Genomic DNA, 216,645 nt, shown 5'->3' with positions numbered 1-216,645 from the left:
AGTTGTAAAAAGGTACGTGTAGAGGCTGGTGGAGGCTAAACCCTTACATGCAAATGGTTCTGGTTTAGTTCATAGTCTTTAGACACAGAAGAGAGATGTCTGGGGCCCAAATCAAAATACGCTGAATGTACACATAAATTCATTATATTTAAGGGACTCCATCAACTTGAACTGTAATGCACTTGAGCTTAGCTAAGTCTTCTTCACTCTAAGTTGTGAAAGTACTGAAAGCTGAGTTATATATCCTGGCCAAAATTCTATCATTTTGTTATGTTCCCTGAGGACTTTTTATCTTTGAGACTTTTTCATATTTGAGATTTATGTATTTATGTACTCCTCTTGAAGCCAGGAGGCTTCCACGTGGTGAAAGGATGTAAAGGTTGGTCATCTATGAATCTGTGGCAGACACGTGTCTTCTGGATAGAACAAGGGGGAAAAGATGAATCTAAACATTAATTCCTGTTTTGTGTTAGAGTTGTCTGCAACTTCTGGTAGATAGAAAACGAAGTTCCTACAGATGGGTGATTGTGAAGAATCATTATGTAGATATGTTACACATGCACTAAGTTATGCCTTAGAAATAATCTGCTTAATTTAATCTTACATCATACGTTTTTTTAACTTAATTCCATTTTCTAAGGAAAGCAGATGCGTCAGTTTTGTCAGTCCTTAATTAAACTTCCTAGCAGGGTTACATCTGAACAGTGAGACACTGAAGGAGTTGGTTGTTACCAGGGTTTCTGTTTCACTTAAGTATTACTAATAAAGAGTTTTATAAAAAGGCATAGATACTTTTGATTTTACAAAACCTATCACACTTTTTTTTTTCTTTTGTTTTGGAGTCAGTTGCTGGGTTTCATGTCCTAAATACTCTTTTGTGGATGGATGATTTACCTGTAATGATGGCTTCCTCGGCCATCATCTACACACGTTCCACCTTCCCTGCAAGTTTTGAGTGCAGTGCATCCGAGCTGAGCCGTTCTGCTACAGCTGTGGGAGAATCGCGTTGTGTGCCTGGAGGGAGAGCGGACAGGAGCTGGATTTTCGAGGTTTGGGGTAAAAGACGTCACCTTTTTCTGGTGCACCACCTGCACGCCGAATCCCGAAGCCGCTGGGTACGGCCACGAGAGGGATCTGATGCCTCGATCGTGACTTCCTCTCGCCTTCCTGGGGCTCCTGCCTGTAACTTCCGTCCGAAGAAGGAAAACACAACAGCGGCGCGTTATCGCCGCCCCCGGGGGATTTCTCGGCCCTGCCCCCGGCGGAGCTCCGCCGGGAGCGGGCGCTTTTCCGCATACGCTGCGGTCGCAGGAGCTGCCGAGGCCGCAGGAGCTGCCGAGGCGGGTGAAAGGGAGGAACTCCGCACTCCCCCCAGGCCCGGCGCTCCCCGCGGGCTCTGCGAGGCTCCGCTCTTTCACGTGGGACCGCCCCACGGGGCCCGCCCCGCTCGCCGCCCGGCCCCCGCTCACTCCGTCCCTCCCTTCGCTTCCTCCTCCCCTCCTGGCAGCGCCGGGTGACTAATTTCTGTCATATGACTGTGACACCAAATGGAGCGGGGCGGGCGGAACTAGCCTCGGCGGAGGGACGGCGCTGCGCGGAGCCCAGCGCCTCGACGGCGGGGGCAGCGGCAGCGCCCCAAAATGCCGCCTACCCTCTTCCAGAAGCTCTTCAACAAGAAGCATGGGCTGATCTCCCCCGCCAGGGATGCCCGCGACGACTGTATCTTCAGGTAATCGGGGCGGGCCGCGCTCCTTCCCCGTCCCAAACTTCTGCTCCGAGTTCCTCTCTTCCCCCCGCCCGGAGGACGCGGGGGCTGGCAGACCCTTCCCTGCCCCATCGGCACCTTCTCGGCGATGTGCCCCGCTTCCCCCAGCCCCGGAGGATCCGTCTCCCTTCCTCCGCGGGAGCCCCAGGGCTGCCCCGGCCGGGCCCCTCCGGCGGGCACGGGGCGGGAGCCCACCGGAACCGCCACGTCGGGGCCGCTGCGGTGCCTCCGCTCAGCTGCCTCCTCACCGGAGCCGCCGCTCCCAGCGCCGGGCCGTGCCTCGCCCCCAGCCCGCGGCTGCCTCTCCTTCCCCGGCGCGTGTGAGGCCCCGGTCCCCGCGGGCCCCTCCGGGGATGCTGCGGGCCGGGGGAAGGTGACAGGCGGTCAGGTCCCCAGGGAGCAACCTCAGGAATGGGGGAAAAACGTGAAGTTTTGGCCAAGAGAGGAGTGGGGCTTCTGGTTAAATTCGTCATGCTCTGACCGCAGCAGCACTGGATCGGCCGAGCGGGGCCAAGCTCAGCACGGGGAGCAGAGCAGGGCAGGGGCCCCAGGGCAGCCCGAGGGGCCGGTGTCTGTGGGGGCCGGGGCGGGGAGAGGGTGCTTGAGGGTGCTCCGCGGGGCCTGGGGCTCGCCCGGGGCTTCCGCGGGCTGGTTTGCTTGGAAACAGGTAGCTTTTGTGCTGAATACACGTGAATAATAATGGTCACGCTCGAAAGCGATGCCGTGTCTGCGTCCTGGCAAAGGGGGATCCTGCAATATCTTTTTAAAGTGCGGTTTGCCACCTGGATGCAAATAAAATCTTCTTCATTAGTAAGAGTTACACGCTTCTTGAAGCACTTCTAACAACGTGGTGAAGCTCTCCTCCCACCTGCTGCCTTGAAATGTACTGCCTACAAATGATCAGCCCTTGGGTTTCTCTGTAAAGGGACATCTCTGACTGATGGGCTTAATTTTCTGTGGTAGAATGCTCCTTTTAGCCTCAGTATTTAGCAGATTAGATGGATAATAGTGTATCTGCAGTTATCTAAGGGCAAGGGGTTTCAAAAAATATTGATTGGATTATTTAAGTCCTCAAGGAGTCAAGACACGCTCCTGGACATTACCTGGAGCTCACACAACTTTTGAAGACACTGATCTGTAACTGCTTTCACACCTCTATGATATTCACTGTGGAGTGAATCCTTTTTTAAACGATCTTTTCTAAGAAACAAAATGTTTTAATGACATTGATGTCATCTTATTTTCCAAATCATCTGGATCAGAGCCCTTGGTGTGGAAGGGAAAGGGTACTAGGACTGCTCTGTGTAATTGTCTTGCCTTTTGCCCTGTCTTGGTGATGGGTTTGTCTAGAGACTGGAGGCTCACGCAACAGCTGCAGTGCAGACCTGGGGCAGAAATGTGGGAATCACACCCGTGTTGAGAGGAGGAGAGTGAGTGCTTGGCAAGGTCTGTGCTTCCCTTGTCACCTGTATCGTTCTACGCCAAACTGGGTCTGAAATTTATAATGCTGTTTAGCTTTGTGTTATGAACTGTCAACTGGTAATAGGTGAATTTGTAGTTGGGTTTTTTTTGGTGGACCCACAGGTATAATTTGCAGGGAGAGGCTGATGAGGCTCTGGGGAAGGTGGGAGATCCAGCTCTGACTTAGGAAAGCCAGTAGTATTTTTTGAAGATATACAATACAGATGCTATCTAGACACATTGCCTAAGGCTGCTTTCATTTTCCAAATGGAGCTAAGTTTGTAGCTAAGATCAGAATTTGTTAGGATTATCAATTCCTGGTGAAACTTTCAGTTAATACACAAAATAAGGACTGTTATTTACGACATCTGAGTCTTTGGAGACTGGAAACAAACACTGTAAAGTTTAGACTGTTGCTGGTTCCAGTGAACCTGAATACAACAGCCTCATCAATTCAGTTGGGGCAAGGTGATGTTTTATGGATTGATACATTATATCTGTTTACAGTCTAAATAACAGAACATTTTGCAAATATTCTGAGTGCTGTTATTTCTGTCTGTCTTCACTTTGAAAACTCAGGTCTCTTATTGAGGAGACTGTGTAGAACAACCATAAAAATACATAAATTCATTGTATTTTGTGAATAATATGTACTTTGAGAGAAGAGCCCAATTACCCAATTAGTATAACAGAACATTTAAGGATTATTTTGTCACTCTTTTTTTTTTTTTAATTATGAATATATTTTGCATTTCCATCAGGCTTATTGTGAAAATTCACCAGTTCTATTTATCTGACCTTACACTATTTCAAAAATAAAACAGTGCTTTTCAGGGGAAACATTTTGTTTAGTTGTTGATTTGTTTGTGGTGGGGTTTTAATTTTTTTTTCTTTTTTTGTTTCCTGCAAGAATCTTTTTTTGTGCTGTGGGTGTGTGAAATTTTGTGAGCCTAAGTCTATCCAGACTCTGTAAAACCCTTCAGGACTAGGTGCTGGAGAAGTTAAGAGGTTTAGTAATGGGAACAGTAAGTTAACAACTATAAAATATTTGCTGAGGTGACAGTTTGCCATTTATGTAATATATATATACATACATACATATATATATGCAGTTTATTTTACAGAAGAAACTTTAGAAAATCACACTAGATCCACTACTTGTTAGTTTTCTAGCTCTTCCATTCAGTCCAGGGCAATTGGCAGACTTGGCCCTTAGACTGAAATTTCTTGCTACAGCTTGACATTCCCATGGTCAGCAAGAATATTCAAATTTCAGTGGTAAAATCTGTTTACAAGAGACACAGAAACACCTGCAAATATTCTAGGAGGGAAGAGTCAAGCCCTCATATTCCAAGATGTGAAGTACCTGCTGTCTACTGCAAGTAATACTCATGTGAGTGGATTTTACCCGAGGGTAACTCTTACTATAAATAGGATCTCTTGGCTGTATTGGTCATGCTGCTGGTGACAGGAGAGCTCAGCCCAGGCTTGGCCTGTTAGAGTTATTAGGAAAATAAAATTTCAGGTAAGCAGTGTTCTAGAATTTTAGAATCAAAGTATTTCTGTTGTAAAAATACATAAATGTATTCACATGAGCTGTAAGCTGTATGTGTCTGAAATGGAGATACACTTTAAAATAGTAAATAAATGAACGCTGGTCCAATAAGATGGAAATAATCTTACAAAAACTTCCTTAAATTAAGCAGAAGCATCCATGCATTTCTGCTGTATATTATATGGGCACACTAAACATTCCACTGCACATTTACATTACTGACTATTACAGTTAGTGATGTTTAGCTGCTGTGTCTTTCCTGGCTTTCCAGGGATCCACTTCAGCCCTCTGGAGAAAAGGAAGCTGGTAAATCACTGAAAACTCAACCAGCTTTTTGTTCTTCAGAATGAGCTCAGTAGATTGAGCCCAAAGCACAATAAATTACCGAGAGGGCTGAGGCTTTATATCCTTGTCAGGATGTGTGGGCAGTATCTCCAATGGTAAATACAGCTGCAAAGACTACAGTAGAGTTTCTGCAGGATGGTGTGTTGGGATCCTGATTGGACTTGAAGCACTATTAGCATGTGGCAGAGGGAGAGGGATTGTCTTGTAATACTGAACTATGGGACTTGTATGTTTTGGGGCTCTGTGTAGGAGGGAAACTCAGTGGGGATTTTTCCCATCTTATGTATGAAGTTCAAATACTTGTTCCCTTCTGTCTCTAGACATCCTACCTGCCTAACTGGAGGATAGAGGTTTTACTCATCAGGAGTTCTTTTTACACTACAGCTCAATAAAAGCTTCAGTGTCTCTTTTTTTATTTTAATCTAGGGAAATCTGAAGAACCATCTCACCCTGAGGGGCATTCCATTGATGTTTGCAAACTCTATTTTGCTCTTGTTAAAGCACCTGTTGTGGAGGTACAGCTGTGTGGTAATTGTTCAAGCTTGACACAACCCCTTCCAGTTTCAAGTCTTACCAATGGTGTGGATTATGTTTGGGCACATTTTTCTTTCAGGGCTTTGCTTTGGGTATCTAGGTATTTTTGAGAACAAGTGCTGTTTTTCAAGCTGGGAATAGATAATTAAATAATTTTAAATGTTCTTTATGATGGAGAAAGCCATTTTTGATTGTCCTGGACGTGTGCTTTCTTGGGATCTTCTGGTAATATGTGCTGCTCCTTTATTGAGAGAATAGTTTGCCAGGTTCCTGAGATAGGAAAGGCCTCAGGCTGACTGCAAAGTAGTATTTCCTGAAATCTGTCTAGGCAAGCATTCCCCATCAGCCCAGACTCTTTCTGTTTTCTGTGGCAGTGACTTTAAATGTTATCCTGAGATTTGTTTCCTCTCACATAATTCTTGGCAGTGGCATTCGTTAAGGGAATTACAATAAACCTAGAGTTGTAAATGGGCTTGATACAAAGATGCTTCATGAGCCAGTTCTTCTGCAGGGCTATTGTTCTTGCACAGTAAAAATGATACGTGCTTTCTTATGAGGGCATAATTGCTTCTTGAAAGAGGCTAATTTCTTGAAATAAAGTGCAAAGAGACTCAGAGGCAATTATTAATGTGTAGTCAGAGACTACTACAGCTTTTTTAAGTGGAGGCTGCAGTAAAGTGAAGGAGGAACATGAAAGTTGTCTTTACATTGGTATTTTCAGTCAAAAGTTTTACTCACAGAACTTTTTTCTCAGGAGCAGGTAGCTTTGTGTACGGCTTGGCTGAGCCCAGGAAAGCGGAACACTTGCCAAATTGTGTCAGTTCTTGGGAGCAACGCAGCCAGCAAATTCCTGATCCCAACAGTTCTGCACAAGGCTTTTAAAAGCTGTTCTGCAGCAGTGCATCAGGCCAGCCTGACTAAAACCTGTTATTAATGAAACAGCATGTTTTGATGTTTGTTCATTTCAGGCATTCTGCAAGGTTTTTTGTCAATATTTGTAAAACTCCTGGAATTTCACCACCTCAAAGTCTGTCTTCCAAAAGAGCGTTAGCTGGACTTCATTTTGTAATTGGTCCAGCTTTTCTTCTTTTCCAGTTATCTTATGAATTTAAAAAGCTTTTGTGCCATAATTTTTAGATTACTCAAATTCTTAAACATCTGAAATGTTACTGTGCTTTTATTAAGCGAATTTCTGCCCTGTAATGTCCTTTTAAGTTTTGCTTTTTTACAAAAATCCATATTTTCTGTAATATCTGGAAGAGTATGGTTTTGGCTTTTTGGTTGTATTCATTAGCTTGAGTGCACCAAGTTTTAATAAATGCTTCACTTTGATTTATGCACAGTTTTCTCTAAGATATTATGCCTTTGGCTTAGTTTTAAAATATATTGCTGTTTTCTAAAGTACTTTTTTTTTGCTGATATCTGTTTTGCATTTCCTATCATGTAAGTTTTTATGTACCTTCCAGTGCTTAAAGTCAGTTTTCATCTTGGAAACAGAGACATGAAAGCGACAAGATTCCACTGAGAACCTCTGGAGCTTGGAGATAGTTTTGACAATTTCTTCTGACAGGGCCACTCTCCAAGCCCTCCTTGCCATCGTTCTCTAGGTCTTCCAAGTGCTTCTCCAGGTGCTTCTAAAACACTCAGCATGTCCTTGAAAATTAGGTTCTATCTCTGAATAAAGCAATGCTGCAAGCTGGGTCTGTATAGTGACTGAAGGAGCTCATTTGGAAGTCCATCCAGTTATTATTTACTTAAATTATCACCAGATCTGAAGGAATTAGCTTAGATTGATATTCCCAGCAGGCTAGGTGCATGTGAGTGCAGAGAATGATGAAATAATTTGAAAACCGTTGGAGTGCTTGTGTCTGCCTGGCTTTGTGCCTTGGAAAGTTTTTCCCTGCTCTGGTGGGATCTCTGCCTAGCCCTTGCTTCACCTTGGCTTCTTCCCGTCACCAGTGGAGCAGGGAACATAAACAGTGGAGTGAAAAAACCCTCTGCTCATTTTTTCGCTCATTTTTTCGAAGGAGGTAAAACTCATTACAAAATGAGTTAACTGGTGAAGGGTCCTCCTTGTTGCCTTTCCTGCTGTCATATCCTGTGGTGGCTGGGAGCTCATGGTGACTTGAGAATTTGGCATCACGAGGCTGCCCTGCCTGTCCTGGCCATCACGAGGTCAGCACTGTCAGTGTGCACTTGGCTTCCTCCCAGCCTGTGGCATTGGTTCCTCCCTGTGGGATGGCCTGGGTTGTCTGGGGATAGCTCCAGTTTTTGCCTCACTGAGTGGCCCTTGGAACAGTCATATTCTTGGTTCCCCTCCCTGCATTTCATCTCCTTCCTCTAAATTAGAAATCTTTTTGAGGCGAGGTTGGAGCAAGTGAATCATGTACATATAGATACACTCAAGCAGAAATGCTTCACACTTGGGTTACACTGGCAAGTGTTGTAAGGTGTTTCTACAAACCCTTGCATTCTGTTTCTTCCTTCTCCTACTGCAGATGAGATCATGAGGCATGAGGATGTACCAAGAGCATGGGGTGTACGTACCTGCTTGTGCACTCCTTTTATGAAACATTTCCAGCATTTGTTTTCAGGGGACTGAGGGTGTGTTTACATGTCTCATATTAGAAACCTTGCTGACTTGGGATGATCAGTTCCTCTGGTTGATTGATAGATTGTCCTTGTGTTTTCAAAGGGCTTTATCCCTTGCTCTGTGTATGCTCTGTGTATGCCACAAGTTAGTGTATGCTCATGGTGACAGCTTGGATGAATCCAAGCTTCTGTTCTGGAATAAACTGGACCAGTGTGACTTGGAGCCTGAAACTTGTGTTGTAATTTTGGTTGAATGCTGTAGGTGACCACTTTAGCAGTGTTTTTCATAAGTGGAAAGTAACGTATGTGGTGGTTTCATGCTCAGTGATTGTGTTCCCTCACAGTGCTACATCTGGAGCTGGATGTCTGCAGGATCACATGTTTGTGAGTAATGTTAGGAAAAATGCAAAGCTCAGTTGCAGCAGCAAATCCACAGTGTGGTGGTGCTGGGCTTCCAGAATCAGCCAAGAGCAGAATCTGTCTCTGAGGACTTGAAAAGTTTTGCATTTGTGGTGTTAGATGGAGAACCTTAATGTGTAAAATATCCGCTGGAGGAAAAAAGTTATACCCATTAAAAACAGGAAATAATTTTATTAATGAGTAATTGGTTTGCTAATGCACCAGCTGCTCCACCTTTACAGTGAGTAGTAGCAGAATTAATATACGGGAAATATTCAAATATGGGAAATATATTTGCACAAAATTCATGTGATTCTGTTGTGCCTAAGGAATGTGACCATAAACACTATATTCAATCATTAATTTCTAACAATACTTGCCCATATAAGTTATGCTTCATAGACATGTGAGTGTTTATTATATAGTGTTTGTATTGAAAAGGATTTATTTATTTTTACAACAGTGCATGGTTAACTATGTTGCTTAGTGCTCAACTGAAGCTTTTACTTGAGTTGATTCTGCACATTTGTGTATGCAGTCTTTTTCTTCTCAGAAAATAAGATTTTTAGCTTCTGGAGATACTATTGTTCAGAACACAATATATTGCAGAGAAACTTGTTCAAACATGTGAATTGTGGCATGAAATACTCCATGAACTACATATAGAGTATTAACAATATATGTATGTGAGATACATCGGCAAGTAAAATGTGCTTGTAATAAAGTTTTTTGTCTTTTCTAATTTCATAGCTCTTACCAAGCACTTAAACCTTTGGACTTAAACAGTTTGGCTGTATGTAAAAACTTTTTATATTTAAAAGTCTTGTCTGATGCTTTTGTGTTGATAACCTGGGTATCTTCCAGCTCTTGTATATTAACTCTTTGGAACTCTGGCCTTGAAAGAACCTATTTTTTACCAGTGGAGGATTCTGCAGTGCTGCCAGCGTCAGTAGCAACAATCCTGGCTGTAGGTACCTCTTGCCCACATGTACAACCCAACAGTGCCCTGCGGTTAGCTGTACCCAAGTGTGGACCTGCAACAGCCCCTGCTCACAGCAGCGAGCTTCAGGCAAGGGAATGATCTGCCACACACGACTGATCCTGCTCTGTTTCTCCAGGATCTTTCCACAACACCCTCAGTAGTTACTTTGGTCTCAAATCAGTAAAATCCATCACTGAAACAATCACATTTCCTTTACTCTGGGCACTGATAATGCCCTGCACATTCATGGTGTTTCATGCACCTCCAGATCTGTGTGTGCCTCACTCTCTCAGCACCTTCAAATGTTTTTTCCCTTGTTCCGGCTAAAATGTCAGCAAAACATAAAATCTGTAATAGTACCAGAAACCTTCTACTCTTTCAGTTTGTGTGATACAGAGCTCGGAAGGAACGGGAGCCAAATTACAATTCTCATGTATTTGTTTTAGTTGATAAATGAAGAAACTTCAAATGCAATTCAGCACTGACTTTAGATCCTGGCCTTGTGCCTGTTTAAGCCAGAGTAGTATCTTCACCCAAGTTCCTGTGTCATTTCGCACTCAGAGAGAAGGTAAATTGTTTGAGCACTGCCCAAAGGAACTGTTACTTTGCTATATGCCTTCTTATTTTAGCCTCAGGAGCTATGGAAATGGTGGCTCACACAGTGCAGTGCTTGGCCTTGCACTCCCCTCAGTAATTTCTAAACCTTTTGATTGATTTCTGTCATGTCTGGTGAAGAATGTGAGAACAGAAGTTTGAGTGAGCTGAGTTTCTCTAACTTTAGTGAAAATACTATGGGTGCTTTTGGGTTTCTCCTGCCCATCAGTAGCTGTGAAGCTCTGAGCTGGCTGCAGTTTGTCCATTCCTGTTTCCAATGGCTATATCCCTGGGGACAGCTGGAGTATGGGCACTTTGGAGAAAGAGAAGTAGTCATGTGGTTCCATAATTTGCTCTGCATAGTTTGCAGGGAACAGCTGTAGTGTGACCTCAAGAAAGGCCAGTCCTGGACTACTGTGAATATCAGAGTATCAAAACGTCTGTTAGCTAAATTATTCTGCTTTCTGAAGAGTATTAAAGCACACACTGTCTGCTTCATACACACGTTTCTCTTGTCTCATGCATGTCCAAGGTTAAAATCAGGCTTCCAAAGCCTGTGTGCTGAGCACTTAGTTTGTCATGGTTGTGGGTAATTGTGGAAGACTGCAGTCTGGCAGAAGGAAGCACATCATGTGTGAGCACTTCAGTGGGAAATGAATGAGATTCTTGATGAGGATGTTTGCGCTCTCCCCGCACTGGCCCCGTGAAGCCTTACCTAGAAAATGTTCTTGGCATTTGGAGAGTTGGCTGAATGGTTTGTTTGTTTACTCCTTTTCATGAAACTTAATAACAGAAATTTGTAGCGAAAAACTGTGTTAGTTCAGGTGTTAATGAAGTAATTAATGAAAGTTAACGTGTTAATGAAGGTAATGAAGAATGGGTACAGATGATAAGCTGTGTGTTTGGGTGTGCAGGGAACAGGCTGTGGAATTTGGCGGGAGCTTGTGCTCCTTCTCTGAAGCTTGTTCTAGTTGAATGACATTATCTGAACATCTGAGAAGCTGTTAAGGAAGAAGTCTGCCAGAATTTTCTTGTTCCTACAGGAAAAATAACAGTATTACTCCTTAAGACAGAGTTAAAGAAATGCTCCAAATGTCAGGACAGTGAATTGGCTTACAGGGCTAACTGTGTTTCTATTTAAAGGCAGCCCAAACTCTGACATAGAACTTAAATAGTCAGACAGAAAAAAGTGGTTGGTTTTTTTCAGTACTTAAACATATTTCAGCTGCTGTGAGTTACTGGAAATTACTTGCTCAGTAGAAAAGAAAATTGTTCTACTGACAGCATGGAGAACTATAAAGCTGTGAAAATCAGCATGATGGTTTCTTAACTGGCTGTATTTACTAGTCATACAAGAGATGCTAATCATGAACTGCTGACATATTTTTTTTTTTCTCCAAAACAGACATAATGAAAAAGTGTAGAAGTTAAAAAAGAGAAATAAAAAAATCAGAGCAACTTTAACTTCTTTTGAGACTATAACAGAATTTTATCTTTGTATAAAGAAACACATTTTTTTTTCAGATAAGCAAAAATATTACTTTGTAATGACTAATTTATTTTAATTTCTTTAAATTTTAGTAGGTTTCTTTTCCATAGTATCTTTTCTGCAGTTATCAACAAGTGAATAACTTTGATTAGCCTGAATATGTAGCTACTTTAAAATGTGTCATCAGATTTTCTTTTTCAGTTGAAGATTGCTCAGAAACTGCTAGGTAGCTTATGTTTGTGTATTGTGTAAGGATTTTTCTCACGTTGGGGTCAGAAGATAAGACACCAGGTATTGTGGGGTTTTGTTTGTTTGTTTGGGATTTTGTTGGGTTTTTCCCCATCTGGGTTTAGTATATACTCATTTAAACACTGGCCTTTTCTATTAGTACTAATACTTTTCTATTAGTAGCTAGCAGGACAAATAAGCTGAATTGCACTCAAGAGGTGACATTAGGCTATGCCCACACTGCAGAAAAAACGTAGTGTAAGATTCAGTAATGGCAATTGTTCCCATCTGTATGGATAGAGAAGACAGAGGAGAAGAAAATATAGAGGGAAAGAGGAGTTTGACAAGAAATTGGGTTTTATATCAAAATTAAAATAGAAACTTAAAATAAGGCAAATACCAATTGGCCCAGTTCTATGAAGTCCATAGCATCCTCACTGGGGTTTGGAGGCTTTCAGTGCCAAAGCCTTGAGCTTTGCTGAAGGGTGTTCATGCTGGAAGAGATCACAAGAACAGGAAAGACCTCACTGTGTCATGTACACATATATTTGTCTGTGTCAGAAAAAATACATATTTCTGTATATTTGAAAATACTCCCGGGGTCTTCATTTGCTATCATGGCTCTGAGTGTGCAAGCACCTGTCTCAACTCACAGTAATCAGGATACCACAAGGCAGGAATCTGCCTGCCTTGCTCAGCTGCTGTCTGTGAGAAAAGGACTTCGGTGTTTCCCCCAGCAGCGAGACAAGTAAATTAATTACCTGTGTGCACTGTGTAGACTCCTTTGTTTCTTAGATCAGAACCACGATGCTAATATTTTTTTGATTTTGTGGGCTAGTAGATGATGTATAAATATAAGCATTTTGGAGTTGCCTGTGTTCAGGTTACAAAGGTACATGTACAAGTGTAGTTGGAAGCAGTTGTATGATGCTACTGTGAGTGCATACATACATTTTACAGGATATGATGGGTTTGTGGGCATGGTGGTGTTTGGTCAAAAGTCGGACTTGATGATCTTAGATGACTTTTCCAACCTCTGTGATTCTGTGATTCATTTTGTTTGGGATTTTTTGTTCCTTGTAATGTTCTCCCTCATTCTCACTATCCCTGTTTGGTGCTCTGCTTTGGAACTTGTATTTACGTGCATGCACTCACATACAGAAGAAGAGAATTAAAGCCCATCTTGCTTTCCCTTCTATTCTCTCTTCTTAGTTTTGTCCTATCTGAAGCCTGCAGTGCTGCCTTTCCTCTCTGAAGGGTTCCCCTGGGTGCTGTGCTGTCCCTTCCTCCTCCTGTCACAAGCAGTGGGGTACATCCTGTTTGGGGTTACTGTTGTGTCACATCAAGTGATGTGCAGGGGAAGAGTAAAAGGAAACAAAAAGCAAAAGGAGCAAATACTTTGCCAACAGCTCCTTTTAGAAAGACCACACAAAAACAACCTAACAAAACAAACTGGTCCAAAATGTCCTGGTGGCAATAACAGCTATTGCTGTCCAGCACATGAGCCTTTTTTGCCTCTTGATGCAGTGGAATAAATAGGTTTGTGTGGTGCTGTGGCTGATTCACAGCAGGTTACCTGCCACACTAGGCTTCTTTGGGTTCCACATTTTAAGGATGTTCATGTGAACAGACTGAAATCTGGTGGCAAGCTGTGATGGCTGGGAGTGCCTGGAATTATTTTCACATCAATTCCATTACTACCAGCAAAGAGGGGTTTATTGAACATACACTAAATATACATATAGATCTTGATTAAGTACAGCCTCTCCCAGTAAAACAACTTAGGTTTTATCAAGTGATTCTGTTGATTCTGTCAGGCAGAGCTGGTTTGGACTTTGTGTTCCAGCTCAGTTCTGTGATAACGAAGGTGTGTGTTTGGAGTGAGTTTCAGTCCTTATACCCAGAGAAGGCATGTTGAGCTGAACCTGTAGTTTTCTTTATCAAAGATTTTAGCAGTAAGAAAAGCTCTGGGGCATGTAAGGGCTATGTTCAGCTGATGCTCAAAGCTGCCATATGTCTGTCATGTAGGGTTCTCAGTAATACTTGACCAGTTCAGTCTTTCTGCTGTGGAAATCCCTCTAGATGGATAGTTGTGTTGAAGAACTTGGGCAATGGCTAGTCTTACACGGTATTTTCCATTCCTACCATTCTTGGAAACCCAAAACTGTGAGCATGTAGTGAGACTTGGAAAACTGAAAGGGATGGCAGAAAGCCTCAGGGTACAGAGCTTCTTGTGGCAGTGAGCAAAGCACAATCAAGCAAACCCAGTTTGTTAAGCTTGGTTTAAAGGTTAGCGGGCCTTAGCTGATAGCTAAATGCATTTTTACATTTTCTTCTGCTTTGGGGAACCAAAGCATGTAGGGTCTCAGAGTTAAGGTGAATTTGCTTGAAGCTGCCAAGCTACTCCAATATTCTGATAGTCTGTATTTATTTTTTTTCCAGTGTTAATGAAGTTGTGGATTGTTCAAGCATCTGATTTTTATTTGTCCTTATGAGTTACATAAAAGTGAAGTCAACCAATGTCTTTAGTGTCTGTTCTATATAAATCTACCTGAAATAGTTTCAGGTTGCCTTTACTTACTTAATTTGAAAAACAGTTTAGCAGCATGACTCTTTCCTTCGAGAATTAAGCAGTCTAGGCTCCTCACAGTAGTCTTGGGGCTCTTGCAATATCTGCACAAATCAAGATCTCATCCCTCTGCAAGTTAAGTAAGGGCCTGTTTGACTTGTAGAGCCAGTAAGGGAGGGATGTTCAGTGCATGGGTTGGAGCCAAGTTAGAAAAGTCTTCCCTCCTGAAAAGCAGCTGTAGGATAGATCCTGTCCACTTAGATATTCATTAGTGTTATGTGGTAGATCTATGAAATCATTCATAATTGTTTCTGGCTCAGAGCCTGGCAGTAGTCTTGAAATGCAGTGTACTTTAAGTTTAGGGGTTTTGATGGTTCTCTAAAGGGATGGGTTAAAGTCTTTTGGGCTTACGGCAGCAGGTAACCACTCTGTGTGCAGAAAGATTGCAGAATTGGGCTACATCAGATATTTTAAGGTGTTGGATGATGCTTAGATGGCAAGTGACCAACAGTGGTGTCAGGCAGTTGTTGATTCATGGGGGGCATCAATCATTAGGACTTGTGGGATGTTGATATTAATGAGTGTCACGTACGGATAGGGCAGCCTGGGATTTCATTTCATAGGTATGAATTTGTTATACTTGCTTGTATAATAATCCTCTGTCTTTAGTTTGCAGTTGTTCCTGTGTAACTGAGATGGGATTTTGATTTCTAATGGCAAAAAGACTGATTCAGCACCATGCTTAGGCATGTGCTGTAAGTAGTTTGACTGTTCCCAATGAACCCACTGATGTGCTTTTCACTAGGCATGTGTTTTAAATAAGTTGTAAAATCTACATGAATGAGGAGGGTGAGACTGCAAGCACACAACATTTAAAATCAAAGGCTTAGGGGGTTGTATTCTTCAGGAAAAAAGCTTTTGGCATTTAATGCATTTTAGTGACATACTGAGCTTAAATGTCACCTTCATTGGAAAAATGATCATCATCTATTAATTTTATGTGACTGTCTTGATAAATGACCTGGTAACATAGCAAACTAAAGTTCACTGTAGTCCTCTACAACCCCAGGCGTTGGGCTGAGAGCAGCATCTTGGGATTATCCTTACATCAAACCTTGTTTGAACTGAGTACATATAAATAATTGTCCACCAGTGTTTCCTATTACAAACATACACAGTTTGTGAAGTTGGTTTATCATGTCCTGAAAATTTCTTTGATATTTTTAAAGCCTGTTGCTATGGGAACGAGACTCCATAACAGAAAAGCTTTTTGGTGCTAAGGAGGCCAAGAAATAAACTTAACAACAGGAATAAAGCCATGGAAAAATATCTTGTATTCTTTTTCCAAAAGCAGACAAACAAACCCCAGAAGAAAGCCTGATATCCTGAAGCAGCTTGGATCTGGATTACCAGTTGGAAGGGGATACTCTGCTCTCAGGGCTTCAGAGCCTGGCCAGGGAGCTCATCCTGTGGACACTTGCACTGGTCCTGGCTGTTACAGGAGAGAATAATCAGGGAATTCACAAGCATCTTTCTCTGAAATAATTCATATGTCTTTTTTTACCTTTTTTTTTCAATATCAAAAGGTTGAAATGATGTGATGGATTGGTTTATGGGCAAGAAAACACAAGTTTTGCTTCTCAGAACTGGATGTCCCCTTTGTGCTTTGCTAATACAGAAACTGGCAGAACAGGCATTACTTTGACGTTGGGGCTTGCAGCCCTGTTTCCTTGTGTCTCATGACTGAGTGAATCAGCACCTAATTAAACAGTCACATGAGGGACAGAGTAAAATGCTGTTCAGGCACTGATCCCTGTGAATCTTTGGAGAATAGCTAACCTCTGTCTTCTTCCTCTTCCAAGGAACCCCGAACATCTGCAGCTCTGCATTTTTTTTTAATATTTTTTTTTCCTTCCCCGGGGAAAAGACTAGCATGTAGACCTCGGCTAAAGCAATGCTACCTATGAAGATAAACGAGATCTGGGGTAGGGGGAAGGAGGATCAGGGAGTTCTCAACATAATCTTCAGGAATTGGAATGAATTGAGTTCATGCTGGGTATGATTTAGCTGAAAGCCTTGTGCATTTGACACTCCTGGAAATTAAACTCAGAATGTGAATGTTGAGCAAGGAAGTTGGGAGTGGTCTGTGGGCTTTCTTGGTATTTTTAATACTAGCTGTAATTTTACCACTTATAGCTTGTTATGAAGGTCCATAACAATTGCTTTCCATCTCTGAGTGACAAATACTTGTGTGGAGATTTATTAGGCTCTCAATTATCGCTCAGTCACAAGTGCAGCCACCTTAATCAATTACAGGACCATGGCCTACAGCCAAGGAATGCTCCAAGCCCCATGCTGCCTTGGTGGCGTCGGATGACTTTCACCACCAAGACCATATTTTTTCCCCTTATAAAACTCACAAAACAAGTATTACACGATGTTTTAATCAGCATAAGCAGATGTCTCCCTGCACCCTGACACAGCAGAGGCTCGCGGGTCGCGCGCAGGTGCAGCAGGTGCCGGTGTCTGCAGCCGGAGGTTTTGTGGCTGTCATGTGCTGTCACTGGAGGTACCAATGCTTTGGGTGCTCCATGGAGTGGCATTTCTAGGCTGGAGGTATCCTGGCTGCCTGTTGCCAGGCCGGGGAGTTTCAAGGTGGAAAAAGCAGAGTCTGGGCAGGTGCCCTTGCAGGGATGCACTATCTCCTGGCATGCTGGGCGCAGCACTACCCACCCTGGTACAGCTCACAGGTTAAAAAGCATGACATAAAAAAATTGCAGCTGTTTAATGTCTAAGCATTTATTTATTTTTAGGTGTATCTGTCTGACTTAAAGAAAAGCTTATTTAGATGTGTTTGCTTGCTGCAAGAATCAAGTGACATGTCAGGCACAGCTTGAGCATACCAGGTCAGTTATACACCTTGCAGCTTTTCTTTTAATGTCTCCTGAAGTAATATATCGAAAAACTCAGTTTTCAGTGGTGCAAAAAGAATAAAACTGCAATAGTCCTTATGGTTTCTGGGAAGTGCTTGAAAATAAAAGCTTTAAAAATACTCTAAGCTGAAGATAAAGATAAATACAAGGAATTCAATATTTGTCAATTAAAAAAAAATGAAAATGCTCAGACTATTCAGCCAAAGTACCCTTATTTCATCAGGAATCTTTCAAGGGTTTATTATTATTATTATTATTATTATTGATATTAGGGTTGATAACAGTAGTGGAGCCTTAGTGATTCCTCTAAGATGTCTTCATTTTCTTGACAAGAGAGATCTTGCAGTCAATCTTGATTTTTTTGTCTTTTCTCTTCATTGTCTTATCTATTAATATTCACAGTTTCCAAAATAAAAAGCATCAATGAAGTTCCCTAAGCTAACTTTGCAGTTGATAAATCTGTGAGCTTGATTTTGTTTTGTGAAGTTAGTTTTGTGTGCATATTTAAGAATTGTTGAACCTGTCATGACATCTCTGAAACTACACAGCATAAAGGAGGGAACCCAGATTGCTCCCCACAACCCTCCTCTGCTGCATTACGTAATTCCGAGTGATTTTAGGAGAGTCTTTATTTCCAACGACTATGCTGTTGCCAATTCTGTTCATCAAAAGCAATTTGTATTGGAACTTTTTTCTCCCCAACTTATCATTAAACACACACAATACTGAGCTATTTACATTTATTATTTACATGCATTTATTATTTACATGTATTTATTTTTAATGGCTACAGCAGAAGAGTCTGCTCTGCACACCCGAGTGTGCACAATAAAATAACTGTTTGGCAGGGGGAAAATGCCCTGTTGTCTTGCAGTACCAGTTGGTATTATGGAGGTTTGTTTGGTGTCTTATAGTAGATTGCGATTGGGAATGTGATACAAAAGGAGCACCAATGTTTCAGTAGCCTAACCATGCATCACATTTTTACTTTGAGTTATATTTATTTTCAGCATTTTTATCATGATATGAAAAATTACAGCAGTGGATAGTCAATCTGCTGAGGTCTCCATGTTCTTAAAAGAGAGGTAATTGTTTCATGTCCTGCCCTCTAAGAATGTTCATAGACAGATTTGTAGTTGCTGATGGGCTTTTAAAATGCTGGTAGAGCCAGTTTATTCCAGTCATGAGACCTTGTCCTGGAAGTGAGAATCCTGTGTATGGAGAGTTTATAAACTTGTTTATTTGGTGGTATCTTTGGGGTTTTTTGTTTGTTTATTTGTTTTTGTTTTGTTGTTTTTTGTGGTTTTGGGGTTTGGTTTGTTTTTTTTTTTTTAATTTTAAATCTCATATCAAGAGTACTTTTTTCAGCATTTAACAACCTGGTTTCCTTTAAAGAATAGAGGGTCCAGGTTTTGAAACTCCTGAAGGTTGTTTGCAATGATCTTTCTCACTGCTTGGGCTCTTGCTGACCTTTGGCTGGGCTTATGTTTGTGTGTGCAGGTTTGTGTGTGTGCTCCAGGTGTATATGGAAGGTTCTTGCTTTAACATCTCCCTTCTTCCTCTCCAGCAGTGAGGATTTTTTTTTTTCTGGAAGGGATACAAAAATGCACAGAAAGCACATTTTTTTAGAAGTCTAGCCCAGTAGTAATCCTACTAAGGCAAGTATTTTGTAAGAAATGGTATCCAAGTATTTCTAGTCACATTTCAAATAAAATCCTAATTGGTTTTCTCTCTTTTCGTCTAGTGTGGCTTCGAGCTCCTACCTTCATGCATTACTAAGCAATAAATATTTCTTGGCTCATTCACTGGCTCTTTGTTGTGTGCATTTACAACATGTGTGAGAGAAACCTTCCTCCAGAAGAAAGACTGAAGAAACTTGTTAAGGCAGTGATGATCAAAAAATAATAATTTTATTACTCTTTTAGCCTGTGGTTGGAGCAAATTCTGTTGTCTGCTTGGTTTAAAATCAGATGATTTATACCCAAAAGGTGTATATGATCCTTTGCAGTAGTTTTGAGTGTTTCCAGAAATGCCTTTGGATAGTGTGAAGAAAGTGATTATTTTTGGTGCTGTTTGGTTTTGAGGGTTGTTTTGGCTTCTGTGTGTTTAAGAACATGCCCCAGCCCCAGAGGTAGATGATGACACCATCATCTGCCTCTTTCACATCTGCAGCTGGGTGGATATGCACGGATACTGAAGTAGCTCCCTGGCAGGTGATGGCAGGCTGTAGCAGGAGATTTTGATAACTTTATTTTTTTGAACTTAAATGTTTTTCTGAAACAGGGTAATATTACTAGCTTTGTTTTTCAAGCTGAAATTTTAGAATACAAAAAAAAAGAAAGCCTTCACCCTTTTAAAGAAAGGCCTGGATATACACCTAGAGAAGAGGATGGTGCATGTCTCTTATTAAAGATGCTTCAGTGTTTTTTGTATATGGGAGTGGTGACAGTGTATATAAACAAACATTGACTATCTGAATTCCTTCCTCAAGCAATAAATGTTCACTGATCTGTCTAAAGCACTGTTTACTATCTTCACAATTAGAGCCTGTCTCTATTTGCAGAAAAATTCCTTCCAATATTTTTCCTGGTCAGTTGTTGGATGGAGATTGGATCAGCTTTCAAGGCACTTCTTTTAATATGCATTGGGTTACACTGAGGTAAAATGGAAACCTTAGATGTTACTCCTGTAAATAAATGTTTACATAATACATGGCACTTCTCAGCATTGCATGTCTAAGAAAAAAGGTCACTTTTGACATCAGTAGTCTTTAGAGAGTGGTGCCTTTGCCACACAGGTAAAGGAAGTTACTGTGTGCTTCACATTCCTTCACTAGATCAAGAAGGTAGGTAGAGGTGGTCAGATGTTACTGCTTTTAGCTCCTAAATTTTGGCATTTTAAGCTTTAAAGGCAAGATTTGGGCTTAAGGCATGGGTCCTGTAACCAGCACATGCCCAGTTTTGCTCATGTGAATAGTTCCATTGAATTCCTTGGCACTAGTCATATGAAAAGCCAAGTCTGTAATGTATGTGTTTGGCATCAGGGCCTCAATTCTTCATTTCTAAATGAGAAACTTCCTGTAAAGCATGGTAACAAAAGATAATGGTGTTGCCTTTCTTTAGTTTTGCTGCTTTTGTGTCAAAACACTTGTCCAGCACCAAACATAAAAATATTACCATCCTATAAAAGAGCAACAAAACCATTGTGGTGGCAAGAGGTTAAGGATTTCTCCCTAAACTTAACCCAAGAGATGTGTAGCAGAACAGGAAACTTTGTGTTCTGCTTTGGAATCCATTTCAGAGGACAAGCAACATCTGACCTCTTGAGATTTTACGGTCTTGTAGCCAAACCCCTTGAACAGGTGCACTATTTCACCCACTCTGATACAGGGGAACCATCAATAGCACTGGGTTGTGGGATGCGGTGGAACAGGAGATTCTGATGATAAATCTATTTTTGCTGCTTATGTATTTAAAATACTGGCAAAACTTGTAGGTTTTCAGACACTGGAAAAAAAAAATAAAGTAAAAACTATGATGCTGTAGGCTTCTGCCTTCATGTATTACTTGAGTTTTAACCGAAGATCATACAGAATTAATAGTATGAGTGATTAGCCTCACCCATGCCTGTGACAAGACTAGATGGCTTTTAATGTGCGTTGCATTTTTGAATGCCCAATTCCTTCTTCCCTTCCCTGTCCATCTGTCTTGTTCCTCTCCCACAGTTTAGAGATAAAAGTTTATTGTATAGTTCTTTGCTATTTAAAGTTTGTTAAACAAACGCACTTTGCCGTTGTGATGTCTGGTACCCTTCCTAGAGTGACCCGGGTTACCGCCAGAGCACCATCGGGAAACCTTGTTTACTGCCACCTGGCTTAGTCGGGTTTTCTTTGAGCGCATATTATTTTGCGTATTTAATTTTTTTCCGGTCTGTGGCCATCCAATTGTCTTGCATATCCCCGATTCCCGTGTAATATTAATGAGCCCTCGCTGAGCGCACAGTGCGCTCTTTGTTCGTACGGGGGAGGGGGAGAGGGAGCGGGAGCGGGCGGGATGTCGCGCCGCAGAGGCAGCAGCGAGCGGGGGTGGCCGAGGGCTCCTCGTTCCCCTTCCCCGCCAGGCCCCTGCCTGGAAGAGCGCTGCAAAGCCGCCGTGTGAGGGAGGGCTGTGGCGCGGTGTCGCCGGGGCTGGCGGCCGCAGGTGGCCCGCGGTGACAGCCGTGTCACATGATGGCTGCCAGCGCGGGCTCCGCCACCCGCGCGCGCGGGCTCCGCCAGGAGCATCCCGCCGCTCCCGGGAACGTGAGGGCCGGGGGTGCCGGCTGGAAGGAGGCCGCCCTGCTTCGCCCCCGCCTTCGTCGCCGAGCGGGCTGAATTCCCGGCGGCCGCGGCTCGGAGGTGCCCGGGGGACTCGGTGATGAGACGGAGCCGGGAGTGCGGTGGCGGACAGGAGGCGGATGGATGGCACTGACGGGTCCGGGCCGGCGCTGTCCGGGCAGCGTTTGGCTCACCGTGAATTACATTGATTTGCTCTGCAGCGAGCCCTGGAAGAGACGAAGGAGCGGAGAAGACGGGCGCTCTTTCCTGGAGCAGAAATCCCAGGCTGTGCAGAACTGTGGGGCAGGATTTGGGTTATGAAACTCCGGGCCAGCGGAAACGCAGCCTGGTGCAAACCCCGGCACTGCTGTCCTTAAGGTGGTTTCTGTGCTCCTGTTGCTAGGATTAAAGCTTTTGCATTGCAGCATGGAGAGTCTTTTGTTTGAGTTAAATTCAGACCTCTTGATATGTCACCTGACAGTCTTGTGGTTTTGGATGAATATGGCTCATTGCTATTATTAACCTGAGTTGGCAGCCAGGCACAACAGGAGTTTATAGGGATTTTGAAAACTGGAACTGCTCAGGGGACAAAGATGCTTCCCAGGTATGGTCACTGCACAGTTCTTGAGATCGTTTTAATTATTTGAAAGCTTATTATTATCCCTGTGATGAAAATACTTCTTTTCCGGAGATATAAATCTTCTAGGGATTTATTTTTTTATGATTCTTACTATAGTTTTATGCTAAAGGGTGCTTTTTTTTTTGCCTGAATTGAGTTTATCTTGTAACTTTGCAAAGGGAAGTGCAGTCTGCTTGAATAATGTAATTTTGTGCAGTGCTACTGAATTTAACTGACAGGAGCTGTGAATCGTGTGTGTGTGGTTTTAATTACAACACATTTCAAGCGACCATGAAACCTGTATGTGTATGTGCAAATATTTTCATGCATATATGTGCCTAAATCAGTTAAAACCTGAACAGGTAATTTTTGAAATTGCTTAAGTGAAAGTAGTCCCAGAAATACTTTATGAAATTATCAGTAGTGATTGTAAATACTGCAAGGTGTGTGAATTGCAAAGCTATTCAACATACTACACAGCTTTAACAAAACCTTCCCACTAATTTATTTTCAGTATAACACTCCAGATTATGATTACTGTGTTGACTAGTCTGTACCTAACCTGTCAGTGTTATGTCTTTGCTTGTGGAAAAGCATCTGATTCAGGTATTGGACTTCAGAATATAAATTAGGTATCTTAATGAAAGTCAAACGACTCTCATTAGAAGGGAGAAAAAAAAGAAACTAAAGTCATCTTCATATACAGATAAAGAATTGGACAGAGCCAAGGAGCTTGGCAGGCAGTTGAAGTTCAGGTCCAAGTTTGTTATACCTGTGAAATACCTGGCTGACGCACTTTGTTCCTGGTGTACGGTATGTACTTAGTATAAGCAGCACAAGTTTCCTGGAGCTCAAGAAGTGCATCTATTCCAGGTGAGGATTGCTAGCTAAACTGGTAAATAATGAGACCAGCTTAGAGATGGAGCAGGAACTGACCTCCACAGTGCTGCAGTGCCTGTGGACATGTCACCCTCTTTCAGGAGATGAAAAAGAAGGAGCTTGGATTTATTTTTTTGTATTTTAAAGAAACGTTAAACAGAAAATTTTAAGGAATTTTTGTGGTTTAGTAATTTTTTGTATTTTAAAGAAACATTTACATTTTGTAAATGTAATTTTGTAATTTTACTTTTTGTATTTTAAAGAAACATTTTTGTATTTTAAAGAAACATAAACATTTAAAGTCACCACTGCACGCAGTCAAGGGTGGTTGTCCCTGAGATGATCCGCCATCTGTCTATTCTTCCATACTACCCAGAACCCAGGTCCTGTGACTTCTGTGAAACCCCAGCTGAGGTCACCGTGGCAGAGGGCAGAGTCACTTGGGACGCTGGCTGAGCTCTGCAATCTACCCTTGTGGGCTCCTTCCCTGCCTGGCCAAGACACAGATGCTGGTTTTCTGTGCAGAATCAGCAAGTGCTCACCACTACAGTCACATAGCCCTGACATGACCTCAGCTCTTGCAAAGACAAATATCTTGCAAAATTTTTTCTAAGTATAGGCCCCGTGGTTTCTCTACTTTAGGGAACTTTATTCCTCCTTGCAGCCTTAAGGTTGTGTTACATCACCAGCACTTAAAAGGAATCACTATCTTAAAATGCCAGCTTTGCAAATGAGCCATGCAGCTTGGATCATCCTTGTCTTGTGAATCCTGAGAAAGTTCTCTTGTGTTTCAGGTGCTATTGTTAAATAAATAACCTGCCCATGCCTCTAAGAGAAGATGGTCTTCCAAAGCTGCAAGCATCATTAACACACACTATAGTTGTTTTCATTGCTTCCAAATTAGTTGTGATCTTTCAGAATGGTCTGTGCAGCTGTTTGTGCAATAATGGTCAATAAGTGAATTACTGTAATACAGTAAGAAGGTATTAAAGTACGTGCAAGACCCTCACCAGTAATCCTATATACTCAACTTCTGTTGTATCTTCTCAAAGCCGAAAGAAAAAGTAATCTGTAACAGATTTGGAAATCTGCACAGGCGTTTGGGCAGAAGAAGGGAATTCTTGGTTGGAAAAGGCGTCTCAGGGCTGAGAGGAGTATGATAGGATGGATGGACTAGGCAAGGACCATTTTCCTTCCAGACTTGATCACCCTTTCCTGTAGCAAAGCAACTGCAGGATCCTATGTATTGGGCTGTATAGGTACAGGAGAGTGTGCTTTGATGTGGATGTACATCTCCATGGAATGTGGAGATAATCTGAAATCCCAGTGCACTCTGTGGAACAGTCTTGTATTTACAATGTTAGCTCTTCATGACAGATGCAGCCTTTGTCAAAGGTTTGTGTAGAAGTTGGCTGGATCTAAGCACCACTGCAACAAGGATAATACCTGGAGAAACATCTGCAGGTGCTGGTGATAAGCTCTGGAATCCCTGTGCTTCTGTTCTGATGCTCATCTAGCAGGAGTAAAAGATGTTTCCTTCTGCCAGAGCCTGTGAGGGGAGCATGGGACAAGGTGGTGGGCCTGTCTGCTCTGCTGGGCGGCTCCTGTCACCCTATAAAAAGGTGCTAACATGAAAACCATGCAGAACAGATAAGCTGGCATAAACTATAAATATCATTTGCGTAGATGCATTTAAAAATAGCTCCAAGTGATTCATCACCAGGCAATTTTTATAACTATGGGTAACATGATGTAGGAAAACAATAGTTTGACTGATAGTTTCAACTTACTTTTTACATGTTTAATCCTATTCTGGTTTTGAGCAACTTTACTTTTTAGAAAACTTTTCCAATTCCTATGTGCTTAATATCTTGATTATTTTGCTTCTGTTGATTTAGTTTAAGATTTCTAAAGTATCTGTTTTTGTGAAAAAGTAACCAGATACTATCTAAGCCATGTTAATATAAACAGTTTTAAAAGTCAAGTCTCAGCCAGGGAAGATAATACTAAGCTAAACCTGTAAAGTAATGAGCGAGTGTTGTTCATGTTCTAGGTGGGAATGAGGAGGAAGGAATGTACTGGGATTCAGTTATGGGGGAAATTCTGTATTTTAATTGTTGGAGTGGTAATGAAGGATTTATGTGTCTGTTGTGTTATCTATTAAAACTTGCATAGAGTGAAATAGTATCAATTTACAGTCATTCAGGTGTTGCTGAGAAATGTTGATAGTGGTAATAAACTCCAGAAACACAACAAAATTCATCCTTAGAGAGCTGTTGGAATTCTGGATTTCTGTGAATCTCTATAGTAGAGGTGTCAGGAAGAATGGAATGGATTTGTAAATATAAGCTACAGGTAATATTCTGTGATTGAAGGTAAAAAAGGCAGAAAAGCAGGAGGGATGAAAAAAGGAAAGAGCTGAACAACAGTGGGGCTTAAGTGTGAATATGCATTAAAATACCACTTTTCAGATCTTGATGTCATTGTTGCCAGTTTCCAATAATTCCATCATTAATCATAGGGAATCTTCCCTTTCTCTCCTAAATAATTATTCTTCTTTTGCACTCTGTACTTGCATGAGTGTCTGTGCAGGGGCATTGGATCAGATGCCCTCCAGGAGACCCTTCCAACCTCAACCAATCTGTCATGGTGTGAGAGCTGAGTCTTGTTTCTGAAACATCCCATACAGCATTTACACGTCAACAGACTTATACTCCATATAGGTATTTTTGAACATCTGATTCTAGAAGAATCCCCACTTGTGTACTGGAGATCTCCACAGGAGCAGTATCCTGCTCAGAAGGAATTTGTTTATCACTGGTTTTGTTCCATGCCCAAACTCACAGCACTGTGTGCTAAAGTCACAAACACTTCTACTGGTGAAAGGTATTTGGGGTTTTCTTGACGGTGGTTTTTGTGGGATTTTTTTTTTTTTTTGTCCCGGGTTAATTTTGGGGTTTTTCTTTAGATTGAATCAATTTCAAGGAAAGATCAAAGAGTGGCAGATACGTCATGCAGGAAAAACTCCTTCTTAAGGAACTGTCATTTCCAGAGCAGTGTGGAAAACGGAGACTCACCTTTCATTAACATTGCTAGAACATTTGATTCTACGTCTCCTGGTTTTCCTGTAGGACTCGCAAGAAAACATCAGTTAAATGTCAAAGTTAGTTTCCATTTATAAACAGAACTAATTATATTCAGAAGATCTAGGTCAGTTTTCATCTGCCTCTGAAGAGGAGCGCTGGAGTGCTGCCCTTTTATATTTGTTTTGAGAATACCTCTTGCATGCAGGAATTTTGTTTCTGGGGATAATCTATTCAGATATCAAGCTTAACGGTATTTTAAATCTGCTAACAACAAAAGCAAAGCTCTGTGTCCTGCTTCCCCCTTGCTGGTGGGGGTGAGTTGGAGGTGCCAGGCTGCCTTCTGTTTACTGTGTGTCTGAATGAACTTTCCCCCAGCTCTCTGAAAGGCTTTTCTGGTTTGGGAAGTGGCCCACTATTGCCAGGGAATGTTTTTGCAAGGCTGTAATGTGCTTAAGGATGCTATTATGTAACAGAGCGCTTCTTTGGAATTATCACAAATTATGATGGATAATAGCTACTAAATGCTTGTCTAGAGAAAGTTAAAATGTCTTGTGAAGAAGCTGAGAAGTAAACAAGCTCTTCTTAATAACTTCATCAAATATGTTTCTGAATACAGCAAGAGTTTTATATTCAGCTTTGTCTCCTCTTAGTGTGAAATCTGCTCTTGGAGCTTTTTATAAGTAAACTTTACTAAGATCTGGAACAGCTATTGCCTTCTTTGTCAGTAATTTCAAAGTCAAATATCAAAAGTACTAGGTAATGGAAGACATGCTTTTGTCTGAGTGTGAAGGACTTTCAAATGTGTTGCAAGGGTGGAGCAAGCAATAGGATCCTTTTGGCAAGCAATTAATTTTTATTGTCACACAGTTTCTTTATAGGAACCACAATGGCCTGTCTGGCAAAAAAATACTAGCTTCTGAACTTCCACTGATTTCACTTTAATATATGGAGACTGTTCCTCCAGGAAGCCAGTTTATCCAGTGGTCCTCCTCATTTCTAGCCAAAGTCATGCTCTTAGCAGTTACCATGGCCAACTCTAGTGCCTTCGTGCCTCTCACTTGGTAACATCCCAGGCATGTGTCAAACTAGGGATTTGTTTTTTCTTACATTTTCTGAAATGTATGATGGTGTTAATTAGGAGACCTTCCAGTAAGTGTAAGCTTGGCTCTGAGTTTGTCACTGTACATGGGTTTTGGTACAGAATTTGCTTTGTTTGGTGTCTGCATTTTGTGTAGGCATTTTTTGCTGTGGGCAACACTTGGCTTTAGGTGCTCAAATGAGAGGGAGTATGGCTCTTTGCCCCCAGATCTAGACATGAAGTTATTTCGGCTCAAGTTGCTCAAGTTTTTTTTCCTTGTAGTAAGTTTATTTGGACATTTGTTACACACCATCTTCTCTGCAGCTTCCGTTTTTCTCTCTTGTTGCTAAATGGTGGAGATGGGCAGATTAGGAAATAGATTCCATCTTAGGAGAGTGTGTAACTGTCTTCATGCTTAGTTTCACCTCATTGGGAATGCAATAGCTGTAATACTGTGTATTACTAGCTGTAATACTTGTGTATTGTGTATACTATACTGAGCAACCTTAAAAACTTCTGGTAGGTGATGATGGCTTTGGTGATCAAATGGATTTTCTGCTGTTGCAGGACTTGTTGGTCATATGAAGTGTAGGTGCAGGGCAGAAAACCCTTTGGGTGCTGCTTTAGAGGAGAGGAAAATTTACTGTTGTCTTGGAGTGTAACATGCCAGGTTTAACCCATGTTGTGAGTGTCTTTTTGCTGAAATACATGTACAGCTTCTTGCAGATTAGGATTCTATATCCTTCATTAATGGCTTGTTCCAGTGTCTTGTTTCTGGCTTCTTGAGGTTCACGCTAACACTGCTTGCCTAAAAGCTAAGAATAAGGAAGACAGAATTTCACTTGATCTAGGAAATGGCTTGTAAACTAGCTGAAAGATGATTCCTGGTAGTTTCATGGATACAGCAGGAATCTTATTTCCTATCTTCCAAGAATTGAGATGGTATCAGTGAAAATGGATTCCCAAAGCCAATGGGTGACAATGCTTGCTGGGCTTTAAAGTGATGGCTGGCTTTTTAAAATGGAAATTTAAGACAGTGACTACAAAGCACCTCTGAAGTAGTGGCACTAGGGAAGGTTCTGAGGCTTCAGGAAAGCTCCTTCCCTTGGAAACCAGTTTGGGAATAGGTGTGTTAAGACTGCTTTGCATGGTTTGCTGACCATGCCCTTCAGTCACAGTGGCTTATGTGGAGAAAGCCAGATGGTTCTCCCAAACCACCCTGTGATTATTCATCTTGGGGGTTTTTTTGTGTCTTTAAACACAAAAGTTCTGTGATATTGATTTTAGATAGCTGGAACTTGAAGAAAACATCACAAGACAGAGCAGAAGATGCTGCATGCATCATTTTGTGCAGTTGTAGAGGATTGGTGCAGTTTATGACAGTAATTTGGCACATGTGAGGGAAAGAAAACAAAGGGCATAGTTCTGGCTACAGGATCAAAGGCTTTGATGAAATGGCATTGAATTTGCTTGACTCTATGTTTTAATCAAATTGTATATACAGATAATGTAGAAAGAGCAGCGTAATAAAGTGTTGTTGTAATTGATCCTTCTGCTCTTTTCTTTTTTAATTAAAGCTGGCCTTTGCCGGAGTTTGACCCAAGTCAGATCCGACTAATTGTGTATCAGGACTGTGAAAGAAGAGGACGGAATGTCTTATTTGATTCCAGTGCTAAAAGAAAAATAGAGGATGTTTCAGTGTCGGTGAGTATTTTGCTAATTTACATGTTTATAGTTGTATTTTTTTTCAAATGACAAAATTGATAAATTGCTTATGCTCTGTTTTATTCACACTGACATGTTGATTATATGCAGGGCTATATTTAAATGCTTGTTAAGTTGCAAATTATTCAGGCTTCAGTGGTTTCACTCTTACCAGCTTTAAATACTATAGTGATCTCTTTATTCTGGGATTTATCTACTTTCTGCTTCTTCAGATTCCTTCCTGGGGCTGTGGCAGGCAATGCTGGGCGTTGAAACAGGGCATGAACTGGGATTTATTGATCTGGTTTTGTGCCATGGTGGGGTCTGGATTCTTAATCAGAAGGTCCCACCAGCCCCATATCCTCTTGTGTCCTGTTTGCTTAACTTCTGCCAGTTGTTGTTTGTATGCTTTGCTGACAGTTTTTTGACATGAAGTTACTTGAAAACTGTGTTTTTCCTTCAGGCATGATTTGTATGGTAATCTCTTAATTGAAACTGTAATGGATGCGGTCAAATGAGAATACTACTTTGAAGGACTCAGTCCAGAAGATTAATTTCTGGCCATAGTGCTACTGAAAGTGGTGGTGTGAGGCTGGGCAACTTATTTTGCTGCTTTGAACTTCCTTTTCACCATTTCTAAAAGCGTTCACGAACCATTTTAAGCTTTGCAAGCAGAAAGCACAGTGTGAATTGAAATTAATGATTCCAGCTGCTTTTATATGGAACTTACAGAGGTCCTTCTGTAAGCAGGAGTACACAAAATAACACGTTGCCCCAAGCCCTGGTTTTCCTGTTGAGTATTGGAGTACAGCAAAAATATTTTTCATCCAGCTTTCCAAACTCTTCCAGCCTGTTGCCAGCCTGATGTTCTTAACCCTGGTCTCACATGCTGTGTCCAATATCCAAACCTTTGGAGTCTGTGTCTTACCAGGCACAAACTTCCAGGTTTTTCCATTGCTTATTCCAGTGCTTCTATACCCATGAATCAAGATCCTAATTTCCTAGTTTTTACAGAGAATTTGTGAAATAAAGTAAGTTTCACAAATGTTGAAAAATTGCATCTTTCTTTTTAATTTAAATTTATTAGAATGGTTCTATTAGTTCCTGTTCTTCCTTATGTTCCTGCCAGGAAAACTGGTTTTTAAAGACAGGAGATCTTTAGAACTGGTTTATTGGTATGAATTGTTGGCTGTGCTTATCCCTATTACTTCATTAATAAAAATAACTTACAGTATAAATCCTCTTGCAAGATTTAAATTAATTTATTGAAAGTCTAAAACCTCTTTAAGATAGATGTGTACTTGCACACTGAACTTGCAAACTTCACTGTTTTGGGTTACTTCAGAAAGCTCATTGACTGTGGCATCTCAACAGCAACAGAATAAGTGGCTGATAGTGGAGCTGGTATGAGTCCATATTAATCTTTCCTTTTTCTTTCCTAAGGGGGAAGAAAACGGCTGTAGTCGCCATATCCACATGAGACTAGTGGAGGCAAACTGTTTCCAGGGCATTTGAAATGCCCAGAAAGTCATGTCTAGGAACTTGATACATTTATTTTTCATAGTATTAGGATCCTTTGAAAGAGGACAGATATATTGAAACATTTTCTTGCCACGTACCTGCTTTCTGCAGCATTCAGATAATGTCATGTCAGGCAAAACTTTTCTCATAAAACAAAAGTTTGCAGGTAGAAACATGCCAGAGAGTCTTCAGCTCAGCTTGATGTGAGCTCAGTATGGGCTTGTGCAGTTAGCTGGAAGTAATGGCCATTTTCAAGGAATTGCATTGTTCATTTCTCTCACTCTTTATCATGATTTTCACTAGCAAAGACACACTCTGCTTATACAGAGCCAGATCTTGGCTCTAAGCACATTCCAAGGCACTCTTGCCCTTTTGCAGCCAGCCATGTGTGGGCTGGGCACTCTCCCTTCTGAAAGGGTATCTGTTCAGTACCCCTCAAAAAAGCAAAGCCTTCTGCTTCTCTTCCCCCTCACCCCCCATTTCCTAATGTGACTTTACACCTCTGGACCTACAAATAACACTGGGGAGACATCTGCAAGAGTGCCTGCCAATGGCCAGACTGTTCTAGTTCAAGTCAAATCAGTCTAACACAGATAATCAAGAGAGTTTCACTTTGCTTTATGGTGTGGTGTTCCCATTTTCTGTTGTTTATGAGACAGGAAAGCAATTATAATTTAAGAGTAGTATGCCTGCAGCAAGGTGAGATTTATTTTGGTCTATTTCCTACATATGTCAAAAGTGGTGTGTGATGAGCTGAGGTTGAACATGGCTCAGGCTTTTGAATTCTGCAAGGGAAGGTGTTGTCATAAAATTTAAGGAGCATCAGAGAAAATCTTTGCAGACACAGATGTTTCAAGAAATAAAACAATAAGCTCTGGCTTTTTGATCAGTGAAAATGGCTGAGTTTGTGCTAACAGCAAACTGGGCTTTCATTAATAAAGCATTACTAGCTTCATTTTACCTGTGTAGGAAATGTGGCTATAAGACAAATAAGGACCTTGTGTTTTCATTGGATATTAAATCAGCCTCTTCATATCTTCAGTAAAAGTAAATATTAGCTAGATAAGAATTTGGGGAGGGTTTTGCACAGTGGGACACTGAAGGCAGTCACGAGTTTGCAGTGTGGCCATTACAATATTTCAGTTGCTCAGGAGAAGTCATGATTCCCCTAGTCTTGCTAGAGTTAAACTTGGCGAGGGAAGCTGAGCAGCAGTCTGATGACGAAGGGCTGGCAGCTATTCCTAACACTGGGAATGTTGGCCCAAGGCTGTGCCAGGTGGAGATCCAGCTCAGGCAGCTGTGGGCACTTTGCATGTGGGAGGCAGAGAGATCCTCTTGGTGAGTCCTACACCTTTTTTGGTGCTAAGCAGGAGAGGTCCTTCCCCAGCTTTCCAGGGGATGGGCTACTGATCAGCTGGGCTCTGGAAGCAGAGGGGAAAGGCTGCTGTCTTCTGAGCATTAGAAAATTGTGTGTGTGAGTTCTGCCAGGGTATCCCAGAGAATGGCTGCCTCTTCCAGTTCTGTGGCACTAGGTCATGAGCAAATTCATCAGAATAGGCATTTGCACATTGAATGTACCAGGGCAGCCTGTGGTATGAGGAACAGGCATTGCTGATGCCTTTACTGAACAGCCTCTGTCTCCACCCAAGCATTCACATCCATTGGAGTTTTGGGTATCAAGGAACTTCTATGGGCAAGCTTGTAGGTGTGAGCTACTGTCTCCTCTGGAAACTTATTTTTTTCCTTCCTCATAGCAGTTAGTATCTCATTTCTAATGAGACTCTTTTACTTGATAGTTTAACAACCTTATGACTGGTTTCTGCTGTTAGGTTCTTTTCTGTGCTCCTCTGCTCCTTTAGCTCTGACACCTCCTCTCCTGCTCTCTGTTCCTGGGTGTCACAGCCCTGCTGTCCTCCCTGTGCTGTGGGCTATACTGAGTTCCTGAGCCAGGAGCTGTGTGTGAACACAGGTGTGCTCCTGAAAAAGCTGTGGTAATAGGCCTCCTTTGAATTTCAAATAAGGACAACAGGCAGCTCCTTTTCCTCAAGGTGCAGTAGCCAGGTGGCTACTGCTGGGCTGCCAGTCTTGGCGTTGCCTTTCCCTGTGCTTGGTTTCCCAACCTTGACACTGCATCCATACTCAGCTCATGCTAAGGCTGGCTTGTGTTTTACTGTGTGGTGCAGGAATTATGTCCCAGTAAATGCCAGTGTGCAAAGGCCAGCTGAAGTATGATGAGTTCATCTCCAAGGGCTGGTAATTGATTTGGGATAAGGATGCCACAGAAATGGTGCCACAAGGGGGGAGTGGGGAGTGAAGTAAAGAAGCTGAAAAGGGGAACCTTGGATCATGGCTTCCCTTGGAGCAGGCAAAGTGAGTTAAGAGACAGGGATTAACTGTCTCATTTTAATGCTCATTCTCCTTTTTGTGTTGTCCAGTGCGGATTTATGACAAGACATTGGTTAACATTTGGAATCTGGCTGAAGAGAGGTGCTGATGGGACATGTAAGAGCTAAAAGATTTCCTAACTAAAGATAAGCCTAGAGGAAGGTTTGAAGTACAGGGAGGAAGGAGGGATGTCAAGGGACCATGAGGAGAAGAAGGGAGGAAGAAAGGAAGGACCTAAACTGCACTGTGCTGAGCAGAGATCTAGAGTTTGGGCATGTGGTAGGAAAGGGGGAAAGACAAGGAATCAGAGAAGGGTAGTGACTCGTTGCCAGGATCCAGAGGCAGAAGAAGGTTTTCAGAAATAGCATTTGTTTTAGCTTTCTGCAGAAATGAAAGAGAGACCTGAGATGCAGAATTTGAGATGTAGAGGTCCAATAGTGAACTTCAATTTGGAGAATGGAAAGTTCACTTCTTCCACTAGTTGTCTTCATCTTTGAATAATTTCACTGAAAGGTCATATGATACTTGATTTCCTTCAGCAGCAATTTCTTTTACTCCAAATGTGATATTTATCCCAAAGTAAAGAAATGGCATGCTGTTTGAAACAAGCGGGATTAGCCACATGTTCTAATATACTTCAGCACCGGATAAATGTTGAACAGGAAATTGCTTTGAGGATTAGTAATTGGATAGTGAGCCTTTTGCTTTTAGGTGAGTTGTGTGAAATGGAGACTCTGGACTCTCTCTGGCTCTCAGGACAGGTTTCCAGTGAGCAAAGTGGAGCAGATGGATAAAGCTGTAAGCACAGAGATCAAGTCCCACCTTCTTAGCTCTGCTTATTCTCTCTAAATAGACATGGAAAAATACTAGTGGAGTAGGGGAGCAGGGGGTTGTCTTGATTTCTTTCACTGACCTCTGAGTAGTAGAGGAACTCGACAACCCTAGAAATAAAGGGAGATTGCAGCACTTGGGAGCTGCATTTTAAGAAAGATACCTGGATTTTTACATGAACACTTGAAGGGGAGGAATGAGTGCCTATTCAGTTTACTCCCCTGTCTTAAATGGGTACATATATTTCATTGCACATACACACTAACTCCTATTAATACAAGAAAAGAGCTAATTTATCTATTTTGAAATTTATTTTTTTCTGGAAAGCCTGTTTTGAAAAATAGGGACGGAGTTCTTGAAGAGTAGCAATTTTGCTTGGAAATAGTAATTTATCACTGCTATCACAGTGGTATTTGAGCACCTGCTGTTGCAGAGAGGTAGAAAAGCATACAATGGCATTTCTCTTCCCTTCTGTCACTCACTCACAGCCCTAACACACCTACACAGAGTCTGATTTAGTTCAACACACCAGGTTCCTTTCAACTTTCTTGTTATCCCCAAAGCAAGACCTGCCCAGCAGAAATTTCTCTTCATATTCACAGCACTGTGCATGTTTTTCCCCCTTGCTGAGGAGAATAGAGACTTTGTGTCAAAGAGTTAAAAGTCTTTGCTGACAGATGTGGAGAAAAGAGACTCCAGAAGAGGAACTGAGAAAGAAAACTACTTTGTACCCTGTACCCTATAAAGATATTTTACTCTAAAGTTTTCTTCAGAACTACCTGATAGGTCTCCAAGACTTTCAGCAAACAATAACCTCTAATGTCAGAACTGTGACTGCCAGAAGTCTTTGGAGCTGGGTGGTGTCTGCAGTGAGCTGGCAGGGAGGGAACAGAGTGTGACCCCAGCAGGGAGAGCAGTGTGGCAGCCAGGAGAGCTGCCTGTGGCATCCTTCCAGCAGATGTTCGGCTCTCCAGCAAAAGGGGCATTTCAGAGCACTCCAGCACCACCCTGCCCAGGGATCAGATTTGACACAACTGTGTCTAATTGGGAAGAAAATTCACAGCTTTGAAACATCCCCTTGTACAGCTCTTGTAATTAGGTTACTTTTACATTTTTGGAAACCTTGAATATCTTTGGAATATTATGTGTGAATGCAAGTAATCCCTCTCCTTTGATGCATAATATCTGGAGATTTGTAGCATCTAAAATTTCATTGACAGTTGGGAGTCAGAAATTGCAGAGGAGAGGGTCACTGCAAGTACTTGATCTCATTGTCCAGCAAGTTCATCTTAAACACATACTAAGTTTGTGAAAGAGCAAACACCGAAATTCTTAAGTGATCTGTGTTTTAGGAGGGGTTTACTGTTCACAAGGTTCTGAAAAGTGGGAGCTGAAAGATTATGACCTCATTTAAAGACTCCTTGCAGGAGTTTTGGTTCATTAAACTCCACTGCAAAGATGAAACAGCCATTTTCCTGGTTTGCTATTTAAATTAGGTAACTATTACTTCAAGTTACCCAACCACCCAGTGGATCTGGGAAAAGCTGCTGTAAAGAAACTCAGCCTATTCTTTTATTACATGGAATTTTATTTTCTCTTGTGAAGTCAGTAAGTGCATTTCTACAATTTCAAGAAAGCTTAGTTATAATTGTAACATTTTAGAAGGAACTTTCAACATCTGATAGAAAATGCAAGCTGAAATGTGGTTTGCCTGCAAAAGCTGCTGTAACCCTGTGGATTGTATGTGGTTTTATCACATGATGCTTGCCTAGCCTAGGACATTGTTGTTTGTGTCAGAGATAAAATGCAATTCTAGTTCACGAGCTCCTACTGAAGTCATATGATGATCATTCACATGTTCCAGCCTTTGTGCACTGTGCTCAAGCCACAGATCCTCAGTAGCCATTAGCAAATCTACGTATTGCAGGATTTCAGTGAGCTCTCTACTGTGTCGAAAGGAGAGGACACTGCTGTGTGTCAGGAAGGCACAGGGCTGGGGGAAAGTGAGCACTTCCCTCCCTTCTGCCACGGAATTACTAATTTCTCTGCACATTTTTCCTTGAGGCTTTCTGTGGCAGCAGCTCTCTAAGGGAGGAGCAGTGAAGGCTGCCACGTGGGGCTTTATAATCTTGGCCATTTTCTGCTGCTTTGCTAAACCTTGCCCACAGTTAGGGCCAAATTTAAGTCTCCTGTCCCTAAAAAAATAACTTGGACAACCTAGGACAGAGGCATGGGACTCCCATCCCTCCACAGCAGTAGGGCCAGTCATCTTTTTGAACAGCTGTTGCTGATTGTTGAGAAGTCATGAAGTTACTAATGTGTGGATTGGCTGTTTCACACTTTTCTTTATGCCTTTTCCTTAAAGTTTGAGACATGGTCATGTATTTGTTTGAAGGTGAAGCTTGTGTTAGGGAGCTGTGAGTCCAGAGATGAAGCTGTGACATATAACAGCACTTTGTGTTCCCATCTGTCCACTAAATCTTGCTTTCAGCAAGGTTTGCTTCCAGCTTGCTCTTACTGTTTGGTAATTGGGTAGGAAATGGTAAATTAAGGAAGTTTTAGGACAGAGTTAGTGTGGAATTTTGAGCAGTGTAGACTAGTTCTGTCTCCTAGTGCTGCCCACCAGCACATGTAAATAATGCCAGCCTTGCATGGGTGTGCTGAAGTGTAACAAGTGTGTGAAAAATACATTGAGATATTTAGGTCAAGATGGTTGGCAATGCCAGTGCTGCTGTAAACTGCATTAACTTGGTGGATGCTGATTCTGCTTGGGATGCTGGGATTCTCAGGGGGAATTACAAATTTTTTAAACAGTGAATGAAACACAGTGAAGCATTGCCCATGCCAGTGATCAATAATTCTCTGTGTGTAGAGTGGACACAGATCCTGTCAATCCTTTACATCAATTCCAGCTCCATCTGGGCCCTCTAAACTCTCTGCTGTGCTTTCTCTCTGAATCTCTATCAGAATTTACCTCTTGGATTGATTCTCCACAATTTTGTGAATATTTTCTGACTTCTCTAACACTGTGTTTTTTAGCTCTGTCCATTTTCAGCCTCACAATTCCCTCATACATAAAACAAGGAATGTGTTACCTCTCTACCATTCTTGAGAAAGACTAGGGGGCTTAGCCATAGCTAGGGAGAGATCTGTGAAAAACAGGATCTTTTCTCTCCACTTGGCCTTATAACATGAATCTCCTGAGTTCTGTTATTCTTGTTTGTGTTATTCAAGTGTTACTCTTGCTTGATAATTAATGGTGAACTGCTTCTTCTTGTGTGCTGCTTACACTCCTGTGTCATCTCCACTCTGGCAGGCACAGGGAGTAAGGTGGACATTGCCATCTTTCCTTTAAATGCTTTGGTATCATCCTCTCTCCTAATCCTGGGTCTGAAAAAGTCTGCTTAGGAAGATGGAATTGTACTATTTGAACTGTTTGATCCTGGCTAATTGGAAGTAAAAGAGCTCAGCTTTTCTTTGGGCAGCCAGGCTGCAAGAGACATGGGTGTATGTTCCATTACCTGTTTCCTGGGGCATGAGCCTTTCAGCTGTTAAATATCTTACCTAAACAGGTAAGTACAATGATGCTAACAGTGATTTCAGATCATGGGTCTTAGTGTGTCACATGTGTTGTCTTTATTTCAGAAACTCTGCAGTGATGCTCAAGTGAGAGTTTTTGGGAAATGTTGCCAACTAAAGCCTGGAGGAGACAGTTCTTCTTCCTTGGATAGTTCAATCAATTCATCTTCCTCGTTCTCTGATCAAAAAGAGCAATGCCCAAAATACCAGGTAAGTTGCTTTTTTTTTTTTTTGGTCATTACCTTTGTCAAATGCGAACAGCAGGTGAGGTATGAATGTTTTGAAATACTGGAAATGAGAAGCTCACAGCAGAGAGCAGTTTTCAGTCAGAACCAAGACCTTGGTTATGACTCTGGAATGTTTAACATTGTAGCTTTGAGCATTATCAAGTCCAAAACCAACCAGCTGGTTCCCTCAGAATGTGTCTTGAATGGCAGTGATTTCTGTAGGGCATTTGTTCCATTTTGTGATCCAGGTGATAACACTGGTTTGGTGTGGTAAGACTAGGCACAAATATCTTGGTGTAGATTAAGTACTTTATTTTATTGACAAATTCCAGAGAAATAACAGAGAGACATTTTCTGATAGTCTGTGTACACAGCTTTATAAGGGATTCAGTGCACTTGAGTTCCGTTTTATGTAAGAGATTTTGGCCATGAGAGTAGCTAGAGTCATCTGACGTGGATATATTTTTGTCATCTCTCCTTCCACGGATCACAAGTGTTTTATATTAAGCCACCCTAAAATAGAACTAAGCCCTTTTCACTCTTTGTAATGAAGTAATTGTGTGTTTGAGGGGAGCTGCTATCTCCACAACCTGCTCTGGAGTACAATACTACTGATGTCCTAATCTCCCATAGATAGAAATGAAGAACCTTCCAGTTCTGACTTTCCTACTGTCAAGTTAACTCCTGCTATATTTGGCAAGCTGTGTATTCTTGTTTTCTCTTTCTCATCACACTCTTTTCCACAGCTTGGGTAAGGTGGCCCAAGATCTGTTTTCCGTTCCTCCCTTCCTGGCAGGCCATTTAACTGCGGTTATGAAAGGAAGAGACGTTTCTGTCAGCAGCTCCCTTCCAGCACAAATCAACATCCTTTGTGCACTGTGTCCCCAAGAAAAACCATGCCACTCACTACCCAGAAACTGTCTCTCCTCCAGAGCAGGCTCTATGCAAACAATGTTCAATTTTACTGAAGAAAATTAATTTTAGTATTTGGCATGAGCATATATTCCAACCCTGTGGAAGGTTTTCCCTTTGAAGTCCCCATTTCCTCATGTGCATCACTCACTGAAAATCTTACTGAGCTGAACTGAAATCACAGTGGCTATGTGAGTGTGCCACACACTTTCAGCTGAAGTTGATCTTCCACAGCATATTTATTCTAAACTATTTACTGCATTCATCAGACTCCTTCCAGGCTTCCTCAGCAAGTGAGCAGAGAGACAAAAATGAGCAGTAAAATTTAGTATTGGGTATGCAGAACGGCCAGAGTAAATTTGTCCAGTCTTCACTCAGCCTAGTATTTCCTATGTTCTAACTGCTGTGTCTGTAACCGCAGAGGTTGCTTATTGGATTTGCAAAATTTGTAAGTTCTCTTGTTTATTTTTTATAAGGCTATAAAATGGAAGTTCAAATAATATAATACTATGGGATTTTTTAAAATACTGCTTTATGTTTTCTTATTTAAATACACTTTGATTATATATGAGCAACTTTAATTGCGAGGTGAAATACAGAGGTTTTGTTCCAGGCTTCCATATTTGTAATTATGTCCCATATTTAACATTTATTTTTTATTGTATTTTTAATTTACAGATATACCTAGTTATTGACAGGACAATATGTACCATAAGAGGAGTATTAAAAGCTGTAAATATGTTCAGAAATGTAATTTCCAAATCATGCAAATGTTACTACCTCTAATATGCTAATGTACAATCACAAATTGTGAGGTATTTTATGATCACTTTTTATGGGAGCTCTAAACTGTGACCTGAGGAGTTTGTTTGTGTCCAGGCTGTCAGTGCCGCAGTTTTGCCAGGTGCTCCTTGGCTACTTTTTGTTTGAGTTCTTAATGTTTAACCCCTTTCCCCAAATGGTTGCACTCTGCTTTGGTCTTGAGTGACCTGTATTTTGCAGCATTAGAGGCCCAAAGAGTTGAGCTGTAACAGTGTTTCCATACTAAATGCATTAAGTATGTGTCTTTGGTTATGCATGGTAAAATTATTGTTATTAAGTGTAGATGAAATGCCAGACTGAACAGGCCATGGGCTCATCTTACCACGCTCTTTGCCTTCAGCAGGGCTTGTCTGTCTTTCAGAGGAAAGGGAAACCCCTATAATTAAATTTGAAAGCTGATTTTCACTTTAATTTGGTTGTCTGACAAAGAAAATCAATACTTTAAGATAAAGTATTTTGACTGAGCTTTAGATTTACATTTTCACAACAGCAGAAAGTTGAAATCAAAACCCACCATCAGGGGCTTGACATTTGATCAGAATTGTGTCCTTCATTTGGAGATCTGCAACAGATTTGAAAACAACAATCATAGCGTGAGGCTGTAGTAATTTGCAGTGTTCTTAAGTCAGGATTTTGTGATGCTGGCAAGCCTGTTATTTCCTGGAGTCCTTAGCATCTATGCTGAGATTTCCTTGGAGCTGCTGGGTCATACTGACTGGTTTTAAATTCCAGTTTTTCCAGTACTGCCTTACAGTGCACCTGAGCAGTGGGATGTCCTGGGAGGCAGAGATGGAAATTTCACCGAGATCCAGCTAATGATCAGCTTTTCCCTGTCATTGAACACTTACCTCAGAGTTGCACCCTCGTTTTTTTCCAGTTGTGGTTTCTGCTTTCAGCCATCCCCTCTCCTTGCAGGGATAGATTTCAGAGGTTAAAAGTATGGCTGTTAAAAGTATCATCAGTTTAACTGACAGTGTTTGAAAAGAGCTAAAAATTGAGAAATGTTGTGTGTTGCCTTTTGGCTGATGAGCATTTCCTTGTTCCTGCCCTTGTCCTACAGGCTGTTGTGAGCAGAAACACTGAGTGGGATGTTCATAGCTGTTCTTGCTCCCAGTGGGGGTCTCTGGTGGGGACACCCTGTCCTTGGTTGTGCTCCAGGCTCACTGTCTGACACTGGCATAGGTTGCCCAGAGAACTGGAACTGTGGCTGCCCTACCCCTGGAAATGTTCAAGGCCAGGCTGGACTGGGCTTGGAGCAACCTGGTCTAGGGGAAGGGTGTCCAGGCCCATGGCAGGGGTTCAACTGGATGAGCTTCAAGGTCCCTTCCAACCTAGACCATTCTGTGACACTGTATTTCAGTCCTGTGTAGAATACATGGTTATTCAGGATACTGGTTGTTCAGAGCTTGGATAAGGAATACGGAGAAGCACTGAGCATCTTCCAGCAGGATTGTTTCTGTGAGTGGTTTAAGGGATCTTTTAGAAGGATTACTCCAGGGAATGGAGTAATTACATGCTATCACACACCTTGAAGGAAACATGTTGCTCTTTTGCACAGTGCCAAACTTCCTCACCTGAGAACTGGCTGAGCTCTGTTAGTGAGTGATCACCACATTTTAAATTATTCAGGGCAAGGTACAAGTAGAGACCCAGCACTAATGTTCTCCTGGCCTAGAGGTGAAACAGCCCTGGACAAAGGGACAGTAATCACAGTCATTGAAAATTCACAAATAAGTCTGTCTGCAGTACAGTTGTCTTGAGTTGATTGCCCAGAGTAATTTTTTTAATTTTAGGGTTTTGTTTGCAGAATTTGCCCTAGCCTATGATGCAGCATAGTCATAGGCTCCTTGGTATTTATCCTATGTGCCTTACAGCAAGCTCCTGCCACCAGAGAAGCAGAAATTGCACCACTTTAGCCTGGCATCATGATGCTGCAGCTCTTTCCTGGTGCCATTACAGAAGCACCAGGGAGAGATTCATCCCATTTAAAATATCATCCATGGATAAATTATGAATCAGTCTTTGTCAAGTAAACATTAATCTTATTTGGTTTCATTGCACAGTCTAACATCTCCAGTGAACTGGTGATTCTTCTTGTCAAGGAGGAACAAGGTTTAGGCTTAATTCAGTAAGGTGTGTTAACGCATTCTTAAAAGTTTAGTCCCCTGGCTCAGTGCTGTTGGAATCTGCTTCCTCTCATGTAGGTGGCTTTAGTTTGTTGCATGGTTTTAGTGATTGAGCTCACAGCCAGTGTGAAGATCACTTTCTCTGTTAGCATTATCTTAATTAAACTGTTCAACTTAGCATATTCAACAGTGTTTCAGCAAGATATTTTGCATATTAATATTTTAAATAAAGAATATTTTCTCTCTTGTATGTTGCCTTAGTAGAAGTGTGCCTCTAAAATAATTAAAACCAAACGTTGGTGGGTTTGTTTTTTTCAGGGTTCTCGGTGCTCCTCAGATGCCAGCATGCTTGGAGAGATGATGTTTGGCTCTGTGGCTATGAGCTACAAGGGCTCCACACTGAAAATTCATCAGATCCGGTAAGATGAACTTTTTGCTGCTGGTGTTTTCAGAAGACTCACTCTTTAGTGCTGATAACTAATGAACTGAATGCAACAAGTGCAGAGTAAAAGGGATTACTGTGTTTGCTTTAAAGTCAGTCTGATGTAATTTTTGAAATAAAAGGCTGTTATGTCAAAGTCAGTAAAATCTGGAGAGCTGTGAAATGGAAGGCAAAGCCTGTCTTGGCACTGTTTCTGACTGACATCTTCCCTCCTGTTCTCCAGCTCCCCTCCCCAGCTCATGCTCAGCAAGGTGTTCACAGCTCGCACGGGAAGCAGCATCTATGGCAGTCTGAACACGTGAGTCCACTACACTTTGTAGCTATTGCACAGAAGTAGGTGAATGTAACAACACACAGGACTTTCTTTGGACTCTACAGATTCTTTCTCTAAGAAAATAACTCCTTGCTACATCCTGTCAGTAGTGTCCTCACTTTTCCCTCCTGGCTGTCTTCACCTCAGTTGGCTCTAAGGGAATGAATGAACCATTCCTTCCTTGTTGATATGGTGAAGCTTGATATTGTAAGGTACAAAAGTACCTACCTGCAACCTAGGGGATTCAGTCCAAGATGAAGAAATAGGTGTTACAGAAATACCTGGCTTCAGAGGGTTCCATGTTTAGTTTTCTGTTATTAAGTGACCCACCTGAGAATGTGGCTTAGGCTATGAAAGCTTCTTCTAGTGGAAGCCTGTGTTCTTACCTTGTCTGTTCCATTTTGGCTATAATGAACTGCTCTCTATTCGACTGAAATGCAAATCACTGGTTTTGTTTTATGTTTGTTATAGGTTGCAGGACAGTCTTGAGTTCATTAATCAAGACAGCAATACATTAAAGCCTGACCACAGTACAATTATGAATGGACTTCTTGGGAACATAGGTAATTGCAAACAGATTTTATTTGCTGATATCTTTAATTGAGTAATCATAGATACTAGAATATGAAGATCTTTTAAATAGAATCAAATTTAAAAAAAGCTAAAGATGTAACAGAAAATTAATGCTGATGGAGCTTGAAAGAGAATAAATTGGACTGTTCAGGGAATTAGCAGTCATTCAGTATACACAGCTGCATATGTGCATATAAAATACATAATAGAAATATTTATATATACTTAAGTTCAAATACAGAAAATGTTGGAAAATAACATTCTGTAGAATTTCCTGAACAGCGTATCTCTGATCAGGCAGGATTGATTTTGCCTGGCTCAGTTCCCCAGTTTTATTTTCATTAATAATTCTCATTCTGCCCTGTACTCTGCCCACTTGAGCACATGTAGCCACGTGTCCTGTACGAGTCTCAGTTAACCTTGCACAGCTGCCCTGGAGCTTCAGATCAGATTAGACAGAATATCTTTGTGTTCTCTGCTCTGGCTGACCATGGGAGCTAAGCAGTCTTGAGAAACCATCTGGCATCCTCAGTTCTCAGCTTCCCTGGGAGAGCTAAGGGTGGAGGCTCCATGAACATTAGATAGCAAAGGTCTTGGCTTTTCCTCTTGGTAACAGTTGAGTTGATAGGACTGGACTTCAGTGCTTGGTTGTCCAGTATAGCAGCCTGATCCATGACTCTACACCACATCCTCCCTTTCCCTTCATTTTGATTGTTGACTTTCCAAGCAAATGTCTGTTGTAGGTGGAATAAGGGGCTTACTTTCACAGTTGCTTCACAGGATATTGCTGTATGTAAAATATGCTTTTATAGGGTTGGAAGTAAAGGAATATATTTGATGACTGTGTTACTCTTAAATGGGTTTCTGACTTTGGTCCTTGTACTGCTTTCCTTCACACTGACTTTGCTAAGACTGTGCCCAGGCATGGGCTTAAATGCTTCTCAAGCTCATGAGCTATATACCTCATTAAAATAATTCACAGTAGCCCATTTGTAAGGGAAACCAATTAAGGGTGTAAGAACCTATTATCTATTAAAGGCTTCCTGAATTCACTAAGTCAGGAAAGTTAAAAAGATGGCATTTTTCTTAATACTCAGTAGTCCTTTCTGACTTGAATTGCAATTTTCACAGTGAATGAGGTGCCTGATCTAAGAGAGAGGAGATCACCTTCAGGTACTGTTAGGGTTTGCTGTGGCTTATACCTGGCAGAAGTTTTCTGTATTATTAGAGTGATCTAAGCTGAAAGTTCCAGTTTGGATAATGCAGCTCTTAGGCATGGAGCGATTCAGGTGTAGCCAGTGCCACCTGTTCACCTGTGTCCAGCTGTGAGCTGACTGGTGACTGCCCCAAGAACTGAGCAGGAGGTGTGGGCACCTCGGAGCAAGGGTGTATGGCATGAGGCACAACACTGCCAGCAAGAAGAGGATGCTGAAGATTTCTTTGTGATTGAGCTGCACAAGTTTTCAACAGTGTTTGTTTACAGTTCCCATTTGAGCACAGAAGGAACCTGGGTAAAGTAGGGAGAGGAGTTAATCTGTAACTGCAGCATTTGGAACAACTGTGCTCAGCAGCAGAGACTGCTTCTGACTCACCTGTGACAGGAGGAGGGTCTATGTGTTTTGGCTGGGAACTATTTACAAGGTGTTTTTTTCAGATGTGCTGGTTAAAAAAAAACAAAGCAGCTCTGGTCATGTGTTCCCTTTAAAGGCTGGAGGTGTAAGAGAATGGAAGGGAGATTTGAGGTGTGGCCTTCTTGTTTTGTATAATCAAAAACTTTGAGTGAGCATTGGCTGCAAATTTAGGAGAGGGACTGGCAATTAACTCTTTAAAAATACTTATGTATTTTTTTCTGGCTCTGTGTACAATAAATACACTGTTTCCCCAGTATATCTATAATCCAGTATTACTGTTAAAATGAACTACTGAGACTGCTAACATTTATTTTCTGTGTGATCATTTCACTCAACTTATGTACTGACTATTTTCAGAACTACTTCAGCCTGTAATTTTCTGTTGGTTCTACTAAGATGAATTCCTGCCTTCTTTCTCCCACGTCCTTCTTTTCAGAAGCAGTGTTCCCAGCTACCCCACCAGTGTGGATGTTAAAACAAACATTATACTCTCTGATGAATCTCCTGTTTGTGGTCAAGTTAGGCTTTAAGCCTGCATACATTAATCATTTTTCAACCTTAAAATAAAAAAAAAGAAAGCCCTTTTGAGAAATCCCATCCTTGTATGGGAGACAGTAGAAAGCTGGGTCTATTATTTTAATCTATAAATACTGTATAGCCCAACTGTGAGACTCATCCTTGCATCAGCATTCTGGTAAAGCCTCAGAGCTGTTCTCCTGCCTGTGTTACTCTGCATTTTTGTTGGCTTAAACCTTCTCCCTGCCCTGGCCCCTCCTCCCTATGGACTGTTGTGCTTTACTAACCTCATTCTCTGATGTGTATTTTACGTTTTGCCATGTAGGTCTTTCCCAGCTTTGCAGCCCCAGGCGGGCATTCTCAGAGCAAGGTCCGCTCCGCCTCATCCGGAGCGCCTCTTTCTTTGCAGGTTTGCGGTGTGCTGTGCTGTGGGGCTAGTCTAGCTGGGGTGACAAACTGTGTGGGTTTGTAGTTTAGCCCTGCAAATAAGATCTCATGTTCAAAAAAAGAAAAAAGGGACAGTGGTGTTTGCTCCCTTATCTTTCCAGATATATTCCTTAAATTCCCAGAGGACAGCGGGCATTCAGTAGTCCTCTTTGGGATTGTCTGTGTTGTTTTGTTTTGGAAACCTAAATATTTAAATATGGAATTAATATTTATGGCAATTTTACAATATTACATCAAGCTATTTTGATCTGGATTGGTTTCAACCAAACTGTAAAAATTGCAGCTAAATTAGATTAATTCAAAATGGACATTTCCTGCTTTTAATGGCTGGGTCTTATTTCCATGGCTGAGTAGCTTTATTTCACACACATATTTGTAAAATATATCACATTTAAAGACTATTGAGCCTGACACATCTTTGATCTTGTCTATATGTAGACTATGAATCTTGACAGTTTACAGCTTAGTTGAACAACCAATGCACTGCTCACAACTTAAAAGTATCAATTTCTTCAGGACAGCATTCAAAATTTAAAATTTTATTTCAAAATTTTACATTTACACATATACATTGTATATGTATAATATATTGCACATTGTTATATAGAATATATATTATATATACATATATTTTTACATTATATACACACATATAATACCTGAGAAAGCTGGAGTATAGGAATGAAGTTGTGTTTTTTTGAGTTTTGGTGGATTTTTGCCTATACACTGAATACTGCAGATGTGACCAACATGCTCTTGGTAAATAAATTTTTAAATAAAATTTTATTGGAAATTATCTGTGGAAAGAAATAAAGTCCTAGTTTTAGTTTGCACTAAAATAGGTGTATAGACTTGAGAAAAACACATACAGGCTTCTCAGGTAAGTGTTTTGGTTTGTTCAGCTAAGCAGCCTTTCTTGGTGATGGCCTTGTGCAGTGCTGTTGATCTGAATTAATGAGCATGTTTTTGTTTCATTAATTACATGGAGATCTGCAAACAAGAAAGGAACTGTACATTCCCCTGCTAATTGGTATTCCATGTTTTCCAGTTCATAGCAACCCTATGGATATGCCTGGGAGGGAGCAGAATGAGGACAGAGACAGCGGTATAGCAAGATCTGGTAATGGCAGTTCCACGTGTTAACCCTGTAAACTCCAAAAATATTCAGTAATATTTGTCATGAGATCTCTGCACATCATGAAGTAGTGCTGAAATGGGATTGTTCTGGTTTGCTCTGTGTGACATTAATGACACCTTTCTGTATAGGTCCAGGTGGTGCATGTGTTGAGGGTGTGTACTGGGCACCTCACAGTAACAGTGCAAAAAAGCAAGGCAGATTAAACATTGAAATGAGCTTGCAGCGTTTCTAAACAATACTTGCTTACTTACTTACTTACTTACTCCTTTCCAAATCCAGGAGGCCAGGTCGGATGGGGCTTGGAGCAACGTGGTCTAGTGAAAGGTGTCCCCTGCCCATGGCAGGGGATGGAATGAGATGAGCTTTCAGATCCCTTCCAACTCAAATCATTCTGTGATTCTGTGTTCCTATGATGGTAATGTTAAAACATGAATTGGCCTCAACAACACCCCTTTCCTCCCTCCGAATTCAGGATGTTGGACACTTGGGTTAGGATTGTAAAGGCTGTTAAAGGATGTGATTAACATTACTCCTTTACACAAGGAATTTATTTCCTGATACTCAGGTTGCCGAACAAGGTGCATCCTGTGCATTGCCTATTATGTAAATCAGCAGGACTGTCCCACCCTTGTCGTGCTTGTATGGCTTGTTAATGTCATTATAAACTGGTTACTTTTATATTAGAAACATAGATAAGCAAAAGGGAAGGCACTTGAGAAGCAACACCAGTATATCTTGAGGGACTTCATTTAGTTGCTGGTGTTCTATTCCAGATCCTCTTTCTTCTGGAAAGATGTTTATTCCTCTTTTTCTTGCAGCATCTCTTAGCAGTCTGCTCATCACTCCGTTTCCATCTCCGGGCTCCTCATTTAACAAGAGCTGTGCCAGCAGCTACCAGCGGCGTTGGCGTCGCAGCCAGACGACCAGCTTGGAGAATGGGGTCTTCCCTCGATGGTGAGCTGGGGATTGAAATGCTGCTTGCTGCCCATACACCGTTGTCAGCTTGATTCTGCTCTTGCATATGTACATCTGCTCTTGCTGATGCTTTCAGTGGGATACTTACAGAGGTGTAAGTCAGGCTGATCTTTTTTAGTCTCTGTTTTCCTCATGACATTCATTGTTTTTTCACTAACTGTAAAGCCTTCAGCAACACGTAAATCTGTAGGCTGTATTTTTGAGGATAAGAAGCCCTAAAATCGTACTCAAAATACAAATTCTTGGCAGGGATGGGAGAGAACTGGAATACCATATTTTGATCCTACAAACAGTTTGAATCTGGTTCTAGACTTCCGTGATTTCAGAAGCAATTAATAGTTGTTTGTAAAAATATCACAAAGAGGTTGTTATCAAAGATGATGATTTGATAACACATGCAAGCAAAAGGTGTTTGTTGAAGTTAAATGCTGAAGAACTGAATTACATGGGAAACCAAGGTACAACTTTTAAGCAGTGGATTACATTAACTTTCCCTTTTGTTCATGCTCCAAGGTCCATGGATGAAAGCTTCAGCTTGTCAGATGACAGCTCTGGTCCAAACCCAGGAATTGTTAGGAAGAAAAAGATAGCAATTGGGGTTATTTTTTCACTCTCAAGAGATGAAGATGAAAACAACAAATTTAACGAGTTCTTTTTTTCACACTTCCCTCTTTTTGAAAGTCACATGAACAAACTGAAGAGTGCAATAGAACAGGTAAACACATTTGCTTTGGCTTCTTGCACTTGTACTGCTGTATGTTCTCCCAACCCTGTCAGATTAATTTCTAACTGCTGTTGCTAGTTAGTGGGATCAGCTTGATGCTAGGTGTGGGAATTGCATCACTGCAGTTAAAACTTTGACCCCTTCTATGCCTTGGATGGTGATAAGCACAAAAGAGGCAGAAGCTGCAAATGTGCCTCACCTGCTCTTCCCTCAGATGGGAAAGCTGGCACTTGGACTGTCACTTTATCACTTAAAAAAATTATTTGCATGATCAGCTGAATGAAAGATTAAGTCAAACACATGACTTGGTTCTCCATTTTCTGTGCTTCTGTAGCTCTGTGTTATTTATCTGTCTAATGATTGTTTTCAAGGCCATGAAAATGAGTCGGAGATCAGCTGATGCCAGCCAGCGGAGTTTGGCATATAACAGAATTGTGGATGCCCTAAATGAGTTTAGGTGAGCCATATGTGTCCTGTCTTTTATATCTCTTTCTTCAAAAGCACTTGAGCCTGTTTTAGAAGGATCTTCTTAGTGCAGGATAAGTAACTTAAAATGTCTAAAGTGTTCTGCAAAAGTTAATACAGCAAAGGACTGGTGATACCAAGCTATTCCAATGCATCTGAGTTTTTGGATTTTTCCAGGTGTGTGTGTACATCAGTCCTGTGTGAACAGGACACAGATGTTCAAGATTTTCTGTGCTTTAGGTGATGAGGAACATCCCAGTGACCTCTTAAATGGTCTTTTGTGGCCTGTCAGGAGGGGGAAAAGTATTGCAATACTGTTATTACTGACTGTGGCTGCTGTTATAACAGTATACTGTTAGGGAAATCCTCCTGTAGTGTGTATTGTCCTGATGTGTGAGCAAAGCTCACCCCTCTCTAAGCTGTGCTCTAAAGGTGTTTCAGAAAATCAGCTCGGAAGAGGAAGAGCTGTATTTTCCCACAGTAAAATGCAGTGCTGTATTCTCTGGCTATTGGTACTTGCAGAGCCTTTCTGTTCAACAGTTATTATACAAAGTAACACATACAAGCACATCCCTGGCATTTACCTGTATTTTGTTCCCATAGTTGAAGTCATGGGGAGGGAGTTAAGAAGAAATCCATCTGTTTAGAGTGATTCATCTCCTCTCAGATGGGAGTGGCAGGGTGCTTCCTTTTACAACCACTGTAGAGCTACGTTTTAGAGACATTATTGGAGACAATGCTCTGATGTTATAAAAAGAAATTTCTGACATCAGGATGTGTTTTACTGAACAGAGAAGGATCCTGAGGGCTCACTTATTTTTCTACAATTCCACTTCCACCTGAATGCCATGGATTAGGTGGCACTGCAGGATGAAGGCATGGTGTATTTTAAATTTTTTCAGAAGTTCACCTCCAGGCAGTCACAAGGAAAGGCAGAGGATATGTCCTGTAGGGACAGAAGGCAAGAAAGAGGGAGCACGTGGGCCTGTGGTGAGAGGTGGATAGGATAAGCTGTGCCAAGAGAGCGAGCAGAGAGAACTCATGACTGCTGGGAGCCGCTGATCCTGCCCAGGGGCCTGAGACATGTTCAGCAACTCAGAGCAGCCACGATGATTCCTCCACTCCCACAGCTCTGCTCTGCCTCTCAGGTCTCTCCCTGAGCCATTTCTATGCCTTCCCACCCTCTGTTAACAGCAGCTCCCCAGCTGTTTTCCAAACCTTCCCCCCAGAACATTCCCCCTGAAGATATATACTCAGTGGCCTTTGCCCGTTCTCCTTTGTCCTTCCAAGTTAAACAGTTCCAGAGGGCTGGGGAAGGGCACCTATCCCAAGTCAAAAGTAGGGAAAAAAAAAACCCTGGAAACACAAAACAAATCCCCTGTACTGGATTTTCCTCCTGGAGGGATGCTCAGCAGTGTTGAGCTGGGATGGCATGAGGAAGGCTGCTGTGGTCAGGCTGAGGCAGAAAGCATGGTCAGAGTGGACACAGGTGGATTGGCACTGACTGCACACCAGGAGCTGGGATCATTCCCATGATGTGGCCACTGCATAAACAGCATTTGGAGCATGTAACCACCAGTTTTATGCATAGGTTTCCATGGTGATATAAATATTGCTCTTTAATAGTGTAATGAAGTAAATTAAATCCAGTTTAATTTCATGGAAATTAATTTCTTGGGGCAGCAGCTTTCAGCAATTTTGAGTTTTGTTGGGGTTTTTAAGGGATTGCATTCAGAGGTGGGCAACAGCTGGTGCCCCCAATCTAAGCACGGTCATTTTGCCCCTGTGACATGCAAGAGCATGTGTCATCCTCTTTTCTGTGACATGCAAGACCCCCTTGCTTTTCAAAGCAATGCAGGATATGTCTGGTAAGAAGAGAGAGGTGTATTTAAATACCAAAGACTGGATGCAAAGATGCTTTGGCACAGGTTCAGCAAACCCATTTAGGACACTATTATCTCTTTAGGTGTCTGCTTTCCCACTGAAGTCACGGGGAAGTCAGGAGATGAGTCCTTTGGTGAACCTGAGACTTGTGTTGATTCCTGTCCTCTTAGCAAATTGTGCTGGAGGGAAGAAGGGTGTTGACTTCAGTGGGCTGGTGATTCTAAAATGTAATCCTGTTGCTGGTTTAACTCATTGCAGTCTGGTTGGTTTTAAGGAGAATATATTTTTGTTTGTTTTTCTTTAAACCCTCCAGATTTTCAGAGGTGCTCAAGAATACCTGGTGTGCACTTGTCTGGTGATTAGAATAACCTCAGATCAATGGGCATGGGGGGATGTGCTGCTCTGCTGATCTGGGAAGGTAGCATGCCCCCCCCAGATTCCCTGTCTGCAGGGAAAGGGCTGTAGCTGTAGGTCACTCCACTGCCTGCAAAAAGGGAGCTGGGTCAGCAGGAATTTACCTGCTGGTAGTGAAGGGGGAGAAGGCAGCAAAACAGAGCCTTCATTTGCTCTTTTTGTCTTATCTGGGGAAAAACAAAGCTGCCTTCTCTCGAAGGCCCAGGCTGCTTCTGCAAATGGAGGCTGTTGATAAATTTCCCATCAGTTTGGTGCCCAGGCCCAGGCCTACTTTTTCATCATTAGTCACTTTACAGTAATTTTTAATTTTCTAAAGCACTGGTGGGTTTAGCTATTAACACTTGACTTTGAGGCTTAGAACTCTCTGTGGATGTCAGCTGTGCAGACACATGACTTATGAAATAAGCTACTGTACTTGCATGAACATTTCGGCTCCCCCAGTACCTGAAGCCAACGCAGCACATTGATAACACAGATTATGCATCTGACTAATACCTGTGTGGTACAAATGCAAGCTAGCAAGGAAACACTGGTCTCAGGGCCTGGGAAAACACCTCTCTGCTTTCTGGCAGACATACTTGATGCTATTTTCTGCCTGTAATTTTTAAGCAGCTTATGCTGCTGTGAACTGGGGGGTGTGTTGTGCTCAGTGGTGCCAGCATGGGCACTGAGTTGTGGGGAGCCCCACTGCTGCATTCGCTGCAGTGGGGATTGCCATTGTTTTGTTGTTCCTTTTTAAGGAAAAAATCATCTTTGGAAGGAAGGAATGAGGATAGGGAACAAATGCATCTGAATTTAGCTTTATAAACTACTGATTATTGTCTTTCTTTGCCATTATGTTGTGGCACCTAAATAGCAGAGCAGCCCTGGGGGCACAGTGCTGAGGTTCAGCGCGTTTTCCTTGGGGAGGAAGGGGGTTGCAGCAGGATGTTTTCATCCATGAGGAGCTATCTGGCTTGTTTGGTTTGTACAGCACCAGGAAAGATGTCTTGGATTGGTACGGAAAATTGGTACTAAAATTGAGGCCAAAGGCCAAGGTGTTTTGGTATGTGGGTGAGGGTGAAGCAGGGAGCAGCCCTGCCGTGCTATCTGTGGGAGCAGCGCTGCTCACCGTGGTGCCATCTGTTCCCACAGGGCAGGCAGACCCCAGAGGAATTTGGGTGGGGTTTGCTCAGGGCTTCCTTTTTGCTCTCAAGCCCTGTGAGATGTGAAGGTGTTTCCTGAGGGGCTCCTCTGGCCCCTGTGCTCAGTGCTGCATGGCTGGGGCCAAGGTGCCTGGAAGCTCCAGGCTAGAGTTCAGCCTCCCAGAGGCGTTTCCAAATATAAACCAATTTAAATGTACTGGAACCCTCAAAAGAGCAGAGTCTCATTAACTGAGCTTTCCTTCACATGTTGGTGTGGCGGGGGGAGAGTGGGGGAGGGGGCACAGCCGCAGGCCAGGAGGAGAAGGGGCCAGATGGGTTTTTAATGATTATTTTTAAAATCCAGTTAACTTCCCTGTAGTGTTTGAGGAGGGTTTTTTCGTGTCGGTTTTTTGTTTTATTTTCGTTTTTGCCCTTTGCTATCTGGCAGGAGAGTGGTTCTCTGGGTGGTTGAAGAGCTGTGAAGCAGTTAATCCTTGCCCTTGGCCGCTGTGCCATTGGTGCCTTGGCTGGTGAGGAGGGTTCCCTGCACTGCAGTCACATGCCTGCTGGCCCCTGGCCAGGGCAATCCGATCTGGCTCAGAGGAAACACTATCAGCTGCAGATGCAGCCAGGGTTACCAGAATAGTAAATAACGAATCACAAGACTCAGGCTATCTTTTCAACGAAAACAAGTGCTTTAATATATTGGTTTTAGTACAGAAGTAGTTTCTTTTTTCAAAACAGCCGGGCTGCAAGAGGCTTGGCTTGGGTTAGTTTGCATAGGATGGAGAAATAAGCTCTATTTTACATTAAGTTGGCTGTTTATCTTCAGCTTCTCAGGTCAGCTGTGTCTGGGGGGTGTAAATTTTCATACTTGTTTTGAGCTTTGAAACTCCTTGAGTTTGAGATCCCTAGACTTGAAGTTTCTTTTTGTTTTGGGGCATCTTTAACATTCACTCCATTTAATGGCCTGTGAACAGAAAGCTTTCCCTAATAATACCCCACCCCAGTCCCAGCTTGCCCCTACAGAGGAATGAAATTCCAGTACCCCAAGACTGTGCTGCTGGAGAGCTTCTGGTGCCCCAGAGGCAGTGCTGGTGTCCCTGGCTATGTGCCCCACTCATGTCTAGGCAGCAGGACTTTGTGCCCAGATCTGTCACCAGGCTGAGCTGTCCTCCTAGGACAGGACCAGTAGCAGAGGGTAACATGGAGCAGCTGGTGAGGCTGCTCCAAAGTGATCCAGCAGACAGCGAAGCCTCTGGGGGCTGGAGAGTGCAGAGGTAACTCAGCTGGCCCCCTCTCCAGCACACTGACTGTTTTGTGGTGCTCTCACCATGCTTCTGTCAGTGGAGGATTTGAAAGTCTAACCTTAGAAGAAGACAAGGTTGATTTTGACTGTTGTGAACATGAGCATGGAGAATGGATTTTGTATTTGATGAAAACTGGTAGGAAAAGTAAGGCAGAGAATGCCACTGGCTCTTCACCTTCTTCCTTCTGGAGCAGCCCTGGTGACCTCAGTCACCTTTGCTGCCCTTTGGGGAGCAGCTCTGGGGTCACCACCCACCTGCTTTTGTGCCCAGTAACCGGGGGGTGACTCCCTCCTCCCCGGGTAGTCCCTGCACCAGGGCGGGATGTGTTGTGCTGCTGCTGCCCTGCACCTCTCACTTCCTGGGAGTTTCACTTCAAACACTAAAACATGGAACATTTGGCAGCTGCTGCTCCAGTGTGTTTGCCTGCCTGGTGTGCACAGCTTTGCTTCTGAAAGTACCCATAAATTTTGAGATTGTGAGATCCATAGAAGATCTTTGTAAATCAGGGATGATGAGATAATGTATATCTTTGCCTTTTAAAACAAAAATACTACTAGAAAAAGTAGTGCATTCGGTAGGGAGAAACCTGAATTGATCAGTCATTTCCTATGTCCTTTTGGGTTTTTCAGGCTTACATTTTTACTGTGTTAAAAATACAGGTTCCCATAAGGTTGGCTTTGTACTTTAAGCTATACCATGTTTATATTTTAGAGAAGTTTAACAGTAATCTGAGGGATTTTAATCCGGTATTTTACTGCAAAGCCAATTTTTAATCATACATTTACTGTCCTCTGTAGAGTTACAAAGGATGTGGTGAGTGTGTAATAGGTACAGCCACAGGGTCACTTTGACTCTCATACTCTCTATTTAAGGCTAAAGATGTGAATTGGTTTCCTGCTCTGTACATCCACACTTGGGTAGGTTTGGCCTGGAGATACACTAAGGTTTTAAAGCAAGGAGGAAGTAAAGTTATTTTTGTAAGTCAGATACATATAATCTTGTCCTAGTCATAAATAAACAGATGTTTGTTTTAAATGAAATTAAGAGCAAGCAGAAAGAAACAGCAAGAAGAAATCATCAATTCCTTCTGCATTCAGAGCATGGCAGCTCTTGACTTGTGACAGGGAATGTTGCTGTGTTTGGGATGAAGTCAGGTGGATGCAGGAGGAACCTGTGAGGTTCAGCTCTCAGAGCTAAAGGGTGAATTCATACTATTTAATGAACAACACAGTTTGGATAATGGCTGCTATGAGAAATTTTGTTTCTGATAGAAATGATAGCTGGATCTAAATGTTGCACATAACTTAAACTTCCTTTAAGTTGGGATTTCTACTTTTTGTTGTTGTTGTTTGGGGTTTCTTTTTGGTTGGTTTGGTTTTTTTGGGGGGTGTTGTTGGGTTTTTTTTTGTTTTTTTTTTCTTTAACCTCCTGGATTCTTTGTTTTTGTTTTCTAGAACAACTATTTGCAATCTCTACACAATGCCACGGATTGGGGAGCCTGTCTGGCTCACCATGATGTCAGGGACACCAGAGAAGAACCAGCTATGCCATCGCTTCATGAAGGAGTTCACTTTCTTGATGGAAAATGCTTCTAAAAATCAGTATGGAGGATTTTAGTTTCTATATTTCATATGTGATTGTGCCTTTTAATTTCAAACCAATTTTTAAATAATTTGTTAAAATCCTGGTAATCAAAGGATCAAAAGGCACATAAATACCTTATTTTTCAAACAAATAAGAAATTATCTCATTAAATTCCTGCTTCCCCATAATCCTGTAAATCTTGATAGAGGCTGAACATCTGAAAGATGTCCATAAGAAGTGTGTGATGTGTGTGGATGTCTGGAACGGGTTGAAGATACCTTAAAAAATGCATTAACCTACCTTTCAGAATCAGTTATCATATGATGAACAGGATTAGACATTTCAGGAAGAGCTGTGTCTGTAATACTCTCAGACCACAAATTGCTCTCAAACCTGAAATAATTTTAAAAAGCCACTAAAGAACTGCTGTGCTCATTAGTGCTCACTCACCTCTCTGGCCTCAGGCCCCAGCTGTGAGCAGATGCTGAAAAAAAGGAAAGGAGGGGAAAGGAGGGGAAAGGAGGGGAAAGGAAAGGAAAGGAAAGGAAAGGAAAGGAAAGGAAAGGAAAGGAAAGGAAAGGAAAGGAAAGGAAAGGAAAGGAAAGGAAAGGAAAGGAAAGGAAAGGAAAGGAAAGGAAAGGAAAGGAAAGGAAAGGAAAGGAAAGGAAAGGAAAGGAAAGGAAAGGAAAGGAAAGGAAAGGAAAGGAAAGGGGAAAGGAAAGGAAAGGAAAGGAAAAAGGAAAGGAAAGGAAAAAGGAAAGGAAAGGAAAAAGGAAAGGAAAGGAAAAAGGAAAGGAAAGGAAAAAGGAAAGGAAAAAGGAAAGGAAAAAGGAAAGGAAAAAGGAAAGGAAAAAGGAAAGGAAAAAGGAAAGGAAAAAGGAAGGGAAAAAGGAAAGGAAAAAGGAAAGGAAAAAGGAAAGGGAAGGGAAGGAAAAAGGAGAAAGGAGAAAGGAAAGGGGAAAGGAAAAGGAAAGGATTTGTCTCCATTCAAGTCCTAAAAGGAGCACAAATGTAGATCTGCACTAGCAGATCAGATCTTTGGTTAGGGTCACTTCTCCCTGCAGGGTGGGAAGGGGCTGCTGCTCCCATCCTCCAACTCTGCCACTACCTTTGTCATCTCTTCTCTCCCCTGATGGGAAGGTGACAGTGGCCACTGTGGTCCACCCGCTCCTGCCCCAGGGCAATGGGAGAAACTGCAGGGAGTTGTGATGAGTGCAAATGTATTTTCCTGAGATCAGTTCCTGCTTCACTGGAGGCTCCTTGCTGGGATTGTCTCCTTTGATCAATTCTGAGTCCTGTACATCTTGGTTACATTTAAATAGTCATTTATTTGGGTTTGTTTTTTTTATTTTAAATACAGTAAGATTTTAAGTGATAGAAACCAGAGAAAAATTATGCCCTTTATTCTTCCTAATCTAGTTTTAAATCTCTTCTCCTCCTTTAGCTGTCTCTAGTGTGGCTACATGGAAGGTGTAGGGTTCCTGATGCTTGTAAATTATTCAAATAACATTATTTTGAGGCATTTGGCTCTTCATCCCCAAACGTGAGCCACAGTGGCCACCAGCACCATGTGTTAGTGTGTGGAGCCTCCTGGGCTATGCTCCTGCCAGGAAAAAACTGACTGGGAAAACTCCACAGAGCAGAAACTATGTCTATCATTGCAGTAAATCAGGTAGTTAATGTTTTTCAGGAAGGCTTTTTCACCTTAATTGCTTAGCCATTGAAAACTGCTTTGCCAGCGTAAGAACACAACTTCTCTGTCTGAGCTACAGAACTTGGGGAGGGGTTATTTTCAAAAAGGAGCAGCCATATGGCCTGAAAATGCACAATAGTTCGTGAAAGAACACAGCACCCAGCTATTTTACAGGTTTGGTAACAACAGTCTTCCCTCTCATCCATAGGCACAAGTCTTAAGGGTTTGGGATCTCCTTGGAGTACAAGAGCCACACAGTGTCACTGCTTTCTTATAGTGAATGAAATAAATTGGTTTTGAAATGTTTTACGACATAAAACTTGAAAAATAGGAAGTCTTATAATTATTGCCAAACAGTGAGATGCCACAAAGTTAAAATATTTAATTTTACTTTACATACGTGTTCTATAAAAGAACACATATTTAAAAGTTCTTTGCTAGGGTGGGAGGGAGGGTCCAGCCACCCTTTCTCTCCCAAAGGAACCAAGACTGAAGGGATGATCTCTGCTGATTTTGTCAGGCTTTTTCTTTAATCCTTGATCCATATAGACTAGAGCTGCTGTCAGTTTAACATCTTGAGTGCTATCTGGAAAAAAAAAGCCATGTTGAACATTTTGCTTTCAGGTTTTTACCAGCTTTGCTGACTGCAGTGCTGACTAACCACCTGGCCTGGGTCCCCACTGTCATGCCCAATGGCCAACCACCCATAAGAATCTTCCTGGAGAAGCATTCTTCCCAGAGTGTGGACATGCTGGCCAAAACTCATCCCTACAACCCACTGTGGGCTCAGCTCGGTACGTGGCAAATCCCTCTAAACCCCCAGCAGCTTTACATAAATGGGAACACATGAGGTGGGTTTTATGATGCTTGTTACTCCCCTCCCAGGTTATTTATTTTTTGGTAAGAGACAAAAGTGTGTTTCAAGCTTAGAGATGGTCACTGTATTTTTTTATGCTCTTAAGTTTTTAAGACATTATCCATTACAAAATGTTAGCCAAAAAGTAAAGCCCTCTTTAGTCATCTATGTTGGGTCCCTTAAGGTCACCTGCTCTGGTGCTGGTAGAGGATTCCAGGCCTCCTCTGGTCTTCTCCTCCTACAAGGAAAATCTGCTTTTATATTGTGGGATGCCACTATCACTAAACCTCATTCTGGAATGAGAAAATCAAGAAAATTCATCTTTTGATCAAAAGTGAACATGCTTCTAATATAACAGAGTGATGCAGGACATGAAGTCATAGCTTGGCAACCCCCAGAGAAGGTCTCAGAGCCCAGTCACTGGTGTAACTGGTCATACTGTCTGATAATTGCCCAGTAGAGAAGAGCAGGTGAGGTCAGATTGTCCTGATCTGCACACATAGTCTCATGGAATTTGATTAGGGAAGGGAAAGAATGTTTTGTGAGGTTGTCCTATTATTGTACAGGTAGGAATGGCCTAGAAAATTTGATTGGCAAGAAAATTTGATTTCAGGCCTCATGTGACTTGAGGGACCCACTGTGGTTAGGCTGGCCTTTGAGAGGACTCCTTGTCCCCTCACCCCTGCAGTCATGCAGTGCCCTAATACCTCCAGAACACACAGGCACTTCCCCAGGTGACTCAAGTACAGCCAGAGCACCCCATCCAACCCATAGTGGAACTCAAGGAGGGGAAGAGAAGGAGGTTGGCTTCAGCCATACATTTGACATAGTCACATTTTGTCCTCATTCCTGGCATAGGTTTGTTTCTTTTACAGCTTTCTCTTGTGGGTAAAAGTCCAGTCCAGTTTCCAGACTCTCCAGGGTAGTTCAGCACAGATGCCTCCTCTCTCCCATGGCTGTAAGGATCCCAGGAGATGAGCCTCCAAAGCTGGAGTGAGGTGGTGTGAATGCTCCCTGATGTGTGAGATCAGATGTCCCCCTGACCAGTGGCTCACCTAACAGATGATACCAACAGCATCTTTGGGATTCTCTTATTGAAAACAAAATACAGCATAGCTGTTGTAATTATTGCTTTAGTATTTCTCTCTTTTAGACCTGGTCTTTGAAAACTGGCCCAACAGATGGAAGAATTTTAGAAGAATAGCTTATTGCAAAGATGCCAAATAACTGTGTGTTTAATTTCCTGTCCTAGGTGACCTCTATGGGGCCATTGGATCACCTGTGAGATTAGCAAAAACGGTCGTGGTTGGCAAAAGACATGACCTGGTCCAGAGATTGCTTTATTTCCTCACTTACTTCATCAGATGCTCTGAACTTCAAGAGACACATCTTCTGGAAAACGGGGAAGATGAGGCCATCGTCATGCCTGGCACTGTTATCACTACCACACTGGAGAAAGGAGAAGTGGAAGAGTCTGAGTATGTGCTTGTCACAATGCACAAAAACAGGGGCAACTTGCTACCCACGGAGTCAGAAGAGATGAGAGTTCCCAACTGCAGCTGTAAATATTGCAAATGTCCTGTTTCCCTCGCACAGAACATAGAAGGTGTTGCACAGCAAGAGAGAGAAGACATGCAAAGCACTCCTAAGGTAGAGCTAGATTCTTCTTCAGATGAGAACAGAACCATCATTCCTGAAGGCCAGGAAGATGCTGTGGATGTGACACAACCAAGGCCCTGCCTGGATACCAAACTAGAGACTGTGGTGTGTACAGGGTCAGCTTCGCCTGAGAAATGCGTGGGGACAGAATCTTGTTTGGAGCCAGCGGCAGGCACGTGGAGGAGTGAGGATGTGCTGGAGCCGGGCAGCCAGGCGGGAGGTGGGACAAGGACACCCGGGGTTGCTGTGGAGAAGAAGCCACCCGATAAGCTCTTCATGGACACGTTTCCATGCAGCGCTGCCGAGGCTCAGACAAAGGTGACTTTCCTCATCGGAGATTCCATGTCACCTGACTCAGACATTGAACTGAGAAGTCAGGCAGTAGTGGAACAAATTGCCAGGCATCACAGCCCGCCAGCAGCAGAGGCAGGAGTGTCTGCTGATCAGAACTGTGAAGCTAAACAAACTGTTGAGGACCAAAATAGAGACTGTGGTACAGCTGAACCCTTTCCTCAAGTTGCTAGTGAGCATCAGAGCTGGAACCCAAACCCATACAGTGCTGAGAGCATGAGTCTGTTTGATGAATATTTCACTGATGACAGTGCAGTTGAAACCCGGACTACTGATGATATTCCAGGGCAAGCAGCTACAAACCTTCTTGCTCACAACAGTAGTTTAGAATTTTCTAAAAAGCTGTGTACAAAGGCTTGCAAACCACCTAGTGAATTTTGTAAATTTATGGACTGTGTTCAACAAGACACCTACAAAAACTGCTTTAATGAGCAGGACCAAAGAGAGAAAATCTCTGTTCGCATCCCCCATGGGGACAGAGAAAACATAGAGAAAAAAGTTGCCCCAGGAATTGACTGGGACATTCCAAGAAATGAGAGTTCAGATAGTGCCCTGGGTGACAGTGAAAGTGAGGATACAGGCCATGATCTAACTAGACTGGGCAGTAACTATTACGGAGGAGAGCAAGAAGATTGGGCAGAGGAATATGAGATTCCCTTCCCTGGGTAAGTACTGTTCAGCACTAACAGAGCCTAAAAGAGATGGAACCTCTTCTCATGTCACGTATTTGGAGGACTGTAGCCTAACTTGGCATCAGGGGTTGGAAAAGTGTCTCCTGAGCTTGCTGGTTGTAAAAGGATATTGAGAGATCTGTGGTCTGGAAAAATATACTAATGGTGTATTGTGATCTTGGCTTGTATTCTCTGCTTCCATGATAAGCTGACTGCAAAAGCTGACTGTAAACTTTTTTTAGAAGTGCTTGACTTCAAGTTAGAAGACATATGAAAAAAGTAGGCAACGTCTGTAATCTGAATTTGCTGTTTGCTGTTGTACATCTTTTTGATATGGCTTTCTTGCAGGTCAAAATTAGTTGAAGTCAACTCTGTCCAGCCCAGTATTGCTAATTTTGGAAGATCCTTACTAGGAGGCTACTGTTCATCTTACGTCCCTGACTTTGTTTTGCAAGGAATAGGAAGTGATGAAAAGCTGAGGCACTGTTTGGTGTCAGATTTATCTCATGCTGTGCAGGTAATTAAGCTATATTTGGTAAATGTATTTCTCACAGTAGGGAAAGATAAATGTTTGTGAACGTACAAACCTGCTGGAAGTGGAAATATTTCCTGTCACAGCTCCTGTCAGATTTCTCCAGTCCCAGGTCACCAATATTTTCTCCTCTCTCAATTAATGTATGTGAAAAACATGGCTATTTCACTGCGAATCTGGAGCACAAAAGATGAGACTCCCACTGAAGCCAGCTGGGAGGCTTGTGCCCTGGGAAGATGGATCTCAGTGCTAGGCTGTATCATTGTCTCCTGTAGACTTGGCAGCTGATGGTTGTGTCCCCAAAGCATGGAATGATGTTAAACAGGCCCATGTGCTGAGGTTGTGCCTCTCTTCCTGGGCACAGATTCCTTCTGCAGTGGTGCAGAAGCTCCCATTGCTCCCTCCTCTATCCCTGCACATCTGACCAATGTGCTGCTGCTGGTGCAGCAGAATGTGTTCTCCATCACGAATGCTCAGTATTTTGGAGACATTGCTCCTTCTTTAGGTACTCCATATGTCCAATAGCACTGTCTTCATTGGAAAAGGAGAAACCAATGTAAAGATAATGGTCTGAAGATCATGTTTCTGATGTCTTGGAGACCACCTCTTCTCCACAACAGTTTTTCCCCAGATGAACTGGAGCATGACTATGAAGTGTGGTGTTTCCTCCCCCTTTTACCAGGAAAGAAAACAGGCTGTCACTGAAAGTGTGACATCTGCTCCTGTCTAGTATATTCCTCAGAGAAGAAGGAAAAACAAACTGGTTAACAGCCACTTTCCTGAGATCTTCCAAAAAGTCCCCTTCCCCTACTTCTCACTTTAACAATGTGCATTAGACCTGCAGCTGTTCTCTGCATGCCTGTGCCCCTACCCTGTGCCCAGCCCGACAGGAGATGAGTCTTGCACCCTGAGTGCTCGTTCCATTGGGAAGTGTAATTGAACTTCAGGTGAGAGAGGCAGCAGTATGAAGCACCTGCTGCTGTGGCACAGACGTGTCTGAAATACAGCCTGAGAGAGATTTTTATGCTAGTCTGCCTGTGTGAAGTTCTTGCTGACTCTTTGGAAGCAGATAATTGCTAACAGTTCAGCACAGAAAATTTTTTAGGGAAGGACAGTGAGTGTCCAAGTACTCCCTTTTTTGAACCCATTTTCATGGCTTTCGAGAGGTGGAGCACCAGCAGGGGGGAATGGCAAGGCACAGGTTTGGTTCCTAACTCCCTCTGCTGGCTTCCCGTGAAGGAAAACCAGTAACAGCTGGGAATAATCTGACCTCATTAACACTGCCACGCTAAACAGCAAGTTGGATGTTTGGTGCTTTCAGTTTTAGGAGTTTAAAATACACTTTAGATATGTCAGAACTCTTTATATCAAATATCAAAAGATGTAACTGTCAGCAAGTGACATGCTTTAAAGCCTGTAAGGGAAGATAAAATAGCCATCATCCTTCTAAGACTGTGCCTTGCTCACAAAACCCCTCATTTAATGGATGCAATGCAATGTGGGCAGACATGTTTTAGGAGAAGCAGTGTCTGGGATGCTATCCTGCTATCCAGCAATGGTGTCCTGCTATCCAGGATGGCAAAGCTTTGTGAAAAGACTGCTGTCATTTGTCATTCTTAGGGTTCTGCTCTTCATTTTTTGTTCCTAGCACCCTGTTCTGGATGAGCCCATTGCAGAAGCTGTCTGCATTATTGCAGACACGGACAAATGGACGGTGCAAGTGGCCAGTAGCCAGAGGCGAATGACTGAGAATAAACTAGGAAAAGAAGTGTTAGTCTCCAGTCTCGTCTCCAACCTGCTTCATTCCACTCTTCAGCTTTACAAGCATAATTTATCTCCAAACTTTGTAAGTCTAAATGGAAATCACGAGAGCGATGGTTTTGAAGTAGCCTTTAACTTCACAGGTTAAAGATATGTAAGGCTCTGCATAGTGGTTTTTTTATTCATAGCCAGTGCAACTTCTGGTACAGCTGTTTGTGATGCCTATTGAAATGTCACTAATCAAAACAGCTGCCTCACTAATTTTGATTTAACATGTAATCAAAGCTTCTGCTCAAAAAATGAAAGTCCTGCCACTGAATATCTCACCTAGACATGACCACAGAACAGTCAACAGGGGTATGGGATCTGTGCTTTCTGGTTTGGTTCTGTCTTCTCCCTGACACAACTGCCTTTGCTTTTTAGTGTGTGATGCACCTGGAAGATCGGCTGCAGGAGCTCTACTTCAAAAGCAAGATGCTGTCTGAGTATCTCAAGGGCCAGATGAGAGTCCATGTCAAGGAGCTGGGTGTGGTGCTGGGGTATGGTCACAAACTTCTTCCAGCAGTGCTACCTTGGGTGTCCTGGTGCCACACCCTCTGCCTGGGCTTGTTCCTAAGCAGAGCAAAATGGATTACTACATGGGACCAGGACTCCTAAGTTACCCATGGCCTCAGGCTTCTCCTTAGCCATTGCTCAGTCACAAGGATCCCCCAACCTTTCTGTCTACCCTGCAGACAGGAAGATGGGCTCAGCACTCTGGAGCTTATCAAACTCCCTTCTTAGTTGGTCAGTTGTCACTGAACAACATGGGGCACCTTATTCCTGCAGACTGACTTTCCCTACATGGCAGGAGACACTCTCTGTCTCATGTAAGGCACATAATACCTCTCTGTGGGTGTGGGGTATGGATAGAGGAGCTATTTAAGGGGTGTTTATAGGAAGGCTCTGAGTATGTTTTCCTGCAGAGGAGTACAGAGTGAGCAGGAAGGCACACAGAGCATGTTTTGGACATGGCAGCTTTAGCTGGTCCTCTGCTCCCATGCTGTGTCTTCCAGCTATTATTCCCTTTCCTCTGAGGTTAGGCAGGAATTTTGCTTTCCCCATCTGCTTCCTCACCAAGTTAAAAACCCACAAGACAAGTGAGAGCTCAGGCAGTGCTGACACTGTGGGAGCAGGCACATCTGGAGGGGTGGGAGGAACAATCTGGCAGCTGCAGTGTGTAGCTCATGACCCAAGTACAAGTGCTGGGGTTCAAGCAGGCAGTGTGGGCTCTGACACGTGTTCAGCCCAGTGATGTTTCAGGCTGGATTGAACATGGCTCTTCTGCTTCCTTTCAGGATTGAATCCAGCGACCTCCCCTTGCTGGCAGCTGTAGCAAGCACTCACTCTCCATATGTTGCCCAGATTCTACTTTAAAATGCCAGAGGCCACAGACTTTGACTTTTTGCCTCTCTGGAAACAAAGTGGAAAACAACTTGTTCTGGCTCCTTTCTCTTTGCAGCAAGTAAAACAAACTGCTTGTTGAGCTGCAGCACCTCCATATATGACTGCACAGTGTGCAAACAGTTGGAGACTTCTCCTCTCCTACTTGGTCATTTGTAAAAAAGAATAAAGAAAGGAAAAAGGAAAACTGAGTAAGCCCAAGATTTCCACCACAGGAAAGTGGAGATTTTAGCAAAGCTGAAGAGATGAGATGCATTTTTTAGCAGTTTCTGCCACGATGGCTGACTGTGATTTATACTGGGAAATGGAGGAAGAACTACTCTGAGAAATACACAATGCCATCACCCCTTACAAACTGAACAAGAGAGCAGCTGCCTTCAGCCAGGCTTCAACTGATGAGGATCATGTTAGGATCTGTAATTCTCAAGCTGCAATGATTTGTAAACAACTTTACTTTTTCACATCATAGTACAATTCTGGATACTTCCCAGAGGAAGAACAGAGCGGGGCCTGGCTTTTTTTTGTAAGAAGCTTATTAATGACTACAGAATTTATTTATGATCCTTCTCCTGGGAAGACAAAATAGTGGGGGACAGAGGGTGACAGGAGGAATGGAGGAAGTGGCCAACAGACAAACTAGCGATGGGAGATTCTTGGCTGGATGCTGTTACCAGTATTAAATGTTTATAATGTTTAAATGTTGCTTTATATTAAACAATGCTTTCCTTCCTCAACTTAATCAAAATGTTAAAAACAAAAATAACCTAAAGAGAACGTTGGCTGAAATTTCCCCATAGGTTCCCCAGAATGACATGACAATTACCTCTAACTTTTTTATGATCTATATAATCTTGGACCATCATATTCTTTTTACAGCAGTCAGTCAGCTATTGAAATAATGAGCTAGAAATAATTGTACCAAAGCATTGGAGACAAAACAAGTAGACTATTGCCCTTAATTGCTCAGGAAACTAATTGATACATTTTTTAAAACCGTTCTACAAAAAAAAAAATGAACATTGATTACACGATAATGTAGTAATATCCAAATTATTTTTTGACAAATATACCCTTGCTGCAGATTACTCTAATCCCTTTTCTACTCACTTGTGTAATTACCAGCAGGAAATGTTGTTTATTTTATTCTCAGCATTTCTCTTTTACTCAGCCATCACTGGTTTGTCATTGTATATACAATAGCTGTATGAGTAGCTGATGGACCCAACCTGGTGTAAGTAATGTAAATAGACAATGGGAGGTGGATTATGTTTTTGAAGGCTCTACTACCTCAGTTTAACTGCACACTTCATTCTAGGCTTTGCTTTGCATATTTGTCATAGCAGCCAATTAATGTTGCTGGTTTTTAGCTTCTGTTTTCATCTGTTAGGTTTAGTACATTGAAATTCATGGATTATCCACACAAGTAGGAGACACATTCACTTGGTCGCTAAACTCTATAAAATTTCTATAAATACATCATTCTGTAATCATCTTTTCAATAGTACAACACGCCTGCTATTGTTGTTTGCAGAGTTACTTCAAGTACAAATCTATTTTAACCATTTGATAAACTTGAAAACAATAAGAGAGACCCCTGCCCCACCTCTGTCAGTGACAGAACTCTCCTCCCTTCCTTCTCTGGGGCCACAATTCACGTGGAGTATTTTTCAGTACTACTTAAAATCTGTCACCTAAAACTCTATTCCAGGGAGATCTACATAGCAAGCCCACCCCTCCCTTCCATGTAGGACTGATTCCACATTAGGAAGTGACCCCAACATTAATAGAGGCAGTGTCATTGGAAACTCTTTTCTGTATAAAATCTAATACTGACTGCTGCAGGGGAAAGCCTCATGTTTAATATGTGATCCAAGGATTTGTTTCTCCCATTTTTTAAATGTCCTTTTCTTTGCCACACAGTTATATTACATCTGACTTTTGGAATGAGCACAAAACAGGGGCCCAGTTGTGTAAACACATTTCTAATGAAATATAGGATTGCACTCAGAACATGGATGGTTAACTCTTTGCTAGGCTATGTGGTATAGGCAATAGTTAGGATACCATGTTGTGCATGACTGGCAGTGTCTGTGCTGCTGAGGCTGGCAGAGGAGGGTTCCTGCCTGTGCCTTGGGAGGTTCCCTGGGTGAGTTAATCCACAACACATGCCCAGAGAGCTGGGCAGCTGTACCCTCACCCTGGCATCCTCCAGGACTGCTCATAATGATCCTTACAGGAGAATACTGGTCCTCATTTGAGCCATTACTGTGCACGTTGTTGGGGTCACTTTGAAATGTGTTTGACTCTCCAGAAAGGCCCTTGCCTGGCTTGCAGTGAGTATTAACATGAGAGGAGAAGGAGGTGGCACTTTCTGCTGCCCTCTGCCCAACACCACCCGGTAATGGTGTTAATGATGTGTTCAGTCAGTCCCAGACAGAGCAGCCACAGATGCAGCTTCCTCATCATCCTCCCACAGTGCCAGTCCCTCCTGGCATGGCAGCACCCTCTCCACCTCTCAGCAGTATTGTGGGCAGAACACAACCAAAACCCTTGTATGATGGGAAGTTTTCCTGTGAGTTAACTTCTTGGGTACATGAACAATGTGGTACATATGTCTGTTTGGTAAATAATACAAAAAAGGGATTTTTACAGGATATCGCATTGACTTTTTAAATATATCATGATTCTTTTATGTGAATAGAAAACTAATGTTTGATTTCTTTTTTCCACTATTCCCAATCTCCATTATTAATATGTCTTAATTTTCTGGCTGAAACCTAAGTGTACTAGGAACACAAATAAGCAAATTTGATTTTGTTGCAATTGGCAAACACTGGGCTGCTAAGAACAAAAAAAATGTTTAAAAGAAAAGATCTTACACCTCGCATATGTTTTCCTTATTAGTTCTTAGAGATGTTTTATGACAATTTTTTGCTTTCTCTAAATTATTTAGATAGTGGTACTTGTAAAATGCTGGGTAAAATGTACATACTTGTTATCTCTTCTGTTTTTGTATATATTTCCCAAGATGTGCACTTGTATTATAATAACCATTCCCAATTTTAGGGGAAATTTGTGCAATAAATACAGTACGTCAGTTTAGTTCTGGTACCTTTTGTGTCCCTTTTCTGACATGTGCTATGAGTCTATGGATGTGTGAACCATCTCACATTTGACACCTGTCTCCTGTCAGTTCCCCATTTTGGGGCATTGATTCTGGCACTTGGCAGTGCTGCAGCCATTTAATTTGGGGTCTTGAAAGGAATTAATTGTTTCAAATAGGAATTTGTGATTGAACTTGTCCCTTCAGTTGTGAATGTTGTTGGCCTCCAGAGAGCAATACTGAAATGGAAGGTAGGTACTGATCCTCTGTACCAGTGCTTGACTTTGTGAGGTAAACAAACATAAGCAGAAAGCCATTGTCTCCACAGGGGAGGTGGTGGAGTCGCCATCCCTGGATGTCTCTAAAAAAAGACTGGATGTGGCACTCGGTGCCATGAGCTAGTTGTGGTGTTAGGACATGGGTTGGACTCGATGATCTTGAAGGTCTCTTCCAACCCAATCATTCTGTGAATTCTGTGAATTCATACATTCCTTCCTAAAGTGATCTGCAAAGAAGTTTGCCATTGTGTTTGTCACTGTATTTGTGCCCATCTGCCTGAGTACAATTCCTTTTCTGTATCTCTGGGCCGCTGCACAGGAATTAAAGTTACTGAGGAGCCTTTGTAAGGTCTTACTAAATCTAAGTTCAAATGGTGATAACAGTGCTGCCAAGAAAAGTGAAGTAATAATCATACAACAGGAAAAAACAATTAGGAAGATGTAATAGAGTGTACAAATGAGGCTTTAGAGCATCTGGGTTAAATAAGGTCCTGTGTTCCCAAAGAATGGAAAAAGGACAAGCAGAAGATGGAATCTTTTGCCCAAAGCAGCTGCATCTTCTATTTTTGATAAATGCTCTGTGGTTTCCTACCCTGGTGTGTACCTGCCCCAGGTGCCCTTGCCACATGTGAGGTGCAGGATGAGCCGAGGGACAAGCTGAGGTTAGTGTCCCCAGGCCTTGTCTTGCAGTGACCAGCTGCTGGCAGGGAACACTGCGGGTCCCACATTCAGCACAGACAGCACAGGAGCCTTCTAGGATTTCCACTTGCACCTGCCAAGTCCTGTCCTGTAAAAGGATGCCTGTGATGGGAGTGTTTGGAAGAATGGAATTTGTCCTCTCTGAGAGGAATGAAAGCCACAACAACCCACTCTTAGTGCTTAAATCGGTCCTGTAACACCACTGTGAGGTTTCCCTGTGCACAGGGATGAATTCCTCTGACTCTGTGTTCTCTGTTGACATTCCAAGTAACACTGGATCAGTTGCTCAGTGCTCCATGTGGGTGAGTCAACAAAAGCAATTAACACAGGATCCCTTGCCTTTTAATACTGGTAACAGAGCAGGTTATTGCTGGCCTGGTGTACTTGTTCCATGACAGATTCTCAAGGCAGAGCTTGCAGTCCCACAGCAGCACTGAAGGTGTTGAGCAGGCAACTCCAGCAGAATCTGCAGCAGGAGATGCTCAGCTTTAGCTAGGAGCTCTGCCATGGAACACTGGAGATATGCACTGTGCACTGTCCTGCAGGGCTTGGGCTGAGTGCACCCCACAGAGGGCAGAGAATTTTGTGTTACCAGAGTAGACAGTCATGAGGTGTCCTCCTGATGGGGATGGCAAGAGTAGATGGAGTCATGTGTCTGTGTGGGTGTTTGGCAGCAATCAAGTGAGCAGTAAATTCAGCAATATAATCATGGCAGCATCCAGAAAATGCTGATGCTAATGCCCAGAATTTACTTCCTTTTAAACTTTTCAGCTAGACTGGGATATAGCACTTGCTAGCCAATATTTTTAATGTATTGTTACTCCTTTTCTGTAATTCCCTTAATTTTTCTGAAAGAAAACCAAAAGTTAATTCACTTAGCTGAGGCAAAGACAGGAAGGAAGCCACAGGCACCTGAGTACCTCTCATCTCCCACATTATTCCCAGAGGTCTGCAGAAGAGGATATGATTATTTTCTGTGTGGCCTACAGCAGAGGAAACACAGGACAATTTCTGGATCCAGGGGTGGGAAGCAGCTCGGTTTTGGTTGCATAAAAGCACAGAGCTCCTAAAAGCTCTCTGCTGAGCTGCTGTTGCTTTCTTCTCTCTTAAACATTTTTTTAAAATAGTGGCCTTGTAGTTGGAGGTAAAAGTAAGCAGAGAATCTGGACTTAAACGTGTCTTCTGAGTCTCTGTGCTGCAAGGAACATCTCTGTTTATGTGCTGCAGCATGCACATTCTGTTCCAGCCATCCCCTCATTTATTTTGTGGTACTGGAGCAGTTACAGGCTTTGCACACCACCCCTGCAGCCTTCCTGTCCTCCCTCTGAACTGTAAGATCATCTTTGCTTTTGCTACAGGCACATCTAAATACACCAGTGCTTCAGGTTTTGAAAGGTGTTGCTAGTGCTGGCTGGAGATGCTTCTTTACTGGAAGCAGTGTTTTGTGTTTTGACTGCTGAATGAAGTTCAAATCCTATGGACCTGTTCAGGCTTTTGGAGCAGAAGCTGATTCCCCAGCAGCAGTGGCTTTGCTTTGAGAGTCCTCTGGCAGAGGAGCTGGAAGGTAAATCATCTGTTCCCAGTGTGCCTGGTAGCTCTCCCATAGGGGTGGTTAATTTTCCCACTGCTGTGGTCAGTGGGAAAGAACAGACATTGCAGGACAGGCAGCTCAGCATTGAGGGAAACAGGAGTGAGAGCTCCTGCCCTGACTGGCACAGAAAGTGCCAGCATGGAGCATCCCATGGGGCTGGGGGTCCCCACAGGAGCCTGGTGGAAGAGCTGGTGTGAGGGGTCATGTGTTGAAGAGGTGCTGTGACTCTCCTTCCACCGCTGCTGGGCAGCATTTTCTACCTCAGCAATACCTGCTGGCCTGCAAGGCTGGACAGTTGTGTGGCCTCTGGAAATTAACAGCTTCGTGTGAGCCATCACCCATATGTCACCCACTTGGTTCTTGTTCAGGCTCTCTGCTCTCTGGCAGCTTATCTCCTCCTAGAAGCATATTAGCAGGGAGCAGCACGTTACTCCCATGTATTTATTTTCATTACAAAAAAATACTTGTACAGTGGCAGAATTTGATTTCCAACCTCTGTGTGTTCCAGCTGTTTGTTCCCAGCTAGAGTTTAAGACATCTGCTCCAAGGGTGGGGATTCACTGCCTGAGCTCCTGCCTTCAGCTGTGCTCCTGAGAGCCAGATGCAGCAGGGTCCAGAGAGCTCTTAATGCCCGTCACCGGTAGTTACGGTACAAGAAGGTGCAGGAGGAAAGGCAATGACAGCAAGTAGCCGATCCTGTGTTTCGGGATGTCTGTGACAAGGAAAGGTCACCTGAAGCACATCGGCAGTGGTTTGTGGTGCGGCACGCGGCAGCCTCCTACATCCAGCGGGGCCTCGGAGGACACGGTGGTGACACGTGCCATGGCCGGCAGTGCACAGCAGCTGAACGCCAGCGCCTGGGCGCTGCCTCTGCCCGCTCCCCGCTGTTCAGAGCCGCCCTGGGTTGAGCAATGCCCGCAGTGTGGCCGCAGCTGTGTGGGCAGGGCGGTTTGTGCAGCCGGAGCCATCGGCACGCTGGGAGTGCCGCGCTGCGCTGCGGGTTGAACAACCGGCCCAGGGGGTTCGCGGGGCGAGCCCGGCCGCGGGGCTGCTTCCTGCTCGGACTGACTCGGGCACGGACACTCGCTTTGCTTCAAGGCCAGGTTTCCCCAGATCTCCATCTCGGAGCCCTGCAGGACAGCCTGTCTGGATGCTCAGACAGCAGCGAGGGTGAGGGATCGTGACTCCGGGGCAGAGCTGTGCTGCCGGGCGGCACGGATGAGCCATCCCGGCCCAGCCAGCAGTCCTTATTGCAACATCCCAAAGGAAGTATTTGGGCCGCAGGCTCGTCCCGGATTTCCAAAGCAGCACAGGAGACAAGCAGATGCCTTTTTCTTATGGCACAGCGGCTCTGCCTATGCCCCAGGTTTGGCCAGGCTCCCGGCTGTGAGAGGAGCGCCCAGTCCGAGCGCTGGTGGGGACTTCTGGTGTGATTCACCTCTCACATCACCTTCGTGCGTTTGCTGTTGTTTTCCTTAAGAACCTGCAACCCAGAACCTTTGGTAACAGCTTTTCTGTAGATAAAGCTTCTCAGAAATTCTTCAGAAATTATAGATCAAGAAAAATCTTAAGGAAAATGGGACAGGGGTGGCAGGATGGAAGTGTCCTGCTCTGGCTCATCTTTTTAGCCTTACAAAATCAGAACTTTGTGTGAACAGAAGGGAGCCACTTCCTCTGATGCAGGTCACAGGGGATGATGGAGTCGGAGGAACCCTGCGGTGCCACGGGAGCCCTGCAGTGCCCCAGTGCCAGAGGTCAGGGACATCCCTGGGCTGCTGCCTTTTAGCCTATAAAGACATTGTTTAATTGCTGGAATTTTTTGGTTTGAAGATTTCATCTATCCTCTGCTTTCTAAAATGCTTTGAGAGAGGAACTCTCACATTCAGTTTCTAGCATTAACCAGACTGTCTGTTTAATCTGGAACTTGCTTTTCCTTCTTCATTAAATCCTTAGGATGAACTCCGATTCCACTGGTTGGAACAGACCCTGCTTTTTTCTTATTGAAAAGCATTAAGGAGGAAATGGGGAGTTCTGCAGATCATGTGTAGCTTTGCTGTGCTGGAGGAATTGCAAGCAGTGCTGCTCTCATCATTATTTCCTGCATGAGCAGGATGGGCTGAAGTTGCAGCTCTGACACGTGAATGTGTCAGTGCTGGGGCTGGGTGGAAGAGCTGAAGGTGGAGTTTGTCCTAGGTTGTTAATGGAAAACAAACATTTTCCTGAAGTGGCATTGAAAATGAAGGCAGTGTTTCTTATGGAAATGCACGTAGCTGCAATGATGAAAAAGGGTGAGAACATTTCCTTGAGATATGAGCTTCTTACTTCCCAAAGGCTCACTAATTTAGCTTTCTTGGCTAATCAAACTAATTTCTAGAATATTTTCTCTAATGTCGCCAAAAGAAAAGTGGTTTATAAACAGCCTGGAGCCAGCAGAGTGCAGTGGTGAGGACACCTGGAGGCAAAGTCTAAGTCTCTGCAGGGGTGGCCCTTGGCCAGCTCCCAGTGCTGACACATGGCCACTGGTGGGACATCTGAGCAAACACCCTCATTTGGGGCCTTTGGGGTGGCAATGGCAAGAAGTCACTACACTAAAAAGGTGTCTATAGCAACTTTAGGACAGAGGGTACCAGTGGATTTATGTGTTTGATTTTCCTGCCAGGGATTATTTTAACTTTGGAGATCTTCAATGTGTTGGAAAGACCACGTTCAGCATTTCTTCTATAGTTATTTCTATAATTACTTCAAAATTACAGCCATGAGCAATTATAGTTTTCAATAGCTTATTGAGTGCACTGAATCCTAAGAAATTAACTACCACATTTTCAAGGACCAGATTTATTAATAGCACCTGTAACTAGAAATCTTGTCTAATTTTGATCACTACCATAAGATGTGAACAAATAAGGGCTCCTATTTTCACATAATAACAATAAGACTGATAAAATTTGTGGGAGATATTCTGTGTGAACAAAAAATTATAGCTGTGTTCCTTGTGTTGCAGTAATTATTGATCATGCATTTTATTCTCCAAAGCTGCTCTTCTAGTACAGTCTAACTAAAGATCTTGATTTTTGTCATTTCAGATGACATTGTTCTGAGGCTGGTTAGGCTGTAAAAGCCATCAGAGTGAACGAGAATTTATTTTTCAAAATACAGCTTAACTCTCCAAACTATTTCTTAAATTATAGGTTAGTGAAAAGCAGGCCCTTCCCTTGGAAAGAGAGTTTTTTAAGAACTGTAGACTTGAACTGATTTAGTATTAAATCAAGGACTCTGTCTTGGGCTGGTAAGAACCCCCATTGCTCTTGGCAACTGCAGCTCTTCACAGCTGTGAATTCACACACACGTTTTTCAGAGGAAAATAATCCTTAACCTAAATACAGCTTTTCAGGTATTTTGAGGTTGACCTTTGCTTCCTTATCTGTTTTTTCCCAGGCTGGCTGCTGGGAAGCTGCTAACACCACTGGATTGAAAGTTCCTACAGCAGCTCATCCTTCCAGTGAAGGAATCATGGGCTCTGCTGGAGCCCCTGCAGGGTTTGTCCAGTGCAAGTCATTAGTCTCAGAAATATGGGGTGAATTCCCACTTTTTCAGGGTGCAAACAACAGAGGCAGGTTTGGAGGAAATGTCTTCCATCAGAAGTGTCTGTCCTCTGCCTTCATCACTTACAGTCAAAGCATGAAAGCCCATTAGGCGTGATTTGGCTATTTCCTGTTCAGGGCGTCAACTAAAGAGGCAGCTGAGCAGCATTGCTGGAGCATGTGGTGGTCATGGTCTCATCTCAGGGAGGGCATCACTGTGCAACAGAAACCCCACCCTGTCATTGTCCATGGTATTTAAACTAAATGGTTTTAAACAAAAAGAGGATCATTTTAGGTTAGATATAAGGAAGAAGTTTTCTGCAGTGAGGGTGGTAAGGCCCTGGCACAGGATGCCCAGAAAAGCTGTGTCTGCTCCATCCGTGGAAGTGTTCAAGGTGAGGTTGGATGGGGCTTTGAGCTACCTGATTTAGTGAAAGGTGTCCCTGTGCATGGCAGGGGGATGGAAGAAGATGACCTCTAAAGGTTCCTTCTAAGCCAAACTATTCTGTGATCCTGTTATTGTATAAGTTACCGACAGCTTCATCTGCCAGACAACCATCACTGCACCTCCAGGTTTGGGGTGTCCCTGACTCCTGTCTCCACTAACAATCTTGCCAGACCCCAGGATATGGCTTTACTGGTGATCCCACCCCGGGCCCAAGGCGCTGCAGAGCTCTGCTCTCTCAGTTTCTTACTGCAACACTCTTGCCAATTTTGAGTGCAGATTCGTTACCATGTGTGTGCATATCCTTCTTTAGACCCCAACTGGAAAATGTTCTGGGGTGGTTCCTGTTCAGAGTCTCCTTAACTGCAAACCCACAAACTGTTTCCATTTCTCTTGGTACCTTCTTCAAAAGTGCAGGACTTTTGAAATACCCTCCTATCATGAGACCAAATGATAGTTCACAAAGTAGCAACCACTGCAGCAATAGTTTACATAAAACACTTCTACTGCAAAGGCAATTTTGCCTTGGATAAAGATAGCAACAAAATCCAACCGTTCCAATGCAATGGACTGACATGGAAAATGTCTGCCACTGGCAGAAGCTCTGGAAAAAAAGTAAGTCACTAAAGCAGTTTGAGAAAAGGTAGTGAGGTATCTGCTGGTTCCATCCATGGCTTTTAGAGTGATGGTATAGCACTGAGAGTATCCCTGACACATGGAGGGGAAGTAAGGGCACTTGGAGGGCAGCTCCATTCAGCTTTCTAGAAAAGTCAAAGGTTGCTGGATCCACTTGTACAGTCACTTCATATACAGCTATTAAAAATTATATTTCCTTGACAAGATTGTTTTTGGTGTCAGGATTTTTCTGGAAGTCAGTGTGCTTCCTATGGGCCAAGCAGGTTGCTGCATGAATTTTGTTGTGTTTCCCTTTTCAATGGAAATTGCAAATACATTTCCAGACACAGCTCTGGAAATACCTCAACAGCAGCCTCCATCACCTCTTCAGTGTTTTGGACTAGGGAGTGTTTGTGTCTCAGCTTTCACCTACATGGAGTGAAATGCCTAAAAATCTTAAGAAACTGCATTTGCATTAATGTCATCACTGCTATCCTACCTAATAAATATTTTCCTAAAAATCCTCAGGCCTCTCTGAGGAAGAAGACTACTTCCAGGGGGGTAAGCAATCACAGATAAGTGGTATTTGTGTACTTGGGTGACATCTGTTTTATTAGGCAGAGCATTCAGCTGTGCACTTGATAACTTGCATCACCCTCTGATTCATGCAATCATCTGACCTTCATATAACTGCTGCTCTGCTTTCATTTCCTTTTCTCCCTAAGAGTTACAGTAAAGGAAATTCTTCCTGTGCTCCATACACAGTCTTTCCTTTCATCCAAGGTTTGGTTGTGCTTTTAGCATTTAAAAAAACAACCAGTACAACCATCTACTGGAAGAGCACAGGATGAAATATCATGTCCCTCTCCCCTCACATTTACCTCCCTGTGGACTACACAGTCTCCAGGAGTTGCTGTACTTTGGACATAGCCTCCCCTCCTGGGTGAAATCCTAGCTGGGAGATGCTGCAACCCCTCAGGGTGGGATGGTGGGGTTTGCAACGAGGGTTCCTCCCTGTTTGGTGTATGGAAAAGTGAGCAGGTCTTCCAGGAGAAGTCTAACTCTGTTGGCTCTGTCTGGTGCTGTACTTTCAGCTCCTGCTCTGCCCTGGTGAGGCTGTTCCTCTGGGAACACGCTTGTGTCCTTCCCTGAGGAAGCTGAGGAAGGACAGCCATCCCCCTGGATGTCTCAGCTTTCTGAAGCATGAAGGTAAAAGAGAGTCTGGTGGTCTCTGAGCAGGAGCATCTCAGCTGTCTGATGCAGGAGAGTTTCTGGCTGTTTGGAAGAAGCCATCACAGGCTTTGGGATCCTGTTAGGAATCAATATCCTTTGACACAGAATTACTGTATGTTACCAAGAGCAGAGTCTCTAGAACGAAGGGAGGAAAACCACACTGAGTGGAAGAAGAGTCATCTGCAGATCTTTCTAAAGTTAAAAATAGTTAGGATTTTGTCTGCAGAAGACAGTTTGTCCTGTTATGCTACTGTCATCATGTGAGCAAGCTGTATGCTTCTGCATTTGAAGACTAAAACTGACATGCTGAAAACAGGAACTTTCTGGAAATTCCACATGCCTGGGATTTAATGGTTTCAGTGAGTTTCCTGATATCATCTCATTCATATGTTGTGCTTGGATGAGGGAACTAAACATGTTATTAGCTTTGAACGGTTATTGAAAGTTGGAATAGAGATCGTAAGGAATCAAAAGGATGCAAGATATCCTGTGAAGGCAGATGATAGAAGCAACTGCCTCTGACAGCAAGCGCTTGAAGGCAAGGGAACCCAGTTTAAAAGCATGGAGGAACTGAGCTCTTGCTTACTCCTGCCAGCAGGAGCTGTTTATCCCCTCCTCATCAAAACAAGTCAGATGGACAGCACCGAAACGTTACTAAAACCAGAGAATGATACAGGGAATTTTGGCCTTCATAACTTTGCAATGACCTCACCAAGCATTCCTGGCTCCCAGGCCGGGACTGAGTCTACTAAACTGTGCAACATTTCTTCATTATCAAGTTATAGTTTATACACAGGCACAAAACACAGAGACCTGTATCTTCCTACAGATGCACCAAATGTCTGCAAACAATGGAAAGCTGATCTGATGCTGGCTGAATTGTCACTGTGGTCTAAGCTACGATAGCAAAGCTTGTGGTTAAAAAGAGCCTTGACACCAGCAGCAAGAGAACAGTACGAAATGCAAGTCTTCCCCAGCCTTGGTCTCAATTCAAATGCTGTAATATTTCTCATAGGTTTTCACAAATAAGTAGCATGTATTTGATTGCATAAAGCAGTGAAATTGCCTGTCAGGCATTTATTCACAGTTTCTTAATTTAAATGATTGCTAGTTAAGAAAAAGTCTAGACTGTTGGCCTGTTCTTTGGCAGATTTTTATTATTTTTCCACATGCTTGGGGAATTACTCCATTTACTTAAAAAAGGGGAATGACTGAAATCCTACTTACTCTAATTTTATCATATTTAAATGGGCTTCTCTCTGTAGGCATGCCCTGTTCTTTTACCAGCTCAACATTGTTGGCCAAAGTGTTGTCCACAGATACACAGAATGGTCACATTATGTTATGCAGGTGTTTGGCTTTTTGCCTCTGAAAATAGCTAATCAGTAAAAAAGACAAATCCCATTGCATGTTCTCTCTGGGTTATTATAACAGGTCACAGACACAAAATCCTCACTGCTTGTGAAATCTTCTTGCAGCTTATAGTTTTACAACTTTTAACATCCCCAAAAAATTAATGAGAATAAGATACGTTAAATTGGCAACCGATACCAAATTTCTGGTGGAGAGTTTCCCATGCTGAGATTGTTCTTTCTTTTTGTTACTTAAGTCATCTTTATTTGTGCCCAGACCATTCTTTTACCCACCTTCCACTTTCTAATGTTTTTTTGGCACGATGTTTCCAATGACAAATGAAGAAAATCTTTCAGTTGAAGCTGTAACCTGATTATAGCAACAAAGAACATGCAGATCCAGATTGCCTACTGTCAGGGCACAGTAGGCAACTGTCACCCCCATCATTAATTATTTAATTAATTTTTTAATTATTTCAGGCTTGAGCCTGAAAAATATATACTGTTTCTGGATACCTCCAATGTCTAGAGAGGTCCATAAGCTCTTTTGGGTTTTGCCAATAAAATTCTGGGGCTGGAATCATGTATCTGTAGGTTGTGTGTAGTAAAAATAAAGTGGCAGAAGACACACAAAAAAATTGATACAAGAGCTTGTTTCAGATGGAGCTGTTCCATTGCAGTGTGTAGCAAGTCACCAACTCATGGCTTGGAGCAAAGCAGCTGGGCTTTAGATGTTATTTTGTAACTATTTTGAATGTTTAGTTCAGTTCTTACTCTGTTTTGTCATACACTGCTGATAGTGTTGTGCACTACAAGTCCCTTCTTTCCTCATCCCACTCACTCACATTCATCAGGGCTTGGTGGCAGGCCCTGCACAGACCCTTTCAAGTCACTCAGCAGTGGCAAGGGAGAGGAATGCCCTTCTTCATACCTGTTGTTTCCCATATGGACAAGGCAGGGAAATGAGAAAGATAAGAACATACATGACAGTGTCACAGGACAGACAATGTTTTTTCAACACAAACACTATCTTCACTGGTAACTTTCAGAGACTGCATCAATGCCTGTCTTTGTATTCACAGAAACCTTAGTAAACAAATAGCAAATAACCCAATTCACTGTTTCCTTTTCTGAACGTTCCTGACTTGGGAACCAAGACTCCATAAGCACTGGCCAAGGATTACGTGACACAAAGGTCAGGGTGACATGTTCCTAACACACTGTGCATCCTCAACCATAAAATATTTGTTACCTCAGAATTTCCACCTGTCCTCCATGAAGCCTTTCCCACAAACTGCCCTCAGCTGAGAGATGTGTCCTTCAATTTGGACTAAGATTTAGGAAATTGTTACTGCCTCCAGCTGAGGTATGGCTCTTGGGAGCAGCTGGGGCTTGTCATTCCCTCTCTTTGCATGTTAATATAATCTTAAAATCTTTCAGTCTTAACACTCATTGAATGCCCAGTCCATTCACACTAGCATTCAGCGTGTTAGAGACCATCACAGATGTGTGACAGTGAACGTGAAAAGCAAGGAAAATTGCCACTGAAGGTAAAACCTAAATAAGAGAAAGTGTTCCATTACCACATTTAAAAGGTGTCAGACTCCCCATTTGTTTCTGTATTGTTGACAAAGGCTGAAAAATAAGTGTTTGACTGTCACAAGGAGATCTGCAGTTGCTTATGTGTATGTGGCTTCTACTCTTCAGGAAAAATCTATATATGGAACGAAAGCCCTTCAGGAAAAATCTGTACTAGATTTTTTTTAGAAGGAAATCTGTGTTAGTCTTGGGTTAAAGAGAAGAAAGATGAGGGTTTAGTTTCAAAAAACTAAATGTTAAACTAACATTATTATAACACAGCAGAAAGATAATGATCTCACAGATCTGTTTCTTCTTTTCTACTTTTACCATTATTCTTTGAACTGAAGCTCTAGATTTTGCAAAAATAATTTGGTATTTCACTTTTAATTTCAAAAATGGAAATTTGGAGCTGCAAAATCCTGTTATAGGCAAGAGATCAATGTTCTTGTGTAGCTACCTGTGCAATGTTGTGCCATTTGCAAAAATGTAGCTTTTCTGCAAAAGCTGAGCTCTCACAAAATTCCTAATGATCCCGTTACCTCCCCAGTTTTTCAGGAAGTTCATCATCAGAATAGGTATATATGGTAAAACTCTCTGAAGAGGTGCTTCCCATTGAGCATCCCAGAATATTTTGTTTTCCTCTAGTCAGGCAGAGAATTAATTTGTGTGTCCTTGTGGTATGTTAACCACATACTTAGCTAGTAGTTATTGCCAAAGATGTGCACAAATGTCCAAAGGGATTTTTTTCCCAAAGCTAAGACATTAAAACCAATAGCCTAACAGACTGAAGAATGAGAGGAAGGAAATTGCTGGGCTGTAATAGAACTCACAGGATACTAAATATATTGAATATATAAAAATGAAAGTTAAAAATATTTCAGCGCATGATGATTATGAATCTTTCCCAGTGGGAGAGGTGAGGGAGTTTTACCCTGAGGAATCTGGGATGTGCACATGGTGGCAAAAGGCATTACATTAAAAAGCATCTTTGGGAGTGTCAGTGAATCAGAACAATTGAGGGAACATGCTGGGAGGAGATATAGTCTGTAACTCAGCTAGTCTTCCCAAATTCACAGATGCTCAAAACAGAAACATTTAATCTCCTGAGACTGCAACTCATTTGTATTAATAACAAAGCACCTCTGATTCTTACATGATACAGATGTTGTTCATTTTCAATTAAAAAACTTTGCAGTAAGTGATGATGCTTTATTTGTGCAGGGATACAATCCAGAGAAAGGGGAAGCAAATTTTCCTCTCTGTGTGGACAATAGATGTCCTGCTTGGCCACATCCCTTAATCCCAGCCCTGAAATTACTCACTTGTGAAAGCCTTTTAATTGTGTTTAACTATGTCAGTTTTACTATGGGGAGTAATACCCATTTACTATTGGCTGTAATACCAGTAAGCAGTGAGGATCATGCCACTCGTTTCCATTGTCTCCAGATAGCTGGGAAAATAAACCCTATGGCTGGAATAGCCCCTGAAATAACTGTAGCTATTAGAGCCATTACCTACCCAAATTCAGGTACTTTTGGAGTGAGGGAAGTCTTGTTTCATGGGTCAGTTGAGCCAAGCAAATAAATTGGAATGGCAGCTTTGGTTCCTATGGAATACTTCTGGCTCCCTCACTGCTCCTGTGACTGGCTGTAGGCCAGTGTTCAGTATGGGAATTTTTAGGCTACTAACCTTATTCCCATGCTGACTGTCCATTCTGTGTTATGTTCATTGTAGTAATGCTGAACAGCTGGAATAGGTGGTAAAAGGAGTTCCCTTCTGAAAACCAAGGATAGAGCTTAAATTATTCCAGATCCATGAGAACTGTGACTGCGCAGATTTAACCAAAATTGGAGGTTTTCTTGCTAGTTGTTCATTCATTTTTATTCCCCAGCCACCTGCACCTGGGGAGAATTGACTAATTTTTTACTCAATCTTTAAATATAAATTGAGCTGGTAAAGCTCTTGATTTGCTATTACATCTCAGATTAAAAAACAAAATAAAGGAAAAATAAGAGAAAAAAATATTTCCTAATAGACAGTGATTCATGTTTCAGTTCTTTTCCTTACTTACTCAGGAGGACTTTTCTCTCTATTCCATTTGGTTATTGGCAGGGAATCTCTGAAGATTCCCACACCACTGGAAACAATATTTTATGTACTAAAGTTGAAAGAGAATAACATTTTCTGCTAAATAACTAGTACTGACTTCTGACCTTTGGAACAATAACAGACATGATATTTAGAAACCTTACATTTACAACGGAACTTCAAAGAGAAAGAAAAAAAGAGAATATGAGTTTTGATAGACTTTATGAGACTGAAACCTGTGTCTTTCCTGTCAGTTTTGGGAGCATCTCATATTCTCTCTGTTGTGCATGCAGTGTAATGACTGTGATGTTAAGAGTAGTTGTTCCTTTAGATCCTGGCTGTCCATCCCATGGTTGTTGTGCCTTCAGTGATACCAGGCACAGCATCAGAACAGCCTACGCTGGAGGAAACGTCGTATTTCCTCAGATTTTTAAAGAAAACAGTAGAAATATTATAAAACAACGTGGAAGGGACAATCAAGTCCTTGAACACAACGAAGGTAATTGTGCCACAAAGTGTAAAGAGAACAGGAAGGAGTAGCTGGAGAAAGGGCAGGAAAAAAGGCACTCTTGTTTATTAGGAAGGAAAGGGGAAAAAGCAAAAGAGTAAGCACAAGTTGTTTGCCTGCAAAGCTTTGATCTCATAATCCGACTTGTATCCGATAGGACAATCAGAATCGTACTTCTAATAGGAAGGAAAATCTTGCGAGGCGTGTTTGGTATGCGGCTGCTTCCTGTTGTCCTCGAGTGGCCGTTAGGACCAGGAACGCGGGGCTTGGAAGAAGTTTGTATAACCCCACACACGACTCCCGAGCTGGAGTAGCACCTTCCTTGTATTTAATGCCGAGCTTTGTATTCAGCGAGTCCGGGCGGGGAAGCAGGATCGCACCCGACCGGGCGCTGCAAGGCCTCACTGGGAACCGCGAGGATGAGGCCACTCCTCCAGCAGCGAGCTAAGCCAAAGGCTTGGAGAAGCTCAGGAATCACGGAGGTCAACATTCTACGAACTATAGTGGGAGAGAAAGGGGTAACGCACTCAAACTCAGGGGGAGCGGTGCAATGACATCATGCCTGCTGTTATGCCTGCTCACGGATAATCTAAACCCAAGCAACGCACAAAATACTTTATTTCAGACGTAGATTACTGAAGAAAACGCCTCATGTCGGGTGTACAGGCAGCAAAACCGCAACTTTCAGGAGAAACTCGGAGCCGCCTGAGGCCCTGGAAGCGGCGCTCCCACAACGCGCACGCGCACGGCCCCTCCCAACCCTCGCGAGCCTTCGCCCCGCGCCGCCCGCCGGCCCCGCCCCCTGCGCACCCCGCGGCGCGTGGGGGCGGTAGTGGCCACAGCCCCGCCCACTCCCCTCCGTTCCGCCCCTCTCTCTTCTTGCTCATTCTCTGGGTTAAGGCGCCCGCTCTCGCGCTTTTCCGTACCGGGGGATGCGCGGCCGGTGACCGGGGCGGGGGGTCCGGGCGAGGGCGGGGGCGGTGGTTTCTGGCCTGTTCAGGGGAGGCGCGGGTTCGTACCCCGCCGTGGGGTTTCTTTCCGAACTCTCTGGCCCTGTGGAACAACTCGCCCGTCCGCATCGCTTTGTGCGAGCACGGAGGGCGGAGCCGCGGGGGCCGAGCGCGCGGGGAGTCCCGCTCGGGCCGGTAACTTCGCTCACGGAGCGCTCGCGCCGCGATGGGGAGCGGCGTCGGGCGCCCCGGGAACGCGCCGGGAGCTGCCGCCGCTCACCCCAAGTGCCACTCCCGCCGCTGAGCCCGAGGCTCCCCGAGCGCCGCCCGCCTGGTGAGCAGCCAGCCCGGCGGGGGGCACCGCACCCGGCCCCGCTCCCGCCCCGGCCTCCCCCGGTCCGTTCCCCGCCCGGGCCCCGGCGCGGGGAACGTTTCGGGGTGCGTTCCCCGTGGGCCCGGAGGGCAGCGGAGCCCGGGTAGGAGCCCCAGCGGGCCGCGGCGGTGCGATCGCGGCGCGCCCTGCGGCAGCGCCCCGCCAAGCGCTCCGAGGCGCCGCTGGGCGGGGGGCGCAGGGCTGGAGGATGAGCGCTCCGGTGGAGCCCAGGATCAAACAGGCGCTGCGGAAGAAGCCCGCGGAGCGTACTCCGGAGGTAAGGCGGCTCCGGTTCCTGTCCAACGGGTCTTTTTATTTACTTTCTCACTTTTCCCTTGCGTAAATCCGTGTTCCGACAGCGCGGGGTCCGCGGTGCGCACACAGACCGGGCTGGCGCACAGACTTCTGTCTGGAGCTCGGTTATTTATTTATTTCTCTCCAAAGTTGGCCCTCTCAGGACCAGCCGTGGTTTAAACGCCCACTAACACGCTGGGTACAGGCACAAGGCGCTTCATGAAGTATTTCGGTCCTGCTATTGAAAGAAAAATAGCAAGAAGCAGATCACCGAAAAGTAAAGCGATGCATATTTCAGTGATGCAAAACTTAGGGGAAAAGTTAGGGAGCTGAAAGGATTTGCTTACCTGTACAGTGATGCAGATTTAAACAAAACCAAGCTAATTATGCTTCCCAGACTTCATAAAGATGTTTCTGCAGTGAGTGGGAGTGTAGAAATATTTGAGGCTGGTAAGTTACAATAAAACGCATTTTCCAATTAAGTGCCTTTTCTGTCCCTTCCCCACAAGCTAGTCTGTAATCAACCATGTATTTTTGGGAATGGTAATGTCATGGAGCATTAACTTAATCATGAAATAGGTTTGATATCGTTTGCAGTTGTTGGAGGTCTGATCGGAGTATGTTTGCTTACTTACTCTTTTTGCCTTCCTTTTTTTGTTTTCCTTGCTGTAATTTCTTTTCTTTTTTTATGTGCTCAAGAATTAGTGCTATAAAGTGATACACTTTTGAGTTTTTCTCTTGGAGAGTGGGAAGCATCAGTTCTTCTTTGGTACTTCATGGAGAGCAGAATGTCTTTGCCCAGCCTTCCTTATAAGTTAATTATGGAAGGGCTACTTAAAGAGCTGCTCAGAGGCTGCTCTGGAGTTCATCCTACCAGGACAGAGTCCCTACTTCCCTTTCAAGTCAGCCGAGTGAGTGAAATACAGATGTTCAGTCCTAGTGGTTATTTGCTTTGGGATAACCAGCACATTCCTCCTTGTGTCTCTGAATTAATGATGAGGTAGTCTCAGTGTCCATTCTTTTTTCCTTACTTCTAGCTCTCCCCTCTTGCTTCAGACCTTTCTTTCTCTTCAGTTGGTAAAATTCCTTTGCTAATGTGGCTTGGAGTGTTGGGCAACTGGGTTCATCACAGAAGTCTCATTCATGAGTTGGCATTCCTTGCTGGCTTGTCATGGCTTGGACTTTGGGGAATAGGTAATCTGGCCTGGCCCAGAACCTCTGCTCACCACTGCTCCTGCTTGCTGTACCAACATCTGTGGCTGTGTAGGGCTTTTTGTTCTCTTTTTTTTAGGCATCCCCAACTTCTCCCCCAGCAGCTATCATGGAATTCCTTATGGTTTTCACCTTGTTTTGGCTAAAACAGCCTTAAAATAATTATTTTAATTATTAATATATAACCTTGTAGTGTTAAACTGTCAGATATCACAGTGCTTGTGAGTTTACATGCATTTGTGTAGGTTTCCATTGGGAGTTACAAGACTCTTGTGTGGAGGTTTGAATTTGCCAAGGTATCTTAATTGTGGGGAAAAAAAATCTAATCTTTGCTAATCTAAATAATAGTATTTCTAAAATGATTAAAAAAAATAAATCTAAATTCCCTTGTTAATTTGGCCCTGTTCTGGCAGGCTTTTAGAGACACTGCCACAGTGAGACTACTTGTGATTAAACATGTACTTAAAACTTGGCAGGATTGGGTCCTCGGTTCTTGCTCCTTGTTGTTGTAAACAAATCACTTTTGTTTACATACATTTAGAAAAAGCTTTTCCCTGATTTAATAGCAGGGTTTACCTGGGGGTCCCCAGCCTGGATTTGTGCTACCTGCTCAGGTACAAAGCATGGAATCTCCTGTTACAGACACACTGACAGATTTTTCAAACTTCTGTTTATGGATGTAAGGACAGATAGATATAGGGTAGTAAGTGAACTGGAAAAAATAATTGCAATGTTATTTATTTATTCATCTGTTTATTCATTTATTAATTTATTTATTTTCAACATCCTGACTTGTCCTCTTTCCTCTGTAGGCTGCAAGACTTGGGGCAGGGAAGCTGAAACCTGTTTAGTACAGCCATTAGGATCAGACCCACATTTCAGATGTGCCTGCACAGGATGAACCATGTGGTGACTCCTGTCTTGAAGTATTCAGTCGTACAGAGACAAAAGTGTGGCTTCATTTCTCCCCTCCTACTCTGGTGGGAAGGTATCATCAGTTCCACCCACACAGAATCAGCTGCACGGGGCTGCTCGTGCACTTTGACTGTGTTTTTGTACATAAACCCCCTCAAATTCCCCAAGCCATGATTGGGATTTTATGATAAGCCAAAGCTGCTCGTCCCCAAGGGTTTCAACTGCTTTCAGTCCCTTTCTGCCCCCATCTCTATTTCTGATCCTGCAGTTTATATGAACAATTTACCTGGGTATTTATTACAAATTATAGGGTTGGGGCTGTGCTGATTAGTAGCATGGTCTGGTGCTTCATTCCTGTCATCTGTGCAACCTCTGGAAAGATACATCTAAACACTCCACATGCCAGATTCTGCTTACAAGTAGCACAATTATCTGTATGATTTTGATTGTACGTATTTTGCTTGACAGAATATTTTAATTTCTAAGACCAACAAAAGTAAGGAGGGAGATGTTAAAAAATTTTTATAAATTACTTATTTTGAAATTTAGCTCACGGTCTTGTTCAAGTAAATGTTTTAGTTCTTGATACTACAAATAGTTTTGTTTGGAAAAATCTGTGCTAGGGCAAGTTTTCAGTGTTGTGGTAACATTCCAATGTTTGTTAATTGTTAAAGTGTATAAGTTATGCATATTAGGCATGTACACACTTGAATTTTTTTTTAGTTGTTGTTCAGATACTTCATGTGTTATAATCTTCAATTTATTTTGCCAGTGGGAATTATTTTGGTGAATTTGTAGGGACTGTAGCAAAAATTTAATGATGCTTACATTTTTATGTAATTGCTGTTGTGTTACTCTCTTTAGAATTCTTTTTGGAGCTGCCAAGGGCTGGGAAATATTTTTCTCCCTTTCCTCTCCTTTGGTGCATCATTGCAGGTGCATACTGTACATACATATGTGATGCAAGTGACTTCTCATGTGGAAAGGGTTCCAGAATGTGTCCTAGTGGACTGATGGCCGTGTATGTAGCAGATACTGCTCTAGGATTTGTGTGAGTCCCATTTAGCCAAATGTCTGCCTTGCTGGTTCATTGATGGCCTGTGACCCTGGATTGACACTGGAAATCTGTGTACCTGTCTCTCAGGTATAGCCTGAAAGTGCAGAATTTGCGAGGCTTCTCTCAAATATTAGTTTTGGTAACAGATTATCCTAACAAATCATCCCTTCTGTCTTGTCAGAAGGAGAAAACTCTGGAGTAATTGGATACTTAATCAGTTAAAAGAAAAAAAAAAATCATACCTATATTTAAGTAGGATTTCTTACACTTGTTTAATATTTTAGTATCTGCATTTTTCTCCCAGGGTTATGCAGATGTCTGTGTGGTGGTAAATCTGTGAGTATTTACACATGCAGATCCTCCAATTTTTTGCTTGGGAATATGGGATTTACTGTACGGTTTTTTAGCTGTTTTTTATCACAGGTGGGGATATTAAATTACTAATTTGGGAATATTTTAAGAGGAAAACATCTTTAGTTCAAAGCAGTATGAGGGAAGGATGAAGGGTTATGTTACCATGTGTGTGCTCTCATTAAAGATTTAATTTTTTTTGAGGCACAGAATTCCTTATCAGATCCATACAAAGGCTCTGATATTGGTCTTTAGGGGAGTTGTTCATGCTGCCACAGATAAGGACTCAATGGTTGATAGGGCCAAACAGCAAATGATTGTGCTCCTTTTTCTTTGTTTTGCCTTTTCTTCCCCTCCCATGAGCATGCTTTCTTCCATTTTTAATGGAACCTTTTCCCAATATAGTATCTTTTTAGTCCTTCATGACTTTGTTCTAGACAATGTTTACTTTCGTGGTTCAGAAAGCTTTGCTTTTATTTGACTTCAAAGAGTTGGAGTTTGTTTTTATACTCTGAGCTCTTGTATTTTCCTAACTTTGTCTTCTTGCAGTAATTCTTGATTCATGTTACTTTGACTTCATTTGGCAATACTAATTCCTTCTCTTCCTGTTCCCTTTTTATTAATACAGTGGAAGGAGGAAAAAACCTAATTTGCAGAATTGTGTCATGACAGTGTCTGCTGTTTGGAGCATGTATGTGATGCTTCTTGATGGCTTAGATATAGATAGATCTCCATGAATGTAAATCATGCACAAATAGTACATTGATAGGCATTGTGAAATAGCTGTAATAAATAAAATAAATTATTGCTGACAGCATAACAAAGGCAGTCTTGTATTCTAGCACAGCTGAGCCAAACAGAGGAGAACATCTGCTTCTTGTTTCCAGAAATAACTGGTATTTTGAAGTGTTTTTTTTCATCCTTTTAATAATTTTCTGTAAACTCAGTAGGTGAAGCAGGATTAACCGTTGTAGAAATCTATGGTTCCTAGAATCTGGGATGAGCTTTTAGGAATGTAACTGTGTCAAGTGTGTTGGTTTTGGATAGCCATTGAAAGTAATTAGAATCGTGAATTCACCACAAAAGTGGACATGCTTGCAGTTACTGTAAAACCAAAAGAAATTTGTGTTAAATGAAGTTGCAGATGATGGTTCCTATTAAAAAAAAAAACCTTACTGTTAGTATGTGGACCTCTAAAACAGGGACAAAGCAGTGACAGACACATGACTCCTCCTATAATTTTCTAGTACCTAATGTCTGTCTTACACTTTCATTCCCAATTTTTAGTGATCTATTCCTTTATAGGTGACACTTTGTATGACTTTGTCACGCAGTTAACAATTCTGGAGTTCAAACAGAAAATGAGCAGCAGCCAACTGTTGTAAAATCCTTGAGATAGTTCTGTGTCTTTCTGCTTTGGGGTCTTTGCTGGAGAACCTCCTAAAACATTGATCAAAGATGCACTGACCAGTGCTACATAACTTTAATCCCTCACCATGCAGAGATTTGGGCTAATCTTTGGCTAATTGGCCAAATGTGACTGTGTTGGGCAGCTGGAAGAGACCTTTAAAATGGTAGAATTAGTTACCACTGGCGATAACCAAAGTGATAGGAGCAGGTACTGATGAGCCTGCAATTTACTGCTGATGAATTCCTTCCTGGGTCCTTGTGTACTCTGTGCAGATTGCCCTTCTGCACTCATAGGGCACCAATTATCTTTTACAGTTAGAAAAACATAAAACCTTGTATTATGAATAATTTATAAGTAGTTCTGTGAAGGCAACAGTGACATTTTTATTTATGTTCAGTATGATTGAAAAAATCAAGTGCACAAAAACTGTTTAATGGACAAAAATGTTGACTAACTGCAACTTTAGAGTAAGACTTGGGAGTGCGTGCATTTCTTTGACATCATATTCCATCAGCATCTTGGTAGGACTAGGAAAGATCTAGACTTGTTATGTATTCCTAAATATTAGATTAGTCTCTTTAAATAAAATGTGTTGTAAAGCTTTTTTATAGCCGTCTACTAAAACCAAAGTTCAGAACAGAGGTACGTGAGGAGTGGCACACTGAGTATCAATAGTGCTTGCTGACAGCTCTTAAGATTGAGTCTTGTTCACAAGCAGGCTATAGTTTCTGTGTTAATGAAGTTGAAATTCTTATTACTTTTAATGAAACAGTCATAAACCTTCTCTCTTCCTCCTGTGCTTCCCTGCCACATAGCTGTCAGTTGAAGGTGAAACAAACCACATATTTTTTCCCAGCTGCTCATTAAATTAATGTATTTAAGCTCATGGTAAATACAGCATTGACAATCCTGGAGGATTGTCCAGCAAGCCTCAAAGCTTTGGGGTTGGCATCTCTTCAGCTGCCAGCTTGATGAGTTAGGAAGTTTTTAGTGCTTAGCTTTTCCTCTATTTTGTCTTGTGCTTTAGATGAGTAGTTGTCTCTTATTTTGTTTCTAAACAGTGTAGTATCATGAATCTTCATCCCAATTAGACCTGTGATTTTCCAGTAATAAAAAAAGCCAAGCATGCAAACTCTTGTATTACCTCACTAAATTCTGCTTGATAATTAATTTTCATAAACTTTGTGTATGTGCCTATTTTTCTGAGGTGATCAAGTGTGATGTTCTTTGACAGACACATTTTATCTTTTATTCCAAATTGGTGCACATTGGCAGTAGTTGTTCAGTCTTCCTAAACATCCCTAGGAAACCAGTACAGGTAAAATGTGGTGTCCCCCATCCCAAGACTGGGCAGGGTCAAATCTCTTCTCTGAATAATTGAAATTAACCTCAATTAGCATCTTTAATCTGTGATTAAATCTGTGATTTAATCTGTGACTGATCCCAGGATTGACTTTGAATTCATGAAGTCTTACTTAAAAATCAGTGGTGTTTGGTTACTTTATGTTTTCATTGCGATGTGGACACAATTCTGTGCTTGTGGCATACAGCTGAATTCTTGGCTAGAGGTACTCAACAGCCTGTCATATATCAGTATCCAAATAATTCAGATTATCACTACTTGGAACCTTAAGTACAATACACTTTCTGAAGCTGAAATCAGCCCTAAATTAGTTGAACATAAAAAAGAGCATCCCACTGTTTTTTTAAATGAACCGAAATACAATACTGGAACATTACCAGTTTTAACAAATGTTAATACATGTAAATATTCAGCTATATGGACTTCAGTATCTATCTTGGGAGTGGTTTTTTGCCTGTTTTTGAACATTTTTTGGAGTTTGTTGTTGTGCTTTCATCAGCAAGCCTGAAGGTGTTGTCATATTAGGCTTTGGATTATTTGTGTCTCAGAGACACAAATAGCAGTGTGTTAAGCCTTGGTTGGACAAGGTACCTTGTTCTCAGAGGGATGTGGTTTGGCTGTTCTGCATCTGTTGTCTGGTTGGAATACCTGCAAGGAGGTTTTGCCTGTAGTTCTCAGAAATAAGGATTTTTTTCCAGCTTTCTTATCAGTAAAGCCTGCTGACTTCAGTCAGATATAGATTTGTGGTTTGAATTAAATAAATCAGGTTTCAGGGCATTGTTTTAGCTTTGACTACGTTTACTGATTTTACTGAAGTGACTATTGACAAATAGGTTTTTCTTCAATTTAAAGTCTGTCTAACAGAGTTTCCTTTTTCAAAAAAATGTTATGTTAAACAGGTAGAGTAAATCAGCATGAATGTTTTGGGATGGGTAAGTTTTTTGATTTTTAGAGTTTGTGTCCATATTAACCTGTTTTGTGGGTAAGGAAGTTGAGCACTGTTCTGTAAAGGAAAATCTGGGCAGGAGTGAGAGGATTAAAACTATGATGGAGACAGGGAAACATTGTGATGTTTAAGTTGCCTTGGAGTAGGTGTATATAATGTGTTAATTATTTTTGGAAGATCATTGTGAACCACAGCTGTTTAAAGAAAAGGAAGTCAAAACCAAACCCAGAAAAAACAAAATGCCAAAGAAAGTAAACTTTTTATAAAAGCTCTGAGAAGTAAATTAGACTGAATATTCATTGTTTATCACCTAATGTAGGTGGAACGCACATAGAGTTGTTCTGTCCAATAGCTGTGATTTTGTAGTATCTGATCTCCCTGGCAGCTGAGGGATGATCAGGCCTTCTTCACTGGTTAAAAGAGTATTTGGTGCTTCCATCATTGCAGTGTAAAGTTGTGGGTATTGCTCCTGTAAGTGTCCCTGTAACTGTCTTGGAGCAGTGTTGTTGATTCTGATTGGGGTCATGTTGGTTTCTGAAATACCTTCTTAAAATATATGTCTATGATGGGTCCTTGGGACTATGGCTGCTGGTTTCTCTGGTATGGGCAGACCCTGGGGTTTTTGTTTTTAGTGGTCAGGTCGAGCTGTGTCTCTAAGCCAAACATCTTGGCACCCTCTGGGAAGAATGTTGGCAGACTTTAGCCTCTACTTGTGCTGGTACTGATACCTTGTATAATGGAGTCTCTCGGCTCTTTGTCACTTAATCACAGAATTGTTTGGATTGGAAGGGCTCTTAAATACCATCCTTTTCCAGCCCTCTGCCATGGACAGGGACATCTTCCACTAGACCAGGTTGCTCCAAGCCCTGTCCAACCTGGCCTTGAACACTTCCAGGGATGGGGCATTCGTGTTCCAGTGCCTCGCCTTGTAAGAGCAAAAGTGTACAGATGTTTTGTGTCTGTGACAAGTGATGCTGTTTGGTCCTCTGCACAGAATTGGAAGGGTTATTCTAAGTTACCTGTGCTGGCCCTTTATTCCTACATGTTTCACTCTGCTCTTGGGCTGTGACTAAGGAAAATTCTTTCATCCAGTGTAAAGTCTGCTCCCCAGAACATGGGTGTATTAAAGAGAAGATGAAATTACAGTGCACTAATAACCCTGTGGACAATGGCTCATGTGTACTGGCATTGTTTGCAGAAAGTTGCGGGTTTGTGTGTAGTGAGTCACCGAGTTAGACATGACAAGGTAAAAAGCTGTTCCACCATTCTTGTTTGTCTCCTGCATATAATTTCCAATTCTGATTCATTGAAATGAAGCGGTGAGCAGGAATGTGGTTCTGTTATGGGATACAAGTGAGTGAATATCTTAAAGCACTGGCTCAGCTCTTCAAACATGAGGGTGCACCTATTCCCATTGCTAGTCCAGTTTACATGAAGAAATGTGTGTGCAGTTGGGTCTAGTTGAGAAAGAGCTGCAAGTTAACCTTGGGGAGCCAGAGGAATTGTATTAGAATCAAAAATATCTTGAGTTGGAAGGGATCCACAAGAATCACTGAACCAGTTCCTGTCCCTGCACAGGACCACCCCAAGAATGAGTGGGACTGATAAGCACAGCTGGTGGCTTCCAGTATTTCTTATGTCTAACTCATGGTGGAATTGTTGAATCTGAACATAATACTTAAGTGTAATGGTTATGCAGTATCTACTGTGTGTAGTTATACAAAAAAGAGACTGTTGCCTGATCTAACTTGCCTTTGCAGATTGGGATTCATCTGAAGGAAGTAGGTCCACAACACAAGTGGTAACAAAACATTTTGACTTTGTACTTTGTATGTCAGTGTCTCTTTCTTTCCATGGCTGGTCTATGTGCCTGTTTATGTGTGGATGGATTCCTGCTGCACACCTTGTGTGTGTAATTTTTAGATGTCTTTTCTCCAAGATATATGTACAATAAGGATTTTAAGGGAAATTCTAATCTAAGGCACTCTTATATGTATGACTCTTGTATGAGAGGAAGGATGATGATTGTGATCTCTGTGTGTATTGGTGGTTCTTCGAGATAGGTCAGAGGGTACTTGCAGGAATTCTGCTCTAAGGTGTGGGGTAAGAACTTTCCCTGATCACTGATGGCAGACATCAGTGTCTTCCCTCTGGGAGAGCGATCCTCAGCCTAAAGGAAATGCTCTTAAGTACTTTTACAGAATCACAGAATCATTAAGGTTCTAAAAGACCTCTAAGATCAAGTCCAACCATCAACCAAGCACCACCACTATGTTCACCATTAATCCATGTCTTTGGGCACCTTATCCACATAGTCTTTTTGAATGCTTCCAGGGATGGTGACTCTTTCACCACCCTGAGCAGTCTGTTCCGATGCTTGACAGCCGATCCCATAAAAAAAGTTTTCCTGCTATCCAAGGTAAACATCCTCTGGTGCTGCTTGAGGTAATTTTCTCTCATCCTGTCACTAGTTACCTAGGACAAGAACTTCGTGTCATTCTTTAATTCGTCCAGAGTCTGGTATGTGTAGGAACAGCTTTGTCTGAAAACACTGTTGTTCAGGTGTGGCTTGAACTCTTCTTGCTGCTTTTTTTTTGTTTTTTTTTTTTAAGCTTTTTCTGCTCTTAAAATCCTAATACAGTGTGATTCTCAAGCACAGATTTCATTAGCATTGTGCCTGATGATTTAGTGCTGGTTGGTTGAAGGAATCTGAGAATCTGGTGTGAGTGTACGTAAGAATATTTAACCAAACATTCCTAGAATACATCAAGTTCCTAATCTGCCTGTGAAGTTGTTCTCAAAGCACAAAGTCTTCTTCAGAATTTCCATCTCTTTTCCTTCATCTTGTTCAGAAAATTTGGTGTCTGCTACTGATGCTCATGTATCTGTCTTGGGGTGTTTGGTGTGCAGCCCCTGTCTGTGTGGAAGCTTTCGGGGGATGTTAGGATGTCCTGAGAGGAGTGCACATCCTTTCTGTTCTTTTTATTTATTGATTTTATTTTTGTGTTGGAGAGGTGACTGTAAAACAGACTCATTGTTTTCACTGTGTGGTTCAGAGCATGCTAGAAACTTACACATCTAGCATTTAGAGATATTTTTCAAGCTATTGGCCAAAATAACTGTAACTAAAAACCAGAGATCACAGCAGCTGGTTTAATGATAATCTTCATACTAAATGCCAGATTTAGGGCTCAGCAGATGTGATTGTGCAGACTAGGTCATACGTTAGTATTGAACAGATATTTCAAGGCCTAATTCTCTAAACTGTGATGGTAGGGTGATGGTAAATTTAGCTTTTTGGGGGCTGAAAAATGACTCAAATGTCTGGCCATTGCTGTGACAGAAGACAGTATTCCGGAAAAGCTGTGGAGACCTTGTGAGCCACAGCTGGTTCCACCAGGCAGGTTTGTTCTGTTGGTTTTTTGTTTTTTGTTTTTTTCCCAATTTCCAAATGGAAAAAAACCACCTGCAGCGTTTCCTCTGTGTTCCCCAGCTTGCAAACACGGGAGGCTGGGCACAGGTCTGTGTGTCACGTATCTGTGAATTTCCAAGATAAGATTGGTTTGGTTCTTTCAAGAAGGTGGTATGACTTCTGCTTCATATAAATCCTGCAAAAGGAGCAAGTGGAGTTAGTGTGTATTAGGGTAGCTGTTCCCAGTGATCTTTGAAGGACCTTGTGAAATGTTACTGTTCCAAGATTACTTTTCCTGTTCTTGCTTCTGCTGTTCCTGAAAAACTGTTTTTTCATTTTAGTGACAGCTGTGACAGCCTTGAGAGTAAAACCAGAAATTATTGTGAAGTTGTAAGATTTTTTTACTGGAACTTACTTCCTTTAGTATATACTTTCTTTAGTTTTGTCTGTGGAGTGATAATTTAACTAAAAGTTTTAGCTTATGAATTAAAGTTTAAATATGTAATGTAATATTTTTCTACCAATTTATTTCTTATTGTAGTATCTGAATTAAAAAAACTTATTTCAGGGGCTGGTTAGATAGGAAAGGTATGTTTCACAGTGCTTAATCTGTCCTAGAAGATGAGCCTAGTGCCTTGTTACTGACCTTGCAATAGGAACTTCTTGGAGATAGAATAATGAAAAAGGGCCAGAAAAGGGTGTGGAAGGAGGTGGGAGAGAACTGCAAGTATACTTGGCATTCAGAAAAGTGCCAAATGGAAAAAAAACACATTTCTTTTCTGCTTTTGTTCTCCAGAAATGGAAAAGGGTGGAGGATAAGCAGTCAAGATGTGTAGGTGTTAAATTTCTCGTAGAAACAGTATTAAAGCTGCAAAACATTGTAGTGAATAAAAAGATAACTCTTAAAAGAAAAATATTTTCAAAAGAAAATCTGTTCAGGTAGTATACCCAAACTTATTTTGTATAAGCTTCAGAGCATTATTCTGTAATGTTTATTTTAACAAAACCGTTTCTTGTTTCATGTTGTGTAAGGAGAGCTGGATATCTGTCTACAGTGAAAATAGATAGTAAGAGAGTAGCCTTACAGAACTTGTGTGAATGTCTGCTGTGAGGAAAAACTTAGGTGCCTGTGCCCAGGTTTTGTCCACTTGTGGGCAGCCCTGCTTCTGAGGAGTGGTAGGGAGGAAGCCAAACAGTTTTAATCAGCTCTCTGATATCTCTGCTGTGCTGCTGAGTGCACTGATCACACACTGCTGCTGTTGACTCCATGGCTCTGTCTACTAACCCTGGTGTGCAATGGCTGATGCTCCCATCCCAAGAGTGTAAAATGCAGGCAGTCTTCAGATGGAAACGAATCCCTTGGCATTAAAAGATGGCTTGTGGTGGTCTTGTCACTGGCAAAGAAGCTGCATGCTTCACAGGACCATTCCAGGTGAACTTCCAGTTTGCAGGGAAGTGCAAAATACTTTGCCAGGATGTGCAAAAATGAGTTTTCATTGAGAAGTGTATTGAGATTAGCTTGATAAAGTCTGTTCAGAGCCCTCATGCTGTTCTTTGTAAGAGGCCTGATATTGCCATAGAAGAAATTTGCTCGTGTTGGTATTGGAGACAAGCTGTTTCTATAATTTGGAGGTCTTCTTGTTTCAATGGCTTCAGGCTTAAAATATAGAGGATTTTCCTTTGTTTGATGGTACTGTGGTACACCCTTCTTCCTCTTCTGAGGATTTCAGTGGAGTATTTTGGAAATATCCTGAGTTCAGGAAAGCATGCACAAATCAGTTAGCATTCTGTATCTATTTTCTCAAGGTTCCTTATGTCTGCTAATTGTTGGTTAGCTTTTAGCATGTCAAGACTGTAGCAAATTCTTGACAAATGGAACAAAAATAACTGCCTTAAGGGATTCTCTTTTTGTAATCTTTCTGTGCCTGATTAGAGCATTGACATTTAAGCAGTCAGTCCTTCAAGGACTGATCATTAATAAGCCTCCAATGATGGTCCACTTGGTCTGGAGGGAAGGTATTTGTGGTGATGTGTTACATTGCAGGCACATACAGTTTGGCCTTTTGGCAAAATATGAATTCCTATCAAGAGAGTTCCAGAGCTGTTGTAATGTTTTTCACTTTGGCAGTTACTTGAAGGAGCTGAGGAGCGAGGTCTGTCATTGTAAACTGTATCATGGGTTTAGTATTGAAAGATGATGGTACTGCTTTTGTTGCACTTCAGTTTTGGGAGCTTTATGATGCTCTTGGCATAAAGGTTTGGCATGCCAATGGCCGCTTGATACTGTGGGGAGGTGGTTATACTTAAATCTGATTTACTTGATCCTACATTTTCAGGGTTTTTTGTAACATGTCCAACCTCCAGTAGGCTGTTTTGATTTGGCTGAGTTAAATTGTTCTTTCCAAGTGTTGCAGAAGTTTCTGTTCCTGTTTCCCATTTTAAGTAGGAAGGATACCAGCAGTCCTATGTCAGACAGCTGACCTTCTGTCAAACTCATTTACTGCTTCCCTTGTGTTGGATGGCAAGGCTTCCTTCAGCAAACTCCTCTATAGATGCCATTATAGGTCTCTTCCAAGGTGCTTGTCAAAGTTGTCTTGTTCTGGTTCTTCCAAACTGATTTGCAATTGGTACAGGGATTAAAAGGTATCATGCAGCTGATATGATCATTAGAAAATATCTCTTATCCTGCATATCTGGCCCACTGTTTCAGCCTGATTCCTGAGCCATTGGAGTACATTTCCTGAAGTCCACAACTCAAGAGAGAAACTTTCTTGTATTTTGTTTCCCCTCTGTTCACTTTAGGTAGAAGGCGATTATGGAGTGTAGACCTGTAGTTAACAGGTGCTTCATAACCTATCAGAGCTGGGTACAGCCATGTTTTTAAGAAAAACTGAGAATTTCTCTTGTGCTTAGTTAGGATCTCTCAAGTGCTGCAAATCTGGTTCTGTAAAACCTGGAGTCGTGGACTTCAGTGTTTAGGATGGTGAACAGTAATGTTGCTTTGATTTTTCCCAAGCTCTAGTTTGACTCTAGTCAAATGTTTTTATTAAATGTATTTTTATATAAAATATAATTACATAACTTTCACAGCTGTGAATGCTAATGTAATAAAGTGAGAAGCCTTACATAATGGGTCTTCCTTCCAACGCTTGGACTGAGTGTACTTGGCAAGTACAGCAGTGGACCAGCTGCCTGAGTGTGAGACTGAGACACTGAATGCACAGCTTTTCAAGAAAACACACAACAGAGGTGTCTTAATTTTCAGTGTAATTATGTAAAATGTCTGAGCTGCAATACTAGATCCTTCTGTTTCTCCTGCAGTTGTGGGGACTGCAATCTTGAGTGTGTATTTTCCATGACTGTAGTCATAGGCCAGACTGTCCAGAAATCGTGGTGGTTTAATATTTACTGCAGCATTCTGCTGCTGTGTCCAGACATTGCCTTTCATCACCCTATGTGGATCCTCTCTTTTAATGTGAGCTGATGAGTCAAAAGTTGGAGTATTAAAGGAAGGCATTTCATTGCTGCTTGTAAATCCAACTTTGCTCAGATTAAGTTTAAATTAGTTGGGTTTTGTTTTTTCATCTTCAGTAAATAATGATAGTCTCAGTGTCTTAAAACAGAAGTCTTTGTAGATAAGACCCTTCATTTGTTTAAAAGTGGTTTTGTTGTACTTCCATAGGGGCTGTGTTTGGCTAACACTGGAAGAGCAAGAGGTTGGAGGAATCTCTGGTGTGGTGCATTACAAATTGTGTTGATCATGGTTTCCTAGGAATGAGACAGGTGATAGAATTGGCTTGTTTTGGTTTTGTAGTTAAAGCTGGTTGTAACCTCTGGAATTTTTGGTCTGCCTAAGGATTGAATGGCTCATTGGAGAAGAGGTTTCCATATAATCTCATATACTACAGCCCAGCTGAAGGAGCCCGTGTCTCATGTGTTATCAATTAGTACCTGTTTAATTTAGTATGGAGGTGGAAGAGACAGTTCCTTGGCAATTTGTCTGTATTTCTGTGGATATTTAATCCTGAAGTTTGTTGCACTTTGTGAAGCTGGGTTACCTGGTAGGTAGGCTGCAGGATTTGGAGCTAGAAATTCTTGACTAAGAATATTATCTTACGGTTGATTCAGTCTCTTAACAGTATGCTTGTTTCGTTGTTCCTCCTAATGTTGAAGTTGTTAATTTTCTTAATTAGAACTATTTCCTTTGTAACATTATGCATCAGTGATCAGTATAATGACTAGGAAAGTGCACAGGTATCTGTACCGCTCACATTTATTTAATTTGATTTCGAACTTGAAGCCTGTCAACCGAGGTAGATGAATATGCGTATGTATACAACTCCTCAGTTTGGATCTGTAAGGCACAGGTATTGCTGAGAAATATAAAAGTAGATGTTAAAGTGGCAGAACATCAGTTCCTAGAGTTCTGCTGTGGTGGTTTCCATTCAAATGTTGCAGTGGGGTAAATCTGGATAATTTCTTTGCTGTGAGCAAAGATGTGGAGAGGTACTGATTAATCCTTTTTTTTGATGAGGGATATGTTTGCCACTTTATGGACACAATGAACACAGGCATGTTAACCTTTCCCAACATGAGAGGATATTGTAGTAGTTGAAGTATTAGTAAAGTTTGTGGGAATCTATATTCAGATAATTTAGACTCTTAAGAAATACTGCCTCCTGTACATTGCAGTAACTTTCTTGGATTACTCTATTTGCTAGTGCTTGGGTATCCTGATCTTAGGATGCAGAAGGAATTACTGGTGAACGTATTACTGCTGTGACAGCCACAGCTGGTCTGATGCTGCACAGATAAATTTGGCTATAACAGAACCTTAATTTGGCTAGCTGAGTTTGTTAAAGAGTAGAAGTAAACAAGTCCCCAGGTGAGACAATGATAGGTTAGGTTTGAACTCAAACCAAGGACTCGTGACTGCAGACATCTAACTGGCCAGTAAGCTGAGCGGTGTTAAGACCCCGACCAGTTGAATGTTCAAGCATGAGAATTTTGACCCCCCTATAAAAGGGAGTGTCCATAAATAAATATTAGCTGTTGTTGCATGACCTTTGGTGTGTTCAGTTGTGAGCCTGTCTCCAAAGCTGCAACCAAACATAATAACTGCTGTCCACTACAGCGCTACTTCATAGTTCATAGTGTCATTATTATGGGAGTTAAGTAGCTGCAAGTTGATTCTTTTTTTTTCCTTCAGTGGCTTTATTGAAAAAGACTGTAGGGAGAGCATTACATTTGTGTGATATTTTATTCTCCAGTTATAATCTCATCATTTTCTTCCTGTTTTACTGATGAACCAAAACATTTTTAGGCAATTAATAGAGCTTTATTCCTCTCCCTTACCTAGACTGAGTGGGTGATTTAAATTACAATATTGATAAAGATCTCATTTTGCCTTCACTATTATTTATTTAGTAGGACTTAGTTTCCAGACAGACATGATCTTTGCTTGCTTAAATTCACAAAGAAGTAAGAAATTACATACAGAAAAATTGTAAATGTGCCATTAGAAAAAGAACAATATTCTTATCCATTTGTATAAAATTCTGATGATCAATGTGATGGAAAAAAGCTACAGTAACGTGCTCTTATTGTATCTTTCAGTCCTTCTCTGTGTGAGATAGCTAAGTTATAACATTCACTTGCTGCAAAGGTACACGGGACAAAGCACGATGAAAACTTTGGCAATGGAGTGTTTATATGTTGAATATGAGCCAGCAGTTGCTAGTCCAAGAGGGAGGAAAGAGAACAAGAACTAGAGCGTTTTCTGCAGGAAGAGCAAAGTCGTGTAGGTAACAACTCAGATTTTTAACAGCTGCACTTATCCTCACTCCCAAGTTGTCACAATGGATAAGCATAGAACTGACCTTTGGATTTCATCTTCCACCTCCTCTCTCCTCATCCCCAGGTTTCTGTACTAAATTTCTTATTTAATAAGAATGTGCTTTTTTTTCTCCTAAATGTTTCAGTGTTCTGACCTTTCCTACCACAATTCCTTCTTTTTTTAAAAAGAAATTTCAGATGTTGACACTTCCCTCTGAAAAGAGCAAGGAGTTTCTTTGTGAATCAGAGGAGCTGATATTCTTGCAGTTACGGCCAAAAGGTTTTAACTGAAATATTGCTATTTGATGGATGCTTATCCTCTGGAAGGGAGGTAGGTAATTCTGACAAGTGGTCAGCTGCTTGACTAGCAAAGTCTTGGTTGAACTGGAAGCCACCCGTTTTTTTGGTGGATTTTAGGTGATTTTTCAAGAGCCTGGGTTAGGAGGCTGATTTTACGATCTTTCTATTATTTAAAATTGTTCGGTATAAAGTCTTGCTCTTTGATAGGGGATAGTTTTGTGTATTCTGTGCTTCCCATCCTGTTGAACTTCAGGAGCTCAGGGTTTTTGAGGCAGCTTGCTTTTCTATTATCAGCATATAAGTTTGAAAGATATTTTAAAATTAAGTAATGTATGTCAGGGAGCTTTATGGTAATGTTTTGGTTGAAGGTACTTTTTCATGGCTGTACTTTTATTCTTAATTGTGAAAAAAGGCTGAATGATGCTTCAGATACTTAAAATTCTCTATGAGCTGCTTGCTTCGAAGCAGTGGCGTCTGTTGTTCTGTCTCTCCATTTCAGGGCCCTTGCAATTTTAGTCTGCAAAATCAGCTTTTCCAAAGGAAGTTCTTTTCTCTGGCAAAGTCAGGCTTCTAAAACTGCTGACTCTGTGATGAAACAGCAGTAAAAATAATATAAAATTTCCCCTCCCTCATTCCTTTAAATGTTTTTCTTTCTACCAAAGTCCTATATCAACATAATCCAGGGTTCTGAGGTGGAAGGTGTTTATCTGAATTGGGTGTGGGGAGTCATTGGTGAGTAGAGAAACTTTTGGCTGTATTTTCATGTAGAAAGACTTCAGTTATTGTGCTTTTAGAAGTACGCCACTGAATTGAGGTATTTTCAGTCCATCAGAAAGCTATAATAGTGGTTCTCAAGTCTCTGTATTTAAACATCTGGCTTTTCCAAATTTTCTTAAGGATAGTTTGATTCTTAGGAGTGCAAGTTTGTGCCTGTAGCCATGTGCATGTAATAACAAAATATTAGAAAATAATATATAAGGAAACTATTTGCCCCATTGAGGGACTTCTTACTTTTCCACAAAAAATAAGATAAAAATCCAAGTGTGCAAACTATATTTCTTACTATCTGCAAAAATAAGAGCCAGATTTCAGTTTTCTGTTTGTGGCTATATCATTATTAATGGATGCTGTCAATGGGAATTGCTTCCTGGATTTACAAGAGTGAAATTAAATCTCTTTCAGTCTCTTTTCTCCTGTATAAAGATACTATAATAATTAGACTGACTCTTCCTCATTTGGAAAAACTAGTATCTGGTCATTTGAATAGGTAAATGGGAAGTTAGGAGTTTAGGGAGGAGTGCTCTATCATGGTCACTAGAAGATCCATAGTTGTCTGATGGACATAGGCTCCAGGAGTTTGAGGACCTCTGAAAGATCTAAAAAGAAGATTTCAAGTTCTTTGTCATTTGAAACTGTTTAACTTACTTATGAAATATATACCATTTTTTCTGAATAATGGAATATAGTTCTGAAGTAGTTGAACCAATTTATTGTATACAAATATTACTGTGTGTGGTCTCAGGCAGCGATGTAAGATCATGCAGGTGTTTGCTGTTGTGTTCTATGAAAGATCCTTTAATTGGGCTTTTTGAATTAGTGGTGTTTCCTTCATGGAATGATGTGGTTTCACTCCTTAGGAGTGCTGCTTAAACTCTGTCATTCTCTGCAAGACACTTTAATGTCCCTCATTCATAACATTTTCATTTGTCTGACTGACTAATCCATCCTTTCTCTTCCCTAATAGTGTCTCAGTTCTTGTATTTAATTTTTATTTTTGTTTTTAAGTTGCCTCCAGCTACGTAGGAGGCTGCTTTAAAGGGAATTGTTACTTTAAGTGAAGAGCCCTGAACTGACATTCTATTGCATCACTTGCATTTTTATTGAAGTCCAACATCTGTACCACTGAACAAGAAGAGTAAATAAGTTAAGATGGAGGAGTTGCTTTCCAGTTCATGTCATCATCTCCCTTTTAGTTTAGGAGCTGTATACTCTGTTACACATGTTTGAGGATTTTTCTGCTCCTCCCACAAGTTTTGGGGGTAGCTGACAATGTGTAGGGTGGGCTTCTTGAACTACCATCACTGAAGTTGGTGAATTTGCTCTGTAGATAGCTGAATGTGTAAAATATGGATCAGAGAACTACAGCATGTTTCTGTGTTTTTGTTTCTGGTATTACATTATCAGGAAAGAATTTGGGAGTACTATTTTTAAATTGGCCTTAAACAGAAACTAAAGGAAACAGTATGAATTTCAACCTTACATGAAGCAACAGGAAGGGAAGCAATGAAAACCATAAATCATGCTGAGTAACATTTCCTCTCTTCTGCTACACTCCCCCCCCCTGCTCCCCCAGGGTGACAAAGTCTTTATTGACCCTGACAGGATTCCTAATAAAAGCTACATTCAATCTGGATATGGAGCCTGCTGAATCACTGAGAAGCAAGTAATGGCATCGGGCTGGAGGGAGCCTCCCACTTAGAGCTTACACAGCTTGTGCTCTGTGCTCCAAGAATCACCTCTGTTGGCTTTACTGAAATCTAGGCACTTTAAATAACAACTTTATTACAGAGAAATTCAGACGCTGTCCAAGACGCTATTAAAATCCTTGTCCTGATACCAAGTGAGTGCTTGATTCTGCTGGAGTTTGTTTCCAGCTTTGTTTCTGCTCAGAGCACTGAAAAGGGAGAAGCTAAGCAGCGCACAAACAGGAAGGTACCTTTCAACCATGCAGCTTCTTTCCCTGGAGGATTTTGTACCTGTCTTTCTGAATGCCAGTGGAATTTGGGAAGCTGTTGTCATATGAGTTAACTGTTGGTTAAAAGGTAGAAATGTGTCTATTTCTTTTAAAGTATATTCTCAGTAATGTGGCTGGATCTCTAACATATTTTTAGAGAATATTTTGTTTGCTCTGAAACATATAAGATATGCATCCTGCCAGCTGTCTTAGCGTGGAAAAAAAATGGATGCAAAATCCTATCAGTCATCCTTTGTGCTTCTGTAGAAGCAGGTTCTTGTGTGTGACCCAGTGAATCCTGGATGGCTCAGCAGCCTGCATGGGCTGGGTGTGGGGAGCCTTGAGTGAGCCAAGCATATTTTCTTGCAACAGGAATTTAATGTGTTTGGGGTGGATTGAGAGACAGGTTTTGTGCAGCTCTTTAGGACAGGTTTGCATGTGAGATCAATCTGTCTGGAACTTGCTGACACAGCTGGTTTTACATGCAGCTCTGAAGTGCTGGTGCTGTGGTGCAGGTTTCTGGTCTTTTCTCATTCCCTGAGCAAAACTCTGGACTGACTGAATAATACTTGCCAGTCTATTTTCTTTGGAACTCCTTGTTTCAGGTTCAGTGTGGATCTAAGGTATCTACAAAGCTTAGGCTCGCTGGGATTTGGGAGCATCCCGGAGTCCTGGCCCTGCTGCAGTGAGCAGCTGTCCCACGGCCAGTGCTGGTGACCTGAGGTTGAACACAGCTGTTCTGGGACTGGCTCTGCCTGCTGGCATGAGTGACATAACATGGCAGGCAGTGCTGAAAGGGGTCTGTGGGCATTTATTGCTTCCTCAGCATCCCTAATACCTGATTGCAATTACTGAGATTGTCTCTGTGTGAGAGTAATCAAAAGAATGAGGTTATTTCAGAAGAATTTATTTTCCTTAGAAATAGACCAGATTTCCTGTTTAGTGTTTAATAATAATACTAGTAATAATATGTTACTGGAACACCTGGCTGGAGTCGCATAAAGTGTAGCATTAGTGTTTTGTATTGTGTATTTCAGTGGCCAAGTTGCTTTTGATGCAATCATTCCATCCTTGTTTCAGAGTTCTTGTTTTTTTGGGTTTTTTTCACTCCTTCTACATCCTTTAAACACTGCAGAAGGATTTGTCTTGGACCTTGTTGTGGACTTAAATCTGGATGCAGCATGTGAATTTACAGTTGTGCTGGCTGGAATTGTTGGTTGGGAAACTTTGCGGTCAGAACTCCATGTTTGAGGCCACTGTTCCACTGGAGCCTTAATTCCAAGCTTTGTAAAGATGCTTCTTGGATTAAAGGCCAGAGATAGCGTGAGAAAAGAGGGTGAAGCAAAAGGAAACAATACCTACTTGCAAATTTTGCTCATCATTGGTGTTCCTGCACTGTGCTGCTTGTTCAGAAGCATCCAGATTTTTGTCATATTTTAAAAAGATGCCAATAGTGAAACTTCAGGATGACCAGCACTTCCTCAGCAACTTTGAGTTTGGATTATATTCTCCTGGTGATTTTTTCTGGCTAACTGTACCTTTTTATTTTAAAAAGTTACGTCTTAACAGTTAAAGTAATATTTCACCATCCTTGCAAAAAAAATAGGAGCAAAATATTTTCAGATAAATGGATGATGGTGGTAGTTAGCTGGTTACTTTTGTGTAGTGACTTTTTTGTTGATGCTTCTTTTGTTTTCCCCTCTTATGGTATCTCTGAGAGTTAGCATCTGGCAGGGAAAATGAGAAGTGGTCTGGGTATTGAGGTGGCTCACTTCTAGCTATGTTGGGATGAGGATGTTACTGTGAAAGAATATATATTTATATAACATGATGTTGTTACTAAAATCTGTGTTTTCATACCAAACTCATACCTTTGGTTTAGCAGCTGCATAAGCTTTTTGCTGGAAGAATGTGTGTGCTGGAGATGATAAAAACTGGTGCTGAAGGAAGCTGAGGCTACTGGTGACCATGCTCTTGTGATAACAGCGCCATCCACAGAGCCATCCCTTGGTTTCTGCAGTGCTGCTGAGGCACACGCTGTTTTATACAATGTATTCTGTCATGGGAAGAATTTGAAGACACAGATGTCCTCTGCTTTCTTTAAACACGTCTGCTGTGTGAACTGGAGGCAAAGAATGATCCATCCTGGGCAGCTTGGTGCAGGATCACTGTGGTCATGGTGTTCGTGTTTCCTCTCCATGGTACAGAAAATCGCCTTTCTAACAGAATTAACAACTGCCTGATTACTCTTTTCCCAGTTTCCCATCTTCCCTTGAATTGCTGGAACCACAGTTTTAGCTAGTTGGATAGATAATGTGAGTTACTTTCTCTGTAAATAACCTTAGTCAAAGTTGTTTTTTGTCAAAGATTGAAGAATCTGTTGTGGGCATATGTCTTGGTTTGAAAAGACAGGTATCTGCTTAAAAAAAAAAAGTAAATTCCCCCCCCCCCCAAATTATTATAATCTTGAAATCAAGGTGCTCTCAGGCAAAGATATGGGAATAAGAATAACAGTTCTTTACTAAGGAAATTAAAATAAAAATGCAGTAGTTAAAAAAATCCAAAACTCCAACAAAAAAAGCCCAACCCACTGGCAGAATGCAGCCTGACACCCTGTTGGTCAGGGTGTTGGTAGCAGTCCAGTTAAATGGTGGCTGCAGTCCTCCTGGAGTGACAGATGTGGTTCTGTTGCAGCAGTGATCCTGTAGAAGGGTGTAGTTTTCCACTGAAGGTCCAGTGGTGTAGATGGGTCTGGTCTTTCCTCTGGGAATCCATTGGAGAAAGGCTGCCTGTGTTGTTCTTTGATTATATCCAGGTAGGAATACTGGGCTCCTCCCCCTGGGTGGAGCATCTCCCAATGGGATGTTATAATTTTATCAGTTGTGCAGTGAGACAATGTCCCACTAACAGCAAATATCCCCCTGGAGGGAGCATAGGTCATGGAAGAGATAAAGAACACTGCCACAGCTGGTTTTAACAGATGGTAATAGAATACATACTTCTGGTTGCATCTTGCACTGCAACCCAAGACAGCATAGCATTTGCAGGTAGATCCTGTGCTTCAGTTTCAGCTATTGTTTCAGCTGATGAAAAGCTCTGAAGAAAAGATTGCAAAATAAAATCATAGTGACCTTGTTGTTTAGTTTAGAGCATGTGGAATTGTTTCATCAATAGTTGTGTCTTGGTTGGATTCTGACAGAAAAAAGTAAGTAAAGAGATTATAAGGAAGGCTATGGAAAGGGGCTGTAAAATTCCAGCAGATGTTTTGTGTTCTGCTGATATGATGCTGAATGTTGCCCTTTGGCATAAATCTTCGTAATGAGTTTTGGAAAGTATCTGTGGAAATGATCTCTACCCTTTGTACTGAGGTTATGTGCTTATCCACTGTTTATAACTGCTGCAGTGAAATAAATCTGTTTAAAAAAAAAAATCTGAAAAACATATTAGAAGCTATTGTAAGCTATGAGTTGGGGAAACAAATGCTTTCAGCTCTGTTGGAAGAGGATTTTTGGGAGCGTGGTGCAGCTGGACTTCCGCCTCAGTCCACGAGGTGGCCACAGCTCCTGCCCATGTCCAGCCATCCTTGGATTAATTGATGTTCCTTGCTGGCAAAAATATAGAATGAGACTCTAAATATAGTACGTCAAATGTAATTTCAGTGCTATTTTAAGCACTTAGTCTGAAACTAGTTGGAAGTATTGAAGAAAACGTGACAAACTGTGACTTATAGGTAATTTTAATTTAATCGGGAAAAACTGGGATATATGCACCACATGTACTATACCCTTCCATGTTAGAATCTGAAGTGGCATGTGAAGGAGAGGAGGAATTCTACCTGGTTGTATCTATTTAAGCAAGCAGAAAAGGCTTTTTCACCAGGACATGGAAAACACATTGCTTGGGTACATTTGAGGTACTGGTAGAAAAAGGCACCTCGCAGCCCTGACCAGGAGATTGCTGAGTTAGTTCTTTTGCTCAGTGGCACCCAGAATCACCTCCTCTGTGTGACTAGGAGAGGGGTTTGCTTTAAAAATCGTATTTTTAGGGAAAGCATTACAGATCCTGTTTTAAAACCACCTATAGAAGCTGTGTGAGTAGCTAATGTGTTTAGCTTGTTGATGTGTCACCTGGCTGGCTAGTGAACTACATTTATCATGAAGTTTATTACCTTTATCAACATTAGAGCATTATTAGTGAGCAGTGTAAGTTAAATGCCTTCTGCTGTGTGAGGGAATAGGAACCTTTGCATTCCTGTTGCTGTGCTCTGCTCAGCTGTTCTCTCTGCTGCTGTTCATCTCAACAGATGAGGTTGGAGTTGGGGGATGCTTTCCAGACATGTATCCCTTTGAGCAAATGTTTATCTCTGTGATTTACCAACTGTTTGTTCACCAAGCATCTCAGTGGACCAGTACAGCACTGTTATAGTCCTGTGTGTTGCAGGTGGAGTGCAGGAGTCAGTCCAGGCTGAGTGAACTTTCAAAGGGGCTGCATTCTGGGAAGTTGCAGAGAATAATTTACAAGTCAGGATGTGGTTGGTCATTTTTCTTATGCAGAAGTTAAAAACTTTGTGATTAAAGGGGGAACACAGGCTTACAGTTTTCTGTAACTCATAACTACAGAACTGCTTATCTATTCAAGATATTGTTACATCTTAGTCTCAGTTATGTAAAAAAGTACTGGAAAACAGGAAAACCTATATAGGCACAATGTTATAAAGACTTAAAAAAATCAGCTTTAATTTTAATACAAAATACTGATTCTTTCCTAGCTGGTCAACTTTTACAGGAGTTGTGAGTATCCTTCTTTTGGCCTAGGAGAGTCAAATATTAACTGCTAAGCCACTGTATGGTCTGTATATATAGTTGCTGCATTTCTGTGCCTAATGCTTTCTGGTGGAGAAGTTGAGGTAGTTCTCTGGTCAGACACAGGGAAAGCTCAGTAATTGAACTGTTGTTTACCTGAAATGACCCTTTGGCTGCCAGGTGCCCACCTCTGGCAAGCTGTGGTGTGTTTGAAGTGTATCCATAGCTAGTGCTTCTGGATGGTTTCACTAATAAAATCATGTTTGTGGCAGCTTGGAGGATTAAAATGAGATTGGACTGTGTGAAATGAGTGCTTTGTAAATCTGTTACAAATTCAGGCCTTCTGTTTAATTTTCATGGGATTTAGTAATGACATTTAGAAAAAGAATCAGAGTTTTATTTGTTTTATGTGGTCTGCTATTATTTCTGACCTTTCATTTGATGTAACAGTCCATATCAGTTGTATTGCTAAACATGGACTATGAAATCAAAAAACTTTTCTGAAGTAAATCCACTGTAAATTCTGAGGCCAGCATAAATGTTGATTTATCTTTTGTAAACACTGGATAAATGCAGCACTTGAAAATTCAGAACATACCTTCCAAGGCCAAGCTGGAGAGACTGCCCTGTGGTGTATAATGATTTTGTTATGTGTGTATTTGACTCTAGCAGCCCACCTGTTCAGGACAGTAAATTAAGTGATGAATAGCCCTAGTGAGCTGTTCCCTGCCATGTGGTCTGCATCATCAGCACAGATATTTTTGTGACTGTAGAGGACTGTCTGGTGAGAAGTTTAAACAGCTGTATTACAGCTTCTATGTAAAGTCCAGTTTATAAAGTGAAATAATCTTCATGTTTTGATATTTTTGTTTCTGTGTTTGCTAGGGGATGACATTGATGTGATGCTGACTAGTGCTAGTAGGAGTGAGAGACCTCTAAAGCTTTATTGTTTTCATCTTTGCCAAAGAGTATTTTGAGGTACTTTTTGATGTTCCCACCAGACACGGACTGGGCTGAGCAAGAGAGGCCGTAGGATGGTGTTGTTTGTAGTGGGCCTGCCAGCTAGGTCTGTGGTGGACATGAAAAAGTTTTTTCTCTCTAAATATAACCCCTTTGCTATGTAAAGGTACTCTGGTGGTTCTCTGCATCCTACATAGTGGCTTAGGTTTTCACAATTTTGAAAAATTCCTTTTTTAAAGAGATCGTAGAAAGTTTCAACAATTTTTGACCTTGGGTGAATAGGAGTGCTCTATTTGTCTTATTCCATATGTTGCTTGCTGCTGTATCCATTCACATAAATAATATTTTCCGAGATATTTTTAATAGATCTTTTTTTTCAGGTGCATTTCAGTGTTTATGCATCAGTTGCACTTCACTATTTTCACTTTTACAGCTCAAGTGTAGACAGGATTCTTCAAGTCTGTGTGTGTCCTGACCTACATATTAATCTGGGCTTTGTACAATTCTGTGTAATTTACTGCAGAATCTGAAAAGTAACACTGAGTGATTAGATGTGAATGAAATTGCTTAACTTGTTGGTTTGTTTTTTTTTAGGACTTGAATACTATATATTCTTTCCTTCATGGACTGGACATACTATCACATTTCAGGGAACATCAGCTAAGGTGAAGTAGGCTGCATTTTGTTTTTATTAGCACACTTACATCTATGACTTTTTTGTGGAGATGAGCAGAGCTTTTGTCTTGCCTGCAATTTGGGGTTGGCAGAGCATTAGCCAAATCTATTGCTGAGTTAAGTCACTGCAATAATGGGGCACAGAATCTAAACTAATTAGCTTCTCTAAGAAGGAAGGCAGAGCTTACTCCCATTTGCCTACAAAGGGTAAATTATAAAAATACTAGACAGTGCCCTGTCTTAACTCCAGATTACAAAAGCTTTTCAATGCTTCAGACATTCAGATGTTCTCAGAATCCATAAAATGGAAGGCTAACAAAGCACAAAAAGTACTTTGGAAGTATTTTAGTTCTTTCATTTCTGTTGCTATGGGTAATTCCAATGTGTGGGAGTGATTTAAACACTTGGAAAACATGCTGTATATTATATATTTAGATGATGAAGAACACAGTAATAATTTGTATTTTCCAGTTAAGCACATCCTTTGTTTAAAACAAAACAAGTAGTTGAATTTGAGGTCTTAGAGCCTGAAAGTGATTCTACTGAAATGCGGTGATTAATGGCTTATGATCTTTGTGGATTAAAATTGAGTTTAAACTTCTCCTCCTCTTCCCTCAGAATAATGTCGTCAAGTGCCCGCTATGAGAGGTACAAGGGGAACCAGGTTCTCTTTTGGTGAGTACAAAGCACTTGTTGGAGTTCTTCAGCAGAATTGTGAGCAAGCCCAGTGTTCCGCATGTTGTCATACATCATTTGCTTTTCTGTCATTGTCAATAATTGGTTAAAAGCTTTGGCAGAGGCGGTTGTAGCAGTACTACAGTGTTGATGTTTGAGCGGTGCCCATGACTTCCCAGCCCGTCTCGCAGGGCCAGCAGAGCGGGGTGTATGTGTTTATCAGTGACAGGAGGTGACTGAAAGGTGGGCAGTGTCCCCTCTGCAGTCGAGGGAGCCATGGTGACACTCGGTAGATGGCGCTGTATCCATGGCTCCTTGTCGCAGCAGCCTGCACTGGAGAGGGATGGAGCTCAAACACCATCACTTGACATTGCAAAAATTAATATTTTAGCTTACGGTTCTCTAGGGCCTTGCTGAGAGCCAAATATACTTTTATTTTCCTCATATTTTAATATTGCTTATGGCATATTTATCATGTCACAGCTAGTCCTAGTTTATGTATAAGGCACAGCTTCCAGCACATGAGTCTAAATGAGATGCCACCTGCTAGTTGGTGTAGTGGGTATGTGTGACACACACCTGCTGCAGTAGCAGGTCAGTGTCTATGTGTGGGGTTGTGTGCTGTCCTGTATTTATAGCTTTCATGTATACTTTCACTCGAATAAAATGTTTTCTCTAAAAATTTCATTTTAATAAAGTAAATTTTTAAGCTGCGTTAAATGGCAAAATGTAAAGTATAAGAAACATTTTTTACGTGAATATTTAAAAAAAAAAATGTGGTCCAGTTGAAGTTCCCAGGTTCTTACATATTGAGCTGGTAGAAGGATAAATCATTATTTTACTACAATAATATTTTGGATAACGTAATTCTAAGGTGCTGTAAGGAAAAGTACATATCAGTGATTTCTTTTCTTACAGCTCAGAAACTATTGCAAGATGCTGGTATATCCTGCTTTCTGGATCTGTGCTCATGAAGGATTCAATGTTTTTGCCACCTTGCAGGTATGTAAAATAATTGAGTTATTGTTGTTATTTAAGGCAATTCTAAAAAAAATAAATGCTTCCTATGTATTTGTGTTACTGTAGTTTTAAAATAATTTTAAAATAATTTCATAATTTTGTTATAATAAAGTTTGATAGTGAAAGAAGTGTCCTGCCAATTCAGTTTAAATTTTCTCACGTTCTTTTTCTGCACGTTGAAATTTCTTTGTGAAATACTGCACTCAATCTAGTTCGGCTTTTTAAGTTTATAAGAGAATTTGTAGTCAGCTTATTACCTTGGGGTCTCTTTGAATAACTTGTGCTGTGTGACTGTTCTGGATAGAATTCCCTGTTGCAAAAATACAACTGCAGATCACATAGCTTCTGCCATTTGGTCAGAGGCTGTATTTAATGGCACATAGGATTTTTATGTGAAGAAAGAAGGGGCCAACAGCATCAGCTGTGAAGAGCTTGTGCCAGGAGCCCATCTGTGTCTCTGGGTTAAGACACAGTGAACACTGACATACTTTCACTGAAGCACTTTATTAGAGTGGAGCTGAACTTGGGCAAGTAACACCCTGAGTACTCAGAGTGTAATACTCTGCTTGACCTTGTACATCACTTATTTTTATTTCACTATGTTTCACTTGACTCAGCATGAGCTGACTGTGAGTAGACAGACTTAACACCAAGTCCAGCTTAGAAACATTTCCATGTACTTGAATTTCATAGTAAGTACTAGTAAGAACATATAGGAATGAATTTTTCAACTCAGTTATAGGCTGGATATTAAACACTTAATGCTCCTTGAGTGATTGGATAATCCTTGAGGATAATAATCCTTGAGTGGTTGGAGGTCCTTGACTGAAATTGTCCAGAGAAGCTGTGGCTGCCCCATCCCTGGAAGTGTTCAAGGCCAGCTTGGACAGGGCTTGGAGCAGTCTTGTCTAGTGGAAAGTGTCCTTGCCTATGGCAGGGGAGTGGAACGAGATGTGCTTTAAGGTCCCTTTCAACCAAAGTCATACTATGATCAGTCAACTAAAAGTTCAGGAGTACCAGAAGCGAGGACATGACATGCTGGTGTTTGCATAAAAACTCTCTAAAATCATTGTTTTGCGAAACCTGGAGTAAGTCACTAAAAAGCACCATTGCCTGTAAGGTTTCTTGTGCCTTTAAAAAAAAAAAAAGGGCAAAATAGACCTGTTATAGTTAATTCACAAGATTACAGCTGTGTTTACTATGGATAATGAAGATGGTGAGAGGGTCAGAGAGTTCTGTTAGATGGAGCCACTGGCAGGTTATAGCTTATAAAGGGTGGTTCCCGGGATGTTCTTTCTCCTTGGGTGGTGAGATCATGTGGAAAGGAAGAGAATGGACTCCTGATAGATATCTAGGGTGTTCAGCTCACTTTCATTTTGTTTGAAATATAGTCATGTTTGTGCATTACATATAATTTTTTTTTTGTTGTTTTTTGGGTTTTTTTCCTTCAGTAGAGTGGGATAAATTTCAGTTACTTTCCCTGTTCTGAATACCATATCTGTCACATTTCTAGTTGAGGGAGCTGCAGCCACCAGACACAGGCTAATTTCATATGAAATAGTGCCTTGGATAAGTTAGAAGTATTCTTTCATAATTGTAATTAGCAGCATTTTAATTACATTAAAAGTAATACTTAATGTCACTCTTCATTCTTTGTTTTCAACCAAGTTCCTGATTATGTGCCTACAAAGAGTCATTCTGGAAGGAGGCTTAACTACACATCTGTAAGAAAGCTGTGCGGGATACTGCTTTATCTATGATTTTTTTTAATTTTCATGGTAGGGAAGTAGTGGGCAAGAGTAGGGAGTGAAATGAAAACCACACTTAAAGTATTCTGAGGCTGCTGAAGGGAATGGAAACATCCCTTCAGCCACTTGGATTTCTGATAGGTTTAGTGCTGCCCAGACATGGCATCAGATAAATCTTACCTTTTTGACTTGTTGAATGTGGTATAAATATATCAACATGTGAGCAGAGGTGGGTGAGGTTAAAGACAGGTGTCTTCTGCACAGGAGTGATGCAGGAGACTAATGATGGCTTTGAGTTGTCCAGAGGGTAAATGAAAGAGGACCACAGTGGAATCCTTAATGGGAGGAAGGTGGTTACTACCAAAGATGAGGAGTTAAGCTTTAATCTGGAGACCTAGAATTCTGAAAAGGTCAAGAGCCAAGTTGTTCTGGAAGTACTGGGTAGATGGAGGCATTATATAAAACAGATCATAGTTAGCAAATAGATTCTGGTTTGAAACTCAGTGCTTATGTACTTCATAACACCCCCTACGCCCCAGTTACCTCTTTGCCAGGTTGCTAATTTCAGCTTCATATTTGTCCTCTGGAACATTTGACAAACAGTTTGTCTTTAAAGAACTTCTGTACATTTTAGGGTTCTTTTCAGAGTACTGCAACAGTTTTTATAAAATAGTTTGCTTTGTAAAAGCAGGATATCAGTATTTCTCAATTAGAGGAAGCTCTTTTCCTGGGCAATAATGGGGTTTAAGGCCCCTTTTTCTTGTGAAATTGTTGCTTTCAATTTGTTTTATGTAGCAATCGTTTTTCAAAATTCAGCATTGCACTAGAAACTAACTGCCCAGTGACTTTTGTTTAACAATTATATAAGAAACTGCTGTTACAATTGATTGTTAGTGAGATCCTCGCAGTCTCCATAAATAATCTCTGCCACTGGAAGGTGGTTATGGTTTAATACTGTTTCCTAGTACATTCTCACAATAGTTGTCCTTTTTCTGTCATCTGCCCTGTGACTACCTTGATATATAGGAGGAGACTGTAGTAAACAACTGTAAATTAAACTGCTATCCTGCTTTTTGCATGCCCTCTTTTATCCATTGTCTATCAGAGCTTCAGGAAACCTTATTTTTTTTTTTCTGCAGAACTCTTTGAAATAAAATGTTCTATGGAATCCAACCTGAAAGAGGCTTAGCCCCTTGAAAACATAAGGAGATGGTCAGTTACCATTATTAACTTTGTCTATGTATTTGAATGAGTAAGGATGGAAACTGGGGCTCACTGTGCTTGAAAAAGGCTTTTTTATTGACTTGATGAACTTGTATTCAAGTTGTAATTCAGAAATTGGTTTAAATATTGGAGGAGTAAAACTTGCATCCAGTTTATGCAGGTTTTGCATTAATTGATTATTAGTGAGGAGGGAAGAAGCCACCCACAGAGATGATTTTTCTGGGACAGGTTCCTAAGAGCTTCCTCTGTGCCTAGGAAAAACCAATAGCTGGCTAGCTCTGGGAATTGACAGCCTATTGAACCATTTAGAAGCTAGGTCCGCCTCTGTGAGATTCACATTTTAGAGACAGGTAAGCCCGAGAAATCTCTCTGTTCTAGCTTTTGAAGAGGTAACTGGGTGCCAGTTGGGCACAGCTGGGCCAGGCCGGCCCCATGTGGCCCTGCCTGGCCGAGATTTTCTGTCCCCTGAGGGGTGGTGAGCGGGCTGCCGAGCCCGGGGCCTGTCTGGGTGCGTGGCTGGGGCCCCTTCCCAGCGGGGCTGGGCCCCTTCCCGGCACAGCCAGCCACTCCTTCTAGCGGCACCGCCGGGCCACGCTAAGCAGGGGCTGTATCGCCCCTGGGAACAGCCATGTGGCTGCGGTGGCTGTGGGCCGGGACTGTGCAGCTGCAGTCGGTGCATCCAGGACAGCGGCACATGGCTGTGGCTGCCTCAGCAGGGCTCGCGATGAACTTTGTTTAGTTGCTTTTAGCCAGCCGTGCTGCGGACAGAAGGACAAAACCAGCAGCAGCAGCTTTTCGTGTTGTCGGCACTCCGCATGAAGAAAAGCGCTGAGTGAAGGCAGCAGCCGGCACGGCTCACACGGTGTCAGCAAAATCCCCGTGAGCAGCAGCGAGAGGCACGGCAAGCCATCTCCCTGATCCCAGCCTGGATGAGATCAACGGTTCAGCGCTGCTGAACTCCATAAAAACTCTTTTAATTGATAGAACTTGAGAACAAATGAACCTACGAACACCAATTCTCTCTCGAATCAGGAAAATGAAAGGGTTAAGACATGTAAGGAAAACAACATGGGACACAAATCGGTAAAGAAGGAGTCAGATTCTAGTTAGGAGGAGATTGAGGAGATGCCTTGGTTTTGGGCTGAAATTCTCTTTCTAAGGCTATGGTGAAGATATATTTTTGATATATCAGACTTTGTTTTTTCCCTGTAATTCATGAAGTGCATGGGGGGGATGCAGCATTCACCCTCAGCCCATGAGAAAAGGGCACTTGTGCTGGAGTGTGTGGATGCTGAAAAGCTGTAATCCAATGAGAGACTTCAACTGGAGAGAAAGATGAGAAACTTTGCCCCAAGGATAGAAGAAGAAAAGCCAGAGATAAAAGAAGAGAACTTTCAGATTTTTATGCTAGAAGAGCTCATCCTTAAAATAGTACCCCATAAGTTGACATGGCCCATGAAAGCAACTTTGAGAAAGCTGCAAGGCATGGAAGGGACTTTGACACTGTAAACAGATGTTTTTTTCCTCAGGCAGCTGATTTGCTGTGACATTAAGCCACAGGAGAACTGTTTATTGTGGAGAAATCTCCATGGCATGGCGAGAGAAACTCCTCTCACTACAAGAACTGATGAAAGACTATTATAGAGGTGGTACCTGATTGAAAATCCCAGGTTTTGCCTCTACGTTGTCAGAGGGAAGGAAAGGTTGTGGGGAGGGGAGAAGTGTTCTGAAGGTTTTATTCTGGTTCTTATTATTCTTTTAGTTCTGTTAATAAAGTTTTCTTTATACCTTTTAAGTTTTGAGCCTGCTTTATCCTCCTCCTAATTCATATCTCGCAGCAGGAAATGAGTACATGCTTCTGGTGGGTGCACTGGCCGTTTTAGCCAGTGCTGAACCCACCCCACAGGTACAATAAATCTATTCAATATTCTGACACTGGCTCATAATGAGAGAAGCCCTGCAAGATTTTTAAGCTAAGAGGCAGATCAGTCAGTAATACCAGGTACAAAGATGGTATAATCTTGTTTGCCCTATTGCCTGGAGAATGGATTTTTTAATAGATTTGGCATAAGAGGAGAAGAATTTGCTTCTAACATGAAAGTGATGGCCAGAATAAAAGAACAGGATTGACAGATTTGTGGAAGGAAAATAATGTCAGCAAGTTAGAGGTTTTGTGTTAACTTCGCTTGTTAATGAAGAAAATTCATGTGAACAGGATATTTGAAGGAGATTACTCACAGCAAGGTTAGCCATAGGAGATATATCAAGGACCTGGAGGAACTTTTGAAGCCAATTATGTGGCTGATAGCCTCCTACAGCTGTGAGAATTGAACCTCTAAAGGAAAAATACAAACTCTTGAAACATTCAAGATGTAGTCTTACTAAAACAAACACTTCTCTTTTCCCAGTTCTTCCAAAATCTCCCAAGTGGAGATAATTGGAATCATTGTTCTGCTCATGTAGTGCATGTCTTGTCTAAAAACAATTATTTTTTTTTGTAATGGTCTCGTGGTTGTGTGATAGCTTTCCATGAGAGTTGTAGATGCATTAATGACTCAGTTAGCCATTTCTCTTTTCTTTAGTAAAAGGAGAGGACCCAAATGCTTAGATCAAGAAAATGGTCATAATGAAGGAGGAACTCCAGTTTTACATCCTGAGCAACAGCTTGGGTTGACATTATTATAGCTTGTTTTGTATTAGTATTTGTGAGTAACAATATTTTACTATATTTTGCAACTGACTATGACTGTTAAGAGTGTTTGTATCTATTCTGTGTGAAGTGCCAGAAACACAGAAATTAATGTGCTTTTCCAAAGACTGTTAGTGTTGGAAAGTAAGTATTTAAGTGAGATTAAAGATTTGCAATTTGAAGAATATAAAGATGAACAAAATGCCATGATTTAAATTTTGATATATGTAACTTTGTTCTCAAACATATTTGTACCTCAAATGCACCATCTAAAGTCAGATCAGTTTTGCTTCTGAAGCCTGTAGTGCTGCTTTCTGCAAATACTTGTGAATTTGTAGCATTTGCTGCAAAAGTAAACCAGTGGCTCAGAGCTTCTGTACCCCCAGCTTTTGCCAGTGTAAAGTATACTGGTCTTTTTGTCCCCTGATCCTTGATTTCCAGGTTTAACTTGAATACTGCTTCTGCTTAGACTGCATCTGCTTTATCCAAGCTCTGTTCCAGTGCTCCTCAAACTCTGCTCTTCCTCTTTCTCATCTCCATCCCAGTCCCAATGTCTGGAGTGTGAATAGTGTTTTTCCTCCCTCAGTTCCCACGATCTGGACCCATGTGTGCCAGCCACCTGTTGCCATACAATAAACCTAATTTCTGACAAACTGGCAGTTGCCAATAAGGTTCTGAATTGTGATAATTGTTGCCATAATTAGGATTTAAGTTTCTTACTGTGTGACTATAAATATTGCAGTCACAATACAATACTCTGAGTGTATGTTTGCTTCACACTGGAAAGCTCTTCCCAACTAACTGTTGTGGATTATTTTTTCTGCTCTCTTAAAGGAAGTTTCAGGCTTACATCCCTGTGCTTATCAAGTCTGAGAGATTCAGTACTCAGCCCAGGATAAAAGCAGTGGTTATTCGGTGCATTTGTGGCTCTGGGTGAGGTGATGTTTTCCCTGGATGTTTCTGTTAAGTGGTGGCTGTAACTTGCAGCATTGCCTGACAGCCATTAAGTGAAGCAACAACTGGGGAATGTTACGAATGAATGTATTTATAAAACTAATTAATTCAGATAGAGTTGTTCAGATGTAAATTCTTCTGGCAGAGCTAGTGCTGACATGAAAATATTCTGAAGGAAAAGGGAATGTGGATGAGAAGAGACAGCATGCTAGTGAGAAGCTGTGTCCTGATCTCCCTAAGTGCAGCACCTTGTATTGGGCTTGCGGATGTTGAGTAAGGGCTGGGAAGATGTTGCAGACCAAGAGTACATGGTGCATCTTATTTGATATAGACTAATCTTCTAAGAAAGTCAAAAAATGAAGAAAGACTGTTCAGACCTGTCAACTATATGGCCAAATAAACTTGTCTGTATTTCCCCTGCAGCAATAATTTCCTTTTGGTCTGTTCATAGTTCTTTACGGCATCAACCCTTTAGAAATTTTATGGACTGCAGTGGATGCTGATTGTGCCACAGAAAGTTTTTTAGGTTTTTTTTTTTTTTTTACTACTAAAGTGCAAGAGAAAGGAAATGGGAAGGAGTCACGTATGGTTTGTTTATAAGTACAATTTTACTAAGACTTTGTTAATCCCATTATCTGGAATAGCTGGAAAGCTGCACAGAAAGTGGTAGGTGAGACACAGGCTTCCTCAAAGGGTCATTATATTTCAAGTATAAAGTAATTAATACAGAGATCTTCAGCTTGCAGCCTGCAAATTGAGGCATGTTACACAGCCTCCAAAATAATTTCCAATTAAAACTTTAGCAGGCTTAAGAGATAAACCTGCTAAATGTTATTATTGAGAGCTAATGCAGAAATGGGTTTTGATGACTGAGCATTAATTGAAACAGGTATTTTGCATTCAGCCATGTATCTTGTGGTGTCTGGTTTCCTTTAAACCATTTTCTGATAGAGTTAAGTATTACAGTATTTTTCTAATGAAGTTACTTTGAAGAGCTCAGGACTTGCACACCATATATCACATAAACCCTGCCACTTGCATTGCTGAAACTTTTGGTCTGTGCTGATGGACCTTTTTTCCCATCTCCTTGTTCCGTTTCACAAATAAGAGACATTTGGAGCTGCTCAGCAGCTGCTATGATGCCCCCTGATGTACTTGTGGGCCTCAGGCAACTCCCCACCAACCAACCCCATTCTTCAGATAATGCTTGGGCTGAGACAAATCTAGTGAAATTGAGACCTTCATGGAGATGCTCAGAAAAACAGGTTATTCCTATGAGGATTTTGATGTTGAGCATACTTCTGTGTCATGACTGCAATGCAGGAATGGCAGATCCTTTTCTGTCTACAGTCACTGTGGCTGTTACTGCCTGTTATGCAACTTTATGGGTTTTCCCTCAGTGTTATTTCCCAAGCAGTGGCAAAGAAATTTAAGTATAAAATTACATTTTTAGAGTAATTAGATTACTGTTTAATAATATTAGTGGTTATTCCAGCCATTAGTATACTTGTGTGGTACATTCATTGGTAATGGAATGCATTTCATCTTGGATCTGACCCACAGCAACTTTGCAGTAGACATCCAGAGGTTTGCTGGAACAACTATTCTGCACAAGAGGTACTCTGCAAGGAGAGGAAAAATGAGATGGTTTTCATAGCATCACAGAATGGTTTTGGTTGGAAGGGACCTTAAAGCTTATCTCATTCCAACCCTCTGCCATGAGTAGACCACAATCCCAGGTTTCTCCAAGCCCCACCTCAACCTGGCTTTGAGCACTTCCACAGATGGGGCAACCACAGCTTCTCTGGCAGCCTGTGCCAGGGCCTCCCCACCCTTATAGTAAAGAATTTCTTCCTAATATGTCACCTAAACCTACTTAGGTCAGCTTAGAACCATTCCCCCTTGTCCTGTCACTAAATGCCCTTGTAGCCCCCCAGCTTGCACAAAAACATATTTTCATCTGTTAAAAACCCAGCCAAACATGTTTATTCCTTAAGCATCTTGTCTCTTCCAGGCCCAGTTGTGCCCTTCTGTACAAAACCTTTTGTCATGGGAGAAGGGCATCCAGGGTACTGGATAAGTGGGGTCATGGGATTCACTTTGCAGTGGCGAGTGCAATTTATCTTCATCATTATTTACCTAAAAGCAGTCTGACAGGCATAGTCATAAAAACAGAATATCTGCAAACCCTTTGCTTATCTTGATAAACTGGTAGATCAGGGCCCTGACTACATTCTACATGTAATACAGTATTGAGTACTGCTGTGGTAAAAACTGCAGGTAGCTTTATTGACAGTCACAGGTAACTACTGTGTGTTATTGACACCAGTTTACACAGACAGGCTGATGTTACGATTTTGTGGCTCCTGGAAAATACAGAACAGTGTGTAAAGTGCCTGACATCCCACCTTTGATGGCTTTAATGTCTGAAATATCTGAAAATATTGTAGAATATTGTAAATTTGAAGATGCTTGCTTATTAGTGTTGAAACAAATAAGAAGACAGTCTTAGACTCCATCTGTTTGTAGGCTGAAAGCTCTTGGGGACAGGCTGTGTTTTTACCTTTAATATATATATGATATTCTGAGTAATGAAGAATGAGAAGCTATCAGTATTGAATAACTTGAGTATATTGATATCAGGAAATGTTTGAGTAAAATGTGATAGCTATTACTTAAATTAGTCAGTTTGGCCATTCTGGATGTATTTCATCACCAAATACTCAGGTTGCACAACAGCTGAATATGAGAATTTTCAAAACATTTGTGTTCAGAAAGCAGTGTTTGTTTCAAGAGGTATGTTCAAAATATGTTATGTTGGAGGTGTTTCTAAATGGTTTACTTGATGAAAGTAAGGTTTGGTGTAAAAGGTCCAGTACCTTAAAGAAGTTTTATCACCTTCCTGTTTTGGGGAGTGAGCATGAGTGAAAATAGGAGTATTCTCAGATATAGAAGGCTCCCTCCAGTGATTAATTTTCTTATATTCCCTGTATCAGTGAAGTCAGGCACATACTCGGGTGCCTGCACTTCTAAGGTACTCTGCAGCTCTGGAGAGATGAGCATATCACACAGTGGAAAAGGGACAGATGAGCCAAGGAATGTCACAGAATCACAGACTGGTTTGGGTTGTAAGGGGCCTTAAAGCTCATTTAGTTTCAGCCCACTGCCATGGGCAGGGATGCTTCAGTAGACCAGGTTTCTCCAAGCCCTGTCCAGCCTGGCGTGAGAATTCTTATCTGCAGTCCTGGACTTTGACATTTTGGTAGCTCCAGTCTGATGCCATGGCTTGAACACCCATTAGTTGTTGGTATGGGATTTCATGCCAGTTTAACTTATATTCTTTTCTCAGATGATGCAACTGCTTAAGCGTTTTTAATTGAGTAGCAGTGAATCAGAAGAAAAACACAGTTTCTTGTAAATGAGGCATCCATAAATCAAGGATAAACAAAGCTGCCTTTGGAATATGGCAGATCTTTTTTCCCATGACAGAATTGCAGACCATTGAGTGAGTGTGTGAAAATTAATGATGCAGGTGAAGAAGATGAATATTAAGTGATGGGAACATACAATAAAATTATAAATAAAAAAGTTGTATTGCAGTTTTATAATACTGATTTTTCTAGGCTTCTAGCAGTGACAAGCTATAGAATGATATTAAATTTAAGACTTATTTATATCACACATGTGTTAACAATGCCAGTTAAATTGTTGGATCATTTAAAACTTTTTTAATGGTTATACCAGTGGTGCTATGTCTTTTCACAATTTTTTATTGTAAGTAGAACTTAATTTACATTAGTTTTATGTTTTCTTACACTTTCAGTGTTAATTTAAATATTTTAATTAGATTCTTTTCCCCACTCTGCTTAAAGCACTAAAGCATGTGTAATGTGCTGTACCTTAGTGAGTCCTTCCCAGTTTTCTTACGTATCTTGGCACATGTGACATCAGGAGGATGTGGCATTTCTGAGATGTGCTTTTGGTTGGGGAAGCTGCTGTGATGGTTGGTAAGCAGAAGTACTGAAATGGGCTTCTTGGACTGGACCTTTCCAGGAAGCAAACCTGACCCTGGGAAAGGATGTCCATGGTCACAGTCTTGTTGGGTGCTAACTTGGGTAACCAAAAAGACTAAGTATATATATGTGTATATATATATATATATATATATATATATATATATATATATATATATATATGTGTATATATATATATATATATATATATATATGTACTTTCCAGAGCTCTCTCTCTTCTGAGAAACAGCATGGTTCAGCTTTGGGTGAGTCTTTAATCACCAGCTAAAGACTTCTCCAAGTAACTTGGTGTCACAGAAATGTTACTTCTTCCTTGGAAGAATGTTCCATGTCAAAGTTTGCTCTTGTTTCCCACGTGGATTTTCTCTCCTCCACTTTCAAATCTTTGTTCAGCTGAACCTTTTTCATTTACAAACATTTAGGAATAAATGTTCTTCTGAAGCCTTGATTATAATTGTCAGATTAGTGAAGTATGTTGATGTCAGCAAACCTCTTAACTGATAGAGAAGCTAAATATTTGTATTCTAGAGGAAAAATATGTAATAAGTCATTAAGAAATTGAAAACCCATGTTTCTAAAACATTATTGTGTATGTTAATTAAGAATGTTAAAAGTTGGTATTTTCAAGACACAGTAGTTATGGCTGGGGAAAAGCCATATGCGGCCTCCTTCTTTGGAAGGATCTCTGCTGTGGAATAATCAATAAACCATCCATGGTGTGTACAAAGAAATAATGAAACTTGACCTTCTGACTTGTTAATATGAGTAGTTTATTCTTTAGGATTATCTGGGTGGGTTTTGTCTTTGGAACCTGATCCTTTTCCAAGTATTTGGTTGTTGTAAAGTGCCTCATGGAGAAATGATAGGGCTAAGACTGTGACCTTTGTTCCAAGCACTGTTCTTGTCCTCATTAGAGTTTACTGTTATTACTTAATTAGCAAATGCTGCAACATAAGCAGAAAGAGGCCGGACAGTGGCTGAATTTGAGGAATGTGTTTATGTAAAAAAACACAACTCTTCCTTGAGCTCCAGGAGTTTGATAAAACGTTGTTACACAACAAAAATACTTTGGTTGAACAACCTGCAACAGGAAATTTGTGCTTTTTTGTAACTACAGGGGATGTAGCAATAATAGTAGTCTGTTTTGTCATAAAACTGATAATGATTATTTCTGGTTTTAAAAAGGTGCAGAACCTGAAACTTCCAGTTGCACATAATTCCTTTATAATTTTGGTGTTTTGGAAAAAAACACTTTTGTCTTTAGTTTCCTCTATAAGGAATAGAATTAAAAATTATTTAACTTTTTTTTTTTTTAATTGAAAATAATCCCATGGCAAAATTGATCTCACTTTGGTGTTTAGTTTGTGGAGAAATCCTAACATGGATTTCAGTTCACCTCAGTGTTGGCGCTGACATTAAAAATGATCGTTCTGTATTTTCTGAACTGAATTAACTCTTGTAAGAGTGAGAGTAGTTTCGCCATTCTTTTTATGTGTTGCAAAAGTATGAGACTCTCATGCCTGGATTACATGCTGTGTGGAAAAAGCATGAAAGAAGGCATGAAACTTCAAGTTTCTTACTATAGGTGTGTGAAAATGCCAGTTTTTGTATATGAAACTTGTTCTTGTCTAGTCTGGGTGAGAAAGTTGTCATGGCATTTATGGCTATGTTGCAGTCATGTAATTTAAATATTTTTTTCTTTTCCTTCAGTAGATGGTTAGCAAAATCAAAACTTGACAGTGGAAGCTGCCATACTCCTATTAATTGTAATTCTTTATCATAACTGGATTACACTGATAATTTCTTTGTTTCAATAGTCTGAAGCTTCACTTGGGTAACTTCAGTGTTTCAGAGACTCACAGAATGATTTGTGATGGAAAGGACATTTAAGCTCACCTGGTTCCAACCCCTTGCCATGGCCAGGGACACCTTCCCCTAGGTGAAGTTGTTTCAAGCCCCATCTGACCTGGCCTTGAGCACTTCCAAGGGTGGGGCAGGCACCCTTATCTGGGCAGCCTGTACAAGGGCCTCACCACCTTCACAGGGAAGAACTTCTTCCTAGTATCTAATCAAAACCTCCCCTCCTTCAGCTTAGTTTAGTTTAGTTAGTCTTTTAGCTTCAGTTTAGTTCCTTAAATTTTTTTCCCATAGTTGTATATATCCCACGGAAGTTTTGGAGTGTTGTTTATAAACATGAGTCTTTTCTAATGTTCTGTATAAAGTGGTGGTGGTTTCAGTGGATCTTTGCTGTTTAGATGACCGTGTATGTAACTCAAATCTTGTGTGGCTGGAGTTTCAGATGTACTTTTTAAACATAACCTCAGTGAAAACAGACAGAGCTGACGCACTTTTTAAGGGCTTGTCTCCGCTCTTGTCTTAACTTCCTTCTAATTCATGCATTAATCCCTGCTTTGCATTAACCAGTTCTTCAGTTATCTCACCTGCTGGGGGGTGATAAAATGTGATTGATGTTAACAGTCTGAGTTTGTAGCATGTCAACTACAACCACTGAACTGCTAATCCAGCCACTGTACTGCTCAGCAAGGAGTTTCGTGTGCTGGGGTTGTGGAATCACTTTTCCTCCTGCCCAGGGAGTGAGTAGGTCAAGCATTCCCACCTCAGGGTAATGGGTCAGGAGTGAAGACCAGCTTACTTAATATGCAAATACAGATATATTCAATTCCAAGTCCCACTACAGTCACAAATGGATTGATTTGAGAGGTTATTGGTCTGTAACACACCCCACACATCCCCCAGCAGTGTCTGGCTCAGTCCTCTTTTGCTGGTAGCTCCAGCACCCTCAGATCTGGTTGCATGGTGCTTTCTCCAGAGGTGATTTCTCTAAAGTCACCTCTGTTGGTCAGTGTCCTGAAGGAAGTCTGTTAGAGTTGAGCTAAAGCGCATCAGGTTGTTTTTAGCTGCTTTCCTCAGCTGCTGTCTTACACTGCCCATCGTGCTTTGTTACATTTGTGTTCTTTCCTACTTCTTAAACAGAACCCATCACCATGACCCCTTCCTTGTGAAGGTGCAAGTAGCAACATAAGGACAGAGGTCATAGGTTAAGGCTCAATATTAGAAAAGAGGTTCTCTGTCTCCCCTTCCCTGGGAGGATGAAGGGGTGATGTAGTGTTGAGGAAATTCTCACTAAAAATTTTGTGTGCTGAGTTGTATTTTGGAGTCTTTGGAATTTATGTGTATTTGTTTTTACAAGGCCTGTTTAATTAAAATTTACTAAGGTTTTCTTGTCAGAACTGAAATGTATTATGAGTGGTTTTGAGTATCTGCAAGTAATAATGATTTTACAAAAACACATTCTTTTTATTTGGACTTTATATAGCAGGCTGTGATGAGGGGTGCTGTATGGTAATGATACTATCTAATTAGCGTTTTTCATACAATAGTTTTCATCAGTTTTTCTTTGTTCTTTTTTTTTTTGTTTTTTAACAACATAGACCATTGCAAATTATTTTTGCTTACTGAAAAGGTAAAATAGACGGTTCATCTCACTACTTTTCATTTGCTTTTTTTCCATCCCACTCTAGTTTTGGCAAGCAGTCTGGAGGAAAGCGAGGATGCGAATGTATCATTTTGGAACCTTCAGAAATGATTGTGGTAAGACAGATTTTTTTCATATGTATATTTAAATCTATTGCTGGTTTCAGCAAATTCTTTCTATTTTACAGCAGAAAGCTTATTGTAGAGTATTCTATGAAATTGCAGTAAAATTGCCTTGATTTCAATTATACCTATGGCTGCTCTTGTAACAGCAGTAGCTATGTAAATTTAATCTAGATGGGTAAATTATGATGATGATTAGGTCATTCTTTCTAAAATTATGCTTACTTGAGTTTCAAAAGCCTAACAGTCATGGCTGAGCTGAGCATTCCTGAGCCAGGCTATGTCAGTCTTCTATCTTGAATATTTTATTTACACCCCCATTCCCCATTTCACGGCTTTTACTGGTCATGTCTGGGTGGCAAATGTTCTTCCTCCAAGCCTTTGCAATGCCACATAGTGTGAAGGCTTGTAGGTAGAAGGAACATGAGAGCCAAGCTTGAAGGGTAAGACTTGTCACCATCCTTAATGTCCAGGATTCCTTCTGCTTCTTCAGAATGCTTACTGATACACTGCCAAGTGCATATATAGATGCGTATATATGTGCTTGGAGAGTGCAGCTTAGTCCTTCCCAGGTTGTTGTACACATGCTGTGAGCAGTTGGAATATTAGGATTGCTTTTCCATTGTGAAGACTGATGTTGTATCCCAGCAGTGTGGCCTGGAGACACAGGCAGATCTGCTCCAACTTTCACTTTAGATGTTTTTAATGGAGCTGAAACAAAGCTGTTTTGCTCACAACCCACCTGTCTGTTAATCAGAATCCAGTCTCCAGACTGCTATTGATTTAGCTGCCTAGATCTAGAATATAGTAATATTAAAACTAGTATTTGACAGTGTCTCTTACTGAGCATGTAAATATTCAGCTTTCATAAAACATTTGTTTCTCATAGTGCATTACCAACTGGGATGTCAGCAGTGTCCTTGTCCACTTGCTGTCCTTTGTGCAGTTTTGCTCTGTGCAGTGTCAGTCTGACTGCTGGTGGGCTCTGATAGCATTAGTAATATGCTCTGTACTGCATCATGTATGCTGCAGTCTGCCATGTAATGCAGGATAAAAGTGCAGGAAACCTGTCTTCATGCTCTGGAGTGAAACAGTTAATTTGTTGTATTCTGAATTGTCCAGTCTCTTCTCAAAGCTGGAATTCTGGGGGGAGATTTATGCCTGAAGGAATGCCACAGGACTATTTGGGTGGCAATGTGTACAGTCATGTCATGGGAGTGCCCCAGGCGCTCTGGTTTGCATTTGCTGCTTTGCATTTTTACTTTTTAATTGTGGCTGCCAAGGATCTGGTGTGCTGAACTGAGCATCTGGTATATTGTGTGCCTGAGTGCTGTGCCTGGGCTGAGCTGAGTCCTGCACCTCAGTGCTCCTGTAGCAGTGACAAACACTCACCCTGTCATATCTATTACTAGGTACTGGGGAAAAGCTCTTTCTGTGAGGGTGGGGAGGCCCTGGCACAGGTTGCCCAGAGAGGCTGTGGCTGCCCCATCCCTGGAGGTGTTCAAGACAAGGTTGGATAGGGCTTGGAACAGCGTGGTCTAGTGAAAGACTAGACCAGTCTGGTCTGGCTGGTGGCTTGACTCACTGCAAGTGCATTTGTAAATTTACATGAAAAATATTTAATGGGCAAAGGAAGTCTTAAGAAATACCTACATCCTTCTTTGGTCATATCACCATTGCAATTAAAAAAATTAATGAAGATAGAAGTAAAAGAGGAGCTTCTGTGCAGTGTGTGCTTCCAGAGAGAAACGGACCCTACTGAAATATTTATTCAGGAAACTAGTGTTGCACGTGTGACTTGAGTAGGCACAACTGTGATGTGTTTTCACAGGAACACAGTATCACAGTAGCTGGGGAAGCCAGCATTGGCTATGTCAGCGGCCTCACACACTGCTGGGTGTTCCTGGAGACAAAGGCACAGCCCAGGCAGCTGTTTGCTCTGTTCTAAAGCTCTTGAATTGTCTGTAATTGTGATTAAACACCAGTGAAAGACACTTGAAAATATCTTGCATCCTTCTCTAGAACTTCAGTATAATTTTCCAGTAGGAAAATCAGAGAATTAAAAGTGCAGAGTAGTTGCCTCATTATATTTATAATCATATTTTACAGGTAAATGTAGCTAAAGGTACTATTATCTGTATTTTCTAGGAAGCACTTCCAATAGTGTGGGGAAAAAAGCATCAGTGTGGTGATGTGCACATTGCTAATGATCTTCACAGACACAAAGTGTACTTGAGTTTCAGTTCCCTGATTAACTCTTATTAATTTATTTTAAATCTTTTATTTTCTCTAGTTTTTAATTTATAACATACTAATTAGGTTTAATACATAATGAATATTTCTCTTCAAGGAAAAGACTTAGGTAGCTACTTTAATGGAGTTAAAGAACTCTATCATTTGCTGGTGACTGATTTTTTTGAGATTTTTTTTTCTTCTCTCCCGTCATTTTAGAATGTAAATCAGTTTTGTAGTGGGAATCCTCTGGGTACAGACCCATTTTAAAGGCCATAGTATGTGGTCAAGTTAATGAGGATAACAGTGTGTGAATGGGCATTATAACTCATATTTTTGGAGGTTGAGTATTGAATTAATAATTTCCCCATTTATCATTTAAGAAGATGGCCCAGAATTGCAGCATATCTTGGTGTATTGAAGTGTCATTATTGGTGTTCCTTGGTGTTTTTATTTTCTTGTTCAGATCTAAGCATACGATTTCAGAAGAGCAGTGTGACATTTGCAGTTAGAAAATATTTCATTGCTGGTTTCAACTACAGAGTGAAACAGGGCAATCCTATGGTTCTCCTTGATTTCTGTGTGGCAGCCAGTGCCTGCGTGAAGCTGGTGGTGTGGGAGCATCCTGCTGCTGCCAGTGTTTGAAGTTAATAAAGAACACCTTTTGATTAGGATATGGCCAGTTAATGTGCTGTTCCAGACTTCTTGGCGCAAGAGCACAAGTCTCCTGTTCTCCTGATGAGGAGCAGCTGAGGGAACTGGGGGTGCTCAGCCTGGAGAAAAGGGAACCTCATCAGTCTCTACAACTCCCTGACAGGAGGTTGTAGCCAGGTGGAGATCTGCCTCTTCTCCCAGGTAAGAAAGGATAGAACAAGAGGAAATGGCCTCAAGTTGCACCAAGGGAGGTTTAGATTGGCTATTAGGGAAATTTTCTTCGTAGAAAGGGTCAAGTCCTAGCACAGGCTGCCCAGGGCAGTGGTGGAGTCACCATCCCTGGAAGGATTTAATGGACTTGTAGATGTGACACTTGGGGGATATGGTTTAGTGGTGGGCCTGGCAGGGCTAGGGGCATGCTTGGACACAACGATCTTTTGAGTCCTTTTCCAACCTTAACAATTCTATGATACTGTATTGAAAATGGAATAATGGGAAGCAGTCTGTGGGACAGTGTCTCCATCTGACTTGATGGCAGGCTGGTTCTCCTGGCTCTGCAGTGGCCCAGGGAATCCGTCCTCCCTTTGCTCCCACGCTGGGACCCAGCTCACAGCATCTGCAGAGAAGCTGAATTCCTCCATAGGGGTGTGATAAAGGTGACACCTCTCTGCCAACAGGAATTTTTAGTTTTAACCAGGTGAAAGCTGGTGGGCTGAGTGAGGTGCTTAGGTGTGCCTTTCTTGTTGATGCGCAGAATATCAAAACCAGTTCTTGTAAATTGTAAGTGTTGACACCTTGGTGGTCAGCTGGACTCAAAATACTGCTCAAGCTGGTGATACTAAGCTGGAAGCTCAGTGGCTTGGGGGTCTTTCCAGTTGTTTCTGATTTACATGTTGTTTTTGTCAACAGCAATTCACTAACCAAAGGAAGCAGGTGGTCTCATTTTCCAACTCTTGTGTGTTTTGACTTAGTGCTATAAAATAATTTATTTATGCTTACGTCTTAGTTTTCAGTTACAGTTGTGAAAGAAAAAATAATTTCTTCTGTCACTGAGTGTTTGTTTTAATTTAACCTTAAAAATACCTGTTTAGTTTGGGGCTTTTTGATAATAAGGGTTACCTGTATTGAAAGAGTCTTTGTCCACCTCAGCATTTTCTCAGGTCCAGGTTAATCTGTCCTGTTGGAGAAGTTCACTGCTTATTTAGTTTCTGTGATCTTGTAAGACTGAATGCAGAAGAAAAAGGATAATGCATTTATTGAAGGAGCTCACATACAAAAATAAAAATTTATATCATCACAGTTTTGGTTATTTAATGAATAACTCTGTACAAAACAAAAATTCCTTATTTCTGGAGGACTTCTGTACAATTTGAGAGTAACATTGTTTCTAGCTAGAAATCCATATTTATGCTACCTGAAGAAGGGCTTCTATATCAATAATCCTAGTGCATTTTTTGATGATACTGGATGGCCTGTCTAAAAAGATTTTTTTTTTGTTTCTTTTTGTGTTTCTGCCTGCGTGCACTGTATTCTTTACACCCTTATACCATTGTGCTTATAGAAGTACTGCAAATAGATATCTTTGGTTCTTGTCCTGTTCCTTTGCAGAGAGGTAGTAAAATTACAGTGAAATGTGTGGCTATCCCTTGCTGGGGGAATTCAGCTTTTCTGATTTCTTTTTTTGACAATATTATGATGTAAGCTTCATTCTCCTTTTCTAACTTTTCTAACTATTGTATCTTTAACCCATGTTACTCATATATGATTTCTCTATGGAATCAAGAATAACCCACAAGACAAGCTCAGCTGCTTGCACCTTCCTTTGACCTTAGACAGACTGTAGGTGTTAGGAAAAAGTGATGTGGAAGCTACATGTGATCATGCTTTTTTGATGGTGTAGTTTGGTTACTTTCCTGTTTCTGTCTGTTAAGTCTTTCTGGGTTTCATTTCTTTGTATCTTTTGGATTTTAATTTTAAGATAATTTACTTGATTATGTGAAGTGAGAGCTGTGTAAGATCATACAGAGGTTCTTCTGTTCCAGTAGTATAGTCTTAATGTTTAGGATTTTCCAGTGAAATTTAGAGAAAAAAAAATTAAAAATAAGCCATTGAAGACAGTAGAAACTTCTGTGTAGTAAATACATTGCCTGCTGCAGCCTATTTGCATGCATGTCTGCCCTGTTTCCTGCTGGGATATATTTTTCCAAAACATCAAAAGGAAATGGGAAAGGATGAGACTGCTTTTTACAGAAAAAAAAGAATTGTAGCTATTGAGATAAAAGGTTTCGTGTTGGCTTTTACTAACAAGATAAATTTACCTAATCTTTAATGCTTAGTCAGAAATGATATTTAACATCAAGATATGAATCAAGTTCCAACCATTTCTCTATAATCCACTGCAAGCAATTAAAAGGCAGTGTGACCTAGGTGAAGTAGCCATTTATAAAAAGCTGGAATATTTAAAGTTGTTTAGCTATGACGGGTGCTAAAAATAAATTACACTTTTAAAAATTACACTACTAAAAATAGGATATTATTCAATATTTCTGCCAGATTGTAAATACACAAAAAATGGTAATTCCTATGTTGAAGGTAAACTTGAAATGAGCAGTGCCTGTAACTCCTTCATGATACATGTGGGTGCAGAAGGCTTTCTACTGATGAGTGACATTGTTTAGAGGAGATGTGTGCCTTTTTTACTTTTTTTTTTTAAATACGCTATTTCCCGGAAGGAAACTGTGGCCTCCGGCTCATTGTAATAAGGCACTTCTGAGATCTGCAGCACTGGTTCTCTGAAACTACCACAGTTGTTTTCTTCAGAAAAGTTTAGCTGCCCTGAACTTATGTTTGTTCCTTCCACATGAACTTCATACGGCTCCATCAGCTGTCAGTGCTATGGAAAAACTGGATGTTTAACCAGGAGCCTGAACATGTGTTTCAGGTGGAGAACTCTAAAGACAATGAGGAAAACATCTTGCAAAGAGAAGTCCCACTCCGGCAGTCCCGTCGCAGGTATAGGAAGATCAACCTGAGGGGTGAGCGTCAGACCATCACGGACAATGTGGATTCCAGCAGCTACATGTTGGTGAGTCTGCTCTCCCTTGGCCCATCTCCTTGGCACTGTGATGTCTGCATGGCTGGCTGGAATGTTCTTTTGGAGACAAAACTGGTGAAGTGAAATAGTCCATGCTTGCCATTTTTGAGAACACTTTTTTCGTGTTGAGGGGCAGTGAAGTGGTTTGCATTGGAGCACCATAGGTGGAAGTGAAGGTAGTAATTGGAAAAGATGGGGTTTTTTGGGTTTAGGGATCTTCAGCTGAGCACTATGAATAAATCTTAACACGCGTATTGGACAGAGAAATGGTCTTTCATCAGTTTTCGTTGGTTTTACCTGGAATTCTTTTGGTAAGATGTAGGAATTGGTGAGTTTATTTTTTTTTCCTTAATAAAGTTGAACTGCGGTTTAGAGATGAGTTATTGCAAATGCAGGTCAACACAGCATTAATGCTCTTGTACTTGGTTATGTTAGCGTGCTTAAAAACAGTGTAGTGGTAGTTTGAGCATCAAAAAGAATAGCAACTCATCTGCTAGTCTTAAATAGCAGCAGAGACTATAAACTCTGCACTGTGGGAAGGCACGTACCTCTGTGGTTTCAGGGCTGCAAAGCATATATGAAAGTTTTTCTTCACCATTATTTTTCAAACTTCCTGCTTGGTAACAGGATATATGTGATCTAGACAAATAATTTAATTGAAAAGAATTGTTTTGGATAACTTGATCTGCTTTGAAAATCAAAGGTCAAAACCAGTACTAGCATTGAATTGCAAGCCTGGAATAGTATTCATGCTCAGAAGAGAAAAAAAAAATTACTTCTCCCCCTTTTCCCCATCTTCCTTTTCATCTCCCCAAAGGAGATACATTCTTACTTGATAGGCTTCAAAATACCTGATGTGTGCAGTCAGACATGAGCTTACAATTTATGTAAACTGATGTTTTTTCTGCATGTTGGTAGCAGTTGGGTCGCAGGTGGTGATTTTAGGCCCTGCACAGCATTGCTGTGTCTGTGACTGGAAGAAAATATGCTGCTTGAAGTTTAACATCCTCTGCCATCTCATTTCTAGAACTGTCACAGATGCTGTATTTTATCATTAGTAAGACGTTAAATTAGTTATTGAAGAAATGAGAAGTTGGACCCTCGCACTCTGGACTCTCACATTCCTAAAGCTTTATTAGGAATTAAATTCCAGTCTGTGTATGACAGAACCTATCTCTGTCTCTTTGGTGTTTGTGACAATGAATAAGCACACAGATAATAATTCTCAGGTTTCATTGCTAAGAGTAGGAGAATCCCAGGAACAGCTGATGGTGTTGCTACCTATGCAGCTTGCCTGGAGGGATGCGTGAGAAGGGACTTGGCATCTTTGTTGTGAGAAAGAACAAGTTTCACGGCTTCTTGAGTGATTTCAGAGGCTGTCAGTTATTGCTACGAGGAGTCAGTGTGGTACACTCACAGGACTGTGGTTTGTCAACAGATGATGTCCTCACTAAGATTTTTTTTCAAGTTGGTTTATTTTTCTTCGTGTTGATTTATTTCATTGTTACCAACAGTACAGAGCACCTGTGCCTGTAGTTGCAAACCTGATGGCTTCCTCAGATTTGGCAGGGGGGAAATATATATGCATACATGAGGCATTTGATACAAAATTGTATAAACTTCTTAAATCAACAGCACATTCCTAAATCTGCTTTTATGTCTGTTAATTAGGAATATATGAGTCCTGTAACACTAGGTATTTTCCTGGATAAGTGAGTGCTAAGTTGCAAAGACTAAATAAACACCTCTCTGCTACCAAATCTCCAAGATTCTGGGTTTTCAGCAGTCTGAACTGAAATACTAATCCTTCTTTTGTAGACTGTAAGCTCCTAATTGGAAAATGTCACACTGAGTACTTAAGGTAGCAAAAAATAATTTGTAACACAACATGTGACTAAGGAATCAAGACACGATAACCAGCTGCCTGTGTGACAAGTAAGGAGAAGTTCGGTTATATTTTTCGATATTCCATTATAAACTAGTAAAGTAATAAATTTATTTTACTTGTGGTTAGTTCCATACCTGTATGAATGTGCTCATACATTGGTTCCCAGTGATCTTGAAAAACAGATTTCATGGTGTAACCCTTTAGGTAACGCATAAGAGAAGGGTAGGATCATAGAATGGTTTGAGTTGGAAGGGACCTTAAGATCATCTGGTTCCAGCTCTCTGCTATAGGCACGGGATCAGGATAAGGAGGAGGGAAAGTCAAACTTCCATTTTACAGGAACTTGCAATAAGGTTTCTGCCAGAGTGGGAAAAGTGTTTACAAACTCTCCAGCAGATTTCCTGTCGGGCATAATGCTAATGAATGAGCACAGAGTTGTATTTCACTCCCTAGCCTGTTGCTGAGTGCTCTGTGACAGATGCTGAATGCAGCCTCATGGAGCTTTTGTGAGTCCTGTGTGCTTGGGGAGGGCTTGGACCTTTCCAGCCTCCACATGGACTCCAGTCCGTCTCCCGTGGTTGATGTTGGAATGCTCAGTATGACACCATTTAAGTTTTTACATGCCTAATCCCTCATGTGCAAGTAGTTTTCTGTTTTCTAAAGAAAACTCGGATCCTTTACATACTGAAATTCAGTATTCTCTTAATACAACTAGGACTATTTCCTTAAATACAAGGTTTCTTGGGCTTGCTTTTAAGGGGAATTATCTGTGTGATCTCCATTAACCTTAGAATGCAAATCTCTGCACATTAAATATACTGTGATTATGAATTAGGTTAATTCATGTTTTGTAGAACATTACCTATTGGATTGTGACATGAGCTAACATCTACTTCTCACATGGAATACTTCTTGTTATTGCTGGAACTTGTTCTGCAGAAATATCTGATTGGCCACAAAACCAAGACTTATATGCAGATACTTTAAATAATATTTTAAATGATTACTTTTAAATGTTACTATCCTTGAAGCTCTTCTTTTCTCTTATGCCTCTTAATTAAGCAAAAGAGTTCTAGTTCTTGATTTAACTGTGTATCTTCAGAATAGTTGACACTCAAATTACTGTGGGTATCTTAAATTTCTTCCCTCCCTGCTTTCCCTCAAATGAGCTAATGTTAAAAATGGGTCATCTGGTTGGTTTCTTTGGTGAAGGTGTTACCATTTAGATTTCTTTGTTAGATTTTTGTGGTTCATAGAACAGTGTTATTTCACAAGGTTGTCTGCAGAATTACCTGTTTGTGGTTCAAGTTTTTATTTTTTGTTTTGTTTTCCTTACAGTTAAATGCAGTGAACACATGCCTGGCAGTGTTCTTTCTTTTCCCTGAGAGTGACAGTTTCCCTGTCTCTATCTTCAAAGTGCACAGTGGTGTAACTTTGCCCCCTGTGCAGGGGATGCCAGCACTGCATTGGTGGGTTGGTGAGCAGGCTGGGCTCTCCTCCAGATCCAGTGTGCCCAAGCCGTGTTGAGGTGCTGCTGATGGTGAGGATTCTTCTCCTCTATAGTACAGCAGGCTAACCAGATCCCAAGGACAATTGTGTATTTCAATGTTTTTTTCAGGATCCACAATAGCACTGCTGCCTGTGAAGGGCTGGAGGAGGTGGCTCTGTCACAGTGGGTCACATGTGAGGCCACAGCCTGAGTATGTCTGGCTCTCAGTCTGCCTGGGATAGCTCTGAGCATCCCCATAAATACGTCAGATCTCTTCATCCCTGCGCATTTCTGGCCTTTTCCATGTTTGTCTCTTAGTAATTCTGCATCTTGCACATCACCTGTACAGTAACATCCTGACTGTTGCGGGGGGAGAAAGTGACACTGGCCGCATTTGGCAAAATTCTAAATCAAAATAAACAGACTAGGAAGAAATGTGCCATTGGTGTTAATTACAGCTGTTGCTTCAGATTTGATTTGTTAGCATGATTGCCTATCTTCATAGCGATAAGAATCCAGCCAGGAGCTGGGGTCATTGCAGCAGGGCAGCATCACAGAGGAGACAAGTGAGTCATTTCTTTTTTTAGTCTACTTCTCAACCCAGTCAATAATGCAGCCGTGTTTTATGATTATAAAAGAAGAAAGTAATAATACAACTGTGTATTTTACATACAGAAAAAGTAATTGTGATCATCTCTATTAAACTGTATCCCAAACTTTTGTGGTCATGCAGTAGCAGATTGCAAAACTGCAGCCAGAATAACAGCAAGTGACTTTTAAATGATAAGATGCTTTAAAAAAAAAGAATTATAATTCTGGTGCTTTAAAAAAATTAAATTGCTGTTTTGATCTTGGATCAAGTAATAAGAAAGTAAACAGTTCAATTATTTAACTTCACAGTTAAAAAATAAAACCTGAGATAGTAAGTTTTTGCATTTATCTTTCTGACACTGTTCAATTCAAACAGGGTCTAACCTGTAAACCTGTAAACTCAAATCTTTTTTTCATTTCAGTAAAATTTTTCTAATTCATGTTTATGGTCAGTAATTTGGGGCTGTGTCTGCCCCATCCCTGGAAGTGTTCAAGGCCTTGTTTGATGGAGCTTGCAGCAAGCTGGGATAATGGAAGGTATCCTTTCCCATGGTAGAGGCTTGGGACTGATTATTTTGTAAGGTCCCTTCCAGGCCAAACCATTCTGTGATTCTATGAATCAAAAGAAAATTCAGGTTTTGCTGAAATCCATGGGACTTGCAGTGCATTTAGAGGATACATAAATTAATGTTGTCATTATTTCTTTGGAGGTGTTGTGTGATACAAAGAGATAATGCAGGTTCCTTCTTCCTGAGGCTGTTTTTTAACAACATAGAGGATTTTCTCTAGTCTCAATCTTTAATTTTGCATAGCCTAGGTGGGATCCCAGCTGTCAGGTGCTCAGGAGCAGGGATGTGTCTAGGTTCTGGAGTATATGTCAGGCACCTTGTGAGGGACAGGACCTTGGGAAAGCCCACAAATGCTGTCCCTGTTTGCAGCTCTTCTGAACTCTTGCAGTTTTATGTATTCTTTGATCAAAAGAAGCAGCATCTGCAGCGTGTTCGCTTCCTGTGTGGGCCCCTGTGGGTTTGGTTTGTCATGGACCGCACACAAAGGGCACGTGGGTGTGGATCCGGCGCTGTCTGGTGGAGGAGAGGAGATGTACATGGATGTCGCTCCCTGCTTTCTGGAAAGTTACTGTTAGGCTGGGCTTTGGGGGTTAGGGAGTGAATCAAGTAGTGGTTAAGCAGCTCTGTTAATGAATGGTACAGAGGTGTCTGCTTCCCAGGCCGGACATCTGGGGAAGGATCTGCAGCATGAGTCTTCATGAGGAGCAGCCAAGGGAGCTGGCAGGGCTCAACCTGGAGTAAAGGAGGCTGGGAAAGGACCATATCATGCTCTACAACTAACTCCCTGACAGGAGGCTGGAACCACGAGGGTTGATTTAGTCTCCCAGGTAACAAGTGATGGAATGAGTGGAAACGACGTCTGGTTGAGCCAGGGACATTTTAGGTTGGATATTGTGAAAAATTCCACCATAGAAAGGGTTGTAAAGCATTGAAACAGGCTGCTCAGGGCAGTGTTGGAATCACCATCCCTGGAAGTGTAAAAAAACTCTGTGGGTATGGCAATGAGGGCTTGGTGAAAGTGCTGGTGCTGCTGGATTGATGGTTGAACTTCCTGAACTTGGAGGTATTCTCCAGCCTTAACAATACTGTGATTGTATGATTCTACTGCTTCACTGGTGGAGCTGGAAACAGCCTTTGGCAGGGTCCCACTGGCATCCAGCACGGGAACCTGTGCTCAGCATCTTGAACTTGCCCTGGTCTTTCGAGCTGTCCTCGGGCACTTACATCTGCTTTTGTAAGCAAGGGGAGAATTGCCAAATGCATGTTCTCTCATACTTACATATTGATTTTGTCTGCTCATTTTGTCAGCAGTGTTACTTTCAAGGGCTCCTTGAAAGTCTGCTACTGGTTATGGTGGTCATTAGCAAAGCACCAATCCTCAAAGTGTGCTGTGCATTAAAAATCTTCCCAGGAATTTCCATAGACCACTTGTGTTTCCCAGTCCAGTTAATGAGTGCTTGTAGTTTCAAGTGAGTAATAACTTGAATAGGCTGCACAGAAAATACAAAAATACTTAATGAAAATACTGCCCTTTGGTTAAAATCTGTTTTTCAGATTAATTTTTTTTTTTAACTAACAATGTAATGTAACATGTCAACCCCAGTTTATTCATAATGAAAGTGGTTATTTTTCAGACCTTATTTTCAGGAGTTTTCCTCAAGATTTTTGGGACTTGACAGGTGGGTTATGTGTAAACTATGGCTTACAGGAATCACCTCAGTTTGGAGGTGACGTGCAGCTGTGTAACAGCAGTTAAGAATGATGCACAAATGAAACTACATCAGACTGAAACTCGGGAGGGTTTATTTTAAGCAAACATCTGTACTTACTGAAGTCTGGCTACTGTCAATAGTTTGCAGCCCTTCTCGTAGCCCTGAGGAGAGCTTGTGGTGGGGGTGATGCCACAGTGTTGGGATGAGGCATTTTTTCTGCTGCAGGACACATGGACAGACATTGTCCTGCCCTACCAGCCTGTGGCTTCGGTCCTGGAACAAGGTACTGAGCTGCTGTTAAGGAGAGCTACTCTCTGAGGCTGGTAATAGTACTCATTTTCTCTCTCTTCAAGGCCACATTGAACAAGGCTTGGAGCAACCTGTTCTAGTGGAATGTGTCCCTGCCCATGGCAGGACGGCTGGAACGAGATGAGCTTTAAGGTCCCTCACAACCTGTTCTATGATTCTTGCCTCAAATACTTGTTTTTGAACCTTTCTCCGTCTTGAGTAAGTTTAGCACTCAACTGTACATCTGTCTGTTCCCTCGCAGGTGTTGGGGTGATGATGGGACCCCTGACCCAGGGTCATCCCACAGCAAGTTGCCTTCCCCTTACTCAGCAGAACAGCAGAACTGCACTTGTTTATGATAATTCAAGAAAAACTTATGGATATTTTTACACTAATTTCTTACTTCCAGTCCAAACACATCAGCTTTTTTACCTGGTGAGCACTTTCACCAGGAAGCCTGGAACTGTTTGGAAGCAGATCCAGAACACAGTCTGTCATTTGCAGGGAAACCATCCCACTCTGTTGACTGGGATCAATCTAGAGAGTTGCTCAAATCTTGACCTCATCTGGTGCTGACAGTACTGTGGGAGGGATGTACTCTTGTGGCAGAAAAACTTTACAAAACTTCAAAATATTTTGCAAATTGCCACCACAAGAAGTAAAAATTCACTCGCTACTGTGCTGTTCACACAATAACCAGTTACCTGTTTCTTTCTCCTTTTAACACGTAGATGAATTTACACCATGGTAGAAATTAACTCAGTTCCTTGGAAAATGCCTGAGAAAATATTTTATGTAGCATGTTCAGAGAGTTAATATCTGTTTTGATGGACCCTGAGGGTTTGGGTGGCAGTTCCAAAGTCATTAATTTTTTATAAGCAACCTCTTAGGCAAACTCAGTGGAGAGTGATGTGTGAGGGTTGTGCCCACTGCTCATACTGTGTTGTGTCCCTTGGGCATTGATGGTAAAGGATGCTCTGCACCAGAGAGATGTTTTTTTCATTTTGGTGGCTTAAAAATCTTTTGTGTATGAGTTGCAGTTGTTTTTCTGATCCTTTTTTTTAACGTTGTTGTTTCAGTCTCTTGAAATGACAGATTAGGTGGCTTCTTGTAGGAATCTGACAGTAGCCAGCAAGCTGGTCTCCCTGTTTCTGTCCAATATGCTCTATTCAAATATAACAGTCTAGTTGTAGTCTCACTTGTAGCCAGCTCAGTCTTTCACTGAGGTTTAGGTTTCTCCTGCCTTAGAGAAAAGTTGTTGTTTGAAGGGTTATTTTGTATGTTAGCCTTGTAAAGGTGTAAGTTGGAGTTGTTGGATTGAATGTCACATAGCACTGAAGGATTTCTTTAAAGGTCTGTGATGGTGTTGTCTTTAACTTTGTGTTCAAGGTAAAATGGATTTCTGACTTAGAATATGGAAGTTCACATCAACTCAGTCTTGTTCTTTGTAAGCCTCATGGACCAGTTTAGAGATGGAGAATATCCTGAGCAATTTTCAATAAAAATCACCATCAGAAAATGTCAGTGCATAATTAAAAGCATTTGGATGCTCTGTTTTCCTTGGAAAAACTTGGCATGAAAACCACATAGCTAGATGAGTATCTTTGGTTTTGGCATAGAAGTGATTACTATCTAATGACATTTAACAGCATTTGCAGTTTTGTATTTGATATGTGGCATCTTTCTTAATAGTGATATATCTGACAGATAAAATACTGGACTAAATGGGACCATCATTGTATCTTGATTTGTCATTGTTCCTTACCTTGTTCTTGCAAGTCAGACTGGCTTTTTGTTGCTGAGTATTAATGGGTTTTGTTCTTATGTGATGAAGTTTCTAGTTGGAGGTAAAGTAGCCACAATATTTGTATTGTCTTTATGATTTTGATTTTGTTTCCTTTAAAGTTCGGTTAGCAGTTGTGGTTTATCAACTTGGAGTGCTGGTATGGCATCTGGCTCACCCCTTGCTTTATCTGTTAGGTCAATTCAAACTGGATGCACTGACCACTAATAAATGAGAGTGGACTGTTCAAAATTTCCCTTGCTTAGGAGAGAAATTTTCGTAGGAGTCAAATCCCTCCCCCCTTCCCATTGGCAGGCTTCCAGTTTGGTGTTAATCTTGAAGCAAAAAGACAAAAGAAATGCTGAAAGTGGCATTTTCATGACTTTTTTTTAAACCTCGTCTGTGGACTTAATGCATTATTCTCAAGGTTGTTTAATCAGAAGGCTTCTTCGTGTGAAAGGTACTTTTTGTACTTCAGCTACCTAAAGTAGCTAAATAGCCTCAATTTACTTGGTTTAACCTGAGATACTGTTTTGAATAACTGAGGGAAGAAATAGTGCTATTTTGTATGGATTTTTGTATTAACTTTTGTGGAGTGAAAAAAAAAATATACACACCTTTATGGGCTTTGCAAATGGGAGACCCCACCTGTCTTCCTGGGTCACTGTCAGCTGAGGAAATCACAGCCAGGTCCATTTTAGGTTTGGGAGGTGATGTCAGATTTGAGACTAGATTGAGGTTATGCTTAATAAGCAAAATAAAAAATCTGTTTGGGAAATTTTGCTGTGGGCTGTTAGCTGTTCTGTCTTTTCTGTGTCTCTGAGTGGATTCAGTCCCCCAGACTGACCTTTTTGGGGTTGGTATCCACACCTTTTCATCACCAGGGATTTTTGGATTGCAGACCTTTCCAGACTTCCCCACCCCTTGCTGAAGTGAGATGTCAGGAAGGAAGGGAGGAGCATGGTATGAATCATTTCAGTTCAAACCGTTGAAAGGAACTTTATTTGTTTGAGTCCATAGCAAAGGGGCTTCCCCCTTCCTCAGCACTGCCGTCATCCCTGTTTGTGATGCGGATCATGCTCTGCCCGGTTCTGCAGAGTGCGTGCGCGAGACAGAGCTGCAGGAGAGAGAGCTGTAATTTATAAACGTATTATAAGCCATATAAATCTGAATTGTTGCAAATAGAAGATGACCTTTCCCTGCTTAACACAGCAGCTGAAAAAAGAGTCAGGGTGGTGTGAAAGCAGTGGAGAAATTCAATCCATGGTGCCTTTTCATTGTTCCTCCTGTGTTGCTGGTGCTATATTTAGAAGCTTACATCACTTAAGGGATGATGACAGTCTCTGCCCTCCCCCTCCTGCTCTCCCCCTGCTCTCCCGTGCTTCTTCCCTTAGGATGGATCATGTTTTCATACTACATATAAGTCCTACAGGTCTTTGGGTAGGATTTTTCCACAGCCTTTTAGTGAGTGCTACCGTGGAAAGCGACATGTGTAAGGATGCAGTGGCACCACAGAATGTCACCCTGAAGTGGAACAGGAGCTTCTGGTGCTGCTTTCACTGCCTCTCCTTCCTAAAAGAGTCAGGAACAGGGTGGAGGTTGTATGTTTTTTCCTATTTTTTTGCTGAGAAGCCCTTACGAGGGGCTGACCATGCCGCTAGAATACAATGAGTTATTTTTGGTGTTTAAGTTCAGAGGTGGGGAGACCCTTTGAGCAGCATGGCAGTGATGCTGAATCCAGTGAGCTGTGCCAGAATGGCAGGGTCTGCAGCGGGCTCTGCCTTCTCCACCCCTCGCTCCCTATCGCCTGTCTGTCCACAAATATATAAGTACTCAAATCTATGGAAATAACCTCTTGATGCAGGTGCCCTTAATGTTAAAATATTTCTGCATTATGCTGCTATGTTTGGCAATTTCCACTCAGAAAACTCTATTAAAATGAATTATTTTAGCCTGAAACATCTTTGCCTGAGTGTGTGCAGTGACAGATCACCTTCTGAGCTGCGGTTGCCTTCCCCAGCCCCCACCTGGGCTTGAAGTCAGGATGTGACGGGAGCTGCTGCCCTAGAACTGGGGGGGCAAGGGAAGGTGCCTGTTCATGTCTGAGCACTGCGGGATGCAGTGTGGCAGGGACAGTGTGCCAGCGCCTGCCTGGCTCTGAGGACAAAAGGACGGAAGTCCTTAAGCCCAGCTCACAGCCCCAGGCCCCTCGGCCGGCAGCTTCTGCCTCCTCAGCCAGGGTTGTGATGGCTTTGAGACCGTCCCTGTCTTCCCCGCTGGAATTGCACAATGGGCTTTTCTTCCTTTGATTGATCAGGAAAAAGTCCTGCTGCTTGTGGGGTACCTTCTGCCAGCAGCTGCCGGTGCTTCATGCCTGTGCAAGGCTTGCATTTGTGGTGTCCTTAAATAAGGGAAGACTCTAATCCCGCCTAACTGAATGTGCATTTAAATTATGAAAGGCTTTACCATCCTTTTAAAAACATCCCATTTTTCAGTGACTTACTCTAGTTAGACAATTAGAACTTGCAGATTTGGTTAACAGTCTGGAGGATTCAGGTAGCATTATGGGAGGATAAAGAGAATGATGCAGAGAAATCTATGGAGTTGTATTTTCAGCATGGTAAATCAGTTTTAAGGAACAAAGACTCCCTTTAATACAGTGATTGTATACTGTTTTTTCCTTAAGATCTTCTTAAAACTTGGATGCTGGCTTAAAATGTGACTGGTGATTTTCTGTTTGTGATTCTGCTCAATACTGTAGCTCTTTTCAAGTATTTCAATTGTGATCACTACCAAGCCTTTGTATCAGTTTTTTTTTTTTTTCATCTCTGAGTTGCTCTAGTTTTGAGATTTGTTATTAAACAGATGATTTATAAAAAACTTAAGCGCTGTGCTGCAGGGAGCTAGGGCTGCAGAGAGGCATGTGTTAAAATAAATAAATGAAAGCAGAAAGGAGTGGGGGGATGCCCCAAAAGCTGGGGTGTGGAAGTAGGTCAGGTTTTCCCCCCACCCGGGGCTGGGCGGGCTGGCTGCGCAGCGTGGGCTGCAGCCCCCCGGGACCCTTGCAGCCGCCATGCTCATTGGCGGCACGGCCACAGGGATGATGTCATCTGCACTTGAAGGCAAAACTAGGAGGAAATAGAATTTTGTTCCCATTATTGAGCTGGTGTTTACAGTAGTTGCAAAATATGGCATCTGCGACAAAATCTGTGCTGGATCGGGTTTGCCACACAATGCAGCAGGATGAATCTGGGAGGTGGAGATCTGCCTGTATCAGGGGCAGGCAGGCAGGGAGAGGGCTCTTTCAGCTGCATGGGTTCTTTTCTCCTGGATATAAATTGTGATTATGCTAACCATAATGCAGGTAACACCACATGGAAGTATTTGGGTGTTCATTGCTGCTGAGCATTTATGACTGTAGCATTACGGACCCTTAAGATGCTTCTAAATACAATTTTATGAATTGTTAGAAAAGAGGCAATACAGTCATGTGTAAGATGAAGCTCACATATCTAGCCTATTGTTTAGTATTGAAAAAGCAGTAAAAGAAACAGCTCTTTGTGTAGCTATGTAGTGCTTTGTAAAAATCTAAAGTAGTTAGATTGCTTTCAGCTTTTAGAAATCAAATAGACTTTGTTTTTGCAAAAAATTGCAAGTGCAGGATTGAAGTTCAGATTGTCCTTTGTGTTTAAATACAAATTAAACAAATTATAGTAATATTTGTGGACCCCAGTTCATTTGTTATTGTTGTTGTTTGATAAGAGGTTGAGTAAATTCAGACATTGATGCCAGTATTTTCCTTTTAGGATGGTTTTGGAAGGCACCAGGGGAAGGTCATTCATGGTTAAGGTGCAACTCCCATCCTAAGTGTTGGACTTGGTGACCCTTGTATGTCTCTTTCAACTCCAGATATTCTATGTTTCTGTGATAATTTGGATTATATACTGGGAAGAATTCAGCTCCTGGATGACTGCTGAGGAGCTTTTGGTGTGAGATCGAGAGCGGTGCCCGTTGGTACAACTTAGCTTCAAAAAATGTGAGAATCTCCTTCCATCTTGGCACAGTAGATGAAAAAGAGCTTTCTGTGGATTGCTCAAACTGCCTGATTCAATATTCAAAAATAAGCAAGCAAACAAGACAAAAAAGGTGCTTTTGGCCCTCGGTACCAGCAGGCCCCCTTTGCCAGCTCCATTTGCACACAGGAGGTAAAACCATTGTGGAGTAGTTCTGATTCGGAGAAATACCCTCAAGTCTGATGTGGCATCAAAAATTCTTTCCAAAAAGAGGAAAGCAGTGAGTTCCCCTTCTTGCAGATGAAGTAAATTATCCAGAGACCAGAATAATGACTTTAACAGAACCAGCACCCCTTGCCTGTTTCCTCCCACCTTTCCTCCCTTGCATAGCAGCATAATTCATTTGCCTTCTAGAATCCAAAAGCATCATGGCTGACCTGGCTCAAAGGTGTGGGATCTGAGAGATCCCTCCTTGGAGCATCTCTTCAGCATACTGGGCTACCATCCAAGACTCTGAGCTCCTTTCAAATACATCAGTTTTTAGTTGCAAAAAGAGATTATAGAACTAAACTGACTACTGCAGAATGGAGGCAAATTGGGTTGGAAATGGAATTGGTTTTGATTGAGCAGGGAAAAGAGCCCCACCCCCCAAAACTTCTAAAATGTTTCAAAACCATTAAAATTGAGGATTATAAACCTCACTTTTTAATAAATTTACTTCTCATTCTGGATAAAATCTCTTTATTGTGTAGGATGAGATAAAAGTATTAAGTCTCTAGTATGACACACTTATAAAAGCATATTTTTTTTTATTGTGAGCCGATGATGTATCTGTGTGCATGTGAATGCCTGCAGATATTTATTTTACTTATTTCTAAATTTGAATTCAGAGATGAAAAATAATCCACATAAATGCTGCTGAAAGTGTTAGTAGATACATGTGATTAATTAAAAAAAAAAACTATTTAGAAAAAGGAAAATAATCAGAGTTACAGCACATCCCTGAATATATATAAAATGATATAAAAATGGATGTGAAGCAGGGTGTTTGCTGAGCAGTTGTACTGATACATGTGTTTATATTAGGTCAGTAAAGATGCTCTGTCGGCTGCATCTGCAGATCCAGTAGCCAATTGATCTAATGCAGTTTCTAAAGGCTTTCTATACAGGTGATGTCATCCTTTTAGCTCCGTTCCCCTCCCACTCTCTTTCCTCCTTATTAGATATTTCATCTTGCTGCGGAGCATCCAATCGATGGGAGCTTCTCCTGAGGGAGCTGCTGAGAAGCAAGCAAAGATAGTAGGAATTAGGACTCCAGCAGTCAGCCTTGCTGTAGCTATGGATGTCCTGTTTCGTTTGGCATTACAGAAATGTTTTAATTGGAAAAGCTAGGTGTGGATTAGTCGTGCTATCTGACTGATGCATTAGAATACTAAGCGACACTGCAGAGTTGTAAACGGCATTTAAAAAAAGAAGGAGGGGGGGAAAAGAAAAGAGGGTTTGTATTGCAGAGGCTTTTAATACGTTCCACAGTGCAAACCTGTTAGAGCATATATCCTGGAGCTACAGTCTGGATGCGAATTCAATTTCTGCAGTTATGATGGACACGAGTATAAAGAAGAAACTTTAATATCTCAGGGTGTGGGATTCCTGGATCACCTAAAATGCTGAAGAACCTTTGCAAAATTTCAACTACAATATTACTATGAAGTTTCTGAAAATGGACCCGAAGTTAAGCCACTTCTAAATGCATTTTAGAAGAGAAAAAAATTTTGAAGAAGTCATACCTTGCTTTTTAATGTATTGTTGCTTTATCCTGCAGTTCTAATCTGTTTCTGAATTCATTTGATTTAAGCAGCACTTTGTAGGTGCATGCCTCTTGCCTGGAGAAACGTATGGGTATTTGTATTTGAGAAGCTAGGAAACATTTTGATTTGAATTTATGTGCTTGTTAAAACTGGAACATTTTTATAGGAATTGCTGCTGCTAACTCCCTGCAATACTGAAAACTCCTCAATCTAGTGGAAGCTGTAATTGAATTCAGTGTGAAATCCAAGCCTGAGAAGTTGCATATATTGTACATTGCTGCTTTATGATTTTTAAAGAGAAAGCAGAAAGGATTTTTCTCATTTTTTCCCCCTGTGGCTTTTATTTGAGAAAGAAAACTTTTTTTTCTCAGCCTAAGAAATGGCTTTTCTTGTTCGATGTTACGCCAACTGCCTACAGCCCTGGGCCTCCAAAGTAAGTAAGATTTTGTCTGTGCTGTATTTCTGTGACATGTATTGACAGCCCTGGTGCTAGCTGTATGTTCCCTTCTCATCCCAGCAGCATGCTGGATTGAAGGTAGTGGAATTCTGGTTATGCATGAACTATTCTTGTAGAATTATTTCTAAACAGTGAGGGGGGGAGACCTAGAAGTCATGGAATTCTTTTATATCCCAATAGCTTAAAAATTACTGGCAAGTATAAAAAAAAAAAATTTGCTTATGAAATGTGTTAAGCTTGTTTTTTAGCTTATAAATATGAAGTGTATATGAAGCCTATAAATATTATTTAAGTGTAACATTTTTATAACTGCTGGCATATTTTGCTAACTTGAAAATACTGATATCCAAACCCACTGATGTTTTAATTTTCAAGCTGTGTGGAGCTGTACTTCTTGTTTCCTTTGTGCAGCAGCATGGAATTGGTTAATTATTTAGCTGAACTATGTAATTATAATTAGCTTTAAAGGACGCAAATTATTTTTTGTGTCTGAGAATGCAGTATTTCTGTGAAATTGGGGAGGGGTGTTTCTTTTAAATGGCATAATGAAAGCTGGAATGTTCGAGCAAACTCACCTTTGAGATAAAAGCCTTTAAAGAAATAAAAAATACAATATTTATGAGACTCTTACTGTTTGGTATGCTCAGTCAGAAAATTAGCTGAGTTTCTGGTATTTTATTAAGGCTACTACCAAGAAGTAGTCACCTAAGACACAGAACTTGCCTTATAAATCTAGGGCCAGGCATATATTTATTATTATTTCTTTATTATAATTTTGTATTTACTGGGTAGAAAAAAGACTATGCAACTTTGTGGTGTTTGGAGGCAGTGGGCAAAAAGCCTTGTGCTCATGGCAGCATGAGATACAGCATTGACTTTGGAGCAGGAGATCACTCTTGACTTTGGTCCCAAAAAGTTTAGAGTCTCAATGACATGATGGTTTGTTAAGGCACAGGGAGAAGCCAGCTGGATGTGTGGAGTCCCTGTCCGGCCTGATTTTCCCTGGCTGGTTTTTATGTCTGGTGTAATGTAAAGAAAAGCTTGTGGTGTATGGGGGCGCAAGCTCTGGGATGTGGGGATTCCCTGTGTGGATGCCAAAACCAGCGTGGAATTGTGTGGGTGGATGTGTGGCTGAATTTTGGCTGTTTCATGTGTGCTGAGTCCACCCCATCACCAGGTGAAGGGGAGCTACAGGTAGTTGTGGTCTTGGAGGGTGGCTGGGCACTGTGTGTTCACACAGGTAATTGTGGCTCCTCACGTTGGAGCTCCTGCTGGCAAATCCTGGCCTGTTTGTATTATCATCCATGCCCCAGTGTACATGTGGGCTCTTTCTTCCCTTCCTGCTCTGCAGACTTTAATTATGAATGGCCAAGTTTACTTAAGCTTGACTTACCTGCACTGTCCTTATTAAGGTTTGAATGTTGTAATACTGCTTAAAAACTAGGAATGCTTTGGTCACTTTGGTGCTTCAGCTGGGATTGCACTCTCCACAGAGTTTGGGCTGAAGTGAGAAACCACAAAAAAGCCTGTGCTCAAATAAGGGCTTCATAAGGGTAAAATAATAATATAAATAAAAGTTTTTTGACCCCTGTGTCAGCTTTGTGGACAATATCCAGTGGATTTCTGCTCTGCCAGCCAAGCCATTTATTCACTAAGTTACTATTCATAAGTGAAATGGTATAAAATGTTAGGAAGAGGAAAGTTTGTTTTTTCTTTTTTTAAAATGGCTTATGAGAACCCATTAACTGCTTTTGCATTCCAGTCCATAGCTAACAGTTCTTTACCTTTAAAGGCACTAAAGATATAGTACTTTTATTCCTTGCTGAAAAAACCCACAAGCCCCCCAAAACTTCTGCAGTCCCCCCAAACTTTTGAAGGGATCTGAGGAGAAGTGTGCATAGGATTAAGCAAACTGATGAGCTGAATCAGATCTGAATTTTTTACATTTTGGTTTCAGCTGAGCTGTGTACTAAAAATCTGTTTCTATGACAAGTGTTTTATAATAATACATAATACAGCAAAATAAGTCATGTTAGAATTTTAAATATGTAAGTTTGTTACTTGAAAATGTCAAGTATTTTGTGATACTGTTTTGAAACTAGAACTTAGTTCTATGTAGATCTGTGCCAAAATTGTTCTAATCAGTTGATTTTAAACTGGTGTAGGACAGTAGTTTGAAAATGGGCTGTTGACTCTGTTGTAATTACAGGTGTTCTGGATGTGACAGTGGGTTGAATCAGAGCAAGATGAAGTCATATTTCTTATGACTAATCATAAACGTAGGCTTTTGTGAAGCTGGAATACTTCTGAAGGTTAACCTTAGCCTAGGGAGGTTAATTGGTGTGGCTGTGGAGGAACAGAAGTCGGCTTTAGGAGCTCTGTGGGCACCTGGAAGACATTCTCCGAGTACTGGTGTCCACACCAATTTCCATAGCACACACTGGTTAGTGCTGCACTCACCCTCATCCCCCAGAGACTCTATGGCTTTTGGTTTCCAAAAGTAAAGGTGCAGAGTAGACTTGCGTGAAGCAATCAATGCATTCTATTTCCCTGCATCAAGAGCTGTAAAAGGAGGATGAACAGAGGGAGAGAACAGTGAACATGTTTCTGCAGTGCCCTTTCAGCCACGTTCTTGTGGAGGTCAGTGTGTTTCTCAGGACTCTGCTGGTAATTGGAATCATGTCCAAGGGAGATCATCACCCTCTCCTTGGCAGGGAGAGATGCTGGCTGTTCTCTGTCAGTTGTGTCTGGAGGAACCAGTAGAGGGGCAGAACTTCACATTTTAAGGGATGGTGTCTACCCTGGGCACTGTGCCCTTTCTGCAAAGATAGACTGTGGAAGATGAGATGAATAGATGCAGGCATTTGTAAGGAAACCTGGTGAGGATGATAAGCAGTAAGGAGCATAGTGCACAGTGATCCAAGCCATGCCAGCTGTCAAGCCACTCTGGCTCTGGAAGATGATGAGGGAAGAGGGAGGACTTTGCATTGCATTTGTGGAGATCTCTTTCCACAGGCTGGTTGTGTTGGCAAGGACAAGAGACATTCAACTTACATTAAATAAAACTCCTGTGGTGCCAGTACAGTATTTTAAAGCAAAAATTCACAAGTATCTCAGTAAGATTGTCTTTGTTATTCTGATCATGACTTTCTCTGTTCAGTTGTCTGTGATGCTCTTTGTGGTATTGGACTATTAACTATAACTGTGCTATGAAGTCATTATGAAGGAGAGCTCTAAATGATTTAGATGTTCTTCTAGAGGGTTCTTCTGTAATAGAAATTTTATGCACATAAAGAATTTTCCAAGCCTGGAATGTACCCCCAGTTACTGTGTTTGTGAAGCATGAGGGTCTGATGGGGGGAGTATAGAGTGACTGGATAATGTTTCTGTGGAGGATATTTAAAATGGATGCTTTTTGCGATAATGTACTTTTCATGGAAAATAAGAATTTTTGAATTAACATTTAAGCTTTTAATTTTTTTTTCCTGAAGCAAAATAGTTTAATTCAAGATCCCAGGTGCATGTGAAACTTACCTTATGGCAGTAGATGGTAATTTATTTTCTCTAGGCTTCTGTGCTCTTCTCTTTCTGCTGTTTAGATAAAAATCTAATAATGTGAAGCATAATAATGATACATTTGCTCTGTAAAAGTTTGTGTTTGGGTTAGAGCAGAAGACCTGGAGTAATTTTTCAGTCCCATTCCTATTTCTGGTGTTGTCTCAGAGGGATGTGGTACAATTTTTGGTTATTCATAACTAAAATCAGTGTAACCTCATCTTCTGATTCGAAAGGCATCAGTTTGATCTTCAGGATCTTGAGTTGGAACCTTCATGCAATTAAATACTTAATTTCAGTTCCTTAGAAGAAAAACAGAGCTTTGATAGTGTGTCCTTGATTTGATTCAATGTCATCCTTTGCTAACGTGTTTACATGGTAAGTAGCCCCAGTAGTATGAATTTAAATGTTTTCAGAGCAAATAGAGTAACAGATCCTTTGCTTTATTTTTTCTGTCAGTCCCACCAGTATCTCTGTCTGTGCCTGTAGCTTCCAGCCCAGCTTTCAGCATTGCAGAGCTGGGCCCTGTCATCCCTTGGTGTGATCACTCTCTGAGCTCCTCTCCTGGCTCCTCATGGCTCTCTTCCCTTCTGGGAACTTTGTGTTGCATGGTTTAGCCCTCTTTGGCATTTCTGGAGTTTCAGCCAGCTCCTCAGAGTATTCATGGTCTCTCCTACCCTATATTTTCTGATCCCTTTCCCCTTCATCCACTGCTCAGAAGGATTGTTTTGGTTCTCTGCGTTACTTGTAGGAGCCTGGTACTGGTTCCTCTGTACTGTGATCCCTGAGGACTTGGAGAGGGAGGACTTGGACTGACAAAGGACAATTTTTCTTACATTTAGATACAAGGTTTATAATGTTTTCTGTAACCATTTGCAGGATATTTTTTGTAAAACTTCTTAATTGCATTTTTTTGCATGATGGTTTAAGATAAAAATGGTTTAGTATGAGCTATGTGGCCATTTACTCCAGAAAACTTAGATTTCTTATACTCTACTGTTTCATATGTTACAATTAAGTGCCAGTATACATTGTGCTACTTTTCAACAGAAAAAGCCTTTTCCTGAAGTACTGTTTTTATGGGAAATTAAACAATAAACACATATCTGTTCATTTATTTCCTGCTAGACTTTGGTTTAAACCTGCTTTGTTAGAATTCTCCTTACATCTACAGCCTAGGTCGGGACCACCCTGTTTTGCCCCTCTTGCTTCCATGAATACATTTCTTGATGAATACAGGAAGAAAACGTGGAAGTGCCAAAGGAAGATTTTTTTTGCATGTGCAGTATCCAAGGGCCTCCTTACAAAGGTCCTGCCTCAGGGGTAATGCTGACAGCATTGGCGTGCTCACCGTGCTCCCATGTCCTTGGAGCCCTGCTCGGTGCATCCCCGGAGCTGATTGTCACCCACATGTCATTATGTGACGTGGGCTTGTGGCAGCCTGAGGATGTGTAAAGAGGGATTGTCATCCTGCTGTATTTTACCAATCCATGCATGTAGGAGTTGATAAATTATTTAGTCCATGAAGTTCGATGTAGATGTGAAATTTTATGTGCTCTGCAGTACTGGCTTAGGATGAGAGTTTCCAAACGTCAGGCTGCTGGTGGTTGCTGGAGTTCCTGGGCTCCTTGTAGAGCTCAGAGCATCACTAGTGCCTGTCACACTTTTTCTACTGTAATTATTTAGACAAGGCACTTTTTACTACTGTAATAATTTTGAGTGGTGAAAGGAAGGAGTAAAATTTGAACTCTGGCCCTGAAAATAAGTATTTTTGAACATTCCTGTTCCACATTCAAAAATAACAAACACACAGGTCTTGACATTTTAAAAAACGTTACTTTGTGAATGGACCAGAGAAGGTTAATCTTAATAAAGTTAAATTTTTTGCAACCATCAAGTACATTTACTTGCTGGATATTCCCTTTATAATGGAGCTCTCATCAATACTGGTACAGTTTTTTGTGGGTGAATTTTCAGACCCACTTCTTCTCCCAAGCTGTGATGTTTGCGTGTCAGACACTTAGCATTATCATGAGCTAAGGCATAGTCGTAATCTATAATTTAGATATATGAAAACCAAATTAAAATTGCATTACATGTGTGGTTTAAGGTAACACCAGAATTTAGTTCGAAATTCTGTCCTTATGTCACCTTATTGTAACTAAGGAAATGTAATGCTTCAGAGAATTTTAATTTCTATGGGCTATAGGAGCCACAAAGACCAAAAAAGCTCTTGGCTACCTGACATAGAACAGCCTCTAGGGATTATTAATTCTTCTAGATTTTTTTTTATGTTTTGCATCCTTTTTTTACCTTACTGTAAGCCTGGAGATATTTTTAGGAAGGCTTTAGATACAGTTTTTGAGGCACTGCAAGACTGTCACAAATGATGTCAACTTGGTCCTTCTTTGAGATTCATGTGTGTAGTACTGATAAAACCAGAAATAGATACTGTAGATTGTGAATTGAAACATGTTTTGAAATAAATATTGTCATGAAGTTTGTGTAGTTGGATAGGCAGTGAGTTTTTTTTGCATCATATTACTGAAGGGCACAGGATTTTATCTGGATCTGTTGGGGGAGAAGCTTGAGTTATCACTTGGCTTCAAAAACAACAAAAAAAACCTCACCCCCAGACATCATTGGTGCTTTTTAAAGAGCTGAAGAAATCTGTTTTTGTGCCACTGGTGAGCCATCTGTGGTCTTTAAGGAGGAAATGTTTTTGTATGCATTAAGTCTGAGGACTGATGTCAGCATGGGTAATGCAGCTGGGCTCATCTTATCCTCTCTGTGGACACCTAAGAGGCCTCTCTATGTCTCAGAGAAACAACTTTGTCCTCTCCCATTAACACAGCTCTAAGTGTATTTTGAACTGGAGGAGAATTGTAGCTTGTATGTAAAAGGTTAATGTAAGCAGAGTTAGTTTATACAAATCCTTGTGAAAAAGGTTACTGAAAATTTTACAGAATAACTTCAGAGAAGTCGGGGTTTTTAGTGGTTTCTTGTTGATTTACTGGCAGGATATATGAGATGATTAAAATAATATACTGATGCCGAGAAAAAACATTCAAGAGGTTTGTTCCTTTTTCATTTCTTAGATTGAATTAATGGGATGAAGGAGAGCAGAAAGTGGGACATAGAAAGGATTGCAGGTGAGAGACTGCTGTCAGTGGGCGTGAGCAGTGTTGCTCCTGTTTCAGTAGGCTGTAGGAATGAGAAGTAGAACAAATTAAATCAGTTATCTTGTATAAATGAAGAAACTGATGATGGAAACAAGCACAAGCGAGGCCATCAGAGCAACTTGTGAATAAGATGGTGGAATGTAAAATTTGTTGCAGAACTAGTTCAATATTAAAGGTATGAAAGGTGTTGAATCAAGGGTATCAAAGAGAAAATGGCATTTGAAAGGACTGGAAGGCTATGGCTACTGAAAGGGGAGAGGTGGGAGCTGGAGAAGTCCTGTTTCAGAGGACTGGGGACCTGTTCAGCTCTTTGATTGTGTGGTCTTAGTTTGGCAATTTGGTTTCACTTTTAAGACTTAAGGCAAACATATTTGTTGGGTTTTTTTTTAAACTGGCTTCTTGTGACAGTCCAGCTTTCTGTGTCATCTGAGGAAGGAAAATTACTGTCCTTAAACCACTTGGGTACGATGGAGGCTGAGCAGGAGTGTTTCCTAAGGCTCAGAGGTTACCCAGTGTCATCACCTTTAATGCTTTTTGTGCGTTAATGGGTTCCAGCTTACAACAGTGAAAACCTCTTAATGGAAAACCTCAGTAAACAATAAACAAAATGTTCAATAAACGTGCCTTAAAATTGAAAACTTAGAATTCTCGTAAAGCTGGTTTTCACAGTGAGTTGGGGGTTCTACAGTGCCCCAGCAGCCACACGTGTGCGCTGACACCGCAGAGCCGTGCTCTTCTGGTCCTTGGGTGTTTCACGGAAAAGAAATCCTCTGTTGTTTCTGAATATTAGTCTTGCTGGCAACATTTCAGGGAACCTCAGAAAAGCAAATAAGGTATAAGGTTACTGACAATCTGTAAAACCAAGGATACAAAATTTGCTTATACAGCCTGGAAAAGGACAGACTGTTCTCTCAGAGGCTGATGCTTCTGCTGTGTCCAGACTGCATTCATTGGTTGTAAACATCCATCTGGGCTCCTAGAAAAACTGATAAAAAACTTTGCTATCAAGCAGTATTAAAGAAAGGGGCAAACCTTTTGATTCTTTATTGCCCATTTTCTTTCCATTAATTTGAATTTAGAATGGACCAGAGGAGTTCAGTGGGTTGTGCTTCCTTTATTAGTTTTTTCCTCACCATGAGTCCTTTGGCCACTGTTCTTACTGTGGGATCTTTCTGAAGAATTTATGTTTAATAAACATACAATTTACTGCAGGTTAAAATACAGTGGTGAAGCTTCTTTTATTATACATAAAAAAAAGATAATTGATAGATTTTGTGTCCCTCTTTCAAGACTATTTTGCAAATTCTTGTTGCCTATGCCTTTTCAGCATGTGTTTTTTAGTTACCCAAAGCATAACAGTAAACACTGATACTTACCTTGAAAACTTGTAGCACAAAGGCACAGATGTGGCTTATCCTTAGGGCAAAGATACCAGCAAATCCTGAAGTAAATCACTATGGGAATAAAGAATGAAGAGCATGGTCTCTGCCAAAAGACGTTCTACTGATTTCTTTCCATGGGAAAAAAATGGGAAGTAGGAAAGAAAAATGTCTCAGTTTGGCCAGTCTGTGACAAAACTTACCTTCTGACTTCTGTGGTTGCCTTTCTCTCTATTTAAACTCTGCAATGACTTTCTACAGCCTTTATTTTGAGCAAACCCTTCCTAGGGAGCACACAAAGGGAGGTTGTCCTCTGTCTGACCATCACTTCTAGTGTCCTTTTCAGACGAGTTGATGAACAGTCATCTCATCAAAGGTCACATCATTTGCTCTGTTGGACAGAGCATGTGCAATCTTGAAATCTGCTATAGCAAAATTAGGTTTTAATTTAATTCCCAAGTATTCTGTGTGACTTCACTGCTGAGAGTAAATGGTGTTTACGTGGGAAGCAAATGTCACTGCAGACATGCTGTCCTTGGTCTGCTGGCCTGTGATTTGTACCCTGGATCAAAACTTATACTCCAAGTAATTTCAAAATTACAGACACGAGACTTGGTGTAGATACACAACCTTGTACTCACCTTTGTTAAACTTTATACTGTTGTTGCTGGAGAGCAGTGGGAAACCTCAGCTGTCTCAGGGAGAAACCATCACATCATTATTTTTCTCTTGTTACCAAACTTCTTTTAGAAAGTCAGTACTTCTGTATAAAACCAAGATGTCCTGTTGTCTGTTAAAAAAAGCAAAAGTAATCAAATAAAATGCTCTTTTTAAGTAAAATTTGTATTATGTAATAGGAGAAAGGATAGGTTTGGGGCTTGCAGAGGTTTTTGGAGTTTCTCTAGTTTGGCAGCAGGAATGCTGCTGTCCCCCTTACATTGGTGCTAGGTGACTGCACCCATGAAATTGATGGAAAAAGCCAAGCTCCTGGTGGACCTTTGGAGTCTTCATCTCAGGTTTTCAAGGCTGCTGCGGGGAAAGTTTAGTATTGTGTGCATGACATTTTTTATTAAATGTTGCTGAGTGCTGACTTTTACACTCCCATGTCCTCTCTCCCCACCTCCTCTCTTTCCTGGCTGAGGTGACTGGCTGTGGCTGTGTCCTGGAAAATGAGATGGGATCAGCCTGTGAACCGTCTTCCAAAATTTCAAATTCCTTTAACAAAAAACAAATCCAGGCTGCTGGTGCTTCTGGGTTTGTATGGCATGGCAGGCTGATGCTACCATTAGGATGAGCTTCCGAAGGATTTAGTCTCTTTTTCTCTCCTTTTTCCCTCTTGCAGTTTGCCATATTGCTTTAAAAATTCCTTGTTGATCCAGGATTTTTTTGGTGTAATCACCAACTGTGTTTTCCTGACTCAGTGGGGGTGCAGAGCTGTAGGTGGCTGTGTCGACGATGACTTTTATTTTCTTAACTTTCTTTCTGGTTCAGTTCTGAATTGCAGTGTGGCATTTCAGCAGGGGGTTTGTTCCTAAATATCCCTTTGTTGAGAAAGGTCAGTCACAAGGATGTGCTGGCACTGATGCAGGGACAGGCTGTGCCAGCATATCAGATGCACTCATATTACAGCTCCAGATGATCTCTTCTTGTGAAAAAAAATAAATTGTTGTGGTTCAAAGTGGCAAGTAAGTTTGTTGGAGTGTTTAGTAGGATGTTGTGGATGTTTAAGGTTCTCCTGTCTGGGAATGCTGGGGCACACAATTAGCTAGAAGATGTTGCAGATATAAACATCTGCATCCAAAAGCATCTAATATGGGCATTGTTGAGTATTGATACATGGAGCTTGTTTCCCAGCACAGGATTTTTCAAGATACTGATGCTGTTGTAAGAAGAGTTTTTAAGTTTTAGAAAAATAAAGTCATAGTCACCAGTAGTTAAGACTATTTTATATCACTTCCAGCAGCTTCCCTGCCACAACCAGCAAGAGCTTCCCGTGTCTGCTATCATGTTGGTACAGAAGCATCCTCTCCTGTATCTTGCTGCCTAGTGAGCTCTGCAAGAAGGAACAATCACTTTGGGTAACAAAAATGACATACAAAAGACAGAAGCTGTGATTTATTTTGTGAGATCGAGTAGAGTGGCAAGCAGTACTTTAAAGGTCACTTGTCTCCAATAAACCTTATCTCTCTCTCAAATTTAAAGAGATATTGTGATGTTTCCTTGCATCCAACTTGCATTAAATGTCTTTTGCAAGGATATACTGCAGAGTCCAGCAGGAGCATAGTACATACCCATGTGCTTTTTAGGTGATGGAACAGGGATGCTGGCAGGGGGATTGAAGAGCAGTTTTGATTAATTAGTTGTTTAGAAATACTCCTTTGGGAAGGCTGGCAGTACTTTGAGTTGGTCATCAGTGGGTTTTTGTGAAAGTGACACACAAAATATATGCACAACCTGTTTATTTTGAGAGCCATTGTCTAGTTCCATCAGTACTTAGAATTACAGAATCACAGAATGGTTTGTGTTGGGAGGGACCTAAAAGCTCATCTTGTTCTGAACCCCTGCCATGGGCTGGGACACCTTCCCCTAAGACCAGGTGAAGCCTCACTTCTCAGTGTAGGTACAGAAAACAGTGCTCATCACAAGACTCTTAAAATCTCAAATAAGTTAGGAAGGACAAACTGTATGTGGCAGTGTGTATGTGTGGGTGCTGGGCCATCTTTGAGCCAGAACAGGCTTTAACAGCACCAGTTGTTGGTAAAGAGCAGACACCTGCCGTTGTTCTCGTGGGAAGTCCTGCAGAATTGGTTCTGCTCTTGGTCCTGCTCACTGTTTTACTGGAGCTGTTTTGAAGGTTTGAGAATCTGGATAGAAGGGAGCTTAAATTAGATTTCCTTGTGTCAGCGTTACCACAGTCAGCATGGGATTTGCTTGTGGATGAAAAGATTGAAGCTGAAGTTGGAGCTGTTCGTTGGAATAGGGAGGTTTTAAAGGTGGGGACAGGCTGAAGAGTTTTCAGAAAACCTGTGATCCTTAAGCTAGAGGCAATGAATCTGTGGGCTGATTTGTTCTTTAATTTCCTAAAACTCCTTGATGTTTCAGTTCCATTAACCTTCAGCATTTCAGTAACTGCCAGCTGCCTTGCCCTGTCCATTTGCCAGTGAGTGCCACAGTGCTGGTGAATGTGACCTCCCTGGCAAGTGATGCTCTGACCTTGCTGGGTTGTGGCTCTGGGAGCGTGGCTGGGGGCACTGCAGGGTGCTCCAGGAGCTCTGACCTTGCTGGGTTGTGGCTCTGGGAGTGTGGCTGGGGGCACTGCAGGGTGCTCCAGGAGCAGGGTCACCCTGCAGCACAGGCTGCTCCGTGAGCGCTGCCACAGCATAGGAATGTCCTCCATCCACACCCAGGTATCACTGGTGAAATGTTGGTTTCTTAACCAATGCCCAGGTGTCTGAGACTTCAGGGAGGAGAATGTGATGCTTCCTGCCTCGTGCCCATTGGAAGCAGAGCCTGGAGAGTGCTCTTCTGTGTGTGGCACAGAAATGGGTTCTGTATGCAATGTGCCATTTCGATTCCAAAAGTAACCAGACAGTGCTCCAGACCAGAATTAAATCAGAATCAAATCTCAGCTTCACTATTGCACATTTTATTGTAATTGAGAGGTCACATCTTGGTGTATGTCAGCTCTTCCCCATGTGCTGATGGAGAAGTTGCCAGTTGGCCACTGGATTGAATTTTGTCACCTGAGTGCTTTGACCTTTTTGTTGTTCTCAAATCCTGAAAATAGGGATTTTCAGCCTGTAAAATTTTTCTGGTGGCTAAACATAGGCTTTAAAGTGTTGTGTTGCCTTTGTATTTAGATCAAGTTCACCTCAACTTAAGCTCACTGACTTTCATTCTGCCAACCCCCTTTCTTCTTCCCCTTACTGCTTGTATGGTTTTTTTTGTGTGATTTTGTGGGAGTTTAGCAACCTTTTACTTTTCAGACTTTCTCCTTTTCATGTGACCATAGATATGAATTTACAGGTAGAATATTTTATACTTTCTTTTGTTAGGAAAAAACAAAGCTAGAATAAGGTAAAAATTAGGATAGTGAAGGAAGAGTGGTGTTTTCTTTCATAGCCCATATGGATTGTTGTATTTGAGTAGTGATTGCCAGTGAGAATGTCATTGGGATTTGCAAGGGATGCAAGATCCCTCATGTTCCTTATCACAGTTTTGATAGTAAAATTATGTTGCATTTGTCAGAGGGTCTCAACATTTTTTTTTCCTGGGTGTGGGGATAGTTTGGCAAGACATGTGGTGCCACCTATGTTTTCAGAAAATATGTGAACTGGTATTTGGTGAAGTATTTCTCTTGTATGTTCTTCAAATAATGGACATGGAATTGTGATGCTAAATCAAAAGCTGTTTATCATTTCTCTTAAGTTTAATCAGTATTTATGAAGCTGATACCAGCTCAAGAGTATTTTCCAGTACTGTCCTTTAATTTGTAGGACTGAATATCTAGTAGCTGACACAATTGCATGGAATTTGGTTTCTTTTACAGAAGAAATCTTTAATTTTGATGACAACAGTTGATGCTGTCAAAGTAGTTTTGGACTTTTTCTGCATCAGAACTTATTCTAAAAGAAATAGTATATAAATGGTATAATTTAGAAATTATAAAACCACTTAGAGAATCTATGATTCCTTGATACAATGGGCTTTTCATATAGTTGAAAATAATTTTTTTAAATTTTAATATTTTAAAAATAAGTATATGTGTTATTTTAAAAATAAGCAGTTGAATTAAAGGACTGTTTATTTGACAGTGTCCCATGCAGCTCTGAGTCTTTAAAAGCTACTGCTGGGTTTTTTCAGTAGAAAGAATATGTTTGTGAACTTGAGTTATGCACTAAAATTTAGATATCTGCATGTGTTCATTTATAGATAGTTTTATAAAATAGGGGTGCTGTTGTACATAGCTGTACCCAAAATGCATAATATTCTTTCTGTGTACTCATTTCTTTAAAGAGGATTCAAAGCCCCTTACAGACCAAACATTTTGTTAAGATTACTTTTTGTTCTACATTGATATTTTCTAAAGGGTATTCCTGATCTAAGGTGCATAAATTGAACTTATAAAGAGGAATCCTGCTTCTTTATAATGGATTGCAATGACAGCTAAGGTTAAATACTATGGGCTGTGTGGCCAGTATCACATATTTGTCATCTTGGGGTATGTCACTTAACTGTAAATATCCCAGACCTTTGTTTAATAGAAAGGTGCATGATTTTCCATCAGTTTTATGAAATGTAAAGTGTAATTGGGTCAGCTTAGTCTAAACTAGCTTTTTCTCAAAATGTATTTCAAGTTACAGGTTCAAATTTTGTTTGATTTTGATTCAATAATTTAGCAATTCAAATACAAATTTAAATGTGTGACCAAAGTTTTATGAAAAACTCTTTCTTCAAATCAGACTTACACATCTTGTTTCCCTTTCTTTTTCCTGCCTTTCCCTATAATCATTTTATTTACAGCTTCCAGCTGACCTTACCAAGATGCATCTCACCGACAATCCTCATCCTCAGGTGATGCATGTCCCTTCGAGCCAGTCAGGATGTAGCATTGCCAGTGACTCTGGGAGCAGCAGCCTGTCTGATATTTATCAGGTAAGACTCCTTTGGTTTCATAGTTTTCCTTCCTTGATGTTAAAACTATCAACAAGATCACACAAGACTCACCACTCCCACAGACATAGAAATTCAACAAGCTTCTTGCAAAGCTCTTCTTGTTTTTTTTCACATCTTTCTGTACTACCAAGTGTGCTGTGACTTTGAAAAGTAACATCTGTTGATTCATGGGATCATTTTCCTTTCTGAAATGGAACAAATCTCTTGAAATCAGCCTGGTGTTTCCAGTACCGTCCTTGATTATTTGTCTTTATTGCTAATGGCAGATGTTCAGTTCTGCAAAGAAAAGCATGGTAATAAACCCACTTTGCACTAATTGACTGTGGAAATTCTAGTGTGGCTTCCTGACAGTAGAAGCTGGCTGAAAGTCAGAGATAGCTTCATTTGTTTACTGATAATACACTTTATAAGTTACCTGTCTCATGTCAAATCGCAGAGCTCGTTTCATGGGTGTTTATGTTCTGGCTGATGAGGGGACTCGGCTTGGGTTTGTGTGGATCAGTAATTTCACAGCTTTTCCACTTCCAAGTTGCAATCTGACCACAATACAGAGTGTACAGCAGTTTTAAGCATGGTGTAGGTGTAACTTGATTTTAGACACCTGTTCCTTTTTCCTGGGTCTTGCCTGGATATTATTTCTATACTGGAAACAGATTAATGATATCTGTTTATAGTGATGTATTGCTTAGGGAACTTGAAAAATAAGACATTAAAGCAAAAATTATTTTAGAACATTAAAAGTGTCTCTGAATTTTTGTCCTATTTAATCTACAGCCTTACTACTTCCTTTGATTTGTTTGCTGCCAGCTACATCAGGAGTAGCTGGCATCCCTGAGAGAGCCTCTCCAAGATGCTCCATGAATTCTCTTATTTCTGAGAGGCTGTGCTGGAAGATGGTGTTTTGTATCTTGATTATTTTTACCTTTTAAAAAAATTTCTGAATCAAAACTACATCAAAATTGATGTTAGGTTAGGGCTAGGATTGAGAGAGTCAAAGAGCCTACAGCTTTGGGAATGCTGGGGCTGGAAAAGGCCTGCCAAGGTGATTGCTGCAGGGCCACAACATTGCTGCTCCTGCATCTTCTGATGTGGACCAGCTGTGGTGATGGGGATCTCAGCCCCAGCGACATGCTGCCCCTAGGCCTGGAGATAGGGTTGAAAGTGTCACAGATCTTACAGCTGCACGGACACTGGCACTTAAAACGAGGCCATCACAGCAGAGTGTTTGAGTTGCCTGCCTGAGTAGTTTGGAGAGGTTGCTGTAAGTGAAAAGTACTTAAAATATACTATTGATAACAAAGATACCACTCCAGCAATGGTGTCTTGTAATAAGTGAATACTCTTTATCATGTGTGATTAATTACCTTATGTCTACTCATCCGTAAATGACAAAAGAGCATAATTGCTAAACAAATAAAAGCTATATAAGTAAAAGAAATGATAGAGTAACGTATTTATATGCACTATAGCAAATAAAATGTGGTGCTAGCTATTTTGTACACTAAGGAATAATTAATGTGAAAATGACTGAAGATTTTGTGTTAATTTTTTTGGAGTTAAGACTTTCCAGGTAAGAATTTCCTTTTTGGTAACATTCACCTGTCTGGTTTTGCATCCTGAGGAAATTAGGACATCTGTTAGAGAATTTCTGGGTGGCCAGGTTGATGCCGAGGCAGGTCACCACTGTCAGATTTGAGTTAAATCTTGAAAGATAATTTTACAACCATGTATGATCAGAGCTATAGTGACATTAACTGTGAAAGATAGCACTAGAGAATCAAGCATTTGGTAAGCTTTGGGTGAAGAGAAGACATCCTACAGACATGTCATGAGTGGGGGAAATCCTTAACAACCCTAAGTGATTTTCTCCCCTTTATTTTTTTAGTGATTTTTTAATATCTCATTCTGATCTGCCTAATGTGTAAATAGTAACCTATTAAAAGATTTATTTTATGTGCATTTATGTGTTTTATGGGTTATACTGCAGTACCTGTAACAGTTAATATTGGAGAATTCTCTTGCTGTTTGTCAAAAATCTCTTAAGTGATCACTAGATACTGCTTAGTAATAGATAGATGTTGTATAATAATGCCATTGCACAATATTTAACACATTATATTGCATCTACACATCAGTATAGACAGATTTTGAAGTCACAAACAAGAAAAGTGATTTCCCCCAATAGTCATCATATTATGAAGGTAGAGAGTATATTTTAAATGTAATAAAGCTGCATTTGGTGTGATGTATTGACTCAATAATGGAAAGCATTTTTGGTACAACAAAATACAGCTTTTCATGGAAAAGTATTTGGAAACTGATGCTTTGCTTTTGCAGTCAGCTTCATGTATCATGCCAAGCTTCACATGTCAAAACTCTTTAGGAATATCATTAGTGTCACTGAAATTCTGAATACTTTTGATTAATGGAGCCTTGAAATGACCTTTTGAATTAATGATATCTTAACATTAATTTTTGCAGTAAATAGTACAAGCATCATTCCAGAATCAGAAAATACGAGTAGAATGGTAGAACCAAAGAATGAAACCATGTTTTATTAAGATATGTCAAGATTTTCTCTTCATCTGTGTACATTGCATTCATTGATAGTGTTGAAATGAGGTTTCACTTGTTACAGCTGTGTTTCAGTCCAGAATAAAGCCCATTTCCAGTTAAACAGGAAATGATGAACGTAAAGCTTAAGGTGAGATCAGAAGAATATTCTTCCCTGTAAGCTCTGCTGTGGAGACATTGTGCTAAATCCTGAGTTAGATGCAAAAAGTGATGAAAATTTGTTTTTCTCTTTTGCCCTGTTGCTATTCACTGTTGGAGATTTCATATTGTTTCATAGAGTGTTTTGGTGTCTGAAACATGGACACCAAAATGTCCAAATGTGTGTATTGTAAATTCCAGCTTGCTTGGAATACTGCAGAGCAGTTCTCTTTCTGTTGCGCTGCAGACCTTTTTTAATTAATGAAGGAAAAAGTAAGTTGTTTCCTATGATTTTTAAAGTAACTTCTTTCTTGAGGGGGATTTAAATTTATTTTTTTTATTCTTTCAACCTCTTTCTGAAAGTACATTTAATTTCAGAACTATGATCTTCAGCTGAAAGTAGGGGAAGCTGGTTGGTTGTGCATGCAGTAGTTGAAATGCAGGCTTGTGCAGCTGCTTTGACCTGTTACAGGGGTTGTCAGGGAAAAAGAATTCAACAGGTATTACACAGGGAAAGCTTTCTTTCTTTGCCCTTTTATGGGACAGGGTCTACAGTGCCCAGCCAGTCACACAGCGAATCCAGGTTGTCTCTCTAGATGTGATTGGACAGGGTCTCATTTTAACTCTCAGAAATAATGTTCTTGTATCAATACCTGGGAATCGTCTTCTCTTAGTGACCAGTTTTTTTCCTACCTGTTTATTTCTGTGAGTACTGTGCTGAAAGTTTCTCTCTCCTTCCACTTCTTTCAAAATCCTTCATTTATCACTGTGGGAGTATGTACTCTTTGTGGGCAGCAACATCATTGTCCAGCAGTAATTCCATTTGCGGTTAAGGCTTTGATATTAAAATGGATTATCTATAAAATATTTATCAAGGATGTATATTTTAATAGATACCCGTGTGTCATGGACCCAATCCTGGAAATCCATATTTGTGTGAGATTTGAGGATTGCACCTTCTGGTTTCATTTTGTACATCATTAGTTCATAAATGTTTATGTTAGGAATGATTTTTATATTTGATAACGGAAACAGCTGGAGCATCGTGGTTGGGAAGAGCACCTACTTCTGCAGATGGCTTCATGAGCAAAATCCTTCCTGTTCCTTCCAGCACTGCCTGACCTGCCAGCATTCTGTCAACCATCTGCATGGAATCTTTGAAAAACAGTTGGAGGACCTGCTCCTATTTCATAGTTTGATCAAAAGATAACTTATTTATCAAGAAAGGAGGTAGTTTGTCTGTTTTCTATACAGGATATAAAAAATCCTGTGGAACCTGTAGCCTCAGTTTTTCTGGTTTAGCATGAGCCTGTCAAAGTGAGGATTGGTGCTGCTGTTTGTCTTAGCATGGAGAAGTTGGTATAAATTGTGACTATTTAGATGAAGAAATGCTAGAAAAGTCCATGAATAAAACGCTGTACTGATCATGTGCTGCTGAGACTCTCCAAGTACAATTTGCACTTGGGCTTAATTCCAAAACTGTTAATGTGAGCTACAGAAGCCAGTAAAGTGATGTAATGTAAAATAGATTTAACTCTCTCTATATTGTTACCCTTCTCTGAAAGAAATATGTATATTTTTAATTGTTTAAGCTTTATTTATTAGGTTTGCTGGCTAATTACAAAATGAGGACAAACTCCACAGGCCAAGGTTATATCTAAACCCCAGTATTTTTTTTCTGGTGTAGGAAGACAAAGCTGTTCCTCTGTGCAGGTATTGGGGCTCACATCAGCATGGAGTGCGTAGGAGGACGAAGACTGAAATCTGGTGTGATTAAATCACTTAAAATGATTATTGTTTTATGTCAGGCCATAAAAGCAGGAGAGCAGTGACCAAGTAAGGGCCTTCTGGTTAAAATGAAGCACAAGAATGAAATGCATACAGTGGAATCAGGGGCATGTGTCTTGGGAGGAATATAGGAACACTGCCCAGATGTGTAGGGTTGGGATCAGGAACAGCAAGGCTCAGTTGGAGCTGGATTTGGAAAGGGATGTGACAAAAACCAGAAGGGCTTCTACAGGTACATTAGTCAGAAAAAGAAAACAAACAAAAAAAAAACCAGATTGAAATTGTGCTTCACTCCCCGACTAAATAAGGCAAGAGAACTGATGACATGGAGAAGGCTGAGGCACTCAGCAATTTTTGTCTCAGTTTTCACAGGCTGCTCTTCCCACATCTCTCCACTCCCTGTACATCAAGGCAGGGATGGGGGGAACAAAATCCTTCCTGTGGGAAGAGAAGGTCGTGTTTGAGACCACCTGAGAGTCTGAACATACACAAGTCCACGGGACCCAAGGCAAAGCACTGGAGGGTCCTGAGGGACTGGGCTGATGGAACTGTGCAGGCACTCTCCATCTGGCAGTTGTGGCAGTCGTGTGAAGCCCCCAGAGAATGGAGAAAAGGGAGTAAGACCTCAGGGATACCTTATAGCATCCTGTCAGTGCTTCAAACAGATTTATTAGAAAGCCTTTTTACCATGTCCTCTAGTGACAAGGACAAGGGACAGTGGCTTTAAACTGAAAAAGGTAGATTTATCTTGGATATAGGGAAGAAAATCTTGCCTGTGAGGGTTTTGAGACACCGGTACAGGTTGTCCAGAGAAGCTGTGCTCTGCCCCATTGCAGTGTTCAAATTCGTCCTGTATTGTGGATGTTTTGTAAACATACAGGGTACTTGATGCCTTAGTTTGGTGTTTTTGTAAAATCTCAAGGATTTCTTCAAAGTGAAAGTGAGTGTTGTAAATATGCTCATTTAAAAACAAACTCTGTTTTCTGCAAGTTTCTATATAATTGCTATATACTTTTCAGTGACACATCTTGTTCAAATTTCTGAATTTAAGCAGAAAAATGATTTGCATTCTGGCTTAAGCTTTAAAAAAAGTGACTGAGCAACTACTCTGTAGAAACTGAGAATTTGAAACTTTTTTTTCCCCTTCCATCTGTTTGGAAATTTATTTTCATGCCATTACATCATTTAAACTGTACAGAAGGAATTACTGCAAATGATTCCTATGTGACTCTTTTTGTTGCTGGTATTTTGTTCTCTTTCACTGTTGTCTTGTGTGTCTGCTCAGTGTGATGTCTGTGTTGCTATCTATTGCTGATAGTAGAAATGGGTCCACAGGCATTGGGTAACCAATGGTATTGCTAAACTATATTACTATTTTGTTAATACTCTAGACTCAAACCGTGAAATAACAACATCACATGAATTCACAAGAAAGAGAGAATAAATGCTGTAAAATGAGAATCTAGTAGATTTCAGAATGTGTTTTCTCAGTGTTCAGAAAGGGAGCTGTTAGAGATTATAGTTAGACTTGTTGGTCACATAATTTGATTTTTTTAAAATTAGCTATCACAGACCATAAATCATTGAACTGAGGATATTGAACTCTCTGTCTGATTGATGTTTTCTGTGTAGGCTACAGAAAGTGAGATGGGAGATGTTGATTTAACGGGTCTTCCGGAAGCACCTGTAGACTCTGAAGATGAAGAAGAGGAGGAGGATGAAGATATTGACAGAACATCTGATCCACTTCTAGGGCGAGATGTTGTCCGAGAGTGCCTTGAGAAAGAGCCTGCAGATAAAACTGATGATGACATTGGTGAGGAGAAAAAACACAGTAGTAAAATTTACATAAGGCTACTTCATATAACATCTGTAAGAGAAGCATAACCGAAAACTGTTTAATGAGTTAATTTTCAATATATATCTTAATAATTGAATGATGTCTCACTTGGCTCTGTAGTTGAATGATCTTTACTCATAGTTGAATGATGTCTTCTCTTTCCATCTGAGGGAGTATTTGTTCTGAGAATCCAAGTATTTTGAACAGCAGTCTCTCTGATGTACAAGATGGGGGGTTTTACAGTCATTGTTTGCGTTGATGCAATGGGACAGGTAGCAAGGTAATTTTGACTGTCTAGAACTGTTGAATTAGTTATTAAATAGCAAAGAGAACATATTATTACTGAGTATAGGTGTACTTGACTGTAAACTGCAAAACAGTTAAAATGAAGAAAATTTACTGCAGTGTTTGACTAGAAGTTGGCAGGAATTTCAATAGCAAAATTTGCTTTCTGCTGTACTTCAGATTGCATCTCTGAAGACTGGAAAATAATTTCACGCTCCTGTCTAGCTTATAATTACTGTACGTAGGGGTATTTTTAATTTTTCTAAATGTTTGAAACTGAAGTGTTTTTACCCAGAGCTAGACTGCTGCCATGAGAGTCAATCAGAACACCAGCAAGGCTGTGGAGCCGAGTTCTGGCTGTTGATGACAGAGTGCACACTGGGCTCTTTTAGCCACAGGCACTAACAGGGAATATGACACAACTGAACAATTTTTGATTGAATTTAACTGGAATTTTATAGACTTGTAGAGAGTAGGAATCCAAGGAAACCCTGGGCTTTGCAGTCATCATACCAATATTTCCTTTCTCCAACAGAACAATTACTGGAATTCATGCATCAACTCCCTGCCTTTGCGAACATGACCATGTCTGTGAGGAGAGAACTGTGCTCAGTGATGATATTTGAAGTTGTAGAGCAAGCAGGAGCCATCATACTTGAAGACGGCCAGGAAGTAAGTCACTGATTCCAGAGGAGGCATTAAATCAGTCAGTAGTCAGGCTCTGATAGGTGCCCTGAATAACTGTCTTGAAATCTCTCTTCCTGCTTGGATCAAGACATCTGGAATGGCATTTGCTGTTCATCCCTCCAACCAGGGATGAGGTAGACTCATCTCTGGTAGTGACCAAATGGGTACTCAGGTAAAGAATGTTCATTCTCACTAAATGGTACAAATCTATCATAGCAGTTAGCCTACTTATTAAGAAAGCAATCTATTCATCTGCATTTCTCCCTCCAGAATCAGTTCTGAAGGGAATGAAGAAAGCTGAGAACATTCCTGTTTCAGTCTCTATCTCTTGCCTTACAGTGCAGTTTTGATTAATTAAACATTGCAGAGAGGTGATAACAAACTGGAGGATACAAAAATGAGCCTTTCTGAGATTAGAGTGTACAGAAGTTGTTGAATTAGCTTCACTTTTTATATATATATTTTTTTTTTCTTCCTTTAGCTTGATTCTTGGTATGTTATTTTAAACGGCACAGTAGAAATCAGCTATCCTGATGGGAAGAGTGAGAGTCTCTGTATGGGAAATAGTTTTGGGATTACTCCCTCTCTGGAGAAACAGTACATGAATGGAGTGGTCAGAACCAAAGTAGATGATTGTCAGGTAAGGTTGCAATTCTGTGTAACTACATCTTATTTGTAAGCCTCTAATAAAAGAAAACAGATTGGAATGGGTCCAGAGAAGGCTGCAATAGTGATCTGAGAAATGCAGCCCCTCTGATGTGGAGACAGACTGGGAGAGTTGGGGTTATTCAGCGTGGAGATGGGGATACTTTAATATTTTAGATACTTTAATCACTGTTGTTGTCCTTGGGGACAGTTTGTGTGTATAGCCCAGCAAGACTACTGGAGGATTCTGAACCATGTGGAAAAAAACACTCATAAAGTGGAGGAAGAAGGAGAAATTGTGATGGTAAAGGAGCACAGGGAGCTGGATCGCAGTGGAACGAGAAAAGGACACATAGTTATCAAGGTGCATTTATTTCTATGCTTTCCATTAATTTATTAAACTTCTATTTATTAGTAAATAGACAAAATTTCAGTTTGAACCTAGTATAAATACTCAGTTTTGTCTGTGTCAACTCAAAAAACTACTTCATTTCCATTTAATAAAGTTACATACATTGTAACCTGTTCAACACACTCTGAGTTTTGTATTGGGAGCACCCTTTGGGGTCTTTATGACTTTTTTTTCTAATCTGAAAAAGGTACTTAAACTGATTACTAAAAAATAAAATGAAGGGAAGTTACTAATTGTTTTAGCCAGGTGTTACCTATGCAAAATGTCAGGGCTGAGAGAAGCAGGAGGATTGATTTAAACGTGTTGGTGCATTTTCTCCTGAGTTGGCCATAACTGAACTTTCTAAGGGGATTATACTGTTCGTGTGGTTTTAAATTGAATTACTTTTTAGGGAAAGTTAGTGATGAGAGATACCAGTTATTTTTTTCATTTCCTTTTTTAAGGCAACACCCGAGAGACTCATCATGCACTTAATAGAGGAGCATTCTATTGTGGATCCAACCTACATTGAAGATTTTCTTTTAACATACAGAACATTTCTAACAAGTCCCTTGGAAGTTGGAAATAAACTCTTGGAATGGTTCACAGTGGACAGCCTCAGGGATAAGGTTGGTTGGAGTCTAAGAGATTAATATTTTTGGTGAAAATATATTTAAATTAATCCTTTTTTGTATTGCTAATAAACTGGGATAAATAAAAACAGGTTCCACTCTGTGTGCACATTCATGAAAATCCTTGATAGTCTGGAACTTAAATCATGTCAACTTGTTTATTGTTAGAAAATGTTTTTATGTGTTCAAGCCTTGAGCTGAGGAAGTCCAACATACTAATTTTACTAAAATTACTAAATACTAAAATTTCTTAGAAGAAAGCTTTTTATTATCACAACTAGAGCTTTCTTTAAAGAAATCATTAGGGTGCTTTGGAAGGTAATTTTCATGAACAGTGTGAGGAAGGCTTAGCTGAAGATGGATTTATGCACCAGTAATTATTGGGTGATGTAGCCAGTATCTTTTAGGTATAAAAATACTTGGGTTTTTAAATTTTTCATTTGCTCCCACAAATACGGGGAAAGAGAAGATGATTATAACTGTAAATGTATTTTTTCCTATCAGATACAGTAATCTGTTTTACGTTCTTTTTCCATGTCCAGTTCCTCTGTATTTATAGATTAAAGTTTATGGGAGAAGAACCGTAGGTACTTTTATTTATATATGTGTATACATAATTTATTTTGTTTTTACAGGTTACCAGAGTAGTGTTACTGTGGGTGAACAATCATTTTAATGACTTTGAAGGTGATCCTGCCATGACTCGATTCCTGGAAGAATTTGAAAAGAACTTGGAAGATACGGTAGGAGCAAAAAAGAATGAGTGTCACATTTTCTGGTACTGCATATTTCAATTTCTGAGTTTTACAGGTGCCTAACAGCTGTAGTCTCTGAGTGTAACAGTTAACAGGTGGCTTTTAACATTGGACATATTTGTTCTTAAGTATAAATTAAAATACAAAGGCCATATAAAAGACATAATACCTATGTCACTCACTTAGGAGTTTTTTGCTTTTCTGCAAAAGAGGACAAGGTTTATTTAGTAAGATCTGAAAATCTGCAATCAAAATTCTGTTTTCTGGCACTTGGGGTAACTGTTTTTCTACTTCTGATAAAATAAACATTGCACTGTATTTTGTGTCTTCTGTCTTACAGAAAATGAAAGGCCATCTCAGATTGCTGAATATTGCCTGTGCTGCCAAAGCAAAATGGAGACAAATCACCCTGCAAAAACCTTCCAGAGATTCTCCCCTGTTTTTCAGCCTTCTTGGAGGCAGTGACAAGGGGTTTGGTATTTTTGTAGAGACTGTGGAGATAGGCAGTAAAGCAGCAGAAGCTGGACTTAAGCGTGGTGACCAGGTAAGAACAATTATGTTAATTTAAAATATTGTTTCACCCACCTCCTGATTGTTCTCAACAGAAATGTTTTGCTGTGTACACACTGGCAAGTGTGGGACTGCCACAGCTCAGCTTCTATTTATATCAGTTAAATGGGTTTCTATTAAATAGTTTCCGACATATGTAAAATATTTAAATATTCCAAAAACAGAATGGGAAAAGAAACCAAGTTACGGTTATTTTTTGAAACCTTCTAATTGGAGATATGTTTACATTGAAACCATCAGATTGTTTTGTGGGATTGATTCTCACCTGATGTGTTTGATCCCAGCTCACTGAGGCAGATCAAAAGTGACAGGTGACACTCAGTGAAAATCCAGCTTTTCAGGTGATACTAGTTCTGTGGTTCATGATCCACCATTTTTGATACATTGCAAGAATGTCATGTTATCATAGAAAATAAACTTATTTAAAGTATCTTTCAAGTAAAAATTGAAGTCTTCACCTATTTACAGGATATAACTTCTCTGATATGATGAAAATAGTTATTTTACGTGGAATGTTTTCATTTTGTAGCTGCTGTAAAGATACGGTAATTTCTGTGAAGTCTTACTGTGCCTGTATTAACACCTTTGTATTTGTAAGTCTGTCAGACAGATGTTCTCCTAATAGTCAAATTTTTATTTCTTGAAGATAATGGAAGTAAATGGACAGAATTTTGAGAACATTACCTTCGTAAAAGCTCTGGAAATCTTAAAGAATAACACACATCTCTCCATTACTGTAAAAACAAACATTTTTGGTGAGTAGACTTTATGGATGATATATTTTTATGTGTGAAGGAAAAACTCCACTCCTTCTGACTTTATAAGTGCAATAGGGTTCCACCTTTTTTCCAACTTGCTCTTGAGGTGAGAAGTGGTGCAGAAGTCCCCTCGTTGTGCCTCTCTTTGCTTGGATAAGTTCTCTTGTGCCAAGGGCTGCATGTTGGGTGGCACAGAGCCAGCACAGGCAGCTCTTCAACTCCCTGAGAAATCCTCAGATGACTGTTTAGGCTGATTTAGTGTCCCTCCATGCAATGGGTCTGAAACAAAGCCAAGGGATCTGGACCAAAAATATTTTTTGCCAAGAAACAGAAAAAATGTAAGACTGTGATTTTGTAAAACTTTTTTTAATGGCTGTAGGAATGAGAGGATAAAATACCTTTATAATTGAAAAGGGGATATAAAAAGTGTCATGGCATATAAATGTTGGCTTTTAATTGTCATCATGAATATAAACACCTAAATACCTCTTTAAAACCTCAGTCAAGTCATCTGTTCTTTTTCCATAATCTTGTTCAGGCAACAGAATAACAAAAGCTGCAGAAAGAGGGAGACTGTGCACAGGATAGCTCCTTCCTCCATAGTTGTATCCATATCTTCTGATGGTTTTCATTTCCTGTTTCCTTCCTCCAGTTACCTGCCCTTGCTCACTATTGATTTTCTCTTCCATTTTTGTACTATGGTTATCACTCTGCAGCTAAAAAGGTTCAAGCCCTTAGCAGTTGCTTATTAGCATAATACAGAAAAATCTTGAAACAACCAGAGTCACTGGTGGTCCAGACTAATGTGAAATTACATGAAATGAAGCATCAGTATAACTGAGGCAGTAACAGGTTGTTCATTTGCTTTATAAATGTGAGCAACATATATTTCCAAGTGGGTTCTAGTCTCCTCCTGCTAGCTGATAGAATTTCAAGGTGATTTCTTTGGTAAATTTTAATGAATTAATATCTTGAGGCTTTTTTCAGCAGTGATATTTATCCTGACTTTTTGAGTGTTAAGTGTCTGGTACTGACTATGAGCAATTCCTGTTGTTCTATTCAAATCTACTGGGAAAGCTTGTAGCCTTAGCTTTTATTATACCACAGAAATGTACCATTTAATTGGATTTTCTTTTGGATTTTTTTACAGAAAATCTTGGTTGCCTTGCTCAAAGGGACAATATGAGTAATTTGCTTTATTTTCAGTACAGCATTCTTCCAGTATCATCATATTTTCAATGGAAAATACTTAATTTCTGACTTGAAAGATCTTCAAAAGATTTTTAAAGGATCTTTACAGAAATAATTGATGTTGAGAAGACAATTCAAACATTTTTTTTTCACCTTATATATGTGGAGAGAAACAGAACAAACCCCCTATAATTTCCATGGAATTCTAGCTTTGAGAATATCAGACATTCTACAAACTAGCTTGGTTTCGTAAGTGCAATAGGAAATTTGATGCAGCTTCTGTTCAGTAGTGTTAGTAGAAGCAAACAGAGACAGTTTGGGAAAATACCAGTCTGTGTTGCAGTTACTCTTGAAGAAGCATGTGCACTCCATTACCTAAAAGATGCAAACAAAAAAAGCCAATAAATGTATAGTCCTTTTTGCCCTGAATACAGTGTTTCCTTGTTTTCTCTCTGGGACATGGGAAGCAAAAGGTTTGAGGGGAAAATAAGAAGTAATTGTGAAGTTCTGAGTGTGCAAAGGTTACAACACTTGCATCTTCTCTTACAGTGTTTAAGGAGCTGCTCTGCAGGATAGGACAGGAGAAGAATGGAATTCCACATATTCCAAAAATAGCAGAAAAGAAAAACAACCGTTATTCTATCCCAGATATGCCTGGAGATATGGAACAGATGTTTCCCCGTGAAAAAGGAAACAAGAAAATGAAAGCAAACACTGTATCTGGTGGAAGAAATAGAATCAGGAAAATTTTAGACAAGACCCGTTTCAGCATCTTGCCTCCAAAACTGTTCAGGTTTGTCTGACTCTTTTGTCAAAAAGACAAAATTCTCTTCCTTATTAGGTTGTGATATTTTAATCATAGAATCATAGGTTGGTTGGAAGGGGATTGGGTTGAGAGGGAACTTAAAGATTTTAAAGACTATCCCATTCCAAGTGCTCCCATGGGCAGGGGCACCTTCTCTACACCAGGTTCCTCCAAGCCCTGTTCAGCCCTGACGCTTCCAGGGATGGGGCAGCCACAGCTTCTCTGGGCAACCTGTGCCAGGGCCTCCCCACCCTCACAGGGTGGAATTTCTCCCTAGCATCTACCTAAAACCTACCCTTCCTTCAGCCTCAGGACATTAAGACATACCAATTGATTAGTATTTCTAGTCATTATGTTCATGTTGCTTATGTTTTTTAAAAAATCATGGCATCTGCCCCATGAATGCAGAGCAAGACCAAAATATCTTTTCTCTCCCATTGAATGCTTTCAAATCTTTTTTCCTATCCTTGTTTTGAAAGCCTCTCTACAGCATGTAATTAAAACAGCTGAACACCATTATTTTTCTTATTTTCATTCATCCCAAAATGAATAGGAGGAATTTAATGCAGATAATTGAACCAGACCTGTTTTGCAGTGATGGCAGCATGAGCCAGTCACAGGATGACAGCATCGTGGGGACACGGCAGTGCCGGCACAGCCTCGCCATCATGCCCATTCCAGGCACCCTCTCATCCAGTAGCCCTGACCTGCTACAGCCCACAACCAGCATTCTGGATTTCTCTAACCCTTCAGGTAAAATGGCAGCTTGAGGTTAATTTACAGGATGGTTAGCAAGGCAGCTGGGTCAGGGGAAAAATTGCAACTGTTATTGGCATCATTAGTGCTGAGTGCAGTTGCCTGTACATCCTGTGGGCCTAACAGGGCCAAACTGGAGATGTACTGAAAATCCACACTGCCTGAATATCTCTTGCCTATTTTTTTTTAGGTAATATGGGACTAAGTTATTTTTTATAAAGAAATGTATTTTGCCAGTTCTGAGAGCCTTTAATTTACTGTAATAAATTGGCTGTGGTGGAAGAAGATTGTCTTTGTCTGCCCCTTTCTCCTTTGCCATCTCTCCTCCGTGCTTTGACTTGTCCATCCTTCCATCTGTCAGTGTATTTCAAGCAATATTGTGGATAGAATAGGACTGCTGTGGTACCAGCACACTGATGTTCATGTTTCATGTTTTACAAACATTATGTATATTCAAGGGTATGTTTAAAATACTAAAAAAGGTTTTGAGATATGTGGTCTGGGCTTTCACTGGTTGCTTTGCTAGATTCACTAGTTGAATCACTAGATTCCTTGCTTTAGGAATCCAGTTTATGGGGTTTCCTTGTTGCAATATGCAGCTGCATGTAAACATGTCTTGTCAAGAGTAATTTTTCCTTATTTTAACTGTAAGTTCTGTACCTAGTGACATATTTTGTAAAGTGTTTTGTGACTGTGACTTAAGTTTACATAAACTTGCAGATTTCCCCTTTAAAAGGGATGTGCACAGATACATCCTATCAGATGCATAAATACCCATAGCAAAAAATTTTCCTTTTTGCTGCAGTTTCAGATCCTTGCAGTCTGCATGTCAGCTACACGTTTTTCTAAAAATCTTAATTTAATACTATACAAGTTACTGCTTAATATGAAAGGGTGATAACTAGTTCATCTTGGATAGAATCACAGGATGATTTGGGTTGGAAAGGATCCTTAATGGTCATCTATTCCAACCCCCCTGCCATGGGCAGGACATCTTCAGCTCACTTAGCTTTACTTTAAGCTTGCTATAACAAATATGCTGCCGTGTTTGAATGCCAGAGAAAAACATATTATTTCTGGCACTGTACACTTGATAAGTTTTGTAAGCATCTCAATCTTGATTTGGTGTTGATATGTTTTTTTCTTTTTCTCCTGTCTGCAGCTGTTGGGTTTTACTGTAAGTATCCTTATGTAAAGCATCCTGTAGACCTTAATATTGCATGGCTTGCCTGTAAATTTAACACTATCAGACGTTGCACTGGCATAGTTATTACTGTAGGGCATTGGATAGCCCTGTGCTCTGTAATTTTCCTTAAAACAAATCCATAGATTCCTATACAGGCACTGTGCTGAGATGGAGACCTGCATTTTATTTCCATTTCTGCCCCCAGCACACTGAATGACCTTTGGGAGGTTCCTCTGGTTCTCTGTGGCCTTGCTTTAAAGGGATGGAGTTGTTTATATCTCATTCACAGAACCAAAGTTTCAGAGGATAACAGTTTGAGATTTAGCTTGTTCTTCTGTTGTACTTCATAACTAAAATTCTGTGCATGCCAACTTGAAATGTTCTTTGTATTGTCAAAATGAGCTGAATAATGCATAAAAAAATTAATTTAATAATTTATGTTTGCCTGCTTAAAAGCAAAGACCATGAAGACAGAAATGTGCCTGTAATTTATGTTTCTTTTGTCTGTCACAAGTTACATTTTTTTGGTTGCATGGTTCTTTTCCTTTTTTTTTTTACCTTTTCCTTTTTTCTCCCCAATTAAATTTCAGTTTTCAGTTTTCCACCATTTCCACACATTGAGTGTGTTCTGGTTTTTAGGTACGTTGATACCAAAGTATAGATGTTTCCCTCTTCTGTTTCCTTATTACCACTTTTATGAGTGCAGGCACTTCTCTAATTATTCAGTATGTCATTTCCACCACTTTCACTCCGAAATAAACTGCAAAATACTTACTTCTCCCTTATATTGCTCCTATTCACTTATATATTGAATGTCTTCTATTCAGCTAGAACCCAGCTTCTGATGAGAGTGTTCTGATAATGTGTTAATCATAATCATGAAACTGTTAGAGGAATTAGCTTCAATCAGAAATTCTTAACCCATGTTGTCTTCCATCTTAAAATTTATTTATAACTGATGTTGAGCCTTTCTTTTTTCCAATGGGTGGGACCTTTGGTGCTGAATCATAGATTACCCGCTTCCTTTTTACCTTGAAATTCCTTCTACTCGTGCCCATAACACCTTTGAGTCCTAATGCAAGAAAAAGTAACCCCTTACTTTGAGGTCATTACCCTCAAAGATCTTTGTTGCCTCCTTAAGTAGTGGATTTTGATGGAGTAAAATCAATGTATAGGCACTGGGGGGAGCAGCATCTAAAACAGTGCTCAGAGAGCTGCTGCTGGGAGTGCCTGAAGGATGCTCTGCCCAGCAGGATGATTCCCTGGGCCAGTTCCCCTTGGGCAGAGGGACACCTGATCATCACTGGTGCTCCAGGGCAGATCACTTGTCTCAATCCACAGATTTGTCACTTACCACTGCATTTTTAAGGGCTGGACAAATAGTGAGAGAAGGGAAGGGCTGTTTGAGAGGCTGTTGCTTTAAAGACAGCCCTTCCCTTCTCTCACTGCAGATCTCTGATGCAGGAGTTATGGCACATCTGCTTTCGGTGGTGTTTGGGAGAGCTTCAAACTCTGAAGCCTTGGCTGAGGCCTCAGCAATATCCTCCCACCTTCTCGGGTCTGCAGAAAAGTTGTGAAGTTTTAGTCTTCAGACTTCAGGGAAAGGAAAAACTGGCTTTCCTGTGCTTGAAATTACTTTGCATTTTGACTCTTGACATTTTTTTAAAATCGGTTTTATTTTGAAAATCAAACTTTCTGTAGTAGCTAAGAGAGCAAATTATTTGCAGTCTTCATGCTGTGAATTAAACACATGTTTCTGTAGATACTTATTTCCTGCTGTAGGCTGCCTCAGATAAAGCTGTTCTGTTATACATTTATAATACATAAAATGTGCTATAAATCAAGACACCAGCCAAAGAATTAACTACTGGCAGCAGCTTAGTTCCTTCAGGGGAGAGAGCAAGCGTAAAAGCTCACAGCTAGTTCTGGGAGCAACCAAATCTGCTTACCTCTTCATATCCTCCCACCCCAAGCCCATCCATCCGTACTCAGTGGCTTCCCATCCCTGGGAAGCTTGCCCTGGCGTGTGTGTGGATCTGGCTCTCACAGACACATGAGAGCCAAAGAAGGAATGATGCTGCCAAAGTTTTTAAGACACACTGGGAAGAAGCAGTGCACAGTCTAGTTACGTACCTGGATGTCTTATACTTTAACTGGGGTCGTGGGATGGTACAGTAATTGAGTTGTAGAAGAGCAGAAAGGAGAAGAGTCTTTTTTTTTCCCTTACAAAGATTAAGGAAAACACAGAGTATTTTAAATATTTTTCAGGTCCAGCCTGGTTCTTTTCCTCAGAAGCTGGTTGTTTTTGTATCCTGATGATCAAATGGGACAGTAAATCATAGGATCTCAGAATGATTTGGCTTGCAATGGACCTTAAAGATCATCTAGTTCCACCCCCTACCTTCCACTATAGCACTATAGGTGCTCCAAGCCCTATCCAGCCTGGTGTTGAACACCTCCAGGGATGGAGAGTCCACAGCCTCTCTGGGCAACCTGTGCCATGGCATCACCCCCCTCACAAGGAAGAATTTGTCCCTAATACCCAGTTAAACCTGCCCTCCTTCAGCTTAAGCCAATTCCCCCTTGTTCTATCGCATGCCCTTGTGAAACCTCTCCAAGTGACCTTGTGTCTTTTCAAGGGAAGAGTAACTTCACACATTAAAGGTGTTACACTCTTTTTTTAGATATTCCAGATCAAGTGATACGAGTTTTCAAAGCAGATCAGCAGAGCTGTTACATCATCATCAGCAAAGACACTACAGCAAAGGAGGTGGTGAGTCATGCTGTCCATGAATTCAACCTGACAGGAGCCCCCGAGACCTATTCCCTGTGTGAGGTGTCCGTCAGCCCTGAGGGTGTCATCAAACAGAGGAGGCTCCCAGATCAGTTCTCCAAGCTGGCTGACAGGATTCAGCTCAATGGACGGTAAATATACCTTTTTTTGGTTGGCTTTTATTTGGCTTTCCGGATTGAAACATTTTATGTTGGAAAAGATCTCCATGATAATAAAGCCCAGCATAAGGGAGAGATGTTTTAATTAAAATAGACGGGTGTCTGTTGGAAGCACAAGTAAGTAAATGCCAGTAACTTACACTTCCCTCTCTTCTTTGGGTCACCTTCCTCTTCTGCACCCCTCCCTAAATCTACAGCAAGTTTGCTTGATGACAGCTAAATTTAGCAGATCAGGATAATGTATATAGTGGCTTACACCTAGAGAAAAAGGTTATATTTGTTTTGACACTTCTCACATGTACTTGAGGATTACAGTATACAATTAATTTCTTTCTCTGTGTCATGCTGCGATAAACTGATATTAACCTGAGATAAATTCTTCCATTTTCAAATAAACTGTTCTTAATGTTTCTGAAATGTTAAGCACTTTGGTTTTATCTGATCCATACCAGAAGAAAGTATATTAAAGTGAAATATTCTGTAGTTGTCTGTGCTAGGCAACTAGCACAGGGAATTTATGAGTAATAAACTTTTGTGTATCTGAAAGTGATTTACCTGGGACCATGAAATGAATTTTTCAAATATTTTCATTTCCTGAATACTCTGTGCTTAATGCAAATATTAGTATGCCATACTAAATTCATGGGAAAAAACCCACACTAGATTAGTGTAAGAAATTTAGAAATACATTAACAGGAGATTTCTCAAGACTAGTGTGTTTTTAAAATGCTATTTTCACTGCTAAATTTACAAATTGAAAAGTAACTTACCTTTTTCTGAAGGTGAACACTACAGCGTATTATAGGGTACAGTGTAAAAATATTAACAAAGAGTTTTGAAATGTTTGTTTACTTAAGTAATGGTGTTATTTTACATTAACTGAAGTACATAGTTATGTTATATGCTCACAGTGATTGGTAGAGTTCAATGTCTTTGTGTTCACAAACTCTATGAAGAGCGTCTCTAATGTTGTTACTCAATTATTCTTCAGGTATTATCTGAAAAACAATATGGAAACAGAGACCTTGTGCTCAGATGAGGATGCTCAAGAGCTACTCCGAGAGAGCCAAATTTCCCTCCTCCAGCTGAGCACCATTGAAGTGGCCACTCAGCTTTCCATGCGGGACTTTGAATTATTCCGAAACATCGAGCCAACAGAATACATTGATGACCTTTACAAGCTGGACTCCAAAACAGGGAATGCTCACCTGAAACAGTTTGAGGATGTCATAAATCAAGAGACCTTCTGGGTTGCCATGGAAATTTTAGCCGAACCCAACCAACTCAAAAGAATGAAGATTATTAAGCATTTCATTAAAATTGCTCTCCACTGTCGAGAATGCAAGAACTTCAATTCCATGTTTGCAGTGATAAGGTAAAATATTTCTAATTTCTCAGATCTGATTGATGCTGTCACAGGCAATTCTGGTAATCCAGACAGAAAGAAAAGAAATGGGGATATGCTGAGCAGACTATGGTTGGGGCTAGGTGGTTTTCCAAAGCTGTACTGGTCAGAGGTGGATTTTCACTGTAGCCGCTGCACTGTCACCTCAGCACTGCAGTCCTGTTGAGTTGCTAGGTGTGACAGTCTCTTTTTCACTGGTACCTTGAAGGAAAAGAGAAGATGGGTGCAAAGCACTGTTTGATTGATGAACTGCAGAAACCTGCCCGAGCATTGTGTCATTTTCTGTGACTTTGGCACCCAATTTACCTTCTTTTTGTCATTGTTACTTTTCCAGAGTCATATATGTGATGATAAGATTACTTTATTTCTTTCTTCCATTGTAAGGACTTCCTCAACTCACTCTTGTTTTGGCTTCATTTTTCTTCTCATTCTTTTCCCTGTCATTTGCTTGCTTCTCTATTTTATTTTTTCCCTCTTCAATTGCACATTTAAGCTTTCTCTTCTGATTTATACTGAGTGCTGCTGCTTTAACAGCAAGAGTTCAGCATTTCCTCTGTTTGCAATTATCTTACTCCCAGCCTTTACTGTAGGGAAAAAAAGGCACTGTGATTCATCAGACATTTGTGCTGTATTCCAGCAGCATTGTTGAAAAGACCATTTTAAGATCTTTTTTTCCCATGTCTAACCAGTTCATCAAATGTGTTGGCTTGTGGTTAGTCATTAAAGAATTCATGAATTTCTGTGAAGGGTACTGGACAGTCATTGAGACTGTGGCTGCTCATTATGTGGGAATACACACATGGATACTGATTCTAATTTTTATATTCTGCTCCTTAATTTTTCATGATTTGTTGCAGGTAAGGAAATTACTCTTTCTGCTTCTCAGTTAAGTCCAATCAGGCCATGACTAAAGTGGTCTTTTGTTCAAAAATTAAAAAAAAAGCACATAAGTTAGTTTTTGTTTTACTCTTATTTCCAGAAGAATATGTTTTTGTTAGCATATGGCACAGGGATTCTCTTTCTTGTCTTGTCCTACACAGCAGTTTGATGCCATATGTTTCATGAAATAGGAGGATAACAGTCCTAACGTAGGGAAGATAACCGTCCTAACATAGCATGGAAAAGAAACGCTGTGGGCTGGCATATATTTGACTTTTTCATGTCAGAGGAGGCTTTGTTTAGCATAGCATGGAGAGAAATTTGTCTAAAAAATAAACCAAATACAAAATAAGTTTCCAGAAAAAATAACAACTGAGATTAGCAAATTCAGTGACAGTGTGGCTCTGGATTTGCTAAGGAATGCTGGAGCACATCTCTTTCCAGTTCTGCAAAGGTGAGGACTGTGCAATTATTGCAGAATTTTTTGAGCATAATTGGTGACAAATTATGATAGGAAGGATGGATTTTATTTATTTAATGTTTTTATATAATGGGGTGTTTTTGCATCCAAATAGCTCTGGATATATTTTTACTTAGTGGGAATGAGGGCCCAGTGACAAGTTTTAGCATATCTGCTGCTTCCAGTCCTCAATCTGTCGCTCATGTACAAATACTCTTGTCTAAAGGTCTGAAATCAGAAAATCACAGAATGGTTTGGGTTGGAAGGTACCTTAAAGATAAACTCTTTCCAATCCCCTGCTATTGGCTGGGACACCTTCCACTACACCAGCGTGCTTCAAGCCCCATCTAGCCTGTCCTTGAACACTTCAGGGATGGAGCATTGACAGCCTCTCTGGGCAACTTGTGCTGGGGCCTCATAAGGAAGAATTTCTTTCTAAAGTCTTGCCACTTCTGCTTGAGATGAGCTTTGCAAAGTTCTCATTTTCTGTGTAATCATTGGTTCACCTCATGCATTTTTTACCATTTTTGTTCTTACTGTGGCATACATTCTTACAGGAAGTGGTTCTTAAATAGATCTCAGTCCTGTGTTACAGAGATTCTATTTGGGCAGTAATTTGGAAATTGTACCTTGAGCAATCCTGGATTTTACAGTCCTGTTGAAAGAGCAGAGGGTTATTGTGATGAACTTGTAGCCTGCTATTCAGCCAGTTTCACAGTTAACCTTGGGAAAGCTATTTTTAATCCTTAAAACAACCCCCAGCCCTTCACTTCTTTCTGAAAGGTAATGATTCTGCTCACAGCTAATAATGAAATGTTTCTGCTTTGCAGTGGTTTAAATCTTGCACCGGTGGCTCGTCTCAGAGGCACTTGGGAAAAGTTACCCAGCAAGTATGAAAAGCACCTCAGAGACCTTCAAGATCTTTTTGATCCATCTCGAAACATGGCAAAATATCGCAACATCCTCAGCAGCCAGAGCATGCAGCCTCCAATTATCCCACTTTTCCCTGTTGTCAAGAAAGATATTACATTTCTGCATGAAGGTAATGTCAAACAGAGAAAATAAATGAAACATTGAATGTACTTCAGACCTCTCTTCAGTGCTTAGTGTGTCAACAGGTGTCTAACAAAGCTGCCACCAGTAGGATGCTTTTGAGGGATCCTTTGTAGGAGTAAAATAAAATATGAAGAGACTGGTCCTACACAAAAATTAAAAATAAAACACATATTTTTAACATTTTGAAAGCAATGCTGTAATCCTTCTCAGCTGTACTGGTTTAGGGTGGAAGCATAGGTGAGTGTGCTCTCTGGTAGCTATACTACTTCAAATATTTTCTCTTACAAAAAACTTATTGCTGTAATGTTGCCAGGTTTTCATTCCATGTTGTGGCATGCACAGCTCCAGTGATACACCTCCTACTCTTGGTTTCAACATTTTCAGGGGTTTTTGTTTAAATGTTTATACAAAGTCCTGTTCACAACTGGTGAAGATGAACCATTTCCAAATATGCATAATTCTTGGTTGTGATGGTTCAGAACTATTTTAACTTCTTTTGTGATGTGAATGTTGTTAATGTCAATTCTGTATATTATTTTGACATTTTGCAAGTAAATTTGGGCATAGTTCACTTACTCCTTCTTCCTCCTCCTAATACTTGTTACTTTAGAAATAGATTAACAAAAGAATATCGGGTACTCCAAGTGGGCCTGATTCCATTAGTATTTTGCAAGAGCATCCTGTTTTCTTGCTGTTTTGATTAAAAAAAATTGTGTTGATTGTGGGGCAAGGAGGCAAGAAGGGTAACAAGGGAAGAACTAGAGGCACAGTGTCTGCTCAGAATTTTTTTTTTTTTTGCTTATGTGTGTGTTGCAATTATGCAGGCAACGATTCTAAAGTGGATGGCCTGGTAAATTTCGAGAAACTCCGGATGATTGCCAAAGAAATTCGCCAAGTTGTCCGAATGACCTCGGCAAACATGGATCCAGCTGTGATGTTCAGACAAAGGTGTGCAATGGGAAGGGCAGTGGCACTGAAGAGGTCTCGGTGTGGGGAGATGTGGGTCTCTGTGTACATCAGCACATTGGTATTTCATCGTGTACCTCATCATTGACATCTACCGTCAAACCACGTCCTTTATCAAATGATGGCAAAACAGAAGCAAAAAAGCTTCCCAGACCTGCTTTGAATGACTAATAAACCAATTTATTACCTTTAAAAAACACAGAAGAATAAGTTCTGATTTTAATGATACATATTTCTGCCAAATAAAATGTTAGTGTCAATATAGTTTTGAGAGAGATATAATATTATGGAGTACAATATTTAGATATGAGAGACAGATAAAAAACACCTAAATCACTGATGTATAGATTTGAAATGTTTCAAAACAGAACCCTACTGATAATACATTAAATTCAAACTGAAATTTTTTTATTTGTTCTAAGCACAGCTTGTTCCACCTACATAAAATGTTTGATGTGTTCAGGCTTCAGCAGGTGGAGGGTGTTCTCTTGCCTTATTTTTCTTATTTTTTCTCTTTTTATCTTGATGCTGAACCAGGCTCAGTGTTAACAAACTGCAGAGTAAAAGTAACATATCTTCTAATCTGGTGCTGATTAGCTCCAGATTTAGTGGAAATGAATTATTTCCTGCATCTGTTTTCTTCCCACTGGCTGAGCTAAAAGCATCATTGTTGTGTCCATACAGGGTCCTGATCCTGTAGGTGTCTATGGGATGGATGGTGGCCTCCCTCCTTACGCTGTCTGCCTCAAACTAATGGGCCAGACAAGACCCCTCAGAGTGCAGTTTGGGTGGGACTTGGGGACAAAGTCATGTCTGGTGCTGAATAGACACATGATTCTGACTTCAAAAAATGTCAAGATACTGTCTTGAGCTGCCTGTTCCTCTGCACTGCGGCAGAGTAGAGCTCTCTGAACACCCTGGAAGGAGTAGCCCAAGTAGGAGACTCAGTGCACAGTTTTTGGGTGAGGTGTGCTTCATCCACCTGAAATTCCAGTCACCTGTGCAGCTGTGATTGTCTCTGAAGTGTGAATTCAGTTCACAGTTACATCTGTGCAGTGGAAGGAAATAGGGCATGCAAGGATAAGGGAGCATTTATAAGAGCATAGAGGTTTGGTTCCCTGTGGTAGTCCAGTGGTCAGGATTCACAGAGGATCATCAGTTCTGTCTGGTCTTTGTTTGCAAGGCTGGCTATCAGGAAAGATGTTTATTTTTTATTATTTTTTTTAAATACAGGCATTTAAAGCCAGTCTGGATTGGGCTCTGAGCAGCCTGGTCTAATGGAAGCTGTCCCTACCCATGGCAGGGGCTGGAAGGGGATGAACTTTAAGGTCCCTCCAAACACAAACTGTTCTCTAATTTTGTGACTCTAAAAATGGCACAGTCTGAGCCAAAAATAACAGATGCTTGTTAATGTTATTTAAAGATGGATTTGTTTCACAGTGGAGATTTACCTTTATACACTTGGATTTGAATTCGTAAGATTTCATTTTTAGCATAAAATTATAAAGTCAGCTACTGAGAAGTTGTGATTGCTTTTCAGAAACTTTGGCATTCACAGCTGAAATTAGCCTTTACATAGATTTCCCAGATGGCCCATGCACTTCCTTTGACCTCATGAAGTCTAATCATTAGGTAAATTTAATATTAAATAGCTACTTTTAGTAGGTTTTTCAGAATTACAGAATGCATTTTAATGCCTGTAATTTAAATTACACACACTGCCATAAACTGCTTAGGCATCTAATATTAGAGATAGTGCCAAAGATTAAAAGAAAATAATTCCATGTTTTCATGTCATTTATATTAATTTTCATTGCCTCTCACGTTTGATCTATCAGTTTGTGTTATGAAGCACCAAATAAATGCTTTTGAAGATGAAAAATCAACAAGAAAGGATGTGTATTAGTGGTAACATGAGACTTGCTCGCAAGTTCATTACCAATTATAGAAAGCGTCTAGGCTTTCAAGGTGTATTTGGCAACTGGCTTGTTTTCCAGCCAACAATCAAGAGAAAACAGTATCACAAAATTGAATATTGATAGTGACAGTTTCTCATACACTTTCACCAGGCCTAATGCAAAGCATAAATTAATTTATTCCCATTTTCTGTAATATGAATGAGTTGCACTCCATCAAATTTTGACTTACAGAAAATAAAATAAATTAATGCAAGTTTGATTTTTTCATCTCATAGGTTTAACAAAAAACTGATAGATATTAAAGTATTTGTCAAGTCTTACCCTTGCATTTCAGAAAAACATTGTGTTATTGTTTGAGAAGAATTTGGCTGTATAGAGATTTTTCTTTTCTGTTCTTTCCTGTCTACATCTTTCTTCCTGACTCTCAACTGTTTTTATTTTTTTCCTGTGCTTTTCTGTTCAAATACATGCTTCAATGTATATGGCTCTTGCTTACAGGAAGAAGAGGTGGAGAAGTTTGGGGTAAGTGTAGAGCTGAATGCAACTAAGATAAATAAAGATTATGCAACTCTTAACATACTGCATCCTCCTCGTTAGTGCATGCATCTGAAATACAGCATGCATTTTATTAACCCTGCAATACATGTTTTTTTGAAAACAGGAGTAAGGGTTACAGACAACATTTTACTGCAGCTACAAGAATTCTGAGTTGCTTTTGTGTAGTAGATAAGTTGTTTGAGTTTTGGCTTTGCGCATTAAAAAAAAAAACAAACCCACTGTGCAGTTATGTTGGAAGGCAAACTATTTTGGGAAGTAAATGAAATTAGTAACTTGACTTTTAACATGTTACAGAAAACTTGAATCCATTCTGCATTTTCAACTACAAGGATACTTTGAATTATGGTAATGATGTAATTTCCTCCCTGAAGTTTGTGTTCAGACAACCTTCAAAGTATTTCTTTTTAGTGTATATTTGAAATGTATCTCACATTTCCTGCACCAAAATCCTCATTGATACCACTGGGAGTGATGGTTGTGTGAGGAATGGATCATTAAATGACTGAAGTTGAGAGTTCTGATGTTGGCCAGGGAAATGCCTGCCTGCTCTGGGGCAGTGATTTTAAGATTGCCATTGTAGCCATATTTTATGTGTTACATGGATTTTTGCCCATAATGTATTACCTGTGTGCCTTTGCATAGCAGCAGTGGGGACAGTGACAGGACTTTGGCTGGTCATACTGGGGTTAGCAGGTTTGGAATCTGGTCCCTGATAGTGCTGTGGATGCCCTTGGCTGGCAGCATTTGATGCTCAATAATCAACTGCTCATAAGGCAGCTCATGGGGAGAAATAGGCAGGACCCATGGAGCTACTGTAAATTTCTGACCCTTGGAATTGCTGTGAACACAAGGGAATAAGGAAAAATAATTGTTAAAGGAAATAGAATTAAATTGCCTTAAAAAAGTCAAATCCAGGCTTGAAAGGAAAAAAATCCCATTCTGTACATAAACAATAAAATATTTCTATCATTAAAACCAAACATAAATTCCTGACCATTGTAGAATGGCTTTGTCCTTATCCATCAAGAGACAGGAGTGTCCCCTTTGTTTAAATAGCTGTGAACACTCCATCATGCCTTTTGCTACTCCTTGTCTCTAATAACATTACTTTTTTATTTAATTAAGCTATAAATTGTTGTCAGTTTTTAAGCTTATATATTCTCTCAGAATGATTTATTTAATGTATTTGAAGATATTGCAGTCAGCTGTTTTCCAACATTTATTTTCTAAGCTCAGTGTACTTGATTCCTTGGATTTTCTCTAACATGTTCCATTCTGACTCATGTGGCCATTATGGCTCTTCTGTGCCTGATGTTGTTTATTCTGCCACTTGTGATTCTGTAAACACACAAGATCTTGATAAATGTTTTCATGTAGCTTTAAAAATATTCATCTGAATATTTAAAAATCCCCACACAAACCCAGCGTTGAACAACTTTGATATTTTCCATTAGAATTTACATGTGATCTCCATTTACTTAAAAATGCATCAGAACTGGTGTGGCTGTAGGATTTTTGGCAGTTGAAACAGAGGTGACTGTTTAAACTATACCCAAATCTGTTGTTTGGTCACTCTTTCAGTGTGAATAAGAGTGACTGTCAGGGAGAGCAACTGATGTGCTTTAAAAATTACAGTATTACTTATTTTTGCTTCATTTACTGATAAATTCGAGAGCTCAAAATTAGGAATATTGAGGAGCATCCTCTTTCATTGATTAAAGTCTGTATAAGTCTGTGTATATGGTGCCTTCCTCACCTTTCTTGGGATACATTTTTTTAATGAGCTGCTCTTCTATGAATATTTTTAATTAATTTAAGAAAGTTAAGTGTGTAATTGAATGCACTTTGTACATTTAACATAATTTGCCCCTTGTTATGAGAAGCTCAGTTTTCTAGGAGGATTGCAGTGGTCACTCACTTCTGTACTCAGCTAAGTGCAAGAAGTTCCTGTGTAAACCTGATGTACACAGTGGGTACCCAGTTCCTTAAACCAACAAAGTTACCAAGTTTGTCTGCTTTTAGAATCTACAGTTGAATTCATAGAGCTGTTAAGGTTGGAAAAGACCTTTGATACAATGAAATCCAACCATCAACCCAACACCACCACCACGTTGACCACTAAACCATGTCCTCACGTTCCTTAAACAAGTGTTTTTTGAACAGTTCCAGGGATGCTGACCCCACCACTGCCTTGGGCAGGGTGTTCCAGGTCTTGACAACCCCTTCCTGAAGAAGTTTTTTCTACTGTCCAATTTAAACCACTCCTGGCACAACTTGAGGCCATTTATTCTCATCAGCTGCAGATCTTGCAGCACAGGTCTGCGGTTCATTAGCAGAGCTAAATGAGTTCCACATGCAGTGTTGCCCCTTGTTCTTCCCAGCTCCACATTTCCATATGCAGTCCTGTTCTAGACTCAAATCGCTGCTCTCAAAACTCAGATATGTTAAGACAATTGTTTTAATGCTGTTCATCTTTGTTAACTCATTTGCATCAGCATGCACTAGCCCTAACTGAAGATTATTGGTATTAATCTGCTTTGGCCTATGCTACTGTAGCTCTTTGTTGCTGTTGAGAACTGAACCTTTACTGCTTTGATGTTTTCTCTTGTAGATCTCTAAGCCAGGGAAGCATGAACTCGAACATGCTGGATGTACAGGGAGGTGCTCACAAGAAACGTGCCCGCCGCAGCTCGCTCCTGAATGCCAAGAAGCTCTATGAGGATGCACAGATGGCGAGGAAAGTGAAGCAGTACCTGTCCAACCTCAGTGTAGAGACAGACGAAGAAAAGATCCAAATATTGTCACTTCAGTGTGAGCCTGCATACAGCACTTGTAAGTACAGTGAGCTAGAACAGCAGCATGATTTATGGCATTTATAAAAAATGTTCCTTCTCTAGAAACACTCTTTAAAAATTTTCCTCCCAGGAGAAAATACCTGTAGTAAGTGTTGTTTTGTCAGTTCATGTACTTAGAGCTTCAGGAAGACATCATATGTGTTCATGCTTTGGTTGAGCTCAAAAAACTTCTGTGATGTTTTTTATTTTGACCTTTAGTTCCTAAAGCTGTGTGTCTTTCTATCAGTCTGGCAGGAGTTTCAATAGCACAGCGGCTCTTTTGGTGCCCTGCTGTCCTTGCACAGAATTAGGAGGGATAAAAGTAGTGTTTACCATATGAAATGAGTCAAAATTATATAGAAACTGCAATGGATTACACCTTAGAACAAATGAAGATTGTTTGAGAAGTTAGGTCAGTATTGTCTGATGAGTTTGGCATGGCTTGACAGTCACAAATTGAGGACTACCTCAGGACAGCTCTCATAATTTGAGCTCTTGTCAAGCAAACTGTTGTCTGACCTACTGTCTTACACAGTTCAGTTAATTCTTATTTAGAATTGAGAAATTATAATTGGGTTTTATTTAGATAATCTAGCAGTTTTCACTTTCTTGAAAGGCAGATTTATTTCAAAATAGATGAGTAACAACCATGCTAAACAAACTAATGTTTCCTGCTTCTCTTTTGACCAAATATAGCATTTTAAGTCTTTTTTTGTCTTCAAATACTTTTGTCTCTGATGAGATAAGTTCAAAGCATGACTAGCAGAGATAGCATCTTGAAGATAGAATTCTAAGTCCTTGCCGTTATCCAGTACTAAGAATTCAAATCCTTGTTATTCCCTAAGATGCTGTCTTACACAGATTTTCTTCTAGTGTTTACTTTTGAATAGCACTGAAGCAGGAAGCCTGGAAATCACCACATTTAACTCCCTTCTAAAAAAGATTAAATCCTTCATGTTTGAACTCTTGATCTGTGTACGATCATTACAGGTACCAGGCCCAAGAGAAAAACATAAATGTTATCAGATTGCTTTTTATTTGTTTTAAAAATAATAAATTAAAACTTTATTTGCACAGTGCTAGCCATAGATATTTTTAAGTAAAAATAGGAAATATATACTGACTGTTCTACTTCATGTAGTTAAGCAAATCAAGTCCATATTTTCTTAAACATCAGAAAGGAAAATGAAGTTTAAGTAGATACACAAGTAAATATGTAGTTAGCATATTATTAAAAGATTAGCATATTATTAAAAGTACCATTTTAAAAACTAGGGATAAAGCCTTAAACCCCAAAACCCACAGGTATTTGGTCCAGTTGAGATTATACTTGTTACAGAGCTGGGAGAAAGAATAGAGGACTAATGAGTAGCGTGGGGGAGCTTGACAGCCCCTGGTGGTTTTAAGTCTGGTGGAGTGAGAGCACTGACCTGTCCCAGGGATGTCCCTCCACACTTGGTTGGATTAACCCCCATTTCAGGAGTTCAGCTCCCATTTCTTACCTCAGTAATAAGCTTCTGCCCTTGCTTGTGGTAGGAATGAGCAGCAGTGACAATGCAATCCAGAGTTTTCCAGCAGAATATAAAGAGAAATAGGATGGCCTTAACTTCAGTCTGTGAATTGCTGTGTGATTAAAGCAGAAGCTGAAGCAGTGCCCTATGCTGTAAATCACTTGTGCCACCTAGTGAAGCATTTGATGCTAGTTGCAAAACCACCTGATTTTGAAGGAGGTGCTGTTATGCAATTGCACCTTGCATGCAAACGTGTAAAATACAGGCTTGTGGTAGGAATAAACAGCATTTCTTGATCTCTTGATTAAATGCCTCTATGGCACTTTCAAGAATTTAAAGCTTTTTTTTAAAGCTCTTTCACACATCATCTTCAGTGTGATGAGATCGTAGTGTTTGGATTAGAAATGTTTTAAAATACAGCTTATTTTTATATAGTGGTTCCTTTGTTTGGATGGTTGTACTGCAATAATCCTTCAGTTGAAAGTGGTAGATATTTATATGCAGTTTTTCCTTAACAGTGACAAAAAATTTAAGTGAGAGAAGAGGAGGGAAATCCTCCGAAATGTCTCCGGTGCCCATGAGATCAATTGGCCAAACCACGAAAGCCCATCAGCATCAACAAAACAGAATGAGTCAAGTTCTTCAGGTCCCAACTGTGAATTTGTACCCCAGCAGGAAAAAGGGACTGACAAAGGATCATGTCACATTCAGTGAGTATCTTCAGTTCACTTGGCTGGGGAGGTTTAAAGATGTAAGTAAACAGGAGGGAGGAGCTCTTTTGTAGCTGGGTGGTTTATGTAAGATACCATTGTGCTTCATTAAAGGAATTAATTTTAAAACATCTGGTGCATATTGCTGTGTTTTAAGAGACCATGCTTAATCATTTGCAGAGTCATAACTGCAGAGTTAATGGTGACATGCTGTCTCCAAATATGCTCTTGCTTCATGAAGACTAATATATTTGGATACAATCATTGAAACAAATCACAGACATTTAATATTTTAACCTCTGGGACACCATTTTAACATTATTATGGCCAAATGGAGCAACATATATTATTAGTTGGCTCCTAATGAACATAATTTTTTTGTCTCTAAATTTACTGGTTGCAAAGCAGTATATTCTTTATTATATTTTGCCCTATTTACGTAAGTGTTGTATCATTTGAAAGCTGCAATTCTGGGTTATTAAACAAAGTTAGATGTAGTCAATAACTGATATGAAATTATTTTATAGTATATTGGGCATCAGCATCATTTAAAATAGTTTCAGAAAACGGTATATCACAGCATATAAGGTAATTGTTTCCAGTTAGTATTTACTTCAGTTCTCCTCTGAAAAGCCTGTGCAGTTTGACATGTTCCAGAAACTTTTCTCAGAGGTATTTCTTCATTCATGTGTGGTGGTCCATGCTGATATAACAAGTTATTGAGAACTTGAAATAACTCCTTAGCACTGAGGAGTTATCCTCTGCAGGATGGTCTAATAGTGAGTAAGAAATACCAAACCATGTGTGGGACACTGGTTTTGCTAAACTAGTCCATGAGTGCTGATTTGAAAACTCCTACTTGTGAAGATCTTGAACAGAGCTGGTGGCCCTGACACACATGGTTTTTAACACAGTCCCAACAATGCTATGGGCAGGGATTTCCTCCAAGGTTTATACTGCACACAGATTTATTTTTTTTTGTATAGTCCTTTTGCCAAAACCACAATGAATGTATCCACTGCAGTGGTTCCTGTTGGGATATGGATGTTTCAACACAAGGCAGATGAACAGCCAGCAGTAGCAGTGGCCACAGCTGATCTGATCTAAATTTAAATAGAGACTGCCTCCACATGCAGAATTCTCTGAGCATCTGTTCCTCTCCTTGCTGAATATTCTGATTGTTCAACTTGGTGCTTATTTCTAGTTCAAACAGAAATCAGTAACTTAAAAGAGGAATAATATGCAGTAACTGATCACATTGTTTTCATAGGTACAGGCTCTCCACAGAAGTCATTAAGCTTGTCTGAGGAAGTAAGTACTAAGAAACAAACAGATGACACTATGTCCATGGCATCTTCTTTGCACTCCAGCCCACCTGCTTCTCCTCAGGGCTCCCCACGCAAAGGTACGTGTGTAGCAGCATCAGTCCCAGGAACTGGAGCCTAAGCCAGGGTGTGCAGTGGCAGGAATAGTTGTTGGTAATAACATGTAAGAGAAATAGTAGTTAAGAATATTCATGTCAAGAATAGAATCATGTCTTTCTATGAATAGACATGATTTTCTATTTGTATATTTTGGACCTTTAAGTCACTTAGTATTTAAAAAAAGGCAACACTTGTCTTCTTAAAATACTGCCTAAGTGCTTTTGGCAGAATTCCCAATAGATCTGAAGTACTGCCACCCACCATCACGCCAGTTCAGATTTAGGTGGCCACTTAAATAAATGGGATTTGCGAACCTGGGAATTTCTTGAAGATGGCAGTGTTGGGCAGAAACTGCAGCTATTGAGACAACTTCTGGTCTTACCAAAAGGTAGCTGGAATACCAGGTGATTAGATAAAGCTTGAGATGGAATGATATCACATTTCTACAGGACAGGTGGTTTAGGTTGCTGCAGAAGTAGTAGGATCCATCTAACATCTTGAGTCTCTGTTCATGTTTTTTGTTCTTGTGTACAGGGCTTTGTATACATCCCTGTCTCTCATGATGCCCTGAGAATCCCTTTATTTTTGATGTCTTCATCTTAAAAGACCTGCATCACTTCATCATTAGTCAACTTGGGATGGAAATTCATTTGAAATCTCTTAGCACCACTCAGTAGCCAGCCTGGGTGGTCAGTGTTGGATGGCATAAGGCCTCTCTTCCTCCCTTCTCTGCTGCTTTGACTCACTGACAGCCCAAAGCCACTTCATTGGCATGGCATGGCATGGCACGGTGACCTGCTGCATCTTCTCACCCTTCTCAGTGGGAGATCAGGCTGGTCCATCCACTTCTGCCTTCACAAGATCCTGTTCCCTTTAGGAGAATGCTACTTATTTTACTTAAACATGTATAAAAAGCCAAAATACTTGGGCTGCCAAATCTTGCTCCACTGAGCATGGCTTATGTTATTTTTGTTAACTTTTACCTGGTTCTTTGAAAACAATGTTTTGTTTCTTGGGGATTGTTTCATTAATTCAGCTTGATTTCAGCACTGATCTCATTTGATTGAGGTGATCTGTACTTTGTTGTATGTGTTGTGCTAACAGCTCATTGATCTAAAATTAGGTGCTTCACAGACAGCTGAAAGACATAATTTTAGGCATGAACACATTCCACTTAATCTTAGATTTAATTTTCTTTTGAGCTCTACTCAAGTGATACACAAATAGGATTGAAGAAAAAAGGAATTTCAATTAGGATGTTATTTTTGTTGTTACTTACCATCTATCAACATCTGTCTGTGTCTACTTCATTGTAGTTGGCAACATCCAAAGGTCTGGTAACTGCAGTCAGATGAATCTCTCTGGCTCTTCCTCATCACTGGCCAGTGAAACCAGCAACAAGAACAGTGGACAGCGCAGCTATGGAATAGGTGGGGCTTATTTACAAAAGCAAATTCGGATGATTTGCCAAGCTGGAGAGAGTTCTGAGAAAAGTGACATTGAGAAAGAGAGTAGAAAGGCAGAAGATGAGCATGAACCTACAAAAATAAAGGGATTCTGGTTTAGAAGACTTAGGGAAAGAAGCTTCTCCAGGGAAAGAACAGCTTTTACTGCAAAAAGGGAAGCAGAGCCCACTGAAACCTTAGAAAGCAGTGAAAACCAAAAGGACAAGGACATTGATACTCTGAGTACAGCAAGTATCTGTAGCAACAGCAGTGTGTACACATCCTACTGCCTATGCACAAGGCCTAGAAGACGGAGGAAGACTATATAATGTATTTTTAGAAGGAATACTGATGTCCATGTTACATCCGATATCCTGCGTTTATCTAAGTTATTTCAGCATTATCCATTGACATGTTTAAGATGTTTAATGTGCTTCCCTTCCAGATGTTTGTGTCAGTTCATTATAGCTAATCACCCTTACAGTGCAGTGAAGACAATAATGTGAAGTTTAGAAAATCAAGGAACAGGTACAGTGTCAGTTCAGTTACTTAGTGTGTCACAAATGCCAATGAAACAGTAAGTTCCTGCAACATTTGTAAATTAAACAGTACCTGATATTGTGTCAATGGAATGTTCACTTCCAGCATTTGTGCCTATTCCATTGATCACATCTTCTGCTGTCCTTTTCAGCCCAGCACATCCTTATATTTAGTCTGTTCATACATATGTGCTGTAACTTTATTGCTCAGCTTTCAGATAATGTTATTAATTTCTTTGATGAAGAGGAGCCCCTTTGTTCTCCAGATAGTTGGAACACTGACACAACTTGAGTTGTGTCAATTTAAAGAGTCCCTTAAAAAATATAAAGAATATGAAATACTAGTTATTGACAAATTAAAGGAAACTGAAATTTAATCTTAAAAAGAGTGCCTTTAAGTACATTTTAAGGTTCAGTTCTATAGTTTGATAATATTGATATTTACTGCTCATATTTGCTCTTAAAATCTTACAGCAATAGTCAAAGTTAAGCTGTGAAATCTCAAATTATAAGCTTTATACCCAGTGGCTGTATGCCAGTGTCTCCACTGTATCATCATGCCATACTGTTTCGTCTCTGTATTGTTTATGCACTTAAGGGCATTGGTCTTCTGTATTAGGTTGTGTGTATCATTGGATTTTACACTGCCTTGTCATTTCACTTCTTCACATAGTCAATGTGTGTCAGTCCCACTAAAAGGCACATGTGCAGAAATGTAGGGGGGAAAAAAGCTTGGCTGAGGTGTTAGATATATAAGGATGTATACCTTATTCATGTCTGAAAAGTTATTTGAGGGTAAGCCAAGCATAAAAAAAAAAAAGAAAGAAAAAAAGGTATTATACATTTTGCTCTGAATCTGGTGGGGTCTTCAGTTGTTCCCCTTCTGTGGGAACAACAGTAGAGTCTGGTCCAGCTCCTCCCAAGGTTGTACTTCCTGCTTTTGCTTCCCTCTCTGTTAGTTTTGGAGCACATAAAAATGAAATGGATTATATGGCTAATCCCTGAGTGCTAATAACTGTCTTTTACCTTAGTTAGATCTCCTCCTCCACTGCCAGAATCTTTTTTGAGTCTTGCATGGCAGGGGGATAGTAGGAAGTGTGCTGTGTTTATACTGAAGGAGTCAGCACTTGCAGAATTGGAAAGGCCTGATATGCCAGCCCAGTACTGATGCAGTATGCTGCTGATTCTGGTTGCATAGGTTAAAGCTGCTGCTCTGGAGAGTAGTGGAGTTGCAGGTGGGTTATTGGTGTCCCTGGACTTGCATTAGTAAATCACTGCTAGATGCTGCTAGGTGCTAAAAGCTTAGTACCCTAAAATCCTGAGTGGACTGATTGTATGCAAACAGGGTTTGGTTGGTTTTCTTCTAAATATCCTCACTGTAATGTGTGTATCAATACTTCGTTGTCATATGTTGATCAAGATATCCTCTCTCCCCTCTCTCCCCTCTCTCCCCTCTCTCCCCTCTCTCCCCTCTCTCCCCTCTCTCCCCTCTCTCCCCTCTCTCCCCTCTCTCCCCTCTCTCTCCCCTCTCTCCCCCTCTCTCCCCTCTCACCCCTCTCTCCCCTCTCTCCCCCTCTCTCCCCTCTCTCCCCTCTCTCCCCTCTCTCCCCTCTCTCCCCTCTCTCCCCTCTCTCCCTCTCTCCCCTCTCTCCCCTCTCTCCCCTCTCTCCTCTCTCCCCTCTCCATCCCCTCTCTCCCCTCTCTCCCCTCTCTCCTCTCTCCATCCCCTCCCCATCCCCCCACCACCCCCTCTCTCCCCTCTCTCCCCTCTCCATCCCCTCTCCATCCCCTCTCCATCCCCTCTCCATCCTCTCTCTCCTCTCCATCCTCTCTCTCTCCTCTCCATCCTCTCCCTCCTCTCTCCCCTCCTCAGGCTATGCCCTCATACCTTCCACTAAATCTGACAACTTCTCGGACTCCAGTCACAGTGAGATTTCATCCCGGTCCAGCATCGTGAGCAACTGCTCTGTGGACTCCATGTCAGCAGGACTGCAGGACGAGAGGAGTTTGTCCCAGTCCCTCATTGTGGTGGATTCAGGCGGGGCAGAGAGAAAGGAGCATCCTCAGGCACTGACAGATTACACTCAGCCCTGCCCCGGGTAAGATGCAGTTGGTTCTGGTGGGGCTTGGTGTTCTGGCGTCAGAAGGGGTAAGGAAGCTTTGGCCAGGACACAGCTGTGCACTCCTTTGTGGTTATTATGCTTTTTCTGGAAGCTGGGACGCTGGCTGCTGCGTGTGAGCCTGTTTCCATAAGAAGCTTACAGTATTTTTTGGGGAGACAACAGCTTGTTCCCACTGGTGGGGTTTAGCTGGATATTTCTTGCAGGAGACTGAAAGCTTGTTAGAAGCCAGGATGATGCTTAGCAAATTAGTGCCATGGTGAGAGAGAGCAAAAGAGCAACAGGATATGATCAATTCTCTGAGTCAGCAGTGCCAGTCACTTAACATGCTCTAATGTGATTTGTAAGGATTTTTCTAATTATCATTTGTTACTTAGGCAGACTCCATACAAAAGGTCTTGTTACTTTAGTGCAGTGAGAATTTCTGCTGAAATGATGCTTTGAACTGGAAGTTTTTTGATTTTTCTTGCTAGATGTAGCACGTTGATCCATGGGATCAAGGATGTCTCCTAGTATCTCTTGGGATAGATAGCATTGTCTATCCTCAGTTGTCATGGATTTAGCTAAATGAGAGATTCTCCTTACATTTGTAATTTTTCCAGTACATAGAATCATAGAATGCTTTGGGTTGCAGTGGACCTTAAAGATCATCTTGATCCAACCTCTGGGCAGGGATCAGGGTGGTTCCAACCCCGTCCAGCCTGGCCTTGAACACTTCCAGGGATGGAAAGAAATGAGTAATTCTGTTCATTTCACAGGATTAAAATGTGAATTTAAAGATGTGCTTCATCAAAGAAAATAATTCCCTTTCTAGAAGACATAATACACATAAGACATAATAAGTTTTGTGGTTGTTTCTTTAGTTTCAATGGGTTGCAAGGGAAGAAAGTCGGTTTTATCCTAGGATTTACAAGAAAAGGAAGGAAAAACACCCCTTGCTTGCACATACCTAAGAAATGTTCCTTGATTTCACAACATGTCAGTAAACTGCTGAGGGAGGGTGTTGAATTTTAATGTTGTGCTGCCCATGCATTTGTTAACACACCCAGAAATAGTTCGGAGACTTGAATAATGTCTAGCAATCCTATCTTCATGTATTCTAAGTTCATACAAACCTAACTTTATTTTTCCCCACTTAATTATGCATTTAGAGCGATTAGAGCTTTCAGCAGACATTTCCTTAAAAAAGAAATTTTGGACTTTGCTTTTCACAATCTGTCCCTCCATATTGTTCTCACAAATGTTACTTACGCCATATATTTCCAAATGTTCTTGAAATTCAGCTGCTTCTACTCTGTCTAAACAGCATGATGTTGCTGCCAGTGAAGGGGTTGGATTTTATTCTAAATATTTATTTTTATTTTAGTTTATAAATGTAAAGAAAAAGGTGGTAGCAGACTAAATGTAAGAAGTAATTTACTCCTCTGCTTTCTGTCAGGCACTGTTGCTGTGACTGGTAGAGAAGAGCTAACGTGGGCCAGACTCAGGGATCTGGGGTGCAGCCTGAAAATAAATGTTTCAAACTTCTTACTCCCTTGGGAATAGCTTCCTTGCTGCTGTGTGCACTGATGATTTGGGAGTAACACTGTCTCTTGTCACTGTTCCCTTGAGCTTGCTGCTTACCTGATACAAACCCAGAGTTGGCTCTGAGTACATTGCTCTTATTGTAAAAGCTTACAAGTGTTTTTTTCCCAATTTCTGTCATTTTCCAATATAGCTGGTCCATCACTAGGCCTGCTCTGATCAGAGGGATGGCATTCACGTCTTCCATGAGCAGCGAGGAGATCTCCCACGAGCACATCACAGTAGAGGCAGCAGACAGCGGCCGGGGAAGCTGGACTTCATGCTCAAGTAGTTCTCATGACAATTTCCAGAATATCCCAAACCAGAAGAGCTGGGATCTCCTCAGTTCTTACCGTCACACCCAGCTGGATGGACCTATAGCTGAAGTGGATCCCACAAACTGTTACTCTGAGGAGGGTTATTTGTATTCTGAAGCTTTTTCCAAAGCCAACAGGCAGTCGAAAGCCAGCGTGGAGCTCAATCAGTCTCGGCAGAGCTGGGCATCCTCCAGCTCCCTGTCAGACACTTACGAGACAAACTATGGGACAATTAAGCGGAGGGGGCTGGAGAACTCCACAGCGGAGCAGACGGAGGTTTTGGACTCTAAACCAGGTGCTGATACAGCTTACAAAACTGTTACTTCAAGTACAGAAAAAGGCCTGATAGGTAAGCCAAGCCAACAGCTCATGGAAGCTGCTACATCTGTTTTTCATTTTGATACTAAATTGTTAAGAAATGACATCAACTGGTCTGGGGCTGCCTGTCATGTTGAATTCAGCTTCACACGTGGTTGTAATCATAGCACTACACAGTTTTCAAGCCACCTTCTTTTGCATTAGGAATATCAAAATAATAAACAAGTACACTTCCCCATCACTTCATGGGTGTGCAGGAAAACTCTGCAGGAAAATGTCAGGCAGTTCTTTTCTCTAGTATGCTGTTTTGCTTTTTTGAATGATTTTGGAGGTGTACTTATCACTGTAGATGCTCTTCTGACAAGGGTCAGTGATCCCATACTCCTTATAAATTATATATTATGTAATAATATAATTCCCAGGAACCCAGAGGGAAGTGCATGACTGCAGAGTGGTGTGGAGTTCATCTGCCACTCTGGAGCTGGGGCAACTTTCATCCACAGGGCTTTGGCTCTGAAAGCTATTTTGCTGTTTTAAGATGACATTTATTTGATTATACAGCTGCAGTTTGGCTACTTATGAAAGGAGAAAAAATTAAAAATGCTCTTTGAGATATGCATAGTTCTATCAAGCAAGATGTTCTTCCCCTGTCTGAGTTCATTAGCCAAAATTAAAGGAACTGGGTTAGTAGCAAGATAAAACATGGAATGCAAAGCTTTCTAAGACTGTGAGGCAAGGGTGCAGCTGAAATGCAATTTAATTACTGAGTGGATTGCTGGAGGGGTTTATTATCAAAAGTAATTGCTTGAATAAACATTGCACGTAGGGCAGAGGTCTTGGATTGTGTTCCTCCTTCTTGACTTGGAAAAAGAAATTGTGGTGGAGCCTTGCAGAAGATTTGCTCGCAGCTCATTGCTATGCCTGTGCTCTGCCCTTGCAGCCTTTCAGAGCTGTTCATAAGTGTCTGAGCTGTATTTGGAGATGGCAGATTCTCTGTTCAGTACATGCTGTCTTTGCTGACAGCACTTTCCCTTCCTTTTAATTCTTTTTCCATTCTGCACTGTGTAGCTGTGAGGAGCACTCAGAGTGCTGGAGTGGGCATGTTTGTTTGGTCAAGGAAAGATCAGATATGGATGGATATAATTACAGGTTTACAAATGCAAATCCATTAGCTGTTCACCATCACACAGTATGCCAAAGATACCTTCACTTCCTTTCACCATTTGTAAAATACTATGAATTGGAACTTGACAAAGGGACACATTATTCTTGCATTACTACAGTAGATTAAAGGTTAGCTCTAGGGAGCCTGAAGCTTTCTCCTTTGAAGTAGAACATACCCACCCTTGACATTCCTCCTGCAAATCCAACAAAGATTGAAGGTGAGGTGAGGACCCAGCCCTTCCCTATCCCTCCAGGGAAGAGCAGATCCTCTTCACTTACCCTGCATTTTCACAGAGACCTCATTCAGTGCTAGTTAAATGAAAATAAATCCTGTAATTCAATAATATAAATCTCTGCCTGTGCCCACGTGTATCTGCTAAACCCCAGACTGACTGAATTTGGTTTTGGTTATTTTACTGTCAGCCCAAGCATGAGCTGAGGCCATAAAGTATGAACCAGCTTGTGTTCCTGATACCAAAACCTGGAACCTCACAAGTCTACAACACAATAAGAAATACTCCTTTACTTTTCATCCCTTCACATTCTTCTAAGATAAGAAACTGTTATATTTGTTGAAATAAATGAAACTAATGAACATGCACTTTTTAAAATGGATCCACAGGAAGAATGCAAATTCACTTAACTAAGAGATTAAAGAAATTACCCTGGGTTTGAAGCTCTACTGTTGAAACATGTCCATGGAAAAAAGCCCAGTTTAACATGCACACAAGCCCCAGACCTGGGGTGGGAGGGAGGCAAGGCAACTAAGAAGAGTTAAATTTTGGGTTGAGAATCTCTGTGACTTGAACTACTGCTGAACAAGGCAGGGAGAAGATGAATTATGAGTTATGGACATTGCAAATAAATAATGTCGATTATAGCCTTTTCATGACTGCACAAGGCATAATGCAGCCCTTCCAAAGGCTGTGCCAATAACTGTTCCTAGTTTTTTCTCACTTGTAAACAGAGAACATAGTTTAAGATAAGGGTATAAAATAAAACAAAAACCAAGGGAAAAAAAAAAGTAAGAAATCAAAAGTATGAGTGTGACAAGCTGTTATTCACTCTGTGAAAATGTAAAATAATTAATACAGTCTGCCTCATAGGATCAATTTTATGTGATGCTATTTTCTTCTTCCTGTGGCATAGCCAGATGGTTTCATGTCTTCATGCACATCAGTTGATACGGTGATATTTTATTGTAATGAATTTGTGTTAAGCAACTGACCTCTGTAGGACGATGAAATGGATGTTGGAAGTCAACCAGCAGTTTTTGCTGTCAGACACCAGCATGCTGCGTGAAGTAACTCTGGGCTGGTTGCCTTAATTCCTTCTGTTTCAGTTTCCCAGCCTGTAACTGTGGCAGCAGACTTGGCTGTGCTGGCTCTCCATCCTGCCAAAGAGCTCCAGGGCATCCCCTGGTGCAGCAGGCCATAGGAGCAGGGACTGTAATAAAAGGTGTTAATTGCAGTCTGAATACAGACAAGCTTAGAGTCCTCTTTCTGCTCAACTGACATCTCATCTAAGGAGTTCTCAGATTCTCTTAATACTCTGACTTCTTAAAATAAATAGAAAATAGAAATGAAGGCATAAATATCTGCTGCTGACATTATAACCAGTGTTTCTGCATTTGCATTTTGTTATCAGTTTCTGTTTTGCCATTGTAACATTTCATGATTTTTTAACGTTTTGTTTCCTTTCTTTTTCTTCTTTAACATTTCCATTGCTTATTTCTTGTGCCCAGTGTACTGTGTCACCTCACCTAAGAAGGACGATAGGTATAGGGAGCCACCGCCCACCCCTCCGGGATATATGGGGATTTCTTTAGCGGACATAAAAGAAGGATCGCCCCACCACCCACACCTCAAACCTCCAGACTATAGTGTGGCAGTGCAGAGGTCAAAAATGCTGCACAGTGACCTCTCTAGACTTGCACCAGCTGCTCTCGGTAGTGACCCGGTGGCCTGTGTCTCCTCGAGGACGCCTCAGTGGTACGGCCGGCAGCCGTCCAGCCCCAGAGTAGCAGACTTGCCTGACGCAGATAGTGAAGAGGATGGTAGGTGAACACCTGCTTCGGGAGTGGGGCTCTGCAGGGTGCACTTCACAGCGATGTTCTGGGCTTTCTCTTGGGTCATTCTTGGAGATTAAAAGCAGATTAATCTCTAAATACACAGTTCTGTGTGTATGGCTGTATGCACATGTGTGGCTGTGTATGTCATGCATAGCTGTGTGCATGTACATACACATTTAAAGCAAAGAATAATGCCTTCCCCATAGAAAAAGCATGCTGGCACCAAACAAAGTCAAAGTATATGTAAATAAACAAATATACAAAAATACACGTATGAGATCTCCTAAAGTACAGCTGAGACACTTAAGAGCATGTAGATATTGGTTTGTTTTTTTTTTTTTTTCTTTAAAATCTGTCTCTTAAACACTGATGAGACACTGACAGGCTACATGTGGAAAAATTCTAGCCTCCCTGGGTTGATTAACTGGTGTCCCAGTGCTTTGGCTGGCATCAGAATGATGGTCTAAAATGAGTGATTTGGATTTGGTGAACTTAATTTGTATTTGTGTGTGCTGGCATTGAGCTGCCTTATGCCTCAGCAGATATTTTTGGAGATTGAGTTTCAAAGTATTGAACAAAATAATATTGAACTTCTGTTCTTCTGGAGAGTGCATTTGATGAAACCTGTGTTCTGTGCCTAACTTGGCCTGAGAGTGTCTCTTCCAGTTCATTTTTCATATTCTTGTTTGAAGCAACAGCCAGTGCTACCAGGCATGGCATTTGTGGGGTTACCAAAATGTGAGGGGATTTTCTGATAAAGACTGCTCTTACATTGTGTCAAAGCTAACTTCAGGTCAAGGGAATTTCTACTTAATTATCTGCTGATTTGCTTTTAATTTCTGTGCACCAATGTGATCTTCTATACCTTTAGCTGGTGAACTCATTTTTTTATTAGAATGTTGTGATAATTTCCTTCCATTTCAGTCTGATTTAAAATGAGCCTGTATTTAGATTTAAACAACTTCTAATGCAAGATTATTGTATCTTGGCCCTTTAAAATGTGTAAGCAGTAGTTAACATATATATTACTACTGCAGTTCAAACTTACAGTAAACATAAAGCTGCCTGGCATTAATTCTGTTGTGCTTTTGATGTAAAAATAAGGAAGTCATTGCTTCAAAAATTTTTAATCAAATTTTTTCTAAGCTATATTTAACTGTATACTTTTAGAGGCACCTATTTTGCTATTTTCAAAGTGCTTGGTTAATTTTATTTGGTATAAAATGCCCACTGCATGGAAGTTTGCTGGCTTTTTTCCCAGATCCGTAGCTTTTGGCATACTGGGAGCTGCATGCTGATCATTTTTGGAGGATCTGGGATTTTGTGTTTTGCAATCTGTCTTTATTGTATGACCATCATCCCAAAGACTGCAGGAGCTGTGGATGCCCCATCCCTGGAAGTGCACAAGTCCAGGCTGGATGGGGCTTGGAGCAACCTGGATGGTGTCACATTCATGTCAATGCCTATGGCATGAAGTTGGAATGAGATGCTTTGTAAAGTTCCTTCCAACCCAAACCATTCTGTGGTTGCCTGAGGATTGGATAAATGGTGATACGGAATGTGTAGTGATCAGTGGTAATAAAGACAGTGAAAACATGCTGCTGAAGGGGTGAAGTTGGCATAGACTCACTGTGATCACCTCATTGGGTGCTGGTCTGTGCCCTATGTGCCCGAGGAGGTGGGAACTGGTGGAATAATTGCCTGTTTCTTTATCTTGTTTTACAGAAGATGAACAAGTATCAGCAGTTTAACCCTTGGATTATTTGCATAAGCCACTCACAATACAAGGGATGCAGGAGAACGTCTCATGGTTCTGTGAGCAACTGCTGACAACTTGCTGCTACTGACCTCAGACCTTGCCTCTGTCACAGATGAGATGGAACAAGTTGGATCACCTCTTTACACATTCCTTCACTCTGCCACCACCACCTAAGAAGCTATTTCTGCCTATGAAATAGGAAATCCTGTTCAAGGAATGTGCTGACTGCCTGGATACCAACATGGGTACCCAGAGATGGACTTCATGCATTGGGGAGGACCAGTTGTCACCACCACTTGAAACTTGGGAGCATTTTTCTGTATGATACCATTTAATCCTTCAGTAGTTTCCATTGTTGCTATTTTCTACATGACTGTTAGAAGTCTGAGAGTGTTATCTTATGAACTTGAAAAAAAAAATTATATCAAAGTGTCAGCAAAAGCGAAGGATGTTGCTGAAGTATCTGAAAATAATTTATTAATTTAATATTTTTAAATAGGAGTTTCCTTTATGTGTGTTGGGAGTGCTCTGGTTGGCTAATATAAATGTTTAGTCAATGTGAAAGTAAATTGGGTACACATCAACAGTTGTGCTCTCGAAATAAACACAGAAAAGTAGAAACGGGTGCAGAAATTTACAGATTTTAGAGTGAATTTAGATTTAACGTGGATAGAGCTCAGTGCTCTGCAGAGCAGCGTCTGTCAAGCCAGCACTCCTGCTGTTCCCCTCCCACATGAACACAGCAAAAACCGCCTGTCCAAGGATTTTTAGAAATTTTTTTAGCTAAGGCAACAGTTGGTGCTCTCCTCCCCTATTAAGGAATGTTTGAAATGTGGAAGCCGCAGCTTATGGGGGAGCATTTGGGGAGATCTGAAGCTTTCCCAAAGGAGTTCTAACCAGGTTTTGCCCTGCAGAGTTCAATATGCAAAGCATATTCTAAAACTCAAAACTCAGCTGTGTGTTGTGGTTTTTAAGATCATCTCACATGTCCTGGCCTTTTCCCAGAGTTGCACAGGGTTTAGTTGCAAAGGTTATATTTTAAAAAAATAATAAAATAATTAGAAATCACCTGCATTTCACAATAAAATTTGTGAAACTGAATAATAAATGACACAGTCCTTATAGAAGAGCATAATGCATTCTATGATGGGTTAAAAAACTGTGGTGTTTACCTGGAAAATACAGATGATCTCAAACAAATTTTTTTTAAAATCCTAGTTAAAAATCCTGATGGCGTTGATGTCAGTGAGAGTTTTGACTTGCAGCCAGCCTCTAGTTTGACTATGGTCAAAAGAATTGCTTCTTTGATTTTACTTTTAGCCAGCCAGAGTGCATAAGGGTAGAACTGGAATTGCCTGCTGCAGGTTCTTTTCTTTCTCTTTCTTTCCTTTCTTTCCTTTCTTTCCATTCTTCTGTCTTTCCTTCCATCCTTCCTTCCATATATAACACCCCATTCTAGTGTTAAAATCAGAAATGAATGTGTGAATATATATTTAAACATTTAATTGTAAATCTTTGTTGTGATGTTTACAGCCTAAGCTAGAAAGATGATGTTTGTCATTTTTACAGTGCCTCAAAACTGATTTCTATATCCATAGTTGTGAAGAGCTTTAAGGGTTTGTTTTTTTTTTTTAACCTATATGTGTGCAGGGGTGCAAGATGAATGCAACATTTTTGGAAAATGCCACAAGTACCAAAAACAATCCAAAGCCTTTGATGTGCTTTCTTCATAGTAGCTAGGGGCTGATGCAGCCAGGTGGATGTGAATGACCCAGCCTGTGTCTGCCTTCAGAGCAGTTCCAGGTTCAACATTGCCTGGAATGTACCTGTCATGATTGGAGTTGAGAAGGTGTAAATGAACAGTGATGCTGAGGAAGAGGATGCCTAATTTATAACTCACTGGTTGGCTGTATGAATTTTTGGCACAAGTATCAGAGAAGAAAATGGTTGAAAAAATATATTAAAATTCACTTGAGGTATGGCATAATAAATGCATTTTGCTTTCTTAAGGCCTTAATGACTAAAAATTAATGTGTCAAAGCAATGCAGGGCAGAGTGAGTGTTTTCAACACATGAAATATTGATAATGGAACTCTTGAACTGATATTCCTGTGGGATAAGTGCAGGTCCTGCCATCCCACTGTCAGCTGTACTTGCTTAACTTCTACATGGAATCAACAGGCTTTGTGTTCCATCAGAAATCATCTGTGTTTTGCCAGGTGAATGAAACCGTACAGTTCCTTGGCCTTGGGGGGGTGCTGCAGCTTATTCCAGCCTGTTGAACAAAAGCATAGGGGATGGGGGTTACTAAAGTGGCTTTCTTTTACCCCAAAACCCAATAGTGCTGCCTTTGAGGACGCAGGGAAGCCCCAGTATGAAGCAGGGTCAGGGTCTCCTGGCAGTCAGCAAGAGCAGCTGAATAAATCACCCATCCAAACACAGCATTTGATGGTGTTTGCACATCAACAGCATCCATCTGTTCCACAGGGCTTGGCAGACACTGAAAAGTTCTGGAATGAGTGAAATTCTCACTAATCATATTTTCCTAATAGCCAACACACCTGGTGTACATAAATCATGTATAAAAGATGGACAGATGAGCTACTCCTGCCTTGCACAGTGTGGCTTTTTTGCTGCTCCTTGCTGGGGTTTTTGTTTGTTTGTTTTTAACTCGACCGATCACATTGATTGGGGACAACAGCCAAATGTAGAGTGTCTGTGGGTTTGAAGAGGCATTATCCCTTTTTTTTTGTAGTTCAGACAAAAGCAATATGGTGATTAGTACCTGTTGTACACTGCTTTGTTGAAGTGATGTCTTCTGGACCACAGATCCCTGATTCTGTACCTCTGCTAAGTTCTTCTAACTCGGGCTCTGATGCTGATAAACAGTTAAGGTGCCTCATGTCATGTTCTTCCACTGCCATACCTGGGTTTGCTCACTTCCTGCTCGTTTTTAGCTCCTGACTTGCTGGTGAAAGATGCATTTTAGATTTCTATGATTTAAGTACACAGTGTTTTGTTTTAAATCTTAAACTTCCAAGTAATTCCTGAGAAAGCAGTATAGTTTGGTGAAATTGAATTGACCTCTCCAGTTACAGAAAGGGGAAAATGAGTTCTGTGAGCCTCATGTTCATCTCCCAAGTGCACAAAAGAATGGAAAGACAGTGGCTGTGGATGTTTGCAGTTCACGTTTTTGCAGTGTAAACAAATTTTGAGTGTTTGGCAACAATGGGCAGCGTGGGACTTTCCTTGGTCCTTCCTTTTGCCTTTACTCGGATAAGTTTGTAGGTGTTGCCTCACCTTGAGAATCCTATGTGATTTTTGGGCACCATGATATGAAAAAGACATGAAGCTATTAGAGAGCATCCGAAGGAGGCCACAAGGATGGGGAAGGGTCTGGAGGGGGAAGCCTTATAAGGAGGGGCTTAGGGCACTTGGTCTGTTCAGCCTGGAGAAAAGGAGATTGAGGGGAGAGAGACCTCATTGCAGTCTGCAACATCCTTCTGAGGGACAGCACCGATCTCTTCACTCTCATGACCAGTGACAGGTCACAGGAGAATGGCGTGAAGCTGTGTCAGTGGAGCTTTAGGTTGAGTATTAGGAAAAAGTATTTCCCCCAGAGGGTTGTTGGGCACTGGAACAGCTCCCCAGGGAAGTGGTCACAGCACCAGCCTGGCAGAGCTCAAAAAGTGTTTGGACAACACTCTAAGGTACAGGGTGGGATTTTTGGGGATGGTGCTGTGCAGGTCCAGGAGTTCAGCTTGATGATCCTGATGCATCCCTTCCAGCTCAGCAGATTATGTAATGCCAGGTGAGTGATGCTTCACTGCAGGGTGCTCAGAACCCATTGCTTGGGATGGGGTGCAGTGGGGCTGTCTGCACCTGCCAGAGGCAGAGGGTGTCCCCAGGGGCTGAACATAGCAGTGATGCCACTTGCAGAGGGGCCTGTGGGGCGTCAGGGGTGTTCCAAAACCTCTTTCATTGCATCCCAAGTAATTCTACTGCAGGCAACAGTGGAAATACAGCCCTGTCATTTAAGTTTCTGTAAAACATTAGAATTTTTGAAGGATAAACTTAATCACTGCCTTTGCCATAAGAAAAGAAAAAAGGGATACTCTCTCTTTATAAAAGCTTTACACATTATATTTTAGAACGCTTGTATTGAGGGTAATCTATCTTGAATTCCCAACCCAGCTTTTGCTTCTGTTGTGCTTTTTATTGTTTTATCTTTATTTCTGATATACCTGGAATGCAGTTTAGCTTGGTATTAATTAAATTCTAAATATGTGAGCATATTGGCAAAACTGCACAGATGTAATGATATTCCAATAGCAACTGTACTGCACAAGTCAGTGATTGTAAAGTATTCTGTAACAAGCAATGTTTGTCTCCTATTTTTTGATACCTCTTACACTTATGTCTTTTAGAAAGACAGTGCCTCTGTATGCTTTTTGTATTTTTACTGAGTGATTGTAAATATTTGTTATATTTTTGGTTAAGAGAATGTTTAAAAGTACTGTTTATTATCCAATCTATTAATATGTTGGAATCAATAAACAATCAACATGTATTAATTGTTTTCAGCAGCTGTTTTCTGGCAGCCAGTGCAGGATGGAGCTGAGGTGGGGAGTGATGTTCACCCTGGAATCAGAGAGGAGCCACCACTGAGTGATTTTGTTGTGTCTTCACAGTGAGGACAATACAGCCAGACATGTGATATTCAGAGGGCTGGAGCAGCTTTTCTGTGAAAATGGGCTCAGACAGGTGGAGTTGTTCAGACTGAAGAAGAGAAGGATCTGTGGAGACCTTAGAGTCCCTTTCAGTGTAAAAGGGCTCCAAGAGAGCTGGAGAGGGACTCGACAAGGGAAAATGGCTTTAATCTGAAGGAAGGCAGGATTGGTTTTGATTTTAGGAAGAAATTCTTGCCTGTGAGGGTGGTGAGGCCCTGGCACACAGCTGTGGCTGCCCCATCCATGGAACTGTCCAAGGACAGGGCTTAGAGCAACCTGGGACAGTGGAAGGTGCTCCTGCCCATGGCAGGAGTTGTGGGGTTGGACTAGATGACCTTGAAATGTTCCTTCCCACCCAAACCACTCTGTAATTCTATGATCTTCCTCCTTTCCCTGGGTTCTGTGCCTGCTGCCTCAGCATTGACCCTGAGAGCCCAGAGAGAGCCTGAGGTCCCTGGCTGGTGTGTGGTGACTCCCAGACCTTCACCCTGTGCACCACACACAGATGGAAGTGTGTGCTGGCACTGAGGGTGGAACAACAGAGTCGAAAATACTTCTTTTTCCTCCCCCTTATTTTTGTAGAGGGTCTGTGGCCCCCAGCCACCCCAGTGTTGTGGTGCTGAAGGTGGGATGGGCAATGGGAGAGCAGGAGCTGTGCTGGGCCGCCCTGCCCTGGCTGACATGGCCAATTCTGACTGCATTTTCCCTCCATTTGTGTACTGATCATACAAAAGCTAAGCTATGTGGGAATTTTGTGGGAAAGAACACTTGTGTAATGGGTTCTTTGCTAGCAAGCAGAGTCTGCAGCTTCTTGTTCTTTGCTTCCCCCAATGCAAATGACATTTTCTTCCCTTGCTCCCTGTGCAGGCCCTTTCCCTGCACTGTACATGGGGATGTGGACATGGGGATGTGGCTGCACCTCTGCTGCAGGTCAGATAAGAATTGAGTTTTATCTTCACCATCTTACTCACGCCAGTGGTACTTTACAGTTTTAAAATCACAGAATCACAGAATCATTTGGGTGGGAAGGGACCTTAACCCTCACCCAGTTCCAACCCTCTGCCATGGGCAAGGATGCCTTCCACCAGCCAGGCTGATCAGAGCCCTGTCCAGCCCCACCTTGTTTGCAGAACCTTGTTGTTCAAAACCAGCCTGGTTTTGTTCCCGGGAATCTTTGAATTCCAGCAGTTTCTGAGACATGGTAAGGTTTTTCTTTTTCTTTCTTTCTTTTTTTTCTTTTTTTTTTTTTTAAACCTCTGAAAAGTTCTGTTCTTTTTAAAGAAGGAGAAGGAGCAGAGCTGCCACAAGAGGCCAGCATTGCCTCTGGTTTTGTGAGCTCCTGTGCAGGCTTTGCAGGGGCTGTGCACGCTGTCGCTGCGATGCTCAAACCAGTACCCAGCACCTTGGTGGGTGGCACTGGGGACATTCTGGGATTCACCTGTTGCTCTCCAGCCATGGGCTGCCCTGCGCCCCTTGGAAATGTCTGCATGTCACATTGCACTTAGGACTTCACAAGGATATCTGGTACCTGGTCTTGATTTCTCCTTCACATGCCTGGATGATCCCTTTTCATCCATGATAGTTATCCTGCCTTGGGGAAGCCGTGCCCTTTTCTCCACATCTCTTCATCCACTGTGCTGGAGGAAAGCTGTGAAGTATTTCTTCCCATGGCAGAAGCATCAGCAGCTGGTAAGGTGTTGTGGGAAGGCAGCAAATAGCTCTCAGATTCTGTTGGGAGGTGTAGTGCCAGGATGGCCTGACTGCAGCCAGCAATTCCTTGTGTAAAATCAAATGGAGGAGAAGCGGTGTCACTAGCGAACAGTCCACATAATGAGGTACTTGGATTTTGGGCTTCTCTTTCATCTCCTCTTTCCAGGTGGTAGAAACCCAGCACACGATGTGCAGCATCACTTCCCATCCTCACATTCCAAGGGAAGACTTGGACCCAAACATTTGGGTCAGACCTGGCACTTTTGGAGAGGTGGAAGCTTCTTGCATTGATGGAGCTTCATATTCCCTGTGCTTGAGGGCTTCTGAAGCTGCACTAAGTGCATCAAATGGGTGCTGACCTAAACTTGAATGTATTCCCTGGGGACACTCAGGCTTTATCTGATTTTCTGCTGAAGAGTCAGTAGCAATCTCATTTTGTTTGGAAGAGTTAACAATTGCTTGTTAGACTGCAGTAGTGCCATGTGTTATTTGCTCAAGGAGAAGTTGAGAATTGTCCCTTCAAAGTAAATATGAAAAGAGAGATGAATTCTCCACAGAAGATTGCTCGCCCAGATGCTGCCTGCTGGAAACATGCTTTCTTTTTGCCATAAGTAAGAAGGCAAGAACTGGACTGGCAGCAGCAGTGTCACAGCCTGAGGTGTCTCCACCACCTGGGGACTTGCCAGGAGGGCTCTGTAGGCAGGGTCAGTCAGTGTTTGAGCCACTCATCATTTATTAAGAGGGTAAAATGTGCTGGAGAGACCGTGTTTTGAGCACCAGGAGGACTAAAACCTGTCCATGCACCATTATTCCCTCTGGGTTCAATTCCTGCACTTTTGAGGATGGTGTAAATGCATTTCTCATCCATCCTTAATTCAGGAGGAGCACTTCAAGTCTGTGGTGTTTGTGCTATGTGCTTGCAGGCTGTGGCATCGGCTCTTGTGGTTTGACTCAGAATTTGCAGGTTTTTTAGCTTTCCTGAAGATCCAGGTCCTGGAGGCACATGATGACATGAACTGATGACATTTTGCTGGAGGGTGGGGGTATGTAAAGAAGCTCTTGTTGCTGTGAAAACCTTGAAAACACAAACTATAAAAAGAATTCTTAAAAAAAAAGTGTGAAGGAGATGAAGACCCATATTGATTTAACCTGCCCCTGGCTCTCATCAGCACTGAGCTGCTAGCTCCACATACTGAAATCCCACAGCCCATCAACAGAAAAGCACAAAGTCTTTCTTCAAGGTACTGACCTGAAGACTTTTACTTTTCTGAGAGAGCCAACACTCCTGGAAATGAAGGAAGAACCAAGTTGTTTGTACAAGATGAATGTTAAATGGGCTCTACAAAGATTTCTGTTCATTCCCCTGAATTTGTCAGAGGAGGAGAATAATTACCAGTGTTGCAGTGCTGCAAGTCAGTTTTGGTTTGGGAGAGAGGAAGAAATATGGTAATAAGTGAAGTTCCAATGTAGATATAGTTGCATTTAACACTTAGGAGTATCAATAAAGATGAAGGTTGTAACTGTATGTGCAATTTCAAAGCTCACAGTGCAATTTTATATCCTCAAACACCTGTTTTAGGATCAGAGCAAGAATAACTGGCTTATTTTTATATTTATCAGTTAGGCACGATCAAGTTTATTATAAATTCAAACTCATTTATGTAAACATGACTTGGGTTGAACAACTCCACAGAGTAGTGATCCTGGGGACAGTATGTTTGGAGCAGCAGAACTCCAGTTGGCTGTACAGCAGGATGCTGCTACATGGCAAAACTCATGGCTCCAGAGGGAGATGGCCCTTTCAGGAAGGTGACAGTATTTTATTAAGGAAAAATTCCTCCAGGAGTCAAGTCTCAAATAAAAGAAAAATGAAGAGATGCCAAATAGAGCTGAAATATTCTTTTAGTAAAGCCATGGAAATAAACAATGATATACTAAAATATCTCCTTTAATTCATAAGAAAAGTATGGGGGGAAAATTTATTCAGACTGTTAACCTGAGCAAAGACATCCATTAATAAAGCCAAGGAAATGTTAAAGTAGCTGTGATCCCATGAGATACTTGAACAGAGAGACAGAAATGAGAGTTAATGAAAACCCTTTGCCCCCGGGGAGAGAAGAAGAAAATCTTTGTTCCCAGAGATGATCACAGAAACAAATAGAAAAAACCTTTGCCTTTAAATAACTCATCCTTAAAATAATACTCCATGAGTTCATAGCCCATAGACACACCTCTAAAAAAGCTGTGAAAATAAGAAGAAATGCCATTGTGGCAAAATTTTTACCCAGGCAGCTGCTATTTGTAAAAGTGAAAAGCCACAAGAAAATTGTTTTTTTTAAATAAAATCTCCGTAGCATGACAAAAGAAAACTCCTCTCCCTACAAGAACTGATAAAAAACTACTGTATAGTTAGTACTGTTTTAACATCCCAGGTTTTGTCTCTATCAGTTAAGAAAAAAAAAGTTAAACAAAAGGAAGAAAACTTTCTAGAAGTTTTATTTTATTATTCTTGTGATCCCGTTAATAGAATTTTTTATTCCTTTTAAGTTTCAAACCTATTTTACCCTTCTCCTAATCCATATCTCCCAGTGAAAAATAAGTGTCCTAGTAATTTTAGCCAGCGATAAACCCACCGCATTATTTAGTGCGGTGGCTGGGAAACTCAAATTAGCAAATCTAAACCACTACAGGGTTATCAGGGGTTGATGGAGGCTTTCACGACCTGCTTGCCCAGAATTGTGAGCACACCTTGTCTTCATTTCGGTGTAGTGTATGTTGGGGTAAGTACACCACTAATGCTTAGCTGCAATGTGATGGCTCCTCTCCTTTCTCTCATTTTCTTTTCAGTGTTAGTAGTGAAGCTGGTGGAGGGGAAGGTCTTATGGTAGGCTTCTGCTTGGAGGACCAAAGGAGTGATGAAGAACCTGGTATGAGGAAGAAATCCTTCCCTGTGAGGGTGGTGAGGGCCTGGCACAGGCTGCCCAGAGAAGCTGTGGCTGCCTCATCCCTGGAAGTGTCCAAAGCCAGGTTGGACAAGGGAACAACCTGGGACTGTGGAAGGTGTCCCTGCCTATGGCAAGGGGTAGAATAACATGAATTTTATGAGCTTTATATGGGAGGTGCTGTGCAGGTGCAGTGTGCAGGAAAGCCATCCAGTGTGGGTTTCCCAGGCTGCTCCCACAGGCAAAAAAGGTTTCAGAGGTTTTGGGGAGCAGCAGCACCCTCAGCTCCTCATGGCTACTGTTCAGGTGAGTTTGTTGTTGGTTTCCCAGATGTGTCATGGTGGGATGCTGGGAATTCTTCTTGCCTCTGCAGATTTGTGCCTGGGCTTGGCCATTCGCCTTCACTGTCTGCAGAGGGAAGTAATTCAATTTAGTAGAAGTCACTGTCCATTTTACAGCGGTAGTAATTAAATGTAATTGGAGATGTGACTTCTAAACAAGGCTGTATGTTTTTTTTCAATCGGATGTTTCACATCAAGAAAAACAAATAAATAACCAGGGACATGCAAAAGTGGTGTGTGATGTGAACCTGTGACCTTCCCTGGGCTCCCTTTGTGGTGTCCATTACCAGGGACACGCCTCTGCTCTGGCTTAATTGGATAACCCTGCCACTAATGGGTGAGGGAAGATCTGCTGGTGTTCAAGTACCTTGTTTCATCAGCAAAGGAAGGTCTTAAAAATGAAAGCAGCAGCAGAAGTTAGGCTGTATTAGTGGCTAGATTCCTGCTGCCTTGTCTCTGGAGGAGACTGTTCCATTGTAGATATGCTCTCAGTGGGATGAGGAGGAGGATGCTCCTGACTTTGCTGTAAAACCTTTGCTATGCTGTAGAGACCTTCCAGACTAAAACAGATACTAAAATTAATTTAATTGTCAGGAAATTGTACAGTTTAAAAACCAGGCATTCGGTGGGGTTTTCAGAGGTGCAGAAACATGGTCAGTTGGAAATTGCCAATTAAAAAGACTCAATTTGGCCATGGCTCTTCTCCTCCAGCCTAGGGAAAATATAAACCAAAAGATTTTAGCAGCTGATTCTTCTGTTACCTGTGCCCTTTCCTGCCATGCAGAAATGTCACCTGTGGCCAGAGGGAATTGTCCTGTGCTGATGAGAGCTCAGGGAAGAGGGATGGCAGCACTGGCACCTGCTCTTGGTGCCTTGGGTTGTTTGAATGCATGAATGTAACCCTGGAAGGTGTGAGCTGGATCCTCATGAGGCATTAAACGTGCAGCAGAGCCCTGAAGCTGTGGGGTGTGTTTTATTTGCAGGATTTATTATTCCATGGGCAGGGAATGCTCTGTGGCTCCATGCCAATCCACAAGGGGCAGTGACGCTGCTGGAGAACCCATTGCTGACCAGTAAAGGTAAGGAGGACTAGAAATGTGCTGGGTTTATTTTTTTTTTTTAATCTGAATTATTATTTCACAGATGGCTGAACTGGCAGATCAAGAAGTTCAGTGCTGCAGTTTGTGTGCCAGTGGCCGGTGGTTTGGCACCAGGTGTTTACACAAGTAATGCAAACACTAATGACTTGGAGTTGTCATTATATGTTTCATCTAGTCCTGTGAAACAAGCCAAGTGACTGCAGGGGACACCTCACGGTGCCTGTTAACCCAGATCTGCCTGTGTTACTGCCACTGACTTTGGTTTTGGGTTAATTCTGCCCTGTGAGCAGCTGTGTGCTGGGCAGGGGTTCCTGCTCTGTCACTGCTGGCTTCTGGGACTGTGTGTGAGGAGTGTCAATAGCCAGCCAGGCTTTTCACTGGGCAAATGATTTGTGGCCAGCTTGAATTCTTCAGATCAATAACTCAGTGACAGGCAGCTCGAGCACTTGGAAGTAGCATTAAGCCTGACACCGCTGTTTTGTGTATTGCAAGGGATCGAAGAACACCAGGGCCTGAATTGCAGAGCTCCATCACTGTGTCAGGGCTATAAGCATGAATATGAAGTGCTGTGGAAGAATGTGTGGCCTCTTTCAAAGGTGAAATGAAAATGCTGAACACTTGGACTTGCCAGCTGCTGGGGAATGGACATGGGAGCTGAGACCAATTTCCACCAAAGTGCCATATCTGAGCACTTTGCTCAGCTGGAGGAAGGGCAGGAATATGTAGAATGGTTTGTGTTGGAAGGGGCTTTACAGATCAGCAAGTTCCAACCACCTGCCATGGGCAGGGACACTTCCAGTCCAATAGGAACTGAGGGACTGAGGTTCCTAAACTCCATGAGGAAGAAGCCCTGGATAGAGGATGCAATCCTTGCACATTGCCTTATCTGTTGTGAGCAGAGGGGAATTTGCTTGCCTTATGGCCAGGATCCACAGGAAACTCCTTTTCCACTTAGGCTGATAGTATTTGCTACACAACAGAATACTGTTTAATCTCTGGGAAATTTTTCATCTCCTGGAAGAAACATCTTTTTTGCTCATGTTCCTGAAATTCATATGTATGGTGAATCAAGCACAAAGATCCTGTGGCACAAAGCTGATGTAGAGCTTACAGGGGTGTTCTTCATGATTTTATTACAGGTCTTGCATTTCATCCAGTGTAGCTGGTTTTTAAACGCTGCTTCTTCTGAAAGATATTTAAATAAATGCAAATTTTAAATGTAATGAAATGTAAATATCTTCAAAGAACAAATAAAACTGCTATACCTGGAATGGCTAAATTATTGTTGCAGCCTAGGGTTCCTCTCCTTCCTTCTGCATTTTAGTTACTCTGATTGCTGTTCTTTTAAAGCTACTGGTGGTTTTAAAGCATCAAATTTTTGTCTTTGGGAAGCAAATGCCTAGGGAGGAATTTTAATATTGCTTTTGCAAATTGCTGGGAAGTGAAAGTTAAGCAAGATAATCGGGCATTGAGTAGAGCTGGCAGATGACAGTCATTACAGACAGAAAAGTCTGGTGTCACTTGTGAGAAAGTTTAGTGTTGCAGTAGTAAAACCACAAAAAAATCACACTGTTCTTAGAATCTCTACAGGAAAAACATTTTGGAAGCTGGCTCTGAATGCCAGTGAAGTCTGTGCAAACACTCCTGCTTTTAAAGCCTAAATAAAATCCAAGATGATTGCTAAACTACTCGTAATGTCTCCAAGGTCAGAGGAAACTCCCTGTATGGGATTATCTGTGTAAAAGGAAAAAGAAAACACTCAACCAAAAAGCCAAACTAACCCTGATGCCTGAAGAAAGAGCATAATAAAGCCTGCATTAAAAGGGAAGTTTGTAGTGAAATTGTAATGGAACATATTTGTTTTCCCCATGGAATGTAAGTGTCTTTACTGAGCTCAGCAGTTGAAATGATTATTGAATACGTGTTGACTCATGTCCTTGTTTTGTCTTCAAGCTCCATCTAAATGTATATCTCTATAATTCAATACATATGTATTTGTTTGACATCTTGCAGCCTTTTAATAGATGTCATTTGCCTGTGAACAAAGGTTTTCCCCATCCCTACCATCAGCAGCCTTTGCTGACTTATCAGGATGCAGCCTTGTCCTGCTCTCGTAGCCCGAGGGGGTTTGTGCAGCTCTGTGAGCTTTTATCACTCATTTGGACTCTTTGCCCGTGTGTTGTGCACACTGGCACACATGTACAGGTGCAATGGCAAATACATATTGCCCACAGCAGCATTTCATAGACTTCCTGATGTCAATGGAAAGTCAAAAACTCGAAATCTTAATTGCAGGACATGTCTGGGTCCTGGCTCACAGACAGTATTTTCTGTGCCAAATAACTTCAGATATTTGGAACAAAACTAGAATATTGTTTTCTCTATGGCCCTAGGAAAGAAAAACAACATTTTGAGACGTAGTGGTATACAGGAAAGTTAATTTCTTTCTGGAGAAAGAGCTGCAAGGTGGGTCCTTTTCTCAGGACAATGAAACATGTACCAAGTTGTTCCAGGAAGTCAGCTTTGTAGAATAAAAGGAAAAGCATTAGAGAATTCTCATTTGTGAGACCAGAAAGAAAAGGTGATGTATAGTCAAAAATGCTGATTAAAAACTATATTCATCCTTATGAGAGGAATGCAAAATATGCTGGTGTGGCCTGTTGTATAACCCTTTTATGTAGTTGATTATTGAGCTCAATTAATCAGTCTACAATTGAATGTAGAACTAGCTGAGACTCAAATTCTCTCCCCTGATTTTCAGAGCCCTGCACTAGAATTAATCCTGGCAATTTGTCATACCAGGGCTGGGAATCAGCAGTTTTAAATCCCCCAAAGCTGTTTTCTTACATGGAAGAAGGAGGGGCAGCAGTGCTGATGGCATCTGCACTTTCAGTTTACAGCTGGAATCTCAGTTAAATGAGACCCCAGGGCAAAACTGTAAGTATAAGGTGTAAGTATGGATGCAGCTGGGCATGGCAGGGACAACAAATAGCAGAGCCCTGACCTCCAGGATAAGCATTTTTCATTTTCATATGTACTAAATTCAGAATTTGTTGTGGTTTTAAGAAAAAATAAGACTTTTAGACAGCAATAACCAGAGCTAAATGCAGCTGTTGATGTGGCCAGTGGTTCTGGGCTCTTGACCCTCAGCCATGATGCTGGCAGAGCTGCTCAGACCAAAAGATGGCACTATTTTTCTATTTCACTGCAAAGGAAATACCTCTCTAAATCAGATTCATTCACTGTCAAACCTCTCTCAAAACCACTATTTTTCTGAGGCTTTACATACAGCAAAGTTCATTATTGTGAAAGACAAATTGCTGCCAAAAAAGTCTTCATCTTAAAAATATATATCTATAAACTAATAACACATCATCCTGATGAAAGAGAACACAAGGGAGGACTTCTTCTCAATTATTAATGGCCAGTATTTGTTATATTGTTGTGTTTAGTCCAAGAAACACTGAAAGAGAGAGGCAGCTTTTCAACATGAATGGTACTTCAACCAGCATTTTATAAATTCTACAAAAAAAAAAAGAAAAAAAGATTCCTAGAACATTTAAACTCCCTGTTAATATTAAAGAAGGGAAGCTGCAGGCTGTGGGAAAAGAATCAGACGTGGGATCAGATGGCAGTGCTGACAGGAGAGCAAAGCTCAGGGTGCATTCAGGGGGTCCCAGGTGGGAGCACAGCCAGCACAGCCCTGAGAGTCCTTAGCTTAAAGCAATTCAGATATTAGCTATGACAGACTCCAGCTCTTGCTGCAGGTTAAGGTTCTTGACCCTCAGGTCACTATAAAAGGCTCCTTCCTCTCAGCAA

At 41.0% G+C, this 216,645-nt stretch overlaps 2 protein-coding genes across 17 annotated transcripts; both read left to right on the top strand.

Annotated features, from left to right (window-relative positions):
* The first annotated feature begins 1,554 nt into the window (after nt 1–1,554).
* On the top strand, nt 1,555–67,138 carry FNIP1 (folliculin interacting protein 1). Of its 3 annotated transcripts, none has more exons than XM_014253155.2 (18): nt 1,555–1,729; nt 29,001–29,127; nt 37,510–37,653; nt 41,849–41,949; nt 42,196–42,270; nt 42,757–42,848; nt 45,331–45,414; nt 46,501–46,572; nt 47,409–47,544; nt 48,079–48,280; nt 48,661–48,746; nt 54,941–55,087; nt 57,388–57,557; nt 58,872–60,294; nt 60,649–60,817; nt 62,481–62,678; nt 63,017–63,132; nt 63,931–67,138. In XM_014253155.2, exons 1-18 carry the CDS (start codon nt 1,641–1,643, stop codon nt 64,007–64,009), a joined length of 3,510 nt encoding a protein of 1,169 aa, XP_014108630.1. In that variant the 5' UTR covers nt 1,555–1,640; the 3' UTR covers nt 64,010–67,138. The 3 variants fall into 3 exon arrangements, with proteins under 3 accessions (XP_014108630.1, XP_014108631.1, XP_087919581.1); XM_088063455.1 differs by lacking the exon at nt 1,555–1,729 and adding an exon at nt 22,166–22,365; XM_014253156.2 differs by lacking the exon at nt 45,331–45,414.
* Nucleotides 67,139–82,564: 15,426 nt separating this feature from the next.
* Nucleotides 82,565–206,573, top strand: RAPGEF6 (Rap guanine nucleotide exchange factor 6). 14 transcript variants are annotated; one of them, XM_014253124.2, is made up of 31 exons: nt 82,567–82,710; nt 108,620–108,690; nt 109,319–109,375; nt 110,294–110,377; nt 124,587–124,656; nt 130,490–130,633; nt 158,880–159,011; nt 165,165–165,348; nt 166,193–166,329; nt 166,826–166,984; nt 167,201–167,353; nt 167,845–168,009; nt 168,648–168,755; nt 169,108–169,311; nt 169,984–170,092; nt 171,836–172,079; nt 172,687–172,844; nt 174,010–174,024; nt 176,718–176,958; nt 177,977–178,360; nt 180,560–180,771; nt 181,610–181,733; nt 184,169–184,192; nt 186,840–187,060; nt 189,092–189,283; nt 190,554–190,688; nt 192,024–192,137; nt 194,565–194,790; nt 196,529–197,040; nt 199,918–200,229; nt 201,970–206,573. In XM_014253124.2, the coding sequence occupies exons 1-31, from the start codon at nt 82,642–82,644 to the stop codon at nt 201,993–201,995; spliced, it is 4,986 nt and encodes a 1,661-aa protein (XP_014108599.1). In that variant the 5' UTR covers nt 82,567–82,641; the 3' UTR covers nt 201,996–206,573. The 14 variants fall into 14 exon arrangements, with proteins under 14 accessions (XP_014108602.1, XP_087919916.1, XP_014108599.1 ...); XM_014253121.2 differs by having other exon boundaries at nt 172,645–172,844; XM_014253127.2 differs by lacking the exon at nt 192,024–192,137 and having other exon boundaries at nt 82,565–82,710; nt 172,645–172,844.
* Nucleotides 206,574–216,645: the final 10,072 nt, after the last annotated feature.

The sequence above is a fragment of the Pseudopodoces humilis genome, chromosome 17 (assembly GCF_049639895.1).
Source record: "Pseudopodoces humilis isolate 2021_Gansu_Grassland_sample_001 chromosome 17, ASM4963989v1, whole genome shotgun sequence".
Taxonomy (NCBI): domain Eukaryota; kingdom Metazoa; phylum Chordata; class Aves; order Passeriformes; family Paridae; genus Pseudopodoces; species Pseudopodoces humilis.
This window is presented reverse-complemented; position numbering and strand designations above follow the sequence as displayed.

Excerpts from the sequence above, each read along its gene's own strand:
- FNIP1 (XM_014253155.2), top strand. The coding sequence starts at position 1,641 with ATGCCGCCTACCCTCTTCCAGAAGCTCTTCAACAAGAAGCATGGGCTG. Across the intron at positions 46,573-47,408 it reads CAGCGGTATAGCAAGATCTG|CATCTCTTAGCAGTCTGCTC; the intron begins GTAATGGCAGTT and ends TTTTTCTTGCAG. Across the intron at positions 48,747-54,940 it reads GATGCCCTAAATGAGTTTAG|AACAACTATTTGCAATCTCT; the intron begins GTGAGCCATATG and ends TTTGTTTTCTAG.
- RAPGEF6 (XM_014253121.2), top strand. The coding sequence starts at position 82,642 with ATGAGCGCTCCGGTGGAGCCCAGGATCAAACAGGCGCTGCGGAAGAAG. Across the intron at positions 180,772-181,609 it reads TATTACATTTCTGCATGAAG|GCAACGATTCTAAAGTGGAT; the intron begins GTAATGTCAAAC and ends GCAATTATGCAG. Across the intron at positions 192,138-194,564 it reads ACAGCGCAGCTATGGAATAG|GCTATGCCCTCATACCTTCC; the intron begins GTGGGGCTTATT and ends TCCCCTCCTCAG.